We start from the raw sequence: 250,835 nt of genomic DNA on the forward strand, positions 1-250,835 counted from the left end.
TTAATTTCGCATCCTCTTCAGTAGGGTAGCAAACCCAGCTGGGGCCAGCCTTAAAGGCACAGGGAGGTTTTCAAAAAACCTAAAATCTAGGCTCGGAAGCAAGGATTTCCTTGGGAATGCCTTGGAGCTTGCTCCATTCCCTGGTGGTCTTCCTAGAGATGAGGCATCCTTTCTTTTAACACAGAGGAAGGGATGCGCTTGAGTTCGGCCAAAAGTTTGCTTGTTTGGGGCAACAGTGGGTACATCTTTCTGTAACATGCAATGGATGGGACTAGTCTGTGTGCCTCATGCTTTTGGTTAAAAAAAATCCCCCTTCCTCACCTTGGGAGTATGGAGCCGATGCCTGTGATTGCAGGTAGATGGGTCTTTCCTGAAGTTAAAAACTTGCAGCCAGGAATTACGGCTGCATTAACACCTTTGTTCTGCAGGCGAGGAACTGCTGCCAGCACTCTGTTAGCATAATTGCTGTGCTTCCCCTTGTGAAGTTTTATCTTTCTTATTACAATTAATTGCCTTGCAATTTTAATAATAATAATAATAATAATAAAACTCATCATTTTGGCTCTCTGCAACCACCCTTCAGGGCCACGGCTGCAAAGCCCTGCTGCAGGAGCTGTTGAGTGGTGACAGCAAGAGTTGGCTGCAAGGGAAGAAGGATTCCCCAGCCAAGCAAAAGCACCTGTTGAGCATGGGTGGAGAACAAATTAAGCCCAAACCTCCTCGAGTACCCAGCAAACCCAGCCAAGGCCAGACCTGCACAATGTCTCACTTGCAGACAGCCTCATTGACCTCCCTCCTGCCATGCCTAGATGACAACTGGAGCTCAAGAGCATTCTTTCAAAGCTATTTCTCTAACAAGGTACCGTCTGCAGTGTGGGTAGACTCCTAGCTAGAAATAAGATGCTGGGAAGATATTAGACATTCAGATGTCCAGTGGACCTACAACAGCAGTGAGCTTAAGCCACTGGTGAGCTTAAGATACCCGTTTAAGTTGATGGTTTGAGAAGAACACGGCTGTAGATAGCATTAGACTGTTCCCAGGCTAGGCACAATCCCGCAGAACAAACCACTAGTAACCAGGGGCCTCACCTGAATAATGAACTGAAACCCATCATTTCCTGGTGTTATCAGACCTCACAGGCTCAGCAGGGCTAGGCTGGACCTCTTCCAGGAGCGGCAAAGTTTTCAGTCGGTCACAAGTGTAGCTTGAGCTGAGAGCAGCTCTGATGCTGGCCTCTGAAGCTGTTTAGGAAGTCGCTTTTAAGTCAAGAGCTGAGTTCTGCAGAGGTGTAACCTCTCTGTGACAAGATAGGGCTGAAATGTAGGTAGGTATGTGAAAATCTGGCTGGATGATGGCAGCTTTGGGGACTGGTAATGAATAACTGCTCTTTTCCAACATCTGGAGCTCCTGATTTTCCCGCATACTGATCACAAGGTGCCTGCTGGTTCCCCAGGACCAGCTGCACCTCTGTTGATAGAGACATGTGGTGGCTTTATTTGTGTTAAAAGGCAAGTGAAAACACATATGTGAAGCACTCTTCTTAGTATAGATTTGAAGCTTGAGCCCTGGACTGGAGACACCCATTTGTCCACAGCTTTGGTTAAAAGAACAAATTCCCGGTGAAATAAAAATGCAGGACTGTGCAAAGCTGATAAAAGACCAAACCCGAGCCCTAAGCCAGCCCACAGCCCGTGCAAGGGCTGCACTCATACACTTGGGAAACAGAGCTATCGAGGGAACTCTGCTTTGTGTGCTGGAGCTTTTCCTATAACTCATTTTCTAGTTCCCCTCACTGCTAAGAGCAGGAAGGGTGCACCCAGCCCAATGTGGCCAATCCTAATAATCCCCCTGTCCTGCTCTCTTTTCTTCCCTCTGCCAGACCCCTCCTGTCCTCTCCGTCTGTAGGAGATGGGGAGGAATGAAGAAAAAGCAAGGTGTCTCTTGAACTCATTTATGGGCACACTCCCTCTGTGCTGCCCTGCAGCATCTCTGCAGACACTGGGCTTGGTAAAAAAGGGACAGGCTCTTTGGGCTGCCTCTAAATCCAGAGCATCTTCACTGAAGGCAGGGTATTCAGTGTTTTGTTTTTACCTGGACAATTAATAAGAGATCAGAACTTGCCTCTTCTTCCTATTTCAGGTGACAGGGGAAGTTGATATTGTGGCTGGGATGTGGTGAGGATTGTCAGAGCTAGCTCTGGCTCTGTTTGGTGGTTGGGGCTGAGCTGAGGCCATACAAACTCAGTTCAGCTGTGACCTCAGCCTGAACCTCAACCCCTGCAGGACAGCAAACCTGGTCCATCCCCTTAGCCCCAAGGAGCTATTGCAAATGATGTCCCCAGAGCACTTGGCACACCACATTTCATTGCTGGAGTGTAAAACAAGCAGGTTTAGCTTCTGTTAAAATGCTTTTCCTTACCAAATTAATAATAATTTCTTAGCTGAAATTATTGATGGCATTAAAAAAAAAAGAAAAAGATACTCAGCATTTTTTTCTGCTTATGTATTTTTCTAAACTAAAATAAATGTTTGGTATTAAATATAAAGAGTTGCTAGATTTTCTAGATTAAGATGGGAAAATTTAAAAGACTATGTTAATAAAAAATAAAAACATTTATAATGGGGGGGAAATTATTTCCTGGCCAATCCTAGTATCCTCTGCCAGGTGGCTCCTGCCACAGGTAACTGGATTTTCAGACTTCACACTAAGCAAGTCTTAGCTCCTCCTTATTCATAAGCACCCAAAACATTGAACACCGTAATTTCCTCATGGACAACTTACAAGACTTCCAAAATTTGGCTAAATACCCCACTTAGATAATTAAGGAGACATGCTGGTCTCAGACTGCCCAAGCCCCTGTGATGTGACATGACCGACTACAAGGGATGCTCACCTCTGCTATCTGCAACAATTTTTTGCCACAAGCTCATCTGATTTTTTCCAGTTGCTATGAGATTATTTTTTTCCCCCCTTCCTGACATGCTGTTGTGCTGAACACAGATCACAGAGTGTGAATTTTCAGTAAGAAACTGCGGTGCTCATGATTTTGGGGGTAAAATCTCAGAAACATGAATCAAGGTCAACAAACCCTGAAGCAACAAAGGCTGGAACTATCACAGCAAGCTCCCTGTTCCCCATAGAGATGCTGCAGGCAGAGACACAGTTTTGGAAAGAGAGAGGGATAGAAATCACAAAGAAAAGTTATTCTATTGCACCCAAAGCAATGATTACGTGCTGCAGAGGTGTTTGGTGAGAAACCTGCCTGCACCAGAGCTTGGCTTCTTGGACATTGGTGGGACTTATCAGGGGAGGACTGAGGAAGCAGGGCAAACTTCGTGCACGAGGTTTCTCAAGAATGCTCTCCACAATACAACCATGCAAAATAAACTGCAAATATTTTAACTTAAAGAGCCGGTCGCGCCCACCACGAGGCTAATATTCAGCATTATCCCACCTCACACCAAGTCTCCATGCAAACCGTTTTAAATTGAGCCAAGTTTTAAATTCAGGCCACAAAACAAAGCAAACCAGACACCTCCCAGCCCCATCCTTCCAGTTTGTTATCCCGATATCCACAATACAGCAGAAAAAATTGCATCTCCATCAATTGCATGCCGCAGCAAACACTGCACCAGCAAATTTCAAGGCACCTTTAATAAGTGCTGCAAACCTGATGATGGCTCCTCCAACAAACTCAAGACCAGCTTTTTACTCCTCCTCAGCTAACAAAGGGTGGTGCCAAACCTTTGGGCTTAATGACAATGACTTTCACCTGTACAGTACAGGTGTTTCCATCAGCAGGCTGCAAAGGCGCTGCTAAAGGACTCTGCTTCCCTTCTCAGCTACAGAACATGCATAAATGTATTATTATACATTTACCATCTAAAGATACTCGGTTGCATTCTAGGTAACAATTTAATCACAGCACACACACAGCTGGTAAAATATTCCTATGACCTATTTTATAGAGGAATTAAAAAAGGACCAATCTGATACAGATCTACCAAAGCACTGGACAACATAACTAATCTTCAGGCACAGTTCATTCTCCCAATCCACTAACGGCCTTTAATTTAAGTATACGCTAAATAAAAGTGCAGGTGAGGCGGGAGGACAAAGGGACAGAGCTGGACACCAGTTCCAGCCCAGCACCCACCCCACACACCATCAGTAGGTGTCTAGGTGTGATGCTACAAGCCCCAGCAGTCAGCATCACTATAAATCAGGATGGGTTGGTGAAATCTCGATAGAGGCACCTTACCTTTAGCTACTCGAGTATGAAATTTTACCCAAAATAATTGTCCTAATGCTTCAGAGCCGGGTGTCCAGCTCTTATTCTGGTCCCCACAGTGGGTTTTCTTGAATAGTGGGGGGGGTGGTGGAAGAAATCACAGCATCACCCAGGCACAAAAAGTATTCAACGTGGGTAAACCTGGTTGAAGGAAACCAACAGAGCATTTGGCACCACTCCTTTGCAAAGGCTCCTTGCAACCGGGCAGGCGCTGGGGCCGCTCTCGCCCACCCTCCTTTCCCCACCAAAGTCCACCTACTCCTGCAAACTTCCCCATTATTATTTCTTTTCTTCTCCCTCCCCCTCCACAGGCAAGTGCGTGGGTCACAATTTCTCTGATTCGCCTTGTATCTCCAGCTATAAAAAGAGAACATAATGGAAAAATAATTAAAAAATAAAAGAGAGGAATAAAAAACATCATTTTAAGGGAGAAAGGGGAGGGGGACCAGGAGATCTGCGGAGCTAGTAGATAACCAGCAGATGTGATTTTTGCAGATAAGCGTAGTAATTTAGATAAATCTGGAGGCTTTAGAGCCTTTCGCTTGCGTTCCTTTTCTTTCTGTCTGATTTTTTTTTCAATTTTATCTCGCAAGTCAAGAGGAGGGGGAGTGAGAAGGAGGGAGAGGGGGGGAAGCTTAATCTTTGGGTAGTTTTTCTTTTCTTTTTAATGTGTTTTTCCCCAGAAGGTGGGATAATGCGAGCTGCTCTCCCCCCCACGCACATACACACACACACACACACACACACGCGCGCACATGCACACAGAAGCTGGGGCTATGTTTTTTAAAAGCAGCGGACAAAAATCAAAATATTTGAAAATGTATTTCATGGTAATTATGTCATATTTCATGGACTGATGCCACTACTGAAAGAGAGCCTGAATGCCTTAATTTGTATAGAAATTGTAATCATTTGTTCATTTCAAGGTGAAAATTGCATTTTTTAATTTAAATTGTATGCTGCGTGATAGTCTATTATCTAGTAAAATTGTCTCCATGTCTGAATGCCTTATATGCAGCTGCAATGCTTGTTACAAATCCAGTTATATTCATAAAAGCTTTGTCGATGTCTCGGGAAATGTGAACAGTTTCTTGTGGGTTTCTTCTCTCTCTTTTTTTCTTTCTTCCCCTCTTCCCTCCCATTCTCATCCTCCCTCCCCTTTCCCCCTAGTCTTTTTTTTTTTTTCCAGTTGAAATAAACCCATATCTACTATTAATAATAATTAGCCTGGGTATATACAAAAGACAATTCTGTGTGGAATAGGGTGAGGGATGTGCAGAAAGCATTCAGAATTCCTGCTTATTTATTTATTTCAGAGCAAGCCACCTCGAGGTTGCACATTGCTGGGGAAAAAGGGATGAGAGAATAGAAAGGACAAGATAAAGGAAGGCAGTAAGATGTGGGGAGAGGTTTTGTGCAGCAGCTCCTGTAAATAAAACTCAGCCCCAAAGGACGGCACGGGCAGGCAGGGGCAGAGAGAGACTTGCACTGATGTAAGAGAGAGATTTAAGTCACTTTGGTGTTTCAGAGATTTGGGGCTAGGGTGGAAGGGAGGTAGAAGGTCACTTTGCTTCCAGCCCCTGGTTTTGAGAAAGCCCTGATATTTTATATCGTGATAGGAGCTATCCTACAGTGAATTGCAGCCTTGTCTCTCCTGGTGTCTGCTTTGATCCCCTATGTGATTTAGGGATGCCCAGAGTCTGCTGGAGGGGAAACAGTGTCTGTGAAGTTAACTGTGGTGTCCAAGATCCCCCCAGCACCGGTAAAAGGCCAGATCTCCTAATTTCCCACCTTCTGCCATGCTCACTGCATATTCGAGCTCCCTTGCTGTTCTGCAAGAGGGAATGTGGATAGTGGGAATCGCAGCCTCCCTTCTGGGCACCCTCAGCTGGGCTCTGCTGCACCCATGCAGCCCTCCATGGAGAGCAATCCTTCTCCCCTAGTCTGACTTTTCCTGGGAAGGCGGAGATGGATGCACATGCATCTCAGTCTCCTCACCTTCCACTCCTGCTTCAGCCAAAGAGCCGAGGACACCCCATCTCCCACCACCCAGCTTTTCTGGGAAAACTGCACAAAAAAAAGTCAGCTTGGAGTAGAAATGCTGGAAATACTGGCCCAAGGATGCACAGCATTAGAGGAAGACTGACAGGAATGTTACAGGAATGCAGGATGAGCTTGCTGGCTAGTGTAAATCAGCAAAAGCAGTTAAAATTCTGGGCTGGTTTGCACCAGGTGAGAATGTGGCCTGCCCGGGACAGGATATTAATTATATTAATCCTTAAAAAAGAAAGAAATGGGCCTCACAAGGAAATCCTTTTTCAGTCATTTAATTCCCTTTCATACACCTCTCCCTGCTCGGAATACCCTGATTTTATGCAGGTCCACAGCCTATTATAATAAACTTCTCTACACCTATTCTGAAAAGAAATTGCTCATGAAATGCTGTAAAGCTAAGGCTGCTGAGCCAAATTTGCCGGCACAGTCACTGTCTGACAGTAGCTATAACCACTGAGACAAGCAACAACGGATCTAAACACGGGTCATGAGATGGGTCTGACCTCTGAGCCAGGCAAACATCCCCTGAGGATTAAGACATGGAAAGGGGGGGTACCAAAATGCTGTTAGCATGATGGTTCATGCAGGGATGCATTCAGTTAGGCATGCTTTACGTGTACGTGTGGGTGTCTTAGGATTTCTTGCAATCATGCCTTTTGCAGCTTCATTCGTAATCTCCCCAGTTCATCAGAGAGACTTAGCAGGTGTAAATAGCTAAAATACCAGTAGCTGAAATACAAGGTGGACCATGTGTCCAAGGGGACATTGTAGGATGGGAGGCATTGCTCATGAAAAGTGATGGAGCTGGAAAGAAGCAGGTATAACACAGAGAACATGGAGGAACTGTCCTCCCCAAAAAGATGCATCAGTGCACTCATCACCCCCTCTGCCTTGCTATCCAACAGGTTACACCTGCTATACACAAGACATCTGTATTAATTTCACTGGGGACTTACAGCGGTATTTTAGTCAGATGGGAAAGGCTGATATTTTCCAGTGATTTGAGTTCCTGCCATAAGCAGGACCTAAAATGCACAGGATGGGTGCTCTGCACTTCCCAAAAAATCAAGCCACTGATGCCAATTGGGGCTGAGCAAAAATCACGAGCAGGTTTTAAAAGCCTTGGTGTGTTGCTTTAAAGAGTGGGGACTGGTGTTTGCAGAGGGAGATAGGTGCTCGGGCATATCTTCCAAGTTTTGCTTGGGACTTCCCTAAATTAGGCATCACCTGCACGCTTTCATGGTCCCTGAATCATACTTTCAGAATGTATTTTCAGCATCAATACAAAACAGAATACTAAAACCCAGCAAAAACTCTCATAGCATTCACACCTTGCAGGGCTAGGCTTTCTGCCTCCCTTTTCTCTAATATTTATCACACCCCAGTCAAGATTTGGGGACTGGTCAGTTGAGACATGAACTAGGTTCAGACACTTAAAACAACGTGATCCTGCCTAAGTCTCTCAACCTTCATCTGCCTGTAAAACAGCTTTCAAAACCATTACATTACAGCAATGCTGGAAAAGGTAACGTGATGGAAAAGAGGAAACAGTAAAGCTGGTTTTAACAACTTTTTCTGAAACATTTTGGTTTTATAATAAGGACGTTCTCCAAATTATTTTAATTATTCAGTTTTTAATAAAGAGAAAGGAAGAAAATGTTCAGTTTCTTCAGTTTTAGATAAAAAAAAGGTTTTAAATCTCAGGTTAGAAAGGCAAAAATGCTTTTCTTCCCTTCCAGGTTGTTCTTCTCTTTTCTTGCATGCCTTTTAAAATGAAAAAGAAACAGAAAAGTGGAAACAACCTCAATATTTAAAATATTTTTATCTATTCCTCATATTTCCTCCAAAAAAAATATTTGTGAGAATGTCCAGGAAAATAATGTAAATACATTCAACTTTTTTTGAGTAATTCAAAAGAAAAGTGCTAGTTACCCTGCCAAGTGCTTCTGCCCTCCAAAACTACATAGCATTGAGATACAGTGATATACATAGATATATATGTGTGCTCTGTGTCTCTGCTCACTTGGAGTCACACTGTCCTGTACTTTCTCCAGCTGCTAAATGCACAGCTCCAGGAGAATATGCAGCGGGGGGCCAAGGGGAGGCTGTGGTAAGCGCACAGGCGATGGCTCAGATCGCGGAGAGGTTTGCTGGAAGCCGGAGGCAGTATGTGTGAAACCCAAAAATAAAAACTGAAATAAAAAGCAGAGCAGGAAAGGTGCACAGAGTTAGACCCCGTCACAGCAGAGGAACAGTCCCTCTCATGCAAAGCGCAGGCAGCCGTACGCAGCACCTCGGGTCAAGTCCAACAACACGGGACCAACACGGACACGATGCAGTGACTGGGGTCAGCACCCTGTCCCCAGCCTGCAGGATGCAACGCGTTTGCAAAAGTTAGCAGCTGGTGTCAAATTGACTTGAATTTGATTTATCACCAGCTTATCAGCAGATTAAAGTTGACGACAGCTTAGAGCCATAATTGACCGGTGATACTTGTAGCGGGAGCTGTATCGGCCTGAGCAGCTCCCTTGTGGGCTAGCTTGCGCCCTTGACGTCTTTCAGAGGGCAACGGATCGACTCTGGCGAGGCCTGGGAAATATCCTGCGCTCCTCAGATAAGGTTTGAGTCGTTAGGAGAGAGGACGAGGAGCTCAGGGAACAGTTGAGGGCAGTGTTGAAACGCTTGCAACTACAGGGCTGGCGGCAACGGAGCCTGAACGTGACCATTGCTGGAGCAAAGTCATTTCTGGGAGGGCTGGCAAAGAAGCACAAAGCTGCTACTTTTCAGCAGCAGGCCAGCACAGATTTAAACACAGGGACGTGGCTAGAAATAATGTTGTCCTGTTTTAGGGCTCCTGGAAATGACGGTCCCTTCCTCTACAGACCCCTCCATGTGCAAATGCACAGTGTGGCTGGCTTGGCCACTGCCAAAACACACCAGCTCCAGGGTGAAAATCAAGTGCTGCTAGTGAGTGCAGATCGAAGGTGGGAAGGGGGGCTTTGGTGTGGGTAGAATTTGCAGATGCCATATAATTCCCCTAGGGCACAGCTAGGAAGCTGGGGCTACCTGCCCTTCTCTGATGGCTGAAGGCCATTCTTACACAAAGGCAAGCCTCTCCGTTTCTCAATTATCACAAAAAAAGGGGTTTTCTGACAGCATGGTGCCCTTGGCATCATGCAAGAGCAGAGGTTTCCAGCCTTTTCCCCATTTGGAGACCTGTAATATTTTCCAGTGGTCCCCATCGAGGCCCTCAGAGCACACCAAAGCTTCAGCCTGTGCAGCCCCTGTGTGCCCAGAGCTGCCCCAGCCCTGGGCCAGGCACCCCGCAGTCCCCCAGCCCACTGCTCTGCTGCAAACCCATCTGCTGGGGTGGCCAGCCCTTGTCTCCTGTGTCCCCCATTTTCCCATTTTCCTTCCAAATGTGAATTATCCAGGCAGCGGGAGCAGGCGTGGAGTGGAGTCACACCAACACTTTACCTGCCCTAGGACAAGCTCCGCTGCCCAGTGTTTCTTTTTCTAGGACTGGAGGAGGCTTTTCTGTCTCAGTGAGGGAGGCTGATTTTCTTAGCAAAAACATTTTCCGTCGCCCTGATGGAAAAGAAAGCTGTACTGGGGTTTCTATGTCCTATCTAACCTGAACGTAGCTTTGCTGGGCCCTAAGAACAGCTTCAGAGTCCTGCTGTGCCCAGGGGACTGCAGACAACACCGCACAACTTCCAGTAAAGGTCTCTGCCTGAACCCAGGGCTCCGGGCACTGGCTCAGTAATTCTTCAAAGACATAGTACCAAGAGGAGCAGGATAGTGTTAAGAAAGGATCTCAGCGGGCACTTGATAAGGGACTAACTCTGAAGCTAGCTACGACCAGTGGTGTGCATGTGAGGCAAGGAACGCCAGTGTGAGCAGAGTTTGCAAATGCTAAAGCCCTTGTTACTCTGCCGAGCCTTCTCGTGCCTGTGGGAGACTCCAGGCTGGCAGATTGCTGCCTCTTTTGCTTACAAAAGACAAACACAGGAGCAGCATCTCATCATGCAGTTGGTGTATCTTATCTAACGGTGATCTCATTTGGGTTTGGGAAGCCAGTTAGGTCCTGTGGACTGATCCCTCTGCTGAGAGGCAACCAGAAAAAAAACCCAGTGACTAATTAGGCTAGTTTCTGTGTGCGGATATTCATCCAGCACGAGTTGGATGAAGATCAACTCATTTTACACAGAGCCAAAATGTCTTCAGATGGGAACAGCTTTTGAATTCAGTGCTTTGTTTAAAGGCAAAACGCTTTATTACCGATTGCCGAAGCCCCAAGCCATGTATTCCTCCGTAGAGTTTAAAAATATTTTTCCGCTTGTTGATGCTGCGCTTTGGCCTTTAACGAAAGCCAGGTGCCTGCAGAGCTCGGAGTTAACACGGCAGCCCAGTCCCACCCTGGCCTGCACAGCCTGCCTTCCTCTGCCCGTGCAATAGCTTGCTGAAAATGAATGCATAAAGAAACGGTTGTATTTAGAACAGGCCAGGTAATTGTTCTTCCCTTGTGAAAAGTCACAGTGAAATTAAATGTTTTATTTATTTATGTAGCTTTTCCGCGTTTTCATTAACGAATGAAGCACACAATTTTGCTTTTTAGCAAAAACATCTGTAGTCTGCATGTGTGTGTGTGAATATTTTTGATTTACCAGCTTTTCCCCTTGTGCTTGGCACACTGCAGAGCAAGTCAAGCAAACAAGCCATCCAAAGACACTTTTAATCCTTTTTTTTTTTTAATGTATAACAGTTATGCCTGAGTTACAGAGAGACACCTACAGGCAGCAGGTAGTTAAAGCAAATACCAGTTTCTCTTTCTACTATACTACTCCATATAGCTGAATAAATTATGGTGCGATTATATATATACACACGCACGCAGGCACACACACACACGCACACATACTCACACGCAGGCATACACATGGAGCAAAATGGCTATGAGTCAAACACAGAAGCAACATATCTGCAGTTACTAGGAATAAGGAATGTCCTATAGTGCTATGTAGATATTCCCCAGGTGGGTATATGGAGGTGTTAGGGATGACGGGTTAGAAGCATTAAATACACAAAGTCTCTGAGCGACAGGAGCCAATCTGCTGAGTTACTGGACACAGTGAGGCAATGTCCGTTTTGTGGTCTCAGGACGGCGCTGAGAGGTGATGGCAGGGGCATGGGAGGGGTGTGGGGAGGTAAAAGAAATCCACTCGGCATTTTTCCTTTCCCCAAGGATGTCAGTTCTCATCTGCAGGCATGGAAGAAATGTCGACCTGAGAGAACGTCTCTGGAGTGTGTCCCTTTGCTTGGTGGTTTTTTTGGATGAGGTGCAGAACAATTTCTGGATTCCCAGGCACCCTCAGTGTCACCAGTAGTTGAGTATCTGTTCAGTCCCCGTTTGGTCTGCTTAGAGCGACTGCGACTGCACGCTCTTCAGGGTCCTGCTGTCCAACGCTTGTCTGCTGTCGATTGCTACTCTTCCATGCTTGGTTTTGTTTTGCCTTCAAGGCACCTCCCTCTGTTCTGTCCCCCCCTCCCCGTCCCACCCCACCCCCTGAGTTTGTCTCTTTTCAGCAGAACTGAGGTTGGCAATCCATAAACCAAACCAAACCAAAACAAAACATACTTTGACTTTCATACATGAATGTACCTTAAAACAAAACAAAGAAACCAAAAAAATCCCCAAATCAAACCCATCCCACCCCAAAGAGTCTGGAATGTATTTTGAAAACACACGATAGGCAAATTTCTACAGTTCATCCCCCCACCCCCCCTTTTTTCTTTTTTAACTAGCACGGCACTCACTGTGGTTTTAGTATAAAAAAATGTCAACTTTCTATAAACATACAGCACATGACCAAATTTCCAACTAATGTACAAAGTGCGACCACGAGGGAAAGGTCAGAGAATAGCTATTTGCGCTAGCATGGGGCTTTTTTCATATTCCTCTAAGAACTCTATTTACAGCAGTGCCCGGGTGTTCACGGACTTTCTGGTGAAGGTAATTGGCAAATAGGTTTCTACAGTGCTCCCTCTTTTTAGTACTTTTTACTTTAGGGGTCCTGCACTCTGCGCTGAGCTCAGCTGAAGTCCTCCTCAACAACATGCTCGCTGTGAGGACCAACTGTCCACTGTTGAGGGATGCTTGGGAGACATGTATGCACGCACAGGAGAATAGATAACGGCGGGGAGAAGAGAGCTGATGGGTCTTTGCGAGCAGGAGCAGCGGACAAGCAATTCTCATGACAAACTGAAACTTTCCTTCTAGTTTAGCAGGCAGCTAGGAATGCATTTGGTCAGAAATTTCAGTATAAAGAACAGGGGATTGCAAATGTCTGGGCCAGGTACTGGGCCAACAATCACTATCTACAAACTCCATCTTCCAGTGGCAAGGAGGATGTAGATTTTAAGGTGCTCCCAGACTGGGTGATTATCGGCATTTGGCCTTTTAAATACTACTAAATATGGCACACAAGAAAATCATGTGCTCTGTTGTTTTAGCAGTCGTCTCAGAATGATACTGAGACACAGGAGCAAATCTGAACAGGTGCTTCAGTCATTAATCCCTATTCTAGTGTCTATCATGGAGACACCCTTGCTTTCACCCTCAGTCCCCCAGTTCAGTTCAGGTGTGGCTGAAGGTTACAGTTGTTGGGAATGGCATTTAAGCCAGGAGTGGAATTCAAAAGGATTTCTTCCTTAGATCAGCTTTAAAGCATAAACAACATAAACCAGCATCTTTTGTTGCTTTCTGAGATCTCAAACTGGCACAAAGCAGGGAGAGTGCTTCAGATAATGTGACCAGTCCAAGGCATTTTGGCTCTTCAGCCACCTCAAGGAAATGGGTACCTTTGGCCTCACCTATTCATCCAGCTGTAGGTGCTATATATTGCCCTGAGAAAGGATGCGAAAAATGCAAGCTTCAAGTGCTTCAAAAGCTTTGTGATCCAAGGAAAGTGTTTCACAACTAGAGTGAAGCTTTATGTGTGATACAGCTGGACAAGCAGAGGCTGAATTGCAATCTCTGGAGTATAAATGACAGCAATACAGCCTCTGGATGCAGATGTTGCCCCGCACAGAGCTCCTGCGCAGAAACATGCAAGTGAGCAAGTGAGAGGCCAAGTTGGTGTATTAATACACTTTTAGGAAAGTAGAGCAGGCTCTGTCACAGCCATAAAGCAAAGCTGATGAAAGCCATATGTGGCTCTGATAGGATGCTGAGCAACGTAAGAAGCACAACTCTGCTTTGGTCAGAACAGGTACTTGTCCACATGGCTCAAGAAAAAGTGGCTTGGTGGTTTGTGATAAATGATGTTGGGGCAAGGCAGGGGACAGTTCCCCAGAAAAATGTTGTTTCAGCTGCAAAAACAAGATCAGATTATTTGAGAAGAATGGAAGAAGCAGCAGCAACAGAAGAGAGCACAAAAGAAGTGTCTCCTTTAACAACCTAGGAGCATATGCTAGACCAGAACTCATCTGACCACGTGGTCCCTCATTATTGCCAGTGGACAAAAGCAGACATTCATTATCCTAAAGCAGACATATAAAATAGTAAGTATATTATAAACCCTAACAGTCTGTAGATAACTTTAAGTACTGCCTGTTGCCATTGGACTTTACACATCAGCTACTGCCTGGCACAAATTCTGTGCATCAGGGTGGTTACTCAGGGGCAGCTTTCCTTGCCCTCTCCAGATCAAATTTCAGTGCATTCTTCCTCTCAACATAGGAAGGTGAGAGGAAAAAAGTCTATGATATTAGATATCTGCTTAAGAATCATCAAGGATCATCACCACATGCAAAAAAACTATTTAAAAACCCATGTGGGTCATGACTTAGCAATACCCTCTTATTTTTGGCTGCTTTTATCTGAGCAGTGTGATGAGCAGAATTGTAAGCCAACACAAAAGTGAGAGCACTGGCTGCTACAGAAAAGTGGGGTGATAAATCCAGAGAACAAGATCTGGTTTACAGAGAGAAAGGCTCCACCACCAAAATGAAAAGCAGAGGGAAGGGACCGAGAGGTTGAGTTGTACAGAATAGTACATGAAATGAGAGGGGTGGGGGAAGAGCCAGCAGGATGGACGGGGCAAGCACTTCTCCTGGCAGCTAGAGGATAAAGAATGCTGTTGGTAAGGTAAATCTTTTCCTGCAGTACAAATAGGTGCAATGTTGCAGTTGAGAGCACCTTTCCTTCCTAGCTGCTGTTAGAAAGACTCTTCAGGTCAGCTCCCCTATGACTCCACAACCACATCCATCCTTCAGTGAGAGGCAGCTGCGGGAAAGCACCTTCAGAACAAGCACCATTTTCTTTCAGGTGGCCCTTTACTTGTAGAAGAACCTGGCTTTGCATACTGACCCCTCCAAGCAGGCAGCTAACGAACACCTCTGACTCTTCCCTCTCTTGTCTTTGTTCTCATGGCCAGCTTCTCTCCTGCAGAGTGAAAGAAGGGCCACTGACAGTCCTCACCCTTCTCAACTGGATAGACAAAAGCTCCGACACCATCGAGTGTATCTGATGCCCTTCCTCTGTGCGTGCAAGGCCAGCGTTTGCTATCACATCTCCTGCTGCTATTAGATGCCCGTGTCTTTTCAGTGATAATCAGGTCTAAATTGGTCCCTAAGAGGAAAAGTAAATGTTGCTCGTGCCTGTGCCCATAATCTCCAGTCCTCATGCAGCAATTTACATTTACACTTTCCAAAGGTCCCAGGCTGGACAGACTTCCATCCTGCCCCTGCTTAGCAGCAATCTGGCCTGCTTTGGCCCTGCTTTGGGAAGCCATCAGTGAGAACAGAAGGGTAGAATGGGGTGGGGAAATTTGCTGTCACTTTAATATATGTTTTTCTGGTTTTGTTTGTCTTTGTGTTTTTTTTTTTTTAAAACAAGTTCTTATATTTGGTCCATAGGTCTTCTGTGGTCCCGAATTACATCACCCTAAATGATCAGCTCGGTTATTCCTTCCTATACGACATTCACCAAATTTACAGCAATGGAAAGAAAAGGAAACAAAATGAAACATTTTTTTTTTACAAAGAAAAAAAGACCAATTTGGCTTTGACTATGCCAACTACCTAGATCAATGGAAAGTCCTTAAGTGTGGGCAAAATGCCATGGCCAGGTAGGTTAGAGGGAGGGCATGAACTCGGGGCTAATAAATGTACCCAACCCATTGTCTCTGGCCACAGGATGAGTCAGGTCAGAGGCCAGGCTTGCCTCTGAGAAGAGTGCTCTGGGAGGAGCTGGATACTTGGAGAGCCCTCCCCCTCTTTCCCGTCTCCTTCACAGCTCAGGTTGGTGCGAGGTGGAAGGGAATTGGGAAGGAGTAGGGTCCGGGTACAGGTAGATCCCTGGAAGGCTGGTGGTGTTTTCTCCAGTGGTACCAAGTTGCTGGAGTGGGTTGTTGGCACAGTCGGACTCTTCAGTAAGCTTGGCCTGTCTCTACTGGTAGGAGGCCCAGAACGGCTGAATGTTCTCCCAGCTTCATCCTACGCTGTGTAGACAGACTCACGTTCTTGGCCAAATAATCAACAGCGGCTGAAGAGGAGGGGAAAAAAAAGGAGGGTAAGAAAACAGCACAACGTTAGCATTTAGTGGAAATGAGGCTTTCAGCATCAAAGGGTGTGTTACCAACAGACCCCGCAGACTGACTCTTACAAAGGAAGGCCCAAAGCAGCGGTTGTCACACACACGAGGGTCCTGCTGCACTCCTAGCAAAGAGTGCAAACAGATGATGGTCCTGCCAGAAACACCTAGGTAGGTCTCCGTGGACCTACTGAAAAGAGCTAAAAATCTACTTCTGCCACGGACAACGGTGTTTCCAGCGGAGCTGCCTGAAGACAAGCCTGAGCAGAAAGCCAGCGGGATAAGCCTTCCAGCCTCACCTCCCTGTATCATCTCATGGTGGCAAAGCCAACTGCTGCACTCAGTGATGCTGGTGTAAATGATTCCAGAAATTTCAGTGGAAGCTCACCAAGTCTGGACAGGGCTTGAATCTGACTCATCCGCAGCATGCTGACTCATCTCTGCAAGCTCTGCTGCCTGCCTTCATCCACCCTTCCTAAGGGAAACCGCTTTGCTTATCGCCATCTGGGTGAGAAACACAGCCACAACTCCTGAGGCGATGCGTGAACCTGTATCCCAGCTTGCCTGACTGCCCCATGGTCTGAGGGGGAAGAGGACCAGGGCAGGATGGTGACATTGCTCATTAGCTGAGCTTCAGTCAAAGTCTCTCCCTTTCACTAGCTTTAATGTCTCAAATTAGATTAATAAGGAGCTGGCAGGAGATGTACAATCGGTGCCAATGAGTAAACAAATTTCAGCCATCAACGTCTTGTCAGACGCCTGCCCCAGAGGAGGTCCCTTCCAGACACAAATTCTTATTAGACTTGTCATATCTATTAGGATTCCTTTCACGCTTCTGCGTTCCATCACCAGCATCATTAACACAGCTCCGGCCTTTGGGAACCGCGAGGACCACGTTAATCTGGCATCTCTGCTCCTCACCGGCTGGGACAGCACAGACTGTGCAAGCGCTGGCAGGCTGGTGTGCTGGAAGCAAGCAGGTTCGGCACAGGGTGAGTTATCTGGGGCCGAAGTGAGGCCTGCTGGGGAACATGGCTTCTGCAGGCGGCAGAGTCTGAAAGGAGCTGAGTTAGGCAAGTGGAGCTGGCATGCTGGCTAGTGCTCCTTGGGGACTGAGATCCTGGGGTAGCTTGACTGGAGCACTGAGCTCTGTAATGCATTATGGTGACTCTAGCTGCAAGGGGGTTGTACATAGGATTAGACCCCAAGCTATGGTTCTTGTCCAGACCTTATCAGCTTGGTCCCCTGATATTTCAGGTAACCACATTAAATAAGGTCTTTGAGAGGCTGTAGGTAAAGAGGAAATTCACTCCTCGGACATGCTGCATGTGTGTGTGTGGTTGTGCCTCTGTCTCTGTTGTCACCTGTTTCCGTGGATGAATTCAGATGGGTGCTTGGGAAAGGAGGGCGATGAATGGTTGGAGCTGGTCATCCTGCTCTGAGTGGTACCCAGCAAAATGGAAATTTGATGGCGATCCCATCTTCTAAAAAAGCCATGCTAAACTCCCAATATTGCTTTTTGTGCCAGTGGGAAGAGTTCAAAGGCACCAGGGTATCCCACACCAGAAGTCGAAGATATGGTTTGTTGGTTTAACACAGTGGAAGCCAAAATAAAACCAGAAACTTACCAAAAGTACTCTGGGTGTTTATTTGCTTATGTGAGAGAGAAAGCGTGTCTGGTTTTGTGTTTCTAAAGCAAGAATAAGCAGGAGATAAGCGGGGAGAGAGAGATTCTCTGCAGGCCAGGTCCAAAACCTATCAAAGCTACAGAACTCTTACTTACAAGCCCTCGTTATGTCCCCTGTTATACAGAGCCTGCCGCCACCATAACAACCCCCCATTTTTATTATATCAGTGTTCACTAAAAAGAGTTTTGATACTTTTTTGCTGCACCATAGAAGGAAGAAACATATGATTTGAACTGAATGTCAATAAATACTGATCTTGCGGAGGTCACCTCACACTGATCGGCATTTAAACAGGATTTGAAAAGAAGCAGTGAAGAATTAAAAAGCAGGAAGAATTAGAAGCATCTGCTAAATACAACATGCACCAAGAAAGACAAGAAAAAATGTTGTTATATCAAGGTCAACTTCATGTAAGCGATTGCTCTAACAGGACTAATTACTAATGAAAACTGTTTCCACACACAGAGATTATTATAAATGGGTGTCATTATAAGAAAGATTTATAGTCAAGTGGACTTACATATTGCCTGCACAGAGCTGTAAATACAAATATCTATACACATATGTGCACACATTCAGAATTTGCTGCTTAACATAGATCGCACCTTAGAACATCTACGGTTGGTTTGTGCTGCCATGCAGCATGGCATTGGCTTTGGCTGTAAGACTTCGCAGGTGTGACTCCAGCCCCCAGCACTGGGAAGCAGTGGCACTGTGGATGCTGCGTGATGCTTTCTCACCTACCTTCCTTGCCCCAGCAGGAAGAACGCCTTCGTGACTAGCTACCTGCGTGTCTCTGGGCATGGAACACATCTGGACTAATTCTGTTGACCACGCAAGACTTGCTGCTGGGCACAAGCCTGTTGGCAGCCTGGTCTCTCACGACTATTAACAGGAAAACATTCCTGTTCCGAACCGAGCTCAGTGGGCTCTAAACTGGACTTGCAAATTTAATGGGTGTCTAGCAGAAAAGAAAGAGCTGTGCGACAGAAATCAGGAAAGGGGGGCAAATAAAACAATGTAAATAGGACTGCATGAGCAGTTTTTCATCAGCATAAGGAGAGGCCCAAGTAAAAATTCCTGCAGCAAACCAAGACAAACCCTTCTTTCTCTTTCCTTCTCCTTTGCTGGTCTCTCTCTCTCTCAGAAAACGTAGCTCGTCCTCCTTATTTTATTTTTTACACACATGGGTGTGACTAACGTCTTGCCCAAGGGAATCTTTATTGGAAATACATGGTATTGGAATTTGTTTAAGATTTTTATCAATAGCACGTGTGTCCAGCCTCACATCCAGAAGCGAGGGGAAGGTCAAGGGGTCACAGATCAAACTCCCGAAAAACAAAAAAAGGAGGGGTGGGGGGAAGCTGCTATTGATCCCGTCTGCCGCCACAGCCGGTTCTCATTTAGCTGTAGAAGTTAAAGACATTAAAGGGCTGTGACGGAGAGGGGAATAAAAAGCCACAGCCAAATGGAAGGAAAGGTCACTGAGGACAAGCTATGGGCAAGCAGGAGCGCTCCCGGAGGAAGAGGATGCACCTTTAACCCTCCACGGATCACTCTCTCACACCACCACACTTAGTTTAACACCAGCAGGTGAGCCCTTTGCCAGGCTCGCTGGTGTTTTTGTGACCCAACCATTCTGGAGGAGAAACAGATCCTCCCAGGGTCCCTCTGCCTTTTGGGTCTGAGGTTTGGGTTCAGGATTGCAATTCCAGCTTCACTTCAGCTTTCGCAGAACCACAGCCCAACTGACAAGCATTGGCTTAACATTTTTAGTAGCAAAATCTCTGAGCATGGTCCCAGCCCTTACTTTACAGAGTGCAGGGGAGGAAGCAACGTATAGTTCTGCATCACTAAGGCATGGCATTAAAATCCCAGCTTTCTTTTGGCTGAGCAGGGTGAACATGTTGTAGGGCTTTTGGAAAAGCAAGAATTGGAGAGGGGGAAGGGGACAGGTCTGGAAGTTGTCCTTTTCTAATAGAAATGTTTTACCTAAAATATTTCAGTTGGGACTTTTGAATCAGACTGCAAGGGTGTTGGGGAGGCTGTGTGGAGCAATGTCCATCTGTGTCTGGAGAGTAGCTTCCCTTTTTCTCTCTCGATGGACAGAATTCCACGGGAATCCCTTCCAATAGACTATCCATATGTTCTTACATTCCCTCCCTCTCTTCTCCTTTTCCCTATGCAGGGGGAATACAATCAGTGCACTTACTTTGTCCATACTGTCCATATTGGTAGCCAGCCACCGGATCCACACTGTAACTGGTGGTGCTGTAGGTGGGAGGACAGTAGGACTGGGAAGTTGGGAGGCTGTCCACAGACTTGATGGAGTCGCTCCGCTGGCTGCAGCTGGCAGAGATGGAGTTGGTGGTGTCCAAGCCACCGTGAAGGGGAGAGATGGAGAAGTCAGCCTGGGGTTGCGGAGGAACCCCACTGGGGTTGCTCAGGATGCTCATCACCTGGAGAAACACAGGAGACAACACGTCAATGTCTGGAGGAGAAAGGGTATGTGTGCAGCTGCCTTCATGCATACCAGGGTGAAACAGTCTACATATAATGGTGGTCTATCAGTATAATATACAATATCAATATAGGTTTGGCCAGGCTGGAGAATGAAGGCCTGCTTCCACCAAATAACAACAGACAGACCCCACAGCTGGCTCCTCTGTGTCTAACGCTTTATTTGAAAGACCTTAATAGGGATAACTGAGAAATTCCTTCACAGCACACTCAATCTTTGGTCTCTCTTTGCTGACCTGCTAACATTAGCTGTGCTGTTCAGAATGAACACTGGAGAAAGGAATAAACTTGGGACAAACTTGCTGGACACACACTGCCATGAACTAGCACTCCCTCCCTTCCTACACACAGCCCTCCCAGAAGAGGAGACACATAAGACAGGGAGCAAAAATCCATATTTTCAAAAAGGGACGCTGAAGACAGCTCCTTTCTTTGGAAGTCTGAGTGGGGCTCGGCTTGCAAAGGTCCCTAACCAAACCAGATGCAAACCCTTTCTGGCTTTGATGCAGACTCAGCTTTAGCGACTGAAATGTCAAAGTTCTGTTTACCCTCAAATGTTAAAGGATAACAGGTCCTGGTTTGGCTCATTTCAGTGTAGTGCTTGGTTTGAAAATGTAATTAGATTTGCACACAAGCGATCTTCCTGCTTTGAGACCTGAAACAGATGAACTTTTTTTTCTTCTTTTGCAGCAAAAATGCCAGATTTGTTCCTGCGGGTGAGTTTGGGGTAAGCTGCTGCCTACAGGCCTTCACACAAGGACCCTGATCCCACCAGCGCTTTAATGCAATTGCCTTCTGCAATCAGCAAAATTACCCCCAGGCTGCCAAGTTAAGAGTGTAAAGAGTTTGCAGAAGCGGGGCCATGGCGAGGGAAGGAAGGGAACTCCTGATGCCTCTCGGTTGATCTCCGCAGCCGCCGCAGGCGTGCCTTGCTGTATTTGTGCTGGTGAAGGGCGGGGGGGAGAAGGGAAAGCCAGTCACCTCGGGGGGCCAGGCCAGCACTCAGATGCTGAGCGGCTGAAAATCTCTGAATTTAGCATAACCTTATTGACATCAATTAAAGTGGCAAATTGGAAATATTTGGAGCCTGGCAAGTGGTAAAATGAGCCCTTTATCCCCCACCAGCGGCCTGGTGAGCTATTGTGCAGAGGATACATTCTCTGGAAGGACACAAGAGGGGTTGTATAGAACGGCGTCTCCCCTTCCTGCTCACCCCTACACCTTCCCCATCCCCTCCTCCTTCACCTTCCTGCCGGAGTGGGGGCTTAGGCTGAATGACTGGCTACGCGCTGGCCTTTGCTTTCTAAAGCTTCTCCTCCCCCCGGAAGGACTCAGGAGTCCTGCAAAGATGCTTTCCCTTGATGTAATGCCACCTCCCGACTCAGCCGGCCTGAGATCCTTCCCAGGCATTTGTCTGGGAGGGGAATTCAGGAGCAGGGGTGGCTGGACCCCTGTGGAGGGGGAGGCGGTGGGGAGGTACTGGGGAGGGGGTTTGTTATAAAGCCTGGAAAATCAATCTAACCCCAACCACTGGGTTTGTCTGCAGTGTGGTACAGACACAGGAACGAGCTTTGAACAAGCTAAGTAAAAGCAGTGCAGTGACAGCAGCATACAGCTCAGACAGGGCTCATTTACCCTCTCTTCCTTCAGGGTTTTCAGCCTGCACTGAGCTTAGAGTTTGCTACTGGTCCCCAAAAGTTAAAACTGGCTTAGCTGTCTCTACACCGTGGGGCAGACGGTGCTCCAGACAGAGCCTAAATTACCTCCAGCTCTCCAGACCCTCTGGGCACAGCTTCTTAATGACAGTGATTAAGCCTCGAGGTATCTAGATGAAGTTGTTTAGCCATAACACTCTGCAAAATGTGCCCGTGGAACTCCCTGCCCCATGACAGCCCAAAGACTGAAAGACAGGGGGATGAAGAAAGGAAATTGCATTTAAATATGCAAGACAGAGTGGATTAATATGAGAATAGGGCTGTCATGCTTTTCTGTGTGGATGTAACGTAAACCTCTCTGCTTCAAGGCTTATGCAGCGGGAAAATCATGGGAGTGCAGCCTGAAGGTAGGTTTTCTAGCTGCAAAGTTATTTGTAACCTTCCACTAAAGCCAGGTCACAAACTTTGATCTGGCTCAGCTACGAATCCCCCTGAATGCCCCTCGATCCTGCCGGCTGCAGGCAGACCTCATAGCTTCAGGATCACCTTAGCTGTAGGTGTTACACCCTGCACCTCTTTGCCCTGACAGATATCCAGGACACTCGCATATACAGCAGCCACGAGACATTATTGGATTTCATTTGCAAGCAGAATCAGATGTTTAAAACAATAAACATCCTTCTTGCATGCACAAAAACACAGATATACGAATTATGAGTTATTTTTGGAAAGCTCCAGCTCAGGCAGCATAAAGCTGGGCTGTTTCACCTCTCCCTTCCTGAGCTGTCCAGGTCTGGCAGTGCTGCCTGACTGCGGATGTGCTGCCCGCACCGCCAAGCCCTGCAGGTGCAGAAAAGAAACCGTGCGCTATAAAACGAAGGGCAACTGGAACCACTCACAGACCAGAGGGTTTTCTAGTGCTCTCCCTCTTGGCCATCTCCCCAAAAGAATCAGCTGCTTTACATTACTCAGAGAAAATAAAAGGCTCTTAAAGCAAGCAGAAGTCATATTAACACTTCCGCTAAGGCCTTTTTAAAAAGAAAGGGGGATGTAAAGCAACATTGGTAAATGAAACCCAGATTCACACTCTTCAAATTCAGAGGAGCTGAGACCGGAGAATACACTTGCACAAATCCTACTAAAGACAGTAATTGGCTTTAATCAGTTAGAATCAGGACTGATTTCTAATCCCAGCTCTGCTACTGACTCACAAAGGCTTGTGCAAGTCACTTAAGCTAGGACTCAACTCAACTAACCTTAGCCACGTGAAGTTAAGTTTCTAGTCTCTGCTAATCCTCTAGAATCCCTCTACAGAGAGACTGACACTTCTGAAGGACAATTCATCCCATCCTAAGACCCCTTTCTGAAAAAGACAGGCTGAATTTCCCTCTGGAAATCTGTGGTGAAACATAAGGATGCCAATATTTCATCACGACGATGCTGGGGTGGTAAACGGATATGTAACTGTGCGGAGGTTGGAGAGGGCAGATGCTGGAAGGTGGCTATGATGTGCACATCCCTGCTGGAGGCTCCCATGGAGGTAGGGTGGCTGAGGGCTGCAGACAAACCCTGATAGAGGCTGTGGGGCTCAACCGAGCCAGGAGCCCCAAAGATGTCCGTTCCCTCTTCAGCAATGCTGACCGTGGGAAGCGTCTGCCTTTTCCAGGCATGCTGAGAGCAATATGGGGCTAAGCTCCCTTGAGACTCTGTTTGCACAGGTTTATCAGAGAACAGCATCCGACCTTCCCCACCCCAGGACATGAAGGTGTTAGAAATAACAAGAGTGAACTGGAGACTTCTACTCCCTCTTTGCTACGCAGCCACCCAGCATGGATAACCCTACACAAGCCCTCCAGCCTCAGCAGGCCCGCATTATCTGACTTCTTGTTTCAGCTGGATAAACTCATTTTCCAGGCAACTTTTGAACTTAGGAAAGTCTGGCGGATCTGGAGAAATCCCCTCCTCAAGAATGGAAAGTCCTTTTACCTTTTCTTTTTGACCTTGCTTTCTTATAATTTATTACTTCTTGGTGCATTATCATCACTAACTAAAAATCAATACCCACTTCACATCTGTAAGGTTTTATCTGGAGGGAAATCTGCTACCTGTCCATCACAGTGATTGACAGCCTTCCCTTTCCCCTCCCTCTCATCAGTTGTCTCTCTCCCTTTCCCCATCTTCTTTCCCTTTGCTGCTGTCCCAAATCAGTCACAGGCATGGCGTGGGCTTGCACTTCGGGGTAAGTCAATAACAGCCTTGGTGCTAGGATCCTTTGGCCTTGTTTCTACCCTCTCCAGAGGTCATTTGTCATGGGGGAGAGGGGGTAGGGGTCTTGATGTGTTGGGGAGACCAAGGTTAATGCACAAAGACCCTCCTGGATGAAAGAGCCAGCCCCCCCCGCCTCGCCTCCTGCTGCTGCCGCCTCCCTCCCCACCCTCATCTCTGCAGCTCCCCCCTGCTTCCCCCCCCCCCCGGGACGTTTCATCACTCTCTCCCATACTTTAAAAGAAGGGGAGTTAAAAAAATGTAATTAATTCCCTCCATTTCTGAGCTGGCCCTCAGGGCCTCTGGCCATGGAAACTGTAGCAGGGGAAATGTGCACCCTTTATGATAAACGAATGCGGCTTTGGAAAGGGAAGTGCAATTAGGGCCTTCAATCTGTGCAATCAGGCCTTCAGATTTTAGGTTTGGGGGTTGGGGGGGACAGTTGGGTGTGTTGGGGGGGCAGGAGGGGCTCGAGGGGCAGACAAGTGATAGGGAGAGATACTGCTTCGATAGAGAAGGGTGTCAGCGCATCAAGGAGGGGAGAGGGAGGGTAGCAGATAAGTTCCATGACAAAACCTTGCCCCAGCAGACCTGGCTGCTGCACCTTGCTGGTCTCTGCAGTCAAGAGCTCTACAGGAAATACCAGGGCAGCCCAGGCCATGCCGGACACGCTATACATCCTGAGCCCCTACACCTCCTGCCCTGCATTATCAGTTTGCTTTAGGCTTGCTAAGATAGCCAGCCGATACAGACATCAGGCCCTGGACCCAGCAGGCTTTATATCTACACTCAGTGATGCTACGCTGCCCCATGACCAGGAAGGCACAGAGGTGTTGTAAGGAGATCAAACCCAAGCAAACAAAACGATGGGGAGGCAGGAGCCTGCGGACAGCATTTTCCAGAGTGACCCCTGATTCTGTGGTGTCTCCATTTCTGGACACTCAATTTGACACAGCGCGAAGCGTCCAAAATCAGAGGCTGCCTTAGAAAAATGCTGCATTTAGAAACTGCTGAGCCTGGCTAAGTTCTGAATAAAGGGAAGACATAATGATCTGCAACTAGCTGAAGGGTGTTAACTCCAGAGAAGCTGCCGGGTGGTCCCAAAGGAATGCAAACTGGATACCAGGCAGAAACCAAATAGAAAACCAGAGGAAGGGTCTCCTGGCAGTGGGTAGTATTTCTGAGGCTGTGTTACTGCTTTCCTAGGAATGGGTAGAAATCCTTTCTCTTTGGGAAAGGCTGGAGATGTGATCAGTTGGAATATTTTATACTACATCAGGCAAAACGCACTAGGAAATTCTCTGTTGTGAAGAGTGTTTGTAGGCTGAAATCTCTCTTTGTTTCAGCTTCTGTGGTGTTAACATTAACACCACTTCCTAGGGAATGGAAAGTCTGACAGGGGCCTGATGGCCGTGCTGGGAAACATGCTGGATCTTATGGTTTTACTAAAGACACGGACCAAGCTAATGATTGTCTCTGAGTTCCTCCATGAGGGCTTGGTCTCTCTGCCATTTGTGGTTGATTCAGCTTCTGCTCTGGGTAGGTCACGCTCTGTCCTCCAAGACTGTTCTTAGCTACTTGGTGGGGACCCAGCTTAATCTTTTCCATCTTTATTTTGCAGCCTGTTCAGCTAATCTTTTTCTTCTCTCTTGCAGAAGGCAACCCTTCCTCATATTAATGCTTTTTGATCTCTGTGGATTCATTTTCACTTGGTGGCAAGAGGAAGAGTTGATTATTCTATACATACATTAAATGGAAACAAAATGACGAGGTGACTGTAGGACTACTGAAAGCCAAAGAAAGAGTTGGGAGGAGATAAATACAGTTTCCCCAAAGATCTTCACTTGAAAGGAGGATAAATATATGCAAATATGCCCCTAGGTAGGACTAAAATGACTTATGTAGCAATCACTAACACTGCACTCAAAACCAAGCAATTAATTTTGAATATTTTCTAAATCACTAGACCCAGCTGAGTGGTATCCCAATATGCCAAACTAATCCAGTAAGTTCACCCACTACATTTGATTTTGCAGTCAGGCCAAGGATCCAGACAGTGCTTCACACTTCTTGCACCTAGAAAATGTCTGATCCAGGTAACTGCAGTCCCTTCCATCTAATGTCACTTCCAACTAAATTTTGGAGCCCAGGGAGCAAACTTCACATTAGCTTTCCTTAAGGGTAACTTCACTGACACTGACTTCAAGCACAGTCCTGATTAACACCCGCATAAATGAGCAGGTGACTTAACTCTCTACTTCTATTTTGTTGTGGGTTAAAGTTTAAGAACCCGGATGCTCCACTGCCTCATCTAGCCCAGTATTTATAATCCATCAATCAGCATGTTACTAGTGCTAAAGAGAACAGTGTTATGAATATGAGCTAAAACAATCTCACAAGTCCTTCCTGCTATGGAAGGACTCCAGGGCTGACATGGCCGCTGCTCTATAGCAGTAATGTCTCATTTTCCTAACCTTCCCCACTCCATTGGAAAATATGTGGAGGCCAGTGAAATGCCTTTCCCAAGGCCACACAAAGCGTGTCAGAAGCAAAGCCAGGAACAGAACGCAATGTGCCTGAATCCTTTCTGGTGTGTATGGGACAGATCATACCAAATCCCCTCAAAGTGGTCAGAAACAGTTACTGTGGGCCTGTGCTTGAACAGTGGTACAGTTTGGCAGTGAACAATAAACCCAGAAATATCATCAATGCCTTTCAGTGACTTAAAACATCTGAAGGATGTTTCAGCGCCAGAGGGGAGCGGTCTAGGACACAGTGGGTGAAATGGACATGAGCATTTGTGTCCTAAAATGACCCTGTTCGCTTAATGGATGAAAAACTGCCACACACTCATGATGGAGAGGGCTTGGGGAGATGCTGGGGATGAGATGGATCTGGGGATGCAATGGTGAGCTGCAGCAAAGCAGACCAATGCAGGCTGTACAGGGGGAGGATTAGAAAAAAAGGCGATGGGAAGTTATTACCTGATTGTTCAAGGCTATGGTGAGGTTCCACCTGGAGCACTGCATCTTGTTTTGGGCACCCTGCTTCTGTAGAGATGTACAAATTATGGAGAAGGTCTAAAGAAAAGTTTCTAAGCTATACAAAAGAATGGGAAGGTCTTAGCTATAAGGGTAAGAGAAATTGCTTAAGTCTGGATGGTCTGGGAAAGAGGAATGGGCTCTTCTTGCAGTGGAAATACCATAAGGAAATCAGAAGCACCACAGGGTTATGCATCCAATAAGGACTATGAGAAATCCTGTGGCAGAAGTGTAATTTGGAGGGGAAGGGCGGAGGCAACACTGTGAATGGGAATTACATTAAAAACTGCTTGATCTAGAAACATGAGCCACTATCCCTGGCATTAGGGCACCAAACTCTACTATCACTTAGATAAAAGCAGATGGCAAAGTTTTTAGTAGTCTGGATAACCAGAGAGGAAACAAAAAGACATGCCGTGCTAGTGCGGGCTGTTTGAGATAAAGGGGGGTCACAGTTCTATGGGCATCAATTTCACTAACAAGCAAAATCAAGAGACATGGGCTCACCGCTTCCAGAAACGGGAGAGACTCAAGCCAAACGGCTAACTAGCGCCTTGCCATCTTGAAACTGTCAAAGGGGTCTGATTTTCATGCACTGCTGAGTATCTCCCCTCTGAAAATGGGCAGTTTGTGCTTTACTAACCATCAATATCATTATTCATCTTGTGTTACCTAAGCATGAAGTGTTTTTCCTGATTAAATTGGAATTGCTAAGACATTTCATATGGAATAACCGAAAGAAGGCCAATGCTTCCCAAATGTGCTGGTCGGCAAACCAAGCCACCCCATCCTCCTTATTTCTAGGCAGTAGACTGCATTAACAGAAGTCACCACAAGCAAACTCTACCCTGATGCTGTTTTCCCCATGAATATGTTTCTCTGTGAAGGCCAAATGAATACACTGGAAAGGAAAGCCTCCATGGGAAAAATCTCTTTGTTGAGATACGAAGCATCTGTGGGCAACTTTACACAGGGTATTAATTGCAGGAATATGAATCTTGCTTGTGGCATTTTGGAACTCACAAAGTCACCTGGGATGAGAAAGCAGAAAGGCACGACCACGGAAAACTGGAATTCCTAAAGATTTCCAAACCAGCAGAAGGACACACATTAGGTTTGGCTTTGGAAATGGGCCAGGCTTGTGTCTTTTCTTCTGCACTTATTTGTCCATTCTTGGGTAAGCTCAGATATGCTGATGGTGGGTGGGGAACGAAAAGCTTTTGGGGCTTGGTGAGAGATTCAAAATACCAATAAACAAACAAACACACACCAAGGTTTCCTGCTAAATCAGCCCTAAATCTATTGCTGTGCATCCGCCTGATGTGAATAATGTCAGGGTGGGAGGGAAGAACACGCAGCACATCTAAGTCCCAGCAAATTAAAACTGTTTTATAAACTTCTGTTATTCCTCTCTTCAGCAGCCCCATACTGGCAGAGACTAACAAAGACAAACCAAAATTCACAGAAAGGTCTCCTCTTCCCCCTCCTCCCTTTCCATTTCTCTCCCTCCTTTTTTTTTTTTTTTTCCCATTTCTCAGCTAAGCTGATCTGTGCTCGCTCACTATCACAACCCCCCGCGGACACTGGTAATGGAGTGCGGGTGCTGACTTACTGCTTCGAAACAAGATTTCCTGAGATCCTTTGAGTCCGCTCCATGCCCCCCCTCGCCTGCTTTTCTCTCTGTGTCTCTCTCTTTTTGGAGAGTGGAGGGGAGCCTCTATAAATGTGAAAGGAGCTGCACTACAAAGAATCCCCCGAGTGGCATATCCCAGCCCCAGGCGAAGCTGCTTGGTGCACTGATAGTCCTGCGTATCTGCTCTAGGACTCCTCTTTCTCTTCCCCTCCCTCTTTCTCTGATCAATCAAGGGCTGTAATCAGTTAAGGTCCAGCTTAACTGCAGTGTAAGATACACCAGTTAAGCAAAGCCAATGCCTCCAGGGTTCCCATCGTAAATACGGAGAGGTCATGGGGAGATGAAATAAGCCTGATAAGTTCAGCAAGTGCAGGGCTAGCTAGGCTCACACCAAACACTTAATAACTCGAGCTGGCAAAAGAATGGAAGAAAGGGAAAATCAGAAGCGCTTCCTATTGCCAGCTCCTCTGCTGCTTCTTTGCTTGCTCTTAGTTCCCTGCTTTCCCGAGGGAGCTTGGTGCATTTTTTAAGGTGAGGATTTCTCTTTTCAGCTCACCCTAATGAATGAACAACCCAGACCCTGGTCCTGTGTGCAAGTGCCTCAGCTCAGTTTGGATCTTCTGAGGCTATCACAGGGATGAATTTTTAAAGTCAGGACCTCTTTTTCCCTCACCCGTAGGAAAATCACAGCTCCTGAATCCAAGGAAATGCCTTTTGCAGCCCTACATAGTGCCATGTGCTCTTCTTTTGGACTTCCCTCTGCTGCTAGGGAGCACTGTGGTATTTTCAAAGACAGGGAGCTGCCTGCTTTTGCCAAACATGAACCCCCAAACCCTCATAGGATCTGAACTCCGGGATAATGGAGCTGCAGCCACCAAGGTGTGGAGTCCACTGGTGTGGAGGCATTAGTGCAAATAAAACCAGGAGAAAAGAGAAGAGAAGAAAGTGGGGATCCTTGCTGCTTTAGCAGAGGATTACCCTTACAGCTAAGATGTTCTAGCTCAACCACCTCTTCCCCTGTTTTGCTCCATAGTAAGGCTTTTACTTTCTCTCCAGAAATGTCTGTTCTCGGAGAAGGTCCAGGGAAAAACAACCCCTTTGTATTCATTATTTGTAATCACCTTTACACTAAGTTCATGCTGTGCTGAATCCAGACAGCTTATAGTTTCATAATGCACTTCTTGAAGAGGGGGCTGGGGACACTTGGACCGTCGAGGGGACTTTCCTGTGCAGGACAAGCTACTGTCTGCTTCCATTTCTGAAACCCCAGAGCTCATTTCTGCCCCTCAGATGTGAGAAATCTGGCAGGACTCGGTGACATCAAATCTGCCCCCAAATTCTGTCTGGTCTTAATCCCAAACTCATAACTCTAGCTGAACACAACATGAGGTTTGGATCCAAATACCACTGCGTCGGCTCCTGTCTAATTGGACATTGGCCCACTAGGCATTACAGATAGGGGAAAAAAACCATGTAGGATTTATTAAAAACGATGCAGACACACAAAGAGCAGAACAAAATCTTTAACCAGAAGTGATAAGAAAGCCCTAAAGGATTTGAGTTTAGATAAGTATCCCTCTTTGAGTCCTCCAGCTCTTTAAAAGCTATTTGGACTGGAGTTTTCCTGTGGTGTTATAGGTGCTTACTTAAGCAGGGGATGAGATTAATTCTTCCCTGGGTACTTCGGCACTCCTGCACCTAGGGTCTGCTGAGGAGCAGCACAAACCTTGATAAGTTTGCAGTGATTATTTGAGTAGCCATCACAAACAGGTGAAGTCTTTGGACAATGAAGTGTAAAAGTAGAAGCTCCTGGGCTAACACATCATTAACTGCGCTTCCTTCTTATTTGTCTAGCACACGTTGATTTTGGCTACCTCTGAAGGTACTCCAAAATGAAATATTTTTTAGAATTATAATATGAAGCCACCAACAAGCAATCTCGAGCATCAGAGTAGTGAAATGCCTATTTCTAAAACCTTGCCTTTCTTATGAATATAATTTACTGCCTTGAACTAAGTGATTTTTAAGAAGAAAAAGATACACTGATGAAAGGTAGCTGTCTGCTGGCAAAGCTATGTCTGTGCCAAAGGGAAGGCTCTTACCTCATTAAAATTAAACCTCTTCCAAACGAAAACAGCAATACATTTACTAAGTGGGTATGTAAACCAGCACATACCTTGCTCTCCTGTACAAATGCAAGCAAAGAACTTCATACATTAACCCCACAACTCTTGGCTGAGCTACAAGCTCTCTTTTATGAAAATATCTTGATCAAAATCCTCCAAAAAATGGCAAATCCTCTAACTTTCTGAGTAGAGTTGTCCCCTTGCCTGTCCTCCTCACTGCAAGGCCAAGGGCAAGAGTGAAGGTATCACACCCTTGTATTACTCGAGCAGAGTTTTTAAGGCATCTCCTGCACGCAGAAGTTTAAAAGCATACAAGCCACTGCTGATCCAGAGATAAATGGTGGAAAAGGGATTAGAGATACTTAGCGGAGGAGAGGGAAGACTCAGGAAGGGCTGATTATTTTAAAGATATGACTATTTAAAGATAATGATTGCATAAATTTAATTAATGCATTTTCATGCTGCAAATGGCCGTTTTGTAATTAATGTATCTGGCCTCGCTAAGCATGGGAGATCACATCTCCCAGCCCCCCCTCCCTTCTCAATTCCCCCCTCCGCCTCTCGTTTAATGAAAGACAGAAAGCAGATGACAGAAACAATTTGTCAGCCAGTACGGGTGTCAGATGCCTAATTGGTTGCGCTGAGTTAGTGGAAAGTAAAGGGGGAGAGGGTCGAGGCTGGGGGGGCTCTTTCCTCTTTATCTGAGGCTTCGGGGTGGGTGTCTGTGTTGGTGAGGGGGAGCGAGGAGGCGAAAGTGTTTCTTGTTAATTGATGGAGATTAGGACACAGATTGGCTGTGGCAGGGACTGGGCAGTGACAAGAAGGGGACAGGAGAGGCTGGTTAACACCCGTGCAAACAAGCTGCCATATCTCACAATACGTTAAGTCCCGGCAGCGTTGACAACATCAATGGTTATCTCCCGCGCTCCTCGCTCCCACTGCACCCCGGTAGCCCTGATCATGACTACTGGGGGAAGAGCTTAGCGCACAGATCAGCAGCCCTGGGCACTGCTCTCCTCCATTTGGTTTGCACCCTCCGGCTTAGAGAGGAATCAGCACCTTGGCAGAAAGTTCGGGACCCTGGGGAAGGGTGCTGAGCATGGGAGGATGGAGGGCTGAGGCCATGGGCAAAGCAGAAAGCCCAAGAACAAGACCACTGCCTGGGTCTCACTTGTCCTAAGCCTTGCCCTGGGTTCAGACCAGTGTGTCAGTGTTAGCACCCAAGAGATCCTCAGAAAATCTGCATGTCCTGTCTCCTCCTGTCCCTGCCCCATTATGAGACTGCCTTAAAAACTGCAAGATTAAGCAAAACTGGAGTTAATGTATGTACCAGCTGGTGCCTGAGCTCTGTGGGTGCATTTGGGTCACCGGTAATAAAGCCCCCATCTGATTAATTCTTCCCTGGTCATTATGTGGAGAGGAAAACCTCCTGTCCACACAAAAAGGCCCAGGAGTCTGGAGCTTTCTGTATCAGGAAGCCAATCCCCTGAAATCCAGCAAGAGCTGAGCATCCTGACCCTTCAGACACCCCCCAAGAAAGCAGCAGGACAGAGCACATGCTATCCAAAGTGACACCTACATAAAAAGCAGAAATGCGTCTTATTTCTGCAACATTCTTCTTTCTTCGAAGATTTCTGTGACCTGCTTTAATGTATTTATCATCAGCACTAGGCAGAGCAGGGCTGCCACCTCTCACCTTACTAGTGGAAAAATGAGCCCAATAAAGGCTAAAACTTGAGACGGTGCAGAAGTTTATGGGGGAGCAGGAATTTGAACATCCCAAAGCCAAGGTTGATGTCCACACTCCAGACGGCCTTATAATAAGTTAAGCACGGAAATGAGGGGAACTTCAAAACACTAGTGCTATATGATGCTGTTTAGTATATCTATAGGCCTTTCCCTGAAGATAGAAGAAAGTTTTACAAAGGTGGGAACAGTTTTGTCAGCTCTGTTTCACGGCCACACACAAAAATGGTGATGGGTAGAGAGGGGTGGGGAGAAAGAGTTAAGAATAGAAAATGTCGAGTTTCCATGCTGGGCTCTGATCACATTTAAACACACAGCCTGCAGTAATGAAAATACTACTAAGCTTCTGTGTTATACTACAGGTCCCTCTATAAAAGGTTTACGAAGGGTCAACAGGTGATTAATAAATGTTATGAAAAAGATAAACAACTTTTTCTTTTAGATGAAAGCAAGCCTTTCAAATAGCATAAATGAAAATGGAAAGGAAATGGGTGAGGGATGCAAGTGCAAATACAAACTTTTGATTGAAAGATCAAAATAAAGTAAAACACTTGAGGGATGCAAGTGCAAATACAAACTTTTGATTGAAAGATCAAAATAAAGTAAAACACTGCAATTTGTAACAAAAAGATATCAAAAATAAAATATCCAGTTGCAATATTTTTGTCCCTTTGTTTATAAAGAGAGAAAAAGAAACTCTCCAGAGAGTGTTGAATTAAATGAAACCATTTTGCTCTTTCCAAAATGTCCTGGCAACCTGTCCCCTCATCCATAGTGATCTCAGTTATCCTTTCTGCTGCAGGGTGAGCATGTTACAGATACACGGCAGGGCTTGGTGGTTTATAATGAAGCCATTCCTATTGCTATTTATTTGTGTTGCAATGACACAGAAGTGCTGTAGTCAAGGAGCATGTCCCACTGCAGAAGACCCTGCACAAAAACCAGAAACAAAATCCAAAAGCCCCCAAATGTCAGATATTTCAGATCTGGGGACTGGCCATCTCCCCTTGGGCCTGGCTCTCTTTCTACTCCCATCCCAAGAAAGGAAACCCAGAAGAAAAATAAAGATGAAGAAGGCACCAGATTCCTGAATCTCTTCCCCTGCAAAGTGAAGAGAGTAGAAGCTGAGACTGGTCCAACTCTAAGAATGAAAAAAAGGGTCTAAGGTGCTGCAGATAAAATGGAGGAATGGGAATTATTAATTAATCTGTTCCAAAAATTCACCACGCATAGGCACTTAAGAAGTACTCAGCATTTACTCCTTCCATGAACACAACCCACACACACCCTGGCATAGTCCTTCAGACTCTGGTACACACCTAGCTTTTTCCTTCTGGTTTATAAAACACGAGTGTGAATCATTGAGCGGTGGAGCTCTGCTGGGGAGGAATATGGTCTATTGTGTATTAAACAAATGCTAAATGATTACAAGCACCATATTGGCTGAGAAAAAAAGCAGGCTGCGGTGAGTTGTGCCTGTCACATCACTGCTCCTGCTTGGCAAGTAAGTTCTAATGCACAATTGGTATTTATTAGATGACATACAACAACTGTCTCATTAAATCAGGGCTTGAGCGTAGGCCGGAAGTCTTAATTTAAAGTGTCACCAGCTATTGAAATCAGATGGTTTAGGCAGGAGTGGAGTGAAAGCAAGGGGAAAAAAAATGGAGCTTAAAGAAGTGGAAACAGTCACTGGTCCTAACCCACCTTTTGAAATGGGTTGTGATTTTTATGCTGGTCTGGGCACTGGGTCGAAAAATATTTGTTCTGCATTTGCTTTCTCTACATGCACTTTCAAACTCTCCCCCTAATAAACGGTTGGGCACCTTTCTGTGTTTTAAATGCAGTGTCGAAAGCAAAGGTTAATGCTGGAGATTGCATTCCAATTGAAAACGCGGCAACCGGTAAATTTGGTTTGTTTAGAGTGGAAATGCTTGAACTGCTGTAGATGGGTGGCGGGTGTGAGAGCGTGGGGAGAGGGAGGTGGGAGATGCTCCCTGCGCCCCAGCTCCTCTCCGGACAAAATTAAATTTCAAAGTTTAATGGGTTGCGAAGGGCGCTGGATTAAAAAGCCTGGTCCCTGCACTGCCAAAACCGAAGCAGTGTGATGAAGAGAGAGAGAGAGAGAGAAAAAAAATCCCACCAAACCCAAAACGTCAGGGAACAGAGCAAGTGAAAAATGTCAGGGCAAATTGCTCTTGACAGTGTTAATATCTGCACCTCATAGCAATAATTACATGTAAATAAATAGTGAAATAGCTCTCAGCTGGAGTCTGTACTCTGAGTGCAGATGCCACTAACAGCCAGCTGGGGACCTTTCGCTCTTCGACTGCCGTTTTCCCCCCTTTCTTCCCTCCCTCCCCCCCGTTTCATCTATGCCAGAGCTGAGAGCGCAATTGCTAGCAACTGCAGATCTGTTCACAGCCCTTCCCCCTTTCTCATGGTACCGCGTTTGCTCCCTCTTCATATCACCCTCTCAGCCAGGGGCTGCTGTCGGCTGTCAGGGAAAAGTACATTGCTTTTAGCCCCTTGCCAGGGGAAAACAAGCTTTACCAGATTCACGTCTGGCCGTTGCATGAGTAAAGCTGAGGGGATGGGAATGGCGTGGCTGACTATCCTTCCATCTCTGTAGGCTCCTAAAAATGTCAGGAGGGATGGAGCTATCTGTTTCAAGCACTAGGATTATGTTCTTCTTATCACCAAGGTTGTCTATATTTCAAAAGGACACTGGAGAACATATGGTTTGGCATCAGGATGCAAAAAGATGCTTCGTTTCCACAGGAGACGCATCTCCCACTGCTATCAGTAGCATCCACAGAGATTTATAAGCCTGAGCAGGTGCCTCTAACCCTTGCCCAAGCACAAAATGCACTTCCACAAACCCACATCGTTCCTTCCAAGGCCCTCACTGCAAAACTGCCATGGCCCAAGCAAGGGGTGGGGGGAAAGCCACTGCACCATCAGCATGACTGGTGAAGGTGGGCTGGAATCAGTCAGCACCTTTCCTGGTTTCCCAGGCTGTGGGGATTTGATGGCAGCCTAAGAAATCACAAATGACACGGAGAGGGTGAATATTAATTGTCTATTCACCATCACTTCCAGAATGAGCCTTCGAATGACGGTAGTAGGGGTGAAATATGAAGCAAATGAAGTGGAGCTTCACTCGATGGAGAGTCAACCTGTGGGACTCCTTGCCACAAGAAGCAACGGATGCTAAGCTGTGTGGGTGGAAAAGGAGACTGGGTAGGTGCTTGGAAGAAATGTCCACTGAGGATTAACAGACAAACCACCTTTTTTTTAAGGAAATCCCCCGAGCTGAAAATAGTGAGAGGCCCGGAGAGCACCCTGTTCTTGATCCTCATGAGGAGTCTGCTAATGGTCGCTATTGGGGAGGACCCACTGGCCTAGGCAGAGCTTGGCCCCAACCACTATGATTGTCACCAAGCTCTCGGCAGCTCCAAGGGAAAAATTCCCATCGTCTCCCAGGCACTTGGCTAATATGGCCAAAGGGCTGTGGGTATCTGAGTGGGGAGGGCAGAAAGGAGGACTCCAAAGGACTGAAAATAAACATACAACTGCATAGAAATATAGAAATACTAAATATGGAAGCACTTTTACAGAGAAGGCCTTTTGAGCTAGCAAAGGGCCTTGACAAAGTCTCAAGTTCCTGCCTTACATTTAAGCAGGATAAAAACTCTGTGCCTCCGTTCTTGGCCTTGGAGATAACAACCTTCCCTGTGGTACCGTGAGGAGAAACACATCCCAGGATGATGAGATGCTCAGATATTACGATGAAAGTCTTAGATAAAGTTAAGCTCATTATTTTAGCCCTATTCGCTTCCACTCGGTCAATTTATCTCTGTGCCCTCAGTTTTGCTCCCAGCCCTACAAGTCTGGGTCTAATTGTGAACCATAGGCCTCTGCTAACCATCTAGCAGACCTGTGATGCTTACTCCTGAATGAAGCTGGCGTGTGCCTGGCTCCGCTGCCAAAAGATGCCGTGCTCTCACGCCGACACAGCTCATTAGCCACTCCCTAATCAGCATCACTCCGGGGCCAAACTACTAGACCAAAGCAAATAAAAAAAGAATAACCTGCCACTGATAGGAGTGAGACGTTCCTACTGAACCACAGCCTTGTGTAAGGGAGAAAAGCTTTGAGGCCTTTCCTTTCGGCTAATGAAATTCACAACAACACCCCACACTGCACTGAGCAACAAACACAGCTCCATTATTTGGAAAACAAATATGTTCTTTAGAGCTTCCTGGTTGTCAAACACCTTTTTGTTTAGCTCAACAACTAATCCACTTATCAGAGGATAAAGCTGCCAGTGAATCACCAGTATGATAAAAGCATGCACAAAATTAGCAAAAATTTGCCTATGGCTCCTGCACATTCAACAAACACCAGCTAAGAGAAAAATGATTTTTTTTTTTTTTTTAATAACTGAGATCCCCAGGAGAGATTCTGTCAGATAGCGGCTTTTATTTTGCTTGCAGTTTTTTTTCCTCTTTCTCTCTCTTCCCATATAACCCAAACACTGAGGCTGGGAGATGCTGGGAGCAGATATGACATCCACGGAAATTGGCAGTATTTGAATAAGCAAGAGATGCAGCCAGGCAAAATTTTAATAAGTTGGGGTTTTTTTAAATTAAAAAAATAGTGCTCAGGCATTGGCTGCTTCCCTAGGACCTCAGCACTGCTGCATGCTTTGCTGCTCATGAGGTTGTAACACCTATAGGATGCTGCTCTTCATTGTGTTTTGTAGCCCTTTGTGATTTTAGCCTCTCTGCATTCCTGCATGGTGGATCCATGCTAACTCTCCCTGTTAACATGGATGGAGAAACCACTGCAGACAAGAGTAAGTAGTTTGCCAGGGTTGGGCAACCAAGTTAGCAGCAGGGGACATGAGTCTCGTGACTTCCAATTCTCTGCTGCCACAAACATTAAACCACCTTCCCTCTCTTGAGCTCTTCCACTGAAACCTTTGGCAGGACCTCGCAGAGCATTAACTAGGTAAATGGGATTTACCTACTCTCTGAAATTCACTCAGGTATGTAAACCTTGGGAATTTCTCCAGTGTGGATGTGTGCAGAGATGTTCTGGTGAGATTTCTAGCATTTCTGGACACCACTATAAACCAGAGCATGTGAAAGAGGGAATGAGAAAGAAGGAAAGAGAACTCCTTAGACTTGGACTCCAGCAAAAGACTTGTTCCAATAAAGACAAAATAAGTCTCTCCATAGTCTGTGGTGTCAACAGAGAGTGATTCAGTGTTTCGGAGGTCTGATTAATTTTCTGAAGATCCCCGCCTCTCTACACTCATCATATAGAGCTTGTAAGATGACTGAGCCCCTAATGGAAGCGCGTTAGTTAAGAGGAATGAATTTGGGTGATATTCTCTCTTTGTTACCTTTAAATGACAACAGTCTGAAAGGGAGAATCACCACAGCCTGACTATGCTACCTTCAAGATTATCAAAATCATGCTGCCATAGCTGTTACTGGTCAGGAACCAACACAAGCTGACTGACGCTCTCAGCAGCAGCCAGACCTTGCACCACGCAGAGCTCACAAACCTCGTCAGAGCCCACCTCCAAAGGCTCAAGTCACCTCAGATGATGAGGATGCTCCCTTGATCCCAAATCCTTATTTTCCTGGACTGTAACAGCCTCAGCTAGACATTTGCATCACTGTAGATTAGTAAGAAGACATGGTGGGTTCAGAACTGCACCATAGCAGCCAAGCTGGGAGAACTGGGGCCTTTGAAGGTTTCTGGCTGTACTTTCTAAGCACGCATCTTTACTTGCAAGTACTGTCAGCACAATGAGTGCTGGAGGTGAAGATTTGCAACTGTTTCAAGCCACAGTTCCATTGCAAGAGCCTGAATGGAGAGAACCTAACGCATTCCAATATTCTCCTTTTTTGCCCCTAACTTTGCCTATGCTTGAACGGGACCACAGCACATGACGACAGGAGCATTTAGGGGAGCTGGGAATTAATCAAGAGGCACCCACCTGTCAGGCTGGTATCTGGAACTAAACAGAAACACTTGCTAGTGCTTGACCTCTCGCCCTCCAGACAAGCCTGCAGCTCGAGTGGTTTGAGAAACCCTCTTGCAGGGACCACAGCTCTGAGACCCCAGGTGAAATAAAGCAAGGGGAGCAGGCAAGGAGAGACACAGGAGCTGGGTTATGAGCCATGGGGGAAGGAAGAAGAGGCCATAGCTGGTGGGGTTGATGGGGGGACTGGCAATCTTCTGGCATGGCTGGGAGAATGTAGCTGGAGAGCCGGTGTAATGATGTGGACGCAATGGGAAAAAACAGAGCACACAATGTGTTGGCCAAGAGGCCAAGAGCAAGAGCTGTCTGAGGCTCAGTGCTGTAGGTAAAAGAGGCTGGATAGTAAAAGATACTGGAGATATTGAGAGTCAAATATCCCCGTGACTTTCTATATATCCCCAGATGAGGTTTGTGTTGGGTGAGATACATTTGATACATCAGCGCGTGCTAATTAGCAGTCCAGCACATATTTCAGTGTTAAATCAGCCTTTCTTGTAGTTAATGGAGGCCAAAACTCTGTGCTGATGACCATTCAAACAGTGAAACCTAAGGCAATGCTAACTCTGCTAAACAGCAGAAGAAAGCCCTGCATGCATGCCAAGGGATTTTGAAATACCAATCTTAAGGTACAGGATTAAGATCTTAATTTTTAAAGAGATGTGGGGCACTTGTTCTTTAAAATGCATGAACAGATTCTAAGCTAATGTAAAATGGCTTGGCCACTCTGGTAGCCTTGACCTCAGACCCAGATGATGTGAACAGAAAGATGCCACCTTAGTTCTGACTTTCTGATTTTCAGTTTTATGACTTCTGGGGTATGTGTAAACACCTGTGAGAATGGAAGGGACAAATACTTCAGGAAAACCAGCCCTCTACACCTGCCCCAATACTGAAGAGAAGAGAGAACAGTACAGAACAAGATCTGAGCCAACAGTGCAAAGGGGTTGGGACATCCTACGCCAGCAGCAGCATCCTCTAAGTTCCCATACTTTAACAAGTACAAGTCAGTTTGCCAGTACAAAAGACTCTGATGTTTCCAACAGGCATCTGTTATACCTGCTTCCTCCTCATCTGAAATAAAAACACCGCCTTCCCTTGGCAGCAAAAGTTGCTCAACATTGAAGTTACTGAGAGCCTTAAGTCTCATCTGCGAGAAACTTAAATACTGGGGGTTCAGTTCCACCGACGTCCCCTGGATCTATATGGTACGGACAGAGTTTATACTAGAAACCTGCTGGAGCTGGAACATAGACCCTGAAATTCTTTGCATGAAAGATGCCACTTTATAGATGGGCGTAGAAATGAGGTAGGGAAAGAGGAATGGACATTACAGGAGCTGGGCAGAGACTGAGGCTAAGTGAGCTGCTCAGAGTGAGGAATTTATTTGCTTTCTGAGTTATAATGAGCCTCTGGCCTAGTGATGGGAGCAGGAGGACAGAAGTGGCTGCTACAGAAACCAAGAAAACATTTTTTGCAACTAGTCCCTGCTTTTTCTTCTTCATTGCTCCAAGCAGCAATGACTAAAAGCCCCAGAGAGAGCTCAAAGTCTCTGATGCTGTACAGAAATGTGGCTGAACCACATTCCCTTGGGCTAAAAACCTGGAGCTAAGGATTCTGCAGCAAGCAATGCTTTTATGGAGTCTCTTATGTAGGGAAGATCAGGAAAGAGAGCACAGATCCAGCCAAAGACACAAAAATGTCTGGGACACAGCAAGTAGCTAAACTGAACGCCTTAGGAATACCCACCCTATCAGGCACTGAAACCACCTTGCTCCCTGGAAGAGCAGAAAGCACCGTGAAACCATGCCATGAACCAAGATGAAGCAAATTCCTTTAGAAGCAGGCAGAACTACATCCCTTTTTTGCACTGCAATACTAGTGACACCTCCAGCCCAGCTCTCCTGCATCGCGGACCTGCTCTCACCACTGCTGCTCATTTTTAGGGAGCCCTGTGCTCCCTCAAGAAGTGGTTCCCAGGCAGCTTCGGCATCGCCTCCTTCTCACTGCAGCATGCGAATCCCATGGCAGGAGTTGGTGCCCACTCGGGGTGGCTCCTGCCCTGTCTGCTGGGCTGGAGCAGGGCATGGAGGTGATATTAGCAGCACGCATGGCCCAGAACTTCATTAGAGCTGGCAGACCCATGCTCCTGACAGAGCTGCTGAATCTGGTGTTGGCTTTTAGGGTCGGGGAGACCCCATGTGGCTCCTAATTCAGGGCTGGATTTGTGCTCAGCTGTGCACTCTAATCACTAATTAAAGGTTTGCCATCATCCTCCAGCAGCTGTTAGTGTCCTACAGGTCGATCCCCAAGCAACACTCTACTGAGCCAGAGCCACGGATTGGGAAGTTCATTGGATGGGCAGTGTCCAACCCCCTCCCCAATACAGCCGGCTATTTATTTCCTCATCAGAAAAGGGTTGCAATATCAGACAATGCTCTGCTTTGTACCACCTCTTCTTCTCCCCTTCTTGCAGGCAGCCCCCAAATATTTCTTGCTTTTCCCCTCTTGTTCATTCTTTTTCTTTCTTTTCTTCTCTCTCTCTTTTTTTTTTTGAACGAAAAAATGTTATTTTGTGCCTCCTGAGTCTTGCTGGCTGGGCTCGGCGTCTGTATCAGCTGGAGGAGCTTATGAGCCTCGTCTCCTCGGATTTAGACTGAAATTTTGATTTTCTGCCGCGCTCAGATAATGTGGAAATCCTGTTCCCCGATATTTACTGTTTATCAGTGCAGCACAGCGCAGTTCTGGGGGGAAGGGAATCTCTCTCTCCGTGCGTCCCCCTTCGGTCCCCTCCACCCCCCATCCTGCATGCTAATGGAGTTTGACTTCGGAGCAGACGCTACAACAATAGCCTAATTACGGCGAGCAGAGGGGAAGAGGAACTCCCTGGCAAAGAGGCTCTGCATCGCTGGGATGAACTCTGATCCCTGTCCCCATCACCTGAGCCAGCTGGAGCTCAGGGCTGCTCCGTCATCCTGACAGGGATCACTAAGCCACCTACCCCTCTCTAGGCCCACTCCTAAGCCAAGCTTTGTCACCTCAGGCAGACCCCAAGTCCCCTCCAGCTTTACAAAGCTGAGGATGGGGAAGCGCAGGAGCACAGTGAGCCATGCCATGTCTGCTTTCCTCCAGCTCCTCATCTGGATTAAGTGGTCCTGTCTCGTGTGTCCAAGCCAGGTTGCCCTCAGCATCACGGTCTATGAGGCCACCTCCCTGTCCCTTTTGCATCGCGTTTGTCCTGGAGGGAGCCTGTGTGTTTGGGGACCCCCATGACAGCCCAGCTGCAAGAACAGTCCCATTCCAAGGTGTGTATCCTGCTCCCCCATGTGCCAACACGCACACCAAGTCCTGCATCCTCCAGTGAGGATTAGTGTCGCTGAGCCCTTGCAAACTCATTCCTGCAAGCAACCTGGAGGTGAGAAGGGAAAGGGGGGACACTTCCCTGTGTGTCATGACCTAGGTAAGAAAAATAAAACAATAATAAAAAAATCTGGGCCTCAGCAACAGGGGAACAGCTCTAAGGACCACTTAAGTGGCCAGCAGTGCATAATGCCTTGCTATTAATGAGGCCTGCTGCCGATCCCTAAAAGGATTGGTTATTGTCAGATAATGTACGGGGCTTTCTCTCTCCCCCCCAGCCCCTTGCGGGGAAGGCAGGCATTTCGCTGTGGTTGGGATTGAGCTGAATAATGTCCCAGCCACCTGCAAATGCGCTGGGCTTTCTCTGCAACTGCATAATTAGAGGCGGCATTGGGGTAAGGCGGCAGGGTAACGCAGCATGTAGAAAGGAGGGAAAGAAAAATGGGAAAAAGAGGGTTTATTTTTTTAAAAAAAGGGGGGGGGGGGTGGAAAGGGAGACAGGAAACATGATAAAGCTCAGCCAGGCACTCTCTGCTCGGCTGTTCTCTGTGCAGCTTGGCTGTTGGCTGGCTCTTCTGGTTTAAAGTGACTCCGCTTCTTATGGAAACGGAGAGGCGGTATTAAAAAAAAAAAAAAGAACCCAAGACACAGAGAGCTTCCTTATCTCATGGAGACAGTTGTCAGGAATCACTTTGACTGAGTCGTTTTGTCTCCATGCTTTTTTTCGCTGTCAAGCAGGCCTCAGGACATGGATCAAAGGAGAGGCGCCGAGCGCTCGCTGAAACTTCTGATCCCTTCTCGGTACAGACGCGCGAGTGGCAGACAGCTCTCCTCCACATCAAATGGAAGGAGAGAGGAGAGGGAGGAAGAAGGGAAGGGAGAGGGAGAAGAAAAGCTGGGAGAGACACAGAGAGAGAGGAGGCTGTGAGGGACTCTCTCTGCTGCTCTGGATTTCAGGGGAAAGACAGACAACAGCAGCCTTTGCTTTCCCTCTTCCCTGTTCCCTGTTGGGAGCATCCCCCCGCCAGTGTCCCTCCAAAAGGGCAGCCAGAGGGAGGTGTGGGGCATGCAGCAGCACAGACATTTCCCCCAGACTAACAGGTGAGCTCCCCACAGGGCCTGTCTCAACCCAGGCTTGGCCCGATGCATTGGTGGGTCCCAGACCAAGCTTTGCACTGAAGCTAGAGTCGTGGTGAGAGCTCCCACCTGCATGGGCTGCTCGGACATCCCTGTTTCAGCTCTGCACTGCCTTGGTGGGTGAATTCCTACCCCAAAACAACCCCCTCGGTGTCAGCCTTGCCTCTTTCCCTTCAATCTCTTAAGCCAGTCCCTGTGATTTTCCTATATCTGCTTGGCAAGCAGCTCCCCACCCTTTCCCCTATGTGGCTCACGATTCCCTTTCAGGTACTTATTCCCTGAAATAAGATCCCCCTCATCTCCAAACTGGATAGGCTTAAGGGCTGACTCCAGCTTACTGCAGCGAGCTAAGACCCTCTGCACCTTTGATCAATTTACTACTCACACACCCCAGACCCCGCTAGGATTTCTGATCTTCAGCCCCCGCTGTAAATTGATCTCGTGCACGCCTGTCTGACGGAGGCAAGAAGCAGCATCTTGCAGCAGGAGGCCTTGCTGCACCCAAACCATTTTCCCTCACGTCTACCACCGTGTGAGGTGGAAACCCCCATGTGGCATGCACCCCACAACCCGATAGCCCCCCATTATTTATCTGTTGCACACACAGCTATATCTCCCCTCCTCTGCACTTCCTGTGCTCCCCATACACTACAGAAGCCCCTGCACAGCCCTATAACCCCAAACTGCTAAAGCACATATTGCACAGCCCTGTACTGCTCCCCCCTCCGTATGCAGTGCATCAAGAGAGACGGCAAGACGAATGCACTGCAAGCTGATGCAATATCCAAACTACCTTCCATCTCACATGAAAGACCGGCACAGCATCCCTTTAGAGTATGTCTCCCTCATAAGCCCCTCCTGATGCTTTGGGACGTAACAGCTCTTCTTAGCAGCCCTCCATGATGCTCCAGAGACAGATACAGCCCCCAAAGTCCTCCCCGTCCTGTCAGCCCCAAACGTCCTGCTTGCAACCTTTGCCCCAAGACACTGCAACCCGTCCGTCAGTGATCCCAGCAGCTGGCTGGCTTTGGGGTGGGAGCAATGCAAGCTTCCTGCATTGTTAGCACACATAGATGGTGAAGCAAACAGAAAATAAACCGTACTGAATAATGACCCCTTTCAAAATGCATCCATCAGCTCTGGGAAAGCTGGAGGTCATGGCATATCCCCCTAACATGGAACTATGTGAGCAACACACAATCTCGCGTCCATCTTCAGCACAGTGTTTCCTGAGCTGGGGCAGGCTTGAGGCTCACAAGGAAAGCAATGGACCCACATATACCTGCACTACACTGTCCCACCTCCTCTCCCAGCACAGTATCTCTGCCGTTTTGTCATACCCGCTGAAGTTAATACACTTTCCACAAGCCCTCTTTGTGGTAAAAAAAGAGGGGGGCAGGTTGGGATCAGTGCCTGATTCACTGCAAAGTACATTGCTGTAGATTTTTCCTATCATAGATGGCTTTTCACAGCCAGGCCACAGCTGGAGCACAGCTGTTACACCATAGCTAGATTTTAACAGGCACACACAACGCACGGGCACACACACTGGTGTGCGCATACAGAATGTGCACACAGAACACCAATGCCCTTGTGCACACAGGCACGTGACAGCACATGTGCATGCCCCTGCCTCTGAATCCTAATTATTCCTTTTACTGCATTCCTCCCTTTTAAGCTTCCCCTCTATCTCACATCCCTCATTCCAGGGCTGCCTTTCCCCACTGCAGTCCCTTGATTCCTCTTACAGCTCAGTACCAGCTCCCCAGTCCCTGGGTTATTGCAGCTCTTTGAGCCACGCGGCGAAACACTCGCCTCTGAATGCCAGAGGTCGCTCGGAAATGCCCGTCACCAGGCTGGATGCTGTATTAATTGCTAATCTCTCATTTTCTCTATCTGCCCTGCCTGCCTTGTCTCGAGTTCCCTTATTAATCATAAAGCAGGGCAAATCCTGCATTAGAATTCTCCAAGTCTGTGTCTCCCAGCCAAGTCCCTCTTACCCTCCCTGGTGTGGAAAAGAGACAGGACCCAGAGGAGAGGTGTTTCAGCAGAGCTGAAAGCCCCACCAGTCCTGTCCGGATTTCAGCAGGAATTACAGCCCCTGCAATGCCTGTTCCACCCACCCTGCTTCGGCTTTGCTCCCACCACCCCGTAAGCGGGTAGCAGGGTCTGGGTGGGAAGGGATATTTAAAGATTTATGGGTACAGATTTCCGTGTCTTAGCCCTGGGTGTCTTAAATATGTGCTCCCTGCTCCAACATCTGGGGGCTTATCAGACACTTTCACACCTCCCTGCATTTCTTCTTCCTGCTGTCATTGGTCTTGTCATTCTCCTCAGGGTTTTTTCCTGTATTTCTTCTCCTATTTTCTCCTTATTTCCCTTTCTCCCCAATTTGTCTACTTCTGATACTTGAGTTTACAAATAGTGCAGTGCCACAGGGGCTGATCCTGGACCCACCGAAGGTAATGACAAAGCTCCTATCGAATTCAAGGCTCAGGAATCAACTGTTTGCTCTGAAATCCTTCAGTGTTTCTAATATTTTAATATCTCAGTAATACACACAGAGAACAATGTCTAGAGTGGAAATCACATAGGAATAAACGCAATCAGTGCCACCCAGAGCATGAGAGTTAGAGTTAAGGTAATAAGACACTGCCTTATTTGTTTCTAATCAGTTTTCAATGGGACCAGAGCATCCAAATCAATCAAGGAAACTCATGAAACCTCAAGACTGACAGAAAGTGAATTGGCCCCTCAGATACGAATTTCTCCCTTCCCACCCTACTCCTTCGCTCGCAGTCATTAGGAATCAGGCAAATAAATACGTATCTATTTTCACATGAGAAAAATGTTCCATTCTCCCCTTTTCCCGTTGCTGGGAGCAGAGGCGTCTAATTGACAAGAGCAGATGGGCTTTGTTTGGTTAAATAAAAAAAAAAAGAAAGCAAGAAACTTTAGTGGAAAAACTACCAGCTTTCCTGGGACACATAGGTTAAAAGTTTAGAGAGACAGAGCTGCATTTGACACTGAGCAAGGGAAAACGCCAACAGTCTCAGCAAAGCCAGTTTCTCCCAGAGAGAAACCTGGAGCTCCCACTCCCCCTTTTCCATCCCCTTGGCAAAAAAAGGACATGTATTTTAGCACGTGTTCACCTCCTTCTCCAAAAATCCTGCGTGCGATCTGCCACAATGTCGTGGGGAGGCTGAAGACCGCTCACTGGGAAAGAAACAGGGTGCAAGGAAGAATTGCAAATCAGAAAAGGGACAGCAGCCACTTTCTGAAGGGCAGACACTTCATTTGAGGGAATCATGGTCCTCTAGAGAGATGGGGCTGCAGGAGGAATGCAGAGGAGGCAGTTTGGGGGAGAAGAGGGCAGAGACCACATGGAAAAAAAACTGGAGTGGAAAAGGAGGGTAGGAGAAAGGGGAAGGAGTGATAGAAAAAGGAGGTAGAGGAACTCAGGAGGCAAGGTTAAAGAAAAAACCCTTGTGTGGGGTGGCACCCAGGAGCACCAGAGGTTAAAGAATATGAGAAGAACATGTTCCTACACTACGATAAGCCGGAGAAATGAATCCTTATCCGTCCAAAACCAACCCTTTAAAATTCAAGTGAGAGAAGGGTCTCCTTTCAGGGAAACGGGGAATCCTTAATGCTTCCTCCCTCAGCAACTGTAATGCCAGGATGTTCCCAATCTGCTTTGAGGGATGGAAAGATTAAGAATAATAAAAAAATTGCAATAAAATATGTGTGAACGAGGGGGTAATTGTGGACAAATGCAGCATTCAAATTCATTTTTCAGCTCTTTTACACACCATTTCAATCTTATTTTCTGCTTGTTAATGAGATCTTGTTGGTTGGGGTGGGCACGGCTGCCCAGTATCGCTTGGGTAATTGCACATAATTTTCTCTCTACTAGTGATTTGCATCAGATTTTTTTTTCCTAATTCTTTGCTATTTAAACCCCCTCCTCCCTTTCCCCCTCCCCCCCCAAATCTCACCCTCTCCTCCCCCTCTTTCTTCCCCTCCCCTTCTCCTGGCCCAGCAAGACTCATTTTGAATGCTTATTATAGGCACAGTGTCTCCGACAAAAAAAAAAAAAAAAAAAGAAAAAAAGAAAAAAAAAAGGAACCAGACAGAAGGGATCCATGTCACTGAAGGAAGGAGCGCTGTCTCACTGGAGCCAGACACCGCGATGCCTGCTCCCCTCTCACCAGCTAACATCATGTCCTTCCCAATTGCCAGGTTTCCCCCCAAAAAAAGGGCTCAGCTGGCTCTTCTCATGCTTCTGCCAGGATCAGTGTGCTCCTGACAGGGATTCAGATGATCTCTAATCCCACCCCAGTGAGGCTGAGGAAAACATTATCCTGGATGGTGGAAGAGAATGGAGCCCTGGGACAATGTCAGGAAAAACAAAACTGTGCTATGGTTGTGCAGACTAAAAAGGTCCCTGAGTTTAGAGCGTAAATTTCTGGGCAGAGCCTGACCTGTGCCTCAAGTGGCCCTCCAGGAACACTATCAAGAAATGGTGATAAACCAAAAATTGTAAAATCTGAATCCAACCTTCAGATACTGCCATTACACTGGGAATGAATTTGCTCATGGAGCAAAAAAGCCACCGAAAGCCCTGAGAAAATTAAAGCAACAAATATGAGATGGTGAACAAGTTTCTCTTGGCTCTTCATATTTCTGGAATTGTCTTAATCTCTGGGTGATCCTGTGGGCTTGTTAAAAGATTCAAAGGTCTCAGAAATAACATCTTATGAAAGTATAGGAAACACCTGACTCTCAACTATACCTTAATAAGTTCTCCAGCTACACAGAGGCCATCTGCAACAAACTAATGATCTTTTGCATTTGAATAACCCCTTGCAAGACCCCAACATGCTACAGTGAATGGTCAGACACATTTAAGACAGAGGCCTGGATCTAAAAGGGCAGCAGAAATTTTAGGAGACGAAGCAGTGGACCAAATCCTCCTAAAAAACATGAAGACAATTTAGAAAGCAGAAGAGATGCGCTAGAGATGAAAGCAGCCCAGAACACAGTATAGCCCTACTTCTTTGCTGTTTGAAAAGCACCCAGGAAATCTAGGAAAGTCTCTTTATGTTGACTTGTAATGTACTGCTTAATTCACTTAATTTCCTCCCACCTCAGCCCACACTGCAGCACACACGTTTCTGAAGGACTGTCAGATGCTGATCAGGACATAACTGGACTTAATACTGAGTTTACCATTATATTGAGCTATTTGTCACAAGCCTTATCCCAGCCACAGTGAGCGGCACTACTCAGTTAGCACAGGTCTGAACTTCGAAAGAGATGGATGCAAAGCATGACCTGGCTGTCTTGGTGCCTGGCCTTGTTCTAGTTGAGGTTGATAGGTATTCTCAAATAAATGGGAAATGATTCCTCTGTGGGACGAAAATGAGTTGGAAGTATTTACAATGTATTTATGAAATCCCACCCACCCACGTACACAGTTGGTTTACAACCCACTCTTGTGAGAAATGATGAGACAGAAGCTCCAGGGCCAGAAATCACACGCACTATGACTGCTAACTGGTTACTCACTCTTCATATTTAACTTTGCTTCAGGTCTCTATATCTTTGCTAAGTTTTGGCACAGACATTAATGCCAGCCCGGAGGCAGTTATGAGCCACTGAGTCAGCCCAGCTGAATCTGTGACAGCTGCTGCTGACCCACGCAACCTTTGGGGAGCGATGGGGACCTTGCTGCTGCACAGTCTGGCTCCCCAGTACTGAGCTACTTTCTGATAATCCATGACTGCTGCAGCCACCCAGTGCATCCTGACAGATGCAAGGTGACTCATCTGGCTGCAGCTGGCCAGCCTGTGAACTTCACTTTCTCAAACAGGCAACAGTCAGAGCAAAACCTCTCTCTTACAAAGGCTGTCCCAGCAAGAAACCATCACAAATCACTGCTCGGGTTACCCTGAGGTCTCTCACTAAGGTCTAGGAAAGAGTATGACATGAGAGATCATGCTAGGTAGTGGTTTAATCATGTGGGACTACCCTTTGTACAACCAAGTCCGTGCTCTTGTATGAAGCGTCACAAAAAACATCATCATGGGATGAAGTAACTGAAGACAAAAATTCCCAGCTGACCTCCCACTCTTCGGCAGTCTCAGGTCTCGAATAGAGGCAGAATGGCCTCTACACCGGGGAAACTGCATGGGAAATGCTTTGGGGATCCAGAAGCTGAGCTGGTCAGGCACAAGGCTTTGTGTGCTACAGGCTGGAAAACAAGCAAGAAACATGGCCATTTCCCATGTGAAGTCCGGGTAAAACTTTCAGCAGCGTCTGCTCTTTCTGTCAAGAGGGGGAGGACTAAAGTGCGTGTGTGCATGGGGGGACTGAGCCCACAGTGGCCAAACGTAATCCCCTTTTCTCTGTTGTGAGAATGGAAATGCCATGCTTCCCCTCTAGAATTTCAGCTGCCAGCACCAAGCCCGTCTAGTGGATTCTGGCGGGGACACCCAATCCTGGGGTAACTGGATAGCGTGCCGAGCGGCAGCAAATGCTGGGAGCTCTCGGCCAGGCTGGCCCCTACCTCCTTGTCTAAACTGCAAAGAAATCTCCCTCCTGCTGCTGCTAAGGGATGAAACCAGAGAACTGTCTGTTTGCAGCTCAGACAAATTGCCATCATTTTAAGTTCCCAATTTTTTTTCTATCTCCTGAACTCCCTCCTTCCCTGTAGTTGATATTTACCCCTGCAGAGAGCAACCAGATACCACAAATAGCTGGACGGGAGGATGAGAATGTTGAGGTGCAATGGGTTTTACCTGTAATGCCGCGGAATGGCTGAATTATGCACAGATAAGTTACACAGAGCATCCCATATTGAGACTCACAAAACTTTTACCCACCCCGCTGCATAAAAGAGGACACTTCTAAGAGTTCTCATTCATGCCATTAGGAGTATTTCTTGCATCCTTCCACTAGGAACAGCAGAGGGCTTAGAAAGGCAGGAAGGTAGCAAGATAACTAAATATAAAGCAGTCATAAAATAACCTGAGTTAGCCTTTCTGTGCACAAAAGAAATAGAAGAATTTATATGCTGATATCTTGGCCCTCACATGATTAAAAGCATTAGGAAAATGGGAATCTCCCCTTCTTGGGGGTGCAAAGCTCTCTTTTCTTCAAGACTGCCAGATAATGTATCCTCTCTTTCCCATACAAAGGGCTTATTGGCTCAGGACTCTATCTTCCCCCAGCCTGAGCCTGAGGGCAGGGTAATTTGGGATAGGGATAAGCATAGAAAAAGCATTGGTCTGGTCATTTCAATGAGCCTCTGATTTAGTGAGCGGGACTAGTAAGTAGATGATGAAGGTACAGAAATGGAAATTGCATGATGGACTTGTATATGTCTAGTGCTTGTGCAGCTTATCACATGGATCTCATCCTTAACTTATTCTATGGTGCTAAATTGCACTTGTGATAATCTGAATTAATCACGTGGCCTGGACCATCTAACCTGCAGTCTGCCTTTGAATTCCACACTATATGCTCATCTCCCAAGCCTAGTGCTATTAGAAATCTCTTGTCAGAAAGATGTCTCCTTATTTCCCCCCCAAATTACACTGTTTGAGGCAATATTCAGCCTCATGCCAGTCACACTTTTACATTTTCTATCTTATGACCATTCAAAGCTAGAAGTAGGATTTTTATACCATTTCAGAGAAGCTGCAAAATTTCCCTCTTTCCATTGACACACAATGTTTGTTTTCACACAAGAGAGATCACAAGGTATTGGACCTTAAAATCTATATATCTCTCTGATGTCCCCATTTATTGGACTCCTCTCTAACAGTTGTAGCCTTTTCATTTCAGATGCCTACCTAATTTCTCCCTGTAGTTTCAAATTATTTTGCACTTCCTGTCTTAAACAGTGTTATGGGCCACTCTGAAAAAACTGCTGTAAGTGCACTTCGTATGTCTCCATATTTCACAAGTGACTGAGACCAAAAGTAAAACATAATTGGTACCCCTCCAGGATGGCAGGCACCACATGAATGCAAGTCCTTGCTGCTAATTCTCAGCATACCGTATGTGCCTTGTTCCACTTAAAATCAAATGTGCATTTGGAAAACAGATTACATCAAGTAAACCAAAGAGAAGGTTAAAGGCTCTAATCTAATGAGGTGACAGAAGATTAGAATTCTTATACCAGGATAGCAACAGAGAGAGTAGGCTGTATTCTCAGGTGGCGTGCATCCTGGCATCTCCACTGACTTCAGTGGAGCTCACCAGCTGAGAACATAAATCTACTCCCATAACACACACATAGCACAAGCTCTGCTGTCTCTAGACCCGCTGATGATGGAGGCTTTAACCTTTCTACACTGCTGAGGCTTGCTTCTCTGTCACATGCAGCACTGAAAAGCCACGCACACAACTGGCAGCAATCTGGTCAAGCCTGGTCTGGGGCCCTTTGGAAGGCAGCTGTGCTGAGTCTTGGAGCACAGATCCCAGAGTCAGGTCACGGGTGCTCTATTCTGAGCTCAGTCAGGGATTTTAAAATCAACAGTGTATTACATGGGGAGGCCGTGGCTGTTGCCTGGTAAACTTAAAATACACGTGCTCTACTCTTCTACACAGACAGATGCGTGTGAAATGTATCTTTGCTCTCTTAAAGCTTACATACACCTCTTATTCTGACCTTGTGGAAAGCATTAGCAGAATTGTTTACATGACAATTAGTTTCTCAAATATAAATCCCAGGTCTACATCCCTGTGTTTTGTGGAAGCTCAGATCCATGGCACTTTCATGTTCCACCCAGACTCGGACAAGCTGGCCTCAGCTAATCTCTAGATCAGTCACTCACAAATCATGGCCTACTTCTGAAGTGAGGCTGCAAAAAGTACCTAAAAAACCGAAGTGTGGTGTTATCAGGCTAAAATCCACAATTGAAGGGCCCACACCTGCACTGGAATTTTTTTGGAGGGCTGAGAAGACAAACACCAATGCTTTGGGTCCTGGTGTTTGCAATTACAGTGTGCTAAACTGAATATGGGAACTAACAGGATACAAATGCTCTGGCAGTACAGTGCTGAGCTCAGGATAGAGATACTGCTGATACACAAATTAACTAATTGCTTTAACTAGGCTGCCTCTAAGAATTCGTGACAATAACAATAACTCCCTTGTTAACCATAATACACTGTGATAGCCTGAAGCTTGCCCTGCTCTCAGAGGATCTGGACCAGCCAAATACTCTCAGCCAAAGAAAGAGAATGGAAGCGGGTCACATACCTGTGGAGAGAGGCCATTGCTAACAGGATTCATGTGGTTGGCAGGAGCTGCAGCATTCATGAAACTGTCTGAGTAGCTGGAGAAGCTGTGTCGGGCCCCATAGGCAGAGCCGGTGTCAGCAGCGGCAGCTGCGGCAAGCCCTCCCTGGTGCATGGTGGATGGCGGCAGCGGCTGGGGTCTGTGTACAGTGCTTCCCCCATCTGTGGAGAGAGCATTTAGAGATAAACAGTCATGGGGTGTTACAGCTGGGACTGTGCAAAGTGTGGATCGATGGTTTGGCGATATCCTGAGCTCAGCTTCTGGGTCCCACCATCTCTGTGGTCCATGTGAACACAAGCATACCATGTGACAGTTTATGCACAGTACAAAATATGCAAACCTGGGATGAAATATCTGAAATTTCTCTTAACTTTCCCCCAGGCAGAAGCCGTAAATTCCTTTGTAAAGGCCAAGGCCAGAGCCAACTGGAATTAGCAATATTCCTTCCACTGAATCCCAGTATGGAGTTTTATCCAGAATGAGGGATCGCCTATATGATACTCACTCTATAGTGATGTGCTCACAATTTCAAAGCTCAGCAGAAGAACTACAGTCATGAGACACATTGTCACAGGAGAAAGTACCATGAGGCAGAGGAGAAAACTGTGGAGTTTCCACTGACTTGAGGAAAAACCTGGTCTTCCCAACTGAAGGAAAACCACCTATGTATTACAAGAGCCTTAGTGGGATGTCATGAACCAGAAAGAGAAGGGACAATGGGTTGATGTAGGGCAAGAGAAGAGAAGCAGCACAGGCAAACAGGTGCTCACCTTGGGAAATGGTGGTTGTTGGGTAGGTGGAGTCTGGCAGCTGGTATGGGGGGAGAGTCGGCATTCCTGTCGGTGGGAAGCCGCCCGGCAGCAGGTGATTGAAAGCTGCAAGTTGGTTTGCTCCCGCCTGTTTGCGCCATCTTGCTCTTCGGTTGCTGAACCACACCTGATGGGGAAAGGGAAGACCACGTGTGACTCACTCTGAGCTGCTGTCCCATCTCACCTGGGTTGCTGATGGAAACACATCCTGAATTACAGCACTGGCCAAAACCAGGTTCAAGTCACTGCCTGACACAGACTTTGTAAGTATTCGTCTCCGTTTCTCAGTTTCCTTTCTCCCAAATGACAATACTACTACCGCCCTGTCTCCTGGGTGAAGATACGTGCATTTAAAATTGTTAAAGATACTACTAAGAGGGTGGAAGGGTGCTATCAGCAGTAGGGTGAGATGAAGAGAAATAATTTAGCTTGTGTATTCTGAAAGAGTCCATACCAAATAGATGCATTGCTACCACCTGGCCATTCTGCCTTGTTATCTGACAACTATGTGAATTATGCTGAAGGATTAAGTACCATAATAGCAACACGGCTGCACTGTTAGGAGGGATAAATAGACAGATTAGCATCATGGTTTCTATGTTAGACAAGCTAAATAGATAGAACCAGACCGGAGGGAATACAGGGTTTTCTTAGCTTCTCTGTACTGCAGCAAATCACTGTTGTCTGTATGCTAAGACATGCTCTCCTTGCAAGAGGCACTGCAGTGTGCACTAGAATTGTACTGCAGCCAATTTAAATCTCTGTGCATTAAAATAAACCCAGTATTAATGCATGTGCAAAGCTGGGCTCATGTTTCCTACAGTGCTAGTTTACCTGTAAGACTCAAGGGGAGATTTTTCTAAATGCATTTGTCTGCCCTGATGTGTTTTATCATGGGCAATCTCCCTTCTGCATGGTGGAAAGGGCTTCTCAAGCTGTCTCTTGGGCTTGGTTTACTTCATTTAATCAGAGAGGCTCTCAGGCCCGATCCCTGTTTGGGGTTCAGAAGTATGCGGATAAGCTTTCAAGCCAGATGAGAATGCAGCTGCTGGACTTTGTGAGGCCTAAAGGGCTAGAAAACATGATTAAATTTCACAGCAACAAGAAAAAATGGAGCAAAAATCAAGAGTGTAAAGCATTCGGGGGGGAAAAATCCTCCATCAGCCTTCCAAGCTGCTCAACATCAGATCAGAAGCTGGGGTTACAAGGGTTTGAGGCACTGCAGTCCAAACTGTCCCCGCATCTTGTGAACCAAACCAAAACTCTCTTCCCTAGGTATAGCAGAACCTTAGTTCGATGCACCTTGCACTTCAGACATGATCCAAATCTCAAAGTGGGTATCTTTGGCCTTTAAACTGAGTCCCCCTGCAAATGGTCACTTGTTAGTTTGCCTTTTTATTGGCACCTGTGGGTATGTATAATTCACTCAGCATGACAAGGCAACGTATTTTCACTGAGAGCTGCTTACTTAATGGAGTGTTGGCCCTCAGTCCACATGCACTGCAGTGGTGCTGCAAAAACAAGCATACACTGAGCTTCACACACAAATTTCTGTGAGGTTCTCTGGATCAGCCTATTATTGCTCTTTCTACTTGTTACTCACCTACTAGTGTGCTGTGGAAACAGTTTGATTAAAAACTGCTAATGATAGCCACGTGTGACCTGCTGATGATGCCTAGGAAGGACCTAGTCCCAGGCAGTCCTTCACTTCACGCTGTTATTTACATCCATGTACAGTGAAAACAAAAAAAGCCCAGTTTTCTTTGGAAGAGCTGGTCTAAATTAACCCCCTTGAAATGTATACAGTGCTGATGTCAGGTCCTTGGCACCAAATGCATCTTTTTACAGACCTGTTCCTACTACACTGCGCTACTGGCTGAAGTAGCATAACCCCTTAGAACCTTCCAAAAGCGTGACAGAAATAGGTCAGCTTACATCCGATCTGCATTGATCAACAAAGTCCATGCAGGTCAGAATCTCTGTGTCCATTTTTGGCACCAGAAGTTGCTAGCAAAATCTAGGACAGGGTTAAGGAGAGAGAAATGGATTAATATTAAGGTCTGTAGCACTTTACAACTCTTACACAGTCCAATCTGTGGCACAGTTTCTAGGGCAGTGAGCAAAACAAATGAATAAATAACCTTTTGTTTGCCCTGGTCATGCAAAGAGGACAGTCCTGTGCTTTTCTCATGGATGCATGTATGTGCAATTCATGCTTTGAATTAGGGATACAGAACTTAGCTCCTCCTCTCATATAATTTGCTTCCACGTTCACAGTTAAGGACATAAAACCAGTCTGAATATTTCTGTTACCTGAACATAAGGAGATAAATAAACCTTCTCTCTTCAGAGAAAAAGGCCTAGTCCCAGGTTGGAAGAGCTTCCACTCCAAAAAAAATAAGATCTCAATGCTGAGAATACCATTTAAAATTCAAGTACCTGAAGGGAAAACATAACCCAGCAGCTATGAATCCAGGAATTGAGAGGGAAAGAGAAATTGAACTCCAAGAATGTAAAAGCCACTCCAGTGATTTCTGACACTTTCCTGACATTGCAAAGGGTGGGAAAGTTCCTTTTTTATAACCAAGAGCCAGATGCTGGCAAATCCACTTGAGATTAGAAGTTCAGAAGAAGCATGTGGAGTGAGATGGTCTAGTATGGGACACGTTTCTCCAACAACATCCCCACAAATACTCAGCTCCTCTGTGGTGGTTTGTCAGTTGGCTTGGCTAACATATGATCAAAACACAACTTTGAAGAGATTCGTGCTGTCTTATGTTACACCACGTGAGGTTACTGTTGTCCATGCACCAACATGCATGCTTGCATCCGTTGTTCAGAATTAAAATTCACACACGTGTACGACTCCTTCTGCACATCCAGTTAAGGGTGTGTAGTTACTTTATTTTTTTAAGGGAGATAAAAGGATACACTGGATCCTTTTACAAACAGGTAGAGTCGACCAGAAAGGCCTCTGCAGGGGCCGTTCTCGGGGTGTCTTGCATACTTCAGTCTACAATGTGCGTGGGCTTGGAAGAAATGAAAGCTAATTTTCATACCTGGGCTATGACCAGAGAAAGAAGTCAGTTCTTAATTACACTACGGGGTCCTTCTGTGACTTTGGGAAAGCTATTGCTTTTCTGATTTTAAGTCAGTGGAAACATTGCTGCGTCCAACAAATTTTGGTCCTTTTACAACCGATGCATCAGATCACCACCTCTAAACTGAGGATAAAAACCACATTTTCTTACATTTTAGTTTATTTCAACAATCAGCCATCTGAGATAGAGGCTCTCTTTAAGTGCCAGTAGGCACCATACCCAGCACAGCAAGATCTCTGTCTTGGCTGAAGCATCATAGCAAAACAAATAATAAACGATAATAATAGTAAATACACATGCACCAAATGAGATTCACAACTACATGCTTAAACATAGTGCTTCCTAACAGAGCCTGGCTGGAGAACCCAGCCACAAATACACTGAAACCTTCCACAAAGAAATTGATAGGATTTATCTTCCCGTGCAGAGGAAGGGACATTTCATGGCCCAAACAGGTTGATTCTGCCCCTTATTTATAACCCACAGAAAAAAAAGAGATACATTCCAGCTAATGACGTTAGCAATTCTTTCCCTTCCCCCGCCTTAAAGGTGGCTCAGGCCTTTATGCTTATAAATCATTTTATTGGTAGTTAAAATATAGAGGCTAGAGCATCTAACTGTAATGCGAGGCGCACTTCAAAGGGAACCTGCTTTCATTTCACAACAGTTAAGGTTTTATCAGCCACTAAAGATTCCCCCTGCCAGAGGATCCTGTTACACCATGTCAAGCCTGGGGTGAAGGCTACGGCTGCTAAAACCAGACTGGTGGGAAGAAGAGGAGGAAGAAGAGGAAGTTTTGAAGCTGCTGGTCTGCCTGTAGAGGTGTTGTTCTAGAAGCTGCTGGGGCTGGATCGCACGACTAGAGTTTTATGCTAGGACAAACGCAGCCAACACTTGGGAAAAGGGCTGCGTGAAGAACTCAACAGCAGAAAAAACAGCATGTCAGAAACCTGCTTTTTCTTAAAAAGACAAGTTCTTCATCATCATTTGTCTATGCATAGCAAAGAGATCCTGCGCTGCGTAAACGTGCTGCTTTCCAAGGGTATGGAAGTATAATATAGGCCATGGAAGACAACAGTTTGTACCTGATAGAGCCATTTCGCACTTTTGTCCCTGTGAATCGTCTTGCAAAGAATGTATTAAGTAGACAGGAAATGCATTATAGAAGCCACTTAGCTCTACTGAGGGGAAGCAGATAGATATAGGAATGCCCTCATGGAAAATAACTTGAAACAAGATATCCAAGCAGGTTCTTCATGACATCTAGTCATGCCCAGGATGCAGGTAAGACCAGAGTCCCTCACTGTGCCATGTGCACCTTGCTCAGTAAGCGAGTATGCTGTTACAAGGATCCCGAACGCTAGATGTTCACCACAGAATATCACTCAATCCATTACCATCACCATCCCCTTCACAGATGGGAGAGGAAGGCACGGTGAGACTAAGAAACCTCTCCAATTCATCACTGCCTGCCTTACAGAACCAGCTGATTTCAGAAGACCCCATCCTCCCGGCCAGACTGGGTTTGGGGCAAAGGTTAGCACTGGTTCTTATTTAACCTGAACCCCTGCACCCAACCCTGCCAACGGCCAGCCCAAGATGTCCCAGCCACTTGTTCTCAACCAGCAGAGCAGCTCTGCAGAGACAGCTGCCTGCCAGGATGGGGCTGGACTGAATTATCCCCGCAGCCGCTGAGATATGGGTCAGCTCCCACAATTTGTCAGACAAGGAGAGGAAAGGAAGGTCAAAAAGAGCCTCCTGTGGGAAAGAAAGCCTGTTGTGTTCCTGCTCAGCCTAATCAGGACTTGATGTTGGAGAAAGATAGATGGGATAAATGAGCTCATAAATGGAAACAGGGACAGAAAAGCCAAGTCGTGCCTTTGCTCTCCAGCAGAATGGAAGAGATGCAACATGTGTTTGCTTTCACAGGCCCAAGAGGTTGCAAAAACCAGGTGGAGAAGAGTCATGTGGCCATTTGTGGCCCAAGCACACCAAAAAAATTCCACCAAAATCAGATGAGGTCCCTCCTCAGGCTGCACAGAAGTGACTGCCAGATCAGGTCCTCTCCGGGTTCTTCTTTGAACCAGGGTAAATCCCTGCAGTGACTTGTCCACACTAGTCATAAATGCTGCAAATCCTGGGCTTCCCAGGAGGCAGATGCAGAAGGCTTTTAGAGGGGAATTCTAGCAGCAACTGTGATGAGTGACCAGGGATAGTTATTGCTCCATCTGAATGCCTTCTTTCAGATGATGCTGAGAGTCAACCCTCCCAGCCTGGAAAGGGTTGAGATGGTACAGTGAGATGGGATCCTGGGAGTCCCTACAACAGTTTAGTGATGATTACGCTTCCTCTACCAGTTGCTGAGGAGTGTGAAAAACAGGCGTCAGAGACATACAAGCATCATTGGGGCTACCGAGATAACTCTTTACAGAACAAGAAAAAAAGCCCATGAGAGTGCACAGATTTTAGGCACTGAGATTTTTATCTGCACGTGTAGGGATATGGCTGTATCTAGTGACACTTTGGTTCAGTGCCTAAAACGCTGAGCCTCTGTCACTTGTGGGTGATATGGTTAAGATAAATATTAAACAAGGTTAGTGGAGCAGAACAAATGACTCTTCACAAATGAGATTATCCAATGAATTTAGCCTATATTTCTCCTGGCATCTCCCAGTTCCTGAAGGTGTTAGCTATTTATAACCATCTATTGAAGAATTCCAACAAACAGTGTGTGGTATGTGGATTTTTTTGCAAACCACTTTTTTTTTTAAACAAACTATTGTTAGCAGAGAAACATTTGATTTTTACATTGATTACTTCACTCTTGCAATATTCTTTCTAATCTTTGAGTGGCTGTCTAAGAATTAATCACATCACAAACACTTCCTCAACCAAAAGGCCATCTCTACCTTTAAATGATCATCACAGTATGAACATTTCATAACTGCTAATGGATTTCATACTCCAAACAGGGAAGCAGGAGGCAGCAAAAATGGGATAGATCTGTCCACTTTCACACTGAGACACCCTAAGCCCAGGTTTGAACTCATGGTTTCACAGCTCCAAGCCCAACCCTGCCCAGTGATGCAACTTTACCACTTACTGTAATATAAGTTAATAATATTTACAAATAAAAAAAATATTATCATTGAATGAAATAGCTATCGGATACTGAATGATTGTTTGCAAATGTTGTGTTTTCCAGTGCTACTTTTTCCAAACTGTGCCTCTCACTGATTATTTCAGTTGTCAGAGGAAATACTGTTAAAATAAAATAAAAAAATAGAGCCTCTTGTTTACTTATCTGTTTATCTCTTTATAAACCCTGTGTCTGAGGATGAATGGGACTTTTGGAAGCTGAAAGACATTCGGATGAGTTCACTGCTGTCAGAAAGCAGCTGCAAGGTAGTGTATTTTATGAAGTGCTTTCTCTCCACTTGAACACTTGCTTCTTAGACAGCCAAGTCGTAATGGTGTTAGTGTTGCATTTAAACATTTCAGAACAGGCTTTGATGTTCACACCTCACAGAGGTGAATGAGATGTTGGAGAATAGATTTCCCGCTGCTATTGTTTGGCTAGAGATAGGCTGGGCTTTAACAGCAAATCAGCAGCACATCGATTCCCACTATCAAGATTTTCTCTGCAAAAGAAAAAGCTATAAGCTTTTAAAAACAGCTTAAGCACTACAGGAAAGTGGCTCAAAGATTAAAACACCCTGGCAAACCCTCCTCCTGATCATTATAAGCATTTTCCATTGCTGACCAAACAGAATCTATTTAATTGGTGTCCCAGTAAACAGAAAGCCTCCTTAGCTGGGGAGATTGAGAACAGACGAGAGCCACACGTGCTGGGTGCTCGAAGCAATGGCACACTTGCTGTCTTTACTGGGCACACACTGGGTAGTAGCTCTGCTAGAATCAGATGTTCACATAGGACATACAAGGAAAGTGTATGAGAAATATAAGGTCCATGCCCTTGTTGGACTGGAAATTTTGTGATAAAGGTTCTTCTCATAAAACCTCTGGGAGGCCCTATTTGTTTTTAATACAATGGGACAGACACTCTGCTGCTATAAATCAGTGCAACTTCACTGACTTCCATTTAGACCAGCTGAGTGCACAGTGTTATACACAACCGCTTCATCCAAGGAACTGGGATCTCGTTCATTGCTTTGGCCTCTGGGCCCTCTGTCCTTTGTAAGGAAATCAAATCATTACCACATTGTTCAGGGGATCCCTTTTTCAGCTTGTGACCATGAGGCTGGCAGTTCTGCTCCTTGGTCCAAAGCAGACCAAGAAAAGCAGAATAGGACAAACCATCAAAAAGTCAGTTCCAGGTTTTGCATCTCAACACAAAAATCCACAATTTTATCTAAAAATCATGTTTTACTGAACTGAATGGAGAAGCCAGCAAGTTCAAAGGAGCACTTTCTGACAGAAATCTCTCTATTTGTTTCATACAGATTCCCTGCCCCACACATACAAAACAAGCTGGTCTTGACAAATTATGCTGCAAATCCTGAAGTCTATATTCATTCCTGTTGATTTCAACCAATGCTTTGCCAGAAGGACTACAGGATTAGGCTTATCATTTTCATCTTCAGTGAAGTATAATATACTTCATGAAATAGCGCTGACTCTCTCCAGCAAGGTGCCCTCAGGCTTACATAGCTGGGACTATGTCCCCCGTCAGTGGGACTTTTCTATTTCCAAGGGGGCTGGTTACTGTAATTCTACTACAAATACCAAAAGTGCTGATGCTTTTCTAAGCAAACCCTTAGATACAGGCATAGGATGTGCTTGCAATTTTAAGAGATCATCTCTGGCTTTTCCAAAGTTCCGGTAGAAAAAGACTTGCTACTGCAGTTTGGATACCTGGTAATTTACTTTATAGTTTGGTTTTGGTTATTATTTTATATGACTAGTAGGTAGACTGAGGACTTATTTGGAGCATATTAGCCGGGGCAAGTATGCAATGGGTTACTCCTTCCTTTAATCCAATTGCATCTCCGTTTCTAATTCAGGCTGGAGAGATGTGAAAGAACAGCAGCAATGCCGTGAGACATCGAGCACCAATTCACTAAGCAGACAGAAAGTAATGTTACAAGATTGTAACCAACCTCTCTCTCTCACTAACAGCATCCTTCCACAGCAAGATCTCCACAAGACATGACGGGGAAGCATCTGGGCCCTCCTCACCATCTCAGCTGCATTCAGCCCTCACTGGCTTTACCTTGCAGAGCCGCTTCTTTAAAGCTGGCTGGAACAGTGCGCTACCCTCACCCTGACCTCTCCTGGGAGCTGGATGCTGCTTGGCATCGCACCGCTGGTCTCTCGACGTGCCTGGGCACACGCACCGGCAGTGCCACCACGGTTCTCACGGACCGGCTGCCGCAGTGCCAGGGGCTGCTCTCGTCGTGGGCCATCTATCTAGATGCTCCGGTGTGCGAGAGCGCAGCTGGCCCCGTGCCGTGGAAAATGAGCATGCCAAGCCAGCCTCTGCCAAAGAGAGCCCCAACTGCCGGCTCCTCTGCACAGCCTCTCAGTGCCCCGGCTGCTGCCAAAAACACAGGGCAGCTGTTGTGTCATAACCTCATCGCAGCCCTCTTCACAAGAAATGTAAACTAGTCGGACCCTCAGGAAGAAAGAAAACATTCTCAGCTGACCTTTAAGGGAGGGGGATTGCCTCAGAAGAGCCAGTTTGGACACATGTCAAAGAGTTTGGGAAGCAAAACACCAGCAAACAGCATTAGGCTCCAGCAGCTTTGCATGACTCCAGTTAATACTCAGAGCTGGGGGAGACCTGCTTACCATCATATCGCCCCTTTGTATAATACCTTCCTCTTCAGAAAGCACCATCCATCTCAAGGAACAGGGTAGACCTTTGACAACAGTGACAGCTGGTGAAAGAGCACTGGGGTCCCCACTAGCACACAACAGATATATTTGAGAAGTTCCTGAGAAATCCATGTTTCTTCTGGAAACTAGACTGCAGAGTACTGCTGGTAAAGGGTGGTTTTCAGCTTCTTCGCACTGAGAACAGAATTGCTTTGTGAAAAATTTCAAGCAAAATTGAATGGAATTTCTTTTCAGTGTGCTCCATTTGGCATGTCTGAGCCGCTGCAGCACGATCTAGAATATGGCTGTTTGTTTACTACAGTTTGAAACTGTGTCATAAAATACATATTACGTGAGTAGCCTAGAAATGCACCAAGATTTCAGAGGCAGAATTGCTCTGAGCCTTTTTATTAAACGAAACATCCATTTTCTCCCAGGCAGAAACCACAATGGTATCCATCATAAAAATGATCAATAAAGCACTGGGTTGCGACTCCTGCTGTCTAGTTTAATTTTGTTATTGAAATAAAGGTTTCTCAGTGCATGGAATTTCCTGGGGATTAATAACAGACATCAGCATCACGTCGCACCCACCCTTTCACGCTTCTTATTTATTTCCAGAAAGCACCCACTGCCCAGACCATAGGAACTGGGATTAATGTACTTGCTAGCAGTATGCATGCTTGTACCCAGCTGCCTGTGGTATGACCATCTGAATCATCCGCAGGTGATGCTGAGAAGCAAAAGCTGCCATCTATTTTTTGGGGACAATTTTGATAGATTTCTGGGAAATCTTTTTGAGATAATACTTTGAAGCCTGTCACATCTGACTCATTATAGCACCAGGGAAAATGGAGATGGACTACTTGCGTGGGAACCTATGCACCAAAGTCTATTTGTGAAAAACATTTTCAGTGCACAAATTTCTAAGTGACTTGGGATTGTGGTGCTGACCTGAAGACAATTTGGGCATATGCACTGCTTTGTTTTACCTTATATTTCTTTCTGTTGCTGTTGTTCAAGTAAAAAACGGAAATAAGCACTGGGGTTTGTTGGTAACTAGCCTTAAAAAGGGAACACATTTGGGCAAACAGATCCACAAACAGGATCATATAGAAGGATTAGTTTCAACTGCCTAGACCCATGACTGATGTACCTGGTGTCTCTTTTGACATTAGCATTGCTTTGAGAAGTCATTTCTACAGCTAGACAAGAATTCCTTGACAAAACTATTTTCCTATTGAAAAACACTGTACTGACAAAGATAAACTGTTTATGAAAAAAAGGTTTGTTCTGAAAAATGTCCCTTCTCTAGAAACACCAGGGAGAAAAGTTTCAAAATTATCACAGAATCCTGTTTAGGGCTTTTTTCCATATAAAAACTTTGACATCATCAGTTTGATAATTGCAAAAACTGGTGTAAAAACCCAAAATACATTCAAGATCAAAATAAAAGCTTCCATTAAATTAGCTAAGTGAATTGCTTAGCTATTAGACTTAATTTTTAAATCCATGAACGCTTGGCATTCAACAGCTTATTTTCTGGAAGGGTGGAAATGGGAGCTTGCAGACAGGCAAGAATTTGTTCAGTACTGGACAATTAGTGTGGACATATGAGTCAAGACATTGCCTTGTAACAAAAACAAGTCAGTGGGAATTTCCACTGGTGGCCTCACTGGGCATGGATTTGGCACTGTAATCCTGATCCTTCCGGAAATCCATGGCAGTCTTGTCCCTGGCTATGCTCAGTTTGGTATGAACCTTTTAATGGCTCGTACCTTTGGGCGTGTTAAAGTCTGAATGCTGGAATCCTGCATCTCAACCACACAAACTCTGCAGTGACCTTGCAAAAATATTGCTCACCCTCTCATGATCTTCCTAGCAGGTGAGAAACCGGAGCTTGGAACTCCTCCCCTCCACCACTCCCTCTTGTTGTTCAGCTTGTGAATTTTATTAGCTGTCAACGCGTCAGACTTCCACTTAGCTGGACAGCTGCGTGATCAGCCAGACTCTGAGGCCTGCCAATAAAGTTTAACAGAGCTATCAGCTTTTTACGTGGAAGAGATTATGGTACGTGAATACTCAGGTATCAGAGAGAACGAACGAGACTTAGGCAAGTTCACCTTTCACATGGTAAAGCAAAGAGGCGTGAGGAGGAGAAAGAAGCAAAGAGATAGACAGGCCCTCTTATTTTAGTTCAGTGCTTGTAGAGTGATTATCTAAATGGGTTTCTAGTGCAGCAATATACAGTAAGAAAGACTGATAGCAACACCTGAGCTGTGATTCAGAGACTTGGGTGTGATCTGGGGATTGTCCAGCCACAGCTGCACAGCAGACAAGTGGCACTGAGATCCAGAAGGTGAATGAAGCAAGGTCCAGACACTGAGGAGCAGCAAAGGCTGCTCTCAAGTCTCTTTTGTGACTATGGGTCACGAAATAATTTTCATTCGTCTGTGTCCCATTTTACATGTTATCATGATAAGCTTTTGGGGACAAGATAGATGGGTAGATGTTGGCATGGCCCTTAGCACTCAGAAACCCTGATCTCAGCTGGCCCTACTGTTATTACAGCCATCTTTAATCCAAAGCACATCTCTTGGCCTTAAAAACTCTGTTGAGACACGAGTAAGACTATAAGGTGGTAGAAGATTCCCTGCTGGATGGGTACATGTGTGGATGTGTGTGGTTTTTTTTTTTTCCACAAGAACTTGATTGACTAATGTTTGTAGATCCTGAGAGCCAGTAAAAGATCTGCTCTGATATCCAGAAAATTTTACAAGGGGCGGCAGGCTTAAAAGTGGTGGGAAGAAGCTGACTCTGCCAGGATGTCGGAATGAGAAAGCCATCAGGAATGTGCCTCGGAGAACAGCTGCTACTAGAGCCCTGGCAGGAGCCTCCACACAAGCTGCCTGGGAGCAAGTAGGGGGATTCGGAGATCACAGCTTGAGACGAGGGAAAGGTTCTCTTTATTTATTTATTTAGCTTTCCCTTTCTCTGCTTTTGCCTCCCTCCTTTCTCCCAGCCTTGTCACAGTGAGGTCAGAGCTCCTTGGAAAAAGAGAAAACCTGCCTCTGGTTTTTGCACGCCCTGGCACTTCAGGGCTTTTCCCTTCCTCCCCAACATGCCCTCATCATGGCTGATGCAACACAGGTTTCTCTTACCCCATAAAAAGGTATTACCTAAACTCTGTTCTCCCTTGAAACTCCTTTTTTTTAGTCTGTTTGCCACAGAAACATCTATTTTTATTCCCCTCTTAACATCTTAAGTCCATCTACACATGTAAGAGCAATTAGAAACAGAATATGCAAAACAAAAATGGGAGAATTCACACGTTCCAACTTTTGGTAGCTTAGTCACCTTAATTAGCCACTTTCCCAGGCTCCATCTATCTATGAACATACATGGCTCCTCACGCCTCCTCACGCAACAAGACTATTGAACACTCTGGCACAGTCTTTTGGTTAAGATCAAAACTAGAATCAATTTAAAGTTGCTAGATATTCTTTTTGCAGACTCCATAGCCAAATCTTGAGGGATGACAGATTCAGGAAAATCCAGTGCCTCTCAAGAGAAAGCTGGAGGGAGGTGAGAGGGCATCCACTGCAGTGCTGTGGCTAGCTTAACACTTCTTTGGGAAAGAAGGCTAATGGGAAAAGTCCTTAACCAGTGAATGTCCCAGGTGTGGGGAGAAATGTCCATTCCCAGACAGCTGGGGGAAAACAGCAAAAACTTTTGGCAGTTTTGCCTTCTGAGCAAGCACATCAAGCTCATTATCCTGAGAACCGCAGAACAAAAAAAAGCCTGTTTTGTTTCAGAGGAGCTGGTTAATTGACTGACTGTTTCCCTGTCACAAGCTGGGTGTACTCTTTCCCTCCTCTCTCAGTGCCCGCAATTCAACCCTCGGCTGCGTGCACAGAGACCCCTGTGCTTAGCCTGAAACCTAATCGCAGTGGCCACACGGAGGATGGACTGCTGGGGTCTCCATTTCACTTCTTTAACCCAGCACAATCCCCAATCCCTCCCCCTTTCCTTTCCTTTCCCCAAGGGACTCTATTATACCCCCCGATCTGTTCACACTCCTTATCCCTCTGCGTGTTTGCACACACTGCTGACCCAGCCTTTATCTGGAAGACATAAGGGTCTCTGTGTGGAGTTCCCACAAGGGCTATTAATCGTGTAGATGTCAGAGTCCCCTGGCTCCAAACCCTCCCTTCCTGCTCCTCCCCTCTTCTTCCCTCCCCCCGCCCTTTTTTTGCTCTCTGGAGATCAGGGAAAAAAAAGTTTTATGAAAATTCACACACAGAACTTGCAAACTTTGCAAAATATGATCTGTTCCCCTGGGCAAGGTTGGTAAATGGTGTGATTTCTCCTAAAACACCAAATACAAACATACACACACACTGCTTCCTCCTAGGCAAATGGAGGAATTTCCTCCAACAGAAAACAGAGAGCTAAATGCCTTGCCAAGTTAGGGAAAGTTTGGCTCCTGGTCCCAACCTGGATGGAAATCCTCCAGCTGGTACCTCTGCAATGGGCCAAATCCAAATGGCATATCTGCAAATCCATGGGAACGTGGGAATCTGCAGACTGGATTTAAATCTCAGATCCTTGTGGATGTGGCTCCAGAGAAGAAGTGCGTCCACGTTACTACCTTTCAACACCCTCATCCCCAACACTACTGTCTCCTTCCCCAAAGTAAACAAGAAGCTGTGCCACCAGGCTGACTTGCCACACACTGGCTCTAGTCCTTACCTGAACTCGGGCTTCGGTGAGCTTGGTTCTCTGAGCTAGCTCCTCTCGTGTGTAGATGTCTGGGTAGTGGGTTCTCTCGAAGGCCTTCTCCAGCTCCTCCAGCTGCTCAGCGGTGAAAGTGGTTCGACTGCGGCGTTGCTTGCGCTTCAAAGGCAGGTCTGGTTCGGATTCAACATCAGAGCCTTCGTCCAGCCTGTTACCTGGGGTGTGAAAGAAATGGGAGATGAGGCTTCTGTGGTTAAAAAGCCATAGGGAGAAAGGCTGTTGGAAGAGTTAAGCAGCCCAGCAAAGTAAACCCAGTTCTACTGTGATGGTGTCCATCGAAACAAATACTTTGTCCAAGTACAATACATCCACCAGTTTTCTACTGTTTCTGTAGTTTCCTGATATTATTTTTTTCCCCACATTGTAAAAAGCCCACCTATCAAAATCAGAACTGTTTGCAGGAAAGGGATGGTTCAAAGTCCGCTATTGAAATTGTTACAGTGAAAGAACTTCCAGCTGTTGACTTATTTCAATAAATTTCCATTTTTTATTATAAATGACTGTGTTTCAGAGTTGCACATTTTACATTGAAAAGATGTAGAAGCTGAAATGAGCGTGTAAAAAAATTCAATACACGATGCTTTGACTTGTGCAGCCTGATTTCCTCTTGTGTTTTGTCAAGTATCGGTGTTTGAGATTTCAATTTTTTTAAACCACTTCAAGAAGAAGAAAAAAAAATATTAGCAATTTTTACAGCTGGGAGAAACCTTTCCAACTCAGCTTCACCTCTGGGTTGGGCTGCCCACAAGATACAGTTCCTCTTCTCTTACTTTCCAAGTTTCAGCAGGAGTTTTGCACAAGGCCAGACTCCTACAGCATTAAGATGCCATGAAAGTCCTTTATCAGTGCCTAATTGGTCACCTACTTCCTTCATTTGCCCTGGACCTCTACCTTTCCCTTCTCCCTGCCTTGAGCCCTGGACCACATCTATTGCCTCCTGAGGCCCTTATCAAACCTAAGTATAGCTGGAATAAGTAAGCCCAGTTTTGCTCTTTTTTTTTTGTCTGGAGATAAAGCAGGAGGCACTACATTGATATTCACCAAGTCTACAGTCAGACTCAGTGGATTTTAGAGGGGACACACCAAGAACAGCATTATCTGTGACTCTAGTGTTCGCCAGAGGCCTCTCATGGAGCAAAGCTTGGGTTTCAAAGATGTGCGATGTGCAGGTTATCAGTTCCCTGCGGTGCAAATGTTGATGTATGGAGGATCTCAGCGAGGCCAAAACTTTATGTCTGCCTTTGGGACAGTGAAAAATGTGCCACTGGTTCATGGCAGCAGAGAAGGAAGAATATGATATATGAAACCTTTCAGCTAGGTGAGAAATCTGGCCTCTGTCACCTTTTCCTTCTCTGTCATGAAAATAGGAGACTCATTAAATGTGCACTCGGTTTTTTTTTCCCTACCAAGCTCGACTGCTATCTTTCAGAATAACTGCACAGGCAGACTGAGCGCCAGAATCTGCTTAAACATTGTGCTCACAGAGAAACGTATTTTCTTTTGAGTAAAACTTTGCTAATTTAGTATTAAAGCAGTACTTACATATGCTCATCTTCATGATAAAGTTCCCTAAAGTTACTAATAGTGTTTTTCAGTCTTCTCTTTTGTTCAGCTCCTATACTATCATCATCCAAAAATCTGCCTTTTTCTTTTCAGAGCTGGGAACGGCAGCTGTGACTTCCCCAACAGCTGCTCAAGAGTGGTGGCAGTTTGAGGAGTATGAGGCAAATATCCCATCGGAGCTCACTTGTTTATACTGAGATCACCACAAAATGCCATTGCATTCAGCTTGCTGCAATACAAAAATGCTTTTATGTCTTGGGGCTTCACAGGGAGGATGCCGTGTCAGAACTCGGCTAACTACATTTGCACTGGAGTCAGAGAAACTCTGGTGCGGGGGGGGGGGGCTTGTTTTGGGAGCAAACACATCACCTTAAGAGGTTTTCCCTTCTTCTGGCTCTGGCTTACCAATACACAGGGTCTTTACACATGTTCATCTTTTAAATCAAGAACACTTTATTTCTCACTGAAGTCAGTGAGAAATTCACTGTTGACTTCAGAGGAGCAGCACCTGTCCCACACGTTAAAGACAGTTTCACTGTACATGGCAGAAATTTGTTACTAAACTAGCTTTTTGGTTATGTCCATTTTCAGGGAAGGTCTAGAGTCTCAAGTGGTGTAAAAGGAACATCTGTACTTGAAAATAACAGCCCTCAACATCTGGGTCCCAGATGATTCAGGGCAGGTAGAAGCACATCTGGACCTTGGAGTACCATGCTGTGCAAAAGCACATCTGGAAACCTATAGCATACAGTAAATTTCTTTAAGGTAATCACTTAAGTCACTGACTATTATTGGTTTAATTAGTTAGTATCTTTTCTGGAAATACTTGATATGAAAAAAATAAGGATTGGAGGTGTGTTTTAGTCCAGGATGTGAGAGGGCCAGTGTGAGGAAGGGGAAGGAAAATATGATAAGTTAAATGTCATTTAACTCTGCAGCTGAGCTGAGCATATTTCTTTATAGTAAATATGCATTTCTGCATAGTTAGTATGCATGCTTAGTAGCAACTTTCAGCCTGTGAGTTCTTTAGCACAGGAATTGTCATTTGGTGCAACAAAGCCCCAACCTGCTTGGCAAATACTATGGTGACAGCAATGTCAAAATTACTTTTTAAGAGCTAACTCTTCTCTTGACCGCTTGATATGCTATAACATCTACCTACAGCTCATCCACTTGCTTCATCCCACTGCTTACATAGTATACAACAAACCTGGGATCCAGTATCTCCCCAAGTGAGGAAAAAAAAGTCTAGAAAAGGATCTGTAACAAGTTTCATCTCCCACACTTCACTTTGCTCACTTTTTGCTGCAAAAGTCTGGAAGGGAAAAGACAAACTTTCTTCAGTAGCTTTATGCTCCTAATTAAGGATCCCTGATCTGGCAACAAAGTTTTGGGAGAGGACAACTGATTTTCATGAGAAACAATCTGTCCTACTCACAGTGGCACTGGCAACTGTGCTGGCCATCATGCTGGCTACAGGGTTAAAAGGATAGAGAGCCAAACTTTGCCACATAAACTGACATAACACTTTCTATCTGCAAGTGTCCAAACCGCTCCCGACTGGCATTATCTCCATTTTACAACCATGGCAGGGATGGCGGAAGTCACCCACCTACAGTCACCCTGTGAGTCAGGAGCAAAGCTGGGAAAAGAAGCCACAGCTCCTTGTGCCAAGTCCGAGGCTCCAACAACCCAACTACAAAGATGAAACCAAGAGAGCAAGAAAAATCCCAGGGTATGCCTGGAACCAGCTGGTCTTAGTACAATGCAGCTGCTGCTGTCAGACACAGATTCATTAAATAATATAGAAAAGTCTTTCAGCTGAGGCAGACTGCAGTATGAGCCTATTATCTAATGCATCCCCTATTATCAGGGGACATTCTTCCTTACCTGCCTAAGATGCAACTAAAGGATCTAACAGGTCTTTTCCATTCCTAAACAGCTGAAATCTGCTGGACAAACCATTTCCATGAATTGCACAAAGGTTCTGTGCAATAATAAGTTTTACAAAGCTGCAGGAGTAACTCAAGGAGAGTCCCTCGCTAGGCAAGTCCAGGGAGATTCATCCAAAACTTGAACACTTCATTTTTTGCGACACATCCCTGTGTGAAAAATGGATGCATAGCACTGCCAGCAGCATGAGCAGGGGGTGAATCCCAGTTTGCAGCCTCCAGCACAACAGGGCTATTGCCATAGAAATAATCATTAGCATGTGCTGGTAGCGTTTTACGCTTACTCAGCATGGACAGCGATGAACACCCTGTAAATACGAAGGTGGAGAAATATCTAGCAGCAGCTTCTTGTGTGGCTTACCAATCACTTGTTGTGATGAAGGATGGGAAACAGCTAGCTGTCCGATACACAGGTCCCCTAGGATATCATACTGGCTAAAGATTGACAGAAAAGAACAGAATGGAGAGGTGAATGGAAGGAAAAATCTCACAGCAGGACAAGTCAGAGAAAAGGGAAAATTAAGAGAAAAGTGTATTACAGGACACACACACTGACCCCACTATATTTTATTTAAGAGTGATTCCATCTTTATTATTTAGCATAACTGCTCTGTAGCTTAGAAAGAAAAAACCCAAACTGCTCAAATCTCTCTGCTGTGCAATACTCTTAGAGATAAAGAGACATAGGCTTCGTTATGGGAATGAAAGCATGTTTGCCAGTGTGAAAACTCATAAGCTCTTCCCTCTGCTCAGAGGGGGCTATTCAAATGTACAGGCACCTTCTTGGAGCAGAGATACAATACAGCTCGTGGAAGGGGGGAGAGATGACCACGTGAAGGGACTTGGTGAAGGTTTGCGTGGACCAATGTCAAGTTCCACATCTTCAGGGAGGATGAGCTGGGGAAAGCTGAATAAACCAAAATGGTTCTTTCTCCCCATGGAAATGAGCGCAGCCAGGGTACGCGTGCAGGTGCGTGCACAGGATGGCATAGGAAAGGTGACAAATATAAGCCCAGACTTGTCCTGGGACCCATTCTAGCATGAGGAAATGTGTAAATTATGGCCCACAAACTCACATTCCTGAATAATGCTGCTGATTCAGGTTGGGGTACAATTAGCAAGAGCTGGGTAGAGCTCTCTGGAGGGGTTTGAAAGGAATAGAAGTGGACTGGACCTTGAGGAAAGGAACAAGAAAAAAGGTCCGTAATTATGGACTGGACGTGTCTTCCCTCTCCCTGTTCCCTTCACTCCTCTATTTCCCTTCCTCCCCCTCTGCCTTTCTCCTCTCCACCTCCATTCACTGCTTCTGGGTGCCTCTTAGCCCTGGAGTTAAATTAATCAACAGGATTAGGTGGAATCGGCCACAACAAGACCCTCCAGGCTCAGACTGAGCCCTTGATGCTCTACAAGGACCTGCTGCCTTGTCTTGAAGCACCTTGGTGCCGTCTGGAAGGATTGGCAGACAGGACCAGACATGAAAACGCATTCATTAAAGTGGGGATCGGATTTTGTTAGAGGGTAAAGGGGAGCTGCACATTCTCTCCTTCAGTATTTCTCATCTCATTTCCTCTCTCTCTTTCTTTCTTGCTTCCAGCTGTACCATCCTAAAAATTAAATGTGTGTTGGAGGGGAGAGATGAAGAGGGGGGAAGGGAGTGGTTTTGTGAATGGCTTAGCTGTAACTGCACCTTTTGTGCTGCAACTGGCTTTAGCAAACTCACCCAGACACTGCTGGAGCAACGGCCCTGCTCCACGAAACCAGATCTGGAGGTGACTGGCTGGGAAGCTAATGCAGCCACAGGGGAACTTGGATTTAACGGCATGAGAGAAGTAAGAAAATCTCACTTTGAGGGTACCAGCAAGATCTGAGCACCCCCACGTTACAGCCCCACACCAGGTCCCCCCTTCTTCACAGTGCTCTCCATCCACCAAAGCTGTCGTGCTTAGTGGCCCCAACAGCTACCCCTGCATAAACATATGTATGCACATATTTCCAGTCCTATGTGTACCTGAACTTCAGGTACATAAAATAACTTCAGGTTATTTTATGCTGGAGGACAATTAAAGAGTCTCTCAATGACCTTGAAAAGGGCAGGCTTCACCTGCCACATGATGCTTTTGCTGCCTGACATTGCCTTAATAAATGGAGCCACGTTGCCATGACACAGTGAGGAGTTACCCATCTCACAGGTGAAAATATCTCCCATTGTGTGTACCTTGTCATGAGGGCCTAAAATAATAAGATATATTATAGCTGAGATCCTTGCCATGGACCTCAGCTATAGTACATCTGTAGAGTAGGAACAGTAGGACCGCACACCTTGCACTTTCTACTCCCCCAAAAGGATGTGGGATGAACAAGGATCACCAAGATGCAGCCGTTTATTCACAAAGCATGTTCCCTGTGCTGGACCCGGCAGTCAATGGCTTCAGAAGCAAGAGCTGAAACTCTCCCTGACTTCTTAGCATCTGCCTTTCCCTCTGGCAGAAAGCAAACAAAACCCATCAAAATGCAAACAAGACTATGAAAAGCCTGAGAGAAGGGCGACACAGTGGCAGCGTTGCAAGCACAGAATTGTATTGCCTTGATTTTTCTTTCCAATGTGAAAACCAGAGCACCCTTTTCTCTCTCTTCTTGGAAAATGATGAAGTCCTGAGTTCACAATGAGAGAGAGGTGCATATCTGTGCACAGAATAACCCCTGCTCACCTCCAAACCTATTCAACAGCAGGTGGGACCGCAAAGGGGGACAGAGGTGTTTCAAATTCATCTCTTGCCTCCCTTCCCCTGTCCAAGCACATTCCCAGACACAAAAAACCCAGTAATTGACACAGCACATACAATAAAGCTTGGGTTTCCCCCTCCCTCCCCTTTCCAACCTGTAAACTCCCCATTCTCCAGCATTTGCTCGTGCCTGCGCAGCTGTATTACAGTTTAACATAGTTTAGAGGGCTGTGGTGTGGAGCAGCAGCAGAAAACGAATCACATAATAGTTGATATGCGTTTTAATCAAGTAATTCGGCCCAAGCAGAATGATAGTGCCTGTTGGTGGGGTGCCCTTGAATACCAAACAGACTGGGTAGCAGGCCTAGGAAAATGAAAAAGTCATTTACAGCTCAGCTGGGGACTGCAGTGTTCAGCAAAGCATTAGTGTGGGGGCCTCAGGAGATAAAGGTTTGGGTATTTTTCTTTTTTTTTTTTTTTATTCAGGCACTGAACTGGCCAGCTGTAACCAAACCACAGACTGAGGTAATGTCCATTATGGGCTTTACAACTTGGAAATAATACTCACAGTGGAGCTGATGCTCTTGAACAGGGAGGCAGAGACAGTGTGTGTGTGTCTTTCTTGGGGGAATACAGAAAGGGGGGGGTGTCAGAGACAGAGGTGTTTCACAGCTGGATAATTCCCTCATCATGTCAAGATCTCTACTTAATGAGTGAGATCACATGTGGAAGAAGAAGCTGTAGGAAGGAGGAAGAAAGGAAAGCTGGAGGTTTAATGGATGAGAAGGGAGCATGTGCAAAAGGTATCCAAGTGTGCGCACCTCCCCACATGTGGGTGACAGGACATGGCTGGCCAGCAGGACGACCACGGTGAGAACCACACAACCTGTTCTGGCTTGGAACGAGGGATCCGATGATTTCTCTAGGTCTGAATCCCAAAGATTCACCCAGGAGGAGCCCCATGTTCACACGCTGGGCTTGAAGTCTCAAAGGAGGTGCCATGTGTTAAGTTTTACCTGGTTCTGGCTGTCCTACTTCCCTGAGCACTCACCCCAAACTTACTTTCCTCCCAGGTCTGCCAGAATTTGCCTCTGAACTCATGGATTGGTTTGGGGATTTTAAGAAAACCCTTATACAGGAGTATCTCACCTGGCACTTGGCCGCAAAATACATATATGCCTCTAAACAAAAGAATATAAATTTATCTTTGGTTAGAGTGCCAGTTTGGGATGCACAGAGGTCCAAAATTCACCTCCATTTTCCACTATAAAAGTCCCTCCATCTCCTTGATCAATCACCTTAGCCTTCTGGGCTCAGTTCTAGCCAGGTTCATAGGCAGTACTACAAGTGGAGCACCACAAGATTTTGGAAAGAAAAAGCTAGACACCCTGTTTTCCTTGGAATAGTCATCCATCACCAAAAGCCTCTTGCCAATACGAGGACTTGCACTGAGTGAAGACATATCCAACAGCTCTCACTGCACTCCTCTCTGTATCAATTGCATCCATTCCAAGTAACACCATTCAGGTTGGGAACGTACCTTTGCCTTGAATCTAGAAGCTAAACTAGATGAAGGCTTTTCCAAGCCCACGGAAAAGAAGGAATTGCATCCCTAACCAGATGCTCTTTCATAATCCATGCCACGCATATAGACCAAGCAATCTCCTTTGCTGACATATACCAGCGCAGTTCTGGTAAAAGCCAAGAAGTGTACTCATTTATCTTGGTGGAGGGATCTGGCCCCAGAGGCACCATCTACTCTGCATGTGAGAGTAGTAAGAGACATCAGGGCCCCGGCAAATCCTAACGCAAATCAGGGTCTGGCGGCGTAGGTACCAGCTGCAGTGCCCCCACGCAAAGACACATGGTCACAAAACCCACAACATATTCTGTTTCTTGCGAGTAGTGAACAAAACCAAATCATCCAGAACATTTGGAGGAAGATAGGGAGGGAGGGAGGGCAAAAGAGAGCCTAAGTCTCCAACAGCCTTTGTTAATTCCCAGCACTGGCCTGAACATAAACAGATGGAATATCCATCAACTCCAGTCGTCTTTTCTTTTCTTTCAACTTTTTTCTAGTTCTCGCCTCCCTGCCCCCTCCACCCCTAACACTCTTTCTTCTGGCTTTTGTTCGGCCTTTTAAAGAACCCCGAGGTAATGAGGCCTGCCCCAACTCCCCAGCACATCTGTGAAGTCCATAAAAGGCCCCTTTTTCACTTCAATATTCATAGCCGCGTGCTTGTGGCAGGCACAGGATCCAGCGGAGGGCTGCACGAGAGGGACCGCAGGGGCTTGCTGGCTCCTCTACTTCAATTGAAACGATGTAGTTAGAGAGGCATCAATAGTGCTCCCAAAACTGGGAAGCAACGGGTGACCAGCTGGGATACAGGGGGAATAAAGAGGCAGGGAGAGGAAAAGGTCTGCTCTCTGGAGTTTTCCCTTTTTTGCTTTCTTCCCTTTTTTCAGCTTCATCTCTCCAGTTCCCTTAAAACAATTTCTCATAGACATAGGGAAGTTGATGAAGCAGTACAAACACATCCCACTCAAGGGTCTGAGCTGCACAGGAGAACTGGGCATAGGTACCCAGGATGCTGGAAGCCTGCTAGCATTAAGGATGGGAGATCTGATCCTTTGCTAACCGCCTTGATTTACAAGTTAAAGAAGCAGGCAAACCCAAGACAGGTTACCTGGCCTGCAGTGTATGAAGCCAGGCCTTTTATCCAGGCAAGGACTAGCGTGTATATGGTACCTGGGGTTGAAAAGACAGTAGGTGACTGGCCAAAGGGTAAAATTAAGAGTACATATTTAGCTTGGTACTGTGTTTTGTTTCAGCACTGTTCCTGGCAGAGGTACTTAGTGCTTGCCTGGGGCAGCAATACAGCACGGCCCCAAGTCAGCAAGCAGCCTCTCTCCCCGGTGCTCAGCTTGAGTCCCTGACTTTCACCCACTAAGTTCATGCCATGTCTCGACCAGGTTGAAGCTCCAGCTGGGGGCCAAGGAGATGCAAGGAAACCCTGGTGATGCCCAGCTTGCTGTAATCCCACTCTTTGTGCTTCAGCCGTGCCTGTTTTCCCCCAGCAGCAGCATACATAACATCACAGCCACTATAGTAAGGGGGTGAACCTCCAGGAGCCTGTTACACCACTTTGCCTCCTCATTCTGAGCACAATACAATATCTAACTACTCCCCATGTGCATTACGACCACCCTCCGAGGGTGCCTAGAGGTACAAATACCATAATAGAAAAGACAGTGTACTATTCAAACACCTTTGTGAAAATAACACTCAGATCCCCAGGAGAGAGACTCAGAACTGACCCCAGCCAGATGACAGGCATCTCTGGGCAGTTTTGTCCTTATACCTTGGTTCTCATCTTGAGAAATGTGTGTGCTTCTATCCCAGACCCAATCCCCCATCCTTAATCTACTCCAGTACTTTTTTCTTAGTAATTTTCCCAAAGCTGACTGAGCAGAAGCACCATAGCTATGTCTCAGATGCTGGTGATACCTAAGCAAAAGTTACCTTGCTCCAGATCTGGGCTGGATTCCACTGGGTGTAACGTGTTCATCAGCACGTCATGTATGCACAGACATGCCATCTCAGATGTCTAGCATCCTAGCGAGGCACACAAATCCAGGTTTCACAGTTTCTCGTCTGTGACAACCTCTGCTCCCCCTGGCTTTGTCCCAGCATGGCTCTGCTCATGTACTTGAAGTACTGCCACCCCTTCTGTTCCAGTTCTGGGCCCCACACGCTCTGCCAGCACATCTCAATCTTGGCCGATAGCTGCCTTGCTATTCTTACCCTGGGGTCCCTGCACAGCTCTATCATTGCTCCTCCATCCCAATTTGCAACACCCTCTTTTATTTTCATCCTAAACCCCTATATAGCTCTGCCAACGGCCCTTAATCTTGTCCTGTAGTTCCTCTGCTGTTCCAGCCCTGGGCCTCCCTGGCTGGATACATCAAGTTAAAGACCTTTCAATATAAGACTCTTTCAGGAAAGATAAACAAATTTAACCTCATAAACCTTTCCCAATCCTGAAAAACCAGCCCGTGAGAATGAGGCACCAGAGACCACTTAACCACACATGAGAAACACATTCTTCCTGCTGTTTGCAAGCCCTGCTTCATTTATCTGAATGTCAGACCGACCGCCTGAAGCCAAGAGGTGTGCGAGAGCGGGCACGAGCAACCACTTCACTTCCTTTACTTTGTCCTCTACCGTGTCTGTGAAAACAGAGGGATGCAGCAAAAATCATTAAGGCAGTTGTCCTTGGAGAACATCTGATTCTTACTCCCCTCTTCTGCTTCCTTCCCTTTCCTGTGTCCTTATGCTTTTTTATTTTTATATATACACACAATATATATACATACATATGTATATATATACACACATCCTCTCTTGCTTCACTGCTACTTCCACTTGCTTTCCTGCTCTCTCTACAGTACTCTTGCCAGCTCCTCTGTCTTTCTTTCCATATTTACACCCCTCCCCTGCCTACTTTTCTCCCAACACACACAAACACTCACAGCTTTACATTAATTTCAGCCCACAGAGAAAACACCAAAGTACGTGACTGTAAAGATCTCTGGGAGAAAAGGACCCGCAAGCAGAGTGTCTCCCTCGTCAAGTTGGCCAACAGCAACTCCGGCTGCTGCTGGAAATGTGTTGAGAAGCTGGACTGTGACATTCGCCTGCAATTGAACCCCTCTGCTTGTCTCTGCTGCTCTCTGCTAGCCGAGCCGGGAGAAGAAAGAGAAGAAAGAAAAGTATAGGGAGGAGAGAATGCAAGTGACAGAAAGAAGGATTGAATGAAGGAGTGAAAAGAAAGAAAGATATCCCTGCGCCGCTTGGTCCTTTATCAGCCCTGTCATCTGGTGCAGGGCCCTGTTCGCATTGTCTCACCTTGGACAAAACAAAAAGGCGTTTTTGTGCAGATTCCTTTAGAGCTGCCAGAGCCCGCACCTTAGGGGGTCGCTAAAGGCTGAATGTGCAGCTGACAGCCCTGCGCAGCCCGATGTGATATCAATAAACTCCGACATGTCAACTCTTCAGCACAGCTCATGTGGAAGGTACGGCTTGAATATTAAAACCTCCAGCGGCCGGGAAATAAGCTTGGGGTGGAGAGGGGGGAGGAGGTGGCTCAGAGCAAGATGAGGTCGACAAGTGAGGGGGCTGCGCTAGCACAAGCTAGGGGCAAGGCAGCCAAAATAAGAGACACCATTACAGATCTGCTACCTGCTGTCTCAGTAACTGATCAGGGTCTTTTTGCTTTTATTCTTGAACACCAGCAAGGACAAGAGGCATACAGGCTTGTATGATGGCTTCCACTACACGTCCTGGGCCACAGATTCTCTTTGAGAACCAAACTGGGCAGGAGCCCAACAGACAAACCAGAACCTGTGCTCAACTGCTTGATACCGCATCCTACCTCCTAGTTTGGCAGACATTTGCTTCAGGGCAGACGTAGTGTATGCACAAGTGAGCAAATACACTACCTCTTCACACACGACTGTTTATTATATGATGATGCTCAAAGGCATCCATCAGTGACAGAGCCTCAGCTGTACTGCCAGCAAAACTTCCAGCCCCAAGTGACAAGCCAGGCAACAGAAGTGCCAGTTCTGCTGATGGGACATGGAAGCCCAGTAGCAATTTTCTTGCCACTTCTAACACTATAACAAGATGTTTTCCCAGAATAGTAGGCACAGCATCGTGATAGAAGTACTGGTGAACTTTCATGCCTGTTAGCACTGCCTACAAAATGTTTTCCTCTGCTGACACTTTCCATCACTAGCTTCCAGAGTGAACATGCCCAGCTGAAATAAGAGGCAGCTCACTCCATGAGAACTGAACTGTGTTAAGCTCAGAGCCAAGCTAGGCTCTCTGAAGACTACATAATGTCCACAGCCTCCATTTCCACTCAGATCACAGCTCTGAATTTTTATTTTTGCGGTAAAAGTTAGAACATATTTTGCCCAAATTAAATACTTGGAGTCTCAGTTGCCAATTCCTCTAAAGGGGCGGGGGGAGGCCAATCCCACCACCAGAGCAGAGCTGTGCTCAACATGCTGAACATGAAGGCAAGACACAACTGTCCCATGAGACCACGATCAAGACAGAAGTAGGTTTCAAAATCTCCAGCCTGATAGAGGAGTTTTTTAAGGAGGTAGATAACTATACGTGCATGATATTCTGTGGGCTTTACCTGCCAAGTATTTCCCAGGATATATGACTTCATTCTTTAGGTATTTTAAAGTGCAAAAAGGGATCTTTCAGGAGATTGCGATGATCTGTTTCCCCCTTGGATTGTGATCCTATGAGGCAACTGTGCCCTGACAGACACACACACAGCATAAGCTGAAACCTTTCACAACTACTTCTTGCTTAGGAATTCAAGATGAGGAGCAAAGTCAAAAACATTTCCCACCATCATTAAACCAGAAGGATGTGTGCAGCAGAGCTCTGCTCTTACCAGATGGAGAGACTGAATATGTGGAGAATAATGTTTTAGCCATCACAGATGGGAACAGGTATTTCTTCCATGAGATCTATTTTGGTTAGAACTGTGCAGATCTTTTCCAGTTTGACAGCCAAATCCCCCAAATGTAGAGAGGTGAGAGCGTTTCAGGATAATCTTAAATAATTTCCATTTGACTGGGCTGTTTGGTTGTTTTGTTAAATAAAGGATCAAAAGATTTTAATCTAAAGTAGTAGAAACATTTCAGCTGACCTGAAATTAAAAACCTTGCTTTGTTTTCAAATTACTTGATTAGATTTTTTTTCCATTAGGAAGTAGATTCATTTCAACACAAAGCTGCGATTTGAGAAGACATTGAAAACCGCTTGTATTTTTTGATTCCCCTCCCACATGTGGCCAATGGCTCTGGGATCTTTCCAGAGGCCTCTGGTCTTGCTTTAGTTCAGTTTTAACCACGTGCCCTTTGCCAGTCACAGAAATCAAGAAAGCCAGGAGTTGGTACTGTGTTGTTGAGAGACGTGATGTCTCTAATGTCAAACTGTTGGTTCCCCCATGACTGCTACTGTGTAAAAGGGAGGGGATTTGTGTGCCTGGCTCTCTGGACCTGCACAGACACCTGCAGTCTTCCGTGGCATGAGCTGACTTCCGGCAGTCAGGCCAGCAAGGTGGTGGACGTGTGAAACATATCTCATGAGCTACATGTAGGACTGGCACTAGCAGCTAACAAAAACAGATTCTGAGCAAAATCGGCAAATAAAATAGGTACTAACAACTCTCACTCAGAAAAAAAAAGTCAGAAATGCAAAGAAACCTACTTGAAAACCAAGCAGTGATGTGTTACAAGAAGAAAAATTCTCACCCTCAGCTTGAATGGACAGAGCAAGTGCACAAAGTGTCACAGGAAAAATATTTTTCCAGCTACTGATGAGCCCACATGAGAATCACTTACCCTTCAAGGGGCCCGGTAATATGTAAGTTAGTTCCACGCCATGTACAGTTTTGAAAGCTGAGCACTGACCATGCAAAAGCCTAACCCCTTTCATCCACCCCTTCTTCCCAACCAAATTTTACAGACCAGAGAAAATTAGCTGGAATGTTTAATGAACCTTTTGATATTCATACTTCTTCAGCTGGTAAATAATTGCATTCTGCACGCTGAGGACATTCAGGGTGCAAGCATGGAGATTTTCCTCTTGGGATAGGGTAAGTTGGCTTAGCTAAATTAAGAAATTACCTCCCCCTGAAATTTGAAATACTTCAAAAATGCAGTTGTCTGAATTGCCCAGATTCTCTGTGTTTCAGACTGTGAAACAGTATTAACTGTTATTTGTATTTCTGTAGTTTCTACAGCCCATAATAAGGGTTAGGTGGGGGGTTTGCCCTGCACCAAAGCAAACATGGACAAATGATGGCAGGAAGACAAGATGAGGGAACTAGATGGTGGAAATTCATTTTTACACATGAGTCAATACTGGAAATAAAATTTGGATGTCCTGACTCCCAGGTGGCTGCTGGGTCCACTGGTTGATCCTTTTTAGATTACAATGCCCAAAAAAATTCATTACTTGGTCTGATTCCTTGCACCTTGCCAGATGGGCGGCACAACGCCTGTATCAAGTCCCAAACTCCTGGTTAGGTGAAAACATACCTTTTTGCAAGACATCACTCTGCTGAATATCACCTGCAGCTCTAACACATTATTCAAGTAATTGATTAGCTTGCCCTTCTTACTTCAACACTTTCCTCCATGCCTAAAGATTCCCATTTCATGCTTCAAAAATCCCAGAGAGAACAAGCTCTTGGGCTGCACGAGTTTACTGGGCAACCCCAGAGCTGTTAGCAGCAGTAACAAGGCAGACCCCTCTACTAAGCAGCAAGCAGAGCATTCAGATGCCATCTAGCAAATCCAGCAAGTCAGCAAAGGCTTGAAAACGAAGGTGCCCTTTGCAAACTAGAGTGTTTGTTTGTTTTAATGGATATTTTCTAAACAGCAGAACAGACAAGCCAACATCAGAACAACTCTCTCCACAATGCAAAATAAACTATGCAGGAAGACAGTCAGAAGACTAAACAACAGACCTAGACTTGAAGCCTCAGCAAAACACAAGCCACAGAGCTGGACCGTACTCCCTGGATATTAATTTTAACCCCGGGTGTGCTGTGGTTTCGGTGGGGAGAAACCCCACCGGGATATTCAAGCATTGGGATCCAATTGGCAGCAGCAGGAGCCGAGCCCCGTTCTGGGAATGGCAGGGCTGCCCCGGGTCACGTAGCCACCGTTCCACTCCCCACTGCGAGGGGCCCCAGCACTGGATATTTGCAACCGGCTTTAGCGTCACAGTGGGAGCTGGAGAGGACTTACCAGCCCTTTGTGATGGATACGCTTTTCGGTCCAATGCTGCCAGCGCTATCGCTATTAGAAATGCCACCAGAATACAGGATAGATTTTCCACTCCCTTCTCATCCATTATCTTATCTGTCTGTATTGTCCCCTGTTTGGTATTGGGCTCGGGGACAGCTGACACACACAGACATAACTCAAGAAGTTCCAGCAAGCCTTGAACCTCGTCGCGCGGGCCACGACTGGGTCTTTTAAAGGCACGCTTTGCACACTGTGTCTCTGCAATCTGCGCGAGATGCTGATATTTCTGGGAAAAACTTTTAAACTGTGGTGCATGCCCTGCACCTACTTAGTATTAGGTGGAGGCACCTCAATCTCAAACCAGTGGAGACTGAGTACTCCCTTTGTACCTACGAACAATCTTCCCCTCACATTGATTATTAAAGATTTTGCCTTGTGCTGCTGACTCCATGGGAGCTTTGTTGCAGTAGGTGCCGTACAGAGCCGTGAAAGCACGTGGTAGTACCTGGTCCACAAGTGAATACCAGCTAAATCCAGCGTATACACATTTTGGCAGCTGGGTCAAAAACATTCGCACTCGGTTTTAGCTAAGTTCAAAACAACCGTCCATAGCCAGCCTTAGAAAACCTGTAGGAACAGCACAGATTTTTCTTTACTATAAGTGCAATCTAGTATTATTTTCCTGCAGAATTTCACTTAGATCAATTTCATTCCCAGAGGACAGAAGAGGTTCTCTTCCAAAACCTGAAGTTTCCATCAAAAACATGTACAAACTTAGCGGTGCATATTTTTTAATATAAAAAAGTAGTAGTATTTATAAAAATAAGAATTTTTAGGCACAGAAATAATGATATTTGGATTTAAAAGATTTTCTTAGTCCATAGCAATGCTACATTAAAATAATTCCTTTTAATTTTTTATCAATTTTCACAAAGCCTAACTTACTTTCTTTAAATTTAATCCATTCTAAACACTTGGACTTCAAAGTTTTTGTTGATGGTTCTCAAGGTATTTCCCAAACCTGCACAATGTCACCCTCTGCTGACGCATTCAAATAGAAGTTTTTATAACAAAAGAGATAAACGGTCAATTTAATCCGGTATCCTGCCCCTGAACAGCTCCCAATGCTGGATACTTCCCAATGGAGACATAGGCTACTCTGTAATTATCTCCTGCACCATTACTTCTGTTGAGTGAAGGGTTAAGTGCCACTTAATTCACGGCTGACATGCAAAAAATCTGGATTGCTTTTTTCATTAAAAATAGTTATTCAGTACATAGGATCAACCTGGGGCAGTACCCAAAAGTTCAGCTGCTATCTAGCACAACTTGAGCCTAAAAACCTGGGCTGGAAAAAGTCTCCCAAGAACCACAGAGAAATCAACATTTGAAAGACATTTACACAAATGAAGGCGGGGGGGGAAGAACAAAAACATAAAACCACAAACACTTCATTACTTGCCAGCAAAATTCTGCTACGAAAGCTGAAAGCCTGAGAGGAGTCAGAGGCTATCTAAATAAGGTCATGAATAACTATTCTTTATTAGAAAAGCTTTTATATTCATGAGACAAGGCCTGAGTCCCCTTGCTGATCTTCATCCCTCCTTGGCTCACTGTGCAGAGGTGGTCACTTAATTGTTTTGTTTGTCTTTAAAAAGCACTGATTTAGCACTGGTCTCTTAGCACTTTCTAAGCCCTGTTCCATTAGCTTTAATTTGAGATGGAAATTATACTCAAATGCTTTCATCTGGTACTTACTGGGTCCAAATGGCCAGATAAATTTAAATGGAGCAATACATACGACTTACTAGCAAAAGTACACACCTAAACAAAGATGGTGAAAAGCACAGTAAAGGCTAAGAAGCTATATACCAATAATATATGGACCTTCTTACACCCTTACATATTTGGTGCATGATGCCTAAAGATCTGGGCAGACATGGAGGACAGAAACAGGACTGGGGTAAGTAACAAAAGGGGTAAATATAAATTACAGGTATGTGAATGAAATTGTGCCTCTGAGGTTCCTTGTGACTTTCAAGTGCTATTGACAGAGGCATTTATAGCACTCGTGTCCTGCTATAGTCTTGAGGCAGTAAGCTCTGTGCTGATGTCTTTTAACGGAGAAGTGGGATTTATCCTAATAAATGTTCTGGAGTTAGGAGTTAGAAAGCCTTGCTCAAAGGTAGCTGTCACTTATCAGGTGTGCAGTGAACATAGGTAGAAATAGAGATACAGGGGACTACATGCCTAGTGGGTTGACAAACGGTGGGTGAGTTTGCTTCTTAACCTACAAATTGTCACTAGATGGAAAAGAGAGAAAGTGGAAATGACTGAAGGCAAGAAGTGTACTTTCATCAATGTGGTAGTACCTCAAAATAAAACAGGAGTATAAAAAAAAGAAAAAAAAAAAAAAAAAAGAAAGAGAAGTCTGGAAGCCCTTGGGGATGAGATCATCTGTCACCACAAGCCAGCAGAGCTATCATGAAATAAATAAATGGTGTGGATTGTCTGCAAGGGTGACTACAAGTCAGTGACATTGATCCACACGTCCATCTGGATGAAACCTTGTTTGTGGGCAGACTCTTCACTCAGTGAAAAGTGCCTCCTATGGCTCCTTCTGCCCATCATTGCGCTCTCCCTAAGTCAGAGATAATGAAGTTACACAGCTCACTAAGAAGGCAAGAGGGATTTTTTCCTAACCCTTCAGCTTCCTCTGAAACAAACCCAACAACAACTCAGCTGGTCTTTCTCTATTATTTTTGTTGGAGAGACTCTCCCAGCCCCTCCCCTCCCTACAGATCTCCTGCTAATAAGAGTCATGTAAGTTTGTTGTACACCTGCCAAATTTTCGGATGGGACCAGGAGCCAGCTCGCATGGTTGTTGTTTTTCCTGGACAAGAGAGTCTGCAAGGGCAGGCAGGAGTGCAGCAGTACCTGAATGCTAGGGCTGGAAAATATGGCAGTAACTGCCCTGCACTCCACCACCATGGTGGGATCGTGATTGCAAATAAAAGGGATGGAGAAGGATGGAAGAACACATGAATATTAGCACTTGGTGAGGAATGCCCTTGGAGAGTATTATAAAGCAAACCTAGCCCCTGTGATGTGCTTTGGGGAGAGAAGCAGAGGCTGAACCAAACGCAGTATTTACAAAGCACAGACATTTGGGCTGTGGTAGTGCCCGGGGCTGTACAGATATACGAGCACAGCAGTACATGAAGGGAAGGAAAGCCCAGAAAGGACTAAACTGACACACCAGCAAACTCAGACACCTCCGGGAGCACTGCCTGGAAGCAGGCGGCAATTTCAGCACAGACCACAAGAAGGGTTCTGACCTTGCCGAGGCTGTAGCAGGTCGCTGGGTCCCCGCGGGCTGCTGGAGTTAGCACCGTGCTGTGTCTGGCCAGCTGTCCTGACCACTAGACTACACCACTCTGTGTGGGCTGACCGCAGTGAGGCTGCTCCAATGACTCATGGCACCACAGCCACGCTGACTAACTGCCCACACCAGGGCTGCCCTGACTGGCTACCTGCCCACATTAGGGCTGCCTTGACTGATTAACTGCCCAATTCAGGGCTGACTGACCCTGCCACAGCCACTCTGCCAGACAGACGACTGACTGACTGACTGAGACTACCAGCCCTACCCAGACCACAGTCTGCCAAGCCCAACAAGCAGAGCACTGCCACCAACCTGCCTCAGCCCACAGCTGCACCCCCAACTGCCTCTTGTGAGCAGCCCGGGTCTCCTCAGGTGAGAGTGTGTGCTCCCATTGGCTCCCTGTGCTGCAGGCCCGCCTCCTGTGGGTAGCCCACCCAATCAGGGCTGGGCAGGCACCTGGGTGTGGTGGAAGGTGCCAGAAGCAGGAGGTACCTCAGGTGCCTGGCGGTTGTTACCACAGAGACTCTATGGCTGTTTCCTCAGGGACTCAGTGCCCATGGCAGCCTGGAGAAGGGCTGAGGGGGTAGAAGAAACTCCTTTTTCCCTTAGCTGAAAGAAGGCAGGGCCCTGTCTTAGCTTCCCTCCAGCCTGAAGGCAGAAAAGGGTTGGGAGCGCCTGAGGCGTCCATTTGCTGTGAGGGAGCAGAGGGCAGCTGTGCATGCAGGCACCTCAGCATACCTGACCTGGAGGGTGACAATGAAGGGGCCACGGTATATCGATTATACCCACGTTACAGCATCATACCTCTGCTGTTTCACCGAGAGGGAAGTTTGGCTTGTGTGCGTAAACCGTGGCTTCTGGGCTGCCGCGGACATCACAGTGGGATCGGGAGGCACGGGCAGTCATGAGCTGATGGCAGCTTGAGGGGGGCACATTGGATAAAGAAAAAAGGGCAGGAAGAGGTTGGGGGGAAAGGTGGTTTAAGGGATTGATATCTGAGCTTTGGGAAATGGTTCACGAGGGGTGAAAGAAACGGGAGAGGAGAGGCTGGGCAGTGCAGGGAGCAAGGACAGGCAGTTATAATCAGGGTAGATTACACAGGTCCTTATGCAGAAAGAGCAGGATTTTGATGTCTCTGAAGAGAGATGCTCGCACAAGGGCTCAAAGAGAAGGTGGATTTTAGCAGAATAACTTTGAATGACCAAGAAACCAGGGAGAAGGAAACTCAACAGCAAGAAAAAAAACAACTTAGTAGGTCATCTCCTGCACATGTCAGTCAGCACAAGACTGTTCTTGCCAGTAGGAATTTTTCCTCCAAAAGTCGACTGTTCAGTTTAAGTCCTAGCGCTTTCTCTAGTGTCCAAATGCCACAAGAGAGGGAAATCCAGGCAGTCGGACTTCACTAACTGCTAAGTCCTAAAATCTTTTTTTTTTTTTTTTCCTTCCCCTGTCCCTATTTCTTTTGATTCACACAAAACTCCCTCTGAAGTTGAGTGGACCAAATACTAGGGCATTTACTCAAGGCTCAATTCAGATGTCACTGGGGGTAAATCTCCATAATGCCAGCTGGCGCTTGCTTGAGTGAGCAGTTATTACTCTCTAAGTCGGCCGCCCAGTAAAACCTGAAGTGGGTCCGCAGGAGGTGTAGTGGTAAAGGGGCAAGCCTGATATTGAGGAAAATAGGGTTCAGAGCATCATAGACTTTTATTTAATTAAAGATGAACTGCTTAGTGTCTGTGTTTGCAAGCGTGGATCGCAGCACAGTCCCCAGGGGAAGGCAGTTTGCAGATATTCTGGTAATAAGGCCAGGCAAGCAGCTTTCTCCATAAATTGTACCAACTAAGACAACTCGGTTCGTGTCACAGCATCCCGATCTGGTCCGTTGAGTTGTCTGCAGAGAGCTTTAATCGTAATTTACAGAGGCTAAGTGCCTAATAGTGAACCGGTTTAAAAACCGCAGGCTCTGTGAAATTAGCGGTCTGCTGGTTTAGAATGGTTAAAAATATGTCTCACAGGCTGCTAGGAGCTGAGTGAGATGTCCTTGATCTTTTTTTTTTTTTCACTCTGCAGGCAGGACCTTGTGGTTATTTCTTCCAGCTTAAACAGTATAGGACACATTAAAACAGAACAAAGCAAAGAAGCCCGAACCGAAAACCTTGATGGTAGGAGGGGGGGAAAAGTTAGCGAAAACTCAATGAAGGCAACAGCCGTTTCTTCCCGCCTCAGGTCTGATTCAATCAGGTCTTTCAAAAGAAACTCCTGTCACCACAAACTGCCTTTTCATGCCAGATTCCTCCGGCTCCCCCTCTCTGCCCCATCCCAGCGACTTCCAACAGCACCGATCAATCTCCAAGCGACACCCTGCTCCCCCCCTCCCAGCTGCCTCCAGCCACCGCCGTTCCCAAGCAAAAGGCAGCTTCACCCAGGAAGGTGGTGGAAAAAATGTGGACAAATTTCTGATTTGCAACACTCTGGGAATGGGTTTATTGCCATTGTTTGAGTGCAAATGTATAAATAAAGCAAAACGAAGATTCCAGGGTGAGTCCGATGAAAAGCAGAAAACAAGAAATTTTATGGCCATAAGTGGCGTGGGCTAATGGTGATTTTTGAGGCACTGGACCATGGTAGTTACTTAGCTAAATGATTGCTGTGAAACCGGGCAAGAGGCTTATTTCTTAATTACTGTTACATATTATGTCAAGCTGACACTTCAAGGCGTGCTCGGGCACTGATAAAGTTAGCCCAACAAAAAAAAAAAAACAAAACAAACAAAAACCAACCAAAACACCCTTACCATTCTGAGAGGCTGTTTTTAAAGTGTGTTACTTGAGGGTCGCAGCTGGCACTGGGAAAAGGCAAGGCTGGCCACCAAAAAAGGGGTGCAGCGGGCTCGCACTCTCCTTACCTCTAGATCTATAGGATAGGGCAGGAGTGGATAAATCTCTGGGAACCTGGCAGCCTTTCAGCTGGCTGAGCAGGAAAGCTATAGGGGACTGGAAGGAGCCAAGAAGACCAGTGGCACTAGGACAGAGGAAGGGGACAGTCCCTGCCATCCGGCCATTTGGAAAGAGCGAGAGCCAGATTTTCCTCTTGGCTGCATGGAGCCAGCCCACCGTTTTCGGAGCCAAAGCGCTATAACTAGGAGCATAATTCAGCCCCGAAGAGGGACACGCATGGGCTAGAGTACACACAGAGTAAGGCGAAGCAGCGTATTGTCCCCGTCTCAGTGCAGCTCCTCTGATTTCTAGTGGCTACAGAGCTGACTCGGCTTATGTGCAAAGCTCTCCAGAGTCCTTCCAGGACACCAACCCCCTCCTTCCTCTGCAGGTCCAGATATTTGAATTCATTTTCCCTTGGGCCACCTCTTTGCTGCTGTGCCCTGACGTAACATCATGGGTAACGTGGGGCATGAACCATCAAGCTCCTAATTCCCTACTCCCAGATCTATCTAGCCATCATCAATTATATTGTACATATGCTTTGCTCATGTATAACCCATATGCAAAAATCTCACTTGGAGGTAGCTCAGATTTACAGTTCCTTATATATCCCATAGGCTTACAGTCCCGCAGGCTGTAATTCTGTTACTTCACAAAACAATTATATATGTATAGTGTTCCAAGATACTGTCGTCTCCCTCACTCTTTGCCTAGTGCACCAGGAGGTGTACAAATCCTAAACAAAAGCATGGTGTCTGCACTAAAATCTTATAAACTGAGCACGCAGTTTTGTCAGTGTATTTTCTTCCCAGTCTAAACCAGTGCACTCCGGGAGAAGAAAGAGAAATTACACACATTTGCAATGCCTCTAAATAATTGGCTCACCACTCACATGAGTTGGATATAAAAAAACACTAGAGAACATTGAGCTAGGAGAGATGGACAGAGCTGTATCACAGTCCTACATGATCACTGTTTTTAATTTGATTTAATCGGCCAAATCAACACCTCTATCTCCATGTGACACTTCAATTTGTGGCATGCAAAATCCAGATACTAGATTTACAGCTAGGTCAGTTTTACCCTATGTAAGCTGATTATGCCCTACATTTAAAAGAAATACCAAACAACAAACCTCCCTGTGCAGGAATGCTAATGGCAAAATATATTCACAGTTTATTTAATAACTCAAACTGCATAATTGCAACAAGTAAGCTCATCCTGAGGTGTTTAATTTATATTTTGTGAGCAGAAAATTCTTTTCCCTGAAAAAAGAATGGAAAATGAAAAGTCCTCACTGAGACTCCTTCTCAGACTGAGAAATTTCATTCCCTTGGAATTAGTTTCTGTCCTCAAAACTCCTCTGAACAAATGTAATTATTTGTAAATTGTGGGGCTTGCTTTGCAGCTAGCTGGCCATGCTCCTGAAAATGCATTGGTTGCCCATTGATGTTGGAGAACAAGTAAGGGCACTCTTTCAAAACTTTGGGAAAAGGAAAAAGAAAAAAAAAGAATACAAAAAGTCAGGCTTCTTTTTTCCTTTTCCTTTCAGCTCTTTGGAATAATTTGCCTTCAAGAGCCCTGGATTTGCTCCAGTATTTTTGAGGTAGGAAACATGCAGAGGTTTAATTCTTTATTGACTCCATCAGGTTCAGGTTACATGTCGGGGTATAAAATTATAAACAAATGGATGGCATTTACATTTCTGAAGTGTTTCCAGTTCCCTCACCCTCTCGCCCCTCTGAAAGGTACATCAGAAGCAGTGCCGCCTGGGTAAAGGGAGCCAGGTGGCTTCCCCGATAAACAAGACGTCCTTTCTACCCTCCTCCTAGCAGTGGGCTGCTCTCTCCCTCAGGTCCCTGGCTCGAGTCCAAACTGAAATCCTACGTGCCCTGAGTAGGTCAGTCTCAGGTGAGCCCTGAGGAAATCAGACTTGTGTCCTGCACCCAGAGGTCTGGGCAATTATAATTTTGTAGTCCCAGTAATGTGGAGAATAAGCTATGAGTTGCCTGTTTTTGTGAGCAGGTCACCCCTAATCGGGATCAAAGAGAAGGGGTCAAAGAAACGGGACAGGAGTACGCCCATCAATTTTTGCTGCAGCTCCCTTAGCTAGTGCCACTGTATTTTCTGGGGGAACATGGATTCAGACCAGCTTGGCAAACAGCCCCAGAGGTGTTTTCTCTCTCTGTTGAAAAGAATTGCCATCACTTGTTCTGTTGTCATATTTGTGACTGGGAAGTGAGGAAATGGAAATTGTAAAGTCGCACAACTCTAATTGAGGCTTATGGTTCCCGGAGAGAGGAGGGACAAAGTGACACCGGCGCCACCGATGTCACTTTTTGTTCTAACGCGTTTCAAGTAGACAATCCTGCCCAACCCTCCAAGCCCCCCGCAAAGATCAGAGGCTTGAATGGCAAGAACATGCGGGCAACTGGAGTGAATGCTGGAATCAAAGCCAGCCAAGCCCCATACAAATCACCGACAGCCCAAGTTTTCCCTTGATATGACTGTTTGTCATTAGTAGTCAGAAGTGCCGCACTGCTCATGACGACGTATAACCTTGATTGTGAAATGGTAACGATGCCGCTTCACAATTAATATCAACGTGTTCCTTGCACATCACTGCGTGACTGGAAAGGCAGTGCAAGTTGTAGTGAGGGCTCATTTGAAGATCCCGACTGACGTGTAACTAGTGCAAAAAGCAAGAACAGAGTCTGACTGCAACAGGGCAGCTTTCCGTAGGGCAGACTCTTAAATACCCAAAATGGCAACAGCCTTAAGTCTACTAAGTAGACTTAAGGGACCGATGATTATTAAGAACGATCACCTTGGGGCCTTGACAGGTACATCTTCGCTATTTCTGAGATATGGTGAAGAAGTGCTAGTCCAGAGTTGGTTCACATTCACCTACTGAATTATTAACAGCAGCTCTTGCAGCACTTAGATGTTTCTTAGACATCCTCCAGCTTCAGGAGACATTTAGCTAAACCAGAGCAGCAATGATATGTGTCTTATTGCAAGAATGAGACAGCTTAGTCGTTTTGGTTCCCCGTTATTCTAGGCACTGAATGAATGCACAGTAAGAGACTGCCCTTGGTTGGACGAGACAGAGGTGGGAACAGAAACAGAGCCATGGAGAGGTGAAGCAGCTTGGTCAAAGGCAAAGCAATCCAGTGGCAGAGCCAGATTTTAAGTGTTCAGAGCCATGGTTCAGTTCCATATTCTTTAGACAAAAAAGACAGCACATACAAAGTGGGCCAGGTTGCATGTCTGCAGATTAACTAACCTGGTGGTGGTATAATAAAAATCAGGTTTTTAAAAAAATCAGTATCTAGAGTTAACAGATGAAGTTTCTTATTTGGTGCAAGCTAAAGTAGGTCCATCAAATTCACTGGTTTATGGCAGAATCTCTCCCTTAAACCTTGTGTGTGAGCACAACTCTGCTACAATGAGTATATAAGGAGATCCTGCATGCTGGGGAATGCTTATTGCTAACTGAGCTAACGATCCCTTTTTCAGCTGTTCACTTTTATAGGAGGTGGTAATGGAAGTATCTTCTTATTCGTGTCTGTGTTTCATACCGTGAGGCTACTCACATGTATAAAATTAAATATAGACGTAAGTAATTGCAGATTTGGGACATGAGACAATAAGGACCAAATTTTCAGTGGCTAAGCCTAGGCCTCCAAAACTGCATGCCTTAAATTGGGAGATGCGGTTATGAATGATCACGTTTTCATATGCCCCAGAGCTCTGAAATACACACAAACATATTTTGCATGCACCACCCGAAGTCCTGAGCAATGAAACCCAGACCAAAAATGTATGGATGTGGGGGGGAAGTAACTGATCCCCTCTCTGATCCAAATGAGGAATCTCCTATGAAATATCCTGCTTTCGTTGCATGTAACGAACATATTTCTAGATCAGTCCTCATGAGATTTCTTAGATGTATCAGTGTGGACAATTCTTACCAACACGGTTGGGCAGAGAGGGGAATCATTTGCCAAATAATCGAAACCCTACACCTAGAAGTGTATTAAAAAATAGGAGGTACAGAGCTTGTGAATCACAGACCCCAAATACCAAAAGCCCCTCCTCAAATCCACAGTTGGCGATCTACTCAATTTACAAAACTCCGTGAAGTGAAGCCATTTTACGTTATTTGAGAATTTGACCCAGTGAGTGGGTTGAGCCTCACTCAGCATGGAGATGATTTGTGAAGATGGAGGAGGCTGTGATGGAGGGGGGAATTCCATGAGACAGATTCAGTTCCTTCTTTAACTCTGAGCTCCTAATGGGACATGAAGTGACATACCTATCTAGCCTGCACTTTAATTTCCTTACCTATAAAAAACCCAATCATATCGCCCTTCTTCTGGGGTATGGTGACCCAAAATCCAGTAACGGTGCACTGGTGAGTATATGACATATGTGTTCCCAGATAGATTTTCCAGCTGGTCACATTTCACTGTGACCTTTTAAAACATTTTTCTTGCTGCTACAAAATATGAAATGCCTGTTACTGAGTGGAATAAACCAGCGAACATCTATTCAGTTCTTGCTTGCAAATGAAAAAAAAAACCCACCCACAACATTCAGAAGAGATAGAAGTGCTCACAGGAGCCTTTAAATAAATATTTTTTGGTTAACTGTGATGTTGCCTGTAGCTCTTTATGGCACTTTTAAAGCATCAAAGCTCAGATTTGTTATATTGAACCTGGAAAGCTTCAAAAAGTTTTTGTAAATTAAAATTTAAAAAAAAGAAGAAAAAAAGAAGATACCAAAAGCTATGAAGTGGTATTTTTCAGATGGGAATGTGCTTTGATTTCAGTGGTTAATGCAAATAATACTCTCTCCTCCTCCTCCTTCCCCCTGCACCCCCACAGAGGTTTCAGTGCTGCAGACGGAAGGTGGGGAAAAACAAATATGACATAAATTGTCTTGGTAAACAAGTAAATAGTGTCACTTAACTCTTCCCCCTATGACTCCTTGCTGGAACTCAGAATTAGTTTATGGCAGGGTTCTGTCAAAAGGCCCCCCTCCCTGGAAACAGAGGTGAGACCTCAAAAGCCATTGTCTCTTTAGTTAATTAATTAAGGTAATATTGAGTAGAGCTTTGCTTCTAAGTTCAAGGAACCCAGCTGGGGGCAGCAGCCTCTTGTTTGATGCCATGAATACGAAGGAATGAGCTCCAGGCCCTGCATTAAAATCCAAAATCATTTAAAACCTGCCAGGGAGGAGGGGATGGGGGGAAGGACCTGGCAGGGGGAGCCCAGTTTATGGAGCTTTACAGCAAGGTCCAGCCTTCTTCAAACAACTACGGGGGGTCACTTTGCATTTTACACCACCGCCGGCTAAGTGGCGACCAGTTCCTCAGTTCACGACTCTTGTCTTTCAAGCCTAAGACAGGAAGAGGCTGTTTTAAGTTTTGCAGAGCTGATTTCTTTCCCCGCGCAGCCTCCTTTGGCTGGGGAATGCTTCTTACCGGTGCCTGACCCAATCCCTATAAATGTTGCATTGGTCAATTTTGCTTACATGGGGAATCCTCTCACAGACATGGGATGGGATGACTCATTTGGATAAAGTCGCCCACAAACATAAGCCTTTGCAGGCCTAAGCTGGAAATGTGTTTTATTTCCAAGTAGCATCTAGTGGTTTGCTCTGTGAGCTGATTTGCCTCTAAAGGAAAAAAAAGAAAAAGCCGAATCTCCAGGTCCATATTCAATCTTTGGGTAAAACTCCTGCAGATACCATGGGAATTTTCCTGCATAAAACCACCAGGTTTTGAGGAAAAAAAAGGCTGTGGATGGGGCTCTGCTTAGTAATTTTTACACAAGGATCCAGTCTTGGCTTTGCTGCTGATATGCCATGTGAACCTGGGCAAGCTGCTTCACTTCGGTTATCCCCCGGCTCTTTTCTATGCCGCAAGCTGGCTCTGGCTGTGCATCCATACACTGCCTAACGCAACGGCTGCAAATCTCAGTCCTGGCCCATAAAGCAAATAACATTCATCCATCCCATCCGCAAGGCAAGGCGTGATGCCCTACCTCGGGCCCTACCCTCACGCCGCAGGCTCCCCGTGCGTAAAGACGGATCTATTTCTTCTGCTTTTCCTATAAAACAGGAACTGACAAGCCGACGGGTGTGGGATTTAATGCCTGGAGATTGCACGATCTTTGTGGATTTGAACCTCTCTTTTTCCCCTCATCCCCATATGCTGCGTATTAACGTCTGCTGCTGTGTTAAGTCTAATTTAGTTTGGTATCTTCTCAGGGGAGAGGTTGGCTCTCATCTGTACGTGGCTGCCGAGCACCAGGCACACCAGTGGCACTGTATAAATAACAGTGATCATAAATAGCTGACAACACCTGCTGGTTTTGAATCGGCAACAAGTGATAATCCTGCGAGCAGCTAAATGGGACTTTGGGATTGAGGGTATTGGCCTGGTTAACTGGCTCCTTGGTTTGATTATGCATTTGTGTTTTCCCATTTCTTTTTTGCCTTTGAAATGCCTCAGGGAGCCACTATGGGAACAGGAACAACCCAAAATCTGTTGGTCTTTCATCACGTCAGCTCCTCATCTGTTTCTTTTTTTCCTCTCCCCGGCCCCATTTGCGATGCTTTCAGGCAAATGTACCTTATGGAATCCCCAAAGAAAATAATAAATATATTTGTGCACTTGAGGGGCTGCAAAGGGTCCCTGTCCTGCAAAAACCTTGCCCATCAGTCGGTCCGTTTACTCGTATCAATAAAATCAAACATGGATGTGTTTGCTTGAAGGGTCAGAGGCCTGGGACCTTATTGTCATGCTTCTCTGAAGACGATCCCTACAACCAGGGCTTGGGATTGGGCACATGCATAGGTTTATCCTGGAGCAAGGGAGCTGCTCTGAGGCAATAAGATGCTGTCACTGCGTGCAAGCATATGCACTGTCCTTTTGTGAAAAGCATCACCGCCACTAAACCGCAGCTGAAGATGGGGATGCTCATCTGATGCTGAAGTCCTCCTTGGGTTTGTGAAGAGTTAGATGGCAGGACTGTCACCAAAACTGCACACTGGGTTCCTACAGCTCCCTACAAACTATTGCCCTAGCTGATTAAGCAGGTATTTCCCTAACTGGGAAACACTTCTGCTTTGGTTGTTATTTTTTTCTTTTGCTCAGTGTTTCTTCTCCTCCCTGTTGCTGTTTTGGGTTGGGGTTTTTTAAATAGTTTGGTTTTGCCCTTGTGGCTCTGTTTCCATTCAGGTCACCTCTCCAGGAGCAGGTCTTCTTTGGAAAGCACTAAATACAGGTTAGGAGGGTCATAAGTCACAAAACCCCCTTGAGGGAAGTTTGGCTTTAGCCAGCCATGAAATAGCAACTCTTCCGCTGCAGAGGGGAAGGTGAGGCTGGGGAAAGGGGGGTAATTTTATTATTATTATCATCGTTTGACCTCCCAACCCAGTGCTCAGAGCTGTCTCTCATTAAGGAGTGTGCAAATAGGCTCTGCAAGCACCAGAGAGACTAGCTAGACTGATCCATCTTGCGAGTTATTGGTCCCCAAAATGCCCTTGCAACCGCTGTGGCAGCTGTGCCGAGATGCTCCTACCTCGGAGGGATCCCCTCGACGTGACAATGGGGCGAAGGGGACCCACAAACACCCAGGGCTGGGATGTGAAGGCGAGGACTAAGGTGTTTGGGTGGACTGGAAAATCTCTGCGCTCAGGTTTACACCCTGCCTGGGCTATTTGTTGTGGTCTGTGCCTCTAGAAGTTATTTTGAGGGCCAAAGTAATGAGAAACTCGCTCTTTCCCTATTTTTGCTACTGTCCAGGCAACAAAATACCCCAAGATCACAAAGTTAAAATGCCGTCAACTGCAAACACAAATTAAAGCCCATCTCCCCTTCCAAGGCTTTTAAAAACTTTTCTGAATTAACCTTAGCAAAGGTGGAAAATGTCTGAAAGAGGCCAAGGGGGGGGAACCCGGCGCTCATACAGCTCATTGCAATTTTATGGGAGAAACCAAAGCTGCTCGGTATTACCCAAATTTACCCAAACGCTGCTCGACCCTGTCCTGTCCAGCTGTGACACAGAGTCTGAAGCCAGGAGTGGTCAGTGAAAGCGAGGAGACCCGCAGCAGCAGGTTTGGGCATTTATTTGGGGACTTTTCCGGGCACCCATTGCCAGGTTTGCTGTCCCCTGCCCCTCTCCGCGGGATGCTCAGGGCGTTTCTCCCCACCACCACATCCTGACAGTGCAAGGCCGATATCCCGGGGAAAGGAAAAAAAAAAATAAAATAAAATAAATCCATCAAAGCCTATTAGTTAAATTGCTCTGTGCAAACCTAATTGACCACGAGGGATCTCCTAGACAAGCAGGCCGTAAATCGCGATTTTAACAGCGGCATGGGGAAGGAAAGGGGAAGGGGGGGGGAAGAGAGAGAGGGAAGAAAGTTTGCGATTGCTGGGGATCATTTTAGGCGACTGCCTGGCTGGGGGCTGCGGAGAAAGGAGGGCTGATCTGCAGCATATGGTGCAAAGAGCCAGTGCTGGGGGTGGAAGAATAAAAACCCCGAAGGCCGCAGATCCTAAGGAGCTATTTATTCCTCCCCCTGCAGATGTACATTAATGCAGGAGGAGTAGGGGGAGCAGATCTTTGGGTTGGAGAAAGAGAAACAGCGCTCCTTCCTTTTAACATGCTGTTGTCTGGCTTGATCTTGTCACTCCAAAGGGACCCATTCAGAGGTATTCATGCATCTGCCTCAGGGGGACAATGGGACCTTAGTTTATAAACTGTCTGTCCAGTTGCCTGCGGCCTTTAGTCCTTTTGTTTTCCCTTCTCTTAATAAACTTTTTGGGGGAGTTCATCAATACGCTTGAATAGCTGATGTTCTCATTCTCAGAGAGGGGAATAACAGAAGGTCTCGAAGGTTTTTTTTTTTAATAGGGGTGGGGGTGGGTTTTTTTTTCCCTTAAAGGGGAACCGAGGCTTGAAAAGCATCAGAATAAACCCTTTAAAAAAAAAAAAAAATCTGAATCAACCCCAAACAAAACCTCTATTCAAAAGAGACGGAGAAATGCACAACATTTAATTGCCCCCCGCCTACCCCGAAAGCAATTTTCGTCCTGCCGACAGAATTAAGACGATCTCCGACTAATTTTACAGCTCTCAAAATATTTTGGGTACGGAGATTGGGAAGGAATTTCGGAGACCAGGCTCATTTCCAGGGGATTTAGGGCTGAAAGCTGCCTCTAACCTTTCCCCGTCCATTCCCCGCTATTCCCCCTTCCCCCGGCAATTGCAGAAATCACAGATATATTTCCCCCACACACTCTCAAATCACAGGGAATGTCCCCAAACCGAAGGCGCCCGGCCCCTCGGGCAGCCCGCGGAGCCCTCCCCTTCCCCGGCGCCTCCTTTGTAGCCGAGCCCGGAGGCGGGGGTGTGTGTGCGGAGATGCCCCTATTTCTAAGGCACAGCCCCCTCCCCGTGCCGGCTCCCTCTCTCCTCCCTTGATTTCTCTTTTAAGGCGTTTATTTTCCTGGCAGCCCCTTTCTCCCACCCCGCAAAGCCGAAGGAGCCCGGCTGCAGCCCGGCGCGGAGGCGATGCTCGGCTACCCCCCTTCCCCACCTCTCCTTCCCGAGGCAGCCCCCCACCAACCGCTCTCCCCAGTGACTCCAGTTCAGCGTTTTAAGGCCCTAATGAGTGTTGACAAGTTTAATGAGTTTGTTTTAAAGAGGAAAAAACTGGTCAAGTCGAGATTTCCGAGTCAAATCCATTAGGGGATCCCATTCAAACCCCTCCTGACAGCTCAGCCGCTCTCACACTTCACCAGCCAGCGCAGGGCCGGGCTGCTGTGTGAACCCGATCCTCCTGCCCCACAGCGGGGACATCCCCCCCTCCCCACCTCCGCGGACCCCCCCGCCTGGGATGCGGCAAATCGGCGGGGTGTCATTGCCCGGGGAGAGCAGCCCGTCCCCGGCGCCTCTTGCAGGGACGGACCCCGGTTTGGCCGGGATGGAGGATCGGGCCCCTCGGGGAGGGGGCGAACTTCGGGGCTGTCCCCTGAAGAGGATGGAGGGGGGTCATCCCCCCCCCCGGGGGGGCCAGGGAACCCCCTAAACCCGCCCTACGGGGCAAGGACCAAGAGCACCCGGCAGCCAAAGGGGACCGTCCAGCCACGCAATAACCTCGCATTTCTATAGGAAATTTCATTAAACTCCCCGCTATCTTCCTCCCCCCTACCTTTCTGTCTCCCCCCAACCTTCATATAAGCAAACAGCCCTGTGAAGCAGAGGTGGAGGTCACGTTAAGTCATGCAGTCTGACTTGGTGAACTTTGAGCTGGGTGATTAGGAGGGGGGTTCTCCTTTTTCAATTTCTCCACTTCCTAGGTCTCTCCATTGTTCCAATTCCAAACAGCTGCTGGTGCTAATCTTTCGGTTATTTGCAATCAGGAGGAAGAAATACCCACACCCTAGAGTGCTCCGATATTAGCCCTGCCAGCGGAGTAAAGAGACCACTGGAAGCTGGGGAGATGGAGGAAAACAAAACAGACCCAAGTTATTGAACTCAGTTTGACTCTGAGCCTTTCAGGTACCTCTCAATCCCAAATCCGCGCCGGCAGAAAACCATGGAAATCAGGCTTACAGGTACCACCACATCACTTAAGGCCAGACCCGACTTTTTTTTTTTTTTTTTTTTTTTTTTTCCCCAAAGGTTAAACTCCTCCATCCACTCAAAGCCTGCTCAGAGCTGGAGGGGAGGGAGGGAAAATACCAACCGAGGGCGAGCTGGGAGGAAAAGAAACAACGACAAAAGCCCAGTTGGAGGCAAACCTGGAGAGCTACGCCCAGAAGGGTTTTGCTCGAGCTGGCTCTGAAGGTTTTTTTTTTTTTTTAAGCTATTATTAAGAAGGGATGGAGAAACTAAAGGGTCGAAGGAACCTGCAGTTTCCCTTGTGCAAAAGAAACTATCTTACTTACATGTGTGGAGGTGGTGATACACGGGAGTGCTCTGCCCCGCATCCCCTTCTAACTCGTTTATTCCCCTAATAAATAGGGTGATGGGTGCCGGGTAATGATGGGTGCCTACCTTGAGGCATCCCGAAGGAGAGAAGTGAATCGCCCCTCGCTTCCCAGGCAGCAGGAACAGCACCAACAACTCAAACCTTTGCCAAGAGCCTTAAAAACCTGGCTCCTAAAATTGCTGGGGTGGCCCCACACGTGTCCAGGCCGGGAATAAACCGTCGTTTTCTCGAGGGTTTATTAATATGCTGCCCTGGCTCTGCCGGGGGGAGCCCATTAGGCCTTGATAGTCTTACACAGCCCCTGCCTGGCCCGCAGCCCTCTCACCAGCAACGCGGAGCCTTTATTGGTTTACTTAGGTGTTAATCCCTTAACAATCAAGTTGTCTGACCATGGAGCCCCGTCTCTATTCTTGTTTACATCTAATTACGGGGCTGAAATGCCACTTCCCTTCCCAACCCCCCCGCCCAAGCCTTCAAACCAACTTTCATTTCACCCCTTTTAAGCAGGTAAAGCCCCTTCTCCCGGGGAAGCAATTGAAGATAATTACAGCAGCGGTGGCTCGGCAGCATCTCGGGCGGCTCTGCCGGGAGCAGATGGCTGGGAAAAAGGGAGGTTGGCCGGGGGAGGAAGGGGTCTGGGCACCAAAAAACCTGTCCCCCCCGTAGCACAGCCCACCTTTGGAGACGGCGTGGCCCTTCTCTCCCGCAACCACCCTCCCCTACCCCGGCGGAGCCATCCCCGGAGGAGCTCCGGTCCCCAAGATCTGCAGATGAAAGGAAGAGCTCTCCCATCCCGGTGTCACAAGCATCTCAGAGCTTCCCTTAATTCAATTAAACCTCGTAACTCCAGGAAACCAGCGGAGATCCACCCAAGCAAGCCAGTAACCGGGACTAACAAAGGACCTTTCTTTCCAGAGGGTGTAGGGACCCCGCTGGCCCATGTGTCATCCATACCCGGCGACTCCGGCCTCTTCGGGGTTAACGATTCAGACACCACTGCGAGCTCTGGGACTGCAACTTGGCTTAGATAGCGTCTTAGCCCTGGGGCAATTCCTCTAAATCAATTTTCAAAACAATCAGTTTAGGGGCTTTTAATTAAGCTTTAAACCAGTGGTTAAAAATAGCAGTTTACTTCTTTGGGATGCAAACTAGGCTAGCGTAAAAATAAATCAGAGAGACGGGCCCGCTGCCTTTTGGGATTCAGGGAGACGTAGATTATATACGTCCCAAGATTACGAGGATTTTTTTTTTTCTTTCTTCTAATACTTATTCTCTCTCACAGCAGCTGCTCTTTCCCTGCCAGACAGTGAACTGTCCGTCGGATCGCAAAGCCGGGGGATGCCGTGCAGCTTTCCCAAAGCAAAGCAAAGCAAAATTTCGGCGAGGAAACCTCCCCAGCCCGGTCCTAGGTCAGCAGCCCGCTGCGAACAGCAGGCTCACCGCCGCCTTCTAAATATCATGGAGGGGGGGATGAAGTAACATAAAATAAACTATCCGGCTGGGTTTATTGCAAGGAGGAGAAGCCCAGCCAGCCCCTCGGTCCGGAGGTGGGAGCGCTGCTCTCCCGTTCGCTCCCCGCAAAGATGAATTTCGCTTAAGAGATGAATTTAGACTCCTTTTGTGCCTTTGTAGTTTAAATCGGATCCTCCAGGTTCTTCCCACCTCCCCGCCACCCTTTTCCTTTGTTTAATACTTTTGTGATTACAGCAAAAGGGATGCTCGCAGGGCCCAGCCCGAAATACACGCTCCACACCTTTAAATCCCTTAAGCTGGAGCAGGTTTTTGGCTCCCCAGCCTCGGCCGGGAAGCAGATGCTTAAACGCAGCTCTTGCACCAAAAAGCAGCTCTTTAAAGGGACCACTGCGTTAGGTTGATTAAAGAGTAATTAAGGGCGGTGGGACTCCTTTGGTACCGCTTCTAGGACTCTCCGTACCCGGAGGATTTCTCCCTAGGTGACCCAGATAAATTACAGATAGGGCTGAAATAACTTTTGTCCACGACGGGCCGGGATGAGCCTGGACCGCAAATCCCTGCTCAGCAGTGGCTAATGAGGCAGTCATGCAAAACGCAGCCAGTTAAACCTGAAAAGCAGCGGCGTGGGGTGACTTCTCCTCCCTGCCAGACCCGCGGGGGCTTCGCAGGCAGGTTTCCTCCACCCCCCTCCATCCCCATCCCTCGCAGCCCCTAATTCACAGCCCTTCTGCGGGGCCGAGCTCTGGGAGCAAGCGTAGTTCCCTGGCCAAACGCGCAGCCGAGACCTTGACCCAGTTTATTCCCAGTTTGGGGAGAAAACCAGAATCCGGTCGCCGGGCTTTTGCCCCGTCTCCGTGCTGCAGCAGCGAGGAGGAGGGGGACGGGGGGAGTTCCCCGTGCCCTGTGTCCCCCCAAAGTTTGGGGGGAGACTATCTTGGGGGGTACCTCCAGCTTGGGGAGAGATGCCTGCGTCCAGTCCCGAGGTCCCCAGGGTCCCTCGCACCATCCCGGCCGTGCCCCCAAGAAGCAGGGCTTGGGTTTCTCCCCCTCTTTTTCCGCTCTCAGCGGGAGAAAAGACCCAAATTCCCCGTGGGGAAGGTGGAGAAGAGCTTAAAAAAAAAAAAAACCACCAACACAAAACCACAGCTAAATCTCACCACGAGGGAAGACACACGGGGAGACAAGAGGGGAAAAAAAAATAATAGGGGGTCGGAGAGCAAGTGGGAGCTTTCCCCGATCAACCTGCTCTTGGGAGGGGGGGGAGAAAAACCTTTCCACAGTTGGATTAATCCCCCCCCAAACTCTCTCCTTCCCCTTCAGCGCTACTTTCAAGGACTTTCTGCTGCTGCTTTTCCTCCCCTCCTTCCCTGAGCACCCCCCCCCCCCCCCCCCGGCAAGCGCCTTCCCCCCCTTTAGATCTCAGCGTGTTTGCTCTTGACTTCATCCACTAAGTCAATAGTTTGGAGATGCCCTCATCCTCAGAGGCCCGAGCCCCCGTGTCCCCTCCCTGTTTTCTCCTGCGGATAATGGCAGCCTTTTGTCGTGTAATCAAGCTCCCGAGGGGTTGGGAGACAGATATAGATTCTTGGCATTTGTCGGTGAAAATGAAAGCTGGATTAGGCAGAGGCGGCTGCACACTCCATGGTAAAGGACAACAACTATTCCCCCATTGAAAGTCCCATTCTGGTTTGGTTATTTTATCTTTAAAAGTTGTTTGTATTTCTAAAGTGGCTATTGATGCACTTAGAAAGTGTAGCAAGCTGTAAAGCCTCGCTTCAAATGAAAGGCGGACAAAAAAAAAAGAGGAGGTTAAGGGGAGAAAACAGAGTGAGAAAAAAATACCGTCCGAAAAGGAGGGGGGAGAGAGGAGGGGGGGTGGCAAAAGAGTTAAAAAGATCAAATTCAGCCTGCGTAAAGTTTAAAATCGGAGAGAAAAGTCACGAAGTCACAGCAGCCCGGAGAGGAGCGAAGGCGTAGGGGTTTTGGCTCCGCTTTTTCCCTTCCCTGCCTCGCAGGGAAAAAATAATTACAATATTTAGGTTTCCCTACTAACGGGAGAAGTGGGGGGGGCAGCGGGGGGGATATTTTTTTCTCCGCGGGGGACACTTGACTCTTTGCAACTGAACTCTAAACACGACCAGCTTTCTGCTCTGCGCTGAAGTTATTTTATTCTTTAGCAATTGATCACAACCACCACTCTCTTCTTTTTCTCCTTGACAGAGATTTGCTGAGACGCTCTTGCCAAGCATAAACGGGGAAGATTGTCCACCTCTGCACTATTAACCTTTGAGCATTTTCCCTCGAGAAGCACGGAGATGTTGACATTATATATATATACACAATTTTGCCCCAAACATCACTTGGATTTAACCATCTTGGATCCCCTCGCCCTTTAGATGCGTCTTAATCTGGGGCTGTACCGTCTCTCCCTCTTTACATACCCCCCCTTCAGTGAATAGGGGGTGGCAAGAACTGGGTTATTTTGTTTGTTTGTTTAAATAACAACATTTGTTAAAACCCCCAAACTTTTCTCCTCCTTTTGCTGGAGTTTCAGGAATGGAAATTGCAGCTTACCCGCTGCGAGCATATTCAGCCGCACGCACAAGGGAGGGTTTGTGGCTGGAAGGAGATTAAGGGGAAAACTCCAGGAAAAAGAAACAGAGCAACAAGGTACGACCCAAATATTCACATTCTCAAAAAAAAAAAAAAAAAAAAAAGCTCTTCAAATAGCTCAATTTGCTGCTATTTAGCATCAAACAGACATCTTCCCAAGGAGTGGGGAAAGAATTTTAAAAGAATTAAGTTACTGCACAGAAAAATAACAAATCCCTCTGGAAAACACCAGCCTTCTACTAAATATGTGCGTCTGTACGTGGGTGTATATATATATATATGTGTATATATATATATGTAGTCCTTTAAAATCACCAGCAGCTCCGGCTATCTGCCCTCTCTTGGATAATTTACACCATACAAAGGTTGGGGGCTATTAATCCCGTCCCCCCCAGCCCCCATTCCTATTCATGTCAGTGTTTCTTTCTTTTTCCGAGCAATCAAATGTGCCGGAGACAATTGTAGCGAATTTAAACATGACTGTTCCCTGAATATCCCTCGACATCGAAGTGTCCTTTATACCTTCACCCTCTCCTTTTAAAGACTTTTATACATTTAAAAATGCAAAATAATGCAGCCAGCGGATCTTTATTAAAGTGCAAGACAAGGCTCTGGTTGGATTGATTTTTCACAAGGAAAAAAAAAAAATCTTTACGAAGTTGTTTAACAGTGGGAAGTTTCACGGACGATTTAAGGACCCTTCTTCTAACTCTAAGCAAAGCGAAAATCACCCGAGTATTTTTAACTCCACTTGGAGGGGAGTTGCTCAAAAGCAGCTTCTCGTTGAGCAATCCTGTCGAGTCAACTTTCCTCCCTCTCCTTTAATTCCCAATAAAAATGCAAATCAATCCGTCCCCATAAAGGGAACGAAAAAAAAAAAATTACAGAATTGCGGTCGCTCCGGACTTTCCCCTCCACTCCAGATTTGGACGCGGATGGAAATGGCAGCGGGTCAGGGGCAGGTTTCCCCCTTTCCCTTCGAAAATAGGAAAATAACTTTTTTTTTCCGGACACCCCCTCCCTCTGCCCCTTCCCTCCGCTGGGTTTGGGGACCGCAGTTTCATAACTGGCTTTCCCCCTCTTCCCTCTTTTAAAGATGCCACCAGGTCACTTTGATCCGCGGTCTTTAGGGTCTCCGGACAAAGAAGGCAGTGAAGGCTGAAGGTGCCCCCCCCCCCCCGTGTCGTCCCCCCCCAGCTGCCCGCACCTCGCCCGGGAGGGAGCCCCGCCGGCAGCCCTGCCCTCAGCCCCGCTCCCCAGGGTCAGGCAGAGTGCTGCCTTCCAATTTTAGCAACAGCAACAAAAAGAGAAAAAAAAAAGAAAAGAAAAGAAAAAAAAAAACCCAAAACCAACACACAAGAGAAGAGTGAAAACCAAGAAGGGTTTTTCCTCCCTCTTCCAGAGAGAGGGAGAACGGGCCCGGGGGCAGGGGACAGCCAACTTGAAGGGGAAAGCGGGTGTAAAAATAGTTTGCGCTTCCCCTGCCCTCCGCCGAGCCCCCACCCGCCCCCGAAACCTCCCTCGGGGCTGCGGAGCATCCCGCCGTGCCCTCCCCGCATCGCCCCGGCCTGCCTCCAGCGGGGCAGGACGGGGCGGGGGGGCGACCAGCCATAGGAAAAGCAGCCCCCTCTTTGAACCCCAGCTTTTTTTACCCCCCAAAACCCCTTTTTTTTTTTTTTTTTTTTTTACGTTGGCAGGTGGAGGTGCAAGGGGAGCATCCCTCGGGTGGGACGCTGTTGAAGGGAGGAAAACCCCTCCATTTCCAGCGCGACTTCCTCACCTCACTTGCCCTCTTTTTAGGAAGACCTGGCTAGTCTTTTTGATTTTTTTTTTTATTATTTTTTTTTTCTTTTAAACAAGCACTTTCCCTCATGTCAAGCCCCCAAACCCTCCAGGATCCCCAGAGCTGCGCGACCCGGCCGGGACCGCAACCGCGCACAAAATGGATGAGCTAAGATGTCTCCCCAGCTGCAGACTTCATGAATGAGTGACCCCCTTCTCCTCTCCCTCCCCATCTCCGGCTATAGATTGATAGATATAGATATATTTCATGAATGAGCCGAGGGTCCTCCCCGCCTCCCCCCTGCCTTGGCTATCCCTGCAGAGCCTATAAACAGCAACGGCCCTTTACAACAATTCATCACAGGACCCAGAGCCATCCAAGCAAGTAATATGTAGCCTCAGATCTAGTATGTCCCACAAGACAGAGCGCCTGCTAATTAATAGACAGTGATTCCTGCAAGCAGCCCTAGCAGTCTGTAATATGATGAACTTCCTTTGTACCGGTGTCACCACAAATGTTTCTGATAAGGAAAAGCATCCAAGGATCAAAGACTGTAAGCTTCTCAATTTCCTCAAGCTGCCTCTACTTTTCCTCACCTACTTTTTCTTTTTTTTTTTTTCTCTTTTTTTCCCCCCTCAGCCTCCTCTCCCCTTCCGAGCCCCTCCAAGAAGAGGCGATCCTCCCTCTCCCTTCCGACAGCCCTGAGGTCCGCTCAAGTGCAGGGGTCAATCCCAGACCGTGCCCCCAAAATATCATCATCATCACTTGCACCTTCATATTCTGCCTTTAAAAAAAAAAAAAAAAAAGCTCCGGTGCTGGTTCTCGCCCTCCCCCGCACCTCCTCATCTCTTCCCCACTTCTCCCCAACTCCGGATGACAAATGTCTTTATAAACAGGCATTAGCTGACATCTAATTTCTTTTGTGGCAAGATCATGCAAAGTGCGAGCGCACAAGCGAGCCCTCCCGAGCGGGCATCGTCCCCGGGTCGGGCTGAGCTGGGAAGGAGGAGGGGTCTTTTTTGGGGAGGGGGAGATGCCGTCAGACTGGGGGGGGGGGAAGATGCAGCAAACCTGCCACCCCCGGGCACACCGGCAAAGCTGCATCCCCATCCCAACCTCTCCTTCCTCCGGGAGCTGCACCTGCGCTTCCCAACTCCTTAATTTCTTTTTTCCTGGGCTGATAGGGGAGGAGGGGACAAGGATACCCCCCCCCCCCAAAAAAAAACCAAACCCAGCCCCCGAGGGCTCTGCTTGCTCCACCTGCATCTCCAACGCTCCTGGGAGGGGGAAGCAGTGCCCGGCCGGGCAGGAGCAGCTCCCACCCGGGGGGTTCCCCCTTCCCTTGTCCCCCCCCCCGGCTCGGAGCCCTCCTCTGCTTCCCGGCCTGGGACACTCCCCCCCTCCCAAAAAAACCCCAGAGCCCAAATTAGACTGAAGCTCAGTTTAAATTAAAAAAGAAAAAAAAAAAGAAGAAAAAAAAGAAAAACCCAGTGGTAGAGGAAAGAGTAATGTGGCAGCTGATTGAAATGGGCTTTTTTTTTTTTTTTTTAAGAATAGTCTCTATAAATATATAATATCTCCAAAGCTCAGGTCTTAAGAGGGTCCCTTATTTGCTTATTTCTTTTGTAGCAAACGTAATTTTCAGAAAGATACTTCCCCCCCCCCCCGCCTTACCCTAATGCTCGAGTAAGTACCTTACAGCTTTAAGGCTAGTGTTATATGTGCTTTAAAATCCTGCCATGTAAATTCCCCTGAAAAATTTGGAAAGCTTCTCGGGGGGGCTTGGGGGGGGGGGAGAACTGGGAGAGGGGGGAGGGGGAGAAAGGGGAGGTTAATCCGGGTTTAATGCTATGATGCAGTCACAGGACCAGGGCTAGGCTGATTGTGTTATCTCTTCCCAACATTTGGGTCTCCCATATTTCACCCAGCCAAATAGCTGCGAGAAAAAAGTGCGTATGGAGGCACTCCTGACGCCTCAGGAAAATATGTTATTAATATCTAAATAACTTCCCAATACTGTCTCTAAATCTCCCCTTCACCACTCCAGATGATGAATTCGTTTGAAGTGTTCTCCCGTCTCATCTTTTCAGTGTCTCTCTCTCTCTCTCCCTTTTTTTATAACCAGGCTTATTTCAAACTGGTAAATATCTAATTCCTTTAACCACACTGCAGACACGTCTCTCCCCTCTTATATACAATTCTCATTTGGTGAGATCCATATATACATGTCTCTATAAAAGAGAATAAGCCCCAACACAGCCTTAAACTACTTCTTTAAATTATTTGGGGGTTAAGAGCTGTTTTGGGGGGGAGGGATCTGTTTGTTTCCGAACAATCCCTGCACACACCTGGATCACACATTTCCCTCACAGCCTTCCTGCCGCTTAATTCGATCTCTGCCTCCTCTCTCCTACCCCAATTACGGGCGAAACCTCGGATTAGAAATAGACCTTACAGCTTCCTTCCTCTTCTCCTCTATCACGGCATCCATCTCCCCCGCATCGCCAAATATCTACTTCCTAACCCTCCCAGTATAATGTAATCTACCATCCACCTCCAAATTATAGATTATAACGTCTAGAATGTATTTCCTTTCCCTTCCGAGCTGAACCCCGGGCACCCCAGCTGCCAGCCAGCGCTCCTGATATCAATATTTGCCTTATATCTTCCCCGGTCTATAACTGAACCTATTCTTCTCCCCCAAAGAAAGGGGGGGGGGGGGGATGATGTAGCAAAAGAAAAAACCCAAACAAACCCTGGATCACAAACATCTCCCTTATATTATTTCACTTCCTACTGTATAATTGAACCTCTCTCCCCGCATCCTTGTCTTAAGTTTGTTTTTTTAAAACGTCTTGTATTAGATTATACTCGTTTATTCCCCCTTCCAACCTTATCTCTCCTCCTCTCTTCTCTCCTTCCCGTCACACTTGATTTAGGAAGGAGTTTATCTTGCAAACATTTGCCTACTTTGTTTATGTAGACCAGGTTCTGCAGCTACTTGTTCCCAAAAGCCACTGTTTGCCTTTGTAATTGTTATCTGTGTTTATTGTTGTACCTCATTTGTCTCAGCTTTTTTTGTGACATGTAAGCTCCGTGTGTGCTCACATCCAGCCCCCCCTTCCTTCTCCCTCTCCCTGCTTTTTTTTTTTTCTTCTCCTTTTCCCTCTTCTCTCTCCCTGAAATATGCACAGAATAACTCAGCCTAAAGCCAATGAATTGCTTGACACTACCCTATCTCTTTCCTGCCCCCCATTATTAGAGCTGATCCCACTCGCAACACTCACAAATCCCGCCTGGTCTCTGTTTGATTAGATTGCCAACCTTTCGTAATCCCTTGATTTGATGAAGTGTCTATTCCCCCCCCCCCCCCCCATCTCCCTTCTAAACATACATTTACAGAGAAAGCGCTTGTTGGTTTTAAATCAATGCAGATTGTTTGCTGATAAATTGACTCCATATCCCCTCTCTCCGCCCCCCCCCCAAGCTTGGGAAACAAAGCCCCTTTCCAGGTGTAGAAGAAAAGGGGGGGGTCCCCCTCTTTCTCCCTACCCCTCCCCCCCCCCCCGAGCCTAATTAAATTTGGCAGGACCTTGTACACCCAGTCCAAACAGCTTCCCCCGCCTCCAGCCCCCCAAAACACCTACATAAGCGACATTGACTGCTACCAAATTAAATTGTTATCACCTCCAAGTGTCCAAATATTCGCCCCCCCCCGCTGCTCACACCTGTATGCGTTTCGCACCTCCAATAAAAAGAAAACCCTCTGCTATCCCCGGCTTTCACACTCGGGTTTCCCCATCCCACGCAGTATTTCCACGCTGCAACGGGTCTCGAAGCAAAACCGATCGGTGGAAGAAACTCCGCGCGATAAAGCGGAGTTCAGAGAAATAAAACAGGGGAGAAAATTAATTAAAAAAATACAAAAATCTGTGTTTTCACCGCAGATGGGTCCCAGTACCCTGCGAGCACAACCCAAGCCCTGAGCATCCTCCGCAGACATCCTGCCCTGCATCCCGGAGCGGTCCAGGGGGCAGGACCGGCTGCCCCCACCCGTGGCCATGGGGTGACACGCCGAGGCGGGGGTGTGTGAAGAAAAGGCCGCTGAACTTCCCTCTCCTCCAGTGGAGGCAGATCGCCTTCCCCTTAACCCCACCGACCCCCCCCCCCCTTCACCCGCGTCTGGTTGCAATTAATACCCCGCCAGGATGAGGCTTCGCCCCCGCCCCTGCTCCTCCCGCATTAAACGCTGAGGACCTTCCCCAGCACCCCCTTAGATTTGGGGTTGCCCCAAACGACCCCCCCCGTCCATCTCCACCGAGCACCGAAGATCTGCGGGGTGCAGGGAGAACAGCGCACCACCCATGCGTGACCCTCCCTAAAAAACCCCACCAGTCATAATAAATAACAACAACCCAAAATAATAATAACTCGGTCTTAACAAGGCTAAAAAAAAAAAAAAATAAAAAAAAAATAAAGTGAAGCCTCATGAATATATGCCCAGGGCTAGCTGGAGTGAGCCGTTTAAAGATGAAAGTGCAAAGAAATAAAGGCTCAATTTAATCTGCCTTAAAACCCTTCAACTTAACGTTTGTGCTGGGAACTCAGAGAGTGAGTACTGATTGGGGATAAATACATTTCTTAGCATGCCTTGGAGCTATTACACCCTTCTCCAACACAGCTCCCTATTCAACAGCCACAGTTTTCATTACCAGCTCTAATAAGTCTTAACATTATTAAATGCCAAGCAGACGATAGAAAGAAACAGGCGCAGGGTGGAAGCTTTCTTTAACACTTAAAAAGAGAGAGCATTTAGGGCTGTCTTCCTCCGGCTCCCCGCAAGGAGAACCCGCAAATGGAGCAAAGGCATTTGTCAAGAGGAAAAAGGCCAAAACAAAGTTTTCCCCCCTCTCCCCTCCATCCACAATAATAAAAAATATGCGTTAAAAAAGAAAAAAAGGAAAAAAAAACCCCACAACCAACCACACGAACAACCCAAACCCTCACACCCACGCAGTAAAAGCAGAGCTGGAGAACAAGTGTCAGGAGTGCGTTAGTATTTTTATTTTACTGCAAACCTCCCAGGAAAATTGATAAGGCGGGGGAGAGACCTCTAAAGAGTATTTTCTTCTCTAGCAAAAAAAAAATCAAAAGGAAAAAATATACAACGCACGCTCACCGCCTCCGAGTGTTTTACAAGTTGAATCATCAATTACCTTAACTGGGGCCATTAAAACTTTTCCAGACGTGAAAATATACATTGACGGCGGTACTTTTTTTAAAAATCACTATTATTTTTTAAGGGTTATTTTTTAATCGCACTCGATCTCGGGGCGATCGCGGCAGCGCTCGGACCGCACCGGCTCCAACCCGCTGCCAAATCTCTGCTCCTGCGGTTGATGCTCACCTTCCCCCCCCTTCCAAAACCCCAAATCAAAGCCTTTTGGGGTGATTTCTCCGCAAATCTACAGAGTCAGGGCATGATCGCGGGGGATGGAAAAAAAAATTAAAAAATTACTGCTAAATCAGGATTTATCTCAAGGGATGGGAAAGGGAGCGGAGCCTGCGCGCTCGGAGGTACCGCAGTGCTCCGCGGGCTCCGGCATCAGGAATTTGCCCAAATTAGCCCTCGATTCAAAACGGGCTGGTTTCATAAAGAAATGGGGGCTCGTGTTTTATTTGTCCGCGATATTACCCATGAAGGAAGAAGAGAGCGTTTTGTTTTGCTTATTGACACGCACTTCTGCATGTTATTAATGACTAAAAAGCCTCCAGCTCCTTCACTCTTTTTTATTTTGGGGGTAGTGATGGAGAAAACATGCACGGACAAGGGGAAAAAAAAATAATCAGCAGTTTAAATATTACTTTTTTTTTTTTTCAAGCGGTGATGCTTGAATAAAATAAAACTTAAACCCCAAAATCTTCTCCCCCCCCAATAAAATTAAAACCACCCCAAAGTGATGGGGGGGAGCTTTTCGCGGACACAATAGCCCCGATTTGCAAATGAGCATCGCCTGTTTCCAAATCACAAGCAACATTTTGCAACGTCCAACGGCTATCCTTTTTCCAACAGACGGTCCTATAATATTACAAAACTATCTAACAGCAGGGAGTTTTGAATAATTTATCTCCCTTTCTTCCCTTCCTTGGCCCTTTGTCCAAACTTTTTCTCCTCCTTGCAGAATTTTGAATGAGAATAGACAAGCCCTCCCTCCCCCATCCCTTTACTCCATTTTTAAGGCAGCCTAGGGTTTTCCCCCCCTTTTTTCCCCCCCTTTCTTTTTTTTTTTTCCTTTTTCTTCTTTTTTTTTTTTTCTTCTACTGTTTGCTTTTGTGGTCAGGAATCTTTTGCTTATAAAGCTTCAATAGACTTGAAGGTCTTTGTAAGTGAAGTTCATCTTCAAGGTTGGAAAAAAAAAAAAAAGGATCGGATCCTTAAAGAAACCCCTTTTGTGCACCTTCATTTAAAACTCCCAGTAACGTTTGATGGTGACACGGAGAAGCTTTTTTTTCCTGCCCCAAATTCCCCCCACTTCAGTATTTCCCCACTCACCCGCAGTATCCCCAAACGGGGAAAACTTTGCAGCTAGCGAGAAACTTTATAAGCAATTCCTCCCTGCTTCCCACACCCAGATTAGGGACCCTCTCCATGAGGAAAATACCTCTCACCCCACTCCGTCTTGGCCTGACACTGATGATATCACAAATCCCCCAAAACTTCGACCGACTCAACCCCGGCAGGCCTGGGCCATCGCCATTTTGCCATCAATTTTGGAAAAAAATAGCAAACCCCAATTTCCTGAAGCCCATCTCCAAGACATGTATAATTGCCGTTCCCCCCCCCCCCCCGCAAAAAAAAGTGCTGAGCTCTGCGACACAAGGAAATAGTTTTCTGCCTAAACTGATACAGCAGCTCCTCCCTCCCGTTGATTAAAACTTCCCCATCTTTGCAAACGCCCTCATTGATAAACCTCAATTATGCCCCCTAAAAATGCCATCTTTCCCCCTTTTTGGGGGTGAAGGGGAATAATCGCCTCCACCAAGCTTGTCAAAAATCAAATTACAAGCGCCGCAATGGCCGGCTCCGGCCATGCCTCGTCCCCCCACCCCACATTTACAGCACAGGAGCTTTAAAAAGTTTAATTTTTCCTCCCACAAGACGAAAGTGCCAACCATGGGAGGTGATAACAGGGCCCTCTGCTCTCCTGCCTGCCCCAACTGGCCTGGCTTAAGCCTTTCATCAGAAAGGCCAGATTTATTTTTCCTCATTTTATTTAGGGGTGCAGACCCCTTCCCCATTTCCTCCCATCCGAGGACCCCCCCCATCTCCCCTCTGCGCTTCCCCGGCACCGGTAGCTCTGCGGCAGCCCCAGCGCAGTGCCGATCCCGGCTTCTCTAATTGATATTGATTGGCCAAATCGGTCAACTGTCAGCCAGAGTTTCAGGGGACCACTTAGAGAGCAGGAGAGAAATCTGTTTAACAAATTCATTTAGGAATCAGAGATGCCCCCCCCCCCCCGCCCCAGACATCTCCTTTTCCCCCTTTATAAATAAATGATCCAGAGCAAAACACCACCAACTCTTCCTCCTGGGAAAGCATCCTCAGCCTGAGGGGCTGGGTACCACCTTCTTCTCCCAGGGCCCTGCATCACTCCCTCTACTCTGCCATCAGTCATTTTCGCAAAGGACAGATGCAAGAGGCTCTTGAGCCTTCCCGTCTTACTCTTGTTAGGGAGGGACACACACGTCCCCTCTCCCAAATGTCCCCTGCAGCCCAGCCTCAGGGCACACACGGCCGCCTTTACCTTTGTCGCCCAGGATGCCGTCTATGCTGTGCTTGGCCTTCTTCTCCCCATCTTCCTCCTTCTTGTCGCAGTCCTCCTCTTCCTCTTTCTTCCCGAATTTGATGCGTAGCACACGGCTAATCGAACTCACTAAACCTCAGACAGTCAAAGACAAAAAGGCAAGTATAAGCTGCCTGGGAAGGCAAGGTGGGAGACGGCCGGGAAAACCCAAACCGCGGCTGCATGACTCAGACAGGAGGCCTTGCACCCACATGAAGGGCAGCTGCACCCCCTTTTCCCAGGGGTACGCACCTGCCCGGCCCTCCGTGCCCTCCAAAAACCCCCATGAGGTCACCGAGCTGCCAAGCTGGACGTCCAAAGTTGGATGTGCTCGTCACCATCCCCCTGAGAAGCCTGGCATGAGCAGCACCCACTTGCGTGCAACACCCCACGGAGCATCACAGCCGGTGTGACACCCCGAGACATGCACCCCCAGGGTTACCGACTGCTTTATAACAGGGAAAAGGTGCCCCAATACCCGGCTTTCACCCCAGTCCCAAATGGCACCCCACAGCCGGGATTCAAACTTGGCCCCTGTCCTGCTCTGGGGGAGATGTGCCCTGCAGAGAAGGCTCAGCCCCCCCCAAAACTGAGGGGAACTGACAGCCAGGACCTAAAGAGCTCACCAGACCCTCAGCACACCCCTGCAGACCCAATATTGGGGTACAGGGTTGCTTTCCACGAGCAATGGGGATCCCCGGCTGATGGAAATGCTGCTCTGCAGCCCCCACTGAGCAAGCAAGTCCCAACAAGGCAGCCGGGGTCCCCTTTAACCCCAGATTTAGGGTCTGCCTCTGTGCATGCTCCCTCCACAGCGGGACCCCCCCCTTGCTTTCACGGGACTTGGAATAAGTTGGGAAAATTGGTTTGTTTGTGTTTGTTTTTCCAGCAGACCACAGCATGGCCAGGGTACAAACCCCTCTCACCTGGTGTTTCTTTGCTGCTGTGGGTTTGCTTGGGGTGATTTTTTTTTTTTTTTTCTTCCCCTCCCCTATCAAAGCAAAGGCTGAGAGGGTGTTTATGGCCCCTGGAAACATTTTCAGTGGTGATAATCATTTCCCTCCATCTTCCTGAGGGTATCGGGGTGTCCTTCTTGCCAAGCTGCCTTCTCACCTGAGGGCACGGTGCTCCGGTCGCAGTGCCCATCCTTCAGGAGCCTGTCTCGGATTTCCCAGCTAAACATCCCGGGATTTTCCCGTTTGTATTCCTCGATTTTCTTCTCCACGTCGGGAGTCGCAACCTGCTTTTGTGATCAAGGGACACCGGTGCGTGCCCGCGTGTGCAGAGAGAGGGAAGGGGAGAGAAAAAGCGCTTTTAATTGAAAAGCAAAAGCTGTTCATCTCAGTTCAATCCTCTGTGCCCTGGCTGCTAGTTTTGGGGCTGAGAATAGGGATTTGAAGGGGGAAAAGAAGAAAAAAAAAGCTGGGGAAAGGCCCTTCTCTCCCAAATGTTGGCCACCCTAAAAATAGAGTCTCTGGGGGCCCAGGAGATCAGCCAGGATGGCTTTATCCTGAGCCCCAGGGGGGAAAGAAGGCAGGGAGGGGGTGCAGGGGATGGTTTGGGGGGGGAGTTATGTACACCCAGTACTTTATTATTCCCCGAAACATCCCGGCTTGCCTCCTCCCCACACACCGGGGCCGAAGCAAATGCTTGAACGTGCACCACTTGTTGCACATGGGGAAAAAAAAAATCACTTTAATTTATTCATAGCCTTCAACTCGGCACCGGTTTCTACCCATCTGAGCCTGCAAATTTCAGCTTTATTAAAGCCCCTTCCCCTCCTCCCCCCTTTTACCTGCGTATCCACCTGAAAAACTTAAACCCCTCCAAAGAAATCTTGATTTTATTTTTTTTTTAGCCTAAGGAGGGCAGTTTAGCTCGGCTTCCGCATTGCACTCACCCTGGGTTTGCTGCCTCCGATGGCTCCGGGACGGATGGAGCCCGTCTCCTGGTACCTACAGAGGATTTTGGAGACGCAACCGTGGGAGACCCGCAACTGCCGGGAGATCACGCAGGGCCGGATCCCGTGGTGAGCCATCTCCACGATTTTATGTCGGATGTGGTTGGGTAGTGGTCGACCGTTGATGAACACCCCTCCGAGCTGGTTCACCCTGCCCTGGCCCAGTGGGGTGGAAACTGGAGAGCAAGGGGGGGGGGAAGTAAAGGAAAAACAAACAAACAAAAAACCAATGCAACAACGCAGGAGGGGGGAGAAAAGTTAAAAGAGGGAAAAAATCCAGCAAAACGGAGCGCATCCCTCCCCGCACCTTCAGCTTCTCTCCCGGTGTTTGAATCTTTAAAAGAAGGGAGAAACCTCTCACCCATCCCCTGGCCTCGGTATTTATCTCCGCGTTAAGGGGAAGACTTTTTCCCATCGAGAGAGGGAAAATAAAAATAGCCCGTGACCCGCACGCCCATCACCCCGCTCTCCGAGGTGGCCGCTATGTTTCTCTCTCTCTCTCTCTCTTTTTTGGCATTTCACACCTATGTTATAAATCATATCTGGCGTTTTAAAGACAGGAAAATTTAAAATCGCATAGCAAAGCCCCCCCCCCCCAACTTCCCATTCCCCACAAAAAAGGCGCTCTCCACTTCTTACTTCAAATTACAAAGCTATCTGCTTTCAAACAAACTTTTGGAAATAACCTCTTTAAATACTCTGGAGGGGCTTTTTAGGTTTTTTTTTTTTTTGTGGTTTTCGGGGGGGGGTGTTAAGCGGTTTGCGGGGGTGCGGAACAAGCGCGGATCCCCCGCGGCCGTGCCGCTTCCCCGACACCTTGCACGGCGCATCCCCGCCCGGAGCGTTAGTCCCCCTCCCCAATTTGTTTAATATCTCGCAATGTAGATCTTGCAGATTAATACGATTTCACAGGCTGGAAATTAAAAAAACCAAACCAAACCAAAACCGACAAAAAAAAAAAAAGAAGGGGGGAAAAAGTGGGGGGGAAGAACTCAGCTGGGTAATTTGCGGAAAGGCTGGAGGGGGCGAGGGACAGGCAAGGCGAGGGGGCTGATTTTTCTCTTTATACAAAGAAAAGTCGATTCCAGAAATTGCCTCGCGATTTAACAAGAATCATGCACCACTAATTCCAAGTCACTTGGCCAGCACTCCCTGGATATATCATTATCGACAGATAACACTCGAGTGGCCAATTTTACATTCAAGAGGTACTAAAACCGCCGGCCGCTCTCTCTTTTCATTATTCCCAGTCATGTTGTGCAAATATTGTTGTAATCCTTTGATCCTTTCCCTTGCCGTCTGTTTTACTTCATTTGCTACAGAAAAGCACTTCAACAAATCCCCCCAGCTTGTATGTTTTGCAGCCTGCGTGGTTTTCCACAGGTTTGAGTTTCGCCACTTGATCACGGTCAGGATGAAATTTTCCTGTTTAATAAATGCGGGGAGAGGGGTCCCGCTCTAATTTTGCCTTTTTTTTTTTTTTTCTCCCTGTGCCTAGAAATAATAACCCCGTAACACAAAGAAAAAGCAGATGACGGGAGAAGTGGATGCGCTGCGAGGTGGGGATGACACTTAGCGAGGTGACAGCTACAAAGTCCCCCCCCTTTCCCCTCGCCGGCCCCGGCCAAGGACATCTCGGCTGCCCGCAGCTAGAGGATACCCCCGGCTTAGCGATTTTTTTCTTATTTTCCCCCCGAAAAGTTGAAAACGATCAATTTGGTTGGTTTTCCCCACCTTTGCGGGAAGATGAAATCGTCGGGACATTTGCGGATTTAAAAAAAAACCAAACAAAAAAGCACTAAAAAACCCAAACCAGGAGAACCTGCCCCCCCCCAAAATCTCCGGGATGCCTGGAACTACTTTAAATGGAGGGGGGGAGGGGGGTTAAAAAAAAAAAAAGGCAAACCCCGATAATTTCGCAGGGACGGAGCAGCTACAGCGAGAAAAGAAGGAGCTAAATACCAGCGAGAAGTTGGATGCTCAGGTCGGCCCCCCCCCGTTCCCAGCTGCAAAGTTTAGCTGCATCCCCACCCGGAGAAGCCCAGCCTGACCCCCCCTCCGGGGTTATACCGAGGTGCTGGGGGGAAGGAGCGGTTTAGAGAGGTACTTTCCCAGACCTACCTTCCAAGGGGAAGCCTGTGCGAGGGTAGTTTTGCCCCGGAGCCGGACGCATCATCCGAGGCACCGTCCCGGGCAGAGCTGCCATGGTAGGGGAAGGGGGGGGGGGTCGGGGAGGTGGAAAGGGTCCGGTCCAAACCGGGGGGGGCACCTCTTAGCCCCGGGAGAGCCGAGGGAAGGAGGGGGGTGAGTGCTGCGGGGATGTGTCTCCTCGGAACCGAAGTGCTTCTGTCTTCCAGCCCGCGGCTGCAAAACAAGGGAGAAATCTTTGCTCCAAGGGGAAAAAAAAAAATCAAAATCAAAATATACAGAAGAATAATAATAAGGAAGGGGGTGGGAAAAGGAGGGGGGGGAATCACCCACCAGAAATTCCTCTTAAAGTTTTAAGGCTATGTCACAACCGGCCTGAGCGGGCGCTCCGGAGGAATGTAAGCCAGACTGCCGGGAGAAGCAGACACATCCAAAGTTGCCTCGGTGCTGGGCTGGGCTTAGGGCTGGGGGGGGGGGCGAGAGGGAGGGGGGGCGAGCCGACTTTCCCCCCTTATTTTGTTGTTGCTTTTTTTTTTTTTTTTAAGTGGTTGGTGCCTGTCGCTTAAGGGATGCTCGTGATGGGGGGGGGAGTAGGAAGGGGGGGGGGGGGAGATGTCAGATGGAGGGTTTGGAAGTTGTTAAAGAGCCGAAGTTGGGGCCGTGGGGAGGCCAAGCGAGCTGTGATAGGCTCCGGCTCCTTTCTTTTATTCATGGCCGGGGAAGGGGGTACCACAGCGGGGCCAATAAGAGGCAGCAGCTTCCCAACGCGCAGGCAAAGCTGTGGGCTCGCCTTATTTATTTATTTAATTATTTTAAGATGTTATTATTCATTACTAGGCTTGGCTTCCTTTGGATGCAAAGCTGGGGTCCCCCCTCTCCCGGTTGGAAAATATATTGGGGTGAAAGGAATGAGGAGAAACTTTAGGGAAAGGTTGTTTGTTGGCGTTTTTTTGGTTTTTTTTCCACCTAAAAGTTGGGCGCACCCAGAGCATCCGTGTGGGTCCCAGCGGGCTAAGGCCAGCCCCGGGCAGGGGCTGATCCCGGCCCAGGGGCTACAGCATGGATAAAAAAATAAAATAAAATAAAATAAAATAAAATAAAATAATAAAATCCCCCCCTTAGCTGCCGGCCCGAGCCCGGCACTCCCCACCTTGCAGCCTCCTGCCCCAGGAGGGGCTTGGGCCCGCTTCCAGTCCCTTCCCAGCGGTTAATGGGAGATAGCTCGCCCTGCCTCGCTGGTACCTGGGCCAGGCTCACAGCATCCCCCCTCCCGCTATATGGGGCCGGATTTGGGAGCAGCTGAGCAACCCCACCGCCTCCTTTACCCAGCCCCAGGTAGCTCCCTGCGCTCCTCCCTCATTAACATCACGTCTTTAATTAAGAGACAGGCTCCGAGCTGCCGAGTTGGTACTATTTTGGGGGGGGGGGCGGGCAGCTCCGGGGTGGGGGCTCCGGTGCTCCCCTGCTGTTCTCCCGCGAACTGCCCGCTCGCTCGCTCGCTGACCCGGGACGGGCTGAACAAATAGTCAATGTTTTCCCCCCAAAATAGGAGCGGGGCAGGAATCCTGCTCGCAGCGGGGCATGACGCCAGGGCTCACGAACCCTTTTGTTTGCAGCTGTAAAAGGACTTGCCGTGCAAACCGCTGGAAACTTCTCTTCCCTCTCCCTTAAAAGCATCCCGGGGGCGGGGGGCGGAATAAAGCGACCAGCGACAATTCTGATCCGTCTGGACCCAAAATGCGGTCTCTAAATCTCCTCCCTGTCCCCCGCCCGAGGGCATTGCCACCCCTAATCTCCCTCCCAGTCCCGCCACATCTTCATCGCTCGTCCTCATCCTCTTCCCCCGCAGCCCCAAAGCTCAGCCTAAACCCGCACCCGCCTCGCTGCGCGGCCCCGAGTTGGTTTTTCTCACGTTTCTACGCCTAAAATTCACCCAAACCCACCCAAAAAAACCACGGGACGGTGAAAAAAAAAAAAAGCAAAGCAATATTGAAATTCTTTCCAAGGTGTCAAGTTGCTCCCAAAGTCTCCTCATCCCGGCGCAGCCCCGACTTTGGGGCTCCAGCAAACGAAAAGAAAAACTCCCTCCTCCCCTCCGCCCCCAAAACGCCAATTCCTGAAGTTTTAGGCAGAAAAATAACGGGCAGAGCCGAGCGGGACCAGGTCGGAGCCCCTCGCAGCCCCTTCTCAACCGCATTCCTCCAGCGAGGCAGTAATTCAATTATTTGCCTTTCATTTGCTTAGATGGGGAGTGGGGAAAAGCCTGGGAATAAAGTTGAAAATTAAATGTTTCTGCTCCCCCAGCACCGGGGGAAGATTAAACTAAAGAACCCGAGCCCAGAGTCCCTGCCTTCCCCGCCGCTCTAGGGTTACCTCGCCGGGAGAAAAATATCTCACATCAAACACAGCATTTGTTTTCCCTCGCCCCCTCCTTCCCCTCGAATTGGGGTAAGATTTGACACTTTCAGGCAAAAAAAAAAAAAAAAAAAAAACCAAAACAAAACTTCACTTTCTCCTCCAGCACTTGCTGCCAGCTCCGGGCAGCTACTGAGCAAAGAGCTACTATATATGTATTTTAATTTATTTTTACTTAAGTGATGCGATGGCATGTGCGGCAGCCCCTAATTTTGTTTCCGGGGGGGGGGGGGGAATAAGGGGGTGACAGGGGACTGTCACAGCCGGGGGAGGCAGGGGGACACTCCTGCTGGAAAGCAATTTCACAAATCATTTTTCTAACAATTAAGGAGTGTGCAGGGGTGAAATGGCGATTTCACATGCAGGTCTGGGGGCCGGGGGCTGTTACCTGCGCACCCAAGCAGCCAGCTGAGGAGGAGGGAACCCCTTTTTTAATTTTTAAAAATTTTTTTTTTCCCCTTTTTTTTTTTTGCTCAGTGCTCTGCTTCATTACCCATGTTCACAAAAGAGAGACCCCTTCTTTTCTCTCCTGGGAGCAGTGAGCAATAGATTAAAACAAGCATCAATCAGGAAAGGAGCAAGTAACTGCTTAAAGGAACAGGGGCAGAATTCCTCCCCGCTTTCCCCTTTCCCTGCGCATCTCCATGGTTTCCTAAGGTATGTTTCTGGTTGATAAATGCCGTATATCGCTATTCCCTTTGGAGAAACGGCTTGTAAATCAGCGCTGAAAGCCAACTCATAAGCAGAAGGGAATGGGGTTGGCTTTTTTTTTTAATTATTATTTTTTAGGAGCATCTCTTGCCCCCAGCATCCATCCCCTGTATCCTCCGGGAGAGGAAGGGGCTTTTCAAGTGTGAGGTGTTAGATGACTCCTTGGAGGGGGCAAACACCACCAGGCTGGAGAGAAAAAGGGCTGTATATCCAATTCTCGACTTGAAAAAGATGCACACAGGTTAGCTAAGCGTGCCCAGAAAATCACCAGGGCATGAGCGCTGCGCCGGAGGCAAGCAGCCTCAATCATCAATTATTATTAATTATGATTCTCCTCAAAAGAAAGTCCTACTCTTTTTTTTTTTTTCAGGATGCCATCCCATTTCTCAAGCGATGCAAATCTAGAAACGAGAAATCTCCTTAGAAGATAAGTCAGATGCCTCTCATCTGGTCAACTAAAACCTGAAGAATTTGATCATGGCTTTCCCCCCCCCCCACCTCCACAAGTAGGATCCAAAAAAAACCCAAAAAAACCCCCAAACCTGCCCGGAGATGAATTATTTAATGAAAAGTTGCTACCTTCTGCAATTACAAGAAGATTACTAATGTGGGAAGGTTTTCCATTTGAGATCCCGGAGTAATAAGCATTATTTTTTTAAGCGATTATCCAATAAATCTCTCTTTAAAGGGCGATAAATCCACCTTGAAAACCGGGGATTTAAAAAAAATATTTCTGAGGGACTTCCGCATTTTTTAAAATGACCATTGAAAAAATCGTGAAAGGAATAGTAACACATTCAGGCTGAAGTGTTTGTTTTTTCAGAAAACCCAGAAAGGAGAGAAGGAATATTTGCAGCAAAGGCAGGCTCAGGAAAACCAGGCTGCTTGGTTAAAAAGGTGGCTGAGAGCTAGAAAAGCAGCTCCCGGTCCAGGACCAGGGAAGCTAAATCCACCCATCCTCAACATCACCAAAAAATTAATTTTTCTTCTTTGCCTTAAAGACCCAAAGCTGCCAAATGAAGCAGACGGGATTCCAGTGCAGATATTTGGTGCCTGATCCCACTCAAGCCTCTTGCAGCATCCCTGACTCGCTGATGCAGAAGTACCCTCCCACGTCCCAGAAGACCCCAAAGTATCAGAGGTCCTTGGGCAAGGCAGCTCCTCAAAGGGGGCTATAGGCAAAACCCAAACTGCATTTATTGCTAAAAATCTGCTGTTGGTTGCAGGTGGGTTAGGAGAAGCAAGGTCCAGGTAGGGAAAGAAAATTTAAGGTCTTTGCTTGGTTCTCCAGCTCCAGAGCATGGCCCTCAGGTTGCATGCTGGTCTCTAATTCTCTTCCTTCCTCCCCTTTCTAAGGGGAACAAGGCTCTGCTTATTTGCCAGAGGCATTCTTAACATCATCGCTGAGGAAGGAAAAAAAGTTCCATGCAATCAGACCATGGGGGCTTTGAAGGCCTAAAGCAGGGAGAAAACAGTTTCCACTTCCAGGACTATTTCTAAAGGAAAAGCTTGCACTTTGTTTTTAATACAGAGTGCTCCTGCACCATCAACACTGACCCTGCAGCTTCGCAAGGAACCAAGTTAACCATGCTGTTAATTCATACATGTAATAGGAATTAATTAATTTTTTTTGTTGTTGTTTTCCCCAGGGAAGGCAAGACCCAAACCCAAGAATAAAACTCCTCCAACTCCGCTCCCCGTCAGGATGCCAAACAAAAGGCAGAGTGTCACACCACCACCGGCCTCCTTGGATCTGCCTCTCCACTGGGTCGGGTTTAATTTGCCCAGGGTGCAGTATTAATAGGATGTAAGCTGCGCCCTTGAACAATTACCTTATCAAAGCATAACATCTATGGAATGAGCAAAGTATTTTCATTAAACAAATCAAAATAATAAGGCTGGCAATGGCCTTGTTCATTCTTTGAACCTATAAGTGGCTTTAGAGATATTCAACAGTACCGCACCAACTTCTATTCCACTGGTAGTCCCTGCTTAGTTTTTCTAAAGAAGATTAACTACTCCTTGCTAAAAGGCTCAGTTCTACTTTTGTCAGGGTGCACAGACTAATTGGGTTTTCCCTGCATACAACGGGATTCCTGTACTCCCGCTACCGGTCTCGCTTCCCATTTCGTGTGGTTTTTCAAGACAGGGAGAACACTTTCCTCCATGTGTTTGATTTGTTCAGTGTTATTGCAGGAGAAAATGCACTAAAATAGGACCTGACCATGCAGGGAGAACAATGACATTGAGAGATGCTGCTGGAGCAGAAGGGTGTGAGAGGGGATTTTCCTAACTTGTACCTTCCTGGAGCTTAGCAAATCATATATTTCAAGGGAACAGGCTGCTGGTGAAGGTGGCAAGGGACACAGCTGGTCCCAGGGGGAAAATACTGAGGCTGGGCAAACTAGGGGCCAACATGCTTTAAAAGGAAAGAGGACAGCCTAGGAACAAGGGGGAATCATGATTTTAGGGTGCCTTTCTTTTTAAGACACCCAGCTTCAGGCATGCTAAAGATGGATTTGCAAGAGAGAGCAGAGCACCTGCCCTCACATAATTCAAGCTGCCTCCACACTGGATATACATCCAAATCCCTTGTTATCTGGCTCATAACTCACCTGTTCCCAGATTAGTCCCACTCCAGTACTAAGGGCCAGAACATTTCTCACCCCCATAAAGACATCACTCTTCCTTCCTTACCCTGGGGGGTAAAGAAAGTACGCCCAGATGCCTGTATCTAACAGCCCAGCTACCCTCAGGGCTTGCCCAGCTGTCTGACTTTTCTGGGAGCTGAATCTACTGTAGCTACAGTCCTTTATGTAGGCAAGGGGGTCATCAAGCTCGATGAAGCCCTCGGAGAGCCAGGTAAACCAGTCTGGTCTGGCTGCCAGCTTAGAGGAGACCATGGCAGCAGCAGCAAGAAGTCCTGGAAGAAGTCGTGAGCATAGAGGGAAGAAACCACAAAGGGTTTGGTTTGGTCTTTCCTGAAGTGTAAGGAATCAGATGGAGCCAAGCTGCATATTTGTCTGGGTGAATTAAAAGCACAATCCTCTCTTCCCAGAGGGAGCAGTTGCTTCATATTTATACATTTAGTCTTACAGGTGTAAAATAGCTTCCCTTTATGCTTATATAATAATTTTTTCATTTGAATTTCAAGGCTTTATTCCCTTCTTTGGATTCAAGTCTCCTACCTGAGCCTGATTCTCCGTATTGCCATTAATTCCTTCATCACAGAAATGAATTCCATTTAATTCTCTATAGCAGTTGTTAAGGTAGATCAAAAAGTGCATTTGCAAAGGTTTCTTCCCCTTCTCCCTTATAGTTGCCAGCTCACCTGTGTCCTGAAAAGACTTGAATTTGAAGCCATGGCACTACTCACCACCTGTTTCTCTCACTGCAGAGGAGAAAGGGATGGACAGGAGAAGCCCTTTTTCTCCCTCCCCCAGTTCACAGCTGGGGTATTTCACCCTGACTGGGATTAATAAAGTTAATTATTGATACCAGCTGCAGATACAGTTTACCTGTTCTAGCAGGTGAGTTACAATTAGGTAAGACCTGACCCCAATTGAGTTGGAAAGCTGAGACAACAGCAAAACCCAGGACTTCCACAAGGAAGAGGATGAAGACAAGGAAATTAAGAGATTTAAGGAAAAACTTCCCCAACACACTGATTTCAGCAACCCCAGTCCTGCTCTCAGAAGCATCATTTAAGTAGAGCATCTCTAGACAGCTCACACTGGTGGCAATGGCAAATCAAGCAAGGCTTCCCTGACTGTATCAGATGCTTCCCTTTCTGATGGGGAAAGGCTTTTCTCAAGAAAAGAGGAATTAATACACAGACAGTGATTCGGGACAGCTAGTGAATAAAGGAAGAAGCTCAGTACTGTGCTTTTTCACATCTATATATAATGCACAAGGTGACCGTAACCATACGGTACCCTGAAACCAGCACATCTTTACACTATACTGTGTGGAAACACAGCAAGAACAACTCAGCTAACCAACATATTGATAGAAATCAAGCAATAACAATAATATAAGACTCACACAGATCATATCAGACTTCAAGAAAAATTACATAATTATGTCAGGCTTGTTGCTGTAACCCCAGCATTATGCAGACTAGCTACTTAGAACCTCCTCATTTAAAATTGCTTAGCATCTTAGCATAAAACCTGCTTTTTATTCCCATTTCAGTTTAGGTCAGGCATTTAACTCTAGTATTGTGTAAGTGGAGCTGCTTTAGTGCCAACTGTAACATTACAAACACATGTTGCTACAGCAATGAAAAAGAAAAAATATGATAGCTAAGAACCCTCTTCTAGTGCTTAATTATAATGCTGAGAATTAAAAAACCCCACAACACACCTTCACAGCTTAACTATAGCCAAACCCCCCTAGGATTATACCTAGCAAAACAACATTGTAATATTATTTTGCTTAAATAGTTGACAGCATAGAGTAAAGCACATACTAAAGACTGCAGGCCAAGATGTTGCCCAGGCATGGGAAGAGGAAGAGTAGGAACCATTGACTTTTATAGCACTGGAGCCCTCTCTGGAACTGGTCATATAGGAGCGGGCATGGCATACCTGAGCTGTATGAGCTCCATGTGTGATTGCTCGTGGGGCTGGTTGGGGAGGTGCTCCCAGTTTGGGGCAGTTGTTTTGGGGCTCACAAGGAGTACGAGTAGGTGAAGAAAGCCTCTTGGAGAGCACTTTGTATACTGCTCAAATTTATTTCTAAAGCTAGTAGAAAATTTAGGAAAGCATATAGGTAAAGTAGCAGAAGTGATCAAGTTTTGCAAGTTCTGGAAAGCATTTTTGTTTTTCTGGGCTGGCTTCTCTAATCTCAAGGTTGGTGTTATGTAATTGCTTGGCTTTTTTTCTTCTAAAAGCTGATAATTTTGTGGTTTTGTTCTTTGTGTTCTTGGTCTCTGAAGTCAAGATAGACCTTATAGAACAAGTCTAGTGAAGTATTAAAAAAAAAGTTAGTGTTTCTTTCAAAAAAAAATTTTTTTCTTTTTGTTTTCCTTAACTTTATGTGGCTGAGCTGACTATTTATTGCTCTCACCTTGTAAGGGTGTTTGAGGTGGGTGGTGGTAGGTTAGTGCTGGGAGGGCAGCTCAGGTGAAGGAATACACTGCAGTAAGTAACTTTACAGTGAGTAAGGTAGTAGTAAGTAAGGTTAGGTCTCTACAGGTGGCTTCAGGCAGGCTGGAAGGGATTTCTTTGCTCTGAGCCCTGTGCTGGGGGGAGTTTGGGATGGAGTGTTCCTGAGTATCAGCAGTGCAGATAAAGATGTGGATGCAGGAATAAACTGAGCTTGCAGGGGCTATTTCTTATATTGGCTATAAATGTTTAATATTTGGCTAAAAATCACTGGGTGAGTAGTGTGAGCCTGAAACAAGCTGGTTTTGAACCAATGCAAGCTGTTGTTGCCTAATGTGATTTACTTTTAAGGAGGCGGGTTTGCAAGCTTCCCTTGTGGTAGTAGGAGATAAAGTCCTTCTGGCTGAGGCACTTAGCTTTATCATTAAAATAATTGGTTTAATTCTTACTTTTGCTATAGATTTCTCTAACTTTGGTGGACCTTATCATAAAAGCAGGGTGATATTTCTGCTATCTCCTTGTTGTCTTCTGCACAAGCTCTACAGGGCAATGATGGGTTGTAGATCCTCCCAGTGGCCGCTCCTGAGTTTCCAAAGAGTTGCAATTCTGCAGTTTCCCTGGTGTGATTTCCATGTGGCTATGCAACTCTTCTTGAAAGCCAGTTTAAATTTTGGATGCTTCCAGTGCTGAGGAAGAGAGAAACAACAAGCACAGGGGAAGAAAAGGTTAAATCCCATGGAGCAAACCTCCAATTCCCCTCTTTCATTCCCACCAGGTAGCTTCTAATTACTCCAAGAGGAAAAAGGTCAGGAGGTGGGAGGAGGCTGCCACAATAGGGAGGAAAATGTTTTATTAGCTGCTAAGTTAAGGGCTCCCACCCCCTGCCCAGGCGTACCCCTGCACCCCGCTACTCTCTGCATGCTTAAGACTCTCAGCAATGCCAAGCTATTTCTTGTAGGTGATACCTTTGATGGCCAAGTATTTTTTTTTAAGTGGCAAAAAAAGTCCCTATATTGGTTGCTTTTATCTAACTTGAATGCTAGGTTGTGATTTCCATATGAATTTAGATTAATGCAATGTTGTTAGCTTGGGCAATATTGCGTGGAGAAGAGCAGCTCTATCTGCTTTGGAGCTCTTGGAGCTGCCTTTGGTTGTAGTAAAGCTGCACGTGATGCCTGAAAACTATGTTTCTGTCTCCATCTCTGCCCAAAAGTGCTTGGGATGAGGGATTATTTTCTTCACATGCAGGCAGTAGCAGTACTTCTTGCTTCTGTAAGATGTTTTCTCAGCACTATTGTTAAGACCTTGCTAAATTTGAGATGAAGCTGTTTGCTTTTCTAATGTGAGACTCAGTGGTGTTTTGTCTTCCTTTTAAAATGTGTTTTTCTAGCCATTTTTTCTCATCCTATAATAGTGATTACACCAATTCACAGTGAGACAAAACATTAAAGGGGGAAAAAAATCCTGGTCTAAGAAATACATAATTTTTTTGTCTGAAGGAGATAAGTCTTCAGAAACACAGAAAGAAATTTGCACGCGGCTCAGCCTCGTAGTGCTTAATCTCATGCAATAATCACTGCTGCTTGGGTTGGCAGAAGAATAATTAAACAGATATTAAAATTGCAATTGGCTGTCACTGAGATCTAATAGGAACCTTGGGTGATCAACATCTGACCTGCTGTCTGGGGGAGTCAAGGGGAACTTTCCCTGGATGGGTTTTCCCCATCCCTGATGCAACAACCTGGGTCTGGAAGTGGAGAGCAGTGGTGGGGTTTGCATCGGTGAAAGCTCTGCAGCTGTAGAGTCTGTAGGAACAATCTGTAGGATAAATCCTCTTAATCCAGCTGGAGTCCATATATATATAAGAGGTGGTTTGTTTGTGTGTAGCCGAGCCTGGACACAAGGTCTCTGATGTGCATTATGCTGCTGTACAGCAGCGATGTGAAGATGCTCTTGACTTAGTTCAGTTTGGTGCTGAGATGTCAACTGTGTACAAAGCCCATGAGATCCTTTGCAGACTGGCTTTAAGTCTGAAAAAGTGTTTGAAAACAGCAAGAGAGGGAACATTATATTATGTCTAACATCAAGGAAGTGAAGGATGGACTTTGGCTCAGAAGAGCCTGTTGCTGGGCAGCTTGTGGGGGCTTGCTTTAATTTGGTGCTGACTTTTAAACATAATTTCTTTTTGCTGAGACCAGTTCAGGGGCCTGAGATGAAAGACAATCTAGTCAGTAATGCACCGTAAAGCGGGGGGGGGGGGGGGGGGGGGGAACCACTGAGAACCCCAGTAAATAAGGCAGAGGAGTATTTCTTCCAAGAGTCAATTCTAATTTCCTGAATTTTCATTAGACAGGAGAGAGGTTTATTCTTTCCTCTTCATTCCTCTCCTTAATCAATTGTTTTGTCTTAATATTTGACATAGGTGACAAACTGTTGAAAGCAGGTAATTTAATTGTTTTGCTTTCAATGTGCTTAAGTCTTTGAAGAGTGGCCTCCTGTTTCTGGCACCATTAAAGCCTATGGAGATGTCCATACCTGCACTGGGAGAAGGGTTGTGCCATGTAAAAGAGGGCATGGTAATGGTAATACCTGACTCTGCGGATGGCAGTGGTGTGGGATCATAACGCAAACACTGGAGGAGATTTTGATCCGAATTATTTTGGCCAAAATTCAAAGTAACCCATTGAATTCAGTGTAGTTACTCTGCCTGGATGGATGCCCAGTGTAATGGAAAGCAGGGTTGGGGGCCCTCTCCTAAAAGCAGATATCTAACATTCACAAGTTACTTCTCAGCATTAAGAAAAACAAATTAACAAGCCTCCAAAAGGATTTCTTCTCCTGGAACAGTAAAATTGTTTTGTTTTGTTTTTTTTTCCCCCTCTTTGTCCCTTAAAACTAAAATATTTCTGTCTTCAAGACACTTTTGGTTTTTGGATTTTTTTTGAAGCCATTACCTGTATAATTTTTTAAGCCCATGGTTATATTAGCCTTGGATGATGCAGTATCTGTAAAAGAAGGGTCTTTTGCTCTAATGTGCTGGCTGCACTTGACTGTTTCCTATTGATAGGAGATAGAGCAGCATGGAAAATAGCCTGCGCAAGGCCAGGTAAAGGGAGGGAAGTTAGTAAGTCTGCTCAGCATATAAAACCACCCGTTCCCTTATCATAATCCATAGACCCACTTTCCTAACATCACCTCCGCTCTTCTGGGGAGAGGTAGAGCTATCTTCCCAGGCTGGAGAGAGCTAGATAGTAGACGAGCCGCACACTTATCACCCAGCGCAGCGGGCGTAATGGGAACTGAAAATTGCTCTAAAATAAAGTTGCTGGGGAATTAACTTCTAAAGGGTGGAAATCCTTAGAGGAAGGGGGTTGGGATCTGTACAGAATTAAAATCAGGCTTGTGCTTAGTCTTGCTCTGTTCCTGGGGACTTGAAAGCCTCAGGTTGGCCAAGTTTCTCCCCCTCCCCCCCGAAGACTTAAAGCTTTTGTACAGTTAGCTCTGATGGATCAGGCCCTGGAAATGCAATCCTAACGAAGGTGAGAGAGGCGATGTGATGCAAAGCTATATCGTAACCCCTGGCCGCTTTGGAGCGTGTCTTTGGGCTGCCCTTGCTGGCCTCAGTGCCAAAAGCACCCAGCACCTTGCTGCATTTGCCTTTGCTGTTGTGCAAGGCTGGCAGAGCTGAAATCGTAGCACAGCTTTAAGCTGAGCCTACCAAACCTGGCTCCTGGACTTTGGTGAAACCACGTAGACCTTGCACGGGCACTGGAGACTTCTGCCTTCTCCCTGTGCTGGCTCAGCAGAGGCTTTTGCCTCCATCCCTGCTCAGTCAGCAGTTGCCGGTGCCTCCAGGGTGTCCTCTGAAATTCAGGAGAATTTAAGCTGTGCTTAAAGCAATTTTTAACTGAGCAGGGGAGGGAACCCGCTGGAGGTAGTTGGGTAGTTTGTGGCTGTGGGGCATGAAGGAGGGAGTGCTGCTGGGAGGAGACTGTAGGCAGAGCAGGGCAGTCAGGATAGCCAGCTGCTCCCTGTAAATCCAGGGTCTTTTTCCCCAAGTTTTTAAATCTAGAAAGTAGGGTTGCTTTGTTACCAGTTGGCAGTCAGAAGTTGACTTAGCCCAGCATTTAATCTGCTTTGCTTTCCAAGATCAGGCTTGAAAATAAGTCTAGAAAAACACCCTGAAGTGCAGGCTTCATTCACCCCACCTCCCTGGAAAGATACTTCCCTGAATGGGAGGAGACCTATTGGGTCAAAGAACAACAGCTAGCAAGAAAATAAGAATTTGGAAGTATATTTACAATATCGTAATCCCAAAGAGGTCCCTGGATAGAGCTGGTTTCAGCATGGGAGTTGCTGCGATGCTCCTTTCCCCTATAGCAGCAGTTGCCCAGCTCCAGCGCAGCCAAAAGACATTGTTATAACCAATGCACTGAAAGTGGAATAGAAAATAAATTGCTAATAAAAACTCTAGGGGATGCCGTGTGAATGGGAATGGAAATAGAGCCTGGCATACGTTTTTAATGACTTCAATGGCATTGCACCATGTTGTCACCACACTTGCTTTTGGTGATAAATTACAGTGCATTTCTGACAGGGGTGGAATGATTAAGCTCAGATGTCTTATTAAGATCTCTCCTTTCCAAAATGTCATGTTGCCTTGATGTTTAAAGGTCTCTGTTGTGCAACAAACACGGCATTGTGGCGAGCAGCAGGCTCGCTGGTGCAGGCAGGCAGGACCCGCGCGGTCCTGCTGGGAAGCGTGTGGAGGGGGAGGATTGGCAGCTCCCCTCTTGCAGCTGGGCTCTTGACTGCTGGGGTCCCAACCCCACCGATATTCCGGAGAAGAGGGGCAATGGGATAAGCAATGCAGAGCCTGGGGTGAAATTTGCTGGTCCCTCCAACCCTCTGTCTCCTGTGCCAAGTCAACCGCTGGTGCCTTCAAATACACCCACCAAACTTCTCGAAGCAGGTTTGCAGCCCCTCGCTATTTAATATGACTGCATACAGCTCTGGCACGATGTCCTTGCCCTGTCCCGTATTGCTACCTGAGGGATGCATGTACCTGGAACTACGGCTCATGCGGGACCTGAGGGATGCAACCTTGGCATGTACCTGCAGCTCATGCAGGACCGACATGTGGTCTGAGAGCTGTGCCCTCAGACACAGCTCTCCATCAAGGGATGGAAGGAGTGTTTGAAAGGCTCCTTGAGCTCCTAAGGCCAGTCCTTTGCAGAGCCTGGGACAACTGTAGGCTGCCATAATCTTGCTGCCGCTCATTGAGCGGTGAAGGTAAGACTCCAGTTCAAGTCCCTCTGTAGCATTAAGAATATATCGGTGTCCTTTTAATGGTACAAGCTTAGCATGTGGTGAAGCACCTGGGTAGGTTCAGGAGCTTGGCAGCAAACCAAAGCCAAAAGGGCCGTACAGGGAGCAGAGCCTGGTGCCTTGGTTGCCCTCCTGGCCTCTGTGCCTTTGGCCCTACTTGCCTGCCTGCAGGGAGGAGGGGGTTTGGGAGTCCTTAGGGGGAAAAGGGGTTGTCACATGGAGGTCACTAGTGTGTCCCCTTCATCCTGCAGCAGTGACCAGCTGTGCATGGCAGCATCAGAGCTGCAAAGGGATGCTCGCCTTCCCTTCTTCAGACGGAAGACATTCACTCGGCTCTGCCTGAAGTTTATCAAACCTGCTCCTCGAAGCAAACTGCTGCTCGATTTCCCACCTCTGCAATTTTTCTGGGGAGCAGGGGGGAGAGCAGAATTGGTGCGGAGCAGAGACCATGGCATCGGCTGGTCCTCAAGGGTGCTTGGTCCCTGGCTGGGTGCCCTGCTCTCCATCAGCAGATCCCTGCTGCCACCCCGTGGCCTCGACCGGGAAATTTCGGGAAGAGATGCCTTCCTGCCTTGCTCCCAGCCATCCTCATCCTCCTGGGCAGCTCCAGGCTGGACTTGGGTCAATTATGGACCATCCTTGGGATGTAGAGGTCTGGTGTGTGCTGGGCCTGTCTTCCCCGGTGCAGGGAGTCGGTAGTGGTGATACAAGGAGATGTTTTGGAGAAACTGGATTTCGCTGAGTTCTGGGCATCTTTGGAGCAGGGTTGGTGTGTGTGTGTGACTTGGGTTAGAGCTGAACTGTCTGGGGGTCCCATATCAACCAGCTCCTTCAAGGCTTATTCTTGCACTTTTGCTCCTGCAGTCTGGAAAACTTGGAAGAAAACAGGGAGGGAAGTAAGCTGATATTTTCTTTTTTTTTTTTTCCCCCCTAAAAGTTTAGTGTGATTTGGATACTTCATTTTTTCCAGACTGGTTGAGCTTTTCCTTCTTCCTCTGGTTTGTCTGTCTCCTCCACTTGCAGTCTGGGGGCCTTTCCATGTATTTAATGGATTCTTTGGGGTGGCAACAGGGTCAGCTACCCCCAAAGTAGGTTTGGGGGAAAGGGAGTTTAGGCTGTGACTACCCATGGGACTGGAATGTAACTGCTCTTTGGTTAGGCCATTGCAATAAGGATGTGTGAATAGCCTGGTGACAAGGTTTTTCTCTTCCTCCCCCAAGGATTTTAGGGGTTTAGTTTGAGTCCGTTTCTGTACTATGTTTTTTTGGGGCGCTTGAGCACAAGCTGACTCCTAGCTTTGCTTTAAAAGCAGGTGCTTGTGTGTTTTGCTAAATTATATCTGGACTTGCATTTGACAGAAGAAAAACCTCAGGGCTTTTTTCTGCTTCTCGCAGTTTGATGCAACAAACTAAATACAGAATAGGTACAGAACAGGGGGTGGGAGGGCCAGGACCTCCCCTGGTCCTGATGCCTCTCCTAGCACCTGCCAAAATCAGCTTAGAAGGGTTCTGTGTGGGTCCTGGGTGCTATGGCATGGGGTGGTCACCCTTCCCTCCGCCTTGGCTTGTAAATCAGGAGCTGAGAGCACAGCAAGTCTGCAGACGAGCCGCAAGCTCAGCTCACGTGCTGTGGGAAGTCACTCATTTCCTGCCCTGGGCTCCTCCAGGGAGAGAAGCTGCTCTTTGACAAGCTTCTTAATTAGCCAGAAAGTTGGGTCATAACTACTGCTGTGTCTCCCCTTGTCATGGTTAGACTCCAGGGTGTGTGAAAAATCGAACCAGTACAATGAGTGTTTAGAGGAGCTCATGTTAATTTTAGAGAATGAAAGGAGGAATTTTTTTTTCCCCCTGTTGATAATGATTTTTCAATACCCTCAGGAAAGGAAGAGAAAGGGGTCTCTTTCAAAACGGCTTTAAAAACTTGTCCCTCCAAAGCGCCGGTGGTTCGGGAGGGAGGTGCTTGGCTCCTGGGCTGGTGCAACAGGCTCCTGTACAGGATGTCTGGGGCTGCCGGAGCTTGGGCTTTGCTTTCTCTGGGTCAGGGCAATGCAGTGGAGCCAAAAGCATTTTGTTTAACCCTTCCTCATCCCTTGGCAGCCCAGAAGTGGTGCATTTAAATTGTGAGCAGTGGGTGTGACAGAATGGTTTGGGCAAGCTTTTGGCTTGGGGTCAAGGTCAGCAGTTGCCTGCAGACCCTGATGCTTGGTCAAGTATGTGCTGTGATTCCTGTTTTGATGCCACTGGCTTTAAACTTACTTCTTTTTGTCCTCTACTGGCATTTTGCAAAGCACAAGGCATGCTTTCCTTGCAGGCAGGAGTTTGTTGGCAAACCTGAGGACTCGTTGAAGTCTGTTCTGGTCTAGGAGGGAACAGTTGTGACTAACAGGGTGGATTTCTAAGGTAATCTGCCAGACTTGACCAGTGACTTGCTTCTTACCTTTTTCTTAGCCCATCTTTTGCTGTGCTGGAATCTGAAGCTCCTTAAGATCATAGCAGAAGCTTGAGGCTGCTGAGCCCTTCGTGCGATGGGGAGATGGCCCCTCTTGCACTTTGTAGTGTCCCTGATACTTCACCTGGGTATTTGTCATTGATGACCTTAGGTGCTAAAACATGGTCCTAGCTGCTCAGACCCTTCCTGCAGTGCCTGATAGACTGGGTGGGTTGACACCCGTGTGCAGTGAAGATGGACCGGGGCTGCTTTGCAGACCGTGGGGTGCAGTATGCAGCAAGCATTGCTCTGCCTTCTCTAATATTGTCATTACTGGAGTGTCTGATTGCAGGATGTGATGGTGAGGAAAGGTACTTGAGCATGCTTTAAATACTCTCAGTAACCTTAGGTATGTGTGAAAGCCCTGAGAAGGAGTGTCTTCGGCTAAGGGCTTGGTGCGTGAATGAGACCTGTCAGACTCTCCTTTGGTGCCGCTTGCCTTGCAGACCTGGAGGACTTGGTGTAATTAGCGATGTCGAAGCTTCAGATCCTTCTTCTTGGAGCAGAGAGCTCTCGGTTTTGATGGGCTAAATGCCACTTAAGTCCTCAGTCCTTTTGGCATCCTTGTTTGGGGGACCTGGACAGCATGTGGTGTGGTCTTGACTCTTCCCAGACCCTGTGTCTGGATAATGAAACCTTGCTATCAAGGCTGACGAGGCATTACTGCGTGCTGAGTGTAGTTGTGGCCTCTAGCAGGAGCTGCAAGCAGAGTTTGAGCAGTGTCTAATGTGCTTGCAACACAGAAGGGAGGTGAGGCTGGGAAGGACCTGCCAGAGGTGTCACCCTCTGCAAAGTGAAGAATCGAGTGTCATGGGACCTGTTTTTCCAGCTTAGCTCCATTACTCTTGCACAGATGGCTGTGTGAAGGGTTGAAGTGCTGCAGGTTGGTTGTAACCCTGCTCTGTTAGTGGGCGATTTGGAAAACCAGACCCAGTTCTTGCTCAGGCCATTTATAGATGCAGAAGGAGGCAAAGCATGATGCATGACCAAGCTTTTATTCACGTTAGCCACAACCCCCTTCTTAAACCACCTTAGCCAAGTTATTTCCTGTGCTTGTTTTATTATTTCTGGAGGCTTACAGCCTCATTTAGCTGCTGTAATATTCAAAGCTTTGTTTATACAAGAAAAGCAGTTAAAATAAGGGTAAGAGTTGTGCACAGATTCTTCTCAAAGGCATGGGAGTCCAGAAAAATCTGTATTCATTCAAAAAAATAATTGCATGGAAGGTTTCAGCAGCAGTGAACACAAAACCCTGCAGTGTTTCAAAGCTGAAAGCCCCTGCCAAGCTGCTGAAGGTGAATGAGTCAGGTAGAGCGAGGCTGTCTCATTGCATTTCTCAGTTATTGGCTTACCCTGCCCTGGGCATGCTGCCATCCCTCTCTGCAACATCAAGCTCATGTTCCCTCTGTCTCCAGAGCCATCGAGCTACTGTGAGCACGTCTTGCCTGCCCTTGGGTCTCTCTGGGTCAGATTTGGGTCAAGGTTAGGTTTGAACTTTCCAGATTCATGGCTGACCTACACCAGCTAACAGGATTGCTTAAAAACAAAGTCCAGATACCAAGAGGTGAAATGTTGATGGCTTATCTTTGCTTTTTTTTTTTTTGAATTTGTGTGTGTGTGAATAGCTGGGATGGAGTGTGTTGGAGAGTCTTGCTTCTCTGGCACAGCAGAGCTCTTCAGTGTTGCGATGAAGGCATCAACATGCAGGAGTCATCAAAACTGATGGCAAAAAGGTGCTTACATTAAGACACTTTTTTTATTTTTAAGAGCAAGGGTAAAATAAGGTGCACCAAGCCAGAAAGCAGATTTGTGGTGTAGAGTGCATAAGATCCAATAGTTATATCGGCTATGGATGAGAGCCGAGGCTCAGAGGAGAGCAAATCTCACCAGAAAGCCCGGTTTGGTTAGAGAAGATGCAGGTTCATTGCTCCAGCCTCTTCTGGAGTTAATGGGTTGCCTGATGCCACTGTGCATGCGGCAAACATCAGACCCAGAAGGTCTTATGTAGACACTAGCTCTTCATTAACCTTCCTTCATGGGGTTGGAGCAGGAAGAAAGCTGCCTCATGATGGGGGTTTTCTCTCTTCCTTCCTATGGAGGCACTTATAAACACTAAAAATGGGTGGGAAGTCCATGTTAGTGCTGTGAAAGCAAGTCATACCTACATCTTCATCATGCAAATTCTGAGTATGGTCACCTGGCTTCAGCAGGTCTCGAAGCATGAAAAGGCAGAGGAAGTGCCCCTTAAGGCTTTGCAGTTATTTTAGAGGGAGATTATAGTGCATAGGAAAAGGGAATTCATCAGGGTAGACCTTTTCCTGTATTAAGGTATAGGGGAAAAAAATGAATTAAAAGGGTGAAATCTTTTGCCAAAGCTCCCAGTGTTAGCGGCAGAGTAGGAAGCTTCTCATTGTGGGTAAACATTAAGTATGGAACCAGAATAAGTGTCCATTTACCACTTGCACTGTGGACTAAAAGCTCTAATCTAGGCATTTCTCTTCTCTGAAGGCTGGTCCATGTGAGAGCACTCTGCTCAGGGGGTAGTTTGGAAAGAGAAATGTAAGGAGTACTAATGAAGTGGGACTGGCTTCTGAGGGCAAAGGTCCTTTCAAATGACGTCTGTGTGTGCATCTCTTCTCTTGTCTTGCTAGAAACCTTGCTTCAGAGCTGGTGCTGTGCATTCAAATGACGACTTTGTCTTTTCAAATCCTATTAAGAAAAGTCCTAAACACTGGAGAGATATGTCAAAGGACTGAAGTTTCACCCCATACCCCTTCTCCAGACTGACTTCAAACACTTCTCCTCGATGGTCACAAGATGATAATTGATTTAAACCCTTCATTCCCACTTGACCTTTTAAAAGCCAAATCATGAGTCCCTATGACATGTGTACATGCTTGCAGACCAACACCACCAGACCCACAAGTGCTCTAGCACAGGAAATCTAGCTTGTGCTTGTTGCTTTCTAAAAGGCCAAACTTCAGCAATTTTGATGCATTTGAGATGTTCGACCTAGTGCATTTAGGAGCTGTGTCCTTCAGTGTGTTTCTGTTGCTTGTCAAGATGGGCGGCCCCGTGTGCAGTGAGGAAATAACATAGATGTTGGGGGGGGAAAAGCCCCTCAAAGCTTGTACAACCACACAGATGGCTTGCTGCAGGTAAGGAAGGAGTAAATGAGGGAGGAGATGCGAAGGGATGGATGGTGGCTGTGATGTAAAACCTGGGATGGAGAAAGGGCAGGTCCTCCGCCAGGAGAAGCGGAGCGCTGGAAGCTGTGCAGTGGAGCAGCAAGGCAAGACAAGGAGCGAGGGCTTTGAGCCAAGACTGATGTGACTGGGAGAGAGCCAGCTGCCTTGGGGCAGGGGCTGGGGGAAGCTGGTGGATGAGCTCCCTTTGCAGTGGGCCAGGAGATGCCTTGCCAGTGCATTATCTCCACTGTTCGCCATCAAGTGACTATGGAGAGAGGCCTTGGGGGTAGGACATGTAGGACTTGTTGCCTTGGGCAGCTCCGTGAAAGGTGCTGCTGGCTTTGGAGGAGATCCGGAGATTCCTGTGTCTTTGTAGCAGGTGGCCCCAAATCACTGCAATGCACAAAGCCCTGATAGACTCTGATCTGCTGCAACGCTCAGCATCATCAAAGCACCAGGCAGGCTCTGGGAAGCTGGCCACCTCTGGAGCTGGGCTTTTGTGTGGGGCAGGTGTTTTGTGAGCTTCTTATTGCCTGTGCTGTCAGGGAAAAACATCTGCAAGGACTTTATCTGCTGGGCTGGGAACTGTCCTCCTTGTGTCATTCCTGCTGCTCGTTGCATCCCTCTTGAAGCATCTCTGCAGGATGGAGAGGGGGGGAAACATGGTGCCGCTGGGGCAGTTGCAGTTCTGCTGCGGGGCAGGGTGGGGGGATCCCATCTGCAGCTCAAATCCTGCAGGAGAGCTGGCAAAGTGCTTCGCGGTCCTTCTGAATAACTGCAAGTGTATTTATAGCCAGCCCCGGGATGTTTACTGCTAATGAGATGCATACAGGGCTTCAATCATATGAGTCAGTGTTGGCATTCTTTACTCAACCGATCCATGTTTGTTGCTGTTAGTGGCATGCGAGGGCTTAAACAAGGGGAAAAAAAAAAAAAGCTCTGGACTGCATCTTTGGAAGAGCTGGTGGTCTAAATAGACAAAACAAAAAGCCTTGGGGGGAGTAATGGAGGTGCATGGAGGGAAAGGGACTTGTGCCAGGTCCCAGCGGAGGTTGGTCCTGGCCGCAGGATGGATGGAGCTGCGTTCATCATCTCCTCCCCTTGCTGTCAGAAATGCATGGAGGTAGCAAAGCGCAGCACGGGGGTCTCTGAGGATGTGTTGCCCGGAGGTTCATGTGGATTCGGTTAGGGGCGTGAAATAGCGATGCTGGTAAGAGCACTCCCATGCCATTTATCACTGTCTGGATGGAGGGGTGTGGGAGATGGGTGAAGCCAGCTGACAGCCCTGCTTGGTAGCTGTAATGCAGGAGTGAATAATGACAAGCAAAATCCCACCTAACACACAGCCCTGTTCTCCCTCTGCCCACCACACGCATTTCTCCACTCAATCCTGTCCTCTACTTAGCACCTGCAACACCTCCAGCCCTGGAAAGAGGGGCTGGGGGCGTTTGTCAGCTGCTGTGAGAAATGCCCTTCATTCCTACTTGGAGCTCCTGTTCCCGGGCAGAGTCATTTGTTTCTCCAACTGGATTTTTTTGGTAGGTCTTCTGTGCCAAGATTATGTCAAAAGGGAGGTAGGGGAGCAGGCAAATTTGGAAGACAGATGTCTCACCTGCTATGTCATGTTAGTGTCAAGGCACAGAGATCAGTGTGAATGGATATTAAGCTGGGAAACACAAGGAGGGGGGGAGAAAAAATAAGGTGCAGACATAAGAAAAAGGCACTGTCACGCTGTCTGCTTGTTTGATGCAGAAGGCTTGGAGCGGCTCCACAGCAGCTTACGAACACTGCATGTTGGGCTGCTGTTTGGGTTTTTATTTATCATGATTTAGTATAAGGGTCACTTGAAGGCAGGAAGCAGCATTGTTGCTTGAGAACGGGTGCCTCCTGCCAAATACAAGTGGTCTGGCAAGGTGATGAGCTTCTGGTGAGCAATATCCTTTGTATTCATCCAGTCCGGCCAAGAGGAGTGAAGTTCAGGACTGGCTGAACATGAGAAACTGAGCTAAATAGGGACCATTTGCATTGAAATGGAGAGGTGGCAAGGGCTGCTGGGTGGATGTACCTCTGCCTCATAAGAAGGCGCATCCCCCACTGGCAGTCCCACAGCCTGTGTCTGGGTTTATTTGCATGTCCCTCATGCTTTGGGGTTGACTAACAAGGTGTTACTGCTCTCTCAGCCGTAGCAGGCAACCAGGGGATGTGCACTTGTGCTCTGAGTAACACCTTTGGCTGTTGGGGATGGAGGCAGCTGGAGGTAGGCAGAGGTTTTGGACCTCCTATTTGGGGGGGCAGGTGGCACAGGGCGTTTTTAGGTTGAGAAAACCAAACCCTCCACAAGAAATACTCAAAATCCCTTGGGGTTGAACAGTGATCATTCTTTAACTGCTACCTGTGGCTTAAGCAAGGAAGGGACAAAAACCTCCACTTCCCTCTTGCTATTCCTGTTTTTGGTGTTCTGCTTTGCTCGGTTCCTGCTGAACAGCCCGTGAAGCCTCAGTGTGCTCCTTCATGGGCTCTGGGCAGATGGAGCATGTCTAAACCGAGGTAAGAACCGACTCCAGGGTCCAGAGAGCAGTTGTCTCCTGCCAGCAGAAGCACCTCTTGAACAGCTCCAACAAGCAGAGTAAATCCAACAAATGTCTACCAAGTGGACTGAAATCAGGTGAAGAGGCAGGATACAGGCTTGAGGGAAGGTGGTGGCAGGGATGCTGTGGTAGCCACTGCTTCTAACCATGTGCTTTGGGGGTGATGAGGTGTAGGGAGGAAAATGTTTTAAGCTAAGAAGGCAAGCTTTGGAGAAGGGCAGGGCTGAGCAGAGAGACTGGGTCTTAGGGCTCTGGCTCCTCTGAAGTGCAAGGCTGCTTGACTTGGCACCTTTTATGAAGCTCTTGTACAATTAATAACCAGTAATCCAGGCTCTAGCCCAAATTATTGTCATCAGAGTCTTGTGTACACTATGTGGAGCAGCATCTGCTGACAAGGGAGGGAAGGTTTATGTCCTGCCCAGGGGAACTCTGAGTTTCAATTTAGGGAATCAAGCTGATGGAGCCAGAGGCTTGAACAGCATTGAGGTGCTGCAGTGAGAACATCAAACACCAGTTCAAAACATCTTTGGTAGGAAACCAGCTGGAGCTGGGCTAGGGCAGTCAAACTAGTTGAGGCTAGCTGGTATACAAAGGTCACATTTGTGGCTTTTTTCCTCCCTCTGGTCTGTTGCTGGACCACGAAAGCCTGTGAGAAGTTTGCCCCTAACCAGCGTGCTGCCTGTTGAACAAACAGCCGTTGAGCCCATGGGTCTTCACTGGCTCGTGTTGTACTGGCTCGTGTTGTGCAGCCTCCTGCTAAGGGGTGTGGGAGACAAACATCTATCAAATGAAATGGTTTCTACTATTTCAGTCGTAGAGGTAGTTGTGATCAGCTCCAAGTCATGGCCAGGGATGCTTGGCAAGCACGTGGCCACCGCAATGAAGCAGTCCATCACGGTTAAGCATCATGGGTGCTATGTTGCCACTCGAAGTGCTGTTGAGTCCAGAGGCATCAACAGCAGAAGCTGTCAACAAGGGTCTCTTGGATTGTGTGTGAGTTTATTTCACACCCATGAACACTAACGGCACGAAGAGCAGAAGCAGCAGCTGTGTTCATATCTGGTCTGCGGTTGCACTGTGGAAATAAGCTGATTTATCTGTGTGTTAGAAGTCGTTATATATGTAAATGAGAATAACTTGAGTCATTGTCTGGCTCTAATTTCTTTAAGCCATGCTTCAGTAACTAAGTACATGTGCTTAGCTCTAAGTAAGCAGTACTACTTGTGAGCTTAGCGAAGTATTTGCAGGATTGGGGCAGAAAACCTGTTTAAAACCTGCTGCAGTGATGTGACAGCATTGATTTGTGCTCAGGCACTCCATCACTAGCTAGGGACAAACACAAGACCAATACTCAAAGCCTGTGGCACAGATGTTTATATTCAGGTAGTCTTATTAATGCCACAAACCCTGCTCTTTGCATAAATACTTGTTGTTATGTGAGTGTTTCAGCAGTCAGAGATTCCGAAGAGAGTCTCGTGTTGCTGCTTATCCTATGGGACAGACTTGCACGGACCAGTTGGTGATAAAAGCTTCGTGCCAGTGGCTGGATATAGATCATGCATGTCATGAGGGGATGCCATGTGATGAGAAGAAATGGCTCGGTAGGAAAAGGTTGTCCCCCTTCTCGTTACTGAAGGCTATAAAACGTTGCCCTGTCCCAGGTTTTCCTTGAGTGTAGCCTCTGGTCTGGTGTCTGGCTTGGATCAATGGAGCTTGCATATACATAAGGGTAAGGAAGAGGAATAATTAGTGATCTGAAGATATTTATAATGACTTTGCTCTTCATTTCCTCACCCTGCAGCCATGCATGTGACCCAGCCTCTGCACTGGATAGACTTATTATTGTAGTGCCTTGGTCATGGTGGATGCTGCTGACACATGATAGAAAGATGTCAGGGAGACCATCAAAGCTGGCTTTTCACAGGGAGCCCTTGTCTGCATGGAGTCCTTTGGACTGACATGAAATGAATTTGGGTCAGCAGGGGGAAAGCCTTAAATGGGCAAGATAAATTAGAAAGCCTTCTGGTCATTAGACAAAATAGTGTAGTAGAAAAAAGCCGTGAACACAGGGGCCTTTGCTAGATGATGAGGTGGGTTATTAGACTGACATGTGCATAGGGATGCACATGATGGGGTGTAGAGGGATAACAGAGACCATGTCTTGCAGACACTTGGGGCATAGGCAGGTGGGGTGAAGCCCCTCTGCCTGTGTGGTTTTAGGCAAAGCCCTTGCCTTGAAAAGAAAACACTGGGCATGGACAGCTGGGTTAAACCCCTAGAATTCAAATATGCCTCTTGTGGCTCCAGGAAACCTCACTTTATTATTTATGACCATATTTTCCAGATGGGTGCTGGAATCTCTGCTTTTTCCTCCTGCTCTGGGCAGCTCTGTGTACTCCTCTCTGCAGCCCAGCACCAGTCAGTAGTGTCCATCTCGAGTCCACCCAAATAAGCAGAAAGTCTTATTTCTATATACCTCTCGGCACATTACAGCTTTCTATCCTATTTCTGACCCCTTCCCCAGGGCCAGCTCACTTTGCTGTGCATTGCTTAAGATTCATATCCAGGCAATAAAATAATTTTCCCCCTAAAAAAAAAGCAAAAATGGAGAAAGATGTCTTTATATCTCCTGTTCAGTTGGAGAGTGTGGGATGACCCCACCTCCCGGATACCTGTGCGAGGCTCTTTATCACAGCATGCTGTTACACATACAGCTGGAGGAGATCAGTGGTTGCAGGGAAGATAAGGAATTGAGTCTCAGGGGCTGTAAATTATAGCTGTGCTTGCAAACTGGCTGGCTGGTGAAGCAGCATACTCAAATATGTGAACCGGAGCCAGGCAGATTTATGCCACAGGCTGAGGGTGCCAGATTTGCTTGGTTTTGCTCTGGTGCCACTGAGGCATGCTTAGCCACAGGAGAATAGCTATTCAACAACTCCCTGGCCTTTAAATTTCCAAGGTCAGCCATGTGCTGCCACCCTTGCTTGAATCTCGCTTTCACTTGGGTGGTTAGTGATAAATGTCAAGTGAAAAAGCTGCCAGCTGTGCTTATGCGCAGGAAGGCTTTGTCTAGCTCGGGAAAATCCTTCCTGATGACGCTCAGGATATAGGGTGTAGTCACCCTTGTACAGGAGACCCTTTCCTTTGGTTAGGAGTGGAGTTGCATTGCTTTATAGGGAAAATGGTGGGGAAAAGCTATCTATTCATGCAGGCTTTAAAATCCTGATTTTTTTTTTTTTTTTTTTTTTAATGAGTGCTCTGCTGCTGTAGCTCCTGTGTAAGCACTGGGTACCTCTGTGCTTGGAGGAAGACCTCAGTAAAGAAAGCAGAAATAGATGTCTAACTGATGAATCGCTTGAGAAGAGCTAGCTGGTTAAGATGTGCTCCAAATGAGTTATTCCTTGCAGGCGGGAATGGTGAGGCAACGCAGCTGCTGGTTTCCATGTGCATAAAACTCTCTAACCTTTGGAACATGTAGCTAAGTTAAATATAATACTGCTAGCATCACTTTCCCAGCTTGTAACATGCTTTTTCATCTCTTCAAACAATCTCACGTTAAAGGCACACCAGGAGGCATGCGTCCTCCCTGGGGGAGGATGGGAAGTTCTCAGAGCTATCTCAGATGCCAGTGTTAGAAGTTTATAAATAGATGTTTTGGCTCCTCCTGAAATACGTCATGGACATAAACAATGCTGAACTGTATCCAACAGTGATTCTCCAGATCCGTCCTGTCACTGATGGGGGCTTGCAGTTGATGCTAGAGTAGAAGCTGCTGGCCCCAAGACCTTATGGATGTTGAGTAGGGTCTCCATAATCCTCAGGAAGAGAAGTTTGCCTCTTAAAAGCTTTAGGTTGGTAATAAAGATTGATGGTGGCTTAAGATCTACTGTAGAGTAGACGGGTTTTAGAGGTCTGGGTGTCTAGATCTGGCACTGGAGTTGCTCATCGGACAGTTTGGAGCCTGGTAGCCAAAGGGTAGGTGGGACACTGGAGAGGACTATTTTAACAAGATGAGGTGACTCTCTCAATATATCCTGTATGTTGAGCTCAGAGCAAAGAAATAGCACGACAGTCGCCTGACCATGTACCCCTGAATAACCTGCAGGACCCTTTGACCTAAGGGAGGGGATGTGGATTTCTTTGCTTTCTGAAGCACTGACTTGGCTTTCACAGCTTGTGTTCGGCCAGCTCAGCGCAAAGTTATCCCTGCACCAGGTAGGTGTGCATGCCCTCAGGAAGAGCTAACAGTGCTGTGTCCTGTCCTGCTCAAGCTCTGGTGTTGCAAGTGAGACAGGACGGAAGACAGAAGCTACAATATTTGGCTCCACTGCTTTCTTCCCCATCTGTGTGTCCTTGTCTTCAAGGAAATGCAACTGGACCTAAAACTTCTCCTTGGGCTTGATTAAAACCCACTTCATTGCAGTGTTGAGAAGAGCTATTGCCGCCTTCAGGGTTTCTTCTGAAACTGGGGATTAAGTCACTTGCACAGACACTTAAGGGCCATAGGAGCATCTCTTCTCTCTCCTGGTCCTCTTTAGGCTACAGTCACTGTTCCTCCTGGCTTGCTGGAGCAGACCAAGATGCTTTTTCCATCAGTGCTTCCTAGCTGGGGTCAACATGCCTACCTGGCCTTGGTGAAGGGGTGCTCCTGCCTGCAGCATCTTATCCGAGGTCTCTTCTCTTGGCTGCCCTGGAGAGTCTTCTGCTTCTCTTCTGCAGTGACCTCCTCTGCATTAGGGACTACAGGCAGAGAGAAATGTCACAAAATGTCATGTACCTGCCCTGACTTGCTGCTCTGCCGGAGGCTGCTTCAAGGCTTGATTTCTGCTGGAGGTTCCCATCAAGCCAGGAAAGAAGAGCCAACGTGACCATTGCTTTCAAGATGACCAATAACTTGATATTTGGGCCAATTCCTAGCCCATGCAATTAAAAACAGAAAGGATGTGGGGAGAGATGGCCTTTACAAATTTCCAGACCAGACTGGCTGGAGGTTTTTCCCCCTCTTGCCTTCCCCAGTATGTTGTGTGATTCCCGCCCCCCCCGACTATCCCAGGCGATACTATCTCTCCTTTCAAGTTGCACAGAGATGCCCTTTGATTCTCATCTATCTGGCTGTGCATCATCAATTTGCTAAGCTGCACTTTCCTCTAAGCTTCCCATTCCTTGTATTTAGCTTTATTTTAGTGGTTGTTTTCCTTCTGGATAACATCTGCAGCAAAACTGTGTCTTATTTTCCCCCCCCACAACATCTTTGGAAGATGAGTATAAGGGGTTAACTGTTTTCTGGCTGCTTGAAAATGAAAATACATAGAGAAATGAGCAGTGAGATAAATCACACCAAGGAGGAGGAGTATTCCTGCATGCTCACTTAACAGCAGCAAGTATTATCTTGTTCCTAAACATGGTTTTGAGTGGGTTGATAGGAAGAATATGCCACTGAGTAAGCACTGAGCCTTGTCAAATAGTGATTTCCAATACAATCTACATGATGGCAGACTAAGGCAAGCTATTGCCTGTGAAAAGGCTTATTAGTATGCCATGAAGTGCTCTTTCTGACAACTTCTGGGCTGAACAGGGCTCTTGGGAGGGATGAAATCACATAATGCACTGTGCATGGGGTCTCATGGTCCTCTAAATCAGCCTTGCCCTGCTAGAGCCAAGGGTCAGATCATAAACTGGCCAAAATCCACTGAAATGATAGGGTTATTTTACAGCTGTACTCTGCCCTTTCCTTTGTGTATGGGGTGAATAGTGTAAAGAAATGAGTGTCCTTCTCCATTGTAGAGTGGAAGAGGGAATAAGGGTCTTGGTGCGACCAAGGGTTTGGGAGCTGTGGTGGGACACAAAAATTAGTGTGGCTTAAAAGATTTTTGGCAATATAGTTTTATGGCCCAACCTGAGCCTCCTGGGTGTCCTTTTGTACCTTCAAGTTTTCCCTGCAGAAACATGCAACCCTTTGAAACACCGACTATAGTAATAAGATTGAAAGAAGAAAACTTCTGAAGGATCCAAGCCACAAATAAAGTAGGAGGAAAATATGGATGGAAGAGAAAAAAAAAAAATGCCATGTGTCTTCTGGTCTCATACTGCTTAAAGATGGAAATAGTGGAGGGAGAGGGAGGGGGAAAAAAAGGGGGATTTTATTTTATTTTATTTATTTTTTTTTTAGTGTTTGCACTCAAGCGAGAAGCCACTAGATGGCAAGAACACCCTGCCAGCAGTTGGCAGCTGGGCTGCCCTGCGAGGATGCTCAGGATGGTGAGTTTTTGGGGGAGATCCTGAGCCACATTTGATGTCTTTTCCCCTCCAGCACCGTCTCTGCATCCAGCACATCGCTGTGACATTTAGCTTAGGGCTGTTGCATTTTTGGTGTCTTTAATGTGTGCATGGGAGGGCTGGGGCAAAGTAGTGTGGTAATTTCTCTGCTCAATCAAATGCTTACCTGGGCAGTGAGAAATCTCCACCTGATGCTGTACTTTGTCATAGTGACTGATTAAAAAAAGCTGTTTTGAGGAAGATGCTGAGATCCTGCAGGCTTGCTGTCACTGCTGCTGCAGTAATGGAGAGATGGTCCATGACTTGGTCAGTGGTCTCAGCAAACTTTAAAACCTCTTTTCATGCTTATTCTTGGGCTGCCTGATTATTTCTCCTTTCCTTGTTTCACTGGTTTTTTCTGTCTTGGGGAAGATCCTCCATTTAAATCACAAATGTCACACTGCTAATGAATCTGGCCCTGATAAAAGGCTTTGGGAACATCTGGGGCAAGATGAAGGTGAAGAGGGTCCCCAGCTCTGACCATCTTGCAGGAGACCTCCTGACTGAGCTGGGCTGGCTTTATCCAGTTATATACCCTGTTTATAAAGTCTAGTTCCGCTGAGGGAGGAAAAGAACATGAGCCCAGGTCTTCCAGCCTTGTCTGCAGGCTCCAAAAGCTCCACGGCAGAGTGCTTCAACCCAGGGCTGAGCAGTACAAAAGTACCTGGAGTTTGGTTAAAAGATACCTTGACCTTGGTAGGGTTGGGGGTTTTTGTTGTTTTTTTAATATATCTAGGACTTTTGTTACTCTGGGGACAGGATCTCAAGTGCTTCTGCATGTAGTGAACCACAGCTGGTATCTGTTTTCCTCTGGAAGGGAGACTTGTGGCTTAATTTTTCCTAATGCCCCTTGCAAGAAGGTGCTCTGCAGCCTGCCCTGAAGGTGCACTCCAAGCTGGGTTGTTCTTCTGCATCGCCCCATATCCCCGGGGAAACGCAGGGATGCTCAGAGTTTGCTCTTCCTTTTCAGGACCAGTGAGAGCAATTGAATTTTCAGGTATCTTCTCTTCAAGGCACATTCATTTTCCACTGAGGGCAAGCACTGCTGTGTGGAAGGGAATGGTGCGGGTTTATGTGTTTATAAACTACCAAAGACATCTCCGATCAGTGCTTCGTGCTTTTTATTGGCCATAAATTCCCACTACTGCAAGACTTTATTGCACCATAAGCAGACAGGTGGCTGCCCCTTTTACAACCCTTAAAACATCGTGTTTCTCACCGCCTCTTGGTCTTCTTCCTTTTACGCACCTCCAAGGAATGGAAATGCAGGTGTTGGCTTAAAGTAAATTTGGCCAAATGCTAATAAATGGCAACCTGGAGTCAACTCTGAGGGCTTGGACTTGAATTGGGGGTGCATGGAGAAGGAAATGGGTTGCTGTACATGTAGGTGACAAACACCTGCGTTGCTGAACTGCCTTGCCATCCTTCGCGTCGGCTGCGGGAGAAGGAGGCGAGAGCATTGCAGAACTCATGGGACACCAGGGTTGGGAGGAGGGAAGCAAAACAGTTGTGTTTTGGGGGGGTCTGGAGCTGAGAGGGGGTTGTAGTACCCATGGGGAGCAGTCTGGGGGCTTGGGCTTCCCTGGGCCACGTGTGCGAGGTCTGCCCTTGACCGGCACTCATCCATCAGGGGATCTCCATGTGGCTGCTGAGCTGCTGGGCATCCAGCTGATGCTAAATTACCTCTGCAAGCAGCAGTTCACTGGTGAGTGCTGAAAGGCTGCAGGTATGGATTTAGACTTCTTCTGCAACTGATCTCTGAAGTCTGGTACTTGCTTTTAACGATTTCTCTGGCAGCCGCTGTTAGAGCTCTCATTTGAGTGCCTGCTTCTCTCTCAGTGCTGCGCTCGGGAGTTCGTTATCTCGCTGGAGGGTAATGACTGAGACAAGGGAGTTGGCGGTGGGGGGGGGTGGGAGATGGGAACTGCGTCTTTGCCTGTTAACTTCTACATCCTTGTAGCGTCTGTCAGCTTTGCACTGCAGAGGCCAGTCCCCTGTAAATGGATGCTCATCCAGGGCTGCCCAGCATCTGGTGGTGGTTTCTGTGGGATGTGGTCCAGTGGATGCTGTTGTCCTATTCTTCCTTTTATTATTGCTTTGGGAAGGGGGAGCTGGAAAACATGATGAACATCTCACCTGCCCTGTGGTCTTCCCAATGTCTTTTGGTGGACAAAGGGCTCTCCAGCCATCCCTGGGATGCGGCCAGCAAGCTGGGCGTATCAAGGCTGAGCAGTGCATGGATGCCTTGGCCTGAAGACAGCCCCTGGATTCTCTCTGGAGAGACGGGGAGCACTTTTGGGAGTGAGCTGGGACTCATTCTCTGGTTTCTAATAGTGGGAAGGAAGGAGAGGCTGCTGCTTGTGCAGGCTGCAGCCCAGGAGGGGTCAGCACAGCCCAAGGATTGCGAGAGGAGCAAGCAGGGGACCCGGAGAAGGGAGGACCACAGACCACTGCTCCACCATCACTCGGAGCATCGCTTGTACCCACCTCAATGGTGCAAAGCGAAGGGCAGTGGCCTTGGGGACCACATCGGTACCTCTTAGGATGGTTAAGACAAGGACTATCAGCTTTTTCTGGGGAGCTCCCACATCCCTTTGGCCCTGTGATGAAAGAACTCGATATTAGTTAATAGCAGAGGTGGCGTGGGGTCAGTTGGTGATAGGGATGCTCGGCTGCTGGCTGATATTCTGCCAAACTACCCAGTGTGTGGGTTTCAAAATGCCACTGCCTTCTAGCATTGTGGCTGGGACACTGGTGCTGTTAATTACTAATTGCTGGGGAGTCCTCAGCTGCCCTAGATGAATCCTCTCATGGTGCTGCTTGCCCCAGACAGTGCTTCCTTCTGCCAAGCTCCAGCAAAGCTTTAAAGGCTTTAGGATGCAAATCTCCATCGCTGAAGCATCCAGCAGCCAGAGAGGGAGAGGGCTGGGAGATAGAAGTCTCCTGTCTGTCTGCAGCCTGTCTGTCCTTCTGTGGGGCGGAGGGGTTGAGCACAAAGGTGGCTCTTTCTTTTTCCTCTCCTGCAGAAATGGGAAGTGGCAGTGCTGAGTTTGGGGCCTGAACAGATGGCTTGGACCGCGCCAGACCTTCGCACCAGTGGTGGTTGGTGAGGGCAGGGGAGTGACACAAACCAGTTGCTAATTAGTAATTAATCAGTGAACTGCACTGAAAGCAGGAGGCTGCAGCAGATGATATGGATGGGGGGGGGTGTGTGTATAAATGGACGGTGCCCCCCGGGAAAATGCAGATCGGGTGTTTGCAGCCTCTGCTGATAAACCAGACCTGGGATCTGCTGCTCCATGTCCTCCTCCTGTCTTTGCTGAGTGTTTGCCCAAGCAGCCGATTTTTAGCTCAGTCTGGGCCCGTCTCAGGGGGCCTGGGCAAAGACCTGGGGGCTGGTTTGGAGCAAGCATCCTCCTACTATGGCATCCATCTTTGTCCTGGTGTCATGCATGAGGGTTGTCAGCAGCACAGAAGGAGTTTTCTTTCTTTTTGGTGAAGCAAAACTCTGAAGGCCACATCTTGGAATAGGAAATGAGTAAATATCTCCAGACTTGACCATTCAGATAAAGGCATGGCCATGGCACGGTGCCTTAGTGGTGGAAGAAAAATGTCGGAGGCAGTTTTGCCCATGTCCAGCTTCCACTGCGGAGCTCTTTCAGTGCTTGATAGATCTCCTGTTAGCCTGTCAGGATGGAGATGGAAATTTCTACCTTCCTCACATCCTGGTGTAATGCCTTTGGAAATATCTCACCCATTCATTTTTCCCCTCTGATTCCAGTGGCTTGTTTGCAAAGAAGGATAACGACCTTCCAAGACTGGCTCTTACTGCAAGCCACTGGTTTGGGTACTCAGGGATGGAGCCAGCAATGGATAAGAGGGGGATGCAGCAGTGACCGGGTACTCCAGCACCCTCTGAGCATCCACCCAGACCTTTTTCCTGAGCGATGGGGATGCAGAGTGGCATCCTTCCCCTGCAACACTTTTCAGGCTAACCTGGAGCCAGCTCAGCTTTTCTTCCGCTCCTCGGGTTTTGGTTCTGCTGACGTTCCCCAAGAGGCAACTTTGCACCTTCCATGCAGCAGAGCAAGGAAAAATAAAGCGGAAGGGTTGGTGCCGAGAAAGCAAAATGGAAAAAAAGGCTGTAAAGCAGAAGTGACTGGAGTGCTGAGGTGGCTCTGAGTGAGTTTTGCTGCCATTTAAGGGGCAGAAGCGCCTAATGCATTTGGACAGGACTGGCGATGCTTGTGTTGCTGGCAGCTGCGGGGGTGCCCTCCTACAGCTCTGCCCTGGCCAAAATTAACTTAACTTGGCCCAGCAGTAAATTTACACTGGGAGCTGCTTGAGGTCCCTGGTTCCCAGCTTTTGGAAGTCCTAGCAGCCCCCCCCATCCCAGCAGACGATGGGTTAGGGAGCAGCCCATGGGATGAGATGAGGTTTCCAGATCTCATTTCCCAAGCCAAGTTGGGGACTCTCCATCTTTTGGTGCTCCCAAAATGCCAACCCTCGTACCTATCATTCTCCTGTATCTTGGTTCTTGTTTCTGGCCTTTACCCTTGGGATTTGGTGGCCTGAATTTGGTTGGGCTTTGAGGCAGGAGCAGACCATGAAAGTGCCAAGTGTTTTTATTTTTTTTCCTCTCCCCCCCCCCCCCCCCCCGTAGTTGTTTTGATCTGGAGCCACAAATCCCAAGGAATATCTCCCCAGCTGATGCATTTACACAGTCAGTTAAACCAGTCCATGCCGGAGCTGGTGTCGCAAGTCTGCAGCAATAGCCTAGAGTGACATATTTAAGCAAAAAGGGCAGTGACCTTGCGGCTCCGCTCTCCTGATCTGGATTTGGCCTTTGCTCCCCACCTGGCTGCTAAATCCTGGTGAGGTGCTGTGACTTACTGAGGATGCTGGAAGCAACCGGGGCCCGTTGCTCTCTGCCATCCGCCTGGCTCGTTCCAAATAATCCCATATCTCCTCTCCCTGCATATGCTTACCCCAAATGTTGGCTCAAAAATCCATGTTTATGGAAGAGGCTGCTGGCTGCAGGCTTCTCCCTGCCTGTCCTAGTGGGGAATTGCCCGTCTGCTGCCGTTCTTTACCCATCCAAATAACCCTTGCAAGCAGCTGGATGCTGCAATGTGTCATTTTTTTTAGCTTGCTGACCTTTTTCTGAGCTGGATGCTTTGGGAAAAAGGTGGGAAAAGTGGAAAACTTCTCCTGCTGTATAGGGAACCGGGAGGCTGGTGCCTCAAAGGACTCGGGATGGCTGCAAATGCCTTGGCTTGTGGGGAGCTGGGCTGTTAGGTGGCTGTTTCCATGTTATTCCTGTTTATTATGTTTAAAGCCAACGCTTTGGAGAGCTATGTTTCTTGCCCGATGTGGATTAAGGTATTTGCAGTGCCTGGTGATGATAGACTGGCTTAAACAGCCTGGTGCCCTTGTGTTGCTGATGGAAACATCAAGGCAGACAGGCCTCTGCTAATGAGCCACCCTGCCCTAACGAGCTCGTGTTTACAGGCTGGGGAAAGAAAGAAAGAAAGAAAAAAAAAAAGTAAGTCAGAAAGTAGAGCCATGTATCATCAAGACATGATTCTCTTTTATTAAGGGCTGGTTTTATTATGGGTGCTTTTCCCAGCCATCCCGACCTGCTATTTCAGTCCTCGTCTATCATCCCAAACAAGGAAGGGAGAAAAAAAAAAAAAAGAAAACAATTAGCTGGAAACAAAATACTTGTAATGGCTGCATTTTAATTACAAATAAAAAGCTCTCCAAATAGACCTATCATGCAGAAATAAAAAATTTCGGATGCTTGGCTTGGTGCAGATGCTTTTCTTTGTGCAAATGGCTGTTACGGCTTCATCTCTGTTTATTTGGTTGCAGAGAAAAGGGGGAGAGCAGCTGCGTAGCAACCCGGGAGATCTCCTCACAGCACATCTGGTGCCGGCGTGGCCATATCCTCGCCTGGGCTGGGTGTCAGGCTGGGACCCCCAGGCTGGGGGGGGGTGGTGCAAATTGAGGGGGTTAAAGCTGACACGGAGAGCAGGAGCTCGAGCATCCAACCACCCAGATGCATCTCCCTTGCTCCTGGGGACAAACCCCTGGCAGGGCCGTGGGATTGCATCCTGCGTGGGTGAGTAGGGGAGTAATGACAATTAAGTGGGGTGGGCGGCTGGGTACGGGAGAGATGCTGCTGTGCTGGGAAAGCTGCAGCCTCCTGGTTCCAGGTACCAAAATCGGGTGCAACAGGCAGGATGCTTCCCCGGGACTGCTGCTTGTATCTGTAGGGCATCGTTTTCCCAAAGCAGAGTGTGCAAATGTGCCTTTCCCAATCCGGGCAAGCCCAGGTTTTGGGGCCGATGAAAAATTATTACAACCTACAGCAGCGCAGAGTCACCCCCCCCCCCCCTTTAAATTTAACTGTTATTTGCAGGAATCTGGTTTCTAGATGGAGCCGGGAGTGATGGTTTGGTGTTTCGGGTGTCCAGGACTCTCTCTGTGTGCTTCAATCCCATGTCTTATTTTTAACGAGGAGGTGCCAGTTAGTGGGTTTGCGGTGCAGGTGTGACATTTCCAGGCTGGAGGAGAGCGAAGGGTGAGCATGATCATTGATGGGGATGCCGCTGTCTCATATTCGCATCCATGTGAAACAGTGCAAGGAGGGAGCGAGGGGACGGGGTACCATGATAGCAGGGATGGAGTTGGCTGTGTTGGCACTGGTCACCCAAAGCATCCTCCATCCTTGCTGGTGGGATGTCTGGGGTGAGATCCATATATAATATATCCTCCAGGATGTTCCGCATCCAAGCGGAGTGGCTGGAAAGACTGGGCCAGAGGCTTTGCAGCTGCGAATTGGTAGCACGTACTGGGGCTTGCAGAAAGTTTCAGTCTCAAATGAAATGTGATTAATTCACTGCGAGTTCAACTCATGGAAAAATCAGGAGGGCTTCCCTTTAACCTCACTGACTTCATGAATTTCATGTTGATTTGCTGGCCAGGAATTGGAAAAGAGGGAAAAGGGAAAATTCTTTTTTTTTTTTTTTCACCTGGTTCAATGCAAAATTTGACCTGTGGTAAGATGGACTTGGATGTTTGAGGACTGTTTGCAGTGGTAGCTGTGCCCTTTGGGAGTGAAAACAGTGCTGCTTTGTAATGGAAATGATATTTTGGTAAAGTTTCTTCTTTTTGGGGGAGGGAAAAAAAAAGAAAAGAGGCTCTATTGTCACTGAACCAAGTGCAAACCTGTTTCCAGCCCGAGGTTTTTAATTGTCCCTGTGAATATTTTGATTGTTTCTCTATCACAAGCTGTAAAAAAGCCCCTTTGCTGGCATTTCATCCTGCTTTTAGAGAGGGAGGTGTCAACCTGGATGCCTCCCACTGAAATCGAGGGGTGGCAGTGGCATGAAACCGATGTAAACCTTTTATTGAAGGTTTAAACAAAACAAAACAAAAACCCCAAACCAGCAGCAGAGTTGGGAAGCCTCAGCTGTGAGCAAAATGACGGATCGAATTTGTGTGTCACTGAGATTCAGTGAACTGCTATTGTGTTGATTTTTCTAAAGATCCGCAGCCATCAGAGAAATGCAACATAATTACTGCCCTGTTTATTGACCGTGGGCACTGAAAATCCATCGCCGTGGCAAATTAACCCCCTCGCTGCTGAAATACAGCCAAGCTGAAATGCTCCTGCCTCCACTTCCGATGGCTTTTAGCTCTCAAGCTGCAGAGGGATGTTATTCCCCGCAGCATCCAGTTGCTCAACTCTTTCCCGATGTGGAAGGCATCTCTATTAATTCATAGGTATATTAATTTTCTCTTTTTTTGGCTTTCTAGCTGCTTTCTTAGCAGCTGTCAGGTATCGATAGGTATTGCAATAAATGCAATGCCCCCACCACATCCTCCAGCATCTTCTTCCTCCCCCCAGGAAAGGAAGAAGAGAAGAGCTGCTGTTGGGAAGGGAAACACGGGACCTGGCTGAGCTTCTGCAGGCTTGGGTTTTCCATGGGATGGCTGGGATGGAGCCAGTGTCCCCCCCTCCTGGGACCCTTCCCGGAGCCTCGTTGGCTCTTGGCACCAACCCTAAGCCCTTTATCAGCCATGGCCAGTCTGAGAGCCTTTGAGCTCGGCTGCGTCGTTGGCTGATGCTGAGGCTGGCGTCTCGCCTCCTGTCCGCAGATAAGGCTGGGGAGTGGGATGGAGGGGGCGAAAAATCCTCCCGTGCCCAGAGCTGAGGGTTTAAACAGCAGGTATGGGGAGGTGGCATGAAATGGTCCACGTCAGGGATGCAAAATGCCTGTGGGAACTGGAGGAATTGGAGGTGATGGAGCTAAGGTGTTTTCCTGTGGCTTGCCAGCAAATTTCCTCACACCATATTTGTGCTGTGAGCTGTATATAGGGGCTGCTGGTGGGCTTAGATGGAGGGCATCTTGCTGCCAGTGCCTCCTAACCAGTCACGTCACCTTCAAAATCCCTCACTGCAACTAAGCTGGGCTAAACCTGGTACTTGTGGCAACAGCAGCCTTGTCAGGGATCTGCTCAGGGTGGCTCCTGTGCGCTGTCTGGTGGGGTTGGTGGCTCTACAAAGGTGGAGGATGCAGCTCACTCTAGGCGTGTGAGGCTCCGAGACCGATCTGGTGTTGTGTCCAGGCTGCTTTTTCCTGGACCTGGTGCTGGGCATGGCCCTGGGTAGCCCCAATGACCTTTGCAAGCAAAGGGAGGTGGGGAAGGAACCTCAGCATCCCTGCAGCATTAAGGAGGGACCACAGTATCCCTGCAACATTAACTAGGGACTGCAGCATCCCCACAGAATTAACCAGGGACCACAGCATCCCCACAGCATTAACTAGGGACCGCAGCATCCCCGCAACATTAACTAGAGACTGCAGCATCTCCGCAGTGTTAACTAGGGACTGCAGCATCCCACAGCATTAACCAAGCTGCCTTTTCTGAGCTGTTTTGGAGGGAGACAGTCCCTTGCTTGGGCTTCTCTCGGCCACCCTGTCCCTGCATGGCTGATAGGCTTCGCTGCTCCTATCTGTCCTGGACCGCTCACAGGATGGATGTTCCTCACGCTTGGCTCTGATGGGTGAGAGCGGAACAAGGTTGGATGGGCTCATCGTCCGTCCACTCACGTGGCACGGTCTGCTCCGTATCCTCTTAGCCTGGCGAGGATGCTTCCAGCATGATGCTGTCCTTTGGTTAGAGACACCATAAATTAAGCAGAGGTTTAATGAAACAACAACAAGATGGGCCAACAACTCTGAGATCCTGAACTAGAATGATGTAAGGGATAGGCTTCACCTTCGCTTGAGATGGGGCATTTTGTTGGGTGATCCCTTGGCCATGGAGAAATCAAGCATCCCATACTGCTGTGGTGCCCGCTGTCTCCTTGCTATCAGATCCAGGATGACCTGTGTGGTCCTTTCCACCATCTTCTGTGGGGCTTGGTGGGGTGCCTTGTTCCCCCGTGACGGGTTAAGGAGCTCTCAGGGGGTGAGGGATGTTCTACTGGGCAGGGTTTGGGTGATGCACGTGCAGTGATCCATGGGAGGTGTGTTGCTGCTCACCCCCTGAGCAGGCGCTGCAAGCTGGGACTGAACTAAATACTAAATTTAAATGTCACTATTTCTGGGGAAGGCAGGCAGACCTGGAACTGGCACAAACCCTGCACTGCCTTGCCAGCCTGCTCGTTTTGGGGCAAAAAGGCAATTTCTGCCAAAAGCTGAGCCTGGCATTCAGGAGGTGTGAACTGAACAAATGATGTTGATTTGAAGCAACTTGAGCATTGCCTAAAATCCTCCCTTTCAGAAAACTGTGATGAACTAAAAGGTTATTTGCCCTGATGGGAATTGAGGTTTTTTTGGGGTAGTGACCTGGCACGGAGTCTGTTGTCCCCAAACCACACGCTCACGCCCTCTCCATGCCCAGGGCATGTTGTAGGAGAGCGATGAACCAAAACAGCTGATATAATAATAAATCTGGTTTTATTTAGCTAGATGGTAGCTTCTTGAGAGATAGCATCTCCCCAGGTTGCCTCGGGGTGATGGGTTTCACCCCAGCGTTGGAACCTCAAAGGGACCTGGCAATATTTTCAATAAGGTCCATGAAAGGCAGCTGAGAAGAGCCCAACTGCTGCCTTTTGCCTTGAAATCACTGCCCAGTGCCTTGTGTTTTTGGTTGAAAAGCAGCTGAAAACCATAAACTCCCCTATCCCTCTTCCGCAGCTTGAGGAGTTTTCCCTTCTCCCCCTCTTTGGCTCTTCTGTAAATAAAAATAAGCTTTATTGATTTTATTTCAGTAACAGAGAAATAATTTGCCTTTGGCCAGAGCTTGCATGATGCTAAACTCCAGCCAGGAGTGTGGTTTGGGTTTTTTTCTCCTTTTATAGCATTTCTGATCTGTGTTTATGATGCCAGCGCTGACACATCCTAAACTACAGCGTGGCTATAACCTCCGGAAAAAACTCCCGGCGGGATTGAAATAGTGGCTGGCAAATGTTCCCTCCTCGCTGGAGCTTGTGAATCAAAAACCATCAACGGTTTAAGCAAAGGCTTGTGCCGGGGAGGGAGAACTTATGCCGGAGTCGATGCATATTTTATCACCGCGCTTATTCACTCGCAGCCCTTCTCCCTTCGAACGCCGCACGGGTTTTAATTAAATAGTCATTGGCGAGGCTGTTATTCTAGCTTGGAAGGCCTCCAAATGGCCGTGTTTTTTCCCCAAAACGATCACAAGGGGATGTGCTCCCATCCCCCCCCCCCATCCTCGCCAGGGTTTGTTTTCTGCAAATACAGCTAATTACGTTTGTCTGGCCGGACGCCGGCTCTGCGATAGCATCTTTCATTAGCACTGACCTCTCCGCGCTCGCAAGGAGCTGGCTGACGTTAGCCGTGCCTTGTGGATGCCGCCAAGAAACGTCCCTTTGGCACCGGGCAAGCAGGTCTGGGTCTTGCAAGCGATGGGGTAGTGTTGAGCCCTGGTTTGTTAGCGTCTGCTTGTAAATGAGGTTCTGCAGCTTGGGTGCAGCTCCCTGTCTACGCAACTGGGTTGTTCCTGGTTGCAAACCAGAGCGGAGAAAGGCTGAGGTTGGTGCCTGCAGGATCTGCTCTACCAAGGGGTTGCTGGTGGCCATGCATGGGTGGTCAGCTTGGATTAGGTGCAGGAGGGGTGAAGAAAGGAGTGGGAGAGGACAGGACATCTCTCCATGGCTTTAAACATCTCATGGAGGCTCTCCTGATGGCAACACAACCCCGTAGCAGCATAGATGTTGCTGTAGGCAACTCTCCAGAGGGTCTAGGAGGAACCACAGCCAGGGGCTGAGAGGTGCCACCTCCCTCACCGGCACCTAGAGATGCTGTGACGGATCTTTACCTTTCCCTGGCTTTAAATTCCCACTCGGCTCCTCAACCACCGACACGAGTTTGCTCCCGCTTGTCAGGAATGAGATACTTAATTTGTCAGTGCGCTACGCTTAATATTTCTTTCATGTATCGCATCGGTTTTAAATGCAAAACATGTCTGGATAAGCTCACTTTTTTGCTTTTTGGGTTTTTTTTCCACCCTGCTGTAGCTGACACATTGAAGGTAGCCGTGTTTAACTAATAAAAAAAGATTTTAAAATGCTGGTTTTGCATTTCTTTAATTGACTTCCCATTTTCATTCGCATGCAGCCTGGCACATTGCAAAGGAAAAAAGAGCACCGAGCAAATAAGAAATGCGTCATTCCCTGTTTTTTTTATCATAATCAAAAATGTAAAAATTAAGAATCTGAATCAATGTACATTAAACTATGTAATTGCCTAAATAAACATGGCGGGGGTAGATAATGGGCCTTTCTGATTAGAAGAAAATACCAAATTTAGTGCAAAGGTTGTATCTGGTTGCAAAGCAGCATGGTTTAGCAGTTGCACCCTTCTTTTGGGAGAGAAACCAGGCAGGGGGGCTCAGAGGGCAGCGATGGGTCCAGGCGCTGGTGATGAAGGAGGTTGCTGCTGGAGAACATCCTTGGTGGCACCCTTGAGGGAATGATAGGGGTGGAAGGATTTCTAGTGGATGGTGGAAATTGGTTTTCCCAGCTCTCATGAGCCCAGTGGTGGACGTGTTTTCTCTTCCAGCACCCAGTCCTGGTGGTCCCTGACCCAGTGAGGGTCCTGGTTTGCAGCGATCGGCCTTGCAGCAAGGGAAGAGGCTCCCAAGAGCAGGACCCTCCAGGTAAACCCCCAGCCTGGCTGAGTTTATTGCGACCTCTAAGTATTTATCTTTACTTGAACTTGCTTGGGGTGGTTTGTAGCTCCATGGGGCACGCTGTGGGAATTTCATTAGGATGTACCGTGTGCCTCCCAACCCTTTTCCCTGTAAATTGTGGCAGCTTTGCCGACCCAATCAGTGAAAATAAATAATATCCTGATGTTGCAAGCTGCACTGAAACAGCTCGATGGTCTTATGGTTATCCCGAGAGCTGCAAGCCCATGGTTTGAAGCCGCAGCCCATCAGCAGAAACACAGAGGTGGGTGTCCGGCACAGTTGGAGATCAACGGCCGGCATCCGGTGGTGGTGGCAGGAGTTGGCTGGTGACACCGCCATTGCCACCACACCTGCCAGCCCTCCAAAGGCTTCTCCCTTGTGCTGGTATCTGGGAGCAAAAAAAAAATCATCCAGGTCTGAGTATCAGTTTGCATTTGTCCTTTCCCCTTTGCATTTCCTTAATCGCAGCCAAAAGTCATTTCGCCATCAACCAGAGGATCGCTGCATGGTTTTTGCTCCAAACCTGGTTGTCCTTCCCTGCAGAACAAGCAGTGCTCCGGCACGGGATGTCCCCAGTGTTTTTAATCTCCAAAATGCCTCCCCAGACGAATCATGTTAATATTGGAGAGTGCAGGAGCGGGGGGAGAGCTGCCCACCCTCGGTCGTTGTTATTCATCACTCACCGTCACGCTGGGGAGTGAGGAAAAACTGCTGGGTTTTGAGACTGCAGCCTGGCAGCAAGGAGTTAAAGGAAAGGTGAAATATTAAGCGGAAGTAAAGAGGCACTGTGAGAAGGGCAGGATCCCAGGAAAGCTTCTCTGGGCATGAAAAAAAAGGCTGTCACCTGGAAGGGCTCCAGCTGCCCAGCTCCCACCCAGCCAGTGTGTCCTCTGCTCCCCAGCACCCAGCCTGCCATGGCAGGGATGCCAAAGGGCATGAAGCCAGGATGCTGATGGGGACAAAAGGCTTTTGCAGGTTGCAAAGGGGCTGGGTTGTTCAGGTGGAGCAGCCGGTACCTGGGTTTTGCCAAGGGGGAAGTAAAGACGTGTTGCAGCATGTGTGAACCCATCTTATAGAGCTTGCTGCTCTGAGCGCCGGCTATTGAGGTAGCTAAATAACAAGGAGCTAAATAATAATGATAATAATAAGGAGGTTTTTTGAGTCATAAGGTTTAGCAGCCCAAGCATCCCAGCATAGAGAGGTGCTGCAATGCAGGAGGTTGCAGTCCTGGCACGTCGTCAGTGGGGTGGTCCTCCTGGGGTGGGAAGAGGTGGCCCCTGGATGGGTGAAAGAGGCTGGACCATGGCAGATTTTAGCATGGGGAGAGGGTGCATCACCCATCTTCCATCAGCAGAAGCAACGTGCTATGGCTAACGAGCAAACCTCAGAGGTAGGGTTAATTAATGCAGCCTCCCAAGGTCTCCTAACATGGGTGGATGCCACTGACCTTCATAGGAAGCCCTTGAAGGCAGAAACACGAGGCCTCTAGGCAGTGACCGAGAGAAGTAATAAATACTTTTGGGAGCACTTTAAGAGAACATTAACCTGAGCTCTCCTAAACCACCATGAGCAGCAAGGCGTAAATGGTGACACTGTGGGCTGCTCCAGCATCATCTCTTATCTCCAAACACTTCAAGCGCATCCGTGACTTCATGCTCAGGACCTGCTGCCACCGAGGAGGCAGGTACGGGAGGGGTTTGTCCGTCTGGAAGCTGGTTTTGTCCGTCTGGGGCTGACAGATGATGGATGACAAGCCATTTGAGGGGAAGAAAATACAATTACCCAAAGTAGGCTTTTGGCAGGACATGGAGACAGCAGAGTGAGGTCGGTGAAACCTGCGGAAAGGGGATGAAAGCCTGGCTGCTCACATCCAAGGCCCTGGTTTGCTTTTGGTTGCCTCCTCAGAGACGTTGTTTGTGTAGTAATTAGCGATGTAAAACATGCATCGGCCTCTTTGTTCCCATTAGGTTTGGCTACGGCTTGAAATGATGCGCAACAGTAGCCTGTGGTTAATTTTACCAAATGTTCACTTTAATTTCATTTAAGACCAGCTGTCTATAAATCTATAGTGCCTATTTACATCGTGTGCATATAAATTATATATATATAGATATAAAATTCTGTGCTGAGGAGAACGTAACAGATAACAAGGCACTGGTAGGAGCAATGCCCTCTGGCCCCCACCCTCCAGCCCTGGGGTGATGTGTGCGGTCAAGCCTGAAGGCTCAATGTTGGCTTGATGCTGATGGGGCTGACCTTTGGGTGATACCTCCTTAGGGAGCAAACCTCCCTGCTGTGTTCCTCCACCCTAAAATCCCCCATGTGTTGCATGTCCAGGTCAATATTAAACACCCGGTGTGTAAAGCAGCTACTTATCGGGCAGTGCACAGCTGGGAGCCTGCAGCGAGCCGTGGTTTATTTGCATCCAAGCAAGCACGCCTATGTTTAAATACCTCTAAGCAAACGAGTCCACCCAACTCCTGCTTTGCTCTTCCTTGTGTCCTCAAGGCTGGGTTTACTGGTAGTATTCAAGGACAGTTTGTCTCCTTCCTTACTTACAGGGACTGGGAGGATGCCTGCTTGATGGTAGGTGTGGGTCACATTGCCCTGGTAGTGTTGGTCCCATGCTATGTGGTTCAATGAGTGCTGGTGGCTTCTTCTACCAGCTTTCACCATCGTGTCACATCTGAGCCACCACCACCGTTGCGTAAGACCCCAGCACGGATCCCTCAAACCTGCGTTTGCGCCGTCCCTCCCTCTGGCAGCACCAGGACAGCTGGGAGGATGCTGCCGCGGGGTGATGGGAAGGGCTGAAGCTCCTTGGTCCCAAAGCGTGGTGAGATGTGGTCAGCCAAGAAGCGTATGTGGAAGCGCCGGCCAACACAGTGGACCAGGCTGCCCATCACGGCACACTGGAAGCCGGATGGGTTGGGCATGGCGTAGGTGGCACACTCATACCATAGCTTGGCCTTGGCGCTGCAGCGGTAGACACCGATGCCCATGCTGCGGTGGAGGTCAAAGCGGTAGATGAAGCCGTTAGCGCTCACCATCTCGGCCGTCCTGTCCTTGCCACCGCTGGCCAGGGTGACCCTCCAGCTGTCCGAGCGGGCGGTGTAACGCAGCAGCATGTAGCGCAAGGTGCCCCCCGTCACATAGATCTCCCCATCACACACTGTGGCCGTGTGGGCCACGGCAAAGGTGTCGTGGGGCAGGGGTGCGGTGAAGGTCCAGCGGTCCTGCCGGGGGTTGTAGCGCTCCACCGTGTAGAGGCACTCGCCACCAATGGCGTAAAGGTGGCCATCCAAGGCCACAAGCTTGCAGTGCGGCCGTGCTTGGTTCAGGGGGCAGATCTCCCTCCAGATGCTGGTCAGGGGATCGTAGCAGAAGACACGGTTGGAGGGTCTCTGCATCTGGCCTGTGCCCTCACAGCCGGCCACCACGAAGAGGTAGTTGAACATGCTGCACATGGCGCACCCCCGGGAGACCACTTCTGGTGGCACGTGGCAGAGGTGATGCCAGCAGTCCCCTCCGTCATCATAGTAGCACAGGCGGCTGGTCTGGAGGCCAGGCTCCTGCATGTTGATGTCTGCCACAGCCATGTACATCTTCCCCTTCATCCTCTGCCGCAGGATGAGCTCCCGCTCACCGGCGTTGAGACGGCCATAGATGGAGGGCATCCTCAGTACTTGCAGGTAGTTGTCACTCATCACCTTGTAGGCAGCTTCCTGGAGGTGGCTGAGCTTCTGCGCCTTGGCTGTGCAGAGGACCTCATAGCAGTTCCCCAGGTCCAGGTGGGTGGGTGGTGGCATTTGGAAGAGGCCAGCGCTGGCCACCAGCCCTGGTCGGGGACTTGCAGGTGGTGTGCCGGCTGGCACCGTGACCCCAAAACCCTCCATGGGCAGCTGGAGGTGGGGGCTGTCGGCAATCTGGAGGATGCTGTCCTTGCGGCCAGGCGATGGTGACTCAGGGGAGATCTCCAAGCTCCCCGTAGGTGGTGGAACTATGGAGGAGGTGGTGGGGTCCTCTATTGCTGAGGCAGGGTCTGCCTCCTGGGTTGTAAAGCTCTGCAGCTTTTCCTTGACCTGCTCTAAGCTGCAGTGCCGGGATGTTCCCAGAGGGATGTAGGGGAGGCACCTCTTCTTTGACACGGACTGGGAGATGGACTGTACATAGTAGTCGTAGACTTTGCCTTTGAGGCCAGAGACCGGCTGCCTGGCCCCATCCTTTGCCCGCTGCTCAGGGAGGTAGTTCTCCTCCACCTGGATCTTTGCAACCGAGGAGAAAGAGTAGGAGGTGTCTGACCCTGCGCTGCTTGCTGTCATTTTTAGACCCAGGTCCGAGGTGACGCTGAGGGTCTGAACCATCCCCCAGCACCCCTTGGCCTCCCGGCTCACACCTCCAACAGCCAAATCCTGCTCCATGCTTTGGGCGCATCCATCACCTGCCATCTGGGCATTAGCGATCCCTGGGGAAAGCCCAGTGCTTGGTGCAAGCGTGCCCTCCTCCCTGTGGCTGCTCAGTGTTTCGGCTGCGTCCCCAGGGTCATAAGAGCTCGGCTCGCTTCCTGGCTCACTTGCCAGATTACTTCCCGGCTCGCTTCCTGGCTCGCTTGCCAGCTCGCTTCCCGGCTCGATTCCTGGCTTGCTTCCCGGATCACTTTCCAGCTCAATTCCTGGCTCGTTTCCTGACTTACTTCCCATCTCACTTCCCAGCTCGCTTCCCCTCCTGGCCATCCCTGCTCTGCTGTGAGTCAGTCCTGGTTTAGAAACCATCTCCTCTCCCTCCTCCTCCTCCTCCTCACCCCTTGGCAGACTTCGATCCCCCTGGGGAGGCATGCGCCATGTCCCACGGCCGCTTGCTTGACCGCTTGCTTGTCCATCCCTGCCATCCCTCCTCACCTCCCCACCAAACACTCTCCTCCGTCGCAGACCTGTCGCACCGTCGCCATCCCCATCCCGGGCAGCTTTTTCCCTCTGCTCTCCTCCCGTGTCAGCCGGCGGGATTTTGCCCCCGGCAAGCGAGCGAGACTTATAAAACCTGTACGCCAAAGTCAGGAGGAGCAGAGCGGCGGCGGAGAGGACCAGCTTGCCGGCCAGCTGCATGTCGGACTGCCAGGGCAGGGTTACTCGCTGGGGCATTTTTCCATGCCGGGAATGCGGAGAAGCCGATTAATGATTGCCGAGCGAGCCCAGAGCGTGGAGCTGAAGGTTTGGGGCAAGGTGACTTTGAATGGGCAAAGCTGGCAGAAGGTTTCCGGACAAGCTTTGCATGTTTGGGATGGGCTGGGCTTCAGGGAAAAGGTGCAGCCCAGAGCTGGCAGCACAGAGCCGGCTTTATTAGCTTGGTAAACAGAGAGGCTCAGAGAAAGGCAAAAGGAAGCACAAAGGGAGGAAAAGTATCTCCTCCAAGCAGCCCGTTGGCGTTACCTCCTTGTTTCTTTTGCTGTTTAAAAGGGATCATGCAACAGAAGGGCAAAATAAGTTTTTTTTGCCTAGGAAAGGTCCTTCATCCCTGGCTGCAGGCACAGGGAAGGGAGGGAGAAGCAGCCCGGTGCCGGGCAGACCTTTGGTCTGACACCGAGCAGCTGCTCCACGGCAGAGGCGGGTGACTAACTTGGTAGCCTTCGTTTGCGGCACGCTAGCTAATGAAGGGTGACGGGAAATAGTCCGAAAGCTTCTGGGGTCTCTTTGAGGCCAGCTTGGAAGTGGCAGGGGAATTAAAGAGCTGGTGAAAAAGGAGCTGAGGGCATTGGGAGGGGGGAAAAATCCAGTATCAAAGAGCAAATAAAGGCAGGAGTAAAACTGCAGCTGGTAGCCGCTGCATTCAGAGACCTGCATCTGTGTGCATAGGGAGAGGGGTGAACTAAGGAAAGTAAACAAAAGCATCGAGACCAGGAAAATATTTGGGATGGGAGAGATGTGAGTTGTTTCGAAGTGATGCACTGCTGCATGTCGGATGTCTGTGGGAACTGGAGTCGCTGTGGGGAAACTGAGGCACGCAGGATGCCAGACAGTGTCATGCTTGCGTCTTTCTCCCTCTGGAAAGATGTCGGCAATGTGTCTGGTTCTGATCTGAATTTCAAAGATTTAGGGGAATTGTTGTCCCTGTTGTCCCCAAGGCAGCCAGGTCCCCACGCCTGGACCGCGGGGAGGGGGGGGAAAGGAGGGGGCCTGGGGAATGGCATCCCTCCACAACCGCCGCTAAGCGAGCTGAATTCAAAGGGATAAAATTAATTTCCTTTTCCCCGAGGGGAACGTCTCGCATGCTGAGAGATGCATAAAGAAATGAGGTCCTACGAGGCAGCAAAGAAACAGCCTAAACGTGGGTGGGGGTGGGTGGCTGCTCCTGTTTGTATGCAGGGACTTGCTCCCCGCTAGCTTGGTCCTGATCTGATGGGATTTGCCAGAGAAATGAACCCAGGTGATGCTAAAACAACTCCTTGTATGAGGTGTGGGTGTGATGGGTCCCAACTGCATGGGTCATGGGTACGTGTGGTAGGAGGAGGTCTTGCCGTGGGCCTTTAATGGGTTGTGGGTGCTTGTGAGCTCACACCCGGTGTCCGCAGCCTCCCAAACCACCTCCTGTGCAGCGGCTGATCTTCACCAGCCGTTGCGTGAGCTCAGGCATTGCCTTTTGTGATGGGGAGGAGCATCTGAACCTCCCTGGGGCACGTACCTCAGCAACTGCAAGTGCCGAGATGTCCCCGTGCCAATGCTGAGGCACTGAATTTCACCTGATGGCTTCGCATGGGGACTGTGGTGGTGCCGAAGGGGAGGGGGGTGGTTGTATATCTGTCACTAGACTTGCCAGGGACGCTCGTTAGGTGGAGGACAATGTGCTAAATAGCGTCATATTTTTATATATATATATATACATATACATCAAATATGCTGGTCCCCATGCTGGCTTGGCAGTTGGGGACCTCTGCGCACAACCCTGCTGTGAACAGGGAGAGCCCACCAGCGTTTTTTAGGGGGATGTTCAGCAAGTTGTCACCTTGTATGGGTGCAGCGTGGGGAAACGCAGCAATGAAGAGGTTGGAGGAATGAGGATATTTAGATTAAGAGCTGGACTTTGGAGCAGGGCAAACACTGGTGTGATGCATCCCTCGGATGCATCTTGAGCTTGTGCCAGGGGCCAAAGCATCACCAGCCAAAACCCACCCAGCTGCTCCCCTCCATCCTATTTGGCATGGGGACCCAAAATCTATTACTGTAGGGCTTGGTCTGGCCAAAACCTTGGGAAAAGGGGTATCCCTCCCGCCTGCAAACTCAGTGGGTCCTGAAGCCAAGGCTGGAGCTGGGGTACACAGGGATGTGCATCAAGGCTGGGCACATGTTTCAGGGCTCAGCTAATTGGCAACGGGTCTGGCCACCCACGCACGGCTGTGACCCCCAGGTTTCTTTATTTCTCCCTGACACAGTTTTTAATCTGCAAGTAGATCTGCAAAGATCCTTGCGTTTGTGAGCTGGGAAGTATGAATTATGTATGTGTTTGGTGGCCCTGTGAACCCGGCCACGGCAGTAACTGTGCCCGGTAATGAGGTGGGGGAGGAAGGGCAAGCACCGAGCAAAGTCCACCACTGCTCCCGCTGGCATTCCCAGCCCCATCGAGCCACAGCATCCCTGGTTTCATGTCCCCCACCCTAACATCCCAAAGGGCTGGGGGCTTGGATGTGCCACATCCTTGAGAGATGCAGAGCTGGGCTGCCAAAACCCAGACTCTGGGTGCGTGCCAGGATGAGCGCGGTTCTCCTCGTCATCAGTGGGTTTTTACGGACCTTGGAAGGGTGAAACACGGAGCGCAGGGGGAAGCGAGGGCGTTTTTGGCAGGCAGCATGCTCTGCTTGCTGTTGCCTTCACAAATGGTAGGATGGAGGGACCAGAGCCTGACTGCTGAGCTTGAGCTGCGGGGGATGTTATCGGGAAGGAGGATCCCTGTGGCAAAAATGCAGGTCTGACGTATAAATGTATATATTTACCTCTGCCTTACGGTAAGGAGGACGAGGGGCAGTGTAGGGGAGCAGGGGATGCGGCCATGGCAGCTCCGAGCAGCAGTGACGTCTCGGCACTTATGACTCTAATTGAATGTAATTGCCTCTTCCAAATTTTGCTAAAACCTTTTCAAAGTCCCCTGAAATTAGGGAACATCGATAACGCCGTTCCTTGGGGTTTTCAGCTGGCGTCATCCCTAAGAAGCACGATTAATTTTTTACAAGCTAATCATATCTCTTAGGCAGGTTGTCAGCCGCGGATCTGTCATCTCTCATCAATAATGAAACAACCTGAGCAGCTCTTCCCCCTCCAGCCTCCTGCATTATTCACTGCCAGGTCCTCAAACAACAGGGTGTGTGGTAGGGGGGACCCAGGGATTTAATTGATGTCTTTTGTAATTACCTGTAAGAAGGGGGATGGGGATGGGGAAACAGGGCTGGTAGGTGGTGGGTGAAGGATGAAAGGGGGCAGGAGGTAAAGGCAGGGTCCAGCGCGGCAGGGATCATTTTCTTTGGATCACTGCTTTGGTGGGATGGCATCTCTTTGTGTCCCGGGGCTTGCGGGGACTTTGGGAAAGCTTTCAGGATCTCTGCCCAAAATGAGGAGAGACCCCTGTGTCCCCTCACTCATTGCTTTGGCTGTGCTAGTGGCGAGAAAGTCCCAGCCTATCGCCTGATCCATCACCATGCCAGCATCGCCGGGGAAAGAGCTAAGCATCCTGAATGCACATGCTGGGGTGGATTTGGGATACAGGACCCACCGGTCCTCTCCCAGCCATTGGATGGAGAGGTCACGTTGCTCCCAAGATGACACCAAGCAGAGCCGGATGACGGTGGCACTGCTGCTGTAATGCTCCTTGTTTCCACGGTTCCAGGCTAAAACTGCCACATTTGCATTTAAATGGAGGTTTGGGCATCTGTAAATCCTCATTTTTCGAAGCGCCTAATGGTTGTTTAATCACGTTGGGATGAGGCCCCTGGAGCATCTCCAATCCAGCGAGGAGGGCGAGAAGCATCGACACCGTGGTGAAGGGCTCTCCTGCCTGCTCAGTAGCATGGGGGTAAACTGAGTCATGCAGATTTCCCTAAAAAATAAAGGTTACTCTAAAAAATGAAGGTTCCCTTCTCGCACAGGGAGGTGCAATGGGCTGGAGCAGTAAAAGAGGTCAGGGAGGGAGCAGGGGTTCGGGTAGCTGGTCTGAAGGGATCCGGATACTCAGATACTGTTGCTTTGGGATGAAAGTGGAGCCGCTGATCCTCTTACATCCCAGCCAGCCCCAATCTGTCCCCTGTTTCTTCCAGCCCAAATTATAAAACCATGTGCTTTTGCATATAGGAACAAACTCCTGAGCTGCTGCATGTTTGTTCATCTCCTTTGAGGCTGGGAAATTGCTTGCAGCGAGGTTGGCAACAGAGCATGGTAGGGACTGAATCTGCTTAATAATAATTAATCATAATAGTAATAATAATGCTTAGCACTCTTACGGGGCTTTGGAAAGATGAAGCGCCACACGGCTGCTGGCTAATCCTCTAGGATTAAGAGTTCCCGGAGGAAAAGGCAGGGGACTGCCCCGTCCTTGGGCTCCTCTCCCCCCTGCATCCGTTCCCCAGGGATCCTGGCCCGGGGCTGGATGCTCTCGGGGCACCACAGGGAGGGAAAGCAGCCAGGCAAACCTCCGGCATCCTCCAGCACTGGGCAGGATTGGGGCAAAACCACCTGGTTTTTTGCAAAGAGCTGTCCTGCAGCAGAATTAATGCCATACCGGGATGTGCCTGATGGGATAGGGTACCATAGGAATGGCCAGGATCTGGCTACGCTGGACTGTTATCTGTTTCCATGGTGACAGTTAGCCAAGAGGGATGGGGAGGGTGGCACAGCCCAAACGTGGGTGCAGTGCTTTAAACTCGGCTGATGCCTCCACACCGGTGCTGCCCGATGGGATGTGTGCTGCCCACTCATGTGTGAGCGCTGACATTTTGGGTTGGGAGCTGCCTGTCACTAAAGATTGACCGTCCAGCCCAGGACAAGTGTTATGCATGGCGCCTGTCTTCCAGCAAAGTTGATTTGCCCCAAGTGAGGTCCGGATAAGGTCGGTGATCCGCGGCTTTCGGGCTCCCAGCGCCGCTGTCCGTGTGCATGCAATCTGAGTAGGGCTTGTCCCCGACATCCTTCATGCTGGGGACACGTGTGGTCCTTACCCCAGGGAGCTGAGACCTGGAGCAGCTTGGTGCAGTGGGAATGATGTAAATGGATTTTTCCAGGGGAAATCTGGTGCTTGCATCATAGATGACTCCCCCCTCCAAGATCTTGCAAAGCCTCTGGGTACCCCAAAACAGTGCTGAGTACCCCAGCACGAGGCAAAACATTAAGCACAGCCTTCTACCAGGGGAGATTTTTCTTTTTCCTTTTAATTAAATTGTCTGAGGAAGCCAAGACACAGACAGAAAGAGACTGAGACTGTAAATAGTATAGAAAAAAAAAAAAGAAAGAGAGCGAGAGAACCGATTGACAGAGGTATAAATGCCGGGTGGAGCCATACGGAGGAAGAGGAGGAGGAGGAAGAGGCAGGCGAAGCTTCACGTTAGCTCCAGGATCACTGTTAGGGTGAGCGCCAAAACTAGTCTGAAGCTGCGGTGGCCGGTACGTGAACCTAGGCAGAAGGAGAAAAGGGATGGGGAGTTTAGGGAGCCATGTCTCGCCGTTTGGGTTCAAAGCAGGACGGGGTCACCACCTTTTTTGGGGGGGATTTCCCTCCTGAACTTGCTACGGAGGTTGTGCGGGGTGGGCAGCAGGTCAGGGATGCTGTGGGGAGCATCCGCAGGGTCCCTTTTGGTGCAAGGACATCCCTGCTGCCAAGGGCAAGGGCTTGGGCCGATGCAAGGATTGATGCTTAAGGGCTTGGGGCAATGCAAGGAGAGATGTTCTCTGCACGGTCCTTCCCTCCCTGGGGGGTTTTGGGTTGAAATACTGGTGCCACCACTCACCGTTGGAGTCCTCTGTTCCTCTGGGAATATTGGGGTTTTCTAATGGGAAAGAAATAGCAGAGTTGGTTTTATTGGGGGGAGAGATCAGTAAGGATTTGTGGAGGGAGGGGTGACCCCCACGGTGCCGTCGTACCGAAAACGATGAGCCGGGTGTGAGTGTCGGTGGAGCCCAGGGGGTTCTGGGCGGTGCAGCGGTACATGGAGCCGTTGAGCTCAGCCGGCACCCGCTCCAGCACCAGCTCCTTGCCGTCGTGCTCAGCGCTGCCATCGAGGAGCCGGCTCCCCACCCGCTTCCAGGTGAAGAGGGGCTCGGGGAAGACTTCGTTCTGCAGGGAGATGGGGGGGCTGTGAGATGGGCATAGGGAGTGAGCAAACCCTGTCTTGCACCTGCAGCAAGGACAGGGTACAGCCGAAATGTCCAGGGGTGCACCAATGTAGGGACCATGATGCAACCCAAGGCCACCAAGCCAACCCCATAAAGTGCTGGCAGAGACGCAAGGCTGTCCGTTGGCACGGCATCGCCCCATGGCGATGGGGGTGGATGGGGATGCTGACCTGGAAGCCCTGCACCAAGATCCGCACAGTGTCTCCGACGCGGGCTCTCGTCGGGGTCATCGTGATCTTCGGGCCCTTGGGAGCAACTGCAAGGGAAGGGAATGAGAAGGGATGTCAGTCGAGCGAGGGGTTCCCGGTGCCAGTGGGTGCCCTTGGCTGGGGTTAATGATGATTTGATGAACGATCGTGGCGAGGGGGGTGGCATGGCGTGTGCCAGCCCGGGGGGGGCTGATGGCTCCATGATTGATGGACAGGCTGATGGATGTCCAAATGACTGATAGATAGGTAGGCAAGGACCCTGCAGGCGGATGAACGGGAAGACTGTGAGATTGATAGATGACTGTAATGGAATGCATTGGTGGTGAAGGACATATGTCCTAATCAAGCCTCTCTCTGCTCAGAAAAAGGGGTCAAGAGGGATCAGGTCGGTCTGAAGCCATGGAGGTGGGCACCTCAGAAAAGCACCCCCAGGACCAGGTGGCCTCGGTGAGCCATGTGCAAGTGCTGTTAGCATGGGAGACAGCCACAAAGCCTTGCTGGCACAAAATGCCAAGCAGAGCCCTGTAAAGAGGAGGGGACCCCTTTTTTCATGCCAGACTGGGGGTGCCCTTGCCCGGTGCATTGTGGGGAGAAGCAGCAATGCAACCAACCATGGTGGGGTGACACCATGCTGGGTCTGTCATTTGCTCCCAGCTGGGTCAGGGTTGTGTGGATGTCCCTCCTGGGCCATGGGTGGAATGGGACAGCCCCAGGAGCTGCCTGGTCTTTGCATGGAAGGAGCCTTTTGCAGACTCAGAGGGGAAAATGGGCAGGAGGGAGATTGTGCTTTGCCAAAAGTGGGTGTGTCATCTTTTGTATATTCAAGTGCCACCATGGATGGGACAGGCTGAGCCTGGACAGCACCCCTGCATGACACAAAGGGACAAAGAGCCACCAGAAAGCACATTGGTCTGCGGTGATGGGCGTTAGCCCTTGGAAAGGGCATCCATGCCCCAGGATGCTCTGCATGGACACGCACCAGAGACCACGGTTGTGCACCTTGACTGCTATATCCATGCAGGATCTGGCCCTCGGGTGCTGGAGCAGGAGTGATGGGCTGCAGGTGATTACACCATGCTATGCTCTGTACCTAAATATTTTCTGGTACTGAAGCAAGTGGTTTGTCTTGGTTTCAATATGGCTTTTATTGAGAGTGTATATATATTATATAGATATATGGAGGGGGTTAATGGGACATGTGCTGTGATGGTGCCAAAAAACTGGGTGTGGATGGTGGTGGTGGGATGCCCAGTGAGGTGCATAGGCTGGAGGCATCTTAGGGGATGAGGAGGGCTGTGGATTTGTGAGGGCAGTGTGGAGTGAGCTTTGCCATTACAGGTATTGGAGCTACTGGGGGCCATCAAGGTCTTGGCCTCATTAGGAGCCCCAGAGGGTAGACACCTAAGCCTGATGAGCAACAGAAGGTGTGAAAATGCAAGACTTCTAGGTTATTTTTTGGCCAGTTGTATGCTGGGAGAGGGCTTTAATGCTCGGTAGGGACGAACGGATAATGGAGGGCCTTCTATTAGCAAGAGAGCTGCTGCCCTCCTTGTTGACTGCCAACCTCCCGTTGACCTCCACATTGCTGCCAACCTCCCACTAATTGGGGTGGTTGATGAGCTGAAGAGACGCAGCACTAGCATTGAGAGGCTGGTGCACACCGAATCCCGCGCCAAAGACGGGTGGAAAGCCAACGAGGCAAAGCTCTCCAGGAGATGGTGCATCATTGCTGATGCAGCGAGCCAAGTGCCCTACTTGGCCAGGAGCAAAGCCCAGTCTTCTCCACCCAGCTCAAGGGGAGGAAGGCTAGAGCAGCCTGCGCAGGAGGATGCCCTGAAGCTGGGGCAGCCCCAGCGGAGAGCTCAGCCTCTTCTGATGGGGAACCAGGAGAAGGTAGGGGAGACCCAGCCTTACCAGGGGGTAAGTTGCCCAGTCAGGGTGGGAGATTGTGTAGGGCAAAAGTGAGGGTCCCCCTCACTATCTAACCTGTTCACTGGCTCCCATGGTCACCTGGGGAGCTTCTGCTCTTGTAGGGTCCTGGGTATGCTGGGAGTCAGCCCAGAGGCCCTGACTTCAATCCCACCACCCTATCAATCACAGCTGGGGCCTTGCCAGCCCCACAGTCTGCCCCTGTGCAGGGGCCAGCCTGGCCCCTCGCCAGCAATCCCCATTGGGATGAGTTGGGGTCCATGGCATGTCCTCAGGTCTCCTGGGACTGGGTATAGATGGATGGAGGCTACATCACTATGGGGTGAAATTGTCGCCCCCCCCGCCCCAACATGACCCCAGACCAGAGGAGCTCCTCTGTCCCATCCCCTCCCAGAGTTACACCCCATAGGAGGTAACACTAAGGGGCTACCACCTTCCCACCTGCCCTGCAGGCAACCAAGGCAAAGACCCACCAAACACCAGGTCACCCAACATATCTCCCATCCCCAGCTCTAACACCTCCCTCCCTGCTCATCCCTACACCCAGCACAGTGCTGGCTTCCCCCCGAACCAGCCCCTCATTGTCCCCCCTGCCCTGGTCCTATGCCTCCCCCCTATAGACAAACACCTATCCCTTTCTCACTGAGGGGACTTCTCCCAGCACAGCCCCCCGCCAAAAAAAATCCAGGGCTGCGCCCACATTACCCTGCCACTGACATTGCTGCCTTGCTGTGATATCCCAGGAACCTCAATTCCCCTCTACCAGCCCCACACATCACCCCAAATCCCCACTGCCTGAGCCTACAGCCCCCTCCCAACCCCAGCCCTCTGTCAACGCAGCAAACCCACCCTATAGCATCCCCCATGGCTGGGGGGGGGGGGCTTGCACCCCCCTCTGCAGGGCCAGACCTCGCTCCCCTTTACGGGGCACCCTGAGGCTATGAGGACTTTCCTTACCTCCCCTATGCACAAGGCGCTCTGCACCCCATAGACCTCCATGGCACCCTCCCCACAAGCACCCCTGTTCCTAGCACCCAGCCCCGGTTCACCCACCCCAAACTGCCCTTGCCCTCCTGCTCCTGCACCCCCTCCTGCCCCACATAGCCCCTCCATGCTCTTCCTCCCCTCCAACACCCAGCAAACCCCTTCTCTTGCCTGATGGCCCTGTGGCACCCTGCTTCAGCCCGTGGGTGCCTGAAAACCCCCAAAAGAAAAGCAAAAAAGTGCAAGAAGTGAAAAAAAAAAAAGCTGCAAAAAAAGTAAAAACTAGCAAAAAAATTGCAAAGAAAGCAAAAAGTGGCAAAAAATGCAAAAAAAAAAAAATTGCCAAAAAAAGAGAGCAAAAAATACTTGCCAAAAAATGAAAAAAAAATCTGCAAGATATAGGCAAAAAGTGCAAAATAAGCCAAGAACCGCTCCCCCCTGCCCCCTCCAAACCTGGCCGCAGTGGCTGTGCTTACCAAGCGTCACCTCGGACTGCATGGGCATGGAGAGCGCCGGGTGCTTCACCTCGCAGCTGAAAAGCGCCTCATTGTCGATTTGGGGGTTCAGGGTCCAGGTGAGGGTGGCCCGCGCCTCCACCGTCCCATCGCTGACAGGCGCGTGCGTGTGGCGGAAATAGTAGATGGGCTCTGCCACGTGCACCCATCGTGGGAATTCCCGGCTCACCACCGTTTCAGGGATGGTTTCGGTGACAGGACCCCGCTCGGCCGCCAGCCCCCGCGGGGGGTCCGCCGTGGCCAGGGGTCGCCCACCTCCCACCTCCCCTTCGGCCGCCAGTGATTTCGGCACCTTGGTGTCATCCAGGTCACGGTGAAGGAGGTTACGGGGTGCCCAGCTCCCGGTGCCGGCCGGCGGCTCCGGCAGCGGAGTGGCCTCGATGGGCTCCCCGTCCCGCTTGAAGTACACCTGCATGGGGGCAAAAGGGACAGTGAGCCCAGTGGGGACAGCCACCACCCTGGACATCCCCAGCATCCCATCCCCTTGGGTAGCTTTGGATGGAGCTCCTTCCTAAGGTCCCCACAGAAAGATGCTGCAGGGCAAGATTTGGGTAGCAGGCAGCTATTTGCTTTATTTTGCTTCCAAAAGCAGCACATATATGCTATATATTTTTTATATATACATATTTTTATGTTGGCTTCATATGTATATATGAAAGATAAAACCCCCTGGGGGCTCACCAGCGGAGCAGGCTTGCCACCGGAGACCACACACACCAGGGTGAAGTTCTGCGCCTGGTAGCGGCTGAAGGGTGCTGGCGTGTCAGCAGCGAGCACCGAGATGGATGTTGGAGGAGCTGCCGGGGAGCAGAGCCGGGCATTAGCATGGCATCCTCGACACCTACCCATCTCCATCCTCGTCCCCATCCCTGTCTCTGTCCTCATCCTCATCCCCGTCCCCATCCCTGTCCCTGTCCTCATCCTCATCCCCATCTCCATTCTCATTCCCATTCTCATCCCCAACCCCATCTCCATCTTCACCCCTGTCCCCATCCCCATCCCTGTCCCCATCCTCATTCCCATCCCTGGGGATGGGAAAATGAGCCAAATCCCTGCTGTCCCCCCATCCTGAGACTCCGCAGCCCTTTCCCCACCGGTCCCACCCAGATGGGGTCTACACTCACCCATCACGTTAAGGAATATGTTCCCAGAGGCCAGGACCACTTTCTCCCGCGTGGCTCGGTCGTAAATCCCCACGTGACACTCGTAGGGACCATTGTCCGAAATGCGAACCTCGGGGAGGCTGGGGAGGAGAGACAGGACTCATTACTTGTTCCCCCTCCATCCCATCCCCGTTTTCCCAGGGGATGCAGCATTCGGCGTTCGGATATCACAGCATCGGAGGGGGTTGCTTTTGCCAGCGACGGGGATCAATAAACTATTAATAACTGCAAAGGCTGCAGAAGAGAGCTGTGTAATGCGGTTTAGCAGCTGGAGTTTACCGGCACTGACAGCTCCTCAGGAGGGTAAGTAATTGCATTATCGAAAGGAGAAGCGTACGGGAGGTAAAGGCACCGCCGAGAGCAAAAACCCGCGAAGCATGGACATTAAACGCCTGTGAAACACCGATGTTAAAGGCTCGGCACCGGACATTACAGGCTGCTTGGGCAATGCAACAGCTGTAGCAAAGCGTGGCGGATAAAAAGCATCAAAAGCCCAAACTCGAAGCAAACCCAGAGCATGCTTCAATTGATATATTATCTAGATTCTTTATATAGATATAAAAAAACCAGGAGAGGAAGAGATGTGCAAAAGGATCAGTGCTACGGGAGCTGGAAATGCTCATGCCAGCTGCAAAGGAGCCACTTTGCTGACCGGCAGCATCCCACCCCGCTGGCCGGCAGCTTTGTGTCTTGCTGGCCAGCAGCATCATCCCTCCTCACCGGCTGGCAGCATCATCCTGCCTCGACAGCTGGCAGCATCCCACCTCGCTGGCCAGCAGCATCCCACCTTGCCGGCTGGCAGCATCCCACCTCGTTGGCCGGCAGCATCCCACCTTGCCGGCCGACAGCATCACCCCCACCTCACCGGCCGGCAGCATCCTGTCTTGCCGGTCGGCAGCATCATCCCGCCTCGACAGTTGGCAGCATCCCACTTTGCCGGCCGGCAGTACCCCACCTTGCTGGCCGGCAGCATCCCACCTCGCCAGCCGGCAGCATCCCACCACAGCAATAAGGATGGGGGCAATTCCTGCACGGAGCACCCGGCAAGCCACCCTCCCCCAGCTTAAACCCCCCACTTTTCTGGACAAACCCAGGCGTGCGCCTTGCAGGGCTTCCCCAGCTGGGATGGGGGGAATCCTGCGCTGGTTTGCCTGATCCTTTTGGAAAGCCCCTGGCTGCCTTCCCACGCCTCCTCCTCACTGTGTGAGCCCCCCGCCAGCACAAACAAGCCCCTGTCGAAGCGAACAGTCACTTGGCAGCTCTTTTTTATTGGCTACAACGCTTTCAACTAAGCCTCCACCATCTGTTCCAGCCTCTAACTACCCACGCACAGAGTGGGAAATCATCCACACCCTTTGTTAGCAGCACGCAGGAGCAGTTTCGGTCCCCGCCAAGCTGGGGACCCTCTCCATCTCGGAGGCTGCCCCTCGCTGCGAAGGACAAGCCCTTTGGGTTTGCATGCAGATTTGGGTGTAAAATGGTCCTAACTGGGTCGGTTTGATGTTTCTGTGAGCAGTAGGGACCAGAAAGAGGGGACCCCCCAGCCCTGCAAAGCCAAAATGCTGCCCATCATGTCCTTTGCGTCCTCTAAGCATGCTGGAAATAAGGCAAAAAATTATATAGATATTCATAAAGCAGTGCCTTATTCGACGAGGGTGGGTTTTTAATCAGAGGATGGGAAAAAAATCCAGGGTTGGATATCTCCCGGCTTTGCTCTTCACATCTGAGCAGGCGGCGTTCAAAGCCGGTATGAAAAGAGGCAGCCCCAGCAGCCCTCTGTGCCGTGCAGATAAGAGCTGTGCCGCCTGGGATAACGCTCCGTGGGACGGCACCGACGTGACCGTGCCATTACAAAGATTTAAAAAAAAAAAAAAAAAAAGATGAAAATACAGAAGGGTAAAATGAAAGGGAGAGAAAACCTGAGTGGAAACGGCTGGGAAGCGACGGACCCATCACCAAACCCTTCCCAATGTTGCTCCTCTTCTTCACCAGAGCCCCAAATAAGGCAGGACCCCCCCACCAAAAATAGGCGTCAATCCAACAATTCCAAAAACAAGCTCTTTTCATACCCTCCGAGAAATAGGTCCTTTCTCCCCAGGCATGTTGCTGTTTTCCTCTGAAAACAGCTGCGTGAAAAGACTTTTACCGCGAACATCCCCGGCTCCACGGACGATTTGCCGGCGCCGTGCCGACGATTACCAATGCTTTTAAGTGCTTGGTCCTAGGGCGGTAAAATTTTCTGCTTGCAAATTCTATTAGTTCTACAATATGTGGTGAAAGGGAGAAAAACGGAGGGTTTTGAGCCAAAAAAAGCAGCTGCTTTGCCTCGCCGGGACGTGCAATGTCCTTGTCCCTTGCTCAAGGGATGCTTGTGGTCAGGATGTCTCGCTCCGTGCACGGGGGGATGTTTTATTCTGGTTTAATTCCCCGACTTTCCCGGTGCTTCCTGCTAGAGGTGAGCAACAGCCAAATTCAGTGCCGAGTGAAACCGCTGGGTTTATGGCAGGAAAGCAAGGCTGTTGAGTTAGGGAATGTGTAATCTGTTTGTGAAGTTGCCAAAACGTCCTCCAAACAATAATTAGTCGTGTCAGAAATTTGTACAACAACCGAGTGAGTGGCTGAGCGGAGCCCGTGCTACGTGGGGAAGAAAAGCTTGAGAAGCAGAGCAGCCCCCGAGCATCTCCTGAACATCCCCCTGAGCAACCTCTGATCATTGCCTGAACAGCCTCTGAGCATCCCCTGACCCTCCTGAGCATCCCCCTGAGCAACCTCTGATCATCCTCTGAGCATCCTCTGAGCATCCTCTGAGCATCCCTCTGAACAACTTCTGATCACCACCTGAGCAACCTCTGAGCATCCTCCTGAGCATCCTCTGAGCATTCCCTGAACATCCCTCTGAGCAACCTCTGATCATCGCCTGAGCATCCCCTTGAGCATCCTCAGCATCTCCTGACCTTCCTGAGCATCATCTGAGCATCTTCTGAACGTCCCCTGAGCACCCCCTTGAGCAACCTCTGAGCATCTCCTGAGTGTCCCCTGAGCAAGCCCTATGCACCCTCCTGAACAACTCTTGAGCATCCTGAGCAACCCCTGAGCATCCCAAGCAACTGCTGACCCTACTGAGCATCCTCAGAGCATTCCACCGCGCAATCTCTGAGCATCCCAAACATCTCCAGAGCCTCCCTGGAGGAGCAAGCTCTGTGCATCCTCCTGAGCAACCCTTGAGCAACCCCTGATCATCCCTCCAGCTCTGTTTTCCTGCTTCTTCTCCACTCTATATTCACATTTAATCCCATGCAGCCATCTAACATAATTGCTCTTGCTTATAATAAAAAATAGCTCTGACTGTAGCAGAAAAAAACAGCAAAAAAACCCCCAAAAATTCAAATTCCAAAGAATTAGAAAGAATTTCACCCTTGCACACGTGCTCATCCGATGGGATGCCAAGCCCTTTCCAACCTGTACACGGACATTTGCAGGTGCAAAGCATCATATCACCTCGAGGAAACGACTGTATTTTCCCCACCATACACAGAATTTTTATTACCCCACACTGGGAAAAATGAGCTTTGAAATCCGATTAGCAAATTCTAATTTGAAAAGGAAACAAAGAAAAAAAAATCTTGAAAAATAAATACTTCACACCAGCCTCTTTGCCTTGAATTAAGCCTCCCCCTGACATTTTTTTCAGGCTCCAGTTTTGTTTTTATAACACCAGCAATAAAGCAAGTGTGTAATTAGTAATAAAGCTGACAGTCCTGCAAGTGATTTCGCACTTGGAAGAAAAGCAAAGACAAGCTTCCACACCGCCTGTTTTTTTTTTTTTTTTTTTCCCATGCCTTGTTTTTCTTTGCCCATTTTCACCCCAGAAATCTCCACTGATGTCGCCTTTTCCCTAGGGACAAGCAGGACCTTAGGGACAGACCTCAGATATTTGGTGTCGGCACATTAAGGGACAATAATTTCTCTGCAATGCAATGAATCCCCACCGACAGCCAAAGAGGACATGCTGAGTATTGCCATAATACCCTCAACTGCCCCAAAATGGGGAAAAAATTCCTAAAAATAGGCATTAAAAAGCAGCTGGCATGCCAAAGGAGGCGATATCGGGGTGGACTTACCGCACAGTGGACTGGTAGACCAGATCCTCCCTCTTCCGATAATTTTCCATGTGCGAGAAATTGGTGGAGAACATGGCATCGAAGGTGAAGATCTTCTGCTTGATGGTGCCACCATCGGTGACCTGCAAAAAAAACCCCCATATATGAGATGACCATGGTCACTTTTGCAAATGCACGAGCAGCTTTGTACCTGCTTTTTAATTTTAAAAGTATTTTTATTTTAAAAGTATTTTTATTTTTAATATTTCTATCTGCTATCTTTTAATTTGCAATCTTTTTATTTGCAATATTTTAAGATTTAAAACTATTATTTATTTATTATGACCCTGCTGAGATTAAGAGAAAAACCCGCGTGTTTCTGCCCAGTTTTTGTATCACCAACTCCTATGTCCAGCTGCTCGCTGGGGTTGTAATTTTTAAGTGGAAAAAGGCTCTTTTCAGGATTGGGGAGGACTTGTTTCTTCCCTGTGTCCCCCTGTGCCTTCAGATTTATCTCCCCCTCTTGCGAGGAGCAAAGTTTAGTACAAAAATTAAGGAGGAAAAGGCAGAGGAAAGTAATGCAGAGGGGTGATGGGCATTTTGGGGCTAGAACAGCTCAGATCGATCCATCAAAGGGTTAGAATATTCTTTTTTTTAAAAGGCCAGGCACAGGAGAAGGGGATTTTGGGGATTAACCCCCCCTAAAACCAGCATCTCTAGGGAGGACACCCCACTCTTCTCACCCAGCATTTCTCTCCCCGCTTGGGCGAAACTCAACTTTCACTCAAAATTTTCTCTTTTCCTCCTTTTTTTTGTGGCAAAAAGGAAAGGGAAAAGAAAAAAAAAAGCTGTCACTAAAACCACCTCTTCAAATTTATTCGCCGAGGCTGAGGCTTTTATTGCAAAGAAAATACATGCTGGCACGGACGCGGGATAAAGAACTGCAAGAAGAGTTATTGGAGTTGTAAATCTCCAGCCTTGGGAACGAGGGGAAGTTTTCAAGGACGCGTTTGATTTTTCCCGACTTTTATTTACGCCCTGGGGTGGGTTTGGGAAGAAACCTTGCAGCTGCTCCCGGATCGAGAAGCTCTTCATGTATCATGTCCAAGGGTTTTCTTGGGATTATTTTGGGGGATGCAACAGAGCGGTTGCTGCAAGGAGGGATGCTCAGGGGAAAGGGATGGGGAGCGGTGGAGGTGATACCCATGGATGCAGCCACAGGAGTTCCCCAGCACATCTGGACAGATGTGGGCAAAGCAGGAAAGCACCAAATTAGATCTGAGGATGGGAACAGGAAAATTGCAGCTCAAAGCATCTCTCGCGCTGCTGCTCACCCCCCACCCCACACCGGACCCGTCACATTCCCGAGGATGCACGGCAAGGGAAGATGCCGCAACCCGGTCGCATCCTCAGGGGATTACAGGCAGTTAATAGGCTCCTATGAAAAGACGCATAGAAAATAGTCTCTCTCCAGGGATTAGACCTACTTTCAGCCTTTTATCTGTGCCCTGGGGTCAATTTTTTTGGAGAGGAGCTACATCTAAAGTTGCTGGTGAACCCACGGGGGTGCGGGAGCGGCCAAGCCCAACGTTTCTTGTTGGGGAAAAAAAGGATGATAATTTGGCAGCATCCAACAGTGATTGCCCCAGATTATGTGCCCACACCAAGGAGTGGGAGGAAAAAGGGGTGGGAGGAGAGGAAAAGGCATGTTTAAGGCACCAGAGCCGAGTTCAGGCCACCCGAGGCTGCCTGCTGCATTATTTATAAACCCCAGTAAAAATCTTATTCCTGACAAAAACCCGGTGATTGCCACTGCGTGGGGAGACATTAACCTCCTGCTCCTTCCCGCTGTCGCAGAGGCAGCCGCCCTCCTGCTTCTCCCCCCGTCGCTCTCACCTCGCCGGCGACCCGGTGGTTCGCTGTCCCCAAAATACGCTGGCACCATTAATATTGCTGGAGCCTGTTGCCGGGATGCTCGGCGAGTTAGATAAGCATCAGGGAGTGATGGATTGGGGACCAAGGGGAGAGGAGGGGAGGGCTTCTGGAGGACAAAGTGGGTTGTAAAGGGACAGGAGGTCTCCGTAGCACCTTGGGACATGGGGCATCATGGTCCAGACTCTTTCAAGCACCCTCCTCCTGGGGCTGAATTTACACCATTTCCTCCAAGGAAACGCAACAAGCACTTGCTACAGCAAGAGGGAAAATACCCTAAAGGGGCTGCGAGGGGTGACTGCAATGCTTAGCGTGCTTTGGGGGAGTAGCACTGGGGTTTGCAGCATCCCCAGGCTGTGTCCAAGGCTATGTTGCAGCCGCTGGGAGAAAGGCATCATGTTGGAAACCCCCTTTTAAAACTTTTTTTCTGCCTCTCTCCCCAGCTCGCTCGAGTATCTGCATTTAGCTCAGCTGCCTGAAATCCCTCCTCCCACCTGAGCTTGCTGGACTGCTCAGTCCTGCCTTGCTTAGAGCCACGCAAAACATCACCACCAGCAAATTTGGCTTCCCAAAATACAGAGTAGTTGATTTATTTGTCCAAACCTGGATGGTTTGATCCCAGAATGAGCACCATGACCCATCTCCATCCCCTTAAACGGCAGCACCCATGCCGGTACTCCCCTCTCCAGCATCACTAAACCACATGCACAATCAAATCGATATCACAAAAGGGTCACACAATTTTGGGAGGCGCAGCCCGGGTTCCCCGCTGCCTCCCCGGAGCCGGAGTGATGCCCTTGCCCAGCAGTAATAGAGAGTTCAATAAACTGTGCTGATCCTTGTGACCTTCTCTCCCCGCCTGAGCATGAGGAATTAAAAGAGTTCCCTGTACTGACATTTAAATTATCATCTCTGAAGCGCCGAGACAACCCAGCCAGCGTGTAGATGAATGGCACGAGTCAGACCTCTCGCAGTTACTGGCCCAAGATCTCTCCATCAGCGGCTTTGCTCAGATTTTAGAGAATTTCTCTGCAGCCGTAAACCTCAAGATTTTTCCCTAAAGGGGAACAGGTTTATAAATCAGAGGCACAACCTGCTGTGAATTGAGTTGGCTTGAAAATTTGGAGGGGGCTGCAAATTTCTGGGAGATGCTTTCCATGAGCGAGAGGTAAAAAATAGCATCCCGGTGCCTCCAGCCCTGCTCCTCCCGAGCATCCCCAAACCAGCATCCCCAAATTTGCCAAGGCTCTGGGCTTTCCCAGCAGCATCATACAGTGTAGGAAGGGCTCGCAACAGCCTCAGCACATCGGGTGCCCTTCGCTTGGCTCCTCCACCCCGTCTTCCCCCTCCCCTGGAGCCGATGCTGCTGCGAGCAATGACTTTATCACTGTCACCAGCAACATTTCCCGCTCGGAGCCACCGCGGGAGACGCCGGCCGGAGCTGTAACGTCTCATTTCTCCTAATGGGCAGTGGCAGAGGAAGCCCCCGCGGGGACTGTGCTTTGTCACCATCGATCAGGCAGCTCCGAGCAGCACCAACATCTGTAATGCATCGGTCCCTACTTGCCATGGCCACAGGTTTTGGAGCCCCGGGGTCTTTGCTGGGTAGGCACTGGCCTGATGAGCCCCTCGATGGAGCAAAATGCTTTGCAATCCCCATGCACCGAGCTGGGGATGTTAGAAACAAGAGTTGTTGCACAAAGGACGGGGAGAACGGCTTGCAAATGGGATGAGGGGGTCTGCAGGGTCATGGTGTACATCCCCTTGCCTGCAAAGGCCACGTTAATGGGTGCTATGGAGAGAAGTGCTCATGCATGGGTGCTACGGAGAGCAATGCCAGTGCAGCGTGGGTGCTACAATAAGCAATGCCTGTGCACCATGGGTGCTCCGGAGAGAAATGCCCATGCACCATGGGTGCTATGGAGAGCAATGCCTGTGCACCATAGGTGCTATGGAGAGAAATGCCCGTGTATGATGGGTGCTACAATGAGCTGTGCCTGTACACCATGGGTGCTACAGAAAGCAATACCCATGCACCATGGGTGCTATGGAGAGCAGTGCCTGCGTATGATTGGTGCTACAGAGAGCAACGCCTGTGCACTATGGGTGCTACAGTGAGCAATGCCTGTGCACCATGGGTGCTATGGACAGCAATGCCCATGCAAGGGTGCTGTAGACAGCAATGCCAGCCCTGGCTCCGAGTTACTCTCCTTCTTGCTAATTAGACTGAGTGCCAAACTCTAATTAATCGAGGCAGAGCCACTCCCCCCTGGACCCGAGGGCTCCCCTCCATCCCTAGCTCTCACTGCCATACATCCCCAGGCCAAGCCCCTGGTCTCTGCCGGGCAGAGGGACGGCAAGTGTGGGAGCGCTGCTCTCCGCCGGGGAATCATGCCTGGCCCTCGCCTGCCACCAAAAATCTGCAAAACACTTTTTTGCAATTACCATCATCTCATCCGAGCCCCCGGCTGTGTGTACAGGCTGGCTGCTGCCGGCTGCCTGCGTCCCCCGCCGCTGCCAGATGTCTGTACAGAGCCAGAACAGAGACTCAGAGGATTTTCCCTCCCTCTCCCGCTTCTGTATTATTTTTTTGAGAGCTCTGCACTGCTGCAAAAAGTAATTTTCTCCCTCCCCAGCCCTTGCTGCGGCGTGGCAGTGACCATACTAATCAGGTCTCGAGCACGACCCCCGAGACGCCTGCGATGGGAGCCAGCTAACAGCTTGACAGCTCCGTGTCTTCCCAGACTCATTACAAGCTCGTTTGCAAGGATGCCACCACCCTCGTCTCCTGCAAGGATTTTTGGGCTCTTGCCTAACGTACAAGGGGTTTGGGCCCATGTTTGCACATGTTCTCAGGCAAATCACACCTTCTGGAGATGAATTTACCATGGAGGGGGGCGGTCGGATATTAATTAACACCTCTGCAGATGGTGCATGTTCCTGTTTACGCACTGAAAGAGCCCCTTTGTTCATCCCAGGTCTCCTCGAGTCTTCTGCATTTCAAGTGACCTGGAGTGGTGGCTCATGCTGAGAGGTTTCCTGACCCGAGAAAACATTGTCCCTTGCTGCCACCCCTGCTCACCGTCCCTTGGCCGTGGGGGTCCCACGGGAATTGCTGGAGAGAGGGTCTGGGGGGGGTGCCAGCTTGCAGCACGGTGCTTCTTGGTGGGGTTTTACCTGCCTTACCCATGGTAAGAAGCCCCTTTACGCCTCACAGCCTTCAGCCTTGGTGTGCACACACCCTGACAGGTTATGCACCCACCCCATGGGTTATGCAGGCACCCGACAGGTTATGCACCCACCCTGATGGGTTATACATGCTTTCAACAAGTTATGCATGCACACTGATAGGTTACACATGCATCCCATACCCCGATGGGTTATGCACATACCCGACAAGTTATGCATGCGCCCTGATGGGTTATGCACACTCCTGATGAGTTATGCATGCATCCTATGGGTTATGCACGCACCCTGATGCGTTATGCACACTCCTGATGAGTTATGCACACGCCCTGATGGGTTACGCACGCACCCTGACGGGTTATGTACACTCCTGATGAGTTATGCATGCATCCCATGGGTTATGCATGCACCCTGATGGGTTATGCACGCTCCTGATGAGTCATGCACACTCCTGACAAGTTATGCATGCACCTCAATGGGTTATGCACACACTCCATGGGTTATGCGTGCTCCTGACGGGTTATGCACGCTCCTGATGAGTTATGCACCCACCCCACGGGTTATGCACACTCCTGATGGGTTATGCACGCTCCTGACAGGTTATGCACGCTCCCGATGAATTACACACACACTCCATGGGTTATGTACCCGCCCTGCACCCTGATGGGTTATGCACGCTCCCAATGGGTCATGCATGTGCCCCATGGGTTATGCACCCACTCCACGGGTTATGCACCCACCCTATGCTCTACACCAAACTGCTGCCATTGAGTTTGCTGCCGCACACCCTCTCTTTTGCATTCTGCCCCTGCCCCCCCACCCTGCAACCCAATGTGTGCCCCTGGAGCAGATCTGCATCCTTAAACTCAACGAGCTTGCTCTGCTCCCTGTAAAATAAAGCAAGGGAAACGGGAGCCCCAGCGAGTCCCCACACCACCCCGCTCTGCTGCTCTGGTGCCATGCACAAAGATGCTGTTAGGATGATTTACAAATGGTATTAACTCCGCAGCCCCAGCATCTCCACCCCTGCTTGCCTGAGACCATCCGTCACCTCCTGCACAGGCGACCTGCGACTGGGGGTTGGGGCAGCTGCAAAAGTCCGTGAGCGAGACAAGATGGGGGGGGAAATGGGGAAAAACCCCTAAAAACAGAAGGGAATTTGGGAAATCCTGAGATGCTCTATGAAAAACCCAACTTTCCAATTGTGGGAAGCTTCCTGGGAAAAGCGAAAAAGGGAAGGGGGGGTAAAACCCCCAGAATAAAGGGATGTTTCCTGTGATAAATATTAAAGCTGGGTTATTTTTTCCCCTCCCACTGTCTCCGTGGTTTCTTGGAGCGTAATTTGCTCGGCCACCCTGGCGCGTCACCCTCTCGCCGAGGGTTCCAGCATCCCTCCGCGCAGGGGGGATTATGCAAATCCAGCCCCAGCTCGCGAGAAAGTGGGTTAATCCAATATTACCGAGTGGAAAAGGGAGGGAAAAACCTGGTGGAGGTGGCAGTGCCGGCGGAAGGAGCACTGTGCAAAAAGCCTCCTCCCCAAAATAAGGGGGAGATGAAGCCAATTGCAAGCTACAATTTAGGTTCGGGACAGTTTTTGGTTTATACTTTGATATTTCTCTGCTTGCATTCCCTACACACCTAAATACACATATTTATAGCAAACAACAGCCAGGACTCAATGGAAATACTCCTGTGCATGCACCACACTCCAGCAACTGAATATATATCAGTCCAGAGAGCACCTTTTCCTATTTATAAATCTGCCTGGATGCAAAGAAGAGCTTTAAGGCAGAGGTGCTCCTTGTTCAGGGAGCAGAAACAGGACGGTAAAGCCAAGAAAAAATATCTTACAGCAAAGGGCGGCCACTTCATCCGAGGCCACTGGCCCAATTACCTCTTTCTTTGCCTCTTCCATGAGCAAATGTGCAAGCAAAGAGCTGAGTTTTTTCCCCATCCTGGAAAACTTCTAAGTTTCTCTGCTCAAACCACCATGGGGGTTTTATTTGTGTTTGGCAGCTTATCCTGAAATTCCCCAGAGAAAGCCAGAAATACTGCTCTGGACAGTTATATCTGAGGCTGGATCCAGGCTCGGTGCAGTTGGGAGTGATGTTGGTAGGGGGCAAAGCTACAGGCTCCAAATCCCCCCTCCCCAAATAAAACTAGATGCTGTAAGTCTTGCTTTGCTCCAGATCAGCATCCCACATCCATGAGTATTCTGGGGACAGGAACGGGAAGGGGAAAGATTTTGGGCAGAGGCTTGAAGAGCCCAATGTAAAGAGCCCAGCACTGCTCCCCAGGCCCTGAACACCCTCAATTTTACATAATTTCCCACGTAGCATGAAAACCACCCTCTTTTTTGCATCGTTTCACACCCAGCAGGCAAATCCTCTTTGCAGAGCAGTGCTGACCTGAGCCCCCAGCTCCCGAACCCTCGTGCAAAGCCCCCAGCACCAAACCAAGCCTGACAACCCCAAATCCAGCTGGAAAACATAACAAAACACCTGGAGAAAGCCTCACGGAGCCCTCAGGTTGATGGCAAAGCCATTTTACATCTCTTCCCCCACCCCAGTTTTCAAAGGCCAGCCTGCTTCACCAAATCCATATGCCCATCAGCGAGAGCACCGTCTGCCTTTCTCTCCGCCATCCAGCTTTGACCTTCTGTTGTACAGGAGCAAACCAGCCAGGTGGCTTCATGTCCCCATCCCCAAGGACAGGGAAGAGGCACCAGTGCCACTTACCCGGTACCAGACGATCTCCCGCATCTTCCCATCTGTCTTGAAGTTGCATTTCAGGGTGACAGCATCTCCCACCACCACGGGTGGCAGCGGCTCAATGCTGACTGTCAGGTAGGCTGGAAAAGTTAAAAAAAGAAGAAGAGACATGAGCTGCCAGGGAAGGATGGGGCAGGGAGTTAAAGTACTGTTCTCAGATGGTTTTGTGGTATTAATAGCCCTGCCGTGGGGAGCAAATGCTGCTGGCTGCATCCCACATAGGGATAATGCATGGGCAAGCCCATCAGTGTGGCATCTTGCCCCCTTGCAGCGATGAATTTTGGCTGCTCCCAATGCACCAAAAAAGGAAAAACTGGGGAAAATCCTTCCTGACCTTATTTACCAGCTTATGGCACCAAAATGCAAGGACCGACCGTTTCACTGCTCTTCTCCCCAGCTTTGCAAAACTGCCCACATTTGCCCAAATAAACCCTGGGCACTCAGATTTTAAGGCTCGCCTTGGTCCACGCAAAAAGCCTTGATCCCACCGGTCACCTTTCCTACCTGCAAACTCAAGCCCATCCTTCCTATGAAGATATTGGCTTTGACTTTGTCTACAACCTACGTTGGTTATCTCCCCACTGCAGACCAAGTTTCTCTGCCCCACACTTGCTTTAAAGCCCTCTGAATTACTCATTTCTTATGGGAACGGGTCCAACAGATTAATCAGAGGATGTGCAAAGCCCAACCTGTGGTTTTACAGCCCAGCCTTAGCCAGCAGCCTGCTTCTTCCCCATCTCCCCCATAGCTGGATGCAGGATTTGTCCGGTAGCAGAGGGAAAATCAGAGCATGGGCGGTTCCATCTGGCTGTTTTCTCCCCATTTCCCCTCGATTTGCTGCAAAACTATTGCAGGAGCATGGAGCAGCCAGGGTCAGAAGGGCAGGCAATTGCATTTCTATTTTATTTTCCTCTATTTCCTCTGGCTGCTAGAAGATGTCAGATTGACAGCCTGCTAGATCCGAGCCTTTCTTTAGCATCCTTGCCCTGACCGCACCCGTTTGACACCATTTCCAACCAGGGCATCCCAAAACAGCCCTTAACCCACTGCAAGTTTTTTTTTTTTAATTACCGCTTGCATCAGGTGGAAAAGCAATGCTGAAAAACTCCAGAGCGCCTGGGAAACAGGAGCAGGTTTGGAAATGGGGCTGCAGAAACTGAGAGTCCTTTGCAGAAGAACCCCCCAAAGAGGGGAAGGTGATTTTATATGTCCCACAGCCGGCAATTCGAGGCTCCCATCACTTGTAAAACAAGTTACCGGTGTTTTTGCAATAAATCTCAACCACGACCTGTGGGAGAGCACGCTGCACGCACACGTGCCTGCTGCAACAGCAAGGCAGCATGGCCCGGCATATTGAGCACGGGGCTCTAAAATTCAAGAAAACCTCTTTGCGCTGCTTTTTGGGGGGGCTGCAAAAGCAGATTTGCTGCTGCAATCAGCTGGATGCAAGGAAATTTGGAAAAAAGTGGATTTTTTTGGGATGGGGGTGAGTACTGGAGAGTGCTTTGCAGCATTGCGCAGCAGGTGCCTGGGAGACAGCAGCACCGAGCAGGGACGGGGGCTCAGTTAAGGGCTGTTTTCAGCCCTGAAATGGTGCACAGCAAAATGGGTTTTAATATTGCATCTTTGCAACCCCAGCCCGACGCCTCTCTCCTTGCTGATGGCGACCCAAATCCTTGCCAGCAGCCGTGCTTGTTTGGGGCCGGCTTCTTTCCAGCCTCTCTCCTCGCCTGGACAGGGTTTATTTTAGCACGCTAAAGCGGGGATTAATTCCTTGCGGCTGCCAACGCAGCACGCGGTCCCCTCAAATTTGGGGCTTTGCAGATGTAGAGAGGCGGTAATGGGAGAGGGAGGAGGAGGAGGAGGAGGGATGCGAGGAAGGTCAGGCGAGATCTCGCAGCCGGTGCCCCGATTCCCCCCGCTTTGCTTTTGACATTTCCAAAAGCAAGATGAGCAACAGGCACAAAAGCAAAGGGAGGGGGATGAGCAAATGTTTTGCAGCACGGTGGCATCTGCCCAAAGGAAATCAGGGACGGATTCGCACTGGGAACGGAGGCTCCACACGAGCGGAAAAGCTCTGCCTCTTCATCAACCAGCGTTGGGAGCCTCTGGGTGAGATTACATCCCCCTCCTGCCCCCGGCGCGGATCAACGGGGTGATTAAATAAAGCCAGCGGCAGAACGGAGGGGTGACAAAGACAGAGTTAAGATTGCATTTTCCCTTGTGCCCGCGAATTATTGAGATACAGGCGTTCCTGGCTCGTAACTGCAGCATCTCCAGATGGTTGTCCATCCCTCTTGCCATGGCGTTGCCTTTCAGACCCTGTGCATGGCAATGGGAAGCTGGAGCATCCCCATCCCAGTCCAGCCAGGCGTTTTGGTGGTGCTTAGACCATCTGGTGACGGTTGGTGGCTTTTAAAATCAAAAATGGCCAAGCTTGGGGTGGGCCCAGCCACCCACCTCCGCTCATGTGCAGTAAATGCATTGGCCCAAGCATTTCCCCGAGCAAATCCCCCTGCAAGCACATCCCCAACCTGCATCTTCTAGATGGCTCAAAAAAAGCCAAAATGGGCTTTTTTTTTTTTTTTTTTTCTCTGCTCCCTTTACATGCTGCAAAACCACTTGGAGATGGCAATGGGGCTGCAGCCCACCAGCTCCCACCTCTACACCCAATAATTCAGGCTCGGCTGTGCTGGGGGGACAGCTGCTCCTTAAAAATACTGGATTGTAACCACAGGATGCTCCTGCACTTCTCCTGAGCAGATCCTGCATGGCAAACCTGAAGCTTTGGAGCTCCGTGTTTTATTGCACCGGTGCCAGGGCGTGGGACGGGCACCACACAGAGAGCTGATGCCGAAGCCCCAGCAATGCCTGGAAGGGGAGGGAAGGCAAAAACCCACCCGCTGGAAGAGCATCAGCTGCCTGAATTCAGAGCAAAATCACCCTAGAAGATGGGGAAAAGAAGGAGGGAAAGAGCATGAGCGAGAGCAGAGAGAAACAGATGCATGGTCCCCGGAGGAGCCAGCCCCCAAAATGCTAAGGATGTGTGTAGGGGAGGGGGAAAAGCAGGGAAAATAAAGCCAGGCGCTGAAAAATAAAGCAGGAATCCAGATGGAGCCATCCAAAACCCACTGTTTTTCTGTGGTTGACGTGCACGTCTCATCCCTCGTCCCTCCCTTCCCTTTGCTTTCCGACAGTGGAGGACGGTGAAGTGTCACCGGTCCTCAAAATCCCTGGTTTGGTCCCTTTTTTTGATTTACTGGGGAGAAGAAACCAGCGGTGACAGGTATTACTGAATTTTAAGGACTATTAAAACAGGGCTGAGCATCAGATTTGCACCTCCAAAGGGGGAGCTGAGCCCAACCTAACATCTCCATCATCCTCTGCGTTATCAGCATCCCAAAGGCAGCTCTGAACCCCAAGGCTCCTCTCCTTCCCCTTTGCTCTTTTTAAATAAGACATATTTCATAGCAAAAGCTGTGCCGGGCCACCCTCTGATTAGATTCTCACCTATGGAAATTCAGCCTTCTGATTAGATCGCATCCCTGGGGAGAAATGAGTATTTTTGCTAGCGAGCAGTGGGAATTCTTGTGACATCCAGATTAAGGGGAAAAAAAAACAAAGGGAGGGGGAAGGGAGAGATAAATGAAATGTCCTTTTAAATCGGGAGTGACACATTAATAAAAGGAGCACATTGTAACATGTTCAGCGCTTTCAATTACAAAATAGCTGCGAGGGAGGAGGCAGGTTTCACCCTGGCCATGCAAGCGGAGGATGCGGCCGGATGCTTCCACCGAGACACTGGCAGAAAGCCCCATGTCTGCCCCGTTCGAGCATCCCATTGGGGAGTTTTGCACGTGAGAGCAGCCAGTCACCTCATGGAAATCTCTCAGGATGCAGCACATGTGGCTGAATCCCCCAAAATAGGCTGAGTTCCTCCCTGTCCTGTTGAGGAGGGGGAGTGAGAGAGCGGCTGGGTGGGCAGCTGGCAGCCACCCAAGGGCAACGCACCACAGCACCCTTGAAAACCTCGGGGCGATGGAGCCTTTCGGCGTGTCCCAGCACTGCAAAGCAACCCCTCCGCCTCTTCCCCACGTGCCTGATATTTTTTAACCTACATCTAAATTAAATATTAATTTATTAATATCGACAGGCACTCCCCTTCCCTGATTTCTCACCTCCCTGTGCTTCCCAAAAAGCTAACCTCAAACCAATGATGGACTTTACCCCTTCGGGACATGTCCCCAGGGTTCAACTTGTTCCCATCCTTGCATTTAGAGATGGTCATTTGGAGCAGCAATAGCATTTCCAGGGATCGGAGCGGAGCGATGCCGTGGGATGGAGCTGGAGGAGAGGACACGTGGGGATGCAGCTGCCCCATCTGCCCCCGCCGTGTCCCCCTCATCCTTCAGGTGCTGACACGGCCCCGTCGGCGGAGGCGAAGGGAGAGATAATATTAACACATCATCATTTTCATCAGGCTGTGATTAGCAGGGCTCATACATAATTCACACCAATTCCTCCACCGCTTTCCGGCACTCACTTTTCCAAGCCGGGCGAGGATGGTATTTTGGGGTGCAAATACAAGGAGGGAGGGGGGAAAAGGCACCAGGACCCCCTAATCAGCATGGGGCTGATTTTCACCATTTTTCTAGGATTTAAGGCATTTGCTGCTTGAGGAGGCACTTTGCCCCTCGCAAGGGAGCTGGCTGGGATGCCAAAGGATTGCAAATCACCCCCCAAAAAAGCAGGGAGTGATCCTGCTCCCCATTCTCAATGCAAGGAAGATGATGGCTGGCACGAGGGGAAGTGCAAGGGTTCATGGCCGTGCGTGAAGCCCCGGGGACAGGGATGTCACCTGCCACATGCCGGGGCTGAGGAGCATTAAGCAAACGTGCTTTGACTTGCAGCACTTTGCAACATCTTGTTCATTAAAGATTAAACACCAGCAGTTGCTCCCGTTCCTGTGAGCACAGCAAATACCTTCTCCCTCCCTTCTCAGCTCCGGCGATGCCTTATTTATGATATTCCAGGACAATTTACAATTATAATGTATTGCTGCCTCTCCTTGCTAACCCGGGAGGGCTGCAAGGGGCAAGAACCAGCAAAGGATTTACATATGTCCCAATCCAGAGTGGCCAAATTTTGCTGAATCTTGAGCTTTTCCTCCTGGAAAGCTGCTGCACTGAATTTTTTCTTTTTTTTTTTTTAAATGGAGGAATAAGTGTTTTAACACAGGTTTAACAACAGAGAGTGGAATGGGATGTGACAGCTGGACTCAGCATCGCGCTTCCAAAGGAGACGGTCTTTTGCAAAGGAAAAAATGGTTTGGGGGGAGCCTGTTTGTATTTCTAAAGGCATGAACTGCTTGAGTTTTGCTTGAATTTTCAGCTTTTCCTTCAAGAAAACCAAAAGCCAAGTGCCAGCAGGGCTGAGCATCCCCAAACGCACTGCTCCCCACCCAAAAATTGTGCTGGCTTTTGCCAAACGGGGCTGTTTCGTGAAATAAAACCATGAAACTCGGCATCACCCACCACGAGCAAGAGCCCTGCTGGCAGAGAGCAAATTGTATTAATACTGTGTAAATAGGATATTAACAGACAGACCAAACAATTAAGAGCCAGTAATTAAAATTCATCTTCCTTCACACCGCGGTGTATTAAAGTACAAACATTTAATTAGATGCCTCTTACCTCACCCATTTGCATAAGTGGGAGGAAGCACTTTGCAGCTGTACCTCTAATTATTCTTTATGGGGGTTGCTGGACCAAACCAGCCCCTAAATCCTTAGGTATTGCACAGACACAGAGAAGACGTATAGAATATATAGGGATAATGTATAGAATATGCTTTGGTCCATTTTTCTCTAACTAAATAGGATGCAATAGGCGCATCGAACCTGACAGACCCTATGGATGTGTCTTGTTAGCTCTTTGTAATGTAAATCAATAATTTTAATCAATACATTGATTGAGCGTGGCCGTTTTGGCCTTTCAACCCCTTTTAAATCAAGATTAACTGAGAAAACCACTTCATTGGGGCTGCTGGGAACAGACAGACCCTAAGGGATCTGCTTCAATTAGGATTTCATTATCAAAATGTGTCAAAACTACAAAATGATGAAGGTTTACTGGTCAAATTTCATCACCATGTCCTAATCCAAAGTTTTTTATAAGGCAAATGTATAATGCAAAGACCAAACCCAACTCTCAACGATTTCAATGCTAGTGCCAAAATCCTGTTGAGGCGGGACTTTTGAACACTGTCCACAGCTTTTCTTTTTTCCTTAAATCCTGGATTTCTCCTGGAAAAAATATCCTAGCCAAAAAGAAAAAGAAATAATGCCTGATTTTGTGTCATGCCATGGTACCCAACATCACTTGTGTGCAGCCTTCTTAGCATCACGGAGAGCATCTTCAACACTGCGCAATCACGTAAGGGCTTCCGAAAGAGTTATGTCGATATATCTTAAGAAAAATCAATTTTTAGACCAGTTTGGTCCTCATTATGAACACTACAGTCATTTTTATGTTCTTAAGGGCAGAGATTGGCTCTTATGTACCAGCACCTATAGCTAAGCCCTGGTATGGTGCAGCAATACCGTAGGCTGCAGAGAAACAAAGAGCAAGGCTCAAAAGGGATCATGCTGGGCTACAAACATGTTAAAAATGCTTTGGCTCAGTGGGGTTTTCATGCACATCAGCACAACCTCAGCACTGTAAATGACCTCGGACAAAGAAAGGGAGAGTTTAGGCCACTTTGGGCATGCAAATGCAATGGGCAATTTGGGTCGTGGGAGCCTTGGGATGCTGCGGTGTCTCCTTCTCCCTCTCCAATGCCCATCTCCTGCTTCTTCTCCATCTCTTTCCAGCATTTCCACCTTTCCCTCTCCCATTTCCTTCTATCACTGCTCAAGCACCAGCTTTAGCCATCACCAAGTACCAGCTAATAAAATAGATGTAAACACCAGGTTTTTACAAGCTCATCACCACCTTTGGTGCATGTCTCCTGACAAACAAATCCACGGCAGATAGAGCCATCCATATCAGCTATGCGGCTTGGGCACGGACTGAAACAAAACCCACTTTAACGTCTTCATCGTGCCTTTTCTAAGCGAAGGCTCATCGGCAAGGCTGTTCCAGCTCACCGGAGCACGAGATGAGAAAGCCCATTTCTAGCTCAGCTTCTTTTACTCACGGTGCCAAGTTAGCGCTTGTACTACATCTCCGTCAAGGCGTTTGCCCGAAATCCTCGGGAAATCGGTTGTTCCAGCAAAAAGATGGAAGTTTTGAGGCAAAACGGCCAGCACAAGCCCGTGCCCTGCTACAAACACCTGGGATGACCTTGGATGCATCATTTGGATGCTCAGTGAATCACTCAACCTAAAAATCAGGCTGTTTCCCAGAGAGAAACTCAGAGATGCAACGCTGGTGGTGTAAATCCTGAAGTCACGAAGCCAAGGGACGCATCCTGCCTACTCCAAGAAATGTGAGCCACCACGAAGCCAAACCCACCAACTACAAAACAGGAGATGGTGGAGAAGTGCCGGTTTGGGGGTGAATGCAAGAAAAAGGAGGTTTGGTGGGAAGCAACAGGCACTGGACAACTGGGAGCAGTAGGATTTTGGGGGTACCTTACTGGGATGAATGAGAAAGATACTTCATTTGGGTAATATTTCAACACCCCCAAGGCTGAAGACTGACGTTACCCCTAGATGGGCATTTCTCTACATGTACATACATGGAGAAAGACCAGAGACCCAACCAAAACCAACAGCCACTTGGGAAACACCCACCCAGCCCTAAAACCGCATAAATCAACCCCCCAAAAGAGTAGTCAACATGAAGAAGATGGGTCTCACCACCCCACGCAGATTATCAGCAGGGTTGTGCTTGCTGCATTGATAAGCCTTCTTGATATACTGTATTTTATTAGCTGCTACCAGACCCACCCTGCACAGGCTGCGAAGCCATGTACATAAATTATAGACTGAATATTTATCTCCCGCCGCCACACAGACGTGAAGTATGTTTAGCAGCATTTACTCTAGTGTAGTAAAGTTTTATTTATAATTTCTCCCCCCTACACTGCCGGCATGCTCAGCTCATCGCTGTAAAGCCAACAGCTTACGATGCACACCTCCAACTCCTAACGATGCTGGGGGGGGGGGTGGGGGCGGGGGGGGGGGGAAGGAGTATATTTTACTACCGCATCTTCACACTACTGATATTGCCATTAAAATATAATGCTTTAGCGCAGCGCTGAAGCACCCGGCTGCGGTTTATAGCTGCTAAAATTGGTGGCCGTGACCTGTGATGGGTCGTTGGGTTTTGGTTTTTGGAAGGGGAGGATGTTTGTCATCATTACGTTGCTCATCAGTCTTGTTCCTTTATCCCCATTTACAGGTTATTTAAGGATTTGGCCATCCTGCATGCTTTTGCGGGTTTTCAGAGTCCTAAATGATGTCTTGTCCCAGGAGAGGAGGGAAACCGAGTCTGGCAGAGCCAAATTCCCCCCAAAACCCAGTGGCATCGCTGAGTCAGAGCAATGGCTTTGCCAGCACCTCTTGGCCTCTCCCCAGCTGTGCAAGCAGCAGCCGATGCCAAAATGAAGCCCAAAACACCCCTGGGTCAACCAGGGCCTCAGATGCCCCATTTTTAAAATGGAGATCGTGCTCTTCATTTGCATGTATGCATATATGCAAATAGGGTCTGATTGCCTGCAGCGCAGCCTGCCATTTGCGCTGTTTGAAAAACCCCGTACCAGCTATTTAAGGCAGAGTCCTCTAAACCAATTGCACCCCAATTTTATTCCCATCCCATGAGCTAAAGCCAACAGATTTTGGCAAAACAAGGTGCAACGGGTGGGAGATGCCACCCATCCCCATGCATGCTGCATTGCACTGGCTCTAAGCAATCATCCCTTCCCTGTCGCCCCAAATTTTCCTTTCTCCCATTAAGCAAACCCAGTTCCTGCAGGATTTCTCACTCTCCTGCAGGTTTCCTCCACGGCAGTTGGGTTTTCCATAAAGCTTTCCACCCAAAACTGCTGCCACCCCCCAGCCTCAACTGCAGAGCAATAATTCCCTCCTGCATGCCACTTCTGCTAATAACTCTCAGGAGAGATTCGCTTTCCCCTTTTTCTAGTAGTGCCTCAATGCAGATCCTAATTAACCTCAAGACCTGCTAAAAAAAACCCTATTCTTTCTTATTTTACCCCATTATCGCTTTACCAGCTCTCCCCCATGCTGCACTATGGACCACTCCTCCAAGCGCAGTAATTGCATGTATTTCCACAGAGACTTGCAGCAGGGTCTTGTCTTTCCCCGGCAAATCCTGAGCTCGCCAGAGGACTAATTTTCCTACAATCCCACTTTTGCAGAGCAGGAGCGATGACCGGCCACCAAATTCAATGCAATGCCTCCAGGATGGTGCAGCATCCCTCCCAAAAACCTTGCAACGGAGCATGGTGCCTCCTCAACACCTGGGCCTGATGTGGGTTTATGCTCAGGGCCAGGATGCCCAGGTACCCTTGCAACCTTAGCAGCCTCCCTGGGCTTGCGCATGCAAAAAATTCACACCCCCTCTGCTTTTTCATTATTTTTAATCAAGCAGCATCATGGCAAGGGTGGTGGGATCTGCTAATCTCCACTTGCTGCACAGCAAAACCCTCCCCAAGCAGATGCAGAGTTTAATCCGGAATTAAGTGTGGCAGGAGAAGGAGATACCGTATCATAATCCTGCGTTGCGAAGGACTGGAAATGTTATTCCCCCCCCCCCCCCCCCCCAGCAAATATCCAGACCCCCTTTTCAAGGAGCAGGCTCATCTTTCTGTCTCAACACAGAAGAGATTCCTCATCAGCCGGATCCCTTCTGGCATCTCTCCCCATGCTGGCATCAGGAAGATGCAACATCTGGATGCTGGCCCCAAGCACGGGGGATTACAGAAAACCTCACCTGGGATCAAGGGTCTCATCTCCAGTCAGCGCCGAAAGTACCGCCCAGCAAAAAAAAAACATCCCGGAGATGCAATTCAGGAGTAAAAAAGCAAATTATTTATACCCAGTCTGGTTTGTTAGAGCCCCAAACCCAAGCTGATGGATTAGATACAGATGTTGAAACTTGGGAAAAAAAGATGCTGAGCCCCTGGCAGAGCCCCATCCGCTTCTTGGGTGAACTCGGGAGGGATCTGCTGGCAGCAGCCGATGGCTTTGCCGCTGCTTCGCCCTCCGTCGGGGTGAGGATTACGCCACCAGCAGCTAATTATTTGAAACCACATCTTGTGGTGTTAATCTAGGCTGGAACATAATCCCAGCCAGGGCTAATTAGCGGAGCTGAAAGCAGCAGGGAGCTGCTCGAAGGATGTCTTTTGGAATGAATCCCACTCTGTGCCTCAGTTTCCCCACTTGCAAGGGAGAAATCAAGAGCCTTTACAAACCCGTCTGTGATCCAGCAAAAATCCCATCCCAGAGTAATGCTACTTCTCTGAAAAATAAGCACAGTTTTGAATTTTCCCATGTGAAACCCCACAATCCTCCCTAAACCTTCTCTTCTTCCAGATTTAGCGGGAAATACATAGGTTTGGGGTGGGCAGAAGGGGGAAAAATAATTAATTTCACTGAAAAACGAGGATGAGGATTTAGGTTTAGATGCTGCTGTTGGCTTTCCCACCAAGTTAAGAGTTCCAGCGAGGTGTCGGTGGGGTTTTGCTGTGCCAAGGTGGCCAAGATGGCCCAGGAGAAGTAGGCGACCATGACCCAGATGATGAATTTGCTTTTTTAGTTCTCTATTTGCAGGAAATCCAATTATCCCATATTTTTGATTGGTGACAAATGAGGTAGCCATCGATTCTCCCCCTCCCTCCCCAGGTGTCTGCTGTGAGCAATCTCTGCCCGCACCATCGATTCCTGCACCGTGTAACTGGAAAGGGATTATTATTATTAATTTTTTTTTCCCTTTTTCCTTCTGAACAACTTCTTCAAAGACACAACCTCGGGCAGAGGAAGGGGGAAAACAAAGCCTGGTGCCAGGCAGAGGTGCCAAGTGCTACAAAATCCACTTTTTTTTTGCAATTTAGGGAGTGATGCACAGCTTTTTACCCCAAAAATGACCTCGGGGGAGCCTGGGGCAGCCAGATCAGCACCGTCATTAGCCGAGTTGGGTGCTAAAAAGCAACCAAAGCCCGCCTGCTCCTTTCCTCCGCTGCTGCAAAACCCTCTGTGCTCCCATGGGATGCGCTCTGGAGGCAGCTGGTGTCTTCTCCTGGTTGTATATGGGGGTAGGGGAGGGAGGGAGGGAGGGAGGGAGGGAGGGAGGGAGGGATGGATGGTGGGATGGAAGGAGTGACAGAGGGAGGGATGGAGGACTGAAGAAAGGGAGGGATGGAAGAATAGATGGAGGGGTGGAGGGATGGAGGGATAGACAGAGAGAGAGGGGTGGTGGAATAGAGGGAGGGATGTAGGGAGCAACAGAGGTATGGGTGGAGGGAAGGATGGAGGAATGAAGGATGGGATGGAGGGACAGACAGACTGACAGCTGGGTTGATAGAACAGATACCCACATACCTTACAAGACATCTGACACAACCTACAGGGGCTTCCAGCTCTGGGCTTTGGCACTGGTGCAGAGGCACCTCTCCCAGGCACCAGTTTGGCCGAGACGAGGGGCGGCTGCATCCCAACCTCACCGTCATCCCCTGGCACGGGCTTTTTGCCCTTTCCCTCGGTACTTCCCCCCTGACTCAGCCTCTCTCCACTGCCTTTACTCCTCCATCTCCATGCCCCTCTTGCCGTTACAAAGCAGGATTGCTAATTTGAAGCTACCCTCTTCTCCCCGATTTACGCTCTGTGATTAATAATCCCTTTGCTCTCCCAGTAATGCCGCACCACTAATAAGATTAAAAAATATCTCCCTCTTACAGCACCGATTCATAACGCTGATTTACCGTTACTTCGCCACTCTCACGGAGGGGATGCACACGGCTGTTACCTTAATCCCTATCCATCTCCACACCGTTGAGAAATAACTGCTAATGAATACCTTTCTGTCTCCCAACTGCTTCCAGATATGCCCAGCTATCAATATTTGTCTGGCTTTTTGCTGCTGATCTCGAAGGCTGATACAGCAACCTCCTAGCCCTGCTCGCTACTTTACCTCTGCAGAGGGGATGTTGGCATTTTGGGGGGTCTTTCCCCCCAGAACGGTGACATCCCGGAGGTCCTCCCACCCCGGGCTTGATCGCCCTGAGCTGGAGCAAAGCAGAAAGATGGGGGGAGGCTTTTCTGAGCATCTTTTCATGGGGATGTGCTCATGTCCATCCATGACTCAAATCCTTCCATGGGGTGACATCTCCCCATGACTCCACTTTACCGCATACATCCCTATTGCTGCATCCATCAGCTATTTCTGTAGCATGACTCCACATCCCCAAACCAATTTGGATACGGAGCATCCTTAGATAAACCAAACAGTCATATTTTTTACCCTGTTGCATATTCTCCTCCTCTGTCAGGAGACCCTGGACCAGCCCTACAGCCAACCCAAGCAGTCGGATGCTTTGGGAACAACAGCAACAGCAGCAAGAGCTTGGGAAGGAGGGAAAAAAAAAAAAACAGCAGAGCCTCTGATCTGATGAATGTGGCAGGGGAGGCCGATGCTCTGCTTTTAATAAAACATAACGAAGCGTAGGATCATAAAATATTTCCTTTAATTCAGTGCTCCCGCGAGGGTGGGTAATAGAGGCTGGGTAATGCGGTAGGCTTTCCTCACAGCTTGCTGGGGGGGGAAGAGCACTGCTGGGGTTGTTAAACAGTCCATTTGCAAGCCTGTAAGTGCTCTCCTTCCTGTCCCCATCCCATTTTGGGGGGCAGAAAGAGGGGGGGCTGTGCACACCGCCATAGAGCCAAAGCACAGCCCTCCTGCTGCGCGTTATGGGGGGGTCCCCAGCTCGCAGAGCCGCATCACTTCACTCCACTGGGACGGGATTTCTGGGGTGGAAAAAGGTCAAAAAGCAAATCATGGAGGGATGTTCAACTCCCATCCTCATCCTCAGTGAGCACACGGGTGTCTGAGCACATGCATGTTGCGTATATATAAAAATATATATATACACACACACACACATACATCTCGAAGGTGGTGTGGCACAAGTGATTAACATTCCCACGTTAAAAATCTCTCTGCATCTGCTTTGTCCTGCACCTGGCACTAAATATAACCATTCAATATGCTCTCTCCCTTCACCAGAGAGATAACATTGTTTAAATAAGCCCTTTCAATTTTAAAAAGTCGAGTTGTTTTCTCACGGCGGGGAGCTTTTAGCAGCTCAGGAGGCGGAGGAGGGTGGTCCATGCAAACACACACAGAGGCACGAGCATCCCTAACATCCACGTGCCCCAATCCTGCCCCCTCCAAATCATTTCCCACCATGAAGTTGCCCAGATGTGTTTTCCCACTCCAAAAAAAAAACATTAAAGACACATTTCTAGGAGCAGAAGGGTTTAATTTGGAAACCGGGCTTGCCTGTGCTTCCTCGAGCATCACTCTGCTCCCACGCCGCTGCTATAATTACAGCGGCGTAAATTCACTCTCCGTCAGGAGGAAACCCAACTATCTCCAGCCAGTTTGCATACATCAACTGCCTGCAAAGAACTTCCTTAGAGAAGCAAAAAAAAAAAAAAAAAAAAAAAAGCCGTAATAACGCAACAAGACACAAATATAGCTTAAAAAGAGCCACCTCAGCCAGCACTTATGGAAAATATCTCATTATCAAGTTGTAAGGGGAAGATAGTCCGAGCGAAGACGAAGTGCTGGAGGTTTTTCTCCATGAATGATGGTCTGTCTGGAAGCCAAACCAGCAGCATTATCACCCAGCCTTATTCCTGCTGGTGATACATCTTTTGCAGCCTTTCTGGAGTGAAATCTACCCATTACATGGTGCTTCTCCATCAGCAGATCTAGTCTGTTATTCATCTTACATGGAAAAACACGCACTCCCCAGCAGCTTGCTGTATATATTTTGGGGTGCTGGGCAAGGCGAAGCTGCCCAAACCCTCCCACCCTGCTCTGAGTCACCATGTCCTTCTGCAATACAATTTGGCAGGTATATCTTTAGGAGAAAAGAAAGAAAATCAGCCAAATTCAACCACCAGCTCGTGGGATGTTCTCAGTGCTGCAAGCGGGGCATGGGGGTGGGATGGCAAAGCCTGGGCATGTGGTCCCCCCTCTTCTAATAGCTTATGCAGAAGCTAAATCTGCAGGGAACGGGGTTTTTCTGGGCTTAAAAATACAAGAAAGATGCTTGATGGAGCAGAAAACGTATCTCAGTTTATGGTACATCAAGGGACTGCCTGAATTCAGGCTGGAAATCTTCCTAAGCACAACTTAGAGCCAAGCTTTGAACCCTGCTCTCTGGAGGTGCAAAGCTGGGATGGAAACCTAAATCACTTGGTCATCAAAATCCCCTCCCAGACCATTTCTAACCAAACCAAGGAATTTTTTTTTTGCAGAAGGAAAGATGCAGCCAACAGCCAACTTGTCATGAAGAAGGTGCTCATCCTTATGAGAAGGCTTGCTGGGGTACAGGGAGCTCAGCTTGCCCACATCCCCGCCACCTCAAAATTGGGGTGACTCTGGTGCTTTTGGTGATACCTGCTGAGCTGGAGCCTTTTTCTCCCCCTCCTGCTGTTACGGCCCATTTCAGCCCCACTGCAAGGAGCCAGCAGCTCCCAAAGCCATCTCTCGGTGCCCGTGATGATGACAACTGCCAGCCAAAATCACCCCTTTCATCATCTTCCTCTTTTCAAGCATTATCAGCACCAAGGGCAAAACACACCTTGGGGACCAGCCGGGTGTCCTCCCCAGCACAAGCACCATCAAAAGCAACGTTGCTACCAGCAAATCCAGGGTTATCCATGAAACCTATCCCCAAAAAGAGCATTTCCACAGATGGCAGTCCACCTAGGAGCAAACCCAAGTGCCACCCAGCATGTCCCCCCTGCATCCCACCCATCACTTTGCTCCCTTGGGGAGAACCAACCCCCCATCACGGAGCATCTCTGCGTCACTCCAGCCCATCCCTGTTGCTGCAGCTCCCTTTGCAAAGAAACAAATAGGTATAAACACACGTGCAAAGAAGGTGCATCCCAATGGAGGGTTCTCCAGCTCCCGTTTTCCCTGTCCTGGCCAGATAGGATACAGCATCAGGATTTATCTACAAGCACAGGGAGGCGGAGCGGGGCTGGAATAACCGCTGCTAATCCCCTTTGCCCTCCCCTCTGAAGTATATTGTTGAAGGCATTATATAAATGGGAAATTATAGAGAGGTTTGGGCAGGAGACGAACTAAATCCCTGCCTCTCCTGCTCTGTTTTGCAATGCCTCCGAGACACCCAGTCTTCCAGCCAAGAAGGATTTTGCACACAGAGATGTGCTCCCAGCACCAGAAGAGACAAAATGGGTGGTCTGGAGGCTGGGAAGGGCTTGGCGATGCCACGTTTCCACCTCCACAGCCCCTTTCCATTGGGTTGTAACATCCCTCCACTGGGAAATGTGGTTTTTCCTGATGTTCCCCAAACCTCCTTGGAGTCAAGGACTAAACCCCTGCAAAGCTAGCAGCCAAAATCTCCCTGAGGTGGTCTCCAGAAGGCAGGGCTTTGCTGTGGATTTGGTCCAGCGCTGGAAAAAAACCTCCTTCCCTGCTTCAAACCTCCCTCGCTGGGGCTGTCAGGACCCTATTAATGATAGTTTTGCTTCTAGCTAATACAAGCACTAATTGTATTTCAAAGTATCGGCTCCAGCACTGGCTTCTGCTGCAAACACACGTGTACCCCAGGTTATCAAACCCTGCAAGATCACAGGGATGCAGCAAGGAGGGTCACCCCAAAAGGGCTTGAGCTCACCCCACTAGACAAGGATATCAGGGACGGCTCTGACACAGTGTTTAGGGGTATGACCCCCATTTCTCAGCCAGCTGAGAGTGGAAACAAGCAGGGCACGCACCTTCTCTGGTCCCACTGGCTTTGCAGACCCTAAAAACCTACTTTTATATAGTAACTCCATAGAGGGAACCACAGCGGTGGGTTGTTGTCCCTGCACTTTGCTATGAGCCCGCCTGCCCTTGGCACTCACGGTGAATCCAGTCCCAAAAGCGCTGAAAACAAGCCCGTGATTGACAGTTTATGTTAGGAAGGAGAGGGGAAAAGTGGGAAAGAGATAATGCTGGGGAGAGATAATGTGAGCACCAGTCATTAGTTAAAAACAAGCCCATCAGTACTCCAAGTGCCTCGGCAGAAAGCAAACAAAAGGGCAAAGAGAGCAGCTTGGCAAGGGAACAAAACCAGCCACATCAGCTGCATCCTCCCCGCTCGGCGCTTCGCAGCGGGATTTACGAGCCGGGAAGTTTGCAAGACGAGAGCTGCACCTCCTGCCTTCAAAAAATAGGGGGTTGGGGTCTCCTTCCCTTGCTTTTCCTCTTTGCCAATGTCTGAGCAAAGAGCCTGACTTGGGGTCACTGAAATCGAGGTTTTCTCTTTGAAAATAGGGGAAAAAACCCAAAGCACTGAGGAAATCCCATCACTGGTGGGTCCCAAGCAGGGTGATGCTTTGTCCTCCCTGTACGCAGTCTCAGGCAGGTCCTGGCATCTCCATCCTTGCCGGGGTGAGGTTTCGGCTCCATCCCTACCTCCCTGGAAGGCTTTTCCCTCAGCAAGTGCTGCAGGAGCCTTAGCATGATCCTGGCCCCTGTCTCAGCCTCATTCCCAAGTCATTAGCACATCTGGATTAAATAAAACCTGCTCTTATCCCGAAACCATGGAGAGCTTTTCGTCAGCAGATCTTAAAGCACTTGGCAAAAGGAGCAAGGTGAGAGCTGCAAGCGTTCCCAGTCAAGGATTTTCTGACAAAAAAGACCATTTCTGCAAGGCCAACCAGGAAAAAAAGGCAGGTGGGGCAGGTGAAGCCCTGCAATGTCTCCACGGGAAGGGGAGGCTTGTGAGAACGTGCTTAACATCATGTCTGGATGCTCCATAAAAACCCATCGATGCAGGAGCCGAGCTGCATTTCCGTGTTGCTCAAGCCTGGATGCAACGCCAGGGTAGACCTTGCCTGGAAGTGCTTGGAGGTATCAGAGAGGCCACGGGGCATATACAAGGGCCGTGATGTATTTAGCATATAGTAGGTAGCACCTTGCATTTAGCCTGTAGCACCTTGCATTTAGCACATTGCATACAGCATGTAGCACACTGCATATAGCAGGGGCTGCTTAGCTCAAGGCTCTTAGAAGCAAATCCAGGACCTGTAACACAAGTCCTCATTTCAGAAAAGGGGAGCGACATCCCCAACCGGAACCCTACAGCATCCCTAAGCTTTTTTGGCGGCCTGCTAATAATAACAAGGGATTACTTGTTGCAGCAAGGGAATTTGGGGTAAATACCCCCAAACTGAGCTCTGACATATGGGGGAGCTTCGGAAATGCTCGGGGACAGCCAGGGACCAGCCATGATTTAATGCATGAGGGTTTCTGTGGAGAAATGAAGCCTGGAATCTGCACCCCGAAGATGCTTATTAGCTTGGAAAGGTACAAGGCAAGGGGAAGATCCTTGTCTGTGTCAAAGCTTTTTTTAAAAGAGCTCTGGATTCAAACTGGCAGCTCTAAACCGCTACAAAACGCAGCTGGTGGGAAGAGAAAAATTGGGCTAATTGGGGAAGGGCAATTAGCACGGTTAGGAGGATTTTCAGAAGGGGCTTCAGCCACCTGCATGGCCTGGATTTACCCAAAGAGCAAAGCAGGGGCTTCACGGAAATGCAGAATTCATGGAAATAGTAGGAAAGGATTTAAAAAAAGAGGTGACCCTAAGCTGAATGCAAGATTTGCAAGGGAAAAGCGTGAGTAGAAAAGGATGGAGGGAGCACGGGATGGCTTTCCAGGTCAGTGCCGAGCATTCACAGGTGAATTAGAGCAGGTTTTGCTCCCACGTGGCACAGAGGATGCTCCTCCTTTCCCCTCGTCCCCCACCCCCAGCATGCAACCTCCCACCAAACCCCTCTTTTCTTTAAATGAGCTCAGCAGAGATGCGAGCAGGTGGCTCCCATCACCCCGGCAAAAAGCCGTATGTTGTTATTTTCCTGCGGAAAGGAGAAAAAGGAGCTTTTCCAGGCTTGCAAAGAGGAGCTGCCCCAGGGGTTGCTGGCAAGCTGGGAAAATCCCTGCAAGGAAAAGCCTTGGGGGCTCCCTGGGAATGGAGAGGGGGGAGAAATTCAGCTTGCTGATAAAAATTATAACTGTAAAGGGATTTTTCCAAGCTGTTTTTTGGCTTGGAGAAGTGACATGGGGATATCCCTAAGGGCAGGTCCCTGCAAAGCCCGGTCCCAGCAAACCGGCCCTTTTGGGGCAAAGCCCAGAAAACCCATAAGCAGCTTCAAGTAAGGAGCTACACTTGAATTTTCCCCCTTTTTTCCCATCAGAGGAGGTGCTGGGGAGGGAATACAGAAGCTAAAGCAAACCGCTCAGATAAGGACCATAGAAATATCTTGCCGAGATCAAAACTCGACATATTTAGCCCTCCCTTTCATGTTTGCAAAACACAGCTCTGATTTTACACGGCTGTAAAACAAACCCCGATGAACATTTTATGGGAACATATTTCAGGCGACAAGCTGAGCGCTGGCTAATCAGCCAGCCCTGATTTTGGCGATGCCAAAAAGCCATCACCCTGCTTGCAGATGGGGCTTCCCAGCTTTCCAAAACCTCGGGGGGGGCCCTGGGGCTACAGCTCCATCATTATCCGTGGTCCAGCCGCTCGCCTCCTCCGCATGCCCTCATTTTTTCATCTTGACGGCTCCTTAACCCACTTAGCCCTGCCCTAGGCTGCTTTTTCTGGCCAAGGTAAGAGATTGAGCTCTTTATAAGGAAAAAAGCTGTATTACAAGGGGTGATGCTTCTCAGAGGGATGTATAACACATCAGGAAAGATCCAGCCGACCTACCGCGCAGTGAGGAAGTAAGCGGTTTCGTTCGGGTAAATAAAAGGGCTTTTCATTACGAGGTGATGGATGGAAAACCCCAAAATGCTCCCACGAAGGCACAGATGTTTTGCAGGATGGGAAGTGTTTCTGATGGATTCCCTGTGTTCTTCTCTGTGCCAGCAGCAGGACCTTGCTGCTCCTCCTGGATGCGGCAGTGATGGGGGCAGCTGCCCGCCGAGCCGGCACCGTGTGATATATAAGGTGACAATAAAAATCGGCGAGATTCCCCCCCCAAATGTCTTTGGAGACATATGGCCAGACGCCAAAGGCGAACACACTTGTAGGGAAGAGCAGTGGGAGTTTGCATGTTGGGCACGTGCCCCCCTGCATCTTCCCAGGCGACGTGGCCAGATCCTGCTCGAAACGTCAGGAGACAAGCACCAGGATGGGAAGGGGATGGACCTCTGCAGGCATGTCCTCCCTTGCCGCCACAACGCCGGCAGCTCCAGCCAAGGATGCCGTCAGCCACGGAAAAGCCATCTGCCCACCAAATTTCGGGAGCAGTGCTCGGCCTCCGCAGCCTCATGCTGCCCAGAGCAAAGGGAGGCATCAGGGCAGGCGCAAAAAACAGGCTTTTTGCAATGATTTTTAGCTGTTTGCCGAAAAAGCAGAGAGTAAACTGGCTTTTTTGGGACAGTATTTCTCTGCCGAGGGCTAGGAGATACTTAAAGCAGCTGATCCTCAGGATATGGGAAAGCAGCAATGTCCCAGCGTGGTTTTAAGAGCCAAAACCCAGCTCGTGGATGTCTAAACCCAAGCGCTGCCCATCGAACCTGCCCACCAGACCCTACCGAACGCCGGGATCCTCCTCCCACATCGCTTTATAACCCACAAACCCTCCCCTGGCCACCAGCTTCCTCTAGACCCACTGCAAAACAACTTTGACCTCCCCCCCCCAGAATACACATTTCAAACGAAGATTTATCCATACCCACTCGCCCGCTCTCACAAATCAGCCACAGAAGCCCGATCACCCAATTTGCAGCGATAAAAAATAGGAGAAAGGGAGGAAAAATGATCCACGCGCCAGTGACGGACAGCTTGCCGCTGGGGAAAAGCTGGGGGGACGCGTTGTTCCTTGAAAATTATCTCCCCGCAACCTTAAAACCGTGGCGGAGGTGGAGAGGAGATCCAGGTGGAAGGCAGAACTGGATTTGGCACAAGTTTCCCCCACCCTGAGCCACGTAGGTTTTATTATTGACCGCGTGTTTGGCAGCACGATGCCCGTGGGATGCTCGGGATGCACGGAGCAAACCGGGGAAGAGGTAAAAGAGCAGCAGCCGCAGCCCGGCAGCACATAAAACCCATCAGGGAGATGGCAAAAGAGGGATGCAGGAGATGCACGATGCCTTCCCAACCCTGATTCAGCCGAATTCAAGCCAGGCTCTGGTTAAGCTCAGCGGTCCGTGGTCCCCCAAGGGATGATTTTGGAGCTGCTCGCGATGCCGGGAAAGAATCGACTCCTTTGTGTCAACCTCTCCCCGCTCAACCCCGCAGAACACGGCCGTCGCTCCCCCTCCCTGCGCCCTGCAGCAGCTGACGGCGGCTTTCCGGAGAGGAAAAAGTACATTATAAATTTAAAAAAAAAAAAAAGGAGATATCGAGCAAGCTCTGCTCGTCCCTGCATCGCCCAGTGCTTGGCAAAGCCTCTCAGTCTCCAGAGAGCAGCCAGGTCTCGCTGTGCTCATTAAAGAGTGGCCACCTGAGACCCCACAGTGGGTGATTTGGGCCGGGGAAGGGGGGGGGAACGGACACGTGGGGAAAAGGGGGAAAGAAAGAAAAGGGAGATTGCCTTCAAATGCACAAGAAATTAAATTGCATGGCTCCCCCCCAGCCTCCGGGACACGAAGAGGGGAAAGTTTCCTGCCCTGTTAATTTTCATTTCCTGGGACCCCCACTTTGGGGCGATGGGGGGCGGGGGATTTTATTAAAACCTCTGCAGAGCAAAGCGGGGAGTCAAGATGTTAATTTAGGAGCTCAGCCAGCTGCAACCCCTGCCCCGGGATGGCAGGAATTTGGGGGGCTGCTTCTCCCTCCTGGGTACCCCTCCCTCCCATCTGTAGGGTTTGGGGCAGCCCCTGCATGCCCAAAGGGCAAGGTGGGCTGGGGTGCCCCTGGATGCTGCGACCTCCCCCAAAAAGCTGTAGGTCACGGGGGTCCCCAGGGCACAGACCCCCCTGTACGGAGCGAGTGGAGCCGACACTGGGATTTGCAGCCGGAGCCCCTCTACGGAGCAGCAGGGAAGGGGGATACAGGACCCCTGCAGTGATGCTGGCTCAGGGGTGAAGGATGAGCATCCCCCCCCCCCCCCCCATTTTCTCACCCTGGTCCCCAGCACCAGCACCCAATTACCGAGTCCGAAGCAGGTGCCTTATTAACGACTCTCTTATTAATGGCTGCCCCATTACCGGGTCCAACACCAGTACCCTATTAATGGTTGAAAACCAGTTCCCCGTTCGGGGGGGTGCCCCATTCAAACAGGGTGCCTACCCCCTACCCTCCAGAGCACCCCCCATCACCCCCCAAAGCCTCGGAAAGGGGGGGGGGTGCGGAGCGGAGCCCAGAACCACCGCATGCTTCCCGGGGTGCAAGTGGGCACCCCCCATTATTTCAGCAGCTGGGGTGGGGGTGTCCCCTGTCCCCGGGGCGCGGGGGGGGGAAGATGACACTCACCCAGTACCAGGTCGAGGAGGTCCCAGAGCAGCAGGCAGAGGAGCAGGGGGCTCATCGTCCGCATGATGCCCGCGGGGGGGGCAGCCCCATGGGGCTCACCGGTGCCCCTACCCGGAGGGGCAGGCGGGCATCACAGCGACTTTGGGGAGGGTGGGGGGGTTGGAAGGAAAGGCTCAGCCCGGTTCCGTATCCCACCCCCCCACCCCCCCTCCCAAAAAAAAAAAAGCTCCTCGGTCCGCACCCGCCGCGCTGCCGCCCTAAGCCGATTTATTGCAGCGGGAGCGGAGTGAGCTGGCGGCTGCCCGCCCCCCCCCTCCCCGGTCGTTCCCCCCCCCTCCCCTCCCCTCCCCAATCCCGGCGGCTGAGCCCGCCCCGGTCCGGCCCCCGGGAGGTGCTGGAGGGGGCGGGAGCAGTTGTACGGGGCTGCGGGGGGCAGCGCGCTGTATATGGGGGGGTGATGCAGGAGGGGGTGCAGGATGGAGAAGGGGGTGTACGGGGAGGGGGGGGCAGGGTGGGTTGCGCGGTATGGGGGGGCGTGGTGTATGGGGGGGTGATGGGGTGCGGGAGGAGGTGGGCGGTGTGTGTGTGGGGGTGCAGGAAGGGGTGCGAGGCGTTTTGGAGGGTGCAGGAGGGGGAGAGCGGTTTTTGGGGGGTGCACAGGAAGGCTGGGGGGGCAGGGGGGGCACGGTCCGGGACGGGGGGGGCATAGGAAGGGTGCTGGGTGCAGGCAGGGATGTGGGGTGCAGGCAGGGGGGCAGGGGGCAGGAGGGAGAGGGATGCAGGCAGGGATGTGGGGTACAGGCAGGAGGGGAAGGGATGCAGGCAGGGATGTGGGGTGCAGGCAGGGGGTAGGATGCAGGCAGGGATGTGGGGTACAGGCAGGAGGGGAAGGGATGCAGGCAGGGATGCGGGGTGCAGGCGGGAGGGCAGGATGCAGGCGCAGGGAGCCAGAGGGAGCCCTGGGACAGCAGTTTCCATCTCACCCCACTTCCTTCAGCAATCCCCCTCTCCTTGCAGCCCCCAGCAGCAGGATCCAGCCCCAGAGCTGTTCGGTTCCCCCCAAAATCACATGCCAGCCAGGGATGTATATCCCTCCATGGTCCTGCTTTGCAGATGACCTTGTTTTCTTCCAACTCCCCAGATTTAATTAGTTCCCGGACGTAGGGGAAGATGCGAATATTATTTAGGAAGAGCCCAGGTAGGGAGCGGGATGGCCTGGGGCTTGCAGACAGCCATGGCTGAAGAAGAGATTAGGGGGCCAGAGGAAGATTCTCCTCGAGGTTGGAGGCCTCTTTCTGTCGCTATTCCACCTTAGAAGCAACACTTCCCCAAAACACACCTCTTCTTGCAAAATCAACTTTTTTGCAATTGCTCTTGATTTTTTTCCAGTCCTGTGCGGTCACCCTGTCTCCCCAATGCCTTTTCTTACAGCCCTCAAGCCCAGCTTAACCCTACCGCTTCCCAAAATCACACAAATGCCCATCATTTCCAGCAGCACAAAGCCAGCCCCATGTAAAAAAAACAAAACAGCATCCTCTTTTGGGGCTTATATTTGCAAAAAAAGCATCAGGGCAAAAGGTTTCCCTGGGATGGGATGGGGATGGGAAACAGTCCCTGTACTGAGACTTCGGCACAACCAGTGCCACCAGTCTGATGAAAATCGGTGGGTTATGGCTCGTTTCTTAAATAACCACCCTGAAAGTAATCAGGCTCTGCATAGATCAGCGAAAAAAAAAAAAAATTAAATAAAATCAATCAACTGCTGAAATTCCTTTGAGTGAGCTGGATTTTCTCTCCCTTCTCCCTCTGCCTTTCATCCGCTGGGAAAAGGCACAGTTTGTTCTTGCATGGAGATGTCTGGAAATCACATCTCTCTTTATTTGATCGTGGATTTGATAGACCCCCCCTGAGAGACATCGCCTTTTCTTTACTCTCCTGGGAATATAATTGACAGGGGTAAGAAGAACCGGCGCTCGCGGGGCCATATCCCAGCAAACCCAGCGGACCCTAAAAAAGCTTCAGCCTAACTAGCCGGCCCCGAGGTAAAACTGAGTTCAGCCAAGCCAAGCGCGCTGCTGTTGTTTTAAAGCCGGTCTGCTGGGTTAACAGCCCGTGCTCGACCCAAATGGTGCTGTCAGCTTCTGTAAGTGCCGCTGCTCCGAGATGCCTCCGCTGAGATGTGTTTTTTTCCTTTTCTTGCTTTGGCGTGCTGAGTTGCAAACCCCCGGCTCCATCACTCACCATCCCCTTTTTCACTCCCAACCTAAACAAGCTGGAATATTACTATTTTGCTTTGGAGGTGCACGGAGCAATTTTTTTCCACTCTCGGATACAGTAACCCGTAGGTAAGGTGCATAAAGAGGTGAAGATTTTAGGCTGGGAAGCAGAGAAGGGTTGTCCAGAGAAGAAGGAGGTTTAATAGCTGCACTCTGAGATATCTCCTGCAAAATAAAAATTAAAATAATTAAAAAAAAAAATCCCATGCCTTTTCAACCTGAATTTTAGCCCCTCACAGTTCCAGCTTTGCCGTTTAGCTACACAACCTTCCCCCAGAGCAAAAGGGATGACCCGGTGGGAGAAGCATAAACTAAATATCCCGAAACATTTAGAGCAGGACTTGTTTACCCATGGCAAAGTGTCTTTGGCAGCCTCCAGATTTAGTATTTGAGCGCAGGGAAACGCAGAGAGAAGCACGCAGGCCATCAGCCGGATCCCAGGACATTGAAGGAGACAGTAAGTGATGTAAATTGTTGGAAAAAAATATTGCCGTTTGTATTGGGTGTCTGGCTTGGTTGGGTTTCGCCTGGGTTTTAATTTCGTGTGAATACAGCGGCTGGTAAAAGCTACTCGGTTGACAGCCCCAGGGGCTTCAGTCCCCTGGAAAGGCATGAAATGAGCCGAGCCGATGGGGAGTGATGCTCCTTTCCTGGCTAAATGAAGCCATCCGGACTGTGAGGGGGGTTATTCCATACTTTTTTAATAAATAAGGGTTTTCCCACAGTCGCACTCCATTGCCAAAGGCTGGACCGCTTCCTCCAGGCATCACGCCCTAAAAAGTAATCATTATTTTGGGATGGAGCTGTTGTCCTCCTGTCCTTCCCATCCTCGTGGGGGATGGATCCAGCCTGGAAAACTAGGTCCAAAGCCTCATGCCCGACATCCTTTGGGAGCAGCTTAAATCCAGGGCAGAGTATTGCAGGCAAGTCTCCTCCATCTGTCCTCGGTGACCCTGATTTGGCACAAAAAAAGGCTCCAAAAGGTAAAATTTCTCAGCTCCTCTCTCCTGACCCTTCCAGAAGAAGCCCGAGTACTAATTAGCCGAGTAATAATGTGGCGACAATGCGATTCCTCATTAGCTTTTGAGAGATTCCCAGCTACATGACTGATATGCATCTACAAGAAAATTAACTTGGGTGCGAGGGCTCCGTAATCAAGATTAATGAGGAAACAGGGAAAGAGCAGCACGTGGCTCCCCCCTGCCCTTCGCTGAGCACCTCCCAAAATGGGGCAAATCCCAAACTGGAGGGATGCCTCTCAGCAGAGCGAGTTGGTGGAGAAAGTCCCCATTAAGCCTGGAATAACCCAATTTTTCCCCGTAAGCAGGAAATCTCTATGTAACGCATTCAGGTTCTTAACTAGTCCCTAATGCCCGGCTCCTGCACCACCCCTAGTGCTGGAAAATGTTTGCTCAGAGCTGAAATAAGAAGTTAACTTGTGCAATACAGGGTGACACAGAGAGCGCTCATCTCTGGTCCTCCATCTGCAAAACGTCGTTGATTATGAGCTAAAGCGACATCGATTCATCCCAAGAGCATCAACACCCCTTGGCGACCCAGCGCCCGGTCTTGGCCACATCTTGCAGTCCTATTGCAAAACTGTCGGAGGGAGAGGAGATATTTCCCATGTTGCCTGGAGAGCAAAACCTCTCCTTCTCCCATCCGCTTTCCTGTTATCGAAGCCATGGCATGAGGCGTAATTAGCCACAGATCATTCCCATTATCTTTATCCTTGGCTAATTACCCCATGGGAAAACATACCCCTCTACAATGTTCCCAAATCCCCATTCACCCCTCTTTGCATCCCTCCATGGCTTGAAACCTGGGGCAAAATTAAATCAAGTCACAGGCGCCCAACTTCAAATAATCCACTTTTCTCCTCACAAGCAGCTTTCCATCAAAAATAGAAACACCAGCAGTAAAAAGCAAAAAAGCCATCATTGTGGGATGACCCAACATGCCTCATTTAACCCAAAACATTTTCCTGCGCCGCAGTAGCCTGAGGTCTGGCTTTTCCCACCCACAACATCCATTCTTCTACAATAAAACCCCATTGTAAAATGAAAGAACCGTGTTTCCAAAATGCAGCTTTTCTGGCATTCCTACCAGAAGTTTTTCTTAGCAAAGCAGCTGGAGCCAAAGCGCTGTTTCCCTCGTTAAAAAATCTCATGTTATTTATTTTTAGCGTATCATTGAGTGCTGAATGCCCTCGACCGAGCCTGCTCCGGCCAGGTAATGTGAAGCATCCAAGCCCTGTGATACAGGAGGGAATTAAAGCAATTTTTTCAATGCTCTTCTCCTCTTTTGACAAGCTGAGCGGTGGAAAACCACGAGGAGCAAAAGAGCATCATCTTGTTAGCAAGGGGCTTTTCATAGCACGCATGCTGTAATTAATAAACTATAATTAATATGCTCTGGCATCGACACAGAAGGGCAGGAGCAAACCCCAGAGCCCCTGAACCCACAGCCTAAATGTGCATAAATGTGCTTTTATGCTCAGATCTCTCAAAATGAAGGTATTTTTCGACCCAGCCTCTTGCTTCAGCTCCACCACTCATTGACTAATTCCCAGGGCTGGTGTTTGGGGCCATAATTATTCCATTATTATTTATAATAATAATTATAAATCCATGCTGGTGGCTAACACATTTCAAAAGTCCTTATTTCATTCATCTAGGCACCAAAATGGGATCCTATAGCTAAATATATGGTCACACGAGAGGGAGAAACATCCCTTCTGTATGGGCAAAATTCAGAATATAAGTCCCCATGTGTTCAGCCTTGTCCTTCCTCCAAGACCGTAAGTCAATTTTAAGGCTGGATTTGCTGTTTTGCACCAAAATGAAGATGTGGGGGAGTGAAAAAAACCTTATTTTTTAAAACCACTGCGGTATTTCATGTCTGTAAGTCACTCAGGGAGGGGTTTGGGGCTTCAATGTCATGTTTTTAGAAAAATGGGGAGTATTTTGAAAGGATTAGCGTGGCCTTTCTCTCCCTCTCCACAAATGGAGAGTTTCAGTTTTTCAGCTGAAAAGAACATTTTGTTACAGAAATCCCTTCACTTCTGCCTTAAAAAGAACCAAAATTGAAACATTTCAGCTGCCTTTGAGACCAAACATCTCAGCTGCTCACATTTTCCCCCCAAACCCACGATTTGCCAGAAACTTTAATATTTTCTTTCCATCCTAGAATAACCCTGCTCCCCCAAATTTGGCCCCAAAATTATTTGCTGTGTTTGGGGGCTGTGCTTTGCCCAGCGTACCCAATGCTCCAAGTTGGAAGGGAAAAAAAATTGCTTTAACACCAAGCACCACCTGAAATATTTTGCTTTTTTAATAGGATGCTCATCGCCAAAACACCTCGATCAGCCCACAACCCTAAATTCCCTCCAAACACCTCCAAAAAACATCTCCCATCGCTAAATGAATCCTCCTAGGAGCTATATAAATATAAAAGTGCACATGCACAGATATATATATACACATATAAGACGTTCGAGAGGACGTCTTCGCAGCTGTATAAATAGGCTGATGACAGCCACGGGATGGATATAAATAAGATTAAAAGTTGCAGGCACCCTTTCCCTGGCATTTTTTCCACCTCCTTCCCCACACATCTTGCAGAGGGGACAGAAAATACCGTTCTCCAGCCTCCCGCAAGCCCCATTTTTGCACTAAAACGATGCTGTTTGCACACAGATGGGTTAAACAGCCTCAAAACCTGCTCTGGACCAGCCTCATGGCTTTTATTTTGCTTAGGATGCTGGGGATTACATCCATTCTCATCCTCACCAAACTAATTGCCACCAAACAATGCTAGAGATAGACAAAAATGCTCCTTTTTATCCCCTTTTCCCCCAATAATCTCAGTTCCAAAAAACCCCAATCAGGCCCCCTCAGCCTTGAAAATGGGTTAAAAAAAATATTAAGCAACAATTTTAGGATCTTTTTCTGATGCTGGCAGCCATGCCGAACGCTCGTTTCAGCTTTTTCCCTCTGTGGGATGGGTAGAAAAAAAGAAAATCGCTATAAAAATGAGCAAGTGGAGAAATCAGGCCAGCGAGTGGCCATCGCCCACCTCCCACATCGTCCCTCCACGGCTGGGACAAAGGGACAGGGGACCACACTGTGGGGTGATCCCCAAAACCCTACTGGCTTTTGGTGCATCTCAACCCTACAGTGGCCAACGGCTGGGGCACGGCACAGATGTCACTGTGGCCTGGCCATCCCGTTGGCTCCATCCCTCTTTCAGCCCTTGCAAATTTGGGGCAAGCCCTCTCTCAGCACAAGCTGGGTTTCCCTTGTAGTGACCAAACCCAGAGCAACACCATCTGCTCCATCAACAGGTTGGAAGAAAACCACCCCAAAAGCTCAGAGTTTTGCAAAAAGAGCTGGCATGCATCCCTTCCAGTGAACAAATAACGGGAGGTTTGCAATGGAGCATCACCCTGGCAAATGAATAGCAGGGGGTTTGCAATGCAGCATCACCTTGGCGAACAAATAACGGGGGTTTGCAATGGAGCATCCCTCCTTGAACAACTAATGGGGAGTTTGAAACAGAGCATCCCTCCATTGAACAAATGATGGGGGTTTGCAAGGAGCGCCCCCAGAAAAAAAATAACGGGGGGGTTGCGATGGAGCATCCCCCCAGCAAACAAGTAACGGGGGGGTTGCAAAGGAGCATCCCTCTGTTGAACAAATAATGGGGGGTTTGCAAAGGAGCATCACCTCAATGAACAAATAACAGGGGGGTTGCAGTGGAGCATCACCTTGACAAAGAAATAACGGCGAGTTTGCAGTGGAGCATCCTCTCAGCAAACAAATAACAGGGGTTTGCAATGGAGCATCCCTCCATTGAACAAATAATGAGGGGCTTGCAATGGGGCATCACCTCAGTGAACAAATAATGGGGGGTTTGCAATGGAACATCCCCCCGGTGAACAAATAACGCGGTGTTCACCAGCAATATCTGACACAAGGAGTGAGGAGAGGGAGGGAATACCCCCCTGAGCCAAGCTCGTTGCCGTCTTTAGCGGCTGGAACAAATCCGAAGTGTCGACCGAGACCGTGTTAAGCATTCAGGGAGACAAATGCCAGGCTTGGGAATAAAGATCGGCTGCTCCCGTTTATTTCCATAAGGCAATAATAACCCGCGCCTTCGCTTTATGAAGTCGAATTTGTTACGGCGGATGAGCTGTAAAAAATTGTGGAGTTGGCGGGGGGTAGGGGGGGAGAAAAAAATAGAAGCTATAAATAAATTTGTAATTTTAACATGCATTACCATGTAATTGAGAGTGTAAAGGATGGAGCTGGTGCTGGGTTGGAGCTACCTACAGCCTCCCATGGGGTTTTTTGGCCGAGCTACGAGCCTCTTGGGATGGATCCTGTTCGAGTCTGATGGTGGTTTTGGCAGGGCATGGAGGAGCCCAGAAAAGAGCAGGAAAAGGGATAAATAATATTTCCCGGTTGCAACAAGGCACAGTGAGTGATTAGCAAGAAAGAAGAGCCAAACAGTCGAGCCTCAAAGCTCCTGCACTGATGAGGAAGGTGGATTTGGGATTTAAACATAAATATCTATAATGTGGGGGCTGAGGAATAATTGCAAATTTATCCTTGATATGCATTAAGGGCTCCAGGGGAGCAGTCTGCACTCAGATGGGTGCCAGGGGATTGATTTCTGCTTGGGAAGAAGGGCTTGAAGCGATGGCATGGGGCTGTTGGGGATAAAATGGGACCAGGACACGGATGCAGCATCCTTTGGGATGAAGGCATTGCAGGGAGGAGGGATGGTGGGTCCCAAGTTTTTGCAAAACCCCAGGCTGGTTCTGCAGAGCTGGCACTTGGCAGCTGTTAAACAAAAATAAATCTGCTCGTCTCAATGGTCAGGGCCACTTTCATGGTGGAAATTTTTGGTGCACAGCCAGAAAAACCCAGCACTGAACCTCAAGCAGCAACAGAAGACAGACACCCACAGACAGAGGGACAACTGTCTTTTAAAAGCAGAGGGCAGCTCCCCCCTGGCTCAGGGCTGCTGCACATGGCCATAAGGCACTGGGATTTTAATATAATTTGCTAAAATATATTTCAGGATCATCTCCCCCATTGCGGCTTTGCTTACAGGACCGCACTTTGGGGCGGCTCGCTTTGCAAATGGGGCGAGCGGCAACTTGGGGAGCACATGGTCCTCCCTCCCTCCACACTGTCCACCTTCCTACTACTTATTTTTTTCCAGTATTTTATAGAGCCTTTTTCCCTTCGGGTAGCAATGATGCCAGGGTCAGCAGAACCCAGCCCCGCTACCATCTCAGGCACGGAGATCTCTGTTATTTATTTACCAATGCCCGTCGTTATCGCTCGACTGCAAAAGGCTGTCAGGTCTTTTTTGTGTCTGGTGCCTTGCTCAATCATGCCTGAGCTTGCTTGTATTTCAGGAGACTGATCCGGGACTTATCCAACACAGATTGGGAGTTGATGGGATGTTAATAGGACAACATGTATATTTTTTTGCATGGAAATGTCACTTAATAAAAGGGCTAAGTCTTGGGGAATAAGGTGGGTTCGTACCCTGAGTGGTGTTTCCTCCCCAAACGGGGACCGAGGAGGGATGCTGATGGCAGCAGGAGCCTTTCCAGCTCTGCCTACGTCCCCTTTCGACCTCAGATCCTCCACAGATGCCCTAAACCTTGGGAAAAGCTAAGCCTGGGAAGGCAGGGCTCACCGGGACCTAGCCAAATGCGATGAGACAGGTCCCCTCCAGCCCTCGCCCGTCTCCCTGGCATGGCAGGCGCGGGGGGGGGGTGGCTGGCTCCTACCTCTCCCCTCCCCATTTCCCTGCCAGTAGCAAGGCAAATACATCCCCGATACATTTGCAGAGGGATTTCCACGGCGGAGGGGCTCATCTCAAGGCAATCCTGGCTGGCACTGGGGCGAGCGGCTTTTCAACACTTCTCATTGCCCAATTCCACGGGAGCAAACAGCAGCCGACGTCTGTTTAAACAGAGATGCCGTCGGGTGCATCGCCTGGCTGTTTACACTCCTGCAAAAGCAATATCACCCAAGCCTCTCTCAGCTGTCATCTCTTTTCACATCTCATCCTTGCCTTCTAAATTCTCTTTGCATCCCCTATTACAAAGTTTGCTTCCCTTTTCAGTACATCTCCTAGCACCCATAACCTGAAGGGATTGCCCCAGTCACCCAGCCTAACCTTTCCCAGGGGGAAAATTGCATCCAACAAATTCACTGCAATTCCTATGCACCTCTGCTCCAAGTCACCCTCCGTATTAAAACCACCGGGACAGACCTACACCAGCTGCATCGTCCAGACCTTTCTCCTGCTCACTCACTTCCAGCATCCCTATACCTGCTTTGCTTCCACACAGCTTTACCTCCCCAGCCCATAAATCTGCAGGTCTGAAGCAACTATAAATTTTTTACCTATTGTCAAGGGAGCTCTTACAATGTCTGTATCACCTTGGGCACATAAGATGTTTCGTGGAGCGGGAAACATCCATCCATCTCAGAAGAAAGCGTGTGTTTTCTGCTCTAGATGCTGACTTTAAGCACTGTCCATCACCCAGCAGGAAATATAGATAACAGGCAACACACGCCGATGCAAACAGGTGAAATTCGGGCACCAGGGAAATTTTCAGCCAAGTTTTCCATTTATTTCCACACATTTGAGTCCTCTTTCCAAAGGTGTAAATGGGATTTGCTTGTTTGCATGCTTTCCCCCCCCAGCAGCAATGTATTTGCTTTCTGCCTTGGAAGAAAGGTGGATTATACAAGCTCTCCCTTGCATAATCTCTCCAAGCAGCTGGGTAAGCAAGCACTATTGCAAGCAGGAGAGCAAAAAAGCCCTCAGTTTTGGCCCAAATTGAAGACATGTAGGTTGATTCCTCGACATCTAGATAAGCAAGACAAGCCCATGATGGGGCTTGTAGCATCGCTTTAGTGCATGCCTTCCCAGTTGTGAGGGATGGGTGAGGGGAAGGGAAAGGATGCTTTTTGGCTCAAAAGCCTCAAGACAGGGGTTTTGAGACAACTGACCGAGCTGGCCCCAAATTTCAGATTTTGGGCACAAGGAGGGATAAGAAGCAGTCACACAAGATGGATTTCCTTAGGGGAAATGGATTAAAACAAGTTCTCCAACAATCCTGCTTGGGACCTGCTAAATACCTCCTGGGATGGCTCATTGCTTACTGAGACTGAAGCAAAAATGAAAATAAAAGTAAGATTTTTGGGGCAAGCCCAAGGGGACTCAGTGGTTCATTGCTGCCGCACCAGAATATAGGAATTTCTGCCAAATTTGGGAAAAAAAAAAACAACAAACCATCCTCCCACCCCAGGGGCTGCCCATTGTCTTTGCCCGCGGCAGATGCAAAAGCAGCCGGAGGATGAGCTCAGATGGAAAGCATCCGTGTGGCAGGCGTCAAAAATTCAGCGAGATGAATCACGCTGTGATCTCCAAGAGCATCTCGTCACCGCAGGTGCTCTCCTTCTTCATTAAGACCATGTTAAGCAACGCATTTTGAGCACAGCACAGGTCTTTTGAGCTTAAAAACATGACCCCGAGTGCTTTCCGCACCACCCATCTACACCTGCTCCGACTCCAGATGACTACTTTGGGAGCACCGGGGATGGTTTCGCTGCTCAAGGTTTAGTGAAAAGGGGGAAATTAGGGAGAAAAAGCAAGATCCTTACTCCTCAAGCACCCCTGCCTATTTTACCTTCAATATTTTTTAACATACTCCTCTGTGGTGGGTTTCCCCCTCCTCCCATCACTGCTTCACCTCCCAGCATCGCAGGCGAGATGTAGCAATGCGGCTTGTGTATCCTACTAAAAGATATTTAATAAATATGCAAATCACTCCCCGCATCTCCTCGGGCAGGTGAGGTGCGTGAATAGGCTGTAGTTAAGTATTAAATCCATCCACCGCCAAGTACCTGGAGAAGAGCAGAATAAACCAGAGCTGAAGTTTGCATGGAAACAGGGTAAAGGAATGCATCTGACGGCAGCAGGGAAGCTTTGCTCATTGAAAAACAAATTCAATACACCGTACTATAGCACCCACCGGTCCAGATTTAAGTGAGCTGGAAGAAAAAAGAGCTAAAACCACAGCATATAGTCTCATTATGGATCAGATGCGTGAAAACTTCCTTTTATCAAGTGAAGTTTTCCCTATTGGGTTTTTGTAGTATTTCTCAGTCCCTGACTCCTCTTCCAGGACCACCAGCGCCCAATTTCTCATCTTTACCCTATTCTGTATTTCCCAGGCCCGTAATACACTTCCTACCAGGCTCTCCTCTTGGATAAATAAGTCCAATCTTCATGATCGCTCTTCAGAGACGAGTTTTGCCGAGGCAGGCAGACTTTATAAATGCTTCCCCCAAGGAATAAATCACTATTTTTCCCCCAGGCTAGCCAAAATAAATACAACACTGAGCAAACCTCACGATTGGAACAGGCAGGCAAGTTCGTGTCAGTGTCTTATCAGTCCATGCTCTTGAGCACACTGTGGTTTTCCCCTATTTCTCACCCCAAAACTCCCAGACCCAAGGAAAGTTGTCATCCATGTAGACGGCAGGAATAGGAACGCAGCTCAGATTTGAAACCAGACCATCAGTTTACAGGGTTATCCCATACAACATTAAAACCAGTTACCATGCTCGGTATTTTTGCCCTCTAAACCACTAGATTTGGACAAGGGTTGTAAGAAAACACTTCCACCAATGCCGTGTGAATGCTGGACTTTCTAGCCTGTGAACTTTGCAAGCGTGATCCAAACACCTTTTTATTCCCCCTTTCTTTGAAAGCACCAAGCTTTTCCCTTGCCAGCTACCTGCCTGCATGCAAAACCCTGCCAGATGGGCCGTCGCTGCCTGCAGCCAGCTCCTGCCCATCCCTGCCGGCGCTGGAGAGCAGACCCATGTGGCCATGCTCCTGCCTATAGGAGCTCCTGATCCTATCGGAGCAAACCCTAAAAAACCCCCCACCAAATCCTCTAGAAAATCATAGAGGCAGCGACGCTTTGTACAGGGATGGAAACATGTCCGTGCATTGGGGCTAGCAGCGATTTGGAAGAAGCCACATTCTGCATCACATGGGGTGAGGAGCCTAAAAATGACCTCAAAAAAGAGCCAGACCTTTCAAGAGAGAAAGAACAATGCTGTCAAGACAGGAGGTGTTTGGTCAATTGGATGCACAACTCAGCATCAGCTCAAGTTGTGCTGCTGGCAGCCAAATATTGCAAGTGAAAACGTATAGAGCTGACCTTAAATGATGCAAAAGAGCAGCCAGGGCCCGTGCATCTCCCCCACCAACTGGAGGAACAAGCAGTATTTTTTTTTTTTCCAGAGCAAAAGAAAAAAGTTATTTTTCATAAAAATTGTTTCCAAAAAAATGTAATGAATAATGATTTTGGCTCTGCTTCGAGGTTTCGCTCCTCCGCTGGCCCCGGTGAAATGGGAGCAGGAGCACCATATTCCCCGGTGCTTTTGAGCAAACCCAGCAATAATAAATCAAAGCCAACCACTGCAACCTCCCATGAAGCAACGAGAAGGCAGAAGGGAAAGAGCACGACCCATCTCACGCGGGGAAAAAGCCAAGAGGGGATGGGAGCCAGTTGTTTTGCTTGAGCTCGAGGCGATAGCCAAGAGAGAATTCTGCTTTTTAAGGTTTTTTTGAGCCTTTCAGAGGAGACCTTGCCCTCCTCGAGCAGTTTTACAGCAAGCATCATGCTCAGCACCTATCTCAATTCTGGGCACATCCACAACCCTGCCCGGCACACGACTATTTTCTTTGGAGACCCGACCTTGGTCTGTAATGGGCAGTTTTACGAGGAGGAAAAGCACCTTGAGGAATTTGCAGAAAACTGACTTTTAGCAAGGAGGTATCTCACTTTCCTTTTGCTTTCTCTATTTATGAGCTCTTTGGAGATTTGGCTAGACATCTGCTCGCAAAGGGGCAGCTTTTGGGGATGTTGCAACATGATGGCGAACAAAGAGTCACCGGCAACATCTGACCCAGATCCTTTCTCCTCCTTTACACCAGCAACGTGATCCCTTCAAAATAAACCTTCTCTCAAGAGGATTTCCAGCTAAAGAAGTAGCAGGGGGGGAAATGTAACTATGGCTGGAAGAGGTGAGGATGAAAGACAGAGCAAAAAGCAAGAGAGAAGCAGTTGAATTTTAATGATATTTACTTTATTTAAAAGAGGGAAAAAAAACCCCAAACCCAAAACCTTGGGCATTTGCATCAAAGTGCCTGGCTGTAACACTGCCAGAAGGCGGTTGGAAAAAGGCCACGAAAGGAGCTACCCCTTTGCATTTCGGTTCCGTGCATGAGTTACGGTGCGATTCCCGAGGACGCTGGGCTTATCGCTCCCGATAAGCCTCTTTTTATAGGTCTGGCAGTGAGATGCGAGAAAGCAGTAATTAAATTTTCATGCAGAAGGAGGTTTCTGCCTTGCACCCGTGTTGGGAGAAGTCAGCATAAAATGTCAGGGTGGGCCAACAACAGGGGGATTGCAATTGTATTCAGGGCAAGGCAATAATACTAGAAAAACGTAACACTTTTCAGCTCAAAAGGCAAGTGCAAACCTGGGAGCACCTTCCCCCCCCCAATATTAATCCACCTGCCACCTTTTTACCCACTAAACATGCACAGATGGCCTGAGAAGTTCACAAGTGGTGCAAACTCAACCTATATATGCAAGCAGAGAGACTTGTAGCTAGGTAGTAAAGCCAACGCATGCCTGGAAATTGGCTTGGGGATGTGGGTACACCCAAAACAACCTTGAAAATGGGTCTGTTTAAGGTTTCCAACCCCTCTAGAGAAGCTACATGGGCAAGCAATGGGACATGGTGGCCTAGATGCTTCAAGAAGCTCTCCCTGTAGTCAACCCACCAAAGCCACTACTTGAATGAGCCTCCACCAATACGTGACACTGCCAAATTTCGTGGGTGACCTCCACTGAGTTACTGTCATGGCTGGTCCAGGTCCAGCCACCCCACGTCCCAGGGGAAATGTCTTTCCCCAAGGCACGAGATGAAAAAGAGTTTGCCAAACACGGCGAGGCCAACATGAGAAGAGCAGCATCTCCTCTCGGGATGAAACCCAACCCTGACAAACGCCCATTAGTTCCAAAGAGATGAAAAGCTGGGGACAAAAAGGGGTAATAAGCTATTTTTAGGTGGAAGATGCCATGTGATGCCCTACTTAGGCATGTGCTTCATCAGCCAGAGGAAAGGACTTGACTCGTGTCTGTTTTATGAGGTCTTTTTCTCCATTCTGCTGAGTGCTTGGCTGTCTCGAAGCTCCAGACTTCCAGTCGTTAGACGCAGTTATCTCTATGCAATTTAATTAAAGTCTAGTGTTTAATGACACAATGTGCTGCTAATTATTTTTCACTCGTTGTCAGGAGGCTTTTTTTTTTAGTGGTTGCAAAGCAAAATTTAATTATGGCAAAGAAAACACAGGGGTACTATCTTGAGGGCTTTTGGAAACAAAGAGCCTTGGGTGGGCAAGTGGAGCATCCAGCTCTGCTCAATGAGGACTAAGAAAAAGAAATATTGTCTGGGGCAAAGCACCACCACATAGAAACAAGAAATCGGGACCCGAGGGACACCCCTGACTTGGTCCACTCTTACTTGGCCAACACTGTCATGGAGAGCCGTGAAAAAGCCAGCATGTGGATGCATCCTAAATTTCCGTGTCATCTTGGAGACATGGTCTATGGAGGTGCCATGCCAAGGCAGCAAGCAGGAGTTTTGGGTAAGGTAGAGCCTATGGGACGCAAGCAGTTTGGGTCACCCCAACTCATAGCATGAAAACAGGAGACAGATGGAGTTTGTTCATTCAGGACGGGGCTCCTTGGATCAACATAGTAAAATACTGACTTATCGCCTTAAAATAGCTTCCCACACAGCAAGTCAAGTCCCTCTTTCAAGCTGTCATTTCTGGGGGGACAATCTGTTTCCATCTCAATCCATTTCTTCTTTCAAACCAAATTATTCCCCCGTTGGAGTCTTCATCATTCGTAGGCTACCAAACACGTTCACTGGCAATTTTAGCACTCTGCAGTTTTGCCTCGTCAGCAGAAGAGGGATTTGGGAATCCTGTTTTCCCCTCCCTGCCTCCAAGCTTTTGTCTGCTGGGAGATTTCCCCTCTTTAAGCCTCAGTTTCCCTGTAAAGTCGAGATAATGACGCACATTTATTTTGCAAATTGCTTTGATCTCTACTGTTGAAGGGTGTTCTGCAAGACTTAATTACATGTGTCACCACCAGCCTTTGCTGCACACATTAAAGTCTCTTAAGCTGCCTAGTAATGCAGAGGAGATCTGTGCAGAGAGAATTAAATGTGCAATATGCTCATCCGAGAGCAGAGTTTTGCAGTTTTGAAGAGGGCTGGTGAAGTTTCGCAGCTGATAAGTAGCTTTGAGAAACTCCCCGCCATTTTTGCATATATTATTAGGGTTTTTCCCTTCGATATTAAAATATATCTGTTCGGCACCGCACTTAAGAGTTGGCAGTGGGTCTAGAAGCAAGAGTTTCTTTTAGCAAAACACAGGCAGATCCCATTTTGCTGCAAATAAGCCCAACTTTTGAAAGTTAAATCCCCACTGGAAATTGTTATTTTCTTGAGATCTTTGAAACGCCTACATGCTCAAATGGCACAAGCTGCACATGGTGACACCCAATAATTACGGCTAGTCAAAACATGGAATTTCAATCCCAGGAGAAATTCTGACATCCTGAAATTTGCGGGTTTCTTCCAGCTGACAGAGGAGATATCATTGCAAAACTGCCCACGGATGTGTGGGGGGGTTCTGTTTTGGAGCAGCATCTCCAGAAAAGTCTGCGTGATGTTCCAGAACACTTTTTGCAGAGCTTTAATATTTTGTTAGCGCATGACGTGATAGTGGTTGAGACATTAGAAGTGCTGCAAAAGCATAAAATATTCATTAAATACCCCCAAACCTGGATGATTGAGGGGAAGACCCTGCAACAAGTCAAGCTGGATGATGCATTTCCCCAGCAGCGCGACCTTGACAAGATGAATATTTAAAAGACATCCAAGATCATTTGCATCCTTCTGCCCACGACTTTCCTCCTCATCAGCCATCTGCTACCCTTGAAGGGCTCATGCTCTTTGGGGGAAGGTTTAGTTTCCAAGGCTGGAAACAGCTAGAGGAGCTGGAATGAGAGCAGCAAAAAGTCCAGGAGGAATTTGGAGGTCAAGGATGGAGCCAACCCAGTGTGCTCCAAACACCCTTTTCCTAAGGGCTTGCTGCAGCCTTTGCATGCACAATTGCAAAGACAAAGAGAAAAGGAGGAAAAAGGCCCAAAATGCAAAAAAAAAAAGGGGGGGGGGGAATGAGGAAGGGAGGAGAAGAGCAAAATGCTTCCCAGGGAAAAGAATCCCATCCCCAGTTCCCACCAGCATGGCAGTGGGCAGGTTAGCAAGCAGCGGTGGCAAAGGCTGGGCAAGAGCCGCCGGTGCAATTATTTTGAGGAGAGGAGTGTGGCTTGAGAAACTCATTGCCATCCTTTGTGGATCTTTAATGAACCTTTAAACACGCCAAAAAAAAAAAAAAATAAAACAAAGAGGAAGGGAAGTGAAAAGCTCTCATTAAGGCTTTTGGCAGATCTGATTAGTGGTTTTAGAGCCCTAAACAACCGTTTAATTGGTAAATCTTCCGGCAGCCAAGGAAAAGAAAGGGCCGGGCACAAAAGCGGAGTGTTTCCTCTGTGTTGTTGGAGAACTGCTCCCTTCCTTCCTGGGGAGAGGGCAGGGCTGGGCGATGGCACTGCCAAGAAAAATCCAATATCCAGAAGAAACTCACCTCTTCATCCTTTAATCCTGCTCTCTCCATAAGCGTTGCATCAACTTTGCATTTCTCCATCTCGCCCAGCTGAGATGCTTCATATTGCCATAATAGAAAGGGCATCGAGCTGCAAGCAGGGACCCTACCTAAAAGCAGATTTTTAGTGCTTGGGGGTAATTTGGGCTGATGCTAAAGGCTGTGGCCACATCCCCAGCCACATCTGCAAACGACCGATCACGGCTCATTTCATGTCTTGTTTCCAGCCCTGAGAAACTTCACAATAAAGTAAAATAATAAAAAACCCAAAGAGAAATAACCAACCCACAGCCCTGTGGGCTGGGAGGATGGTCAGCACAAAGCCATCCTTCTGCCCATCTCCATTTGGAGATCACTGGCGCCTTTCTTCTCCTCTTAAGCTTTGGTAACCCGGAGAAAGCAAACTTCTCCAAGGCAGCTGAGCAAATCCCTCGTGCTGTGAGTCATCTGGCAACCCAATTTAGCTGCTCTCCCCCACGCCCACTGTGTACCCCAGAACACGGTGAGCTCGCCCCATTTCTCTATGACTCAGGATTGCTCCATGTTTCGACGCTCCCTTTGCAACTCAACTTTGCTGGCAGCAAAAGCAAAAAAAAAGGCAGCAGCATGAAAGCCAGGGTGGTGGTTTTCTTCCCTGGAAAAGTGGGGTTTGCAAGGGTGTTCCCTGTCCCCCACTGCCTCCCCCCAAAATCACTGCAAGGCTGCAACAGCATCCCATGCAGAGGGAACCCTTGTGGTGGGGTTTTCACGCTGCCTCCCACACAGCTCAAGCACTGCCAGCTTTGACCTTTTATTTCCCCGATTCATCATCCTCTTTGCTATTTCAGCTTCGTTTCACCATCTCCATCCTTCACAACCCTATTCCCAGCTCAGGCTGTGCCTCCCTGCGAAAAAGATGCTGTCGTAGCAATTAAAGTCATCTTTAGATTGGATGCTGCTTGCGCCAGCACCACTAAACCCGGGTACCCACAGGTTTGCTGCTGGACCGCGGCCGACGGGAGCAGCAGCAAAGCACCGCAGCTGAGCATCACTCTGTCTTCCTACTCCTCCGCTTGCCCTGGAAATATTTCCATGCAAACTGTGCTCCAGGGAATTTGGGAACCCCAGCCCCTCCCCACCTCCTGTGACTTCAGTGGCTTGCTGCCTGCCTTCGCTGGAGTCCGTAACGTTGCACCAGGGATTAATTTGGCCTTGTGCCTTCATTTCCATCCTTGGCCTTGAACGTCCTTTGAGCTCCTCTTAAAAAGAGATTGATTAATATGAAATTACTCAAAATCCTTTTAGCCAGTGCCAGTTTTGACACCGAGAAGGAAAGGCTAGGATGACAGTGCCCAAGTCAAACATTTGCCAAATTAATTCCTCTGCTAGAAATTGTTTCGGATTTTGAGTATTTTTTTAAAAATCCATCATCCAGTAATTCTCTAATTAGCTCGGCATTGCTTGAGTGAGGACACACCAGTCTGATTTATGAGGAGAGAAAATATTTTAGGTAAATGCCTTTTTACGCGCATCCCAACACGAAAGGGAAGAAAAAAACCCAACTGGGTGCAGGACACCTCTGAAACCTAAGAAATGCCTCTTAAACTGCATGAGAGCACGGAGTTAGACGGAATTTGGTCTTGGGTATCTGAAGGCAGGCAGGGATGGGGTGCAGGCAGGATGGGCAGCAGTGCCGGTGCCTGCTGGCTTCTGGCCACAGCCTTGGGAAATCGCATTAGGGCCGTCGCTGCTGCGCCACTGCTTCTCCGCAGAACTGCTGCTAATGCATTAATGCTCCATTTAGGATCAGGGCCCATCGATCCCTCATCTCCAAATAACTAATTCAAGCCCTGGGTTAATATAATTTCTCTACACTTGGAAATCTTCCTGTTACTGGCAGTGCTCTGCACCCCCATCCATGTGATGAACGTATCAGGGCTCATCACCCTCTCTCCCCTCCGGGTCTGCATCGCTGCCCTGTACTCCTGGCAGAGCATCATCGCTGCCAGGGGTTTGACGCTGCAAAATCGAAACCTCAAAACCCAGAGAGCCCAAACCACAGCTCCTGAGGATGCTGACTCAGCGGGACACCTCTTCCCTGCAATGCTTGCTCTCAATTTTGCTCAGGTTAATTAAAGGAGGGAGAAGATCCTGTCTTTGGTGGTCTCAAATTTACAGTAACATAAGAACCACCATTGCCCCAGCACAAATTAGTTGCTTTGCTCTTGCAAAACCCAAAAAACCCCCAAATTTCCTGCAAAACTTCTCCCCCTCCTGCGTTTCCACGTTGGCACTGTTAACCCTACCCCTTGTCCCGGCTTTGCTGGGGACTGATTGGGATGGATCATTCCATGCCAACCCTACCCCACAACATGCACTAAATTGGCAGAAATCTCCCCAAAACTCTTGCTTGCAGCATCCCTGCTGCTCGCTGCATGCCGAGGAGCTTCCCACTCCCCCAGCAATTCCTTTTCACTGGTGGGTGAAGCTGTTCCCACCTTATCAAGCACTTTGGCACACAAGGTATTATATAACCCCACGATATTAAGATTTTTTCAGCCCTCATAGGATGCCTATAAATGAAGAAAAGAGGGGAGGTGGAAATAATCCCATTGCAACCTGGTGATGGATATATCTACCCCCTGCACCCACGTGTAGCTAAAACTCCCTGGAAGAAGAGAAAGGGGATCCATGCTTGGTTTGAATTCAGCCCAGCATCTAAAAAAAAAAAAAAAAAGCCCCCCGGGATTTCAGTGCCATGGACCAGGTAAGGAGCAGCCCCCCAAAACTCTGCAACCTTGGGGTTGGCTGCCTTTCTGCTCCCCAAGGTAGAATGCCCACCCCGCTCAGGAGCTGAATCTGATGATGAGCACAGAAAAAAACCCCTCCCCATCCCTTCGAAATCCTTCTTCCAGAGTCAAAAAGCCACTCTTCGAACCCCAAAAGCCTCTTTCTGAACCCCAAACCACCCCAAACGTTGGCATGCAAGTTGGTGGAGAGGCCACAAGAGAGAATGGGTGGATTTGGGGGAGAAAAGCAGATGGATTTGGCCTTGGGGAGGGTAAGGGGAGCTGGGAGGAGGATCCTAAGGAAAGCTTCGAAGGTAAATTCTGCATAAATTAGGGCTGAGCCGAACCAAGGCCGCAGGGACACGTTCAGATATTGCTCTGCAGCGTGTGCCTTCATCCCGGACAGCAAAATTGCATTTATCTTGCCCCTCCTCTTTGCATTTCTTTGGGATTCATTAATTTGAGGTTGAAATCCGTAAATGGCCTTTTTCTCCCCCCCCGACCCTTCCTGTCTCTTCCTAAAGCACTTTAATTTCCCAACAAGATTTATTCTGGCTACTTTCACTCCTGTTAGTGATGATCCTGGGTCAGGAATTGTCGCCAGAGGATTTGTTCTCCTTTCATTGCTCCGCAAGCACAATGGGCAAAAGGGGCTGGTAGAGGCAAAGAAATCCTTCAGCCTTTAAAAAAAAATCCCATCTTTCCACAAATTCCCAATGCTGCCCCACCACCGAGACCTCGGAGGTGATTGCAGTCATCCACCACACAACGATTTTCCCAATTTTCCCCCAATATCTGCTTTTGCATATTATTTCTGGTGATGGAAGAGCAGAAAAAGCTGCTACTGGTGGCAATTTGGGGTAAAAATTCACATTTTAAAGGCAAAATGTTAAGGCAAAGAGGGGGTTCAAACACAGGCAGGCCTGGAAAATCCTATTAATAGAGACTCAACCTTGTCTTTAATGGCATTGAAAAAAAAAAGGATGTGGAAAAAACATATAGGTGACAGAGAGAAATTAGTTGGGGGGGTGTAAGTGTTGTGTATTCCCCAAATTTTGGGATAAACTTGTCCCCATGTCATGAAATGCCACTGGTTTCTGCTTCCTAAAGCCCAGCTTTGCCTTGGGAGGATGGGACTGGGGGAGCGGTTTCTCTGCAGGATATTGATAAATGCTACTGCCCTGAATCAGAGGTGGAATATTTTTTATTTTTTTATATATATATATATATATATATGTATATATGAATAAAATCTCCAAAAGGCTGAAAGCTTTTTAAAAAAAAAAAAAAAATCTATTCAATCAATGCATCTCACTGCAGCTTTAAGCATTTCATGTTTCCCTTCTCCCTCCTGCCCTTTTTTTTTTTTTAATTTTTCCAAGGAAAAAGACCCTGCATTTTAAACACAGGTGCCTGGGGAAAAAAAAAAAAAAATCCTTAAATGGATTTTTTTTCTTTTTTCCCCAAGTTTGAAACCCCCCTCCCTTGACCTTTAGCCTTCATCACCCCCATGCTCTACCTCTTCTTCCCCCTGCAGCCGCCAGGGTGATGCTGAGCCCATTAAGGAAGCCATAGGCTGTAAATCATCCCATTTCCAGCCCGCTGAAACGCCTGGTCAGAAAACAGGGAAGACTGATGGAAGTCTTATTTAAACATTTTGGAAGTCATTTGGGGGCATTTAAGTCTTTCTTCATTTGCTGCCGGTCCCTCTCCGGCAAGCCGAGGGCCTGAAAGGAAGACAGATAACCGAAATAAAGCTTCTAATTGGCACCTTTTTCCCTGTCTTTGGCCAATTTCGAGGCTTAATCATGATGAATAAGAAGGAGACAAGGGCTGAGCGGGTGCCGGGGCATAGGAGGAAGCAGCAGGACAGGAGCATCCCCCCTCCATCCTAATTTTCCCCCCATTTCCATTAGCGCCTGCTGCCTTTTATCTGCCATGTTGCAGTGGGGACGCTGCATTTCGCTCCCAGTCGCTATCTCCCGGGGAAGGCAATATCTCGCTGGGTGGGAGCCGAAGCCTGCAAGCGCCTTTACAGACTAAAAATCCTTTTTTTTTTTTTCATTATTTTTAACAAGGTTTGGGAGATTCAGCCAAGCAAGCCCCAGGCAGGACGTGGCAACAGGCTCCATCTGCAGTCTTGATATCACCCAAAATCCCAAAGTGCCCATCCCACCTTGGGATATTTTGGTGCTTTGGGATGGTTTTGATGGGAAAAATGCAATGTGCCACTATTTCCTGGGAACTAAACTTCATACAACCAATTGTCCGCATGGATTCAGGGTGGATTTCCTAAAAATAAGCCTTTCTGCAAGCTCGCGGCAGCCTCCTCCAATGCATGGCAGCACCCTGTGCCTGCTTGCAAACCACAGCTGGATTTATGAATATTCAGGTTATTTTGGCTATTTCCAGGCAAGAGAATGCAACGCTTTCCTAGCATCCTTGCAAAGGAGCCCGGCATCCCGCAGCAACATCCCAAGAATGGGGAAGAGGCAGCATGCTAAGTATTTTGGGACTAAAAACCAGAAAATCAGGGCCAAAAGCTGCAGGAGCTCTTTCACCTAAAAAATCCCATCTGCTGGGTTTGGTCTCAATTCCCCAGTGATGAGCTGAGGTAGGGATGTGATTTTGGGGTCAAGCATCACACTTGGTCCCCGGGCTGGTCCCCAAAACCCCTTCCTCTGAGCATGATGTGCCCTTGGATGGCTTTGGTTGCCCCCCTCTTCTTTTCCTACAACATGCCATTGCTTGATTCATGGAGATTTGCATTGATTTTGCCATAAAACATGAATTCTGCTTGGGGGGGGGGCAGGATGATGGGGGGGGACGACACCCAACAAACCAACATTGATCTGCTGCTTAATTTGGTGCCGAGCTTTGAGAGCCCATAACAGCTCACCCCAGGACTTAGGCTGAGATTGCAAGAGCTCAGCCTTTTTTTTTTTTTTTTTTTGGCCTTTTAAAATTATTTTTTATGAAAGTTACTGCTGTGTTTGGGAGCTCCCATCTCTGCTGGCCGTGCAATGGTTTGGAGGTTTTTTTGCATATCTCCCACCACAGGCACCAAAGGGGCATTTCAGAGCCCTTTTGTCCCAAAAAGCATCATTCAGGGTCTTATTTCAGGCTCAGCCACCCCAGTAACCTGATTTTTACTGGGATCTGGTGGTCCCTCCGCTCTCCAGTAGTCTTAGGAGGAGCACAGCTTAATCCAACATCCATCCACATTGGCCAAATTGTGCAAGAACCAACATTTTTGGACAATGCAAGAAAATGCCCATTTTCCCTCCCTATTCCCCCACATGCTGCTACAGAACACGGTACAAAAAAACTATGTAAAATATTACAAAATCAGTCAATTTTGGTCTGCTATGGGTGGCCGCAGCACCTGGTGTAAGTCCCCCCAGTTCCCATTGATTGCCAAGGAGCAACACCAGTTTACACCCGCTGGGGTAATTGCCCCTCTATATTTGCTGCTTGTCTTTGGCAGATCACACAGTCCATCAATAAATATCGATAAATCCCAAATCAATAATAAACCAAAGTGGGCATTGGGCCCAAGAAGAGGAACAGAAACTTGCTTTTATTTAATTTTGGATAGCGATGCTATGGACCAAAGTTGTTCTTGATGGTGCAAACCCACCTGGGAGCTGCTCCCCAAGCAAAGGCAAAGTACAAACCAAAAAAATGTGAATTTATCTCATAAAAAAAAAAAAAAAAAAAAAAAGAGGGCTGGGCACAGAGGAAAAAAGGCTTAGGAGCTGGTTATCTTTTCTCCAGGGAGGATTTTTCCACCTTCCCCTTGCAGGGTGACCTGTATTGCTATAAATTCCTTAGGGTACCTGTAATCTCCTGCGTGCAGCAGGCAGCACAAAGAAATCCAGGGGTTTTTTTTTTGAACGATGAGCAACACCTATCCCAGGCAGATAACTGCCAAGTTCAGAAACTCACGCCCCGTGAACGTGAAAATTGGATTTCGCTGATGTACTCAAAGAAAAAAAGAAAAAAAAAAAATCAAAGAAAAACCCAGATTTCCCTGTCTCTCTGGAGGAAGACTCCTCCGAAAGCATCAGTTTAGGCTTTTCTGAAACATCAGCTTATGTATTTCAAAACCAAATTTAAACCCAAATGCTTCAAAGTGGGGGAAATAAATAAATAAAGTGTTTAGGTTTTGAAAAAAAAGATGAAACAAAACATTTTGCTCTCTCTGGACCTTTCTTCCCCAAACAGGATTCTGGCAAAACCAGCAGCATTTTTGCAGTGTATGGGGATTTTTTTTTTTTTTAATAGATTATAATTCAATTGACATGTCTCCTGTTAGATGCACCAACCCTCTGCCACCTTCATGGAAGTCTGTCTCCAAGGCTGGATTTGACACAAATTGCCTGGGGACGCAAATGCATCTTTACGAACCAGCTCCTTGATTTTGCAAGTTGTAATTCTAATGTATTAATGCACCCAAGTGATGCTTTTTAGAAATGGGACCTTCTCGCAGCACCTGCATGAAGCAGGGGTGGGTCCAATGATGGGGACAAGCTCTGTCCCTTGATTTTTGGTCTGACTCCATGCCACCCAACACTGGCCTCAGTGCTGTCCACCACCAATAAATATAGTTTTGGCATGAGATACGGTATTTCTCCTGCTAGCAGATGCCTATTTCCCAGCCTGTCAGGTGCAAATGAGATCTTCGTCGCAACCTTCTCCATGAGCATCTTCTGGTGAAATGTCATTGCCTTAGAAACAGGCACTGTGCTGCTGTGACAGCAGCATTTCTCCTCGTAGAGAGTCCCACACTCCTCTTCAGCTGCCAGTATTCACAGCTGGAGTAGCTCCACTGGGTCCCACAACCACCCCAGCATTGGCACTGGTGTCCTCCAAACACTTGGGGACAACCCCGAACTCTTCTAGCTTTGACCAACTGGGCTCCTCCGTGACCTGGGCTTTGGGGACAGGACACCACCACACCACAGGGTCCTTTGTGGGAGGGGAACTGCTAAATTTTCCATGGTCCAAAGGCAATATTTCCATCAAATATCCCCAGGAGATACCAAGATGTGCGTCTTGGCCATGCTCCTCATCTTGAGCAACTCCACGCGCGCAACAGAGACGTGCAACTGCTTTTTGCTGCATGCCCGTGGCCGCGCAGCACCAGCTTTCCTATGGGGCCAATTATTTCAGGGCGAGCAAGCAGAAGAGTCCTCCTGAAATGTTGATTGCAAAATCAATAGGCGTTTCATTTTAATTGAATTTCTGAGCTGGGCGGGAAAGCCAGAACTGTTTCCACCTCTCTTCTTGCATGGGGGCTGCAATATAGACAGACAAACAGACCATCCCATCATAGTTAGATGAGCCAACAACTCAGGTCAATCCAGTCTCTGGTGAGCCTAGCAGCCTGGGGACTTGGGGGCAAGACGCTTTCATCAACAAGAATAGCTTGGAATCACCCAAATCTCACTTTTTTTCTCCTGCCCCATTCAAACCATCATGAAAATCTCACTTTTCTTCTCCTCCCTATCCAAACCACATACTCTTGCTGTTGCTACCAGCCTCAAGTGCATCCAGAGGGTCCAGGTGCTGACTGCAAGAAAAGAGAGAGCTGGGGCAACCCACGAGTTGCAATTTATTTTTCTAAGACAGAAGGATGGGGATTCCACAATGCAATGGATGCACTGTGACCCAGAAGGCTCCAGCCAGTGGTATATCCCTTAAATAACCATCATTGCTGGCTCTTGGCTCCAAAAGTTTCCAAGGAAATAGTCCTGCCTTTAGCCCTTGGTTACGCCAAAGAGGTTTTAGGAGGGATGCATTTTTGCTTTCCTTGTACAATTCCTGCAAAGCATCCACCGGCATGCCTAAACATCATTGCTGAAGATATTACTGACTAAACCCCCTAATTTTCCTGCCTGCATCTGCCTTTGCGGACTGGCATGCAAAATTTTAGATGCACAAAGCGGATCGATACCAGCTCGTTCGACTGCCCGTGTTAATTTGCAATTTGGATGCAGAAACTGCTCGCGAGTCGGCAAAATAAAGAAGCAGAAAGCAGGTGGGGAGCAGCCCCTGGTACTTCGAGGGTTTTGGGAGGGGCTGGAGAGATGTGCACTGCTGCCAGGGAAGATGAGCAAGACCCCAACCAAACCCAACCTTAATTCGGGCTCTGGATTTAGCAAGAGCTGTTAAATGCCCCCGTATTTTGCAGGAAGGCGACACAGCTCTGCATCCCTCCATCCCTGCTCCAATACCCAAGGAAAACCAACGAGGAAAACTCAGGACAAAGCAGCATTGGACCACTGCAGGCAAAAATGTTGTGCAAATCCCCCTTTTGCTGTACTTTTTGCGTTCCCCACAGCACCAAATCCCAGGTGCTGGTGCAAAGCAGCTGCTCAATAGCAATTTTGGATGAATATATATCACCCAAAGGGATATCATCCAATATCATCCTGCCTCTCTCCTCTTCCCAGGGCAAACGCACTTCATCAGCACCTGCAAAAAGGATGATTTGGGGGTTTTTTTTTGCACCTCCAACCCCACAGTCCCCATTAAGTCTTCCCAAAGCAAACCAATTTGCACAGCAGAGGTGGCCCGTTTGGAAAAGCCAAATATCCACCCTCAGGCTTATAAAGCAATTAGAAGATGCAGAGAAGTGAAAGGAGGCAAAAAGACCCAAAAATAAGGTTTAAAAACTCCACTGGCCTAGTGATGGGCTTGAGCTAGTCCTCATCCCTGTTCCCAGTTACTCCTATAAAGGGTTATTTGTGGTCCATGTCCCCAGGAGCACAGCTTTTGGGGCAGCCCCACACACCTCACCCCAATTTCTTTTTCCCCCTTTATTTTAGAGATTTGACCAATTCACAAATTGCTTCATCACTTCAAAAACCCATTTTTTTTTCAGCAAATTTGCCAAAAATTCACAAATTCAACTGCTCCTGGGTATGAGAGATGCCAGGGAAATCACTGCTGCTGCCAACTGCCAAGGTAGGTGACCCCAAAACTCAAATCGTCGGATTTTCTTGCTTCATGGCCAATTTGAAGGTATTTTGGAGCTCGAGTCCCCAAGGGATGCTCAGTGAGAATGAATCTTAAACCAGGTCCCCCAGACATACCAAGTCCAAAGGGACTCATGCACGGAGGTGCCTTGGAAAGGGTCCCCCATCCCCATGGGTACAGCAATAGGCAGAGCCCATCCCTGCTGCAAAACTGCTTCACACCCCCCCCCCCCCCAAAATAATATAATGACATTATAATTATAAGTTAATTAAAGCAGAAGAGATCAAAGCCACTTTAGACAGATTAATGATACGATGAGTGCCAGAAATTTTCCCCGGTTTATGCATCAACCGCATCGCCAGTGCCTTTTTCCAGGCTCTGGTGCTTTTGTGGGGGTCGGGCAGCTCTTTCATTCCCTGCCCGATCCCCCCCCTTTTTTCCTTGCCTCTCTTGATGGATGAAGGATTTGAAGTCCTAACAGCTGCGGGGATTTGTGTGGGGAAGAGAGGCGACATTCAAAGGATTATCAAGTGAAAAAATCAACTCGCTTTAAAAAAAAAAAAAAAAAAATTAAAAAAAAATGAGATGGTTGGAGAAATTGCAGGCATACGTGGAGAGATGCATGTATATATGTATTTATATATTTATTTTTATATATATTTAGCTACATGTTTTATATCTTTTTTTATATGTATATATACAAATAGAGAGGGGCCAAAATAAAACCACCAGGAAGGGCAATTTCAGGAATAAGCCAGCATCCTACAAACTGGGGGGAAATGGGGTAATTTTAGGGATGCTGAGTGCAGCAGCATGCAACAAAAAAAGGGCATTTTCCAGCTTTCAGCTCCTCCCCCTTGTTTCTCTCTCTTGGCTGAAGATGATGGTTTTCTCCTCCTTTTTCTCCCCATGGGATGCTCTTCCCTGTGTTGGGGTGGTGCATGTACCCAGGGGACCATGGGGGGAGAATTGGGGGGAGGGGGTAATATCTCTCTAAAAAAAAAAAAAAAACAACAAAACTCATTTTCTCTCTGCCATTGCCTCCAAGGACTGTATTTCCACAGGGAAAAGCAAACTCAAGCCCAGATAAAAAAGGAAAAAAACCAATCTTTATAAACACCCCTGAATTGGCAGCCCAAATTCACATTTGCTGGCAAAGGAGAAAAATTCAGCCTGAATTTTGGAATACCAAAGCAGAGCTAGAAAAATGCTCCAGCACCCTGCAAAAATGCCTCAGAGGGGGAGAAAGACCAGCAAAACCCCCTCTAGAAATATTCGTACCCTTGTCCCCGAAGGACATCCCTCCATCATGGGATGAGCAATGACGGCTGTGGGAAGCCAACTTCAGTAATTGCTGTCTCTAAATGTCTACAGGCAGGGGCCTGACCAGGCAGCAAAAACTTGATGGCAGGTTAGCCGTCTTTCACTGAGGTCATTTAAAAGAAGAAAATGGCATTTACATGTGATTTTAACTAAAAACTCATTCAGACGTGTCAGTTAAATTGGCTTTCTGGGAATTTCTTCCTCTTCGGTGAAAGCAGATTGAGTCCTAGTGCTTCTGTAATAACTCCTCAAATCCAGTTACATGTTTTAGCTGTTTTACTTGTCCCCCAACCTCGAAATAGACCAAAATACATAAATCATAACTTTTGAACCACTTACCAGTGGTTAATCTTGCAGATTTAATTCTGTTTCAAGGATGCTGTCGAGACGGGGGCTGAGCGACAGCCCAGGGGTTTTCAACGTGACCACGTGCCTTGATCAGCGTCATCATAAATCACTGCAAGCCATTCATTATCCCCCCAAATATTGTGAGCAAATATGATGTCACCTCCACGCACCTGTCAATCACACCTACATAATCAGGACAGTTGATTGACGGGTCGGGATAAGAGAGTAAATAGATACACTGCAGATAGCACTTCCTACTCATAAAGTGTTTTTTTTAATATAAAAGAGAAAAATAACACAACGGTTTTAAGATGCGGGAAACAGGGAAATAGCTTATTTGGTGCCATCTCCCTCCCAAAGCTGCTCCATGTCCCTCTCCACCCAAAAACCAGCCGGCTTTCAGCAATGAGTTGGGTCGAGGGACAATTTTCTCATCGGGGATGGGAAATCCTCTGAGCTGCTCTTCTGCAAGTGGCTTTTCATCAGTGCATCCAAATAACAACCGGTGAAACAACTCCGAAGTGTTATAGGGGATTTAGAGGCGCACTATGGCCCATCACCATCAAGCCTTTAAATATGCAAAGATGCATCATCTATAGGCAGCTGGTGGCAATGGACAGGCTCCAAGGGATGGGGACAAGCATCATCCCAACATCTCCTGAGCGCCAAGCCCTCCCTCCCAGCTCTTAACCCCTAGAAACCATCATCAGGAGGAAGACTACCCAAAAAAACATGCACATCCAGCTCTGCCTCGCACAGTTCTCCACTGCTGGGTCGCAAAGCAGCTGGAAGGACCCACAAAAGCAGCAATTGCAAATATTTTTTGCGATTGCAAACGCTTTGCATGGGGACATCACGTGAACGCGATGCAACAGCATCCTTCTGGAGGAACAGCAGCTGCTGATGTGCCAACTCCAGCCTGAGGCCCAGAAATCAGGACCGAGGGGCTGGATGAAACCACGGGGTTGAATACAGCACATCCTCACTCTGCAGTTACAGTGTAGCTGTTTCAGAAACCAAGAATAAAACACAAAACTCCCAGATCTTGGTGGTCCTCTGTTACCAACAATTAGCTGGGAAATCTTCCAGGAAAGCAAGTCACCTTTGCAATGATATTAAATAGCTTTTTTTTTTTTTTTTAAAGGTCAGGACAGAGCAGGTTTGGGGTTCAGCCTTCTCCACCTGTCCAAACTTGGACATTAAGTCTTTTTTATTCAATATATACCCAATGCAGATAAATCCAACTTGTTGAACTTGCATTACCCAAACGCACATCTGAGAGATGGGACTGTTGTGGTCCTCAATGCTCAGCATCCTTCTCTCCACCTGAATGATGTTCTTGTGTTGGGGCTTCACTTGAATCCCCGGTACAAGCCAGTCTGGAAGCAGAACGAGCCTCTAAGGCCCCAGGTTTTGTTGCATCCCATCCTCAAAGCTCAACCTTGGGGGTACTGGAGGGGTTTTCCTCATGTCGAAACACTTGGGGACTTTGAGCTGACATTTCCCCTGTGTGGAAAAGCCGGAGAGTGGCAGATCCTCCCCACAAAAAAACCCCAACAAACCAAGGAATTAACGGCTGTCGCGCAGATCATATTTTATATTTGTGCTCAGATAAACACGGATTTTGGCTCCCTGCCCAGGCCAGCAAAAGCTTTTATCTCCTGAGAAACACCAGGGACCGAGTGAACTTTAAAAAAAAAAAAAAAAAAAAAAGCATCATTTCCCACCTCCTCCTGCCATCTCCCTCCTCCAGCTGGGGAACGTTGTTGTTTCTTTCTCTGTAGCAAGTTCATTGCTGAAAAATACCATTTTTTCCAGCTCCCCCCCCCCCCCCCCCCCCAATTCCTCATGCTAATTTATGGAAATCAAATGACGCCTCTTCCCAGCCAGGGATAATAAAGGAGAGGTATTAAAAAAAGGAGGAAACACAGCAAAGGGGGGGCTGTAAATACTAACTGTTCTATAAGGAGAAGGCGGTTTATTTTCTTGTTAAAGGGAAGGTTTTGTTTAATTAAATCTGCTTGTTCTCTGCTTTTAAATGAGCTCTGAGCCTTCATTATTGGGCGGGGGGAGGATGCTCTGATGTGCCTTCCTTCCCCAGGGACCATGGCTGCAAGGGAGAAGGGGGGACATGCCGGCCAGATCCTGTTTGCCCCAAGTGCACTGATGCACGGGTGAGCACCCATATGTGAAAGGGGCTGAATTGGGTGCAAGTTCGATGAAGAAGCATTTTTTGCTGGGAAATTCAAGCACTGCACACGCTTAAGCATCATATTTCCCAAACACGCCACTTTTGGACCTCATGCTAGGATGCGAATGTGCCCGAGGACCTCTCAGAAAGAAGCACAAAGCCAAATCCAGCCAGGAATTGGAGAAAAAGCTCCTTTGCCAGTAAATCTGGGGAGATGCAGCCCATGAAAAGCTGGAGGTGCTCCAGAGAGCCCCATTTACACGTCTCGGTTGCTGCATCTCCGCTCAACCCAGCATCACCACCACAGATGATGGTCCCTCCCCTCTCATCCTCCTCGAGTCTGGATTTTGGGGGTGGTGGGGTGGTGGTTTATACCTTTTATTCTCTTCCAGGTAATTAAATACATGCCACTTGGTGCTGTGAGGCGACGTGTTCCCGCCCCCTCCGATAACATCTCGGATCGTTCAATTCTCATTGCTCCAATAATCCAGATCTAATTTGCCGGGAGCCCGGCGCTGAGTCTTTCAGCACTTCATTAGGGCGCGTGAGCAGCATTTCATTACCACAACCCCCCGCCACCATCCCCAGCAAATTTCCTTTTGGAAAAATCCAAAGTAAAAGCTGAATTTGCAATCCATGCAATCCCTAGGGATTTGGCTGATTTCCCAAATTGATTTTCTGTTGCATGGGGTACAAAGTTTCCGCTACCCAGACCCAAATTTATCTTTTGTGCTCCCCCAGTTCAAGTTCAGTTCAAGCTCATTTTAACTTTTCCCAATGGGTCCAAAAATGAACACGCTTTCATCAGGGTAATTTTTACTTCTTGAAGCTTTATGTGTTCATACGGACCCAGCAATTATTTCTGGAAATATATATTCCCATGGGCCAAGGGACCTCGTTCATAATCCACGTGCAGCTATTCGCCCCCTAATCTATTTGAGCCAGGCTCTGTTGTGCACAGAAAAGGCTGAAAAACATCATTACGAGCATTTTCCTTCAGGAAAAGCTCACCTTTAGTGTTTTTTTGGGTGGAAAACCAGGCAATTACATAGAGGGGGGGAAACCTTAGGGGAGCAGCTGCCCAGATTTGGGAGCATCAGGGAGAATAGAAAGTAAAGTCAGTCCCATATACTAATTGATCATTATGGGGGTTTGGGGAGAAAATTAGGGTGGGTTATTCTGCATATAATCCAATTACAGGGTATCTCCCACATGCCATAGATGCAGCCGATTTAAGGGCTCATGAGGGTGTTGGATAAGACGAGCCTCCGCTCCAGGCTCTTATAGCATCTCTTCTCCGCAGGTGAAAGAACAGACAAGGCAAGGAGAAAGGAAGACAGAGCTATACGAGGGAGGTGGGGAGCGAGCACGAGCGCAGGCTGGAGTTATTTATAGGACGTGATTTTGTGCGGGAGGAGATAGCGATGCCAAAAAGAGATGGTAAAAATAATCCTGGAGACAGGTGCTGCTGCCTTGGGGAGGAGGCTGCTACCAGCGACAGCTTGGGGGAAGTGCAAGGTAAGAAGAAAATGGGGAAAAAAATAATAAAATAATAATAAAAAAAGGTATTTGCATTTCTCTGCGTCATCTCTCACCCAAGCACAGAGAAACCCCATCCTTTGCAGAACTGTTGTGCCACAAAATTGGAGGTTAGACTTTATGAACTTTCCTTCTTGCTATAAAATTGGGGTGCACTGATGCTGCTGGCTCGGGTTTTGGGGAACCAAGAGCTTCCCGAAACCCAGACAGAGGACCTGGTGGAGTATAAGACACAGGGCACAGCTGCCAACTGATTCCCCAGGGAAGGGTAGAGAAAGTAATCCCCCGACCTGACTGCAATTCTCTGCACACTTTGCCCCATGGATGGAAACCCGAGTCCTGAAAACCATTTTCCACAGTCAAGCTTCTGTTAAAAACTGTATTATTAATAAAAAAAAAAAAAAACAAAACAAACTTTAACTTAACCTTCAAAGCTCTTACGCTCTCCATGGGGGCAAAAAAAAAAAAAAAAAAAAAGAAGCAAAACACCTACATTATTTTAAGCAAAAGATCCATTTTGCCTGGTATTCTGCTATCAGCAGCACTCCTGGAGATATTTGTGCCGTGTTATGTGCTGCAGGTTTGACATGGAGAAGGGATCACCCCAGACCCACGTCTGTCCTTCCCCATCCTCACATTGCACGGATGCAGCTGGCACTGAGATGGCTCTCACTTTTATATATATATATAAAAATATATGTATCATATATAAATATATATAAAAATAGGAAAAGCCACCAGAAACAGAGGAGGGGATTAATCACACTGCATGAGGAGGGGGAGAGGCGGCACACACTCCAGCTCTGAAAATAATCGTAATCGGATAATCAAGGCGAGCGCTGGCAGCAAAGTGGCATCTCGACGTCTTGTTATTCCTTCCGCGACCTCCTCCCCTCCCTCCTCTTCCCTTTTTTTCCTGCACGAATCCATCTCCTCGCCCTCTTTTTGGAGCAGCTTTCATCAACTTGTCACCCAGTGACAACAAGCCGGGCTGTGTGTGCAATGCAAAAAACACATCAGTTAGTTAGAAGAGGGGAAAATAAATAAATAAATAAATAAGAATCTAAACCTACCCAAAGCTTGATGCTCCATCCCAGTAACATGAAACCTGGGAAGATATTCCTAAGCTGGCAGTGGTTTTGGCTGGAGGAGCTGATGGTGGCTGCTCACACCCAAGTGAGCAAAGGCAAGAGCGGAAGCAAGCAAGAATATGGGACAAGCCTTGCCACAAGCATGCAAGACACGACAGGCTCGGCTTGCAGAGAAAAGAGAAAGCCAAGCTGGGCTCTAGCACGTGCTGGGATCGAATTAATTTTGTTTACAAAGTAAAAAAATAAACAACAACAAAACAAACCCCACGACAACTTCCTTTTATTTTCCTTTCCCTGTTTTCTGTTGGCCTGGGAAACGCAGAAGGACAAGGCCAGGAGGGATCTCCACTGCACTGGCGGCATGGTCCCGTGCCTTGGCTGACAAGGGAAGGACAAATGAGAGCGTTTAGGCAGTAATTAGGCTGTAATGACCTACTTGGAGGTCGCTACCGTGCAGGAAATAACCTAAGCCGGGACTCCGGCGAAGGGAGCTTGAGTGTACTCGGCAATTTATCAGGTTATTGCTGGCTCGTGGGGAACCAGCAACTGAGTCATTAACCCCATTACGGGCTTCTGCTTCTTACAGATACCTCTTTTAAATGAAAAGCCTTTTTTATAAAACCCAAACCCTCAGTTCCTCCAAACTGGGAGCTGCTGGGCTCCTTTAGCCTCTTACAGCAAAGCAAAGAGGCATCACGACAGGTGCTAGAGGATGCACAGCCACCTTTGCAGAGCCAGCGTGCAAAAAAAAAAAAAAAAACCCCCAAAAACGGGGGTGTGTCTTTAGCCCCAGATTTCCAGCTCTTAGAGGCTTTTCTTCATGCCTGGTGAATGCACCCACCCGCCCAAACGGAGCCTTTGCAATACTTAAGCATCTTCCCATTGCTATATATAGATGCTCTTACTTAGACTGAAGGAATTGACTGTACTTTGGGGGAAAAAAAACTACATCTTTGTCCAAGTTTCATATTTATATACTGCCAAGCTCAGACAATTTTAATGAAGGTTTTGGCACGCCAGCTGAGCTGGAACAAAACCACATGCCATCTCCTCCTCCAATCCCTTTCTGCCAGGTACAGAGCTCACCTGGCTCCAAGAGACCCCCAAACCCAACTGGAGATGCTCAACAGTGCCCTGGATGCTGGTGAGGATGTTGGATGGGATCCCACCCTCCTGTGAAGGAGCTGGAAATAACATGAGCCATCCTACGTGAGGTTTCTAGTAATCCTGGGGAGGTTTTTTGGCAGAGAAGGCTGCAAAGACAAACCCCCACACTGTGGCAGAAGCAAGCATTTCCAAGCCTGGCACCAACAGAGCTTGGTTTCTGCTTTGAATCCAAGTTCAAGATTTTGCTTCCTTCCAGTTGACTTGCTCCTCACAAAGATGCCAGCAGGATACAGGCAGTTTGCAAGCAGTAAGGGGAATGGACCTTTCATGCATTGACTTTTTTGGCCATCCTGGCATCCAACCAAAAGAGAAACCCAAAGTGGGCTTCACCTTCACCACCCGAGATGTCTTTTAGATAGTCGCATCTTGGCCATGAGCTTCATGCCCTTAATAGTCAACCAGAAAGAAAGGACATGTATGAGCAAGAATGCAAAGAAAAAGCATATTAACCCAAGATAACAGCACCCTAAAGGCAGTTATTTCTCTCTGCTGTTCCTTAAGGGAAGGTGCACAACCTGCTCTGGTACCGATATCTTCACTGCAGGTGAAGACCCAAGCAAAGCACATCCTCCTCCCATAGCATCCTGTCTCCCAAAGCTTCAGGCATCGGGTCCGCAGCAGGATTTAACAGAGCGTGGCCATCGGAGATGCTCACAGTGCAGAGCATCCTTAATTACCACTATGCCCCGTTTACTCTCTGGGGTGGTATCATCTTTGCGGCATCACCGCAATGCCTCATCGTAGTGTTAACACGCTGTGACTTACACGACATCTGCTCTGCCACGCTGCCGCACCCCATGCCCGTGTATTAACGCAACCGATCCAGTCCTCAACCTGTCATGACGCCTTAAAATCAACGGTGGGACAACTCCGGGTTGCACAAGGCAGCCTGCAAATGGCGTGAATAATTCATGTGCAAGATGCGGAGAGCGATGCGACATTGCTGGCGCGTGTGGCGGGAATCCCGTGGGGTCCAGCAGCAGCGTCGGAGCAGAACGGGATGAAAAGCAATTGGCAAATAGATCAGTTGCCAAAGAAGAAAGGAAGGAAAAGGTTAAATAATGATAAACAAATAACAATATATAATAAAGCAGGTTTTGTCTTGGGGAAGCATTTGCAGTGGTTCCCAGAGGTGCATCCTCATGTCTGGGCACAATGCTCCAGGATGAGCAAAGCTTTCCCTTCCCACAAGGAAATCACTCTTATTTTTGTAGGGTGATGAGCATTAGGTGCAGCATGGGGGGGGTGGGGGGTGGTGTGCATGCAAAAACAAAACCCCACCCAAAAACCACAAACAAGGGATGCTGCAGCGAGGAGAGACCCAGCACATGATGGGGCAGGACTCCAGGCAGCACAAGCCCCATACTGAGTGATTATTCTCCAAAAATACAACACTTCACCCCGAATGTTTCCTCTCCCCAAACCCATTTAAATCCACATGACACAGAGCAGGTAAAGCAAACAGCTGTGCAGATCCCAGCCACTTGAGACAGGAGGAAAACAGCCTTGAACAGGGGCTTTGCCTTGCACCGCTCGTACTCAAGAGCTTCCCAATTTCATTTTAATTTATTTTCCCCATTTCTTCAGCATATACAACCAGCAGGTTGCATATAAAGTGTCATTAATGACCTCGGCACAGGCAGGGATGGGGTTTGCATCGCAAAAAAGGGATACTTGGGTCCCCCTGAAGCCTCCGACCCCATTAGTGGGTTTATCCCCAAATTACAGAGGATTACTTCTCCCCTTCTTTCCTTCCCAGATGCCAAATAAGAGGTTAAGCAGGAGAGGGAGATGAGCAAGGTCACCCAGGAGCCTATCCAAGTGTTGAACACCAAATCAACGCTCTTGAGCTTGGTTGCACAAAGCTTTTTTGGGATGCTGGGACTTTGGGGCAAAACACAAGCTGGTAGATCATTGTGTTACCCAACTGCATCTTCTTCAGTGCCTGCAACATCATAAAGAAGGTGGTTTCTGCTCTCTGAACACCAGCAAACCTCATTCTGCTGGAAGAAAAGGAAAGGAGAAAGACTTTTGTGGACAAAATCCTGCTGGAGGAGGTAAGCGCATCGCTACCTCTTTGCCATGAGCAGAAATGTCGCCCAATTGGGACAAAAATAACAGGGCTGGGTGTGCAACCAGGAGCCAGCAGCTCCCTGCAGCCTCACCAGGACGTTCATCACTGACACTGCCACCAAGGGAGACCAAAAGGCCACAGACAAGCCATGTCACAGCTTTTGGGGTCATGAAAACCCCGTTGTCACCTGAAGCATCCCTGAGAAGAGGGCAAGCGGTTGCTCCTGAGCCAACAGGTAAACCCACCCTTGCATTAAAAGACCATGAAGGGTGATGGACTTGCATCAGTTAGAGGCATGCCAGCTCCCAGGCGTGTTTCTGCTCATTCCCAATTTCAATTTCCTCCCCTCACCGGCTTCGCTTTCCAAAGCAAATCATTTGCAACTACAAAGCTGCTCCATTTTGACAATTTCAGAACATAAAAACCTATTGCAATCACTCCGAAACGTCTTCAAAGCAGTGCTGCTGTCAGTCAATCACCCTTCCCTGCCTCCACAAAGGCACTCCACAGAAAAAAGGTTCATCCAAAACCACCGACAAAATTTAAGCTGCTCTTCTGTTTCCCAAATCAAAAGATCTTTTATGAAAACTGAACCAGTTATGAGTCTATATTTGAGGGGTTTCTCAGCAGCTCAGCTCAGGGCACGGAGGGAGGAAGGAAGGGGCACAGGAAACATTGGTCCCTGGGGCACCAGGCATGCAGGTGTAAAACAAGCTGCAAGTGGAGCCAGTCACAATCTATTCAATCTCCTTTTTTTTTTTTTTTCCTTTTTTGTATAAAAAATTGTGTTAAGCTAAAATTTGCACAGAATTGGGAAGCCTCCACGCTTGTAATTACTTACTTTAATGTGCTGTTTGACAGCTCTCGTGATTATTTTAGTTTTAAGGCTCCCGGCATCTCATCATCGCATGAGAGGCTCAGGCTTTGGGAAGAGAAATGCCAATTTCTCCCCCTTGTGATTGCACAGAAAACCTTGGGAATCCAACCAAAATGTGCCTGAGCTGGAAGATAAATGAGGAGACCCTCCACGTGTTATGATTCCTCCTCGTTATCTCCGAGCCCAGCTAATTCCCACCAAGCTGCCACTAAACCATTTACCGTGTGAAACAGCGCATCCAAAGGGACTGTTTAGTTCTTTCCCCTCTAACCAGATTAGGCAAAGCAGCTCTTCGGCATGCCGGTAATCCTGGCTGGTGTTCACCGGGGCCGGCACCTCCTGTGCCGAGCCAGCGACCTGTGGTCGAGGACTCACTCCGGTTTCAGAAAGCGATATTTAAGGTTAAGAAAAAAATATGTATCCCCAGCTGTGAGCATCAAAGCCAAAAGGAACTTTGTGATATATTCAATGGAGCACCCCAAACCCTTCCCGAGCTCCCCCAGACCTCAATTTCTCCATCCAAATGGACAGAAGACCAAGCCATGGTGTCCAGCACTTGGGTTCAACCCCTCCAAAGCTCCTTGCAAAACCTTTAATTCCTTATTCCTTTTGCAGAGCACCAGGAAAAGCCCATCAGGGGCCCAGCGCAGTGGAGCAGTATGAAAATAGTCATCTTTTCCCAAATCCCAAAGTATTCAGCCCCGGCAGGATCAGCAACAGTTCCATCTACTGAGATTCCCATTCTCCTGCCCCGGGGGGGTGCAGACCCCCAGATAAAGACATTTTCATATTTAAAAGTCTCCTTTGCCTTGTCTGCACTTTCTCTACTGATAATGAAAATGTATTTACATTGGTGGATTTTAATTTACTGACACGATGCTTCCTTTTCCCCCCTTAAAAGCCTGGTTCTTGCATTCATTTCCTGCCATTGCAATTCAACCTGAGAACTGCGGACATTAGTATAAAACACTTGAACTACAGGTGGGGGGGGGGGAAGCAGACAATAATAGAGGATTGCAAGTTATATGGTACAAGCAAAGGAGCACTGATAGAAATGCTCACGGTCAAGGGTGAGATGAGAAAGGCTGTCTATAAATTAACTCCACCTATGTCTATATATACACCTGTGCTGATCCAGCAGCAAGCAAAGTACATCGTGTTCTGGTGAAATGAAAGAGAAAGGAAGAAAAGAAAAGCATAGGGGGTATAAATGGGATGGAAACAGGTCCGACATTCCTTCACAGCATCTCCCAGTCCCATGGGTTGGTACAAGGATGGGAAATAAGAGTGAGAAAATAGCTATATAATGCAGATTTGCAAAAGCAGCTTTAGCAGATGGAGAGATACTTTGGGCACGAGAGGCAGAAGGTCTCCCAGAGCAATAAAATCACACCCATCCCTGCTAACCTGTGCCTCCTCTGCTTGCACAGCCTAAATCTGGGGGGACAGCACCCCTGGGGGGACAAATATCCAGCCTTGGAGCTGGGAAGCTCCAGCATCATAAAGGCAATTCCCATCTTATCCCCTCTCCGGGCTGGGAGAAGAAAAAGCACCGAAAAGCCAAGTTGTGGCACAACAGAGTGGGAGGTCAATGAAGGACACAGACGATATCAAAAAAGGATGGTTATCCTTTCAGAAAAATAGGTTTTTATCTCAAAATAAAGCCCCTGAGCCAGGCTGCATAGTTTAGATGTGTTCGGTGGCAGGTCCCCAGTTTACCCAGTTCCTCCCAACTCACACACCAGCATCCTGCCATTCAATATACCAACTCTGCAGCTATTTTAGGAAAAAACCAGCCCAATTGCACTCAAGTCCTAAATGAGCACATCATGCCATAATGCCTCCATTAGCCAGCTTACAAATCCCTCAAAACTATCCCATTAATTACTCTTTCCTCCCCATTTATAGAAGCGCCATGACTTCTCTGCTGCGAACCCACACCATTACATCGCTTTCCATTTACCTTCGTACCCATTAGCAAAACAAATTAAGCTCTTAGCCACAACTCCAAATGACATGACCGGTTCCTGTCCGTCTATTCCCCAGGATGTTTTGCATTTAGGAGGAGCCTAAATTTGCAGAAAATGCACCATTTTCCTCTTTCATAGCCCAATTCAAGCTTTTATTTTAAAAAATTGGAGGTTGCATGGAATCTTTGTTTCCTTGCCCTGGGATAAGCTTCAGGAAAAATTCAGCTTTGCTCCACTGAACCTCACCCAGCATCAGTGTTTCACCCATGTTCAAGGTGGTGGAAATGGGGCAATAAGGGCTGATTTTATCCCCCCCCCCAATCTGTTTTTTTTTCACGAGCATTGCAAGCACAAGCTGGTGCAATGCAGCACAATCGGTGCATAGGAGGCTGCGCACAGGAGCCAGCCAGAGGGATGCGCAGCCCCAGGATGTGATGCATCCTTGGAGAGCGGACTTCAGGCAGTATTTCCCACCTCCCAGATAAATGCCCTAATTACAGGACCCACTAATTAGACTGCTTCTTGGGCCAGGGGAAGGGCGAAGTAGAGCAGAGCCTAAAAACCAGGACACTGGTGTCATAAAGGGGACCCCAAAAAACCAGGTCTGGACGTCAAATATGCCCCCAGGGACGTGTCCCCCATCCCAGGTACCGTAGCCAATGCATTTATCCCAGCAGCTCAGAAAAGCTCTGGACCAGGCTGGGAAGTACGGAGCAGCTTAAGCAGACGATATGAATCCCCCCTCGGTAGGACACACAGCTGGCACAAAACCCACTCACAGCAAGAAAAGCCCATGAGATAAGGTCAAAAAAAAAAAAACCAACCCCAAACAAACCCCTTTCTGAAGCCCACCTTCTCCAAAAGACCCTACAAAGCATAAACCCACCTGTGCCAAAAGACTTCGTAAAAAAATCTCCTTCTTAAAAATCATCATTTCCAAAAGAGCCTGGATTTAAATCACATTGGGAACATACCATGCTTCCTTCAGTGCAGGAGGTGAAGAGCTGCAAGATGAGTCCAGGCTTTCCTTCTTCAAAACTAGCATCTCCAGCATCTCAACTCCTCAAAATGGTGAAGATATGGCTCAGTGGAATAATTTTTTTCCCTAGTTTGGGGGGGGGGGGGGGGGGGGCAGGGGGGGAGGACTGAAAAGACCAGCAGCAAGAGCCCACACAGCCTCTTCAGCCCGGGAACTACAGCAGGTACCACTTGCCACAGGTGATAAGCCCCAGGTGATGCCCCACCTGAGGCAAATAAATTCCTGCCTCCCCACTTATAGCTGGCTGCAAAAATTAAGGGGAAACTGCAAAAAGCAGCTGCTTCTGGCAGGAGCAATCCCCTTCTTTTGTAAATGCCCCTTGGGGGAGGATTTCCAGCTCCTGCTGAAGTCAAACTCAGCACCTAAATCTGACTTAGGCTGAGCTTAGCTCCTTGTCCCCCTATTCATGCACTTCCCCTGCTGCAAAACTCTTCTCCCTTATGGCATTCTTAAAAAATTAAGTTTAAAATGCTAAGGAGGTGGGAGCAGCATGGCATGACTCAGTGCACGTGTTTGAGCTGCCCATTGCAGCTCTAAAAGGGCCAAATCTCAGTATAATAAGAATCTCAGTATGTCCTGGTTTTGGCTGGGATAGAGTTAATTTTCTTTCTAGTGTTATGTTTTGGATTTAGTATAAAAATAGGGTTGGTAACACACAGAGGTTTTCAGTAGTTGCTAAGTAGGGTTTATTCTAAGTCAAGGATTTCTCAGCTTCTTGTGCCCAGCCAGCAAGAAGGCTGGAGGGGCCCAAGAAATTGCGAGGGGACACAGCCAGGAAAGCTGACCCAAACTGGCCAAAGGGATGTTCCATACCATGTCATGCCCAGTATATAAACTGGGAGGAGTTGGCTGGGGGGAGTGGATTGCTGCTCGGGAACTAACCGGGCATCAGTCAGCAAGTGGTGAGCAATTGCATTGTGCAGCACTTGTATATTCCAATCCTTTTATTATTATTATTATTGTCATTTTATTATTGTTATTATTATCATTATTATTTTCTTCCTTTCTGTCCTCTTAAACTGTTCTTTATCTCAACCCACAAGTTTTACTTTTTTTCCCTGATCCTTTTCCCCCATCCCACTGCAGGGGTGGTAAGCTAGTGAGAGGCTGCATGGTGCTTAGTTGCTGGTTGGGGTTAAACCACAACACAGTATTATAAAAATCTCAGTATTACAAAAATCTCAGTATTATAAAGGGGAGCAGAGAAAAGAAAGAATTTCCTTGCAGTAAATGGATTTTTCTCCTTGTGTTTCAACCTTATTGCAAAGCAAAATCTACCATATTGCAACATTTTGCTGAAACAAAGAGAAGGTTTTAGCAGAGCCCAGGCCAACCCCAGCACGCCCAGTGCTTTATTAATAGAGATTTTTTTTTGTTTCCCTGGGCTGGCTCCGACTCGTGTCACTGCCTTGGTGACACCGATGCAAGTAGGAGAGGGATGCTCGCGTGGTGCGATGGATGGAAACAAATAGGTCAGGCTGTAAAACAAGGAGAGGCTGTCACCCGGACACAGGGACTTGCTCCCACGGTCCTTGCTTCATCTCTCGGCAGCTGCAAATGGGCCAGATCTGGCCAAAATTTAGGCACTTAGTCCTTGTTAATCACAGCAGCGGTGTTAGCATCACCACGGAGGTGCTTAAGTGCTTTGCTGGCTGGGTTTGAGTGGGATTTTTCTGCATTTATGTGTCTTTTGGGAATCCATGGGGTTTTTTTCTTTTCCTTGTCTGTGTAATGGGAATGTTATAGATGGGGTAAATATAGAGACAATTTAAAGCAAGTCATTAAACAGAAAAGTCCTTGAAGTAAATCAGTCCAGGGCAGGGGGGTGAATCTGGCAGTGGGAGAGGCTCAGAGCAAGGCAAGAGAGCTAAAAACAGACTGTTTGGGGACTGAGATACCCCCCAGCTGCTAAATACATCCCCAAAAAGTGCTTATTTCATGCTGTTGCAGCATCCCATCCCAACGGGATTTGTACTGCTCCATCTCGGGGTATTATAGACTTAGAGAGAGAGTAAAAATGGCTTTTTCCCACTCCTTGCAGCTTTTCTCTTTCTCTCCTTCCGTGTTAAGGTCCCAGTTACAAATTTACTCAGAAAAGGAAAAAAAAAAAAAAAAAAGGTGCAGGAGCTGTTCCCAAATAGGAATTATCACCAAGGTTATTTTTTTGCAAAGGACTGGCCAACTCCTGAGCAGAGTGGAGAACCTCAATGTCCCTTTTTTTAACCCAAAAAGGGTTAATCCATCTAAGAAAGGGAGGGGGGGAAAACAAATCAAATAAAGCCATTATATCCCATCCCCACCCAGCTTGGACAAGCTACCATCAGATAAATGGGGGAAAATTGCAAGAAGGTGCATAATGACCCCAAGTTATTTCTGAGCGATTATGGAGGATAACAGTTATTACAGGCAAGAACAGGGAAGGTCAAACAGCCTGATCCTGGCACAACACGGCTGTGCTGCTGTGCTTTAGTGCCGTACAGCTGTTTTCACAGGGAATGGGGGATTTTGAGCCTCTGAAAATAACCCCTCGGTGAAGAGTAATTATCTAAAACTGTGTTGGTGCGGGAAAAAACAAGCCTGGGTCATGCAAGGGGGAAAACTGCCTGAATTAGGGGTATCTGGGGGCTTGCAGCACTGGAAATGTGCTACCATGGCCTGATGCTCTGCTACAGCATTCACTGAGTGACCCTGGGCACATCCCTTAGCCTCCACTCAAGACCTGCTTCCAGCCGCTTCAATAAAAATCATCATTTATTTTAAATGAAATCCATTTTCCTCTAGAAGAACTCAGCAAAGACATCAGGTTTTAACCTTTCCTTGGAGAAATATCTGAAA

The 250,835-nt window shown here is 48.2% G+C and overlaps 3 protein-coding genes across 5 annotated transcripts; all 3 read right to left on the reverse strand.

The window, feature by feature from the left end:
- Positions 1–15,494: 15,494 nt before the first annotated feature.
- Positions 15,495–117,330, reverse strand: PAX7 (paired box 7). Of its 3 annotated transcripts, XM_052792397.1 has the most exons (10): positions 117,246–117,330; positions 115,065–115,300; positions 114,278–114,407; positions 113,126–113,254; positions 66,985–67,184; positions 53,255–53,420; positions 52,446–52,645; positions 27,055–27,120; positions 19,843–20,089; positions 15,495–15,894 (listed from the first exon to the last, which is right to left on the reverse strand). In XM_052792397.1, exons 1-10 carry the CDS (start codon positions 117,328–117,330, stop codon positions 15,779–15,781), a joined length of 1,575 nt encoding a protein of 524 aa, XP_052648357.1. In that variant the 3' UTR covers positions 15,495–15,778. The 3 variants fall into 3 exon arrangements, with proteins under 3 accessions (XP_052648357.1, XP_052648359.1, XP_052648358.1); XM_052792399.1 differs by lacking the exon at positions 27,055–27,120; XM_052792398.1 differs by lacking the exon at positions 27,055–27,120 and having other exon boundaries at positions 113,126–113,260.
- A 42,342-nt stretch (positions 117,331–159,672) lies between these two features.
- On the reverse strand, positions 159,673–163,534 carry KLHDC7A (kelch domain containing 7A). Its single transcript, XM_052793545.1, has one exon. The coding sequence runs from the start codon at positions 162,782–162,784 to the stop codon at positions 160,376–160,378; it is 2,409 nt and encodes an 802-aa protein (XP_052649505.1). The 5' UTR covers positions 162,785–163,534; the 3' UTR covers positions 159,673–160,375.
- A 4,494-nt stretch (positions 163,535–168,028) lies between these two features.
- Positions 168,029–207,696, reverse strand: IGSF21 (immunoglobin superfamily member 21). Its single transcript, XM_052793295.1, has 10 exons — positions 207,492–207,696; positions 185,766–185,878; positions 177,931–178,052; positions 173,771–173,889; positions 173,328–173,443; positions 172,608–173,055; positions 169,180–169,265; positions 168,758–168,950; positions 168,625–168,663; positions 168,029–168,290 (listed from the first exon to the last, which is right to left on the reverse strand). The coding sequence occupies exons 1-10, from the start codon at positions 207,553–207,555 to the stop codon at positions 168,217–168,219; spliced, it is 1,374 nt and encodes a 457-aa protein (XP_052649255.1). The 5' UTR covers positions 207,556–207,696; the 3' UTR covers positions 168,029–168,216.
- Between the last annotated feature and the right edge of the window lie 43,139 nt (positions 207,697–250,835).

Source organism: Harpia harpyja, chromosome 7 (assembly GCF_026419915.1).
Source record: "Harpia harpyja isolate bHarHar1 chromosome 7, bHarHar1 primary haplotype, whole genome shotgun sequence".
NCBI classification, from domain to species: domain Eukaryota; kingdom Metazoa; phylum Chordata; class Aves; order Accipitriformes; family Accipitridae; genus Harpia; species Harpia harpyja.

What these genes read in the sequence shown, in the direction of transcription:
- PAX7 (XM_052792397.1), bottom strand. Translation starts at nt 117,330, where the DNA reads ATGGCAGCTCTGCCCGGGACGGTGCCTCGGATGATGCGTCCGGCTCCG. An exon ending in TCGGAGGCAGCAAACCCAGG is followed by an intron (nt 114,408 to 115,064) that starts GTGAGTGCAATG and finishes TGATCACAAAAG; the next exon opens with CAGGTTGCGACTCCCGACGT. An exon ending in GCAATGGCCTCTCTCCACAG is followed by an intron (nt 27,121 to 52,445) that starts GTATGTGACCCG and finishes ACATCTCTACAG; the next exon opens with AAGCAGGGTGCCCAAAACAA.
- KLHDC7A (XM_052793545.1), bottom strand. Translation starts at nt 162,784, where the DNA reads ATGCCCCAGCGAGTAACCCTGCCCTGGCAGTCCGACATGCAGCTGGCC.
- IGSF21 (XM_052793295.1), bottom strand. Translation starts at nt 207,555, where the DNA reads ATGCGGACGATGAGCCCCCTGCTCCTCTGCCTGCTGCTCTGGGACCTC. An exon ending in CATATTCCTTAACGTGATGG is followed by an intron (nt 173,444 to 173,770) that starts GTGAGTGTAGAC and finishes GCTCCCCGGCAG; the next exon opens with CTCCTCCAACATCCATCTCG. An exon ending in GCAGTCCGAGGTGACGCTTG is followed by an intron (nt 169,266 to 172,607) that starts GTAAGCACAGCC and finishes CTTCCCTTGCAG; the next exon opens with TTGCTCCCAAGGGCCCGAAG.